At 41.0% G+C, this 288,358-nt stretch overlaps 3 protein-coding genes, 2 long non-coding RNA genes and 2 pseudogenes across 8 annotated transcripts; 3 read left to right on the top strand and 4 right to left on the bottom strand.

Moving 5' to 3' along the window:
• Positions 1–23,366: 23,366 nt before the first annotated feature.
• Positions 23,367–26,891, top strand: LOC123845415 (lymphotactin-like). The gene is made up of 3 exons (XM_045876179.2): positions 23,367–23,455; positions 25,595–25,709; positions 26,574–26,891. The coding sequence occupies exons 1-3, from the start codon at positions 23,395–23,397 to the stop codon at positions 26,731–26,733; spliced, it is 336 nt and encodes a 111-aa protein (XP_045732135.1). The 5' UTR covers positions 23,367–23,394; the 3' UTR covers positions 26,734–26,891.
• Positions 26,892–53,254: 26,363 nt separating this feature from the next.
• LOC123846266 (uncharacterized) lies at positions 53,255–164,858 on the top strand. 3 transcript variants are annotated; one of them, XR_010412346.1, is made up of 9 exons: positions 53,255–53,381; positions 57,314–57,428; positions 67,598–67,645; positions 68,128–68,277; positions 70,431–70,485; positions 82,978–83,091; positions 119,804–119,983; positions 120,367–120,584; positions 164,382–164,858. It is a non-coding gene; the product is annotated as an uncharacterized LOC123846266 (long non-coding RNA). The 3 variants fall into 3 exon arrangements; XR_010412348.1 differs by lacking the exon at positions 164,382–164,858 and adding an exon at positions 123,075–125,033; XR_010412347.1 differs by lacking the exon at positions 57,314–57,428 and having other exon boundaries at positions 67,581–67,645.
• On the bottom strand, positions 74,083–74,519 carry LOC123846265 (large ribosomal subunit protein eL34). The gene has a single exon (XM_045877521.3). It carries the CDS (start codon positions 74,475–74,477, stop codon positions 74,124–74,126), a length of 354 nt encoding a protein of 117 aa, XP_045733477.1. The 5' UTR covers positions 74,478–74,519; the 3' UTR covers positions 74,083–74,123.
• LOC123847005 (small ribosomal subunit protein uS5-like) lies at positions 108,279–109,149 on the bottom strand (annotated as a pseudogene).
• On the bottom strand, positions 153,768–182,564 carry DPT (dermatopontin). 2 transcript variants are annotated; one of them, XR_010412345.1, is made up of 5 exons: positions 182,216–182,564; positions 170,147–170,272; positions 158,928–159,035; positions 156,820–156,992; positions 153,768–154,918 (listed from the first exon to the last, which is right to left on the bottom strand). XR_010412345.1 is itself a non-coding variant. In XM_045877519.3 (4 exons), exons 1-4 carry the CDS (start codon positions 182,518–182,520, stop codon positions 154,852–154,854), a joined length of 606 nt encoding a protein of 201 aa, XP_045733475.1. In that variant the 5' UTR covers positions 182,521–182,561; the 3' UTR covers positions 153,768–154,851. The 2 variants fall into 2 exon arrangements, 1 of the variants encoding a protein (XP_045733475.1); XM_045877519.3 differs by lacking the exon at positions 156,820–156,992 and having other exon boundaries at positions 182,216–182,561.
• A 29,262-nt stretch (positions 182,565–211,826) lies between these two features.
• LOC123847004 (ATP synthase membrane subunit K, mitochondrial-like) lies at positions 211,827–212,788 on the bottom strand (annotated as a pseudogene).
• Positions 212,789–236,438: 23,650 nt separating this feature from the next.
• Positions 236,439–262,156, top strand: LOC123845414 (uncharacterized). The gene is made up of 3 exons (XR_006791038.2): positions 236,439–236,512; positions 261,576–261,647; positions 261,980–262,156. It is a non-coding gene; the product is annotated as an uncharacterized LOC123845414 (long non-coding RNA).
• The last annotated feature ends 26,202 nt before the right edge of the window (positions 262,157–288,358 follow it).

Here is a 288,358-nt window from a genome sequence, read left to right as displayed (position 1 = left end):
GACTCTTGATTTCGGCTCAGGTCATGATCTCAGGGTCATGAGATTGAGCCCTGCGACAGGCTCCATGCTCGGCTTGGAGTCTCCTTATCCCTCTCTCTGCTCGCTCTCTTCTCTCTTTCTCTCTTAAATAAACAAACAAACAAATAAATAAATAAATAAAATCTTAAAAAAAACCCCTAGAAAATGCTGCCATGCTTATTAGTGGGCTCTAAAAAAAGTGATACACAAAATAAGATCATAATTAATTCTTGCAATAGCTCCATATAGTAATTAGTATTATCACTTCTATTTTTTATATATAAGAAAACTTCTGAAGCACAGAGAGGGTAGGTGCATTAAGTAACTTGCTGAAATTCACACAATTACTAAGGGATCAAGCCGGCTATGAATACCAGAGTCTGGCTGGCTCTTAACCACTACAATATATTAATGCTTGGAGAGAGGCGTATGTAAACAAAATCATATTACATTAAAAGTAGTGTAAACTGAGTATTCTGGGGTTTGAAACTATACATTTGGTTTTGCAACTTTAATAGACTTCCTGATCTTGATTCGCTGATGAAATGGCCATGTTATAGCACATCTGGTTGGCTTCTACTGAAGAAGTGGGAAACTCTGAAGAAAACAACTGGGTTTGCTAGTTGATTCTTCTCTGGTAGCTTCTTCCCATTCACCCTGATGGATCCAGTGGAGCATATAAATTACAAGTAATCCCTCCCCAGTTAGGTAAAGATCAGTCTGCCTTCCTGAGGTTCTTCAGGCTTTGTTCCAAACACTCTCAGCTTTTTCAACCATTCCTATTGAGCTATGAAGAATAATTAGTTTATACTTGAATTCTGTGATTGTGCATGGTTATATATGCACAATCCCAGAACTAAATATTTTCTAGGGCTTAAATCTGTCTGCAGAAATTTTCTTATCATAAGACTCTAGTATATGTTCAAATGAAAAATTTTGGTCTTTTACAAGATACTACAAGAATATTAGCTCTCATGTGAAATTTGGAATGGAAATTCTATCCTCCTGACTTCTCATGGTGATTCTGTGTGCACTGTTCTTGCTGTATCAATTTTTGGCAGTGAAGAGTAAAAATTAGGAAAATATTTTCTTTTGTTTTAGATCTGCTACATTTTTTCGGAGGATTTAAGTGTAGGACTTTTATAGTGAAAGCCAAATGAGGAGGGTGCATCCTCCAATTCTTTCCCCCTTTGTCCTTCTAGAAAACAAAACTTTTCAGGGGCGCCTGGGTGGCTTAGTCAGTTACGGATCTACCTTCGGCTCAGGTCATGATGAGGATGGGGGGTCCTGGGACTGAGTCCCATGTCAGACTCCCTGCTCAGCGGGGAGCCTGCTTCTCCCTCTGCCGCTCCCCCCTCTGCAGCTCCCTTTGCTTGTGCGTGCTCTCTCTCTCTCTGTGTCAAATAAATAAATAAAATCTTTAAAAAAGAAGCAAAACTATTCTCTTTTTTTAAAAAAAGATTTTATTTATTTATTTGTCAAAGAGCGATAGAGAGCACAAGCAGGGGTAACACCAGGCAGAGGGAGGAGCAGGGAGACCGATAAGGGACTCGATCCCAGGACCCGCAGATCATGACCTGAGCCGAAGGCAGACGCTTAACTGACTGAACCACCCAGGCATCCCAAGAAGCAAAATTTTTCATTGAATAAGTTTTTTAACTTCTACTAGGTAGCCTGGCATTAGCATTTATAGAAATGTGGAGAGAGAAGATAAATTGAGAAAAGTAACCTGGGTTATCTGACATTAGAGCAAGCAGTGAGAAAGTTTGCTTCATGTGACTAGGTTTAGCCACTGACGAATGTCTCACGGTGGTCTGAGTCTAAGGACGAATGGTTTTGAAAGTATTCATCACCACCAGTGACGAAATTTCACTGCAGTTTTGGTTACTTTCAATAAACCACATAGACTCGCTGTGGATTACAGTGGGGTGGTGCGTGCGCGCATGCGTGCTTGCATGCAGGGAGGTGGAGTGGAGGGAGCGAGAGGAAACCTAAGAAAATAGTTGTGGTGTGATTTGCCTCCTCACCACTGTTCTCTGGGCTTCAACAGCGGTGCTAGGGCTGTCAGTACTCCTCCCATGGCTTTGTGCTACTTTGTAAAAAACAATCCCAGAGTTTTACTCCTTTTCACTGAGGTGGGTGCTGGGAGTATAATGATTCTCCTTCACCGATGTGGGTGATACCAGGAAGAGAATGGATATCACTTATTTAATCCAGTAGCTGTGCTTCTGGGAATTTGCCTAAAGAAATGATTTGACAACTGCACAGGAATATATGAGAAAGGACGTTTCGTGCAGTCTTGCTAATAATTCCTTCCTCCCCCATTAAAATTATCTAAATGTCCATCACTAAGAGATACATTTCATTACATGCATTTAAGAGATTCTCCATGGCCATTAAAAATGATAAAGTTCTATATATTTGGATCTAGAATATGTTCATAAATATTTCAGGTGAAAAGAAAAGAGGCTAAGGACCAATATCTATCTATCATCTATCTATCTATCTATCTATCTATCTATCTATCTATCTATCTATCATCTATCAATCATCTATCTATCTATCTATCTATCTATCATCTATCATCTATCTATATCTATCATCTATCTATCTATCATCTACCTATATCTATCTATCATCTATCATCTATCTATCTATCATCTATGTATCTATCATCTATTTATGTATCTATGTATCTACGTATCTATGTATCTATCTATGTATGTATCTATCTATCATCTATCTATCTATCTATCTATCTATCATCTATCTATCTATCTATCTATCTATCTATCTATCTATCATCATCTATCTATCTATCTACGTACCTACCTACCTACCTACCTGTCTCCTAAATGCATAGGAAATATTCTGGAAAGAATGACACTGAAGTACTGAGAGTGGTTATCTCTGGATAGTAGAATTTTAGATGATTTTAATTTAATTTTAACTTCTCATTTCTGTTTTCCGAACAATTTTTTAGAATTAATATTCATTAAACTGTTCATATAATAAGGAAACAGAAATAGTCCATATAACCTTATCGTTGCTTCTAGAAATACCATTTCCACAGTGCAGTCATCCTTAACTAGAACAGATATAAAGAATTTTTCCAACAATATCCAGTCTAAACATGGAACTTAGATGGATTCACCTTAATAGGAAGCTTATACTTGCTCTGATGAATTTTATGCTCTTTAGTAAAAGATCAGTTGACTATATTTGTGTGGATCTATTTCTGGGCTCTCTATTTTGCTCCACTGATAGAATGATCTATTCTTTTGCAAATACCACATTGTCTTGATTACTGTAGTCATGGAATTTTCAGGAGTTGTTATAGCAGGAGTCCTAGAGAATGTGACCCATGCACTATCCAAGACTCAAACTTCTGCCTCTGACAAGTGCTGTAGGCAGTCCCACAGTGTAATTTGGGAGTTATTCCTGACTAAAACATGTTCTGTTGTTTGCAGCTAAGAACTCACATGGAAAGAATGACCTCCATAGATAGCTAGTGAATGCTTCTGATGGGAAGTTGTCAAATGTAATTAGCTCTTTGTTAAGGTACTACGTAATGGAGGGAAGAAATGACAGACCTGTGTCTAAGTCTTGGCTAACTATGTGGTGCTAGGAATCATCTAACTTTGCTGAATCTGTTTATTCTTTTGAAAATGGGGATAATTTCTGTCTTATAAGGTTATTATGGAGGAGTAAGAGATAGTAATCAAAAGTATTTAGCAGATAATAGCAAGCCCTTAATTAATGCTATTTATATTTACTATCTGTCAAACATGGGATGATTTTCTTACTCCAAAAGTACCTAAAAGATAAGCTAAGTCTCATTATTTGATTGGATGTACCAGTTTAGGAAGAATGATAACAACAGAGACAATAATTAAACATTTTAAGGAAACACAAAGACTTTCAGTATGAGTAAGCTGATTTTTTTAGTAGTACAAGCTTTATGATTTAAAAATAAATATTAGTACAACATCCAAACAAAAGAAAGGATCGATATATCTTATAACAAAGGTGGATCCATATAAGTTGCATGTTTACGTTAAATATTGTTAGAAGTCTTTATATCTGTTCTTGTTAGTTAGGCATGGCTTCACAGTGAAGGTGGTATCTCTACAAACCCTTGTTCCATATAAAATAGCAGCCTCCACCCCATTCCCAAAATCTCTTGTCACCTGCTTTATTTTATTTTTTTTATTATGTTATGTTAATCACCATACATTACATCATTAGTTTTTGATGTCTTGTTCCATGATTCACTGTGCATAACACCCAGTGCTCCATGCAGAACGTGCCCTCTTTAATACCCATCACCAGGCTAACCCATCCCCCCACTAGAACCCTCAGTTTGTTTTTCAGAGTCCATAGTCTCTCATGGTTCGTCTCCCCCTCTGATTCCCCCCCTTCATTCTTCCCCTCCTGCTATCTTCTTCTTCTTTTTTTTTTGTTATGTTAATCACCATACATTACATCATTAGTTTTAGAGGTAGTGTTCCATGATTCATTGTTTGTGCATAACACCCAGTGCTCCATGCAGAACGTGCCCTCTTTAATACCCATCATCAGGCTAACCCATCCTCCCACCCCTCTCCCCTCTAGAACCCTCAGTTTGTTTTTCAGAGTCCATCGTCTCTCATGGTTCATCTCTCCCTCTGATTCCCCCCCTTCAATCTTCCCCTCCTGCTATCTTCTTTTTTTTTTTTTTAAAGATTTTATTTATTTATTTGAGAGAGAGAGAATGAGAGACAGAGAGCATGAGAGGGAGGAGGGTCAGAGGGAGAAGCACACTCCCTGCCGAGCAGGGAGCCCGATGCGGGACTCGATCCAGGGACTCCAGAATCATGAACTGAGCCGAAGGCAGTCGCTTAACCAACTGAGCCACCCAGGCGCCCCCTTTTTTTTTTCTTAACGTATATTGCATTTATTTGTTTCAGAGGTACAGATCTGAGATTCAACAGTCTTGCACAATTCACAGCACTTACCAGAGCACATACCCTCCCCAGTGTCTATCACCCAGTCACCCCATCCCTCCCACCCCACCCCCCACTCCAGCAACCCTCAGTTTGTTTCCTGAGATTAAGAATTCCTCATATCAGTGAGGTCATATGATACATGTCTTTCTCTGTTTGACTTATTTCGCTCAGTATAATACCCTCCATTACCATCCACGTCGTTGCAAATGGCAAGATCTCATTCCTTTAGATGGCTGCATAATATTCCATTGTATATATATACCACCTCTTCTTTATCCATTCATCTGTCGATGGACATTTTGGCTCTTTCCACAGTTTGGCTATTGTGGATATTGCTGCTATAAACATCGGGGTGCATGTACCCCTTTGGATCCCTACATTTGTATCTTTGGGGTAAATACTCAGTAGTGCAATTGCTGGATCTTATGGTAACTCTATCTTCAACTTTTTGAGGAACCTCCATTTTCCAGAGTGGCTGCACCAGCATTCCCACCAACAGTGTAGGAGGGTTCCCCTTTCTCTGCATCCCCGCCAACATCTGTCATTTCCTGACTTGTTAATTTTAGCCATTCTGACTGGTGTGAGGTGGTATCTCATTGAGGTTTTGATTTGGATTTCCCTGATGCCGAGCGATATTGAGCTCTTTTTCATGTGTCTGTTGGCCATTTGGATGTCTTCTTTGGAAAAATGTCTGTTCATGTCTTCTGCCCATTTCTTGATTGGATTCTTTGTTCTTTGGGTGTTGAGTTTGATGAGTTCTTTATAGATTTTGGATACTAGCCCTTTATCTGATATGTCATTTGCAAATATCTTCTCCCATTCTGTCGGTTGTCTTTTGGTTTTGTTGACTGTTTCTTTTGCTGTGCAAAAGCTTTTGATCTTGATGAAGTCCCACTAGTTCATTTTTGCCCTTGCTTCCCTTGCCTTTGGCGATGTTTCTAGGAAGAAGTTGCTGCGGCTGAGGTCGAAGAGGTTGCTGCCTGTGTTCTCCTTTAGGATTTTGATGGACTCCTGTCTCACATTGAGGTCTTTCAACCATTTGGAGTCTATTTTTGTGTGTGGTGTAAGGAAATGGTCTGGTTTCATTCTTCTGCATGTGGCTGTCCAATTTTCCCAGCACCATTGGTTGAAGAGACTGTCTTTTTTCCATTGGACATTCTTTCCTGCTCTGTCAAATATTAGTTGACCATAGAGTTGAGGGTCCATTTCTGGGCTCTCTATTCTGTTCCATTGATCTATGTGTCTGTTTTTGTGCCAGTACCATACTGTCTTGATGATGACAGCTTTGTAATAGAGCTGGAAGTCCGGAATTGTGATGCCGCCAGCTTTGCTTTTCTTTTTCAACATTCCTCTGGCTATGAGGGGTCTTTTCTGGTTCCATACGAATTTTAGAATTATTTGTTCCATTTCTTTGAAAAAAGTGGACGGTACTCTGATAGGGATTGCATTGAATGTGTAGATTGCTCTAGGTAGCATGGACATCTTCACAATATTTGTTCTTCCAATCCATGAGCATGGAACGTTTTTCCATTTCTTTGTGTCTTCCTCAATTTCTTTCATGAGTAGTTTATAGTTTTCTGAGTACAGATGCTTTGCCTCTTTGGTTAGATTTATTCCTAGGTATCTTATGGTTTTGGGTGCAATTGTAAATGGGATCGACTCCTTAATTTCTCTTTCTTCTGTCTTGTTGTTGGTGTATAGGAATACCACTGATTTCTGTGCATTGATATTATATCCTGCCACTTTACTGAATTCTTGTATGGGTTCTAGTAGTTTTGGGGTGGAGTCTTTTTGGGTTTTCCATATAAAGTATCATATCACCTGCAAAGAGTGAGAGTTTGACTTCTTCTTTGCTGATTTGGATGCCTTTTATTTCTTTTTGTTGTCTGATTGCTGTGGCAATCAGACTTCTAATACTATGTTGAATAGCAGTGGTGATAGTGGACATCCCTGCCTGCCGTGTTCCTGAACTTAGGGGGAAAGCTCTCAGTTTTTCCCCATTGAGAATGATATTCGCTGTGAGTGTTTCATAGATGGCTTTTATGATATTGAGGTATGTACCCTCTATCCCTATACTCTGAAGAGTTTTGATCAAGAAAGGATGCTGTACTTTGTCAAATGCTTTTTCTGCATCTATTGAGAGGATCATATGATTCTTGTTCTTTCTTTTATTAATGTATTGTATCACGTTGATTGATTTGTAGATGCTGAACCAACCTTGCAGCCCAGGGATAAATCCCATTTGGTCGTGGTGAATAATCCTTTTAATGTACTGTTGGATCCTATTGGCTAGTATTTTGGTGAGAATTTTTGCATCCATGTTCATCAAGAATATTGGTCTGTAATTCTCCTTTTTGATGGGGTCTTTGTCTGGTTTGGGGATCAAGGTAATGTTGGCCTCATAAAATGAGTTTGGAAGTTTTCCTTCCATTTCTATTTTTTGGAACAGTTTCAGAAGAATAGGTATTAATTCTTCTTGAAATGTTTGGTAGAATTCCCCTGGGAAGCCATCTGGCCCTGGGCTTTTGTTTCTTGGGAGATTTTTGATGACTGCTTCAATTTCCTTAGTGGTTATAGGTCTGTTCAGGTTTTCTGTTACTTCCTGGTTCAGTTTTGGTAGTTGATACATCTCTAGGAATGCATTCATTTCTTCCAGGTTATCTAATTTGCTGGCATAGAGTTGCTCATAATATGTTCTTATAATTGTTTGTATTTCTTTGGTGTTGGTTGTGATCGCTCTGCTTTCATTCATGATTTTGTTAATTTGTGTCCTTTCTCTTTTCTTTTTGATAAGTCTGGGCAGGGGTTTATCAATCTTGTTAATTCTTTCAAAGAGCCAGCTCCTAGTTTCCTTTATCTGTTCTACTGTTCTTTTGGTTTCTATTTCATGGATTTCTGCTCTGATCTTTATTATTTCTCTTCTCCTGCTGGGTTTAGGCTTTATTTGCTGTTCTTTCTCCAGCTCCTTTAGGTGTAGGGTTAGGTTGTGTACTTGAGACCTTTCTTGTTTCTTGAGAAAGGCTTGTATTGCTATATACTTTCCTCTTAGGACTGCCTTTGCTGCATCCCAAAGATTTTGAATAGTTGTGTTTTCATTTTCATTGGTTTCCATGAAATTTTTTTTTTAAAGATTTTATTTATTTATTTGAGAGAGAGAATGAGATAGAGAGCATGAGAGGGGGAAGGGTCAGAGAGAGAGGCAGACTCCCTGCTGAGGAGGGAGCCCGATGTGGGACTCGATCCCGGGACTCCAGGATCATGACCTGAGCCGAAGGCAGTCGCTTAACCAACTGAGCCACCCAGGCGCCCTCCATGAATTTTTTTAATTCTTTTTTAATTTCCTGGTTGACCCATTCATTCTTCAGTAGGATGCTCTTTAGCCTCCATGTATTTGAGTTCTTTCCGACTTTCCTCTTGTGATTGAGTTCTAGTTTCAAAGCATTGTGGTCTGAAAATAGGCAGGGAATGATCCCAATCTTTTAGTGCCCGTTGAGACCTGATTTGTGACCTAGGATGTGATCTATTCTGGAGGAAGTTCCATGGGCACTAGAGAAGAATGTGTATTCTGTTGCTTTGGGATGGAATGTTCTGAATATATCTGTGAAGTCCATTTGGTCCAGTGTGTCATTTAAAGTCTTTATTTCCCTGTTGATCTTTTGCTTAGATGATCTGTCCATTTCAGTGAGGGGGGTGTTAAAGTCCCCCACTATTATTGTATTGTTGTCGATGTGTTTCTTTGCTTTTGTTATTAATTGGTTTATATAATGGCTGCTCCCCTGTTAGGGGCATAGATATTTATAATTGTTAGATCTTCTTGTTGGATAGACCCTTTAAATAGGATATAGTGTCCTTCCTCATCTCTTATTACAGTCTTTGGTTTAAAATCTACTTTGTCTGATATAAGGATTGCCACCCCAGCTTTCTTTTGGTGTCCATTAGCATGGTAAATAGTTTTCCATCCCCTCACTTTCAATCTGGGAGTGTCTTTGGGTCTAAAATGAGTCTCTTGCAGACAGCATATTGATGGGTCTTGTTTTTTTATCCAATCTGATAGCCTGTGTCTTTTGTTTGGGGCATTGAGCCCATTTACATTCAGGCTAACTATTGAAAGATATGAATTTAGTGCCATTGAATTACCTGTAAGTCACCTGCTTTCTTTTAACTCATAGCTCTTATCATCGCCACTTGACATATTTTTATATATTCTGCATATTGTTCTTCTCTGTCTACTAGACTATGATGCCCATAAGAGCTGAGATTCTGTCTCACTACTGAATCCTCAGCACCTAATGTAGGAATTTAATAAATATTTATTAATTGGGGCGCCTGGGTGGCTCAGTCATTAAGCGTCTGCCTTCAGCTCAGGTCATGATCCCAGGACCCTGGGATCGAGCCCCACATCGGGCTCCCTGCTCTGCAAGAAGCCTGCTTCTCCCTCTCCCATTCCACCTGCTTGTATTCCCTCTCTCGCTGTGTCTCTCTCTGTCAAATAAATAAATAAAATCTTTAAAAAATATTTATTAATTGAATAAATAAATACAAACTATCTTTCTTGTCATTTTATTCTTTCTTCTAAGAATGAAAAACAGAAGCCCTGTTAAATTTAACTCAGATCTGGCAACTTGACACTGATATTGTCCTAGTATGATGAAGAATATAAGGGGGAAAAGGCCAAAGGGTATGGGGACTACAACAGACCTTAAACACAATGAATGATGAATTTGATTCTTCATTCAACTTTGCGGACCCATTTAGGTTCTATTCAGTATTGTATTTCTTAAGGTAATGCATGCAATCTCAGAATCCTGCTAGGTTCTGCATGAAAGGCTATTGGACATGCCACTAACGCTACATAAGTTGATTGAGCCTCTGTCATCAAGGATTCAATTTTTTTTCACTCTGCTCTGTCAAAAAAATTGGAAAAGTGTTCAAAAAACATTAAAATAAAAAGTCATTTTGGTTAATTAGATAATTAAATAATCCATAATACTCATAATTCCTTCATGAAGAGGTCTTGTATTTGTGACTGATCCTTTGGGATCAGATGAAAATGTCTTCTAGCTTGAGGTTAAAGATGTCTAGTGACATGCATCCATCTTCCTTTTGATTATTCAGATATGGGGGGAGACCAGGTATGGGGAAGCAGAGATTCAAAGGTTTGGCTGACTCCAAAAAATCAGTCATTTATTATTTATAAAAATAAAACTATAACTTCTGATGAAAACCACAGGCTGCTTCTTTGTCACGAGCTTCTCTGGCAGTTCCAGTTTCAGAGTCTTTGTGATGGTTTCAGTGTTTGCCTTTTGATTATAATTGCTGCCATTTATGGAGTCCCTTTTATGATCCAGACATGTTGCATGTTCTGTTTCTAATTCTGATGTCTGTGAAGCGGGGAGGATTTTGATTCTCCTTTATGTAACACATCTTGCAGTGGTTGATCTGGAATAAGGATAAGGTCCACTGACCTGGTTTGACAGCTCATGGTTCCCAGTGCAGTATGAGACTTCTCAAGGAGAGGCTCCTTCAGATGGCTGCTGGCCACTGAGGTTGGGCCTCAGGTGCTGGCCCAGTGCATCCTTCTTTCCAGGTGGACTGAGCTTGATTAACATCCAATTTAGGAAATATGTAAATGCTTTGAATTCTGCACCACAGAGGATTTTAAGGTTATGGCAGTTTTTGTGGCCAAAATGACAGCTTTCTGAAAAACCAAAACCAAAACCAAAACAACTACTCCTTTTCTTATTGACTTTAATTTCCTGGCAAAGTTGTTAACTTGATATAGAGGCTAGGCACCTTTCTTCTTCCCAGCCTAACCTTCCCTGGATAGTTGGTTACTTTGACTCTATGGCTTGTTCTGGTGAGGTTCCCCAAGTGACCTGTGAACAATAAACAATGTATTGGAGATTATTTTTTTTTAAAGATTTTATTTATTTGACAGAGAGAGACACAGCGAGGGAGGGAACACAAGCAGGGGAGTGGGAGAGGGAGAAGCAGGCTTCCCGCGGAGCAGGGAGCCTGATGCGGGGCTCGATCCCAGGGTCCTGGGATCATGACCTGAGCCGAAGGCAGACGCTTAATGACTGAGCCACCCAGGTGCCCCTACTGAAGACTATTTTTAAGCCACTTGTGTGTGGTGGTCAGTGTGCAACATTTCCTGTGTCACCTAGATCCTTCAGACTCCTGGCCATGAATAGTACCTGTCTATGTAGTGCAGAGCAGTGGTTTTTAACCTGCTGATCACCACAACCCTTTTAGAAATTTCTTTGAGTTCTTTTTGGGTGGTTGTGTAATTTTTATCAAGAAACAAAGGTAAATATGAATTCACCTAATGAGAAAGTTCCTGCCTATTAACACCACATACTTTCACTAACAAAGAATAAATAAAATAGCTACAAATGATACAGAAGCTTGAAATGTCAGAAGCTAGCTCTTACTAGATTTCATCTAGTAAGATAAAATAATAAGATTCCTTATTAGTGATTGCTGGAAGTAGGCAGCATCAGTTATTGTATTAACTGATTACTGAATAAGACTTTTTTTTGTAAACTGTGAGAAAAAGATGTACAATTTTATTGGAAAATAAGCAGAAGCAGGGTAGAAATCAGGGAGAAAAGTACCACAGAGCCAAGAATTGTCTGCAAGCTGGGGAATTCAACTGAAAAATGTATAATTCAGTTGGATTTCCACCTAGCATCAAGTGCTCTGTCTCCACCTGTGTTGAATTCACCATCAAATTATCTCCAACCCCTCCTCCTCCTGGGCAGGCTCTAGCTTGGACACTGCTATGTGTAGTACTTATCCCTATCATACCTACATTTTTAGTACCACCATCCCTAGACAGAATCCTTGTTCTAGATTGGTGTTTCTAAAACGCATCTCCAGTTGGTTTAATTCTTCTATGAGAAAAGGTTCTGTAACTTAAAAATGCTTAGGAAATGCTGGGTTAGCCAATTTTTACTGCAGGACTTTTCAGAGCTTTTAATATGGTGATACACACTGTGATTTCATAAATTGCACAAAAATTTCCGAGCTTATTAGAAATGGACTCCCCTCTTCTTTTTTCACAGAATAACTAATAGAACTAGTGTTTGGTATAAAATACTTTGAGAAATCCTTGTTGACCTACTCTTCTTGTTATTCTTCAGAATTTAACTTCTCTGTGCAATTCTTTAGGAACCTTCTCTGCTTCACAGGGTGACAGTCTATGATGTAATATATTAACCATAGTTCAGTGTTAATGCCTGAGAGTGAGGCTATATGCCTTATTTATTCCAGGATTATTTGTGGCTCTTGAACATTCAATGTTCCATTTCAAGTAATTGATCAAACCACTTGTTATGTTGCAATGGATTATAATATATATCTACATGTATATAGATATAGATCACTCACCAGAACATGAGTCATGTCTTGTTCTTGTCTCTTGTTTCTAAGATAGTATCTTATACATAGTAAGAACTATCTTTCTTGAATGAGTAAATAACTTCATGAGTGAATGATTTTAATGGAGAGATTTTGGATATTATGTCAGAATGATGGGAGAATTGCTTTGGGTCAGGTGGACTTTTGGTGGCAACTGAAAAATCAAAGTATGTTTATTTACTTATTTTCACAGTACTCACTGGCAGCACCTGCCAAACTGCTTAGAAACTCCCGGGAACATGCACAGGCTACTCCCTCAGTTCATATTAGCACATGCGCTCTCTCTCTCTTCTCTTTAATTATCCTGAACTTAAAGATAAAAATGCATCCACAAACTGTGTAATTTTCTTAACATCATTTTCCTAATTGCATTATTGTCTTATAGACTGTGGTCTAATTTACATGGCAAAAGAGAAAGAACATGGTTACAAATTAGACTTGTAAACTGTATGTTATCTGAGTATTTATATGTTATCTGACATAATATTACCAATTTCCACCATATTTCCATGAGGTTGATAGAGGTAAACATAGGAGCACCGGGTCACTGAAAGGCCTGAATGAATGGCTGAGTCCTCAAAGCTAGTTTGTGGTAGAACCTCTCCTGATATTCATGGCATAGAGTTTCTTTTATTCTCTTTTCAGTGGTATTTCTTTGTGATAAATCACCTACTTAATAAGTAAGGAACCCACAGTAAAGTAATAATAAGTAGCGTTCTGTTCATTATTGATTTGGTGAGAGTCCCCAAAGAAAACGTCAGAACTACAAGATACTTTTCCATCATAGAAACTCCTAGTCCAGATGTCAGACCAGATAAGAAAACTAAAATGTTTTATCTGTGTTTTTAAGCTGAGGTTTTCTGTTAGCAAGAATAATCTTGAGGTTTGCAGGAAGTATTTGTAGTTCCTGTCAGAAATTAGAACTGCATAAATATGAATATAGCTAGGATCCTTACTTTTTATATATAACTAGCATTGCAATAGTCAGGAAACTGAGTAGAAAAATAGTTGTAATAAAATGATAAAGCACTCTCACCAATAAAAAAGAAAGGTACAAACATTCCAATGGAAATGGACAAAAATAGGAAAAGGCAACTCATAAAAGATTATTAACATCACTAGTAGTCAAAGCAATTAAAATTGAACAGCAATAAGATATAACCTTTAACCTTTCTTGCATAAGTTTGCAATGGTTAAAATGGATGCTAAAAGCCAGTGTTGGTAGATTTGGGAAAACAGGTACTTTCATGCCTTACCGGTGGGAGTGTATATCAGCTCCTATTTTGACCTTACTCTAAGCTGCAGTTTCATACATTATACATAAATATCCATGAATTGACTTTTTTTTTAAGATTTTATTTATTTATTTGACAGAGAGAGAGAGACAGCTAGAGAGGGAACACAAGCAGGGGGAGTGGGAGAGGGAGAAGCAGACTCCCCACCGAGCAGGGAGCCCGATGCAGGCCTCGATCCCAGGACCCTGGGATCGTGACCGGAGCTGAAGGCAGACACCCAGTGGACCAGTGGACAAGGAATGACCATTGAGAGTTATCTTATGTGGCACAAATTTGCCAGCCAGCTTCATTTTATATATTCAACCTTTGCACTACTTCTTAAGAAAGCAGAATGTATGAAAGTAAGAGACCATCTTGTACAAATTTCCTGGAGGGAATTTATGACAAAGAGATACACAGAAAAGTATACAAAGTTTGAAGACATGTATATTCTTTCTCTGTGGTCTAGGGTTAAAAAAAGAAGGAAATAACCCAGGATTAGCAATAGGGGAGTAGTAGTGCATCAGAGAGTACCTGACAGGGCGCTGGTTAAGAGTTGGCTTTGGAATATTGCAGACCTGAGTTTGAATCTTCACTTTAATATCACTCAGCTTTGTAATTGTGAGTGAATTACTTAACCTATCCTAGCCTCAATTCTCTCATCTATAATATGTAAATAATAACTCTACTCAATTCATTATATTGCTATAGGGATTAAATGGGCTAATGCCCTTAAATGCTTAGCCGCAAACCTCACACACTGCAAATATACAATGAATCTTCAGCCATCGAATGCTATAGAAAGATGGTAAAGGGATATAACATACACAGGCATATCATACCTAGAAAGATGTTTGGAGGAAGGTCTATCAACAGTGGATAATTTGTTATCTCTGGGCAGTGGGATTTAGGTGAATTTTTCTTTCTTCTTTAACTTTTCTATAGTGTCTGATTTTTTTTACAACAATTATACTGTTTTTATCAGAAAAAGTATTAAAAATATTTTAATTTAGAGAAAAAACTAAGTATAATTTAAGAGATGTTGTACTTGGAGCATGTTTTAAAGAAAGCAATAGTCATTGTAATCTTTCCTTTATTTTTGTCCTTTAAAAAAATGGAACCTCGTGGCACAATTGGATTAATCACAGTTGCATGACTGTGGCAGGGTACAGTGGGCCTTAATTGCTCTTCTTTCCAGGCACAGATCTAGATTACATTTCACAGATGCAACCCCCTTCTCCCACTCTATCCTTGTGTCTAAATGGGACCAGATAACTAGTTCTTACCCATGAAATGGGACCAAAGAATAAGTATCACTTCCAGGTCAAAGTAGTTAAGAGTAGGTATGCCTTTTCCCTGGTCTTCTGTTCCCTGTCTTGTAGCTGGAAGACAAGGACTTCCAGGCCCTAAGGGCTGGTTTTGCCCAAAGGTGGAAGCAGCTTAGATTCCTGAAACACCTTTTGGAGGAGGACCTCTGAGAAAGACAACTGACCAGGCACTTCTGCATTGATTTTTGTGTGAGTGAATAATAAACTTTTTCAGTGTTATGCCACTGAGAGTTTGAGCTCTTTTGCCATAGCAGTTGGTCTAATTTGAGTCATACCGTTATACGTCATCCACTTTGGTCTATATATGACCTTCTTTTATTCAGTTAATTAAACTGTGTAATGTACCACCACAAACCTATCCCCAATCTAAAGACTTGAACATTCCAAATAACTTGTATCTTTGTGCTCCTTCCTTTTGATATTATCTAAGTATATACCTAAACCTATATCTATCTATATACAGGAGTAGAGTTTCTAGAGCTACACAGTATGCAAATGTCCAGCTTTACATAATAACGCCAAACTGCTTTTCTAAATGTTGTACCAGTTTCTGATGCCATGAGTAATGTATGTTGCTCTATATCTTTGCCATCACAGAAGTATTATCAAACTTCTTAATTCTGGTCTTTTGAATGGGAATAAAATGGGTTCGTGCCATGGTCTTGATTTACATTCTCATGATCACTAGTTAGCTGAAGCCAAGGTACTTCTGAAGAAAAAGATAAAAAAGAGGGCTTGCCCTACTAGACATTAAGGTTAAATTATAAGACTATAGTAATTCACATAGAATGCTGTGAATCACGGATATCCAAATTACCAATGGAACAGACTAGAGGATATAGAACAGATGCACATATACATGGACCTTCAATACATGACAGTAGTGTGGGACAAAGAGAAACTACTCCATAACCAGAGCTAGAAAATTCAGTTATCCAAAGAGAAAAAAATTGCATTTGTATCTCCATCTCACATCACATACAGAAATAACCACCAGAAAGGTTAAAAATTTAAGTGTCAAATGCAAGACTTTAAAACTTTTAGTAGGGGTCAGTCTTTCTGACTTTGGGGAAGGGGAAAATTTATTTATTATTTATTTATTTATTTATTTATTTATTTATTTATTTAAAAGATTTTATTTATTTATTTGTCAGAGAGAGAGACAGAACACGAGCAGGGAGAGAGGCAGGCAGAGGGAGAAGCAGGCTCCCTGCCGAGCAAGGAACCCGACGTGGAACTCGATCCCAGGACCCTGGGATCATGACCTGAGCCAAAGGCAGCTGCTTAACTGACTGAGCCACCCAGGTGTCCCAGAAGGGAAAAATTTATTAAGGTGCAAAAAGCAACAACCATATAATAAAACATTGATAAATTTGATTACATTAAAATCAGTATTTTTTGGTTATCAAAGACATGATAGAGAAAGTGAAAAGACAAGCTACTAACTGAGAGAAAATACTTGCAAACCTGCAATTGACAAAGAATTAGTATGGTGAATACATAAAGAATTTTTACATACTCATACTAAAATGAGAAACTCTCCAAAAATGGAATATTACACAAATATGCATTCTACAAAGACATTTTTATGTAGATTATCTGTTATGTATGATGAAATACAAGTTAATCTTTTTCAGATGAATCAAAATATTTAGACTAAAAAATAAAAAGATATATAGTATTTCCTTATTTGTACCCTTCATACTTACTTATATCTTCTTCCCTCAAAAGTGAATGTTTTTCTTCAAAAATGGATTCTACCATCCCATTGTGTGGTCACACATATATAAGTGGTACTGAGGTTCCAGAGTTCTAGACTTCACAGGTATAAATGTTTATGTTTGCTTGTGCTTATGTACTGTTATGCATTTACATTTATTCTGAATATATTAATCCAGCACCTTCTCTGCATCAGGCATTGCCTTAGACTCTGAGGAATGAAAAGGACAAAAAATTTCTGGAAGGAGATGGAAAATGTTAAAAATCCACAAGTAAATTATATGGTTATACTACATGGTGCTAAGTACCATGCATAGAAATAGAGCAGCAAGGAGAGATCAAATGATACCAGAATTGGTATGTGGGTTTTCAATTGGGTGGTCAGGAAAAGCCACAATGAGAAAGCAATGGGAGTGAGCCATGCTTATGTCTGTGGGAAGAGACCATCAGGCAGAGTAAACAGCTAGTGAAAAGTCTCAGAGGCAGGAGCCTGGCTGACATGTCTGAGAAATAGCAAAAGGTCATTGTGACTGCAGTGGAGGTTATAAGGGAGAAAGAGTAGCAGGAGATGATGTTAGAGAATGAGTGAGAGGAAGGCACAGGTCATGGAAGCATTTGTAAGCCCTTGTAATGACTTTGGGTGCATATATATTTATAATTTTATATCCTCTTGTTGTATTGGCCCCTTTGTCATTATATAATCACCTTCTTTGCCTCTTGTTACAGGCTTTGACCTAAAGTCTATTTTGTCTAAGTATAGTTACCTCTTCCCTCTTTTGGATTCCTGTTGCATGGAATATCTTCTTTCATCCCCTTACTCTGAGCTGATATCCTTAAAGCTGAGGTGAGGCAACACATAGTTGGGTATTTTTTTTTTTTAATCCATTCTGTCATTCTATGCCTTTTGATTTGAGAATTTAACCCATTTACATTTAAAGAAATTATATGGGTAAGGACTTACTAATGCCAACTTCTTTTCCCCTGGTTGTTTTGTAGTTCTCTTGTTTCTTTCCTCCTCTCTTTCTGTATTTCTTTTTCTTTTCTTTTCTTTCTATTTTTTAAAGTAGGCTCCACAGCCAGCATGGAGCCCAATGTGGGGCTTGAACTGAGATCAAGACTTGAGCTGAGATCAAGAGTCAGACACTTAACTGACTGAGACACCCAGGCGCCCCTCTTTCTGTATTTCTTTGTGAGTTAATGATTTTTCTGTGATGGTATTTTTTGATTCCCATCTCTTTATCTTTTTTGTGTTTACTATAGGTTTTAGCTTTGTGGTTACCACGAGGCTTGCATAAAACATCTTACAGATGTAACAATCTACTGTAAACTGATAACAACTTAACTTCAATTGCACATTAAAACTCTATCTTTTTATGCTTTTATGTCATAATTTGCCTTTTTTATATTGTGTATCCATTAACAAATTATGATAGCTATATTTATTTTTAATACTTTTGTCCTTTAACTTTTACACTAAAGTGATTAACACATATTGGAGCACCTAAGTATATTAAATAATTCTAAGAGATCTGCAGGGAGAAAGAGCCAACAATACAGTAATAGCAGGGGACTTCAATGCTCGATTTCAACAATGGATAGATTATTGAGACAGAAAGTCAATAAGAAAACATTGGACTTGAACTACCCTTTGGACCAAATGGACCTAAGAGACATATACAGATCATTCCATTCAACAACAGCAGAATACACATTCCGCTCAAGAACATGCAGACCATTCTTTAGGACAGATTATATGATAGGTCACAAAACAAGTCTTGGCACATTTGGGAAGACTGAAATCATACCAAGAATCTCTTTTGACCACAATAGTATGAAACTAGAAATCAGTAACAGGAGGAAGATGGAATATTTACAAATATGTGGAAATTAAATAACAAGCTTCTGAACAAACAATGGGTCAAAAAGAAATCAAAAGGCAAATTTAAAAATATCTTGAGAGACTATGGACTCTGAGAAACAAACTGAGGGTTCTAGAGGGGAGGGGGGTGGGGGGATGGGTTAGCCTGGTGATGGGTATTAAAGAGGGCACATATTGAATGGAGCACTGGGTATTATATGCAAACAATGAATCATGGAACACTACATCAAAAACTAATGATGTAATGTATGGTGATTAACATAACATAATAAAATAAAATTTTAAAAAATCTTGAAACAGCTGAAAATGGAATCACAAAGCTTAAGAGATACACCATAAGCAGTTCAACATATACAAATCAATAGATGCTGTAAATCACATTAATAGAATGAAAGATAAAACTCATACGACTATTTCAATAGATGCAGAAAAAGCATTTGGCAAAATTCAACATCCTTTCATGACTAAAAATTCTCAGCATATTGCATGTAAAAGGAATGTACCTCAGCATAACAAGGCCAATAATGACAAGCCCACAGCTAACATCATACTTAATGGTGAAAAATGGAAAGCTTTTCTTCTAAGATCAGGTACAAGACAAGGGTGTCTATTCTTGCCACTTTTATTCAACATAGTACTGGACATACTAGCTAGTACAATTAAGCAAGAAAAAGAAATGAAAGGCGTCTAAATTGGAAATGAAGAAGTAAAATTGTCTCTGTTTGCAGATGATATGATATATAGAAAATCCTAAAGACTCTGTCAAAAAACTGTGACAACTAACAAACAAATTCAGTAAAGTTGCAGGGTACAAAATCAACATAGAGAAATTAGTTGTGTTTCTAAACACTAACAATGAAATACTTGAAAAAGAAATGAAGAAAACAATCCCCTTCACAATAGCATCAAAACCAATAAATACTTAGGAATAAATTTGACCAAGGAGGTGAAAGATCTGTACACTGAAAATTATAAGACATGGATGAAAGAAATTGAGGAATACAGATAAATTGAAAGATAGTCTGTGTTCATGGATTGGAAAAATTATTATTCATTTACTGTTGGCCATTCGTATGTCTTTGGAAAAGTGTCTATTCAGCCTATTTTTAATTGGATTATTTGTTTGTTGTTGTTTTGCTAATGAGTGGGTTGTATGAGTTCCTTAATTTTTTGATATTAACCCCTTATCAGATAGATGGCTTGCAAATATTTTCTCCTATTCTGTAGCCAGCCTTTTCATTTTGTTGATTGTTTCTTTTATTATGCAGAAGCTTTTTAGTTTGGCATAGTCCCACTTATTTATTTTTAATTTGCTGCTTGTGCTTTTGATGTCATGCGCAAAAAGTCATTGCCAAACCAGTATCAAGAAACTTTTCTCCAATATTTTGTCCCAGGAGTTTTATGGTTCCAGGGATTAGATGTAAACGTTTAATCCATTTTGAGTGAAATTTTGTGTGTGGTTTAGGTTAGAGATCCAATTCCATTCTTTTACATATGAATATCCAATTTTCTCAGCACCATTTATTGAAGAGACTACCCTTTCCCCTACTGAGTAGTCTAGCCTCACTTGTCAAATACTAACTTGCTACATAAGTATGGGTTTGTTTCTGGGCTCTTGATTCTGTTCCATTGGACTATATGTCTGTCTTTATGCCAATACCATACAGTTTTGATTACCATAGTATTGTAATATATTTTGAAATCAGGAAATGTGATGCCTCCAATTTTTTTCCTCAGGATTGCCTTGGCTATTAAGGATCTTTACTGATCCCACGTGAATGTTAAGATTGTTTTTTCTATTTCTGTGAAAAATGACATTGGAATTTTGATAGGAATTGTATTGAATCTATCAACAGCTTTGGATAGTATGGGCATTTTTAATAATAATTTTTCCAATATGCTAAGTAAATATTCAGCCACTGGTCACATTGTCTATTTGGGAGAAAACCTCAGACACAATTCCTGGCTTTGTGTTTGTAGATGGTCAATCTTCACTTAATGTACCATCACCCTAAATATGGTCTTTGAAGAAGAATTCATTTATTAAAAACTATTTGGTGAAAGTCCCACTACATAACAGACATTCTTCTAATGCCAGGGACCCAGTGAAGACCAAGTCAAGTTCCCCACTCTTAAGGAGCCTGCCATCTAGTGGGAGATGCAGAAATATAATTGAGTAGGGCAATAAAATAAGATTAGTGATAGAACAGTGGTGGAGACAAACACACAAGCACAGAGGATGGCACAACTTAATTTTATCTAGAGGATTCAGGAAAACTTGTAGGAAGGGGAGCAGTTTACAAGTAGGGAACTGGGACGGACATTCTAGGTAAAGGAAGCAATATGTGGGGGGGTATAAGAGAGGACAGGATATTAGGTTGAATGCATACACGTTTGTCGAGGCTGGGGGTTTGGGAGCGTGTGTGAGGGTTGGAAAGTGAGTCTAAAAGGAAAAGCAGTGTTAGATCATGAACAACCTTGTATAGGACAATAAGAAATTTGAAATAAATTCTGTAGGCAATGGAAATTGGCAAGAGGTTCTCAGTAGGGAAATAACATGATTAGATTAAGGCATTAGAACAATTAACTCTGGCAATATTGTGGAGAATAGATTGGAAAGGGAGGACAGCCGATGCTGGGAAACCAGTTGGTCTACTGCAGTGGTCCTAACAAGAGATGATGAGGGCCTGCCTAGAGCAGTGTGGAAAGAGAGGAACAGGCCTATTGAAGAGCTACTTAGAAGGTTTACTTAGTACAGCTTTGTTGAGGATGACATATGAATGGATAGCAACGAGTCTAAGATGACCCCAGGTTCCATGTTTGGAAGTTGGATAGAAAATAGCATATTTCTCCGTGTCAGGGAGTAATGGGAGGAAAAGAATTTTGAGTGGAAAGATGTGTTCAGATGTTAAGGACTGATGGTATAGCCAGGTAGAGAGAGAGAACTAAAAACCACTCTGAGGTCCAGAGTGAAGTCTGGCTGGAAAATTAAATGCCATTAATGAAAAATCTCTTAGAGGTTACCCTGTAATTTTCATGGAAGTATAGGAATTCATTTTTGTATCCCTAATAGCAGTGGCAAATCCTTTTAGCTGCTTGTGCAAACACATAATTAAGAAATACATTTTATAGGGGCGCCTGGGTGGCTCAGTTGGTTAAGCGACTGCCTTCGGCTCAGGTCATGATCCTGGAGTCCCGGGATCGAGTCCCGCATCGGGCTCCCTGCTCGGCAGGGAGTCTGCTTCTCCCTCTCACCTTCCTCCCTCTCATGCTCTCTGTCTCTCATTCTCTCTCTCAAAATAAAAAAAAAAAAAGAAAAAAAGAAATACATTTTATAGATACCTATGTAAAGCAAAACCAGACAAAACAACAAACTGAGTGCCAGGAAGTTGCAAATGATATAATCAGACCCTGCTAGAAGATTGCAAGTCGAAACTACATTTGGGGAAGACTATATGGTAACATGTGGCAAGAACGGAAAGAGGATCATATGAGTTTGCCAAGTGATCCAACCTCTGGCTATTGGGGGGAAATGACTGAGTATATATTAATGAAAACTTACCTTACAGATGTGATCTATAGAACAGTGGTATAAGGGAATAGTTTAATGTGTATGTGCATATATTTACTCAGATGAGAAACACGAAGTCTATGAAGAACCATGGGAAGATATTTACACTGATGCTAATACAGTATTTATAATTGTCTGCAAACATACGTCTACCAATAGAGATTTACTGGAAAAAGCATTTAAAAATGAAAACTGTCAGAATGATATGATTATAGATAATTTTTCTCTTTTGCTTTTTTTCAAAATAAAGTTCATGTCAAGACAACTTTTCAAAAGGTTTTTATTTTTATTTTATTTTTTTTAAAGATTTTTTATTTATTCATTTGAGAGAGAGAGTGAGCATGAGCACAAGCAGAGGGGAGGGTCAGAAGGAGAAGGAGAAGCAGACTCCCCGCTGAGCAGGGAGCCTGACACGGGGCTCTATCTCAGGACCCTGGGATCATGACCTGAGCCAAAGGCAGACCCTTAACCAATTGAGCCACCCAGGTGCCCCTCAAAGGTTTTTAAAAGGTATATATTAAGTTGCAATAAACCAAACATGTGCATATAGACATGCTCCAAACACACTTACTTAACTGTTTCTTGGGTATGAGGGGGTGTAAAGAAATGGGAATCACTTGAATGAGGATAGAGGGGAGAAATGAAAAGAAAAAGAGAGCTGGGAAGCTCAGATTGGCAGCAGTGTCCCTGTGCCCCCCTAAACAGTGGCTCTGGATGGTATCAGGGGCTCGTGAGCCACGGTGGTGGAATCCTCACATCACAGCTGATGTGACATGAGACAGATGGGGGAGCAGGACCACACTGACCACCTCACCCCATTTCCTTACACTGTCCCCATGCTGGGTCATAGTACCGATGTGGCCTTGGGGCATGTCTGCAGTGGAAGATTTGAATTTCAGCTGGTGGCAGGAGATGAGACAACCACGTTCCTTTATGCACACATTTGGTTTCATTGACACGTTAACCACAGGAGCAGGGGCGAAGACCACAGGTGTGGGGTTAGTATGAGCGGAGGCAAAGGAACTTTTTCTTAAAGAAAAAAGCATCTGTACTGCACAGACTTTCCACGATTCCACACCCACCCTGAAAGCCCCCATTCACCACAGGAAGTACGCTGACCACTGGAGGAATAAAGAGGCTTCTAAGAGCAGCCGTTCCTCACCTTCTCCTCGCATAGCTCAGCAAGACCTCAGCCATGAGACCTCTCCTCCTGGCCCTGCTTGGCATCTGCTTTCTCACTGAATTCATCGTGGAAGGTAAGTCGAAAGGTTCTGTATGAGAGAGGAACAGATATGCAGGCAGGTGGGTACATATTTGGGGTCTGACTCAGGTTTTGACTGGAGTAAACTGCTTTCTCCAGGGTAAGCCTCTGACTTCCCATGTGCAAAATAGGAATGATAACTTTGAATTCAAGGGACTTTATAGATTCTGAAGACAGAACTTGCTTACAATCTGGCTCCCACTTTTCATAATTGCATCATTTGGGGTAAATTTCGCAACATCTGTGGACCTACGCTTACTTATAAGCTGAACATAATGACAGATACTCTCACCTGGGATTAAAATGAAAAAAAAAAAAAAAAAAAAAAAAAAAAAAACCAAACCAAAAACAAACCTAACAATTTAGGAATACTTACCAGATTTCCTCACTAGTAATAATTTCTTGATTAATGTTAGCTGTAGAATGGTGGTGGTGATTATATGTGCCTTTGTAGCTTTTGCCTATTTAATATCAATCTTGATAAATTCTCAAAGATTTTGGAAGTTTAGTCACAATGTGGGGATGAGTTGGAGGTTGTATATTCTGAAGAAAATCAATAATTTCTATTTTAAAAAAATGATTGGGAGCTCATGCCTTCATACCCAGGAAATCAATATTACCTTCAAGTATATGGGAGAGTCTATTACCGCTATGAATATTGTTCCCATTAATGATAAATTTATAAGAGATTTAATTTATAAGAGACCATATGTTAAGTGCTAACAAATAGATCAATGCCTTATACACATTCAGATAAACCTGCAAGTTTTACCTAGATGAGACTTAGGTATACTGAGCCTCACCTGACTGTTCTATACATATTTTCTTAAAGGATCATTTTTTTTCTCCAATTGATTGAAGTTTACTTCTCCTTGTGGCTCTGGCAATAAAAGAGAATATCCTTCAAGTATAATTAATGTTTCAGTTAACTCTCCTTTCAACTGCCTAATTTGTAGACTTACTACTTAGAATAGGATATATGAATCTGATCATGGATCCCTAAGGGTGTCTACGAATAGAGGTGGCAAAGTCTGGAATTCCTTGAAATTGTGGGCAAAATAAATATTGATGTAACCAACAACTTTAAGGCTAGTTAATTAGGCCAAATATTGCAATGTGGCTGGCAATTTGCTGAGAAAATAGGTCTGCTGTTTGGTGGGAACCCAGGTATGGTTAGGGGCAGCGACCCTCTGTTGGAGACAGAGGAGGACTGCAGACACTTGGGTCACTTCCCAAGCTTCCTCCTTGAATGACCTCTATGAGTCCCACTGGGGCTTAGCCTCTATGTACAACTGTGGGCAAAGCAATCTCTGCTCTGATTCAGCTCTGCAACAGGAGTGAACATGATGGTTTCAGTGATAACACTACTGAGAATAAGAAGGTTTGGGCATTTAGAGTCTAGTAGGATTCTTTGGGTCTTGGGAGTCCATGTTAGGTACTTCTCAGAGAAAAATATTGTTTCCTAAGTAGTGAGAGAAATACAAGAAAAGATCTCTGTCTTTCACTGGGGTGAAAGACAATTGAGCATTAAACATAAATTGGCAAAGATGGGGGGTAAAGAATGTGTGGACGACATACTGGGAATGCTGGAAAGGAGGGATGAAGAGGGGCACAGCTAGCTGACAAACACCTTATATTTAGTGTCATGTTCAAAAAAAGCCTTCTGATATCAGCAACACCGTAGATCAAACTTGATCCTCATCAGCTGTTACTTTAGATGCTTTTTAGCTGAATATTTCCCTGAGAAGCAAATACCAGTCATTTTACCTTAGGAGAAAATCAGCACCTAGCAACCGTGATTAGTTTCTACCAAACCTTTAATATTATTAACTCTCCCAAGTTATTTCCCCTTCTCCAATGTAAGATTGCTCTCTGAATTGAAGTTTAGAAATCCCCTTGTGTGTGGGGGGGTGGATTTCTGTTGAGGATGAACAGTTTATGAACTCCATCCTTTATATATCTTACACCTTAACATTTAAGATAACACATGTGCCTCTTCCCACATTTTAATGTTGCCTTCCCCAAATTACTCTTTATCACATCACTCTTTGTTATTTTATTTATAGCACTGTAACATTTATACTATTTGAAATGATAATTTATTTTTGTTTGTCTTCTTGGTTTTCTTTACCAGGTGTGGGGAGTGAAGTCCTAGAAAAGAGCATCTGTGTAAGTTTAACGACCAAGAGACTACCAATTAAAAACATCAAGACCTACACCATCAAGGAGGGCTCCATGAAAGCAGTAATGTGAGTTTGTCTCCCCAAAAGCTGGGCTTGATGGGACACAGTGTATAGAAATGCTGCCTTCCTCAGGAAGCTGGCATGGGGGAAGACCTCAAGTGAACCAATAGCCCCTTTGTTTTTCCAATTAACCATGTCTTTATGTAGCACCAAATAGCAATTATTGAAAAAATTTGACAGTCAAATAAAGAATATCATCCTCTTTTCTGATTTAGTTTAGCAGGAGAATCTGACTGGGAAATGGATTAATATTGTGCTCAGTTCTGAGGGTTAGGTTTAGAGATGGCTGGTGTGGCTCAGGATTTGACCATATAACCACACTGGTATAGGATGCTTCTCAACCCATCCCTTCTCTTTCCTTATGGTGTGCTAGAGTAAAGTAGAGTGCCATGTTTTATCAGTTACCATATCTTAAGGAAATGTGTGAAAAACTAGCTACATAGTACCATTCTCTTTCCAGGATCTCATTTTCAGAATAGTGGCTCTTCCCAACACATAATTGCAATTTTACCCAAAGAGATTAAATAAAATCACCTCTGTCCAGGAAACAAGATGAGTGTGTTTAGATGTGAAAAGGAAGATATATGTAATAATTGAACTAGATGACCTCAGATGTCCAGTGTAGTCACAACATTTGGTAGCTTGGATGGAAAAAGGAGTCTGAGAATTATGATGAATAAAGGAGCTAGGTATTACCTGGATGTATTTCTCTTTTGTGTTAAAATAGATGGCAGGAGAAAGGTTTTCATTTATGGTGTCAAGGTTTTGAGAATAATTTCTGCACATAACCTCTTATATCTGGTCTGATCTTAACTCCTGGTTCCAAGGCTGTGAGGACGTGACTAACTCTATCTTTTCCTTGATTTGCAGATTTATTACCAGACGTGGCTTTAAAGTCTGTGCTGATCCACAAGCTGACTGGGTGAAAAAGGCAGTAGAAATTGTGGACACGTCTACCAGAAGGAACATGAAACAGACCAAGCCTACAGGAGCCCAACATTCCAATACAGCTGTGACCCTGACTGCATAGTGGTCTTCTGGCCCCTCGTTTCCTCACTAGCCAGCCAGCTCATTTCCCTTTATAAACTCCTGGATAATTAGATTATATTCACTTTTTATAAAAGTGCTGCATGAGCCAACTTATTTTCTTGTATTTTTATTTTTTATGTCTTTCATATTCATTTAGATGTTTTAATTAATAAATATTTATTACTGAGAATAATCTCAAAGTCTATTCATTGCATATTGGGAAAGATAATATATCATTTATGCTCTGTCTCTGTCCTAACTGTCCCTCCCATTGACGGTATTCATGATGGGAGAGATTTTGGCCAGTGTTTATCAGAGATGAAAGCTATAGTCATCATTCTTAGATTCCAGCTTGCAAGTGACAATTGTGACAACGTGACAAGTGACAATTGTGACAACGGCAACAATTTAAGAACTATTTCAACCTGTCTTCATAATAGAGTTCTATTTACGAAATAGGGGAGAAAATAAGCCAACTGTCATTGCATTTCCATTCTGAGGGTCCACTTCTCAAAAATGGCTTCACTCATGTTTGATCTCTAGCAGATTCTCTTAACTGTGTTTCTTTTGGTTTCCTGTGAAAGGACACAAACAAAGGGCTTGTCAGTTCTTTCATTTGCCAAGGTAGCAAAGGTTAGACTTTTGGTGAAAAGATATTTTATTCAAATAACAGTCACTGCTCTTTGAAATGGGCAATGACCTTGCTGTCTTCCCGTGTTGTCTGTAATTGTCACTACTTTATCATACTAGGCATGCCTGGCTGTCAGTAAGCTTTTAAATACCTCAAACACTGGCAGCCTGGAACATTTCTTGAATGTGATCACAACTTGCAGTAAAGTTTTAATTAAATGTTCATCTAGGCATTCGCAATATCCCAGACTCATGCTCTGTTATATTTTCATTAAATTGCCAATTTGATTCATGTTTATGCCTATATACTATCCACGTAACCCATGATGCATACATCCAGTTCTAGTAAGAATTAACTGTGCCTTGATCATTTCAAGGGAAGAGGGAATACTTACTACTATCTAGTCCTCAGGGGGCACTCAGCAATATCAAATGCTTTCAGAGATTAACTGAGGGCAGCTGGCTGGAATCTGCTCACTTCTAGTCATCCAGCTAGTGAGCCAGAGTGGGCTCCATTAGAAAGTCGCTTCCTAGCAAAAGGTGGGCCCATCTATCCTTTCCCGCTTCTATTTGCCCACAATAATTTTCAAAGCTGGCTTAAAGAAACAAGGACTAAGAAAAAAATACTTGCTTTATGAGGGGTGACACATGGCAAAGTCATAGAAGAGGAACGGAATGGATTCTTGATTGAGGTGTGTATTTGATTTCCCAAATGTGTCCCAGACCCTAGAGGTTTCCATGATATAATAATAATATGACAAATGGAAGAATATGGGTATGCACATCTTGTTAACTTACCACATTATCGAAGGTGGTGCTGTATGATGTCAAGGGATTTCAGCCAAGTAGTGTACATAACTTTTAACTAATTGACTGGATGTTTTGAATTCATTTGTGTAGGACCTGAGTTTTCTAACTATACTCTGGTGGTTTATTGGATTTTAATTCAATTCAATTCAAAGAAATAATGTAAGAAGAAGAGATCTCAGAATATTATTTTCTTTTTTTAGGGGCTGCGACCACTATTTGTGCTCCTATGACATCTTGTACTTACCTTTAACCAAAAATTTATCAATTTGTACTGAAATTGCTCATTTGTCTCTCTGTGTCTCCCCACCCCCCTCCCGCCATCCCCACAATTAGACTGGAAGCTGCTTGTATGTATTATTCAGAGCTTAGGATAGAACTTTAGGGCGTCAGTTAATATTTGTTGGATGGATGGGGGGAAGAACACGTTAGCTTATTTCCTTCATTCTATGTCTTTTATAGTTCTAAAATTATATTTAACTCAAAATAAACTTTAAAAAAAGATTTTATTTATTTATTTGATGGAGGGGGGAGAGAGGAAGGGAGGGAGAGAGGAGAGAGAAAACACAAGCAAGGGAAGTGGGAGAGGGAGAAGCAGGCTCCCCACTGAGCAAGGAGCCTGATATGGGGCTTGATCCCAGGACCCTGGGGTCATGACCTGAGCTGAAGGCAGATGCTTAGCTGACTGAGCCACCCAGGAGCCCTCAAAATAAACTTTTTTTTTTTAAATGATGTTCAGTTCAGCAAACATTTTGGGGTACTTTCTTTAGGGCAAGCACTGTGTTAAGCTCAGGATATATCAAGATAAGTAAAACAGCATTTCTGCCCTCGGGAACTCACAGTCTAGTGGATGAAACTATGATGTAAGCAAACCAACTGCAGTACAGGGCTTAAAACAGGAAATAATATAAGCATGTTCAAGAAACAGAGATAACATGGAGAAGGGAATGATTATCTTGGGAATGTACTCTCAAAGGATTTCTGATTTTATATAAAATTATGAATTATTATTATTCATAAAAAATGCCAGGAAGATGCACCTTTAGTTGGTTTGAAGAAAGATGTTGTTACGTGTTTTTCTCTGCACTAGGAAATTCCTCACTGTGATTATAATATTTGTATAGTATTTTATGCTTTTCTAGGTATCTGATGTAACAACACAGTGAGTCTAAAACTGTCACTATAATTTAATTGGTGAGAAAATGAGCCACACAGAGATTGAATGTCTTGGCTAAGAGCACAGAGTTACTGAGAAACTGAGCCTAATCTCAGACATCGACTTTCCATGCTATCCCAGCCTCATGAAGGAGAGTGGGGTGCAGGAGTCCCCCTAGCGTGGAGGTAAAATAGGAGTTCTCAGAGCATGGCCACATCATCCCATAAGTCTCAGAATTTTTAAGGTAACAGAAGTATTTGAAGACCATAACAAGCACTTCCCATTTGATTTTTTCCTATGCAATTATTTTAAAAATGTTTTAAATTTATTAAAATAACATGAATGTAGTCAAAAGTTTAAATAGTACAAAAGGATCACTAAGGAAACCCACAGTCTCCTGCCCTGTTCTTTCTCTTTTTTAATCTTCTTCTTCATAGACAACTGCTTTTCACTCTTTTAGCTGATGATCGTCCTCATAGTCACCTTCAAATCACCAAGAGTTGCACGCCACTATTTCCTGGGTTGTCAATTTTGGACATGATCTGTGGCTGCCTGTATGAAACGTTAGGACCTAGCTCACTTAGTCCCAACCTTCTGCCATTGTCTCCATAGGATTATGTCGATATTTCCAGTTAGTTATGTTGATAGCTTTAAGTAATATACGTATTCTTTATTTCTTGTCCTGTCAACTGTGGACAGCATTTCTTGACTTTGCATTTGCAATACTGTTCTGTTTTCTATAGCAAATACTTAAATAGTTTTTACTCTGTCACCAGCACTAGTTTATTGCTTTACAAATGTTAAGACATTTATCACATAACTGACCTCAATTAAAGACAAGACAACTAGCACATGAAAACTGTGAGGGATATAGCTCAGATGTAAACCCCTGGAGGTGTGGTCCAAGTTCATGCTGTTGACGGCTATGTCACGCTAAATTCCTCTCTTCAGAAGCCAGTCCCCTGAAGACCAAACCACACATAAAGAACCCATGAAGAGAGTAGCAGGCCTACATAATATCTTCGTCTAGCCAATTAATTAATTAGTTCATTCAGTAAGCATTTATTGAGGGTCTACTCTGTGCCAGAAACTGAGGTGCGGCAGTGAGCAGAACAAAGTTCCTGCTCTCACCAAGCTTACCTTGCGATAAAATGTGCCCTATCTCTTTCTCCAGGATTCCTCCATCAACTCAATCAACAGATGTTTATGGTGCCTAACGCACGCAGTCTGGACGCTTTGCTGGGCTCTGGGATGCAGTGCGGAAACCGGACACAGTCTTTACCTGCGGGAAGCTTACCCAGCTAAGCAGACAAGTTCACCACAATGTCACCCGGGCGCTGAGAGGGAGACCAGAGAGCGCGCTATGGACGCGCAGGCGCAAACCTGCCCAGGCTTCAGCCTGCGGAGTGGGGCAGGACCAGCTCGAAAGTAGTCTTCAGCCTGAAACCGAGGGATGAGCCAGTTAGCCAGGGGGTTTCAGTGCATTCCAGGCAAAAAGAACAGCAGCCGTGAAAATTCCTGCAGGCCAGAGAGATGGGTTAAGGAAATGCGCATGGTTTCTTACGACTGGCCAACCAAGGGACAAAGTGAAGGTTAGAGAATAATGGGGGTGGGACAAAAGTGAGGGAGAGAGATGGAGAATTTCCCCAGGGCTTCGCCAGCTAGAGCAGGAGTGTGCACTTCATGTTACAGGCTGTGGGAAATGACACTGCTTGCCAGGTGCAAAGTGAAGTGCACAGAATGAGATGGGGGCTGGGAAGCCAACTGGGAGCGGGCTCTGGACCTGGTAACTTTTGAACTTGGCCTGGCATGGTGTGACACATTTTCACTTTTCCTCTCGGGCCTTTTCTGCTTAGCCAGCGTGCGCATCAGCGATGCTTGATTGCCCGACTCTGGTGGGTGGCTCAGTGGCATGCCAAATGCCTCAGGCCAGCTGCTTCGTTCCAGATTCCTTGGCTGGGCGGAGCCAGGGCTGGGATGGGAAAAAACCGCATTTGCAGAATCACCTTATTATTTGCATTATTTATTGGCTAAGGCTGGATCGGTGGGACCAAGAGGAAGGAGGAGGCAGGGCTGGGAAGCAATAAACTTGATATTACTGGGGTTTTAGAGATCCACAGACCAAGCTTTTTCTGATTTATTTGGTTTCCTGCGTATTTGTTGAGCACTTGGCAGAGTACAAGGGACACAGGATCTAGTCCGCTGTTACGGAGCCCATGATCTGGTGGGGAGAAAGTGCAGTCCCCAAAGCCATTCCAACTTGGATATTCCTGACAGTGCAGCTCAGGGCTCCTCTCCTCTCAGAGAGCTTTGTGATGTCCCGAGCTTGGGTGACGGCCCTCTCATGTGCCCACTCAGCCCCTGGGCTTAGCTCTATTGTGGCTCATTTCACTCTGAAATACCAATTACTTTTCTTTGTTTCTTGTCTTACTTCGTACATAGTCAGGGTAGGGACTGTGAATTTGATCCCTCTGTATCTAGTGCCTGGCATAATGCCTGGGACATCACAGGCTTCCAGTAAGTTTTTGTGGAATATATACGACATTATGTGAATCTACTCCAGCAATTATCATAAAAAGCTATAGGCATGCAGAAGAGAGAATAGTTAAAAGTGCCCTGGGGAAGTTCAGAAAAGCTCTTCAGAAGAGGTAATATAAAAATTGTGCCTTTAAACCTGAGAAGGAGCTCTCCAGGAAGAGAACTTAGAGGTGGGTGTTCCTGCTGGGGAGGGGGGGGCACATGAATGGAGGCACGTTGAGGGACACTGCTTATTTTGGGGATGTCTATGGTGTAGACTCAGGGGTCACAGAGGCCAGGTAGCTGAGGCTAAACTGAAAAGCCCCGAGTGCCCTGGAAAAGGATAGGAGTTTAAATGGAACACCCCTGGGGCAGCGTGATCAGATCTAGGTTGGGAATACTAACTTGAGGGAGTAATAAAATGGTTGGAGGTGGAGGGGATAGTGAGGTGACCACTGCATCAGGCCAGGCTGGAGGAGGTGGTGGCTTGGATGAGGTCCTTGAAGTGGGAATAGGAGCGAGGGGTCTGGGACAGGACCGGAATGGCTTGGTTAGCAACGGGTGTGTGGGCTGAACCAGTTGGAGGAAGCGAGGCTGCTCTGAGGCTTCCAGTTTGGAAGACTGGTTAAGAAAGACCACAACAGATTGGTAAGATTTTAGTCTAATTTCTGGTGTGGTTACTAATAGATCCTGAAAAACAAAACAGTACAACAACAACAACAACAACAAAACAGTACCAAGGAGAAGGGGATGAGGAGAAGGATGAGACCTGGAAGAGTAAAAAGACTCTACCAGCCTTAATGCTCAAGTCATTCAGACAAAAGCCCAAACTGCATTTTTATTCCTTTTTGACAGATAATCTCTTTACAAGGATGAGGTAAAAATAAAACTGAATATCTGTGAAATTCTCTGTGCCCCTTGGGGAAACAAAGGTATACATAAATGGAATACAGTATCTGCTGGGTGAGTCACCAGTGTTATTTTAAGAGAGATTTGTCACACGGCAGTGGGAGGCAAAGAGGAGCAGAGAGATGAATCCGTAATGAGAGAAGGAGAGAAAAGAGGTACAAGAAAAGGTTCTGAGTGGGAATTGGGAGTGACTGTGAGGCGGTGTTTGAGGACAGAGGATGAGGGAAGAGGCTGAAGGGACGTTTCTTTTTTCCTTCTTTGGGAGGAACTAGTAAAAAATTGGGACAGACTGCTGAGGGGTGGAAGGACAGAGGAGTGAGCTGGAACCTCAGCCGAGAAATAGTTGCCCTTCCCCAGCCTTCCAAAAGAAATTTCAGGCAAATCCAAGGGATGCATGTTGATTTCTGTCACACCGTTTGCCTGAAGTAGTTGCTAAGGCTGTATGATCTGCTTCCTCCCCAAACTTGTGATTTATTTCATCAAGGTGGAATGCTGAATGAGATATTTGGGAGGCAGTTTCACATTCTAGAGTAAGGAAACAAAAGACACATGGCCAGACTGAGATGGTCTTAATCAGAACCACCAGACCCTGTGTGAGGGACGACTGGACTCCATTTCCCTGAAGACTGGATGGGGGAGGGGAGTGTTGGCAGACCAACCCATCATAAGCACTGGGGGAAAGACAGGAGCGAGGGTCTTCGTGTGATCTCTCCCCCACATCCTCACTCTCCTGGGTAGATACTAGCGTGGTGGTTAGGAGTCTTAGCTCTGCCTGGATTTGTATCATGGCTTTACCACTTACTATATAGGTGAGCAAGGGAAAATTTCTCAATTCCTCTGTGCCTTAGGCTGTCTCATTCATAAAATTGGAATAATAATAGTGCTGAAGATTATTGTGAGGGTTAAAGCAGTTAAAACAGGGCTTGGCATAAAGTGAAGGCTCAATAAATGTTAGCTTTTATTATCCCTAGTGGGTAGGGTGGGAAAGGATGTGGTAAAATGGAGGGTAGATGGAAAAGGAATAGATACACTGAGGATGGACAAGATTTCCCGGAAGCTGACATTTACTGGTTGAGACCTCTGTCTCCATCATTTAGGCAAAACTGGATTTAATTTTCTATTTTTTCTCAATAATTGCATCTAACTTATCAAATCATAGTGTGTTCTATGGAGTACTTATACCAGGAAAGTCTTCATTTAAAAAAAAAAGAAAAGACTATGGTCAAATGCATTTAGGAAACGATCATCCATCCCCCTTCCTCTTGGAGAATCATGGCGACAGCTTGTCCAAGTCTCTGAGAAATGCTGTGAAAGGGACAACCAGTAAACCTCACTTATCTCGCTGTGTCCTCAAGTTAACCTGAATACAAAACTCCTTTCCATATACTATTTATTAACATCCCAGGAACACCTACTGAACATAAATTCTTCAAAACGTTGGAGACCAAAAACCTACTCAGATCCATAATCTTGGAAGAACAAATCTACAATCCTTTAACAGCATCACCATGACCAGAAAGAGGAATCTACTCCAGGTCAGCTCACTTCTTGTCTCTGTAACTTGGAGCCTAGAGTGCCACTTTGGAAGTGTCTGTTATTTCTGGATTGTGTGTGTGTGTGTGGGTGTGTGTGTGTGGGCAAGCGTGCGCATGTGAAGTGTTCACAGAGTCTTTGGCTTCTTTATGTTGTAATTAACCAGGTACTGCCTAAAGCATCTACTTACCAGCCCTGGTTGAATATCTACCATGAATGAGATGTCATGCTAAGTACTTTGGGGCCAAAAGGGAATACTTGAAGGATTCTGAACTTTCCTTTTTCAGTGGCTTTGTGGGTGCCCTTCATTATGCCTGGAGTGTGACACTCTGCCTCCGCTTTCCTCCTTCTCCAATCATTAGTGTCCATCTTAGATGCCACCTCCTCTAAGGAACCTCTCCTGTTCTTCCAGTTGGATCTCATTTGTGGCTTCTCTAAACCTCTGGCCTTTTGTTACACCATTCATTTTACTCTGCTTCAAATTGTAGATATTTGTGAAGTTTTTATCCCTCAAGAAATTGGAAGTTGTTGGCAGCAGGGACTGCATCTCATTCAACTCTGTATTTCTTGTAGTACCAACAACAGGGCTCTCCCATAGTCTGTGCTCAACATGCAGTTGCTGAATTGGAACTGTTAAAAGGAACATAAGGTATGGTCCATGTCCCTTGAGTTGTTCAGATCACATTTGTGGAGATAATACCTACACGGGAGGATATAATGACGACAGAAGGTAGAGGTGACTGGTCATCGCTTAGTTAATGGAATGGACTGACTCTGCTCCAGTTGATTGGTTGTGGCTGCCTGACTTTCTGTATTTGATGAGATCTTGAGGCTACTTCTTGGCTAGTGGGAAGAGTGCTGTGGTCAGTTATTGGTGTCTTCCTTGTATTATGAGCTCACTGGTGGCATGCATTCAGATTATGTGGTGATACTGGTATGGTCAACAGTGCATGGGGCTGAGAAGCAGGTTACTATGGGCTGTTGGGGTTGGTTACAGAAAGCTTGTGCCATGGATAAAGATATTTCAACTGGACCATGGAAGAGGAGTAGGTTTTAAAAACCACTGGGGAGAAGTGATATAAGATAAAAGGTGTGGTGGGGTAAAAAATCAAGATATTTTTGTGGAGTATTTCATTACTTTGCCTCTTCTAGTAGACTATAAATGTTCTGAAGTCAAGGCCCATTTTTGCTCTACTCATGACTATATAGCAATGTCTGGCCAAGTGCCTGGCACAACGCAAATACTCAGCAGATATATGCTAAATGATCAGCGAGTATGGCCAGGACACTTAAGATGATAAGTAGGATGAATGCAAATGTATCTTAGGAAGGTTTCTTGAGCCTGAAGAATTAACTTTATCTTGCAGTCATTTTGAAGAATTGATCTTATTTAGGGGACAACTTGAGTTCCATGGAGATGTCAGTGGCATCTGAGTGCTATATCACACAGCTGAATTAAGGTAATTCATTTAGATCCATTTCCCATTATTGACCTCATCACAGCATCACACGCCTGTACCCGCACCAGTAGGAAATGTAAGTCTCAACAAAGCGTGGATGTCCAGACACATTTCTGGGGCTGTTCAGCTGAGGTGGAATCTCCTGGGTGTCTCCTGTTTCCAGGGATAGAGCACTCTCTCCTGTCACAGAAAAACAGGCCATTTGTGAGTTGGGCTGCTAAGCCAGGACACACAGGCATGAGCAGAGAAACCTGCAGCATGAATCCTCTCCTCTGCTCTCATGGTTGGCAACTCACTTTGGGAAGAAGATTCATTTCACTCCTCAGGACAATTCCATGAAAGAGCTGTGCCATTAGACTTCCATGCATGCATGTCCACATCAAAATGGGTTGAGAGAAAAAGTGGATATTTATACATCCATGTCATTAACTTTCCATCTGGGCAAAATATAGGCCCTCATGTTTAGTTTTCATTGTAAACAGAAGAGGCAAATAATATTAGTGTAGTGTCATGATTGTTTTAATCACTTTTGTGATTATTTTTCTGCCTTGATTGGAATTCTCTAACTTGCTATCTCATCACAGTGTTAAAATTTTGTCATGTGTTTGGAAGAAGTTGTCTTGGGTTTCAAGGAATCACAATTACTTAAATGTTTCGGTGGACAACAGCAGAGGAATCTAATGGTAAGGTGGGCTATACCTTATTGAGACTGACAATCCTTTCACATTTGTCCAAGAAACTGCTCTGTGTATGTTTTGATTAACACTTATATTTACCTGATTGACTCTGAAAATACTAAAATTTTATATTCCATGTAATAGATTTGTAATGTTTAGTAAAAAATACGTTGGGAATGAACATTAGATTCTAGAGTGAGTTGTTTAATGTGGCTGGAGTTGTTTCTTGATCTGATAGTGGTTATACCAGTGTGTTTAGTTCATGAACATTCTCTTAGCTGTTAACTTACATATATTTTTTGATATGTGTGTTATAGGTCAATAAAAAATTGAAAGAAGTCATCATTTAGTTCCTTCTTTTTCATATATTTAAGGCTGGAATTCATTAAGAATCCACAAGAGTTAAATATGACAAAATGTAGAGGTAGCAAATTGTTTTAATGGTGGAAGGTTTAAGGACACTAGAAGTGGGAGAAGGTAGCTTACTTCTCATCACATTCACCTTAAACAATTAATTTCATGGAGTTGATATAACATTAATCATAATCACCAGTGTGATTCTAATAATCAAGAGCATCATAGCTAAAGATGAAAGATTAAGGGTTTGGAAATCATTTTCCTCCTAACCAATGAAGTGTTTCTCCATCTATCTTGTCAAAAGCAAGACCAACAGGCAGAGAAAAATTGCATAAAAATGAAAAGATCCCAGGACACCGTTGATGTATACCCTTGGCATATTATCTTGATGCTTTGAAAGTAAGAAACAATTTCAAATGCCTCTGTTTACAAATGTCCTTTTTAGAACATTTTTACTTGCATTAATTCACTGAAGCTTCAGAGCAAAAGACGGATGAGATAGGGTAGGAAGGTGGGAATTGTAATGTTTCAAATGAGGAAAAAGAGAAGTAAGATCTTACGCTAGGCTGCACAATCTAGGTAACTACACAGCCAGAACTTCTGACTCTGGTCCAGTTCTGTCTTCTGTGTTCTTTGAGTATTCTGCACTAAATATTTATTATATAAATGTGAATAAAGGTTGTCCAACAAAAAGCACCCACAACCCTTTATTGAGTGTCCATTCCCTATGAAGCGGAGTGCTGGGAGGGGAAGAATCCATAAGTCCTTTCTAATTAATTGCATCTCTCCCTCCAGGCAGGTCCTTTGTTTTCTCAAGTTTGATGGGGTGAGTTTTTTTTTTTTTAATAACTACAAGCAAAACTGCAGTAACTCTTGCATTAATATTCTCTCTTAAGACACTGGTAAACACTCCGTGTTCAAAGCTCTGATAACCTGAATATGGTACAGAAGTCCATGTTTAATGATGGGAGGCAAGTCATCCTTAATTAGCACAGCTAAACCAAGGGCCTGTGAATAGATGGGTCAATCTACAAGGATCGTGTGAAGGTATAATGATTTCTAACTCTAGCTACTACCAAATAAACATGATGTATTGCTTCATGCACAAATATATAGTGGTTTTATTATCCTATGTTGAAAAAGGATGCATGAGTGATTTCAGGGTTTGGTTCAAGAGCCTTCACAGCAGATCTTGGGAGAGGAACTTTAGAGATTGCATAGGAATTTACTGCAAGGAATTTAAAACTATTTTGTAAAGATACCTGCAGATTTTGGATGAAAAAGCTTATCTCCTTTTTACTGCTACCCCGTGTTGGTGTACAATGGCAAACCTGGAATTCTAATCAGCTTTTTTCCTCTTGGGACATGATGGTGTTAAGATGCATTTTTTTAAACCATCAGGTTCAGTTTGTGCTGAGCCCCAAACTGGAGTTGGGATTGGTTGGCTGCAGGGTACTAACTTTCACTTCTAGTGGTAACCATGGTGATGACTCTCAGCCCAGGTTACATGGCAAATTCCTCTCCTTCACCTCCTGGAACTCTGGAGAGAAGACTGGGGAGCATATTCTTGCTTGTCTTTCTGAGTAATGGGTGGGCTTTTTGGAGGAAGTGCTGTCTTCTATATAGCACCATCTCCACATTCAGAACTTACAAAGGGTTGGACACACCGTGGGGGCTTGGAGGAGAAGTGGATCATGCTCCCATTACTCAAGGTGCCATCTTTCCTTTCTGCTCCTTTCTTTTCTCCCTGGCCATTAATTAATATGCTCAGAGCATTCTGGTTTCATTACCGTGTCCACAAGTACATCTGTATATTTGGAATATTTCTAAGACATAAAGGAAGAGATAGAAGGAAGAAAACTGCAAAAACAGAGTCTCTTGACATTGAGACGAGCTTAGACATAAATATTTTATTCTTTCCTTGATTACATTTTGTGTGTACAACTTTTGAGCAAAAAAAAAAAAACAATTTAAAAAGGTATCACTATCCTCTGATTACACTAATAAATCACATGGATTGCTATAAAGCTGTGTAATGTATTATGCTCTGGAGGAAGGAAATTTCTGTGATGAGTTGGTGTCATCTATCTTACATATTCTTGCCCTACTAATCTTGATGTTAGATTGGATTTATGTAAGTGCTTGGAATTTCTAATTTTTCTGAAATGTGTTTATTTCAATTTTAGGATAAGAATGTTGACTTTTTTTACAGGCTGGAGCAAATGTGAGAAAGCCAAGATATCACAGCTACATTTCTTATTTTTGTATAGCTCTTGCTGATGTATACAGACTCAAAGAATTCAAAATTATTAAGGTCATTAACTCTGATTTAAGAGGAACAGATTAAATAAAACTTTGTTCAGTGGGATCCAATTTAATTGTTTTTCTTGGGAGTCTGTACGATGACTCCACGGCACTGGAGTCAGACAGCCCTGGTCTCAAATTCCAGCTTGCATAATCATTGGCTGCGTGACTTTTACTAAACTGCTAAACCTCTGTGAGCTTCATTGCTTTCCCCTATAAACAAAATGACCCAACTTACATGTTGATTGTGGGAATCAAATGAGGTAAATTGATGAACAAAACAGACAATAGGCAAGGTCCCTGTCCTCATGGAATTTCCTTTCTAGGCGGGGAGGACCACACACACACACACACACATGCACACAAACGCACACACATGCACACCCCAATTGAAATGTGTCAGGAAGTAATGAGTACTATAAAGCAAAATAAAGCAGGGTGAAAGGATAGGGATGATATGGTGGGGGAGGTGAGTAAAGAGTGGTGCTCTTCTTTAAATAGTGTGGTCAGGGATGTCTTCTTTGATAAAATCTAGGAGTTCTGAATGAAATGAAAGTGGCCATGAAGGTATCTCAATGAAGAATATTCCAGGCAGGGGGAGGAGTCAATGCAAAGGTCCTGAGGCAGGAATAGGAGTGTGAATAGGATTGAAGAGCACAGGAAGACCTTGTGGCCGGGACTGATGAGTGAAAGGAGAGAGGGGGAGTTTGGGAGTTCACAGAGCAGAGCATGCAGCACCATGTTGGCCATAGAACTCAGGATTTTATTGTGAGCAGAATGAGGAGCCATTAGAGATTTTTGAGCAGTTATGATGTTTGTTTTATATTTTGAATGATCCCTCTGTCAGTTGTGTGAAGAATAGATTCTAAAGAGTCAAGAATGGAAACAGAAATACCTAACAATGGAGTTTCTGGATGTTATTGTAAGCTTATGTTCAGCATGTTAAGAAAGTGAAAAACTGTTTTACAAAGTGACTGTATCATTATGCATTAATACTCAACAATGTGTGAGGATTCAGGTTTTTCCATATCCCAAACTTGTTCTTATCTTTTTTTTTATTATGGCCATTCTGGTAGGCATGACACAGTATCTTGTGATTTTAATTTGCATGTTCCTAATGACTAATGATGTTGAACATATTTCCATGCATTTATTGACCATCTGTATGTCTTCTCTGATGAAACATTAAAATATTCTACTCATTTTTTAATTTTTTTAAAGATTTTACTTATTCATTTGAGACACAGAGATACAGAGAGAAAGAGAGAGAGAGAGCATGAGCAGGGGAAGAGGCAGAGGAAGAGGGAGAAGCAGGCTCCCCGCTGAGCCAGGAGTCCGATGTGGGGCTCCATCCCAGGACCCTGGGATCATGACCCAAGCTGAAGGCAGACACTTAACGATCTGAGCCACCCAGGTGCCCCTCACTTTTTTTTTAAAGATTTTATTTATTTATTTGAGAGAGAGAGAATGAGAGAGAGAGAGCATGAGGGGGGAAGGGTCAGAGGGAGAAGCAGATTTCCGCTGAGCAGGGAGCCCGATGCAGGACTCGATCCAGGGACTCGATCCAGGGACTCCAGGATCATGACCTGAGCCAAACGCAGTCGCTTAACCAACTGAGCCACCCAGGTGCCCCTCTACTCACTTTTTAATTGGCTTCTTTGTTTCTTCATCATTGAATTATAAGAATGCTTCATATATTTGGGATACAAGATCTTTGTCATATGTATGCTTTACAAATATTTTCTCCCAATCTGTGGCTTGCCTTTTAATTTTCTTGACATATCTTTTGAAGCATAAAAGGTTTAAAATTTGATAAGGTCCAAATTATTTGCTTTTGGTGTTATATCTAAGGACTTTTGTATCTTCTTAAAGATAAATCTAGCAGAATTTGATGATGGTTTGATGTCAAGAAAAGAAGAGTCAAAGATGACTGAAGTTTTTGTTCTGGGCAATCAGAAAAAAATGGAGTTTCCATTTATTGAGTGAATAGAGGTGGGGAAGGAAAAAGTTAGGAAGTGGGAATCCCAAGTTGTTTTAACCAAGTTGGATTTGAGATCCTTATTACACGTCCAAGTGAGAGTGTAAAGCAGGCAGTTAGATTTAGACACTTAGAGTTCAACTCTTTGAGTTAGAAATACAAGAGTCATTGCAGAAAAAGGGTATTTAAAGCCAGGGGCTGTAGGATATTACTTAGGGGATGAACGTTCACAGAAGAAAAGAGTTCCAAGAACTCACTCCTAGAGCACTTCATTAATAGAAGTTAGGGAGAAGGACAGAAATCAGAATAGAGATTGAGAATGGGTGTCAAGTGTGTCAGATGAACCACCAGGGTAGCGTTCTAGGGCACAAGTGAAGAAACTTTTTCAAGGTACAGATACATAAGAGCAGTGAGACTGAGAATTGGTTATTGGATTTGGCAACATGAAGGTCACTGGTGTTCTTGGCAAGAACAGTATTAGTTAATATCTGATTAGAATTGGGAAAGAGAGAAGGTGCAGTGTGTCCTTCCGGACGACTCTTAGCCATGATGAAGAGATTACCACAGAGAATAGCAGAAATATGGGATAGTAGCTGGATGGAAATATGGGATAGAAGGGGGTTTCTTTTCCTACCTTTCCCCCCTTCCTTCCTTCCCTCCCTCTTTTCCTTCTTCTTTAAAAATATGGGTGATACTACAACAGAGAGGGGGGAATTGATGCTAGGAGAGAGAGAAGAGAATTGTAGAAGTGACATCCCTGAGACTGTGAGAACTGAGTCCCAGTGAATATGTGCCTATAGAAAGGAACATGGATGGTTTATCATTGTAAATGCAAAACAGGTAGTTCATAAGGAGAATTGTATGTGGTGGAATATGGTGGCAGGAGTATGGGAAAGCTTGCTTCTGATTGATCTTATTTTTTTCAATGCCAGCAGCTGAGAGGGGGAAGGAGAAGAGAAAGATATCTTTAGTTTGGAGAGAGAGAAGAAAGCAGAAAGCTGACATCTAGAAGAGTGGGAGTTATTGGACTAGAGAAATGTGGTGAGATTGAAGGAGGGAAAAGGGGCAGGTGTGTAAGGGAGAGATAGTAATGATGGATCCTGGAATCAAAAGGATAGTGAGGACCTTAGGAGGTGATAGCCAGTGGAAAGGTGGTAGAGTCAATGTGTTTGGGGTCATAGTGGAGTGAAGTCAAAGAATTGTTGGAATCAGGATACTAGAATGAAGGAGATACAAAGATCGGGTGTGCGGGTCAGAAGCCACATGACGGATGAGATGCCATACTTTGGTGATGACAGTGTCCAGAGTATGACCATGGGAGTGAGGATCTCAGGTGTAGTGGGAAATATGAGGTGGGGGGAGAGCAGGCCAGCATTTGAAAACATGGTCCATATGGATATTGAAATGAGCAAGAATTATAGCTGGAGTAATGATAGGGAGGCAAGCACTGGGTGTGAACACTTTCAAGTAATGAAGGTTAGGATCCTTTAATTCTGAAGACGGCTGCCACAAAGAGGGGTATTTGGTAGTATTGTCTCATGATCTTATCTCCAGAGTCTCTGTAGGAAAGGCAGGGGAGAGGGAGAAACGGCAGTTTGGAGGCAACAATAAAACACAAAGAAGCTTAATCTGTCTCCAGACCAGCTGCATCTGAAGGGCAGGAGACAAAATGGCCATCACGTGCCTGGCACAGGGAAGGTACTCCAAGAAAGTTCATTCCCTTTTCAGAAGCAGCAGCAGGGCCTCTCCAACCCTGCATGTCTTACTTTTTAAATTGTCATTTGGCTTAGCTCAAGTCTGGGGTGGCTTGGCATTTCCACTACTTGGAATCTTCTTTTAAGGCATGTTCATGTTCTGTTCTGTTTTAAATGGACAAGGTGAAGCACACATGCACATGCTCACACACACACACACACACATCCTCAAGAACACTCACAAAGCAGCCCAAAACATGTCATTTTAGAGTTGCACACTCTGAAGGTGGGATGGTAGGATAAAGTTAGCTCTCTTTCTGTGGCTGTGAACTTGCATTTTCTCTGTGTGAAGTTACATAACTGTTCAAGGGACACAAATCCACAAGTGAGGCTTCTCTGCTGTTGTATTTGCATCCAGGTGGCATGAGCTTTTCAGGTCTGATGTGGTCCTAGGAACAGGCCTGCTGGTCTAGCCCTGTACCCGTGAATGCAGCACCCGAGCCCCTTACAAAGCCCCTTTCCTCCCAGTATTTCTGGGGATCCCCAAGAGGGCTCTTAAAATGATGGTAAGAGCTCTGCTCCTCTCTGCTCTGGCTTCTGTTGCTGCAGCTCAGAGGCCCTCGTGGCCAGCAGAGCTGCTGGTCTGGGGAGTGGACAGGTGTGCTCTGAGCTGGGTCCTGTTTCTCTAGCTTGCCTGTCACCTCCTGGTGCAGGTGGCTTACCTGGCCCATGAGGCTCTTTGGCTGTAGGAATGAAAATGTGCACTCCGAGTACGTGTAGCTGGGGGTGAGAGGGCCCTAGGGGAGGACTGCTCAGCCCCGAGATGTTAAAGAGGGTGGTCGTGCAGTGGGTTTACACAGCCCCCTTTTTTCCTAGGCCCTGTACACGTCTATCCAGGTGGTTGAGGTCACACAAGTTCCAAGCACCAGTTCTTATAAAGACTTCATGACTCCCTCCCATTCAGGGAGTCTGGTCATCACAGCAAAGTTCCTTTTTCCATTTCAGACTCGATCCCATGTTCCTGCAATCACACCGCAACATGACATCAGCAACATCTTTCTCCTCACGACCGTCAAAACAAAGGGGTCCATTAGCAATTTCTGCTTGTATCTCAGAGCCAAGGATGGATTTGCTATATGTTTTTCCTTCTTTCTCTCAATTTTCCACCCCTCTTCTAGGCTCATTGACATTGTCATGAATCACTGGATGCTTGTGGTGGGGTGGGGGAGGGGTGCTATCACCTCCACAAAGGAGGTACACTTGGCCAGGCATCCCATTGTGCCTCTGTTCTATCAGATCAGATGATAGAATTTGATCTAAGCACAAACCCACCAGCTGAGGGAAAAAGTTATAATACTAGTATAAGGACTTCTGCAAAGAATGGGTACAACCTAGGAACATTCCATTTTCTATCACTCTCAGTTCAACTGGGCTAAACCCAATTTATTCATTCTGATATAGACCACAGAGCCTTTTCAATATCAGCTCCCACTTACTATACTCCTTGTCAGTTTGGTGTATCCCAATATGTCACAGTTATTAGAGTATATGGTTTTAAAGTATTTTTTTCCTCATGGGCACTTACAAATTCCTTTTCCCCCAAAAAACATAAAAAGTAAAACTTATGATTATAATAGTAAACCTAGAGAACACACAAAAGTAAAAAGGAGAAAACAAAAATCATCTATAATCTTACCATCCATAGATATCATGGCATTGCTACTATTTCTATTTTGCTTTCCCTTTGTCCCTGTGATATTTTAAAAATTGAATTGGGATTATATTTAATTTTGTGCCTTACTCTAAAAAATAATAAATGTTAAAAACCAAGATTTCTTTAAGATCTTACTATTGATTAATTTGATTAAAGAAATAAATATAAAATAAAGTGAAATTTTCATACAGCTAATACGAAGCATCCACTACTGCTGAATTTTCCTTTGAACCAACCCTGGACTCCCCCCACCTACTCTTTCAGCGACTAACCCTTACCTACTCTATAGTCTCTTCTACAGCCTCAAGAAAAAGAAAACAATAAGACAAAAAATGCAAGCTGACATTCTCAATTTCTGTCCTCCCTCAGTGTAATGGAAACCCTTTGCCTTCACTTCCAGCGAGTGTGTGGCCAGTTGTTGTGATTGGTGGGTTCCATTAGGACCTCAAGATGTTAGGAAGAGAGACAAATCATAAATGCCACTCAATAATTCTAATTTTGGCGAGATTTTTATCTCCACCCCAGAGATTTCTGCAAAATGACCCATGGGTAATTTGAACTGAGTAGGCCAACTCCTATTTCAAGAGAACTGAGAAAGGGGGATTTATGATGACACTCTCTGCCTATGTTCCAGACGGATGTTCACAATGTGTTGTTTGAAAGCAGGATGGCCATGTTGCTATTTCATTCCATTGACAAGCTTGCCCTCCTTGAGGCACGACCACTTCATGTAGGAAATTAGCTAACCAACTTGATTTTGGCCAGAAAGACAGGCATATAAATCTGATGTAGTAAAGAATACAATAATGAAAACTTTTCTTAAAAACAAAGAATATATATTTATTTTTGAAAATGTCTGATTATACATACAATGCCAATAGGCTATATGAAACAAAGCAACATGTATGCTGATTTCTGGAATACACATTGTCCCACTACTAAAAGAAATTTTTTGTTTGCTCTAACACTTCCTCTTTTATACTTATGAGGGGAACAGAAATGTCAAATTAAGCATTGCAGGGAAAATTGTCCATCTGGTTCAGGAGGAACTGAGGCAAATGGTAAGTTAGCCATCTGACAGGTAATGCTCTCTGTTCTGAGATTTACAGTCCAATTTTGCAGCTCCAGTTGGATTGGGTAAAGTGTGTACTGAGTTCACTTTGGTGGTAGGAAAGCGTCCAGACCCATGTTGCTCGGTTGCACAACTCCACCTTGCAAGTTAATCTCTGATAAGTCACATGTACCACAGGACTGATGATAGGCTCCAGAGACAAGGGCTTCCCCAGGCTCCCTTCCCAAGCCAGCAGCACGAATAGGTAGTAAGTTTGCCATTTTCAAGATTGTCACAGAGACACAAATAGCACATCTCAGTCTACAAGCATAAGTGTACAAGAAACCTCGCTGTTATTGCTTTCCAAATCTCTATTCAGTGTTAATTTCAAGCCCCATTTCACTAGGATAGGGCAGTGTCTTCTCAGTCAACTTGGAGTCTCCGCTCCCCACTGCTGTTACCATCCTGGGGTTTAGTCTGGTTTGAAGAGATAGAATAAAGCCATTGCCCTGGAGCAAGTGTCCATCCAAGTCCTTGGTTTACACTGGCATCTGTGTCCATGTGACTGTCCCCTCTATTCCTCAGCAATGGGATTATACTGCTGCCTTTGTGCCCCACTTGGGGTCCCAGAACTTCTGCTGGGGCCCAAGCTCTGTCTGCATAGTGTGGTCGTCTTGCTCATCTCAAGACCTAGTTCACACTCACTTCCTGCGAGACCTCTCCTTGTCCCTCCAAAGCCCATCTCATCTCTTTTTCCTCTAAGATTCTACAGCATTCATCTGGCCTTGCCATGCAGGGATTGCCTTGTCCTTAAGCTTTTCATGAGTGTCTGTAGGCCTTTTGAGGACAGGGCTCCATCACCTCTACCTCCAGGTTCCCATTAATATGTCTTCCTCAATTAAATTAGTACTCCGTCTTGCAGCTAAGAAGTCCACGAGCTCACATAGAGGAGCAAAGAAAGGAGACACAGGTAACAGAGAAAATGCAGACATTTGTTGCAGGTTATCAAGATTATGCACCAACAAACCAAAAACATGCCGTGTATATATTTTGTCTTCTGCACTATGCTATAATTCAAAGGCAGTGTCTCTGTGTTAATTTTTTTTTTTTATCTTTACCAGCATCCAGCCTGGTGACTCAGTTGATTGATGCATCTGTTCAATGCTGACCCTATTCCGAGTACCATGAAGAAATAAAAAGGAAATTAAAAAGTAAATAAAAATTCCGACCAAACCAATATTTCTCTTCAAGATGTTGATTGGAGAGCCATATACACAGAAATGATGAATAGATAAGCCCAAATAATGGACTCCTCTATCATCTTTATCAGTAACACCGCAAGTTCAATTCAGTTCAGTCAGGGTTGTTTCATTTCTACAAAGTGCTCCTGCACTAGGCCCTCATGATACAGAGAAAAATAGGACATGGTTATAAGGTTACATTTGATATGACTGCTTGGAATTTCCTAGCAGGTAGGGCTGTTTTATAGTTATAAATAGGAACACAGATACACAAGAAACTATTATTTTTTTAGATCAATACTCATTTGAAGAGGCACCCCAGGGGCCCAACTTACCTCCACTGGAGAAGGGAAACCTATAATGTATGGGGCTCTCAGGTAGACCAGAAGTGAGCTACAACCTCTCCAGCCAGGAAGCTAAAACACACAGCATTGTATCAGTTTCAGGTATAATAATACAATGTTGCATGCCAATTATACCTCAGTAAAAATAAAACAAAGCAAAGTTTTCAAAGACAAAACCAAAAACAAAACGGATGCCATTCTTGGGTAGTTAACTAAGGAGTAATTCTATGCATATTGTCGTATACAGACCTTTATTAACACCTGAGTCACTGCTATTTGGATAGGTCTTACACAGAGTACACATATACACTGTTGTGTAAACTGACACTTTTGGCAGTAAAAGGGAGCACTATTATTACTGATTACTCCATGAGAACAGCAAACATAAAGCTGGAGTGTGGCACCCTAGTCCGCAATGCTGTCAAAGTAAAGGAAAAGAATTAAGGGCAAACCAAAACATAAAGATACCCCAAGCCCCTGAAATCTCTTCTCAGTGGAATATCAAACCACAGCTGACCCAGAAGTAGATTCTCTCCCCTTTGCAGGAAGAAGGAAACAGTTTCCCCAGAATAATTTCACAAATTTTCTGCCACCTCCAGAGTTTACCTTTTGTGAATTTCCTGAACTGGGGCTTTATTGTTCCCAGATCAGGAGTTACCACAATGTTTACTTGTCTTTGGGTTGGTGAGAAAAGAACTTTAAAAAATGGTGAATATTAAGATGCCAAGAAGACAGTATTATTTCAGTATGTTTGCTTGGGCCATTGAATTTGTGAGCAATGCTGAGTATTGAATATATACTTAAGTAACTTCCCTGTAGGCTATTTTAATAACATTATACATTAATTTCTTTTATAAAGTAGGACATACTTATTGTAGATAATTTTAAAAAACAAGAAAGATATACAGAAGAAAACAGAATCACCTGTAAACCCATCACCTAGAGAGAAAACATGTTGGTATATTTCTATTTGTGTGTTTCAGATAGTTGAGATTATACTGTATATGTACCTTCTTCTTCTTTCTCCTCCTCCTCCTCCTCCTCCTCCTCCTTCTTCTTCTTCTTCTTCTTCTTCTTCTTCTCATTCCACCTACTATTATACCACTATTATACCTATTATTGTACCACTTTAATTTGATGGTCATTTGATATTCAATAATGATGACCCTTAATGTTTATTGATGCTAATATATGTCATGCAATTTATCCATGGGACAGTCCTATGAGGTAGGTGATTTCATTAACCCATTTTGCAGATGAAGAAATTGGGCAAATAAGGGTTAGGAAACTTGCTCAAGGCTTCACTAGAATTAAGTGCAGAATCGGGGCTGAACCAAGTCTGAAAAATCCTAGAGCCCAGGTGCTAAACAATAGGCTGTACCGTATCAGTCAGGTTTTGGTTTTGCAGACAGAAGCCGCTCAAAAATTTTCAATACGAAGGGCTTTGATACCGGGAATGTAAGGCTTATACAACCTGTATACACCTCCCATTGGAAGAGAGCAGTAATCCGGAAAGCCCTAGATCTAGACACACACGTATTTCGGAGATGTCGCTACTGCTGAGCTCAGCTGCCCCCAGCGCTGAGAGCTGCCAGCAACCCCCCACATAGGCCACTTCCTGATGCTCACACTCATGCCTAGAGCTTCTGCCGCCAACAGTGGCCTATCCTTTTCTTCTGACTTGCAAACCTCGAAAAGTGCCACCCACTGAGGATAGGCAGACACCTGCTGCCGAGGACATCTGAGAAATATAGTTTCTAGGCTTTCAGCGCCTGTGGTGCGGGGGCGAAAAGCGCAGCGGGACAGGGAAGATAGATGCATAGGTAAGATCGGGCCCACCGGTTATGCGACAAATCATCCTTTACTTAATTTTCTCCATAATTGTCCATTTCAGTTATTTCTCCGACCTATGGCTACAAATGAGACTGGTAACTCAGACTGCCCCGCTCATGTCCCCACCTGCAGGCGTCCTCACTCTACGCCCCATTTCAGTTCTGTCTGGGAGCTCAGGTGAGCGCAGCGACGGTCCTCCCCGCCCTTCCACTCCCGCCCCTGCCTTGTTTCCAGCCGCACCGCCACTGGAGGGCAGCACCTGCCCGCCAAGGCTGCGGCGGGCGCCCACGCGGCCTCGCGGGCGTCTCCGGGGCCAGGGCCCGGGTCCCACAGCTGAGGACCCTTCCACTGCCAAGGCGCGTCCCCAGGCCCCCTCCGGGCTTCTCGCTCCGCGCCGTCTTCAGCTTCTTTCCTGAGCACCGGCCAGCTTCCAGGCCTGCCGGGCTCCTTTTTGGAAAAGCTTCTTCAGTCCATGTGAGTACCTCCCCCTTGAGGATGGACTGACCGGTGGGCCTGGGTGGGAGGCAGACGCCTCACTGCCCGCTCCATCGTCCCCCGTCTCCAGCCCTCAGAGTCCAGGCCTGACTTCCCTCCCGGAAGCTCCTTCCTCAGCGAAAATCAGCTCATGCAAACGGACACCATTACCTGCCAACTGACATTTCATGACATGCGGAGTTATTTGCCTGAACATTTAGGTTCTCCGTACCCAGTGCTACAAGGAAAATTTTGGACATCGCTCTTTGTTCACATTCTTCCTGTAGATCTCTAAATAATGGAATTACCGTATAAAAGAGAATAAACATTTTTAAGGTTGTGATACATATTGGCAATTAGGTTCCACAAAGTTTTACCAATTTATACACCCACTAGCTAGTGACAGTGCTTCTCCTTGAACCCTTGCTCACCGCAGCTTCTGCTGAATGCCATTTTATCTACATCTATCTATCTATCATCTATGGAGATACTGTCCCATATTATATATACATATATATGAGATATATAAAATTATATGTTATATACATCTTATTATATGACATATATCATAATATATATATGTTTCCCACAGGTTGCTTCGTTCACCCTGTTAAAGTGAATTATGCCCCAAACCTCTCTCTCACACACATATCCTTGAAGCTCCAAAACCAAACCTTCTAAAAATGTGAGGAAAGTAACATCCCTAACATATTTTAGTCAATTACCATAATTGTGGCAATTTTAATTGTTGATTGAATGCAAGGTGTCCTTCCACAAGTTGTAGGGGTGTATCACTAAAGAGTAGGTTGAGCTGTAAGTGACCAAAATCCAAAATACCAGTGGTTTAAACCAGATACTTTTTTTTTCTCTTTGTCATAGCAACGGTTAGGAGTTAAGCAAGATCTCATCTGGTATGAGATTCACTGAACCAGGTTCATTCCACCTTCCATTTCCAAGTTTGCATCCACGTTCCATCCAGCAAGAAGGAGAAAGGGAAATTATGCTTCTGCTTTCTAGAAGAAACTTTGTAGAAGTTGTGTATACCCCTTGCTCTTAGAGCTCGCTGCCCAGAAGGTAGTCATACAGCCAAGTTCAGCTGCAAAGAGGGTGGGAAATATAGTCTTCTTCCCAAGTGATCATTTTCCAGCTAAACATCAGACGAGTTCTGTAGAGAACAGATACCAAGGAACACGCAGTGGTCCCTGTCCCAAAGGCACAGAAGTATAAGATATAACGTTTGCTCTTAAATGACATGATTTACTTATTTTCTGGAAAGCCTGTACTCCTTTTTTACATAGAAAATATAGTGTTGTGGGTAAGAGCCTATTGTTTTTCTTTCTTTTAATTACAGTCTGCTTTTCCTTTGACATAGATTATAGTTTCAGAGATGTTTCAAATTCATTTTAGCCTTCAAATGGCTGTAATCTCTCATGCTTTGCTCCCTTTGCTAGCCCAGCCTCTCTGTCTCACCATTAACTGGTCTGAGAATAAACACTCAGATGGAGCAGGTGAGTTGTGAACCTAGAAGTTTGCTTCATATTCTTTCCTTGATAAAAGAACAATGAAAATGTACTAAAATATCAGGAAGCAGAGAAAGAAACTAAGAGAGAAGAAAGAGACAGCAGGTCTGTGTGATGAGCAATGAATATAACCTCCATCATCCAAATTAAAAAACCCAAGTGGGACAAGTCAAGGAGCTTTAAAGGAAAGATACACATCAGTAGACTCGGCAATTTACAGAGGCAGGATCCCATCATGGTATTGTATATTATCTTGTGCATCTTATCAAGTATACAGCAACCAGAAATTAAGATAAATTACTGGCCAAATAAGTTAAGACTGCGGTATAAGTTTAATGAATTAGTGAGCTTAAGCAAAGAATAGGCATTAGCTTGAGCAATGGATCCCAGAAATCTTGAGTCTGCTTATCATCCCACACCATTTGGTGAATAGTCTTTCTGCTGCCCAAGTGGTAGGGCTAGAGTTCTCTATTTAATTATTTGCCCATCTTTATCTTCAGTTTTCTCATCCCTCTCCTGAACCATATATTCATGCACTGTACTCTTCTCAAGAAATACTCTCTAAAGGAAACAGTTTCTGTATAGTCGATACAATGAAGATGAACTTGAAGTTTAGAGTATTCATGTAGCAAGTTGCAGAGAGAGCCCTTGTACCCAAGCCCTCAGGCTTCCTGCTCAAGGTTCAAATGCTGATCTTTTAGGGATTCAAACCCTGGAAATTCTTCCAAGGTCAATGGATCTTCAGGTGCCCCCAATCTGAGTTGTTGCTGTAGGCTTTTAGCCACTGGTTAAGACTGGCTTCCACCCCACCCCTAGCTTTGGGTGTCTGACCGTCTGACTGAATTATTGTTAAAGGTGTGTAAATTTAATCAAAGCATGTCTGGAAGGAGATTTAACTTATGCTTTCAGTGTTCAAGGAACTCTATTTAAGAATATGCAAATGAACAAGAAAAGGATGCACAAAAAATCCAGTGAAGTGGATCTGATGAGTACTGAAGTTGGGGCAAAAGTGGGTTAGCCTGGGACACTAGGACTTAAGACAGCCTGGGAATTGCTGGTGAGGGCGTAAGTCTTTGGAGTCATTAGATGCTCAGTCACAACAGTGCCTCCTCACAACAATGGGAGGAGGACGGGGTAAGGACTACTTCCTTTATTTTACAGTTGAGTGCCTGGCCAAGGTCATACAGTCGGGGGGGGGGACTGGGATAAAAATAGAACTCAGGTTCCTGACTTTCAGGCCAGCGCTCTTTCCATTATGTTGCAGCTGCCTGCTTCCAGGAGACCCACATCCGATACCCAGAAAATGCCATGCAGGAGACGGCTGCGACTATTCTGTTTAAGTCGGGATGAGGGGAGGTGTGTGGTGGGCTAAAGCCAGGGGAGGACTGTGGGAATGCCATCCTGCCATCCTGGATATGGAGTCTTTTTACGGCTTGTGCCACTCCAACTGGCATGAACAAGGCACAGCTGAAGATTAAATGTCTTGAACATTATTAGCCCGTTAGGTCTCTCGATAGCTTCCCCCAGACTTCTCTGCTGTTTTACATTCCCAATCAGGTTTTGTTTATTCAATTTCTCACATGTTCGTGAAGAGATGTCCTCTTCATTGCCTCTCTTCAAGAAGCAAATATTCTCTCGTATACTTCGGAAAGGAAAAAAATTCCTTTTAGTCCAGAGGTCAAGTCATCAAGAAAAAATTGTGTTGCCATCCCCTACCCCTGCCTTGGGTGACCAACTTGTCTCTGTCTGCCCGGGACTTTCTCAGCTGAAAGTCTCATGTCCTCCCTTTAATCCAGCACAAATGGGAGTTGTTGGTCATCCTTCCATGAGGGGATTTTTTTTGCATTGGCTCCCCTTGCTGCCTCAGGGGGTTATGAAGCAGACCCTGCAAGATGCTTTGTCTTCACTAGAAAGGCATTTGGTGGCGCCACCTGCATCTAACAAAGGCAGAAGGGTTGGTGAACTGGGTTGGACAGCCTCATGTTCTGTAGGACGAGAGACCCCATCAAGGTGAAGGGCAGATTTTCTGGGACCTGGGCTTCCTGGTGTAATTTGAGAAGCTCCTTAGGGTGGAAGAGAGCAGCTCTGGATGGTCAGAGGTGAGAGGAGGAGAGAGGAGCTACTCATTCTTGCCTGCAGGAAATTAGGACTATCCCATTACCCCAGGGAAAATTCTTGTTTCCAGGTTAGAACATTCTGGTAAAGTCAGGCAGGGAGCAATTACTTACGATGTCAGTGAGCCAAGGGGTAATTGAGAAGACTTAGCACAAACGAGTTTGTCCTTCATTTGTCTTGGCTGGCTTTTCCTGGCACACGGTAGGGTTGCAGGCAGGCTGTCCCTGCAGGTCAGGCGAGGCTCTGTGCTGGCAAAGAGGTTAAAGCCCTTGCAGGGATCTCCTTCCCAAGCGTTCCTGTTTCCTTAGGAAGAAGACTTCCCTGTTCATGATTAGGTAAGGCTGCCTTTCTGACCTGTCCCAGGGTAGTTGCTGCTGCTAGCTTTGTTGTTTCGGAGCCTGGCTATTTGCCATCTCCAGAGGGGAGGACAATCTAGCAGCATTTCAGATTTCACTGTCTATCCAGGAGTCTGGATAACCGACAAGATGAATTCACTGCAAGCGCGCGCGGGGTTTATGTAACCTGCAGGCCACAGCTCAGCACAGAGCCTGGGAAGCCACGCGGGGGCAGGGCATCAGCCGGCAGGAGCTGCACTGCAGACCCCAGCTGGGAGAGCATGCTTGGAGGTTCCGTGACTACTACTGCAATGCGGAGCACCAGCAGGGATGGAGGAGGGAGACTAGGAGCTTCTGGCAGTGGTGCTGGGGCTCCAAGACCTGATTTGGCAATGCTCAGGGGGTGGGGCTGGGGATGGTGGGGAAACCTGTCTTATTGGGGCCCCTTTGTGACAATAGGTGGGAGCATGCAGTGTGGGAGGGAGCTGAGGAGACAAAGGAGAGAGGAAAAGGCCAGAGGCCTTGGAGCTGTTTTGTTGGGGGGTAAGTGATTAAGGCAGCAAGCTGCTTTAACTGATTAGCAGCACGATTTCTCTTTGGGGGCCTCTCCCCCGAATTCTTTCTTCCTTATAACCACAGCCACACTCCTCCCCATCTTTGACTCTCCTAAGCCACAGTCCACAGCCGTCCACCCCAGCACCCAGTAATTAGCAGAAGCTCTGCTGGAGTCATCATGTTTGGGGACGGTCAGCATGTCAGCTGAGGAGGCGCCTCCATGTTGCGCCAATCAGGTGGTTGCAATTCCACAATATTTATTTGATTTTATTCTGCACAAGGAACCAGGTTAGGCCCTTCAGGGCATATTCCTGCCCTCTCGGTATTGCAGGATAACGGTAAGAAATAGGACAAGGGCCCAGATAAATACAGCACAGAGCCAAACATGGTACCTGCAAAGCTCAAGGGAGATACAAAGTGCTATACCTTTTTTTCTGTAGGTTCAAATACTTAATACCTCTTTCCTTTAAAAAAAAAAAAGATTTATTTATTTATTTGAGAGAGAGAGAGAGAGAAAGAGAGAGAGAGAGAGAGCCAGCGAGTGGGGGGAGGGTTAGAGGCAAGAATCTTCAAGCAGACTCTCTGCTGAGCACGGAGCCTGACAGGCGACTTGCTCCCAAGACCCCGGGATCATGAACTGAGCTGAAACCAAGAGTCAGGCCCTGAACTGACTGAACCACCCAGGCGCAACACCTCTTTTCTTCCAGCTGATTTGAAGGAACAAAATGTGGGTTATTTTGTCTGATTTCTGCAAATATGATTAGGCTGTCAATAGGACAAAACTGTAGGGGCGCCTGGGTGGCTCAGTTGGTTAAGCGACTGCCTTCGGCTCAGGTCATGATCCTGGAGTCCCGGGATGGAGTCCCACATTGGGCTCCCGGCTCAGTGGGGAGCCTGCTTCTCCCCTGACCCTCCCCCCTCTCATGAGCTCTCTCTCTCTCTCATTCTGTCTCAAATAAATAAATAAAATCTTTAAAAAAAAATAGGACAAAACTGTAGGTTCATATCCATTGGCATTCTTTTTGTTATGGTGAAGAAAGCTGGCCTTTAACATCAGATGGACCTGGGTATAAATCTGGGCACTGCCATTTACTTGCTTTGTGTTATTGGGCAAATAACTTCGCTCACTGTCAGTTTTCTCAACTGCAAAATTGGGCTTACATAAAAAGAGGTTAAGAGCACAGGCTCTGAAGTTAGACTGGGTTTAAATGGGAATCTACCACTCATTAACTGTATGACCTTGGGTAAGTTGCTGAACCGCCTGATGCCTCAGTTTCTTCATCTGGAAAGTGGGCATATTAATACCACATACCTCATAGCGTTGCTATAATGATTAAGTATTTTAACATATGCACAGAACTTAAAATAGTGGCTAACATAGAACAAGTGTTTTATAATAATGACAATAACAGTAATTTCATTATAAGGTTGCTATGACATATAAAATTAGCGCACATTATTTTATTATAGGAAAATAAATATGAACACATGTGACTGTAGCCTTCTTTCACTTATAATGAGTCAGGAAACAACAGAAGAGCCCTTCTGTACTAATATTCTGTGCCACAGAATTAAGTCTAGCATGAGTAGATAATTTTTCCTTCTTTTGCCACTTTTCCCTTAAGAAAATGGAAACTAAAGTTGATATAGGGAATGATTATTAATATGATATAATAGCTCTTAGCATTATAATTTAAAAAGCTATGCTAAAGTACAATTTTCAAAAAGGTAAAAATTATGAATCACATACAAATAAAAAATGAATAAATTTCAAACATTTTATTTAACCCGTTGATTAGGGAACGAGTAAGATGCTGACATCTGTGCAAAGGACAATCTGAAGAACACACAGAAACACACACTCAGGAACACAGCAATAAATTTGCTAATAGATACAACACCGGTTCATAGTCTAGAGCACAGTCAAATATAATGTTTGGGGTTAACTTTTTTATAGGATGGAAATCAGTCAACTCTCTACCAGACAAAATTCACTTGCATTTCTGTAGACAAGGATCATTTGCTTTACTATCAGTTTCCCAAAGCTTAACTTGTATTCCCACAGAGCTTGTCTAGTGAGTGGAAACAGTAGAAGATGCACCATTCTGTAGAATCCACTAACCCTCAGAGAGTCTGTGAGCCGGTGCCGGGTTGTCACTGGAAGAGTACCCAGTAAAGTCTTTAATAATTAAAGATAAACCAAATGATAAAGTACTTTCTGCATTGGAAAGAGGGGAGATTTGTCAGTTGATGGTGTAAAATGAGGTGAACCTACATTTGGGATGTTACCTTATCTACCACTTTGGGTCCCCAAGATCAAGACCACCCTCCTTCAAATGTGACACAGTTTTGACACGGTAGGTGACACTAGGATAGCTGATACCAGAGGCTACGTGTTGCTGACAGGCTTCTCAGAGAGATTCTATGGCCTGCGGACTCTTCTTCCAGAGGCACTGAAGCCTTGAGAGAGGAATCACGCCACAAGTCTGCAAGGCAGTGAGACAGAACCTGATGTTGGTGGAGGGGGTGTTAGGGTGTGGAGGATCTAGGCCCCTGTGGACTGATCCACACAAAGCCACTTAGCAAAGCTCCCCACAGCTTCTTGGCTCCCCCAGCACTATCTATCATAAGTCCATGAACCATGTTAGGAGCCATTTTCAGCCTCTATGAAGCCGGAGACTTTTTTTCCAACTCCTTGGGATATAGTCATGGGCTGGTAGAAACACTGAGAATTAGCATGATTAAGACTTCTTGGAAAGTTCTCCTAGGAACACAAGGCTGAGTTTTCCCTTAGTTCGTAGAGGGGAGCTAGCTGTGTTGCTCAAATCATGGTTTGGAAGCCCCTAAATAACAATCACTTTGAATGTTGCCCCCAAACTGCTGAACATGAGGACGTTTAAACAATCAGTGAGTCAAACTTTTCCTTGTCTCCTTTATTTGGAGGTGAGACCAGCCAATTTCTCAGAGGCACCCCGGGGATGAGGCAGATGAGAGAGCAATGGCGGATGGAGTGGTCCTCAGTTTGTGATGCTGGCTGATATGGCATGTCTACTACAGGGCTTCTCTAACTCCTCCTGATTTGGGGGAACCAGGAGGGCTGGAGGAAAACACGGTGGAATCAGTCAAATATGATTTATTCATGGGCAGGCAAGGAGACTGTTTCCCTTCCTCTTTTTCTTACTAGGACCATGTAATTGAGTCTAATGGGAAGTGATTGTAGGGGGAGTTCAGAGCCTGTTTTCAGTTGTCTTTGCCCAAAGACAGCAATCAAAATGCAGATGAACTTTCTCTATCTTACCATAGGAAAGGGACACAGACTCTGGCTAACGAAGGGGAAAATGGCTAATGCATGTTTACTGTGGCTTCTCTGTCCGCAGATGGCCACCGGTGTGAACGTGGGGGATGGAGAGCCAGCAGACACACTTTGTTTCCTAAGCTGATGCCACCCTGTATTGACTGCCTACTTTCTGCCAGGAGAAGCTAAGTGCTGCAGTAATGCTCTCTTCTCACACTGCTGGACAAGGGGCAGGGGGCCAAGGGATCTTGTTTCTTCCTCCCTTTGCCTCAACCTGAACAAAGATCTTGTTTTTTCCTCCCTTTGCCAGCTAAGTGGCTTTCCCCAAAGTACACCAAGCAATTGGGACTTTTCTAACCAGAAAGAGCAAATTGGAGCATTGCAATTAGGCAGCGTTAGAGATCCACTCTCATTTTGACCTTCACTCTAAATAATTAGAGCCTTCTCATCTAACTAAACAAAGAAGATCTGGGGCAGCATGGGACAGAATTAGAAATAACCCACTAGGAGATCAGAACTCAGCCTGAGGAGGACGGCACCGTGCTATAACCCAAATGGGAGAAAACTAATCAAATGGAGGCTGAGAGATGCCTCCTGATCTGCATTTTTTTTTTTTAGCAGAAAAATGACTTTCAACAAACCCCTCCAACAGACAAATCAACCTAGGATGAAATTTCCAGTGCACCTCCTTCCCTACCAGGAATAATAAATTATTCCTAGGCTGAGCAGCTGCTGGACATCACTTAGGGCTGTTTCCTTCCATCCAGTCCTGGGAGAGCCCCTGAAGCCCCTCCTCTCCCTCCCAGCCAGCGCTGCTAAATTTAGATCTTCCAGCATGTGCACAGTCTATATTTAGTGCCTAAGAGTCAGAGCTCAGCATACAATTCATCAAGCCATCAGTCATCCCTCTATCCAAGCGACATGTAGAGAAAAATACTTCCAAACTACCTTGCTCTCCACGAGGATGGAAGCCATTCTAAGAATGGGGAATTCACAGGGCCAAAGGGGTTTTCTCCTTACCCAGTGGTGTCAGGAGTGCCCGAGATTGCCAGGCACGCAGCCAAGGAACAGAGCATGGCTCCAGAGAGCCAGAGGGCAGGGGGAAGAGGAGGGAAAGAAGCAGGACTCAAAGAATGGCCTGCAGGCCCTGTTGTGCTTGTTCTGTCCCCATTGAAATTGCAGGCAACTGGGATCTTAAGGCTCTAGCTTAGATGTCACTTCTTCATGGGAATTGCCTTGAGACCACTCAGAGTGGATTAGGAGCCCCCAGCCCCCAACCCTGCCTGCACACAGTATTTCCTCTGCCACACGGTATAGAAACTACCCCCTCACACTGTAATGTGCAAATAAATCACCTGGGATATTGTGAAAATGAAAGTTTCCATTCTGTGTATCTGGGCTTCAGATCCTGCATTTCTAATGAGCTCCCGGGGGGCAAGACTGGTAGGGCAAAGGTAATACCAGGCTGACCGGCTGGTAGCAAATCCAGACATTTCCTCAAGGACTGAGCTTGTAAGTTCATGAGTGAAGGCATTATAAGAGGGGTGTTGGGAAAAGAGGAAAGTGGTCTTCATTTACCATCCCTGCCCCTGCTCCCCCAACCCACTACCACCACCATGGCTGCAGGCCAGTGGGACTGTACCCAAGTGAGGGAGAGATCCCAGTACATGGGAAAGAAGGTTTGTGTCCGAGCATTTCAGTTCAGGCCCTGAGCTCCTCCCGCTGTCCCACCTAGACACCTTTCTTTTATCAGAACAAGCAATATTGCAGAGGTGGTGCAACCACAGCTGGAGCTGGTGTGGAGGGGCCTGAGTTTTCCTGCAGCTGAGGGGCAGCCCTAATGGGATAAGCCAATGGGGAGGTGGGAGGAGGCTTCAGGATACTGGTAAACTGACAAAAAGAATGGTGAGAGACAAAATACACCAGACAACTGTGATGATTTAATTCAGGCTATTGCAATAGGGAGAGAGTTTGTTCATGAGCAATGTCTCAAAGAAAAGGAAAGTGACCTGGCATTATGGAGACAAATAAATGAGAGTCATGAGAATGGTCTTACCTGAGAATATTTAGAATATTGGGGGGCATGGTGGTCCTTTGCAGTTAGCCATTTTAGAAACCCGTAAGGGTAGTGGATTTCTGAGAACAAAGTGGTGGGAGAATTTCTGAACCTTTATTGTTTTCCAGAAGCATAGGACTCAGGGGAGTTTCAACCTGTCAGAGTATAAGATGTTGACCGTGAAGTGTGGAGTGGGGGCTGCTGTGGGGGCAAGAGCAAGCCATGAATGCCTCAGAACTCAGATAAGCTGGGTGATAGACATTGGGGAGGGTATGTGCTCTGGTGAGCGCTGTGAATTGTGTAAGACTGTTGAATCACAGACCTGTACCTCTGAAACAAATAATACATTATATGTTAAAATAAAAGAAGAAGAAGATAGTAGGAAGGGAGAAATGAAGGTGGGGGAAGTCGGTGGGGGAGACGAACCATGAGAGACTGTGGACTCTGAGAAACAAACTGAGGGTTCTAGAGGGGAGGAGATTGGGGGGATGGGTTAGCCTGGTGATGGGTATTAAAGAGGGCACATTCTGCATGGAGCACTGGGTGTTATATGCAAACAATGAATCATGGAACACAACATCAAAAACTAATGATGTAATGTATGGTGATTAACATAGCATAATAAAACAATTAATAAAAAATAATAATAAACTAATGTATATTTGGAAAAAAAAGAAAAAAGAACTCAGATAAGTAAGAGGTGTCTATGGACCAGTGCTACCTGAAAGCAGTGGTATTGTGGAGCTGGCTGGAACCTGCAGTTGAGAGCTCATCCTTAAACATACAGCTGGTTGCTAAACCATTGGTAGGTTGAAATTGGCCATGGTGGGAGTATTTATACCATGAAAATTGGCAAACACTGTAAATCAGTGTGCCTTTTCTGCCCACTCATCTACAGAGCTTACACATTTATCAGCAGCCCACTGCCCAGAAGGCCCTGTGGAGGAGGCAAAATTTGAAATGGACCTTAAGAGTTGGGAAAAGAAGGATGTTGTATCTCGCCTTCCCAAGTTAGTGCCAGAAAAGAGAGGGTACAATCCTTAAACTCCAGAATGAAGTGCCTGGAGTTGAAATAGGAATAAATTAAGCATTGTTTTAAGTGAGGACATATGGTCTGGCAAAGAATTTTAGTCTTCATTTTGAAATGGGATGAAAGAGTTGTCTCAGGAAATTTGTGACATGTACAGTACTTGTTTGCCATTCCAGCATCCAGAGAATTCTGTTCAACAGACATCTTCTGAGCATCTACAATCTAGTGATTATATTACAAGATCCGTAGTGCCTTCTGAATTGTCAAAGCAAGATTACTTTATGTTCTTTATTGTTTTACTTGTATATTTTGTGGGATTGTGATTACTTTTTAAAAGTGTGTACAGTTATATCTACCTCCTTCTTAATGAGAAAGTTGGTATTCTGCACTATTAAGATATAGCCAACAGCATAGTTTAGTAGGGGCATGAAGATGTTATGTTATATCAGAGTAGGATATTCAATGCATTCAAAGGTGCATTTCCCTTTTGAAGGTGGCTATATGGTTCAGCCATTAGCCTTATCATTCCTTTACCCTGACCATTTCACAGTTCTTTTTTTTATTATTATTTAAAAAAATTTTAATTCCTGTATAGTTAACATAGAGTGTTATGTTAGTTTCAAGTGTATGAACCATAGTTCTCTCTCATAAGAAGCATTCAATTGTTCCCTATTTTTTAAATGTATAAACTGCTAAATCAAGAGTGATCAGATAGAGGGCCGCCTGGGTGGCTCAGTTGGTTAAGCGACTGCCTTCAGCTCAAGTCATGATCCTGGAGTCCTGGAATCGAGTCCCACATCAGGCTCCCTGCTCAGCAGGGAGTCTGCTTCTCCCTCTGACCCTCCTCCCTCTCATGCTGTCTCTCATTCTCTCTCTCTCACAGAAAAAAAAAAAAAGAGTGATCAGAGAGAAGAGTAGGATTATGTCAGGACAAATGTATTCTTGCTACAGAAACAAAAACTGAAACAGACACTTCAAAGTATATATCAAGCTCAGAACTCTGCTTTGAAGAATAAATAGCAGTTAGCTAAAAACATAGGAGTGGAAGGAATTCCAGTGAAGGGAAGTGCATTTGGTCATGCCATTGCACTGTAAGGCATTCATTATTGTTGTAACTGAAACACAAATAGGCTTGAGATAAAACAAGAAGTGGGAAAGAATAAGGAGGAATAAGGTCAGAATCAGGCAGTAGCCACACCATTCAGAGCCTTATGGTTTAGTCTTACTAAGGAGTTTGAACTTTACCTTAAAGCTCTAGGGAACTCTCAAAGGATTGGAATCAGGGTAGTAGAAGAAACGTGATTCTACGTTGGAAGAGGATTACACAGATAGCTGAGTATTGGGGAGGGTTGGTAGTGATCCAAGTGAGGAGGCTCTGCACTGGCAGGAGGGTTGAAGATTCAATTCTAAAGGTGTTAAGGGGGGAGTGTCTGCTGTCTTCGTGATGTGATTGATTGATTGGGTATGGGGATTGAGAGAGAGAAAAGAATAAAAAGATGCAAAGGTTTCTGTGTGTGAAGACTGGATAGTGTACCATTTGGTAAGATAGGGAATACAAGAGTATTTTTTTAAATTAACATATATTATTTATTTCAGGGTACAGGTCTGTGATTCATCAGTCTTACACAATTCATAGTGCTCACCATAGCACATACCCTCCCCAATGTCCATCACCCAGCCCCCCCTTCCCTCCCACCCCCCGCTCCACTCCAGCAACCCTCCGTTTGTTTCCTGAGATTAAGAGTCTCTTATAGTTTGTCTCCCTCTCTGGTTTCATCTTGGTTCATTTTTCCCTCCCTTCCCCTATGAGTCTCTGCCTTGTTTCTCAAATCCCTCATATCAGTGAGATCATATGATACTTGCCTTTCTCTGATTGACTTATTTCACTTAGCATAAATACCCTCTAGTTCCATCCACGTTGTTGCAAATGGCAAGATTTCGTTTTTTTTTTGATGGCTGCATAATATTCCATTGTATATATACACCACATCTTCTTTATCCATTCATCTGTTGATGAACATCTAGGCTCTTTCCATAGTTTGGCTATTGTGGGCATTGCTGCTATAAACATTGGGGTACATGTGTCCCTTCAGATCCCTACATTTGTATCTTTGGGGTAAATACCCAGTAGTGCAATTGCTGGGTCATATGGTAGTTCTATTTTCAACTTTTTGAGGAACCTCCATACTGTTTTCCAGAGTAGTTGCACCAGCTTGCATTCCCACCAACAGTGTAGGAGGGTTCCCCTTTCTCCACATCCCTGCCAACATCTGTCATTTCCTGACTTGTTAATTTTAGCCATTCTGACTGGTGTGAGTATCTCATTGAGGTTTTGATTTGTATTTCCCTGATGCCAAGTGATGTTGAGCACTTTTTCATGTGTCTGTTGGCCATTTGGATGTCTTCTTTGCAGAAATGTCTGTTCATGACTTCTGCCCATTTCTTGATTGGATTCTTTGTTCTTTGGGTGTTGAGTTTGATAAGTTCTTTATAGATTTTGGATACTAGCCCTTTATCTGATATGTCATTTGCAAATATCTTCTCCCATTCTGTTGGTTGTCTTTTGGTTTTGTTGACTGTTTCCTTTGCTGTGCAAAAGCTTTTTATCTTGATGAAGTCCCAATAGTTCATTTTTGCTCTTGCTTCCCCTGCCTTTGGCGATGTTTCTAGGAAAAAGTTGCTGTGGCTGAGGTTGAAAAGGTTGCTGCCTGTGTTCTCTTCAATGATTTTGATGGATTCCTGTCTCACATTGAGGTCTTTCATCCATTTTGAGTCTATTTTTGTGTGTGGTGTAAGGAAATGGTCCAGTTTCATTCTTCTGCATGTGGCTGTCCAATTTTCCCAACACCATTTGTTGAAGAGACTGTCTTTTTTCCATTGGACATTCTTTCCTGCTCTGTCAAATATAGTTGACCATAGAGTTGAGGGTCCATTTCTGGACTCTCTATTCTGTTCCATTGATCTATGTGTCTGTTTTTGTGCCAGTACCATACTGTCTACAAGAGTATTTTGATCAAATTCATTACATGTATCTAGTGAAAAGCATCTTGGGGAAACTCACAAACTTATAATTCCTTATCCTCCTAGTAACTTGCTATATATGCTTTCAGCTTTCAGCAGTAACATGACTTAAGTGACCTGTCCTCATGATGGTTAATTATGGGTATACAATAATTATGTGTGTAAATCAAATAATATGTGACTAAGAATAGACAAATGTGAATCTATATACCAGTGAAAACCTCCACAGTAGCTAGTTTTGCTCAGCTGAGTGATGAACTAGCTGACTAGCATCAGCATGCTCATGTGAATTCACTGACTGCCTTATAATCTCTTTTAATACCACTTAAGCTTCCATTTTGTGATGAAGAAACTTTAAATAATTATTTTACTGATTGATCTTTTAAAATGTCAATGGAAACGAAACACATTACTCTTTTTAATAAAATTAACTCACTGGAACCCATTTTTGAGCCCTTGGGCTTCTGCAAAGCACCATTATAAAAACATTGATATTCCTCATTGTAATAGAGACCTGACATCAAATTAGTATATGTGCTTCAGAGCTATAACATTGGGAATCATTTTTTTGAAAAAGAAAATCCATCCATAATTAGATTCACTTTTAATGTAATAGTATCTGTTTGCTATGAATTTGACATTGATTTAAAAATATATTAGCTTACTCAATGAGCATGATCAGTATTGGTGAAACTTTCCAATCACATGGATCTCTTTATTATTTTTTACTTTTAACCCTACCACTTACAAGCATGTCTGCATCACACCAATCCTCTCTTCCTTTTCTGCCTCATTAGAATGTGTGCCTTATTTCCTGTCTGAAGCAGTCTTTTTCAACTGAGCCTCCAAGTTCTCATTCCTTCTGCTTCCTCTGGGGCCACATATGATCTCTCTCTACTGTATCATCAACCTCACCCTTTCCAGTAACTATTGTAAATGTGAAAGTATGCTCACACCTCTTCTATCTTATGGAAAAGTTCCCACTCAATCCTAAGCCACCTGTACCTATTATCCTTTTTTGAAGCAGTTGTTTAAACTGCTGTTATCATTTCTGATTAACTCTTTAACTCCTAAGCTTTATGTTCCCACTACTTCCTTGAAACTACTTTTATGATGGTTCTCTATCACCAAATCTATAGGCCACTTGATCTATAGTAAAGAGCTTGGACTTTTCTCTGAGGTTGGCGGTGAACAGAGGAGTGACATGATGCAACTTGTGCTTTATCACTCTGAAAGGTGCAAGTGTTGTCAGGAAGATCAATTAGAATGCTATGAAAATATTATTTATGAATTATAATGGTGGCTTGAACTACTATGGTAGCAATGTAGATGGTAAAAAATGATCAGATTCTGGGGACGTTTTAAAGGCAGAATTGACAGGATTTGCAGATGGAATGGGGGTTGAATGTGAGAGAAGGACGGGAGTCAAGGGTGATCCCAAGGTTTTGACCTGAACAAATGAGAGAATACAGGTGAATGCTATTCTTTCATGTTGGGCCATCACACGGAAAAAAAAACTCACACCATCCTGCTACCCCACTGCTGATGGTAAGGACTTTGGATTTTACTCTGAATGATATGAGAAGCATGGAGATTTTAGAGCAGAGGAGTGACATAATCTGATTTACATTTTAGAAAATCACTCTGCTGATAGAGAAGAGATTATATGTTAACAAGGATGGAAGAAAGGGGATTAGTGAGATAGTTTTATAATAATGTAGGTAAGAGGTGATGGTGGATGGAACCAAGGTGGGAACAGTGAAAGTGGTAAGACATGGTCAGATTCTGACTATAAACTGAGAGAGGAATTGGCATGATTTGTTGATATGAGGGATAAGTGAAGAGGAGTCAGGGATTACTCTAAGGTTTTGGTCCAAGCAACTAGAAGAATGCAGTTACCATTTACTGAGATGAGGGAGACTATGAGGTAAACAGATTTGGGGATTGAATGGGAAATTAAGAGTTTAATTTTGGAACACGATAAATGTGCAATACTTATTAAAAATCCAGGAGAATATTACCTGGAAATTGTATTTATGAGGCTGGTGTTTAGAGAACAGATTAAGTTTGAGTATAGACCAGGGGATCATCAGCATAGACGTGGTATTTAAGTCTATGAGACTGGATGAGATTGCCAAGGGAGTGGATATAGATGGTGAAGATGCCTGAAAGGTAAGTCCTGGACCTGTGTACACTTGGATGGCAGAGATACAAGTAGGAAACAACAAAGAGGACTGAGAAGGAGCAGCCAATGAAGTAGATAAGGAACTAAGAATGATGTTCCAGAAAATAAATATTTCAGGAAGGAAATCATGATCCTCATGGTCAAATGCTATTGTTAAGTCAGGCAACATGAAGTGTGAGAATTAATCCCTGGATTTGACCACACGTGTGTTGTGGGTGGGGTTTTGACAAGAGCCATGCGGTGAAGGAAGCTGATTGGAGTGAGTCCAAAAGTGGAAGGGAAGATGTTGCATGCTGACAACTCATGATGACTATTGTATTAAAGGGGAGCAGAGAAATAGGACAGTAGCTGAAGGCAGAAGTGGAGTTGAGAGATGGGTTTAAAATAAGATAAACAACAGTATGTTTGTGTGCAGGTAGAAACATTCTTTATGTAGGAAAGAGATGAAACATTGGAGGGAGCAAAATCTTTGAGAAAGCAGAGCGGATGGGTCCTAGAGCACAAGTATGGGGGTTAACTTCAGCTAGGACCATGGATAGTTCATATATTGTGATGGAAGATGACAGCTCATATAGGTGGAGCTCCTGGTAGATTGGTAGGTGGGGGCATATGGAAGTTCTTTTTTGATTGTTTCTAATTTCTATAGGAAATAAGAAGCAATGCCATCAGCCAAGAATGAGAGTAGTAGTTGGAGATTTAAGGTGGGAGGAGATGGTGTGAAAATCTGGTCCAGGACAGAAAGAGATTGAATGAACTAGAGATATGTAATAGGATGGGAGGCCACCACCATGGACCTCAGGGAAGTTAGTGGCTATCCATTGAAAGTGACACTAGTGAGCTTGGTTGTGTGTTTTCTCCAGCAGGGCTCAGGTTCAGGGAGGAAAAGATGGACCACCAGCTCTCTTTCTTTTCTCATTTTTTCTTACAGCAAACAAAACTCTTGAAGCTCTTAGGAATTTATTTCGAACTCCCAGGTGAATTCCAGATGAAAGCTGGGGCTTAAAGAGAAACAGCCCTTTCTTTGAAATGTCTGTTCTTCCTGCCAGTCAGCATTCATCTGCCAGGCCAGCCTTCACTGGTATTTTAAGCATCCAAATGTGTTCCAAGCCAGACTGGCAGCCCTTCTGTGCAGTCCATGCCATTTCCCTTTACCCTAGAGGGGACTAAGGGACCCCTTGGAATCCTTAGTCAGCACAGCTGGTGTGAATCATGATGGAATCAATTTGCCCAGGGACACTAATAGATTGGATTCAGAAATAGACAAATTTGGAGTTTTTGTTAAAGGGAAGAGGGGTGTCAGGGAAGGAGGCAGCTGGGGGAAGAGTAAAGTTTGTATATGATTTAAATAAAATAGCCTTCAGAGAAAATGTACGCCCCCCCCAAAAAAAAAACTGCACAAAGTAAATGAGAGAGGAGGTTAACCTGTAACCTAGATATGTAGATATGTATTGATGTCCTCATCTCTGTAGGCTGGGAATAATTGTTTCATAAAGGAGTTTGACATTCATATCCATAAAGTACTCAGAACAGTATCGGGCTGATAGGAAAGCTCAATACATGTTAGAAAACATAATAATAATGTTGATAAATTATTATTTTATCATTATGCCTTGCCTAGGACTGAACTGCTTCTTGTTTCTGTGTCTTTTTGCAGACCACGAAGAAAATATTATTTAAACAAATAACAAAAATTAATAGATTAATTAATCTGGTCATATACAAAGATGATATCCACATCTATAAAACACAACACAAATGTGATGTGAGGGTATGTTGGGTAGTGGGAAAACATGGGGCTGCCAGCCAGAGATTCCTTAGCCACCTAAGTACCTAGCCAAACTACTTAACTTTAAGAATCTCACTTTTCTGATGTGTGAACTAAAGAAAAGAATACCTACTCTTGAGATTGTTATCAGGGTTCAATAAATCAACGTATATAATGTAATGTGAATAGTGTTAGGTACATAGTATATATCCAACAATGGTAGTTGTGATCACTAATAATTTTGGTGGATTCCCTACATGGGAAAATCCTCCCTCTTCTTTTCCATGTGCAGAAATCTTTACCTTTTAGGACCAACTTGATGCCAGCCTCTGCAAGAATCCTCTCCAGATTCTCCAGGTCAGATTTAAATCTATTTTTCTTCTGGGATCCCATTACACTTTGCATCATGTGCCCTCCCCCAATTCATCTTGGAAGTCTTTTTTCTCCCATGTCTGTCTCTTGAGATAGATTTAAGGGTTTTTTTAAAAAATCCATCTCTAAATTATCTTACCATTTAGCAGAAAGGCCAGGATGTAATAGGCATCTAACAAATGTTTATAGAATTAATTGAGAGTTCACTTTAATCTTCAAAGCCAGGAAACTGATCTGTGTTCTCTCTTTCCCCAAATTTCCCCTATGAGAATTTTGAGAACAATAAGTAGTGGCTAATTGTGTGGTCTCTGAAGAAGTGATTCCTCTGGAATCCCATTTCAACAATTACACAGCATATTGCCTGGCATGTCATATGTAGCTAATATTATGCTTTCTGTTATGATTATTGTTGTTCCAGCTACCATCATCATCACTAATGCACAATTATATCTTTCCCGTAATCTCAGTAGGGAAAGAGGACACATGCATAATGCAACTGGAGCATAGTACCAGAATGATATTTACTAGCCCTCACTTGATCTTGGAGCACAAGGATGGCACAGCTGGCTCCAGCCAAGAAAAGATCACTCTCCAAGCACGACAGAAAGGAAGCGTTTGTAAGTAGCTCCAGTTGCTTCCTGCACCAGCTGATCAAAGTAATTAGAGCAGATAAAGGCAGGCAAAATATGGATCCCTCTTCCGTGCCAGGGATAAGGTAGCATGTTATGAAGATGTACAGCTAAAACTCTACAGATAGGTGTTAGTCACCAGATCTCCAGGGACTGAGAGAGTCTCAGATTTGATGAGGAAAAGTGACTTTAAAGGTGGGGTCAGAGGAGGACCTCATAGTCACTAAGCTGCCACTGGGCTCTTCTCTGCCACAATTGGGCTCAAGTTATCAAACATCTAAGAGTAGAGGAACTGTAGCTTTAACACACACAGTAGTGCGGTGTAATGGAAAGACAAGGAGATTCAGTCCTGAATTTATCACTTACTAGCTCTATGGCTTTTGCAAGTTACTTAATCTCAGGGAATTTTTGTTTCCCAAGGATGGTTGGGGATTAGAGATGATATAACATACCTATGCTCACTAACTGGCAATTTCATTGTTAAGGACTCTAATACCAGCAATCTCATCTTTTTTCAATTTTAGAAGAATAATCAAAACGGACTAACCATAAACAACATCAGTTTCAGTTGAAATGTTCTGACTGCTTCTGGTTTTGGCCATGGGCCTCCTAAGACTCTTCTTGCCCTGGATCAAAACCTAAGAGATAGTAAATTGGCTTTTTTTTTTCTATTCTGGATCCACTTCTGTACCCCAAATCTCAGCCTAGAAAACTCTTGAAATTGTTCTTAGGGTAACTGAGCTGGGGCATGAGAAAAATCAATGCCCACTCATTCCCACTGTAGAGAAAATTGCTCAAGAGTACAGAGCCCACTGATGGGAGATTAGTGATGTCATCTTCCTACACAAAGGACATTATTAATCTCACAGTGATTCACACTGTGTGATTCCCGGCCCTTCCTGGAGGGGAGGGGTGGGATTTGATCGACAAGGATGCAGAGGGAGGAGGAGAAGGACAGAGATTTAGGTGGGATATTTTAAATGGGGAAGTATCAGCCTCTTTAGCTCTGAGAGATGAGAAACATGGGAGTCACTGGTGGGCAAAACTAAAGGTAGGAGAAACAGGTAAACTGGGAAGGGAGCCAGAAAAGGAGAAGGAAAGAGATGGATGGAGGAGGGAAGCAGAAAAGAGAAAGGAAAAAGGGGCTTTGGGATGGGAAAGGAGCATCATTATTTAGGACTGAAACTCAAGCTGCGGTATGACCAATAAAGATTAAATTAGTAAAATATACCCAGGAGTCAGAGAGGTCCCAGAAGGAACATGTTTAGGAACATCTAAATCAGGGGTTTTTGAGACTTAGATGAAATCCATGGATGAAAACAAAGCATGTACCTTTTAACTGTGCACAGTCTCAGGAGTTCATGGATTCCCTAAAGCCTGTCCATGGACTCCCCTCTTAGCATATTCTGCTTTCTGTATTCACGTACATTATTTTGAGACAGTGACAGGTCTGGAGCTTTCTCAGACAGATCTGAAAGTCAAAGAGTTTATTGATATTATCTTTTTGGTGTCTTTTCAATTGCACAAATATCACTTTTTCAAATCTAGCTATGATCATATTTATTTAGTCAGTATATATATATTTTTTTAATTTCAGGAAGTGTTGGTAGATTTTTTTAAAAAATAACTATTAATAAATGGTTCAAAAGTTTTGGGCCAAACAAAAGAGGATCATGACCTCAAATGAAATTTATCATTTGGGAGTATAGCGTAAGCCCTGACAGTTTTATTTCTTTTCTGTAATGCAAGTGTCTGACTTAAGCTTTGATTTCTGAGATATCCATTTCAAAGAAGCATCTACTTCGTAGATGCTATCTTGAATAAACACATTATCAGACACACAACTAGATAAAGAGCCAGGCCACCTTCCCAGCACTGAGGGTCCTTTGTTTTAAAGGTCCTGGTGTATTTCCCTAACTGACCATTTGGGCCACTTATTTTTTCTCTTCCATACTTTAAATTCACCAATAAAGAGTGAACCTACAAAGCCCTAGGTCCCCAACCTTGACCCCAGTAAAAGCAGAACTCCTGGCCCCTGTGTGCTCTTTTTCCTGTTCTCTCTACCGGCAACCTTGCTGTGTGGCCCCAGATGTGCGATGTAATTTCCAGGTCTTGTAAGTAATAAACGTTTATTTTTTCAGTTTCCTGATGCCTGTTGCTGAAGGCTACCTTGCAATCATAATAAGAAGCACAAGGGTGAGTCCAACCACAACATTGGCTCTTGATAGGTTGAGACCCGCACAAAACAGGGTGCTTGTCTCTTTTAGCCTGGAAGAAAGTGGTCTGTTGGGGTTTCTTGCAGTGACTGGGTTTGTTTTAAGTATCCACAGGGAATTAAGGAAAATAAAAGGTAGTTGAATGGGGAAAGAAGTATCAGAATGCCAGACCACACAGACTGTTGCTCAGGAACTGGGCGGTGTAGGGTTTGGTGTAGCTTGAATCCTCCAGTGTTCTCCTCCCTGTTCAGCATAGGCTGACTTCTACTCTAGTGTTTCTCTGTGGTGGCCGCTGTGCCCCTCTTCGCTTGTTCTCCCTGTTCCCGCCTTCTTGTTCTTCAGTAGATTCTGCCTGCTCAGTCTTTTGCCTTGCTGTTTCCTCCAGCCATGTTTTTTGTTTTCTTCTTCCCATTTTTAAGTGCTGACCTCTTCGTGCGCCAGACTGCCCAAGAGAGTCACTAGTGGGTCCACGATCACCATCATCTCTGACAAACTCTTTTGTGGTCATTCTACAGTGGCTGCCAGGAGGCATTTGTGCACCCAGCTCCAGTCTCTGTGCCCAGATGTCACTATCATGTAGTCAGCAACTTAAAGCAGAATGGTTTCTTGTCCAGCACTGTATCTATTGGGCTTTGTGTGTTTACAAGGCTATAGTTTCACATCCAACACATCATCCAACCCTTCCAATAACCTTTCCCTGTAGAGGGAAGAACTCCTGGGCTCCCCACCTAGCAAACGGTAGAGCACATTCAAGTCCAGCTCTTCTGACCCCAAAGTCTATCCAGACACCATTCTGGGGATTAGAAGCTGGAGACAAGGCAGGGGGATTTTGAGAAGAGCTGACGAGGAAAGGACATGACTATTTTAGGGGATGAAAATGGTAGTGGGAGGGTCAATGGCAAAGACTGAAAGCGAATGCCCTTGCTAGATGTCAAGCTTAAACACCGATACCAGATCTTGAATATTTCCTCAAGGTACCAAAAGATGGCCAGAGATGGGTTTCTGTCTTTTCCCACCGCTTCCCTAAACCACCCTATGTGGCCATGACATGAAGAGCAGAGTGGGGAGGAAGGCCTCTTCTGGGAAGCCCCAAATTTCCTCTCCAGCCTGACATTTCAGGGGTTAAAATGCCTTAATAGCTATTCAAGTCAACCTCCTTGAAATGTAATGTTCTTGAGAGAAGTCAGAACATCAAATCCCTAACATCTTATGTGAAATCATTTATCAAATTACTTCCCTTTTTAATTAGAGAAAATACAACAGCCATAAAGAGGAGTAAAAAGACCCTGAAAGATAAACAGGTAAAAACAACATTTGCTCCAAGCCTCATAATGCTGCTTGGGGCCAGCCGTGGGAGCAGGTCCAACAAGTCCTCCAGGTACAAGCCACAGGTGCCAGGGCATGGGCTCTTTCACCAGTACGCTGCCAATCCTAGAGATGGATCAGTGACATCAGAGGAAGAGAGTAAAGGCCTCAGCAACATCATGTATGGAAGCACCTGGGGTGGGGGTGGGGTCCACTGTGCTGGGAAGCCTGCCTTCTGTCTAGTGTCCTTTAGAAATGTGGCTGGGCAAGCTGACAGTCACTCTCGCACCACAAGTGCATGAGATATCCTGAATTCTTCAAGGCCATTTGGAGGGCTTACAGTGCTATATGTGTCCTTCCCTAAATTCTTTCTTTTCTTCTGTAGACTCATCAGAAACTGACTCAGATATTGATAGTGGAACTTTCTACACTAACCCCCACTCTTCTCATCAAAATAGGGACTGCGTGGGACTTTTCTATGGTGCTTATTCTCATGAGTTCATTTATTAGTGGTTCTCCAATTTTAATAGGTGTAAGAGGAACTCAGGCAACTTGTTAAATTATGGATTTCCAGGTCTCATCTGTCACATTCTGAATCAGACGTTTCAGATGATATGCATTTTAATTAAGCATTTCAGGATACATTGATGCAAATGATGTTTGGATTATGCAAGAGAAACACTGTAGTTTGGCTGGGTCTCAGTTTGTTTTTATTAAGTAGAATAATGGGATTTACTTCATTAGATTGTGAATTTCTTGAGTGCAGAGACCATGTGTCCATATTCCTACCATAATTCTTAGCATAGTGTCTGGAATAAAGTAGGTTAAATTTAGTTACCCACAATCCTCAGTTCCTATTTGTTAGTATGAGCAGGGGGACTGAAGAACCAAGTTTGGCTTCTAAGTCTCTGGGCTGAAGAAGAGATTGGGGTAAACAGCATGGGGAACTTTTGGCATGTTGGCCTTGGCATGTAGTAAGAAAATGACCTTAGTTTTCAGAACATCAAATTCTGCTTGTGTTGTTATGTTTTTATGTGAACTGTAATGCTTTTTTTTTCTCCAGAAGCAATTTAGGTCTTATTTTTTTTGTGTCTCCTACTATGCCTAACTTTGAGTAAGACCTAATAATGATGGATGATCTCCTTTCATCCTAACCTTATTTGTCAATGTCCTTAGCAAGCATTCTATCTAATGAATTCTCATTCTGGTTTATTTCAGGCCTCAGCATCTTATGTACGAAGTGTGAGGTGAAAAGTTGTACATAGTCTCATCCTAGTAAACACATTAGCTAAGCTCTCTGTGTGCCCTGAGCTGAGGCAATGGTAGAAGAATATACTTGGATGCATCAGACCCCCCATGGAGACAATGATAGAAGATGGCAGGTAGAGAATCTGACCTTTGGTAGTAATGCCAATCTAGTGTCAATGGCCAAGACCTGTCTAAGTGCCTTGGAAAACCTAACTCTTTGAGACACAAACCAGAAGTCACTGATTCTTGAATTATAACCAGGAAAGAGAAATTACATACATACTTCAGAGAGCATCTTCAAAGAAGTTCCAGAGAAAAATCAAGCAATTTTAGTCAAGGATCTAAGGCAACCTTAGAGGTGTATGACATTACAGGGCCTGGAACAGGGATACAGGTGGGTAGACTATATAGACCTTTTCCTGCAGAAGAAAACAGATCAAACCAGGAAACCGTTGGTCCAAAATAAAATTTTATCTTGACAGTGTTCCATCATTTGGCATCACATAAAATGTTATTAATATAAATCCCTGAGAAGCAATTTAGCCAAATTAAAAAGTTAACATTAGAGTCCCTCATACCTCATATTGGAAAGGATTTGATGAACATCTGCTGAAGGAAGTTCTACAGATCCCTTTTAATTCCCTACCTATTAAGTGCATTTAATTCCCTACCTATTAAGTGCATTTACAAAGAAGCAGGATGCTTACTGATGGAAATGTCAGCACCACCTGACTTGCTGCACCTCAATTTTCACAATTAAAAAATTTAGACTCTGACCCACTGTAGGAGGAACTACCTGTTTCAGTGAAGTTTCTGTTGGTCTCTAGCTTATCCCATGATATAGTGCACAGAAGGTGGGGGATTCTTAAGGCCTTTTTTTTAATCTTAAAAAAGTTTTTATTTTAGTTCCAGTTAGTTAATATACAGGACTATATTAGTTTCAGTGTACAATATAGTGATTCAAAAGTTCCATACATCACCCAGTGCTCATCACAACAAGTGCATTTCTTTTTTTTTTTTCCAAGCCTTCTGATTTTTTTTATTACTCAAAAAAGCTTCATTTTTTTATTTAGCTTTCTGACTCTGTGCTTGGGCCTTCAACACTTTCACAACGATTTTCTGCTCCTCGATAAGGAAAGCACGCTTGATCCTGTCACGAACACACTTAGCACACATGGAACCACCATAGGCCCTGCTGACGTGTTTTTTCGTTTTGGACAACCTCATAAGGACTTTAGGTCTCACAGCACGAACTCCTCGAAGTCGGCCTGGGCACACGCCACATGCAGATTTTGGTGCTTTCCCAACCTTCTTGGTATAAAGGTAAACGATTCTATTACCAGGGGTTCGGGACAGCCTAGTTTTGTTAGAGGCTGTATTATAGGACAGCCTACGACGGTAGGTCAAACGCTGGACCATTCTGAATGCCTACGGACACCGTCCCCGGAAGAGGACAACAACAAGTGCATTTCTTAATCTTCATCACCTAGTTCACCCATCCGCCCCAACTACCTCCCCTCTGGTAACCATCAGTTTGTTCTCTATAATTTAGAGTCTGTTTCTTGATTTGTCTCTTTCTCTTTTTTTCCTTTTGTTTATTTGTTTTGTTTCTTAAGTTCCCCATATCAGTGAAATCATATGGTATTTGTCTTTCTCTTACTTATTTTGCTTAGCCTTATACTCTCTAGCTCCACCCATATCCTTGCAAATAGCAAGACTTCATTTGTTTTTATGGCTGAATAATATTACATTATATATGTGTGTGTGTGTGTGTGTGTATACATTATACATATATAAATTATACACTTGTTTTTATCCATTCATCAATCAGTGGACACTTGGGCTGCTTCTATATCTTGGTGATTATAAATAATGCTGCTATGAGCATAGAGGTGCGTATAAACCTTTGAATTAGTGTTTTTGTATTCTTTCTGTAAATATCCAGTAGTAGGATTGCTGGATCATAAGATAGTTCTATTTCTAACTTTTTGAGGAACCTCCATACTGTTTTTCCACAGTGGCTGCATCAGTTTGCATTCCCACCAACAGTGCAAGAGTGTTCTCCTTTCTCCATATCCTTGCCAATACCTGTTGTTTCTTGTGTTGTTAATTTTAGCTATTCTGACAGGTGTGAGGTAGTATCTCATTATAGTTTTGATTTGCATTTCCCTGATGGTAAGTGATGATGAGCATCTTTTCATGTGTTGGCCATCTGGATTTATTCTTTGGAGAAATATCTATTCATATCATCCACCCATTTTTTATTGGGTTATTTGTTTTTTTGGTGTTGAGTTGCATAAGTTCTTTATATATTTGAATATTAATTCTTTATCAAACATGTCATTTACAAATATCTTCTCCCATTCTGCAGGTTGCCTTTTAGTTATGTTGATTGTTCCCTTCTCTATGCAGAAACTTTTTATTTTCATGTAGTCCCAGTAGTTTATTTTTGCCTTGTTTCCCTTACCTCAGGAGAGGTAAAAAAGAAAAAAAGTTGCTACGGTTCATGCAAAGAAGTTATTGCTGTGTTTTCTTTTAGGATTTTTATGGTTTCAGGTCTCACATTTAGGTCTTTAATCTATTTTGAATTTACTTTTGTGTATGGTGTAAGAAAGTGGTCCAGTTTAATTCTTTCGCATGGTTCCTGTCCAGCTTTCCCAACACAATTTGTTGAAGAGACTTTTTCCTATCGGATATTCTTTCCTGCTTTATCCAAACTAATTGACCATACAGTTATGGGTTTATTTCTGGATTTTCTATTCTATTCCATTGATCTACATGTCTATTTTTGTTCCAGTACCATCCTTTTCTGATTATTTGCCATTAACTTGAAGTCCAGAATTGTGATGCTTCCAGCTTTGCTTTTCTTTTTCAAGATTGCTTTGGCTATGCGAGGTCCTTTGTCATTCCATACAAATTTTAGGATTGTTTGTTCTAGTTCTGTGAAAAAAATGCTCTTGGTATTTTGATAGGGATTGCATTAAATCTGTAGATTGCCTTGGGTAGTATAGATGTTTTAACACTTTTTGTTCTTCCATGTGTCTTCTTCCATTTCTTTCATCAGTGTTTTATAGTTTTCAGAGTACAGGTCTTTTACTTCTTTGGTTAGGTTTATTGCTAGGTATCCTATTATTTTTGGTGCAATTGTAAGTAGGATTGTTTTCTTAATTTCCCTTTCTGCTGGTTCTTTACTGGTGTATAGAAATGCAACAGATTTCTGTAGATTGATTTTGTATCCTGTGACTTTATTGAGTTTGTATAACAGTTCTAGCAATTTTTTGGTGGAGTCTGTTTGGATTTTCTATACATAATATTACGTCATCTGAAAATGTTACTTCTTCCTTTCTGATTTGGATGCCTTTTGTTTCTTTTTGTTGTCTGATTGCTGTGGCTAGGACTTCGAGTACAATGTTGAATAAAAGTGGTGAGAGCAGACATCCTTGTCTTGTTCCTGATCTTAGGGGAAAGGATCTTAGTTTTTCCCCATGGTGGATGATGTTAGCTGTGGGTATTTTATAAATGGCCACTATTACATTGAGGTATGTTCCCTCTAAACCTACTTTGTTGAGTGTTCTTATCATGAATGAATGTTGTACTTTGTGAAATGCTTTTTCTGTGTCTATTGAAATGATCATATGGTTCTTATCCTTTCTTTTATTGATGTGATGTATCATGTTGTTTGATTTGCAAATACTGAACCACGCTTGCAACTGAGAATAAATTACACTGGGTTGTGGTGAATGATTTTTTAATATATTATTAGATTTGGTTTGCTAGTATTTTGTTGAAGACTTTTGCATCTATGTTCATCAGGGATATTGGCCTGAAGATCTCTTTTTTAGTGGTGTCTTTATCTGGTTTTGGTATCAGGGTAATCCTGGCCTCATAGGATGAATTTGAAAGTTTTCCTTCCTTTTTTATGTTTTGGATTAGTTTGAGAAGAATAGGTATTCATTTTTCTTTAGATGTTTGATAGAATTTGCCTGTGAAGCCATGTGGTCCTGGAATTTTGTTTGTTGGGAGATTTTTGGTTACTGATTCAATTTGTTTGCTGGTTATTGGTCTGCTCAGATTTTCTATTTCTTCCACTTTCAGTTTTGGTAGTTTATATATACAGCTCTAGGAATTTATCCATTTCTTCTAGGTTGTTTAATTTGTTAGCATATAGTTTTCACAATATTTTCTTATAATTGTTTGTGCTTTTGTGGCGTTGGTTGTTATTTCTCTTCTTTAATTAGTGATTTTATTTATTTGAGTCCTTTCTTCTTTTTTCTTGGTAAGTCTGGCTGGAGGTTTATCATTTTATTGATTTTTTTCAAAGAACCAACTCCTGGCTTCATTGGTCTGTTTTATTTATTTTATTTTTTAAATTTTATTTTAATTAATATAGTTTTTGTATCATTTATTTCTGCTGTAATCTTTATTATTTCCTTCCTTCTGCTGGTTTAAGTTTTGTTTATTGTCCTTTTTCTAGCTCATTTAGGTGTAAGGTTAATTGTTTGAAATTTTTCTTGCATCTTGAGGTAGACCTGTATTGTTATAGATTTCCCTCTTAGAATCTCTTTTGCTGCAATCCAAAACTTTTGGACCATAATGTTTTCATTTTCATTTGTTTCCATGTACTTTTTATTTCTTCTTTTATTTCCTGGTCGACCATTCATTGTTTAGTAGCATGTTAGTATTTGTGGTCATTCCAGATTTTTTCTTTTGTCTGACTTCTAGTTTCATAGCACTGTGATGATAAAAGAAGCACAGTGTGCCTTTGATCTTGAATCTATTGAGGCTTGTTTTGTGGGGTAACATGTGATTTCATGTGCACTTGAGAAGAATGTGTGTTCTGCTGTTTTAGGATGGAATGTTCTGAATACACCCGTTAAGTCCATCTGGTCCAGTGTGTCATCCAAAGCCATTGTTTCCTTGTTGACTTTCTATTAGATGATCTGTCTTTTCATGTGTGGGGGGCATTAAAGTCCCATACTATTTTTGTATTATTATCAATTAGTTCCTTTATGTTTGTTATTAACTGTTTTATGTATCTGGGCACTCCGATATTGGGTGCATACATATTTACAATTGTTATATCTTCTTGTTGGATTGTCCCTTTTATTATTATATAGTGTCCTTCTTTGTCTCTTGTTATAGTTTTTTTTTATTCTCTTTTTTATTGTTATGTTAATCCCCATACATTACATCATTAGTTTTAGATGTAGTGTTCCATGATTCATTGTTTGTGCATAATACCCAGTGCTCCATGCAGAACGTGCCCTCCTCAAAGCCATCACCAGTCTTGTTATAGTTTTTGTTTTAAAGTCTAGTTTGTCTGATATAAGTATTGCTACTCCAGTTTTCTTTTGATGTCCATCCCCTCACTTTCAATCTGCTGGTGTCTTAAGATCTAAAATGATCTCTTGTAGGCAGTGTATAGATGGGTCTGTTTTTTTATACACCCTTTCACCCTATGTCTTTTGATTGGAGCATTTAGCCCATTACATTCAAAGTAATTATTGATAGATGTGTATTTATTACCATTTTATTACCTGCTTTGTGGTTGTTTCTGAAGATTTTCTCTGATTCTTTTTTGTCTTTCTCTCTTTTGTGGTTTGCTGGTTTTCTTTATTTGGATTTATTTCTCCCTTTTCTTTGCATATTTATTAGTGGTTTTTTGATTCGTGGTCACCATTAAGTTTGTATATAACCTCTTCTGCATATAGCAGTCTATATTAAGTTGATCATTTATGTTTGAACCTATTCTTACTCTTCCCCCCCCCACACTGACATTATAGTGTCAGATTTTACATCTTTTTATGTTGTGAGTTCCTTGACTGATATTTTATAAAAATATTTACTGCTTTTGTTTTTCTAACCTTTATACTGTCACTTTTGGTCTTTCCTTTCCACCTACAAAATCCTCTTTAATATTTCTTGCAGGGCTGGTTTAGTGGTCATGGACTCCTTTAGTTTTTGTTTGTCTGGAAAACTCTCCATCTCTCCTATTCTGAAATGATAGTCTTGATGGATAGAGTATTCTTGACTGCAGATTTTTCCCCTTCAGCATTTTGAATATATCATGCCACACCCTTTTGGCTTGGAAAATTTCTGCTGAAAAATCCCCTGCTGTCCTTATGGGTTTCCTCCTGTATGTAACTGTCTTTTTTTTTTTTTTTTTGTCTTGCTGCCTTTTTAAAAAATTTAATTTTATTTTATTATGTTATATTAGTCACCATTCAATACATCATTAGTTTTTGATGTAGTGATCCATGATTCTGTCTTGCTGCTTTAAAATTTTTTCTCTATCACTGTATTTTGCCATTTTACTTACAATGTGTTTTGGTGTGGATCTACTTTTGTTGATTTTGTTGGTGGTTCTCTGTGTCTCCTGGATCTTGATATCTGTTTCCTTACCCAGATTAGGGAAGTTTTCAGCTATTATCTTTTAAAATAAATTTTTTGTCCCCTTTTCTCTTCTTCTTCTGGGATTCCTAAATGCAAATGTTATTACATTTGATGGAGTTACTGAGTTCCCTAAGTCTGTTCTTATTTTGCATAATTCTTTTTTCTCTGTTTTGTTCAGCTTCATTACTTTCCATTACTTTGTCTTCTAGGTCATTAATTCACTCCTCTGCTTCTTTTAGCCTTCTGTTCAATCCTTCAAGTGTTTCTTTGTTTATTGAGCCCTTTATTTCTGCTATGTTATTCTTATCTCTGTGTTAAGGGAATTCATTCATGTTTTTCTCACTCTTTTCTCAAGGCAAGTGAGTATGCTTATGATCATTACTTTAAATTCTCTATCAGGCATGTTACTTATATCTGTTATACTTAGATCTCTGACCATGGTCTTGTCCTGTTCTTTCATTTGTGATAAATTTCTCTGTCTTTTCATTTTGTCTAAATCTTTGTGCCTCCTTGTGTGTGTTTGAAAGTCAGCTATGTCTCCTGTTCTTGAGAGTAGTAGCTTTATGAAGAAGAGGTTGTGCAGTGCCCTGAAGGGTCTGGCACTTCTGGTAGTGTCCCCAGTGTGTACTGTGTGTGCTCCGCTATTGTGTTCTGGCTACATTATCCTTTGTCTGCAGAGGCTCTTTTTGCTTGTTGTGGGCAGTGTTTGGTCCTTGGCCTGAATGTGATGAGTTTTAACTAGGTGTGCTCTGATCTGCTTGTGGTATATGACTTATCTCCACCACTGCTGGAACCGAGGCCCTGCAACACTCGCAGGTTGGGAGACATGGTGTGGGCAGATGTTTGGGCAAGTCTTCAGTGGCATGGTACTTGCTGCGCTGGGACTGAGGTAAGTGTAACTGTGAAGGGCAGTTCCACTGGAGTGCAGGGGGCGGGGGAGGGTGTAAGCAAGTTAGGTAGTGAGTGGCACTGGTTCCTACAGGTGGCCCTATGCTTATGCTGAAGGTTGGGAGAGGGAAATGACATTTGTCAGTTCCTTTGTAGACCCAGAAGGGTCTCTCCATGAATGCTGCCTCTCTGGGACATGCTTCAAGTTGAGCACACAAACTCCTCTCTGTGTGCTCCAGGGATGTCTGTTTTAGATGTCTGTTTCCATGCTGTGTGTCCGCGGGTTGTTTGCCTTCCTTCTCTTCAAGAGCAGCACAATGCCTCCTAGAGCCAAGCATGCTGACCTTTAAAGCTCCAGGCTTTAAGCCCTGTTGGTTGCCAGAAGTCATGAAATTTGGTCTCTCTCGCTTTCCAAGCCAGTTGCTATGGGGGTTCATTTCCCTGTGAGTCCCCCTGTGCTAGTCTATCTCTCGCCCTTCTCTGTGACTGTGGCTCCCTCCCCACTGCAGCAATCATGATCTGTTTCTCTCCCAAATTGCATGTCTGCAATTCCTACCTTCTTTTATGTGGCCTCTTCTTTACCTTTAGTTGTGGAGTTTGTTCTGCTAGTCTTCAGCTCAACCTTGATAGTTATCTAGCTGTATTCATTGGAGGAAGTGAGCCTATAGTCCTCCTACTCTATTACCATCTTCCCCTCTTTGGATCTACCTTGTTTTAACATCTGGTTTTTGAAGACTACTACATGCCAGAACATATATAATCTAATTTAGTTCTCACAACAGCCTTGTGAAGTTTTCAATAACTCCAAAACACCAACTTCAAATGCTAATAATGTAAATGCTGTACTTCTTTCTAAATGGTGGGTGTACTCTTGTCTAAGGCTACATATTTACATGGACATTTGGAGCAAAACAAGGAGATCTGGTTCATTCAACTAGGCAGTTAATTTAAACCCTCTTGTTCTTATAGTGCCTTAATCAACTGTTTGAATTCACCTGCTTTAGCTTTTGTGTAGTTGTGTTTCATTTACTTCTGAAGAATGGGGCATCTCTAGAGGCTGGCAGGCCTCTTATATGCTTATAAAGGGAGAAGGGGAGGTGAATTAGAGATGGAGAGGTGTTAGCCCTGGCACTGTGTTACCAGCAATATCTAGGGATGTTTTCTCAAAACATATACATTTGGAAGCTCTGTGGGGAGAAATGGTCTTATGTTTGAAAACATTTGAGAAGTGCCTGTATTGTATCATAATTACATAAGGCTCTAAGCTGCCCTGTAGTAAAGAGATTTTATTTCAAACTTTTTTCAAAATTTTTTTTCAAACTTTACCAAAAAAACCATACCCCCCCCCCCACACACACACCAACACCCAAACAAACAGTGGTGGGTGTATGTGTATGCATGTAACATTCATTCTTTTACTCATGTGACAGATAGTTTTGAGTACCTGAACCAGGTATTTTCTAGGCACTGGGGATTACAGCAGCCCTTATGAGGCTTGCTAAATAGGGACATGTCATGGGACACATTTTGGGAAACACTGGCTGAGGAGTTCTTGTGTCTACTTTCCTTAAAAAGGGAAAATTCAAGGATATATAGTTCTTAGATTTGTAAATATATGGAATGATGACTAGTCACCAGGGTAGTGAGACCTCATCCTCTTTTGACTTCTATAATATTCTCCAGAAACAGAGGAGTTACAGGAACCACAGAATTTGAGGGCTTGAAAGGATGCTTTTCTCCTCATTCTGCATCTAATTTGACCCACCTGCACACTCATATTTCTTTGGCCATAAGTATTGGTCTGTCACCAGCTGGTCATGCAGACACCTCCCTAGGACCTGTCCTATTTTCTTCCTGACCTGCTATTGTTCCCATTCTCATTTCCACTTAGCTAGGAGTTTTTTGAAATATCCTAAACCTCAGGCCCATCTTTGACCCATTTAGCCTTTATATTTATATCCATTTTTCTCAGTTTTTTCCTACAGACTGAAGAAAAAAAATGAATCTGGTAGTTAGGTCACTGGACCTTCAAGGGAAGGGTTTCTGAATAGTAGCAGAATTTGAAGTGAAACTGAAAAGGATTGAGTGTTGAGTGGAATTGGAAATGAAGGAAGTTCGGGATAAATGTGAGAATTTGCGGTAAAAGTGAAGAGAGATATGGGAAGGTCACTTGACTAATTTAGCAGAATGGCTTGCATGAAAGTTTACTGACATAGGGAATATGTAAGCATAGCCATAGGGTGTAGTCAAGGATCCTGAGAAAGAAGATTTATCTTCTAACTGAAGGAGAAGAAGTCAGGTTGGCAGGAGGGATTAGCCTTGGAAAGGGGATCTTTATTTTTGGCTTAAGTGGGAATGGAGAAAGGTTGAACATAGGGACAGAGAACATGGAAATGGACAGATCCACTGATTACCTGGTTCACTCAAGGCCACATGCCTTATCCGCTCTTCCTTTATGGTATATGTGACCAGACATTGAGTGAGATTTTCTGTAGTCCTGAATTGGTGCTAAAGCCCAAAGGTGAAGAAAAAGGTTCTAAGTGCCCGACATTCTAAATTCAAGGATCTGTCAGATCATTTTCTAGGTACCAGTTCAGATCCCAGCTCTCTTACCAACCTCTCTTTCCCCCTTTTCTAGTATAATAGGGTCAGAGGACTGAAAGTGAAGAAGAGTCACCTTAGGATGCACAATTCATGGAGAGAGACTTTGCACTTCCAGCCCATGGGAGGTGCTTCCCTCCCTGAAGTCAAGGTAAATGAAGACTGTCCAAGAATTGAAAAGATTGGTAGTTTCTGCATGAAAGGAAGTTATTGATATTTCATTCCTCAGTTGATTTCTTCTTAGCCAGTTGACTCTTAACATGCTCTGTACCATGTGAATAGGAGAGACAGAATTGGAAAAAATGATATGTGGGATGGTCTGCCCAAGAAGGCTGCCAACATGCTCCCTTCAAGTGCCCAGTTCCCAGAAAGTATGGAGATGTTGACTCTGGCAGAAAGGTGATACTGGGGAACCTAAATCTGCTGATGGGTTTTGGGTGCTGGAGCTGAGGCAAAGGTGTATGTATATCAGTGGGTAATGGCAAAAAGGTGGAAGTCAAACTGATAAGGAGGCCAAGTCTGGCAGGGGATGGCTAGTACATAGAAGGTCTGCACAAAAGCAAACCCTGGCAGTGGGGCCCACTATTGCTCTCATGAACCATGACGTATCCTGTTGACAATGAGCTAGAACAACTAACCCATGAGTGGGCAGCAGCTTCATCTTGTTAAGGCAGATGTTTGGCAAAGCAAAGACAGATCTAGCTAGCGCTGAAGTTTATGAGGAGGAGATGATTCTTGAACTGAATTTGATGTAAAAGATTTATACATAAAATGGCATTAAACCTTAAATGCTAAACTGAGGCTGTTCTAATAGCCACAGAATTTAAGAGGCTAAAAGATTAAGCTGTGATGCTGTCCAGGGACCCACTACTCAATTGGATAGGAAGGTTCAATAAAAGTTTCAGGTTTGTATTCCCAATGAATTGACACTCTGCAACCAACCAGTTACAAATTAACCAAACTTGAATTTAAAGCCCATATACTGTAACATGAGCTCCTTGAGAGTGGGGCCATGTTTATATTAACACTTCCTCTATAATCCCTTACAGGATAATCCTTACTGGATTGCTATTGAAAACCTAATCAGTGCTAAATACCTATTGATGCATGAATTAATTGATCAAATTGTTTTTTCCCAGAGGTTGGCAGAGTAAGTTTTACCTCTACTGGCTTAGAGAGGTACCTCTGCTCCCCATTAACTGAGGGGATACCATAAGGGACACCATGTGAATATGAGAAAGTTCGATCATATTCAAGGCTAACCCTTACCTCTTTGTCCTCAGACTCTCATGGGAGACCTCTGTTTGTCCCTGACACACAGAGTTCTGTCCATTTTCTATGAATTAAAGTTTTTTTTTGGAAAGTAAACTCCCATTTTGATAATCTGGCTTCATTCATTTATTCAACAAATATTTTTGAGCTTCTCCTATCGTCAAGCACTGCACCAAGGGCAAAAGCCTCCTGCTGTCATGGTCTGATGAAGGAAGAACACTGAATTAATGACAGAATCTCACAACAAGTACATAAACACAAGGAGGGTCAAGTGTTATGGAGGAATAGAGTCTGACTCTGTGAGAGTGAAGGTCAGAAGAGCACCACCCACCTGGGCTCAGGGAAGACTGGGGCTGAGAGCTGACAGATGAATGGGAGAGAACTCGTAAGGGGATGGGAACTTGGATGAGATTTGGGGACAGTTTTGTTCCTGACACAGGGAGCCATGTGCAACAATCCTGCGGTGGGAGTGGCATCTTTGGGGAGTTTATAAGGTGGTTCAGGTATAAATTAGAATTAACTCTTGTTTGATTTGACTATGATGAGCGAATTGCCTGTCCTTTTACTCCTCCTCCCCATTTCCTCAGATACAAACCAGGCAGTGGTTTTTACTCACCTGATACTGAAAACATCTCATAGGTACCCATGACATGGTTAAAGGGCCTGAACAAAGTCAGGGAATCCACACCAATTCAGCTAGGCAAAAGATAAGGGGAGGAAGGGACCCGGAGAATGGAGGGAAACATCTTTCACGCCAGGCTGTGCGTGTTAATAGACTAAAGAGTCATCTGATTCTCACATTCATTCCCACTGTCTTTACTAGGAGTTTGAGGGCAGTGTCCCAAAACACATTCTTCCAGTAACCAATGTTAAGATGGTTTCTTGATAGTTCCTGAGAGGTATTGATCACTAAGGAGCTCAGGAGCATAACGATGTAGGGAGATCAAACAGGGGATCTGGTTCCTGATTTTAAAGCAAAGCAAAGTTTCCTTCATTAAAAACTCAGTGAAGAGAAGGGAGAACAGGATGGAAGGAAAATCAGTGGGCAGCTGTGGGCACTGACTTCCTGTCAGCCAGCCCCCCAGCTGATCCATCACAGTGCCATGCCCCGTGGAGCCAGCCCATCGAGTATGCTGTCTCTCCCGGGGGCACAGCTAATTTTTGTGCCAAACAGAGGATGGAATTTACTGATGGAAAAAAATACTGCAAGGCAATGATGGTTTTGTTGCAAAACAAAACAAAAGATCATGAAAAGCTTTTTTTAAAAAAGATTTTATTTACTTATTTATTTAAGAAAGAGAGAGAGAGAAAGCGGGGGGGGGGGGGGGAGGAGCAGAGGAAGAGGGACAAGCAGACTCTGCACTGAGCACAGAGCCAGACGTGGGGCTTGATCCCATGACCCTGAGATCTCCATCCTGAGATCATGACCTGAGCCAAAACCAAGAGTCAGAGGCTTAACCAACTGAGCCACCCAGGCATCATCCCAATCATGGAAAACTTTAAAGATTTTATTTATTTATTTGACACACAGAGAGAGACAGCTAGAGAGGGAACACAAGCAGAGGGAGTGGGAGATGGAGAAGCAGGCTCTCTGCTGAGCAGGGAGCCTGATGCGGGGCTCGATCCCAGGACCCCGGGATCATGACCTGAGCCGAAGGCAGACGCTTAACGACTGAGCCACTCAGGCACCCCTCAGTCATGGAAAACTTTAAAATCACCTTTGCAAGACTGAAATTAAAGCTTGTGGATTCAGTGTTTGTGGGACCCCGAGTTTCTCCCACTGCCACAGTCCCTTTAGATGCCATGCTTTAGGCTTTCCTCCCCGAGTTCTTGTCTGTCTCTTGCATTTATCCCACAGCTCTGGAAACAGACAGACCTGCAGGCAAATCTTGGGCAGTCTTTGACCACCCTGCACCTGTATCTTTGTGAGATTAAATAATCGGATAGCCCACATCATAGGGCTGGGGTGAGGCTCAACTAGTTAATACCTGTCAAGTACTTAGCATCTGGCACTCAAATCTCAAATGTAAGTTCCATGACTAGAGGCATTTTTTGGTGCATTTTTGTTCCCTGCTGCCTCCTCAGTGCCTAGAACAGTGCCGGGCACCAAAGTAGGTGATCAGTAAATATCCGCAAGTGAATGTATGGCATGAGGTTCTCTGTAAGTGTTACGTATTGTTATATCCTTCTTTAGAGTTCACGTCCCTTGAGAAAAAAAGTCTTTTCTTTTTCTGTGACTTTGTACAATATCTAAGGCAGACTGTAGCTCCCTCTGTCCACTCTTGCCCTTCCTCCAAGCACATAACTGCTCTTCCCCTAAACCCTTTACATGCCTCCTTACGTCCTTAGCATAAAGTCCAGTATCCTTATGGTGGTTGACATGCACATCGTGATTTGGTCCTTGTCTACTTATACTTCTTCCTTGGCTCTCTGATAGCATCTCCTCCACGCCAGTGCCTGTAATAGAGCAGTTCTGTGCTCCAGTTTCATTGTCCTTCATGGTTCCTCCAATGAGCCATATCGTTTTGCTTCCAGGCCTTCAAACATGCTATTGCTTTTGCCCCAATATTCTTTTATTCTCCTTTGTTTGGCTGTCTCATACTCATTCTTCAAGCTTCAAATTAAATGTTGCTTTCACAGTACAGTTTTCATTGACTCCCTACACTTGGTTAGCTATTTCTTTATAATTATGTTCCCATAACACTCCATATGCCTCTTTTGCATCATTTAGCATATATTAATATTTGTCATACTGGTTTGTACCTGATTGAAGAATTGATGAGGACTAGCATCCGATCTGTATTGTTCAGTATGCTACCCCTTCAACCTAGCCTAATGTGGGACACTCAGTAGGTGCTCAGAGAGTTATCTGTAAATAAATTTCAAGTGAAGAACATATAAAGAGGGAAGGTTTTGGATTCAGGCACATCTGGTTTTAATTCTAACTTCACTATCTGCTTCTCCTGTGATTTTGGCCAAGACACTTACTTTATAGAGTCCTAATGTTTATTTATGTAAGATAGGGATAATACAACTGATCTCATAGGGTTTTATTTAAAGGTTAAATTGGAGACAGTATATAAAATGCCTCAAACATTAGCTGGCTCGTAATGTATGCTTAATAAAGTTAATCATTATAATTATTATCATTAGTAATCTAAGCATGGCCTTGAAGAAAAGCTACTTATGTACTCATTGAGAACAAGTAATACTCAACAAATATTTAGGAATACCTTTTTCCTTTATTGTATTCCGCAATTAATCTTTGACATCAAGCTAAATAAACTATATTCTTGGCTTAAGGATGAAAAAAAAAAAAAACCAACACACAGTTGTCCCTTCACTAAACTAAGTGACCACCTTATTCTTAATTCTTCATATAGCATTTGGGGCTTCATGTTTCTCTTCTTACATCTGGCTCACATAGATTATCATTATTGTATGATTCAGGTGAGCAGAAGAGAAGTATTTGTGAGCTTTGTATTGTGCAAGGCCCTTCATTTACATTCTCTCATGTACTAATTATTAGTAAATAAATAGAGAAAGCCTGCGGTGGTTAAAAGCATGGCCTTTAGAGTCAGAGATCAAGGTTCAAACCTCAGCTCCACCACTTACTAAGTGGGCCACCTTGGGCAAACTTTTAAGGTAGGGCCTGGCACACAAGTGTCCAATGAATGGTTATTATGACTGTGTTGTGAAATGGTAATGGGTAGACATTTGTGAGGCTAATGAATGATTTATTTATTTTAAGAAGAATTGCCGAGTCTTCACAGAAGACACAGTGTTTTGCAGAGACAACACACTACTCTAGGAAAGTTCTCACCACCTTGTCACTGGAGAATGTTGATCGTCACTGTCAGTTGTTAAACGGGTGTGTTTCTCAGAGCAGAGACCAAAGCTGAGTGGGAGAGCCCGAGCAGGTAACTGATGTTTGAAAGTAGGACAGGTTTCATTTAAGGTAGTTTGAATAGCCCTTGTAAAATAGAAATTGTCTGGGTAGATTACTGCCCCGGTTGCAGGGAAACAAATAGATTCCAGTGGTCACAGGAGCAACAAGCAAGAAATAGAAAATAATTCGGTAGAGTTCTTGAAATGTGGTTGTAGTTGTTGTACTGCAGGCATATGGCAAGTCAGCAACTACTTTACTACTCATTAAAGGAGTCTGTACTTCAGCAACTTGGCTGTATTGATTGCATTTTCTTTGGTTGTGTCCTCTAGTGATTTAGCAAGGAAATGCCTAACTGGCTCAATGTGCAAAGAAAAAGAACAACAGGAAAGAGGAGAATCAAATGCTATGACTATGACAGGAAGCAAGGGGTGGGGGCAGTGGTCCAAGAGGCAGGTATCATCTCAGGTAGATAAAGGGGTCTTCCAGGCTCTTGGGTAGAGAACTCTTCTCAGTTCATTCCTTGTGTTGTGTTTTGTTGAAAAAGGAATTGATTTTTGTTTTCTATTTAAGAGAAAATGGGGAAAAGAGAAAAAAAATACAGGAGAAAATTATGTACATAAACCATGTTAATATAGACAGAGGAAGAAAAAAATGTCCCATCGTTGTTTGTCACCATTCATACATGGGTTTGTAGAAAGAAAGCCTTTGAAAGACCTGTAGCTTCATCTTACTTGCTCCCTACCTATCCTACAAGTATAGAGGGGTCCTTGCTCTTTTCTTTCTAAGGAAGCCTTAATCTTTGCTTACTGCTATTTTCAGGCTAGGCACTCGGTACAATGTAGATCAATGAAAGCCAGAGGATGTCTGGCATATCTGTGATCAAAGTATGTCCCAATATTGCCTGTGATCACACACGAAAACTCCAAGTCTATTTTTATTGATCAGCTTTTAGAAAGCAGAAAATGTGAGCAAACACTCTAAATTGGATTATAAGCACTCGATATTTAATCAGCTTTTGGTTATTGCTAGCCATCTGACATTTATCTGAACCGTTCTTTTCTTAAAGAGAGTATTCATCTAGATTTTCCCGTCATAAATGAGGGTGAGTAAATGGGTCTGTTGTTGAAAGTTTTCAACACTGAGTGGCCTCTGAGGTCACCATCTAAGCTGGTGGTCACTGTGGCTTTGAGGATTGTTTAGGATTGCTAGGATTTTTAAGTTCTTTTTTATAAATGTGCAACAAAGGCAATGTTGTCATATGCTTTGATGATTTAACACCTTACACTGACAGTGGTCATTTCTTTACTGGACTTTCTTTTTGTACATTTTCCCCCATAGAATTCTTTGAGATAGGTAAATTTTAACATTTTACAGATGAAGAACACGGACTCTTAGCAGTATTAACTTTTCTTTCCTATGGTACCTCTGGAATTTAATAAGAAAGATAAACAGTAGATTGATGTAGCTCAGCATCAATAAACAGTAACTTTGCTGAAGGCCTGTATGTTTTTATGCTGTTTGTTGTTAACGAATATAGCACAGACACATAGCACGGGAGTCTTTGGCTAGTTCCATGCAATACCACCATAACTGACAAAGTAGAAGTCAACCTGCAACTGACTTTAGTTCCTAAAATGCCAAATAAAGTAGACTCTTTTTGTCCTCAAAATGACATAAGGTTTTTTAAAAAATTTTTTATTGTTATGTTAATCCCCATACATTACATCATTGGTTTTTGATGTAGTGTTCCATGATTCATTGTTTGTGCACAACACCCAGTGCTCCATGCAGAACATGCCCCCCCAATACCCATCACCAGGCTAACCCATTCTCCCACCCCCCTCCCCTCTAGAACCCTCAGTTTGTTTTTCAGAGTCCATCGTCTCTCATGGTTCGTCTACCCCTCCAATTTTCCCCCCCTTCATTCTTCCCCTCCTGCTACCTTCTTCTTCTTCTTCTTCTTTTTTTCTTTCTTAATATAATGCTCACTGTACCAGGTGAGGTAGAGCTAAGGAAACTGAGACACAGAAAGATTAACAAATTTGTCTGTAGTTACACAGTGGGGGAGCTGAAAAGTGTCAGGATTCAAACCCAGGCAGCCTGGAAGGGCAGCAGGGGATAAGTGAGATCAGCAGAGAGGGAGGAGAAAGGAGAGAGTGGTCAGGGAAGTAGGGGGGACACATGGTGCAGCATTGGGGGGGCAGAGAAGAACCACAGTAGGAAGAGGTGATGGAGGGAGGGTCTGAGAAGGAGTGAGGGAAGGCCTTTAGGCTTCCTCAAGTGTGAAGTCAACGAAGGCAAATTATTCAACTTTTTTTTTCAAAAGGTATACCTCATTTTCACCAAAATCTTGAGCCAGAATGTTTCTCTAAGCCTCAAAAAGAAATGCATTAGGGGCACTTGGGTGGCTCAGTCATTTAAGCATCTGCCTTTGGCTCAGGTCATGATACCGGGGTCCTGGGATGGAGCCCCATATGGGGTTCCCTGCTCAGTGGGGAGTCTGCTTCTCCCTCTCCCTCTGCCTTTCCTTCTGCTCATGCTCTCTCACTCTCTGTCTCAAATAAATAAAATCTCTAGAAAAAATAAATGCATTAGAATTCTGGAGTCTGATAAAACCAAATAGTGGTGCAGATGTGAAACAAGAGTCTAGAGCCTGGCTCTGATACCAGCGCTACGGGAAGCGCTTGGCCCCACCCATCTATGACCCCGCAACCGCAGTCCTAGACACACACCCCAGAGGAGAGTCTGCACGTCTCCTAGGAGATGTGTAGAAGAATGTTCGTACTAGTATTGTTGTAAAAGTAAAGAACTGGAGACAATGATGATAATCCATTAAGTAGAGAATGGGTATATAACTCGCGGTCCAGTTACTTACCACACGGACACTCAGAGCAACTGTACAAGAATGAACCACAGGGATACGCAGAGCACTCCTGAGTCCCACACACATAGTGCTGGCCGAAATAAGGAAATTTCAAAATAAAAATAGTAATACTAACAGAACACTTACTCCGTGTAGGGCGCTAGTCTAAGTACTTTACATGTGTTAGCTCATTTACTTCTACCAAGACCCTAAAAGTTTAGATGTTATTATTACTCCTATTTTATAGAAGTGGAAACCAAATCATGCAGACATTAAGTAAATTGCCTAAGGTCACACAGATACTAAAGGACTGAGCTAGAATTTGAACACAGGCAGCTTAACACTAGAGATCATACCCTTATCACTCTAATCTTCTGCTTTGCCGGGTACTGTGGTACAATTCTTTTTTTTTTTTTATTCTTATGTTAATCCCCATACATTACATCATTAGTTTTAGATGAAGTGTTCCATGATTCATTGTTTGTGCATAACACCCAGTACTCCATGCAGAATGTGCCCTCCTCAATACCCATCACCAGGCTAACCCATCCTCCCACCCCCCTCCCCTCTAGAACCCTGTTTGTTTTTCAGAGTCCATCGTCTCTCATGGTTCGTCTACCCCTCCGATTTCCCCCGCTTCATTCTTCCCCTCCCGCTACCTTCTTCTTCTTCTTTTTTTTTTTTCTTAACATATATTGCATTATTTGTTTCAGAGGTACAGATCTGAGATTCAACAGTCTTGCACAATTCACAGCGCTTACCAGAGCACATACCCTCCCCAGTTTCTATCACCCAGTCACCCCATCCCTCCCACCCCACCCCCCACTCCCAACAACACTCAGTTTGTTTCCTGCGATTAAGAATTCCTCATATCAGTGAGATCATATGATACATGTCTTTCTCTGTTTGACTTATTTCACTCAGCATAATACCCTCCAGTTCCATCCACGTCGTTGCAAATGGCAAGATCTCATTCCTTTTGATGGCTGCATAATATTCCATTGTATATATATACCACATCTTCTTTATCCATTCATCTGTCGATGGACATCTTGGCTCTTTCCACAGTTTGGTTATTGTGGACATTGCTGCTATAAACATCGGGGTGCACGTACCCCTTCGGATCCCTACTTTTGTATCTTTGGGGTAAATACCCAGTAGTGCAATTGCTGGATTATATGGTAGCTCTATTTTCAACTGTTTGAGGAACCTCCATACAGTTTTCCAGAGTGGCTGCACCAGCTTGCATTCCCACCAACAGTGTAGGAGGGTTCCCCTTTCTCCGCATCCCCGCCAACATCTGTCGTTTCCTGACTTGTTAATTTTAGCCATTCTGACTGGTGTGAGGTGGTATCTCATTGAGGTTTTGATTTGGATTTCCCTGATGCTGAGCAATATTGAGCACTTTTTCATGTGTCTGTTGGCCATTTGGATGTCTTCTTTGGAAAAATGTCTGTTCATGTCTTCTGCCCATTTCTTGATTGGATTCTTTACTGTGGTACAATTCTTAAATGAAGTTTAAAAATAAGCAAAACTAAATATATGCGGTATGTGAATGTGTGTGTGTGTGTTATATATATATAGATTTAGATTTTATTTATTTATTTGACAGAGAGAGAGATAGTGAAAGCAGGAACACAAGCAGGGGAAGTGGGAGAGGGAGAAGCAGGCTTCCCACCGAGCAAGGAGCCTGATGCGGGACTCGATCCCAGGACCCCGGGATCATGACCTGAGCCGAAGGCAGACGCTTAATGACTGAGCCACCCAGGCGCCCTGTGTGTGTATTATATACACAGATATGAACACATGTATTCCCCCTGACTATATATAGTATGTGAATATCCATATAATAATATATTATATATTAATTAATATATTATGTTAATTATACATTAACATAATATATTAATTATATAATACTAATATTAATATATATTATACAAATATTATTTATATATAATACACACATAGGGTATAATGAACTCCCAATTCAGGATGTGGTTGCCTCTTTAGTTGGAGAGACAATGGAAGGGGACAGGGAAGGAGACTACCAAGGTGTTGGTAATTTCTAGTTCCTAAGATGGTAGAGGGTTTATTGGGACTTCTTATTCTGCTTCACAACCTCATATAATACATAAAGGTAGCATGTAAGTCATGCATCCAATATTACATTAAAAAGGAACCATCTGGGGAACCTGCTGAAATGTAAATTCATAGGCCCAACCTGAGAATTTTAATTCAGGGCCAGGAATCTGCATTTTTAAAATGCAGTCCAGGTGGTTGTCCTGGGGAGTCTGGAGCCCATGATCTGAACATCCCTGAGATAGAGGCTGGGGCAGATGCTTACCCACTAGTATCAGTGGTCTATTGCTACTTAGCAAATAAGCCTTAACTTAGTGGCTCAACTAGCAGCCATTTTCACAGCTGGGAGTTGGAGCTGGGGCCCTCTGGCCTTCATGTGATCTCTCACCCTCAGCAGGCCTCACTGGGCTTTCCCAGGTGTCAGGCTGCATTTTCAGAGAGCGGGAGAAGCTGGGGCAGCCAGAAGATGGCAGCAGTGTAAGTGCCTGGCATTAAGCATTTTGATTGTAGCATCATGGCCTGACTTTAAGCTCTTGATGGCAGAGGCATCCATTTCAAAGACATCCCTTTCCAAAATAGTGCAAATTGTGGGACACAGTGACTAGCAAAACCACTAGATAAGGAAGTAGGACCCCCCGTGCCCCCTCATGAATTTCCCTTTTTAGAAAGCCCTGGGGAACCTAGCTAACTCAGGAGTGGCCAAGCTTCTCACTCCCCTTGCCCTAATTCCTGCTCTTATGTTTTAAATTCACCAATAAAGAGTCAGCCTGTGAAACACTACCCCACCCTTGGACCCTAATAGAGGCAGAGCCCCAGGTCCACCCTCCCCACAACTCTCTAGCTGAGACTTTTCTGGGTGGCCCTCGGGCATGCCATGTATCCTCCAGGACCTATGAGTACAAATCTTGTTCTTCAAAGACCCCAGATGGCTTTGCTGAGGTGCACACTGCAATCATAACAAGAACTACAAGGGCAGATGAAGACACAAGCTCGGCCCTAGTAGTGGTTGGGGGAAACGAGTGTAGGGCTCGCTAGGCGTCAGTATGGCCCAAGTGAGGGCCTCGGGCATTCCTAGGGCAGAACAACACTGGCAATAAGCCGGGACCTGGAACCTTCATAATGTCACGTTTTCTACTCTCGATTGTAGAAAACAATCGCAAGGTGAGGTCAGATAGAAGGTGTAGAGAAATGGACTGTCCCTCAGGATGCGAGGAATAGTGAAGGCCATTGCAAAGAAGTGTGCATACAGGGATGGGTAGAATTATTGCAGCTGTCTTTGTAAGCACTTTATTACCCCAATGATGGAGCATATGCATTTGGTCAGAGTATCTTTAGCACTTCCTTTTTTTTAACCACATTGTTGAGGTATGATTGACATGTAGAGAGCTTCACATATTGAAATATGAGTTTGGAGATAAATATACACTCATGAAACCATCACCACCATCAAGGCCAAGGCATGACCATCATGTCCCAAAGCTTCCTTTAATCTTCTTTATTATTATTATTATTATTATTAATTATTATTAATTATTGTTATGTGTGTGTGTGTAGGGAGTGGGTAAGAACAGCTTAATCTTTTGTGCTTCTGATGTTCTTTCTGGCACACACTGTGGAGACAGGCAACTGACCAATGATTTAAGGCCTGAGATCCTGACCAAATTCATCTTTGCTCAAAATTACACCTGCTCCAACATACAAGTGGCAACATTGTTTGTAATAGCAAAATTCTAGAAACAACTTAAATGTTCATCAATACTGGACAAGTTAAATTATGGTACATTTCTATAACAGGTATACTTAATATAATAATCCATCCATTAAAAAGAATAAAGTAGATCTATTGACACAAAATTATCTCCAAGATAAATTAGTAAATGAAAAAAAAGCAAAATGCGGAAGAGTGTATATACTACATTTCCATTTGCATTTTTAAAATTTATTTATTTGAGAGAGAAAGAAAGAGGAGAGAGAGAGAGAGCGGGGAGGGAGGGCAGAGGGAGAGGAAAGGATCCAAAGCAGACTCCCCGCCAAGCATGGAGCCCAATGCAGGGCTCTCACGACACTGAGATCATGACCTGAGCTGAAATCAAGAGTCTGACACTTAACCGACTGAGCCATCCAGGTGCCCCAGCCCATTTGCATTTTTAAAGGATGCTTTGTATATATGAGCTCTCTCTTGAAGGATGCACAAAAAGAAGAAACTGGCAATATTGGATTTCTCAGAGGAAAAATATGGACAACTGGGAGCCTGGGGTATGAGGGGGACTTATTTTTGCATTGTTTGAATTTTATCATCATGAGTATGAATCATTACCTGGTTGAAGCACATGAATAGAATAAATAAATTCATTGTTCTTTCTTGCCTAAGTACTCTCACCTCGGAAGAATACCAGAAATAGTGGTTTAAAGATTTAAGAGAAAATAAGATTTAGATATCTGTGAATGGCTGAGGTCGATGCCTTTAAGATAAGTATAGAATGCCTTCTCCAACTCTGATCTTAGCAGAGGAGAGGACAAGGTCATAACATTGAGGTTGTCAGCCTAGAGCCCAGAGGTCTTTGTAGGACACCAGTTCTATCTGTTAGCCAGCCCCCCCAAAAGCAGGCTTGTACCCCCCAATTTTAGGGTCTTACTGCATCATGAAAATAGGGATTGTCTCTGATGAAGGAAAGACAATTTCTCCTAGGAAATTCTTTTCTCATTTCCTCATCAAGGCAGTTAAAAAACTGGACACTTCAGAAACCATCACTCCGGTCCCTCTTCCCAAGTAACTAGTTGGGATGATTCATTCAACAAGCTTCTTTTCTTAGCTTTATGCAGACATAATGAAAGGAGATAACACGGTGGAGGTATTTTGGGGAGATATCTGTTACAAGAAATTCACTTCAGGTTGCTGGCCCTAAACACCCAAATCTCCTTTCAGGAGCAATTTTGTTCGTGGCTTGAAACAACCTGTAACGTATCTCTGAAAAAGAACACCCAAGGTGCTAGCCCTGAGGGCTTTGTTCACTTGGCTTAGATCAGACATTCCTCATCTCTAACCCAAGACAGTCCTCAGTCCTCGGTTCTTAATGAGAAGCTGTTGCTTGACCATGCTCCAGGTTCCCTGGTAAGTAAGACTGAGCCAGTATGCCATCCTCAGGGTGGTGAGGGCCCCACTGACCCATCACCAACAATGACCACACTTTATGGACCTTTGAGCCCAGTCCAGATTTTGTTACCTTTTGTCCTGTTATGGACTCAGATGAGGTCTCCTTAAGGCAGCCATACTCTGTCTTTGAAAAAAAGAATGTTATTTTAGGATGTAGCTCATTTGATGCCTCCTTATTTGGCACATATACCTGTTTTTAATTCTACTAAGTATGTATAGTTAGAAATTAATCAGAAGGAATGATTAGATTCCTTTTGGAAGAGAGAACACAGAGAAACAAAGAACAAGAACATTCTCTCAAACAGGAAATAATTCTACCACTCATCAGTAGCCTCCAATGTAACTAAAACAATCATTGTGCAAATTTGAAATACCAGGTCTGGTACAACCTGTAACTTCCTTGCAGCATGTATGCCTTGCTTGGCACTTTCCTGTCCCACATATTTACGTAGTTTGTGTCTGAATGAGTACTGGGTTTTGAAAATGTCCCTGGCTCCATAGATAGATGTAAGTCAGGAAATGTTGGATTTGGAGGCAGGGCAGGAGCTCTCCCAACTTGTTCTGGTTAAGGTTGAAACGTTGCTTATGAAACCACACATGTGGGGACATCTGAGAAACAGACAGGCCCATTTCCTCTCTTCCTCCTGGGGGATTCCCCTGAGGAAGCTGGAGGTTCCCACCCTGGGCATCAGCCCATGGCTGAAGTCCTCCTTCATCCCACTTGAGCTCAAAGATTCTTGAAGAATACTCTCTTCGGGGCTCTTTTCCCTCCAGAATAGAAGTGGCAGTTGCTATCCTGCCCACTATAAATTACAGAAAGGACAACCAAAATTTCTCTGTTCCTCCTATGAGCTGGGCATGGGGCCAGGTGTTTTTTACACGTATTTTTTCATTTTATCTTTTTAACAAATCCCTAAAGTAAGAATTACTATCTTCCCTGTACAGGTTCATTACCCAAAACCCAGAGTGAAGTGACTTTTCCAAGGTTGTTCAACTAAGAAATGGCAGAAGCAGGATTTAGGGCCAGGTCTAACCTCAGAACTTGTGCTTTTTATAAAATCCCCCTCCCCTGCCCTCATTTGGTGGTACCTAAAGTTCCCAGCATTTCATTTATTCTTTTTTTTAGCCCCCCTATTAATTGAAGGCTCCTAATAAAATGCGAATGTGTCCCAGATCAGTAACACATTAAAAATCCACAAAGATCTTGTGTTCCAAAGACAAAATAAGTCTTGTGTGGGTTCTGCACAGCATAGACCACCTGGGCAAAGGCAGCAAACTTTGATTTGACAGCAGTTTTGAGTTTACAGAGCACTTTTATAGACAGAACTGGATTAACTCTTACAGTGCTTCTGTGGTATCATCTTACCTGTAGTGCAGTTTATCAATGATGAAAGGGAGTGTGAGAGAAGCTCAGTACTTTGTCTGTGGTCCCACATCCAGTAAATGACAGGCCAAAGCTCAGTACTTTGTCTGTGGTCCCACATCCAGTAAATGACAGGCTGAGGTCTCCTGACTCTGTCCTGGCACCAACAATCTCTGTTGATTTTGAACAATCCTCGAGGACCCATAGGACCAAAAAAAAAAAAAAAAAAAAAAAAAGCAAGCCCTCACAATTGCTCCAATGTTTGAACTTGTCCAAGTTAAACTCGCTTCTTGACTGAGTTAAAACATGGCAATGATGATACTGGATCATTAGATAGCAAATTTATTAGCATGGAGTCTTTTTCCTGATTAAGGCTTCACAGTGTGCGGTGTAGGTCCAAACATTTGAAATGTTTTCAAGTACTCGGTGGCAGTGAGAGAGTGGAAAAGAAATGAGAGACCAGAGAGTGACCTTTGGCTTTGAATGTCATCCTTAAACCATTGGACATTGATCATTGATGCATTGCTCGTTCTTCCTTTCACTCAAGTATTTTTTGAATGCCTGCAATCTGCCAGGAATATTACAGAGATTACAGATACACCAACAAATGGGACACAATCCCGTCCTTCATGGAGTTTATGGCCATGGAGAAGACTTTGGTATGCACATAAGTAAGTAAATAAATGGAATGAGCTCAGGTTGTTAGGCTGGAAGAAGCTAAGCAGGCTGAGGGGCGCAGAGTGGTTGGGACGGGTGGGTGTGCACAGGAGTATGTCTGCCAGGTGGACCAGGAAAGAGTTTTCTGAGGAGGTGATATTAGTATAAATGGGAAAGAAGAATCATCCCAGAGAAGTCCATTTTTAGCAGAGGAAACAGCATGGCTTGAGTCAAGAAGAGGCTGGGGGAGTTCAAAGGACAGATGGACAGGGTAAGCAGAGAGGGGTTAGTGAAAGGGGGGTGGTGGGAGAGGAGGCGGGGGTAGAAGGTGCTCCAGATCACGACATGCTCCCGAAGCCAGGAGACTGCTTTGTTCTAGTTAACAGGAAGCCATTGCATGATTTTAAGCAAGATAATCTGATTTTTTTCCAAAAGGGTCATTCTTCCTGCTATAAGAATGTGCCACAGGGGAGCAAAAGTCAAGTCAGGGAGAAGACTGTAGAAGGCAGACAGATGATAAAGATGGGACATGCTCAGGGGCAGCCCAGTGAGGCAGATAATGGCCGGGGACCAAGTCTGGCCCTTGTGGAAATAGTCTGCCAAGCCCTGGAGTAGGAGATTGTGAGAAATGGTACATTCAGAAACTATTTCAGATGTGGAGGTAGCAGGATGGGGTTGGATGTGGAGGCAGGGGGCAGAGTGGCAGAGCCGAATCCAGGGTGCCGGCAAATAGGTAAATGGTGACATCATTCACAGAGATGGGAAAGACCCTGGGAAGAGCAGTTTTGAGGCAGGGAAGTTTAAAATATCATTTTGATATTTTTTAGTGTGATCAGCTAACACAAACCCCGTTTTTAAGGTTTTTTGTTCATTAGGACAATAAGAGTGATGAACAAAAACTGCCGTTATTGACACTATTATTCCTGTTTTATGGATGCCTAAACTTGCATGCTCTGAACTGTCCACACTAAACTATTCTCTGGAGAAGCATATGCACATGACAAAATGATTTGTAGTATTATTGTCATTTTATTCCAATCACTCAGCCAAACCCCATTCCTGAAGCACCTGGATGACCCATATTCTCTATTCATACATTTGGAAAGACTTCCTTTCTCTGCTGGGAAAAAGTTAATAATTTTATAGAATTGTGTCCTACAAATTCAGTTTTCAACCTCTGCTGAGTCTTTGGTTTTACCTGGCAGGTCTTTTATGTGTCCCAGGTGAACTTTCTTGGGACAAACGAGCAAACACATTTTTTGGTGTTATGTGTTGTTCTCCTAACAACATTTGGAATGGTTGTGACTCTCCTCAAGCCTCCAGCTGCCACTTCCTTCAGAGAATCATAATCTTCAGCTCTTAGGGTACACTGTGGCCATCAGGCAAGGGTACCCTCACCATCTTCCTCCACCAATCCAGCTTCTTCTCATCTACTGCTTCTGCTTCCCTCCTGTCCCCATATTTCAGTGGAAGAGGTGTCCCTTTTCCTACTAAACTTACTGGATTCCATCCCTCCTAACCCCTGGGACCTTACTCCATCACTTATCATCAGACCAAAAACACAATAACTGCCAAATAAGCAAACAACAACAACAAAGCATCAGCCACACCATCTACTTCCACGCATCCCCTTAGCGCCCCTGTCTCTTCTCCTTCCCTTTTTAGCCAAACTACTTGAAATAGTCATTTAAATACACTTTCCATTTATATTCATCACTCATGCTGTCCTCAATCTTTGGTAAAATCAGCTACTGATTACCGAGAACTTAGATATTCCTGGCACTGCAGAAAGTCTATTACATTGATTATTTCCTTTGAGTCCTGAAAATACTGTGAGGAAATCATTTTATCCCCCATTTTATAAAGACACTGAGTCTGAGAAAATTAATTTGACCACTGTCACTCCTAGTACATGGAAGAGCTGGGGTTCAAATCAAGAATGTCCTCCACTGGGGTGCCTGGGTGGCTCAGTCGGTTAAGCGTCTGTCTTTGGCTCGGTTGGTGATCCCAGGGTCCTGGGATCGAGCCCCACATCAGGCTCCTTGCTCAGCGAGGAGTCTGCTTCTCCCTCTCCCTCTGCCCCCCCCTTGTGCTCTCTCTCCCTCACTCTATCTCAAATAAATAAAATTTAAAAAAAAATGTCTTCCACTGACCTAAATAGCTAGAATGTCTCCCCTTGCAAACTAAGGGTCACTTGTTGACTTAGTAAAATGAACATTTAGAATTTGAATACAAGTTTTCATTTGCCTATTGATTGCATGGGATTGTATGTTTTCTTGTTTATTTGTTTTTACTATACCAAACTGCCTTTTGCTGAGAATTTCCTTATACTATCTAGGGATGGGAGTATAGAATTTAAAATTTTATTACTTTGGGAAAGTGAGGCCTTCTTGATGGTAATTCTTTATATCTGTAAAGACCCTAAGGCTTTCACTTAATACTGATGTTTCTTCTCTCTTCCAACAGAGCAGATAGATACTTCTAAAATCGATAGATTGGTGATACACACTGCAGCCAAGCTCTGCTGGGAAATAACAAATGCATATGCATTCATAAGATTCAGAAATAGCTGCAAAGCAGAGAACACTGTGTCTGGATACTCCAGTCACATACATGAGAGTCCCAGTCCCTGTCTACTTTGTGCCCATTGGACTTAAAGGATGTGGTCAAGGGGCATGGCTGTGTGCATCTGTTCAGATGTCTCGGTCCAGGTTATGTTAATTACCTGGATGTAGAACCCTAGTTGTTAGAGCCAGGAAAAAACTTTTTTTTTTCATTTCTTTCTTTTTTAAAAAAAATTTCAGCTTTATTGAGGTATAATTGACAAATAAAATGGTAAGATATTTAAAGTGTACATCATGATCATGGTAATTTGATATACATATACATTGTGAAGGGACTCCCCCCATATAGTTCATTAATGCATCTGCCATGTCACATATATATTTTTTTGTGAAACTATTTCAGTTCTACTCCCTTAACAGATTTCAGTTATCAGTGTTATCAACTATAGTCCCATGTTTTACCTGAAATCCTCAGTCCTTATTCATTTTTTAAAAATTTATTATTGAAGTATTGTTGACATACAATGTTTTATTAGTTTCAGGTGTACAGACCTTATTCATCTTATAGCTGAACATTTGTACTAACATCTCTTATTTTCCCTACCCTGGTCCCTGGCAACCACTTTTCTACTCTCTTTCTATGAGTTTGACTTTTTTTCATTTCTTTTTTTAGATTCCACATGTAAGTGATGCTCTGCAGGATTTGTCTTTCTGTGTCTGACTTATTTTGCTTAGTATAATGCCCTCAGGGTCCATGCATATCATCCCAAATGGCAGGATTTCCATCTTTCTCATGGTTGAATAATATTCCTCTGTGTGTGTATGTGTGTGTGTGTGTGTGTGTGTGTGTGTATGTATCACTTCTTTATCCACTTTTCCATTGATGGGCACTTAGGTTGTTTCCATATTTTGGTTACTGTGAATAATGCTGCAATAAACATGGCAGTACAGAAGTCTTTTCAGTATCCTGTTTTCATTTCCTTTGGATATATACCTAGAAGTGGGATTTCTAGATCATAGGGTAATTCTTTTTTTTTTTTTTTAAGATTTTATTTATTTGACAGAGAGAGAGATAGCAAGAGCAGGAACACAAGCAAGGGGAGTGGGAGAGGGAGAAGCAGGCTTCCCGCCAAGCAGAGAGCCTGATGCAGGGCTCCATTCCAGGACCCTGGGATCATGACCTGAGCTGAAGGCAGACACTTAACAACTGGGCCACCCAGGCGCTCCAATAGGGTAGTTCTATTTTTAATTTTCTGAAAAACCTCCCTACTGTTTTCCACAGAGGCTGAACCAATTTACATTTCCACCAACAGTGCATGAGGGTTCCCTAGGAAGAACTTTAAGGACCCTAATTTTACCATTTCACAGATAAGAAAGTTGAGGTTCAGATGTGCCAAGTGAATTGCCGAGGCAAGTTTTGGAGAGTTGGGACTGACCTCAGTTTGCCTGACCCCTAACACAGTGCTCTTTCACCCTTGGTCACTTGATGTACCCAAGTCCTGTGTGTAGGGATACATGGGTTTGGGAGCTTGGAGATTCTAGCTGTTCCCTCATTGATATGCACCATGGTACTCCTGAGCCAGGCTGATGATTTCCCTTTTCCTCAGACTCCCCTGGGGATGAGAAACTTGGCATTCCAATCAGGGGCTCTTAGATTCTGAGCTTTTTAATGCAATGTGTCCTACTATCCTTGTGAATTGGAAAGAGCAAGGGCAACATGCTTTCCACCAGCTGGGGAGCCAAGGACTTGATGAAGATTACCTGATGTGGGTGTGCCCAGTGAGCCCTGCAACAGCAAACTGCAGCTCTCTGCCACATTCATCATTTTAGTCAATTAATTATGTTCCAGCCTAAAAGGGCCATTAATCTCTATAGATTTTGTGCGTCAAACTCTAGAATCTCTTCTGTTGAAAAATATGCTGATCCACTTGCAAACTTGGAGCAGAGAAAAAGAAAAGACAAACAGGTGGCTCATCAAGTTTTGGCCAGCAATGCTCACTGTCGTGGGCTGACTCATATTCTTGGCTGGAGAAGTGGATGCCAGTTCAGTGTCCTAGAAACCTGCTCTTCCACTGTGAAATTGGGGTCCTAAAAGCCACCAAATGGTTATGGCAGAGAGCTGGGGAAGTGCTGGAATGATCATTTCTAATATGTTCATCACTGTTCCCTCTCACCCCCATTTCCACCTCTAACCCTCGAATTTTTAATAAAAATCCTCTCAGTCTAAATGCTGTAGTGGAGGGGCGCCTGGGTAGCTCAGTTGGTTGACTGCCTTCGGCTCGGGTTATGATCCTGGAGTCCTGGGATCGAGTCCTGCATCAGGCTCCCTGCTCAGCAGGGAGTCTGCTTCTCCCTCTGACCCTCCCCCCTCTCATGTGCTCGCTCTCTCTCTTTCTCATTCTCGCTCTCTCAAATAAATAAAATCTTTAAAAAAACTATAAAAAAAATAAATGCTGTAGTGGAAAGAGCACCACAAAAACCTAAGCGTTTGATTTCTGTCTACTCTTCTTCAGCTGTGAATCCTTAGCCAAGTCACTGAACCTCCTTGGGCTTTGTATCAGTTTGCTGATGCTGCTGTAACAAATGACCACATACCTAGTAGCTTGAAACAAACGTGGAGATTTATTCTGTCACCGTTCTTGAGGCCAATCTGAAGTCTGAAATCAGTGTTGCTATGCTGAAATAAAGATGTTGGTAGGGCCATGATTCCTTCAGAGCTACTAGAGATAATCCTTCCTCCCCTCTTCCAGCTTCTGGTGGCTGAAGAAGGCATGCCACTAAAAGTAAATGACACTTGGCAGACAGCATTCATTTTATTTAATGAATATTTACTGAACACCCCTTCTGCTCTTACAGGTGCTGAGAATACAACAGTGAAGAAAACAGATTAAGTCTCTGCTCTTGTGGAGCTTGAGTCTGGTGGCTTATAAATAGCTATGGGATTCCTTAAATGCATGGTCATAAGGAGGAGACTTATTTCTACCCATTACCTACTCACTACCCTACTATTGTAAGCCCTTCCAGTCTTTAAGAGTTTGTTTTAAATCCTGCCTCCTCCATGAAGCTTTCTTTGATCTAGTCCTGCATGCTTAAACTTTCTTCTGAATCCCCCAGACACTACACTTTACCCTAACTGTGTTTATCATATTCTGTTAGTCACCTTTAAAAGCTAGCCTCTCCACAGTCTCTTGGGGGTTCTTTATCTCAGGACTCAAGCTAGGAGTGAGAGAAGCATAAGGTTGGGGCTCTGGGCTCCCACTCCACTTGACCAGGGCTGGTTTACCTTTACTGTTTACATCCTGAGCTTCTAATAGGATGCCATCTGAAGGAGTTCTATGACCAAAAGCATTTGATAATAATTGGTCTTGAGCAGCGTGTCTTGACCCCAGCTGCTGTGACAACACAAGTGTGGCACCCATTCAACTATGCCAATGCCCAGCTGGAGCCCATTCCACTTCTGCCCAGAGAGTATGACTCAATAGGTCTGTGGTGGGGTACACAGGTTCCCCGGGTAATTCTGATGCACAGTCAAGTATGGATGTCACTGCTCTACATGGCTCAAAATTTTACCAGATCGTAAATTACTTGAAAAGATTAAATGCTTTTTTGTTTGTCTTTATATCCATCCCCCTACCAGTATATAGCAGATGTTCCTTTGAATTTTTGAATCTTTAAGACTGTCAGGAGGGATGGTTATGTTGCAGCAGCAGCAACAGCCAGACAAATCCTATTGTCTTCTATTAGTGAGATTTATATTCTGTCACAGACACAGAGATGGGAGCTTGTTTCTCATCTCCTTATCTGGGATCCAGGCTGAGGGAGCAGCCACCACCTCAAATATAGTAGCCACCATTATTAAAGGTCCCACATCTGGAATGACTTGTCATTTCTGCTCCCAGCTCATTGGCCAGGACTATTATATGGCTCAATCCAACTATAAGGGAGCTGAGAAATGAAATCCTACCATGTGCCTGGAAGCCAAAGCACAGGAAAACCTTGGGAAATAACACTTATGACCATCACAGTGCACTCTTTTGGTTAACAAACATTTGGCACATTTTCCCTCCCACAGGCAAAGTACTCTCATGCCACCCCATGGGAGACAACCCAAAAATTCTATGTGGACACCAGCTGAAAGTCTAGGGGCTATGGGTGATGCAAGGCAGTCTCTATATTAGATGGTAATGCTCAGTGGTGTCCACATCAGATCTGGATGTGACTCATCTTGGTGTGCAGCTCTATGAACTAAATTAAAATGTCTTATGTCCTGTATTAGTTTCCTATGGTTGTCCTAACAAATTACCAATAATTGGTGGCTTAAAATTTATTTATTCTCTCACAATTCTGGAGACCAGAAGTTTGAAATCAAGATGTCAGGAGGGCTGTGCTCCCTCCAAAGACTCTGGGAGAGACTCCCTCCTTGCCTCGTCCAGTGTCTTGCATCTGCAGGTGTTAGTGTGTGGCTACACCACTCCATTGTCTGCCTCTGTCTTCACGTGGATTCTCCTCTACTGTCTGTGTGTGCATCCTTCTCTGTGTGACACTCGTCATTGGATTTAGGGCTCACTTGGAGAATCCAGGATGATCTTATTTCAAGAGTCTTTTTTTTTTTAAAGATTTTTTCATTTATTTATTAGAGAGAGAGAGAGCATGAGATGGGGGAAGGGCAGAGGGAGAAGCAGACTCCCCGCCGAGCAGGGAGCCCGATGTGGGACTCGATCCCGGGACTCCAGGATCATGACCTGAGCCGAAGGCAGTTGCTTAACCAACTGAGCCACCCAGGCGCCCCTTATTTCAAGAGTCTTAATTTAATTACATCTGCAGACTCTTTTTTTTTTCTGGAATAAGGTCACATTCATAGGTTGAGGGATTAAGATATGGACATATCTTTTAGAACATATGATTGCAGCTCACTCTAGTCTTTCCTCTGGCCAAAACTCACATCCATCCACAAGCAAAATACATTCAAATCCCAAAAACTCTCCAACTTTTTAGCCCATAACAACATTAGCTCTAAGTCCCAATCTTATCCAAATGTCATCAGTTCAAAAAATCCCCACTGTCGTGACCTGAACCATTTAAATCTGTTTATGGATGAGACTCTGAGTATACTTCATCCTGGGAAAAAAAATTCCTCTCTATTTAAGAATGCATGAAACTAGAAAACAAGTTACATGCTCCCCAAACACAATGGTGTGATAAGTATAGGATAGAAATTCCCATTCTAAAAAGGAGGAATTGGGGAAAACTAAGAGGTCACTGGTCCCAAGCAAGGTCTTAGTCCAGCAGGGGAAATTCTATTAGGTTCCAAAGCTAGAGAGTAATCCTTTGTGGCAATACTCCACCCTCTGGGCCCATGATGGCTCGACTGGTCTCTGTGCCACCTGTTATGGCTCTGCCCCTGTAGCCATCTTTCCTTTTTTTGTGGGGTAACATGTGTTTGCAGTTGAGTAGCTCTATCAACCAATTTCCTGACTGTAGAGTTTTGGAAGGCCCATGGCCTTCTTTCATTTTTTTCTGTCTTTGTCACTTTCAGTACAAGCTGTCAGTCATTTTTTTTATTACAACTACAAAGACCCCTTTTTTGGGTTCATGTTCACATGTTCTGGTGATTGGAATGTGGACCTATCTTTTTGGGGGCCACCATTCAATCCACTACATGCTCCCATCCCCATGCCCAATATACACTAGTGGAATACAGACAGGATAACTGAAATAAACACTTTGGTTCCTAAGTGAAAAGAATATAAGAATCTCCAGTCATTGGTCTGTAGCAATTCTGAACTCTTACCTGGCAGATGCTGTGATGGCCCTCTATTTTGGGAGTGGGTAATGCTTCTTGATTAACCCATACCCTTGGAGTAGTTCCCCAGCCTGATGTTCTCCTTGGATCTTCCCCAAGTCTACCTCTTGGGGAGATCCTTCTTTTTCCATAATCCTGAAATGGTATTTTAGAACATGCCCTTCTTGAGATCTGAACAGCTTTCTCAGTCATAGACTGGTAGGATCCAAGTGTCATTTTGAATTTTGAGTACCGTAAACATTTTTAGTACAGGCTCACAGTTTCTTTGGCAATATAACTTTAAAAACTCACTGAGATCCTTATCTATTTGCTCCTACTCAGTTCTATGTGCCAATAGCCACACCTACAGTTCTTTCCCAGACATTTCTTACATTTGATATACTTTTATGCTTTCTTTATCTTGTGACTTTCTTTCAAATTATTTATGAGTTTCTCAGTCTATCAGCCTTCAGTGGGAGAACCACACGTCTAATATCTTTTCTCTGAACTATTTTGCTCAACTGCAGGTATATACTGGTTACCATGAAATTAAATGGATCTCTGCTCTGAGACACCTTATTTCATTCAGAGGTTTGACAAATGGGTGTTATGGTCACGCCCTTGATTCCATCCTTTACTCAAGGCTGAATTTTAGTTGGTTCAAAGATCCTCACAGTTTTATCCTTTACTGCTTAGCATAATAAAATATAGTCTTTTTTACCCCTACACATACCCAAATTCCTAGATATTCTCTATTTCTTTCTCTGGGCTTATCTTTTTCTTGTGCCTTGTCAAGTTCAGCCAGCTAAACAAACACATGTTACTACCTTTCTTTCTTTTCTTTCTTTCTTTCTTTCTTTCTTTCTTTCTTTCTTTCTTTCTTTCTTTCTTTCTTTTTTTTCTTCTTTCTTTCTTTCTTCTTTCTTTCTTCTTTTTTTCTTCCTTCCTTCCTTTCTTTCGTTCTTTCTTTTTTTTTTTTTGAGAGAGAGAGAGAGAGAGAGGGTGGGAGGGAGGGGGAGAGCGTGGAGGTTGTGGGTGGAGGGGCAGAAGGAGAGAGAGAGAGAGAGAATCCCAAACAGGCACTACACCCAGCGCAGAGCCTGATGTGGCGCTCAATCCCATGACCCTGAGATAATGACTTGAGCTGAAATTAAGGGTTGGATGCTTAAGGGACTGAGCCACCCAGGCGCCCCTACTAACATCCTTTTTATAGCATTTTCTCTGATATGTGAAAGTTCATTAGGGACCTCATTTGCCTTCCAAGTTATAATTGGCAGCATTTTTATTAAATATTTTGTCACTGTTAGCATTCTTCTAGCTTCCAATAATAGTTTGTTTCTGAATCAGCTAAAAAGTACAGATTTTGTTGAAGTAACAAAAGACTTCAAAACGCTTTTAAATACAAAGTTTTATTTTTTTGTTCACACTCTATGTCTAATGTAGATTGGCTGGGTGGGTGGAGGGTTGCTTTTTGTATTCTGGATTCCAAAATAATGGTTACTGTGTGTCTTATGTAATTTTCAACCTTAGTATCAGTTGTGTTGTCTACATGTTAAACACTTCGGCATCAAAACACAAAAATTAATTAAACAATTTCCTTTTACATTTAACCTTATCACTAGCTTCATTCAAATAAGTAGAAAACTCACAGCTGAAACTATTTTTTTTTGAATTTTATTTATTTTAACAGGCTTTGATTCACTTTCTTTTTCTCATATAAAACTATGTGGTGGCCACAGCTGGAGCCTGGTGTGGGTCTTTACAAGACAGTCAGTGAATCCCTGATAGGGAGACTTGGTAAACCCAATCTCTTTCCAGAGGTCAGGGGTGAGAAAGCTGTAGGTCTCAGAAATGGCATCAAAAGTGGCTGTAGCCAAGTTGCCGAGAGTAACAGTGCAGCCCCTGGTGGGAGCGAGGTGTATCAGTCATCAATCCCGGCCATCATCAATAGTTTCTTGAGCACAGGGTCTGGGACAATGCCACTGCCTCTGGGGGTGGCAACGAGGTGCACCTGCACAGAGCCATAGAGGCCGGTCATCTCACCTGGAACAGTGTGGGGCTTGCTGATCTTGTTCCCTTAGTAGCCTCACTGTACGGGGATGATGGAAAGCTTGGTCAGGATGGAAGCCCCATGGATGGCAGTGGCTACCTCCTTGGAACGCTTAACACTTAGACCAACATGTGCACTCTAGTCTCCGATGGCAACAAACGTCTTGAACCTGGTCCGCTGGGCAGCACAGGTCTGCTTTTGCACAGGCATAATCTTCAAAACCTCATCCTTGAGGGATGCCCCCAGGAAAGAGTCAATGGTCTCAGATTCCCTGATGGGCAGAGAGACAAGATAGATCTCGTGCAGGGACTTGATCTTCATATCCTGACCAAGTGGTCCAGCGTGGTGACAAGGATCCACTCCTTATCCTTGTCCTTGCCTCCCTGAGCTCCCAGCCTCTGCCCCACCCAGGCTCACCCCAATCCCTCCCCAACCCCAGCCCAGAAGCCCTAGGGAAACCTCTGTGGAAGCCCCCTGGCCTTCCATTCCAGGGGCTTCCAGGCTTCTGCTGTAGCACTGGCGTTATCTGCCATTTGGTGCTGAAACTATCTTATTTTTTAAATTAGCAAACCTTAGTTCTGAGTTATTGAGCAAAAGTGACCTGATGGCTGAGGATCTGAACATTTGTGGCCCACAACAAAATGAGTACCACGAGCATTTCTCCTTGCTTCAGTACATAGTATATTTGATGGAAATAATTTCAGCTTCCATGCTGATAACATTGAGATGTGGGTGTGGTGGTGATTAGAGATATTTCCCAAATATTTACAGTTCTCCCCCTGTACTTCCAGGCCCCTGGGTGGATGGATAGGTCTGTGACTATTTCTGACCCATAAGTGCTAAACAAAGTGAGACCTTCAAAAATTTTCTTTCCCTTTGCCACCGTGACCAGCAATATTTGAGACAATGGCTGTTCAATCAGCCTGGGTTCTACAGTAAAGAGATGAGAACAAAATTTGAATTTTGTTTTTCAGAGTCATTTGAAGTTTCTGTGTTACTTCAACAAAATCTGTACTTACTGATACAGAAATTGAAACTATTATTGGGGGCTGGAAGAACCAACTTGTTAAAACAAGACTGTATTGCAAACATGCTGGGTTATCTAACAGGTCATGAGGGAAAGTTGAACAACAACAAAAAACCATTAAAGGACTTGAAGACATCAGACCCTTAGGAGAAACTGAATTTGAAGATTGAAATGTGCTCAGGGCTCTTTCTGTCTTTCCATTCTGCTTTTTTCACACCTCAGCTTTTTTTCTCCTCTTTCACCACAGGTCAGTCTTTCTACAGATGAGAAAATATGGCTGTGGACAGTTTTTAGTTTTATGCATTACAGTGTTGGTCACCTGAAAGGGACTGGGTTAATTTTGTCCCAAGTACATGATGAAATCCAAGAAATAGACTCATTGGTATGAGGCAGTTATCTACCCTTGAACCAATCAGTTGTGTTTGCAATGTAATTGTACTTGCAACAGCTGATTGATGGGAGTATGGGGACCATGGGATCGTGGGGAGGGTGGAGACTCTCTGCTCATGTGGGAGTGTGATTTCTTTGTACTTGTGTGGTGACTTCCTTCATACTCATGTGAATGAGGCAAGGGCTTTGAAGGGGTAATTCCTGCATAGCTATCCTCACTGCTTGTTCAAATCTTCTTCTTCTTTTTTTTTTTAATGTTTCCTCACTAAGTTTGCTAGTTAGTTAAACAGGTCAAATAAACCATTTATTTTTGGACTCATTTAGGAAAAGCAAACATTTTCTTTAAAACATGAGGACAACAGAACAAGCAATTCATGAGAACATGGTCAAATGTTTCCTAGCTGAATTTACATAGTTTCAGAAAGTCTTTTATACCCTTGACCTCTTAGTGGAAAGAGAATTAGAGAGGCCTTTATTTATTTCTTGGGGCACTATGGGTCTCAAAAGGCATCAGTTAACATATTGAATCCTGGTGTCTCTAAAGAAATAATTTTCTGCTCTTCTTTCTGGGTTTATAAAATATCATAGCAGCCTGCAACATCAAAATTATTACTTAGATATGAGTTGAGTGACTCACAACTTAATAGGGATTCCAAAAGCTTTGTCTGGCTTCTCTCTTGAGAGTGTGCATTTATTTATTCAATCCTTCTTTCCAAATAGTAGATGCTAACACCATGAAAAATCATTGCCATACTTTGGTAGTAAAGTTGACCACACTTACTCTCTATTCATAGTGCACGTATTGTGTATCATGGGGGAAGGTGATGCTTACTGCATTTTCTTTCCTAAAATGGAGGTGACAATACTGACCTCATGTCAAAAGGGTATATGCCTTGAATTTTATTATTTGTTTCTGATCAGAGTTATTGATGATTGCTTATTTTCCTTTGACATATACATTTGAGAAAGATGTATAACAACCCTTCAGAGTCTGACTTGTTCAACTGTTTGAGGGATAACAACAGAGTAAAGTAGATAAGTACTTGGAGAACTTGGGCCCTTGGGGAAATCTGAGACTGCCCAATGGCTCGGATGAACAATTTTCAGTGTCTCCTGTTTTCTATCAATGTTCCTAACTTATTTGTTGTAATTCAGCCTGAAGCTGAATTGTTAAAAAAAATATGTCTTCAACATAGTAATTTTGGCAGTTATGAGATTAAAATATAATAAAGATCATTTAGAAATACATGAGTTAATATTTACTCAGAGTAAGGCTTCAATATTGAGTTCCTTGAAGAGAACAGAATGCTGGTTAAAAAAAAAAAAAATCAAACAACCAGAGAACAATGGAGAACTAAAAGCCACGCTGAATCACTTGTCAACTAACAACTTTTTCTGTCTGTCTCACTTGGGTTGATGCCAGACATTGAGTTTACAATGATGAACCAGAAAGATATCAGGAAAGGAAATGAGGTCAATAGAAAATACACAGGCATATGAATTACAAAAATCAATTATATATGTTTCAGTTAGGTCTCCTTTTACCCATTGTTAAACTCTCATCTTAAGACTTTGTGCAAATTTTATTTTCCATTTGGTTTCTCACCTTGACTTTGATATGATGCATTAGTTTGGTTTTCTCTCTTTTTGACGGCTTTTTATATAAACTCTCTTCTTTCTATGCTATTAAAGTTATCTCTTAAAACAAAAGCTTCACCATATCACTTTCAACTTCAAAGTGTTTAATAGTTACCTGTTAGGAGCAATGTAAGGTAAGGGTTATAATCATGAAATTTAGAAAGTGCCAGAGTTGGCTTTGAGTAATCTGAGATCTCAGATAAATTCTTCAACTCTTCTTTTTTTAAAAAATTTTTTTATTCTTATATTAATCCCCATACATTACATCATTAGTTTTAGATGTAGTGTTCCATGATTCATTGTTTGTGCATAACACCCAGTGCTCCATGCAGAATGTGCCCTCCTCAATACCCATCACCAGGCTAACCCATCCTCCCACCCCCCTCCCCTCTAGAACCCTCAGTTTGTTTTTCAGAGTCCATCGTCTCTCATGGTTTGTCTACCCCTCCGATTTCCCCCCCTTCATTCTTCCCCTCCTGCTACCTTCTTCTTTTTGTTTTCTTAACATATATTGCATTATTTGTTTCAGAGGTACAGATCTGAGATTCAACAGTCTTGCACAATTCACAGCACTTACCAGAGCACATACCCTCTCCAGTGTCTATTACCCAGTCACCCCCTCCCTCCCACCCCAACCCCCACTCCAGGAACCCTCAGTTTGTTTCCTGCAATTAAGAATTCCTCATATCAGTGAGGTCATATGATACATGTCTTTCTCTGTTTGACTTATTTCGCTCAACATAATACCCTCCAGTTCCATCCACGTTGTTGCAAATGGCAAGATCTCATTCCTTTTGGTGGCTGCATAATATTCCATTGTATATATATACCACCTCTTCTTTATCCATTCATCTGTCGATGGACATCTTGGCTCTTTCCACAGTTTGGCTATTGTGGACATTGCTGCTATAAACATCAGGGTGCACGTACCCTTTTGGATCCCTACTTTTGTATCTTTGGGGTAAATACCCAGTAGTGCAATTGCTGGATTATATGGTAGCTCTATTTTCAACTTTTTAAGGAACCTCCATACTGTTTTCCAGAGTGGCTGCACCAGCTTGCATTCTCACCAACAGTGTAGGAGGGTTCCCCTTTCTCCACATCCCCACCAACATCTGTCATTTCCTGACTTGTTAATTTTAGCCATTCTGACTGGTGTGAGGTGGTATCTCATTGAGGTTTTCATTTGGATTTCCCTGATGGCGAGCGATATTGAGCACTTTTTCATGTGTCTGTTGGCCATTTGGATGTCTTCTTTGGAAAAATGTCTGTTCATGTCTTCTGCCCATTTCTTGATTGGATTCTTTGTTCTTTGGGTGTTGAGTTTGATGAGTTCTTTATAGATTTTGGATACTAGCCCTTTATCTGATATTTCATTTGCAAATATCTTCTTCCATTCTGTCGGTTGTCTTTTGGATTTGTTGACTATTTCCTTTGCTTTGCAAAAGCTTTTTATCTTGATGAAGTCCCAATAGTTCATTTTTGCCCTTGCTTCCCTTGCCTTTGGCGATGTTTCTAGGAAGAAGTTGCTGCGGCTGAGGTCAAAGAGGTTGCTGCCTGTGTTCTCCTTTAGGATTTTGATGGACTCCTGTCTCACATTGAAGTCTTTCAACCATTTGGAGTCTATTTTTGTGTGTGGTGTAAGGAAATGGTCCAGTTTCATTCTTCTGCATGTGGCTATCCAATTTTCCCAACACCATTTGTTGAAGAGACTGTCTTTTTTCCATTGGACATTCTTTCCTGCTTTGTCAAAGATGAGTTGACCATAGAGTTGAGGGTCCATTTCTGGGCTCTCTATTCTGTTCCATTGATCTATGTGCCTGTTTTTGTGCCAGTACCATATTGTCTTGATGATGACAGCTTTGTAATAGAGCTGGAAGTCCGGAATTGTGATGCCACCAGCTTTGCTTTTCTTTTTCAACATTCCTCTGGCTATGCGGGGTCTTTTCTGGTTCCATACGAATTTTAGAATTATTTGTTCCATTTCTTTGAAAAAGGTGGATGGTATTTTGATGGGGATTGCATTGAATGTGTAGATTGCTCTAGGTAGCATTGACATCTTCACAATATTTGTTCTTCCAATCCCTGAGCATGGAACGTTTTTCCATTTCTTTGTGTCTTCCTCAATTTCTTTCATGAGTAGTTTATAGTTTTCTGAGTACAGATCCTTTGCCTCTTTGGTTAGATTTATTCCTAGGTATCTTATGGTTTTGAGTGCAATTGTAAATGGGATCGACTCCTTAATTTCTCTTTCTTCTGTCTCGTTGTTGGTGTATAGGAATGCCACTGAATTCTGTGCATTGATTTTATATCCTGCCACTTTACTGAATTCCTGTATGAGTTCTAGCAGTTTTGGGGTGGAGTCTTTGGGATTTTCCACATAAAGTATCATATTATCTGCAAAGAGTGAGAGTTTGACTTCTTCTTTGCTGATTTGTATGCCTTTGATTTCTTTTTGTTGTCTGATTGCTGTGGCTAGGACTTCCAATACTATGTTGAATAGCAGTGGTGATAGTGGACATCCCTGCCGTGTTCCTGACCTTAGGGGGAAAGGTCTCAGTTTTTCCCCATTGAGAATGATATTCACTGTAGGTTTTTCATAGATGGCTTTTAAGATATTGAGGTATGTACTCTCTATGCCTATACTCTGAAGAGTTTTGATCAAGAAAGGATGCTATACTTTGTGAAATGCTTTTTCTGCATCTATTGAGAGGATCATATGATTCTTGTTCTTTCTTTTATTAATGTATTGTATCATGTTGATTGATTTGCAGATGTTGAACCAACCTTGCAGCCCAGGAATAAATCCCACTTGGTCATGGTGAATAATCCTTTTAATGTACTGTTGGATCCTATTGGCTAGTATTTTGGTGAGAATTTTTGCATCCATGTTCATCAAGGATATCGGTCTGTAATTCTTTTTAATGGGGTCTTTGTCTGGTTTTGGGATCAAGGTAATGCTGGCCTCATAAAATGAGTTTGGAAGTTTTCCTTTCATTTCTATTTTTTGGAACAGTTTCAGAAGGATGGGTATTAATTCTTCTTGAAATGTTTGGTAGAATTCCCCTGGGAAGCCATCTGGCCCTGGGCTTTTGTTTCTTGGGAGATTTTTGATGACTGCTTCAATTTCCTTAGTGGTTATAGGTCTGTTCAGGTTTTCTGTTTCTTCCTGGTTCAGTTTTGGTAGTTGATACATCTCTAGGAATGCATTAATTTCTTCTAGGTTATCTAATTTGCTGGCACAGAGTTGCTCATAATATGTTCTTATAACTATTTATATTTCTTTGGTGTTGGTTGTGATCTCTCCTCTTTCATTCATGATTTTGTTGATTTGGGTCATTTCTCTTTTTGATAAGTCTGGGCAGGGGTTTATCAATCTTGTTAATTCTTTCAAAGAGCCAGCTCCTAGTTTTGTTGATCTGTTCTACTGTTCTTTTAGTTTCTATTTCATGGATTTCTGCTCTGATCTTTATTATTTCTCTTCTCCTGCTGGGTTTAGGCTTTATTTGCTGTTCTTTCTCCAGCTCCTTTAGGTGTAGGGTTAGGTTGTGTACTTGAGACCTTTCTTGCTTCTTGAGAAAGGCTTGTATTGCTATATACTTTCCTCTTAGGACTGCCTTTGCTGCATACCAAAGATTTTGAATAGTTGTGTTTTCATTTTCATTGGTTTCCATGAATTTTTTTAATTCTTCTTTAATTTCCTGGTTGACCCATTCATTCTTCAGTAGGATGCTCTTTAGCCTCCATGTATTTGAGTTCTTTCCGTCTTTCCTTTTGTGACTGAATTCTAGTTTCAAAGCATTGGGGTCTGAAAATAGGCAGGGAATGATCCCAATCTTTTGGTACTGGTTGAGACCTGATTTATGACCTAGGATGTGATCTATTCTGGAGAATGTTCCATGGGCACTAGAGAAGAATGTGTATTCCGTTGCTTTGGGATGGAATGTTCTGAATATGTCTGTGAAGTCCATTTGGTCCAGTGTGTCATTTAAAGTCTTTATTTCCTTGTTGATCTTTTGCTTAGACGATCTGTCCATTTCAGTGAGGGGGATGTTAAAATCCCCCACTATTATTGTATTGTTGTCGATGTGTTTCTTTGCTTTTGTTATTAATTGCCTTATATAATTGGCTGCTCCCATGGTAGGGGCATAGATATTTATAATTGTTAGATTTTCTTGTTGGATAGACCCTTTAAGTAGGATATAGTATCCTTCCTCATCTCTTATTACAGTCTTTGGTTTAAAATCTAATTTGTCTGATATAAGGATTCCCACCCCAGCTTTCTCTTGGTGTCCATTAACATGGTAAATGGTTTTCCACCCCCTCACTTTCAATCTGGGGGTGTGTTTGGGTCTAAAATGAGTCTCTTGCAGACAGCATATCGATGGGTCTTGTTTTTTAATCCAATCTGATAGCCTGTGTCTTTTGATTGGGGCATTGAGCCCATTTACATTCAGGGTAACTATTGAAAGATAGGAATTTAGTGCCATTGTATTGCCTGTAAGGTGACTGTTACTGTATATTGTCTGTGTCCTTTCTGGTCTATGTTGCTTTTAGGGTCTCTCTTTGCTTAGAGGACCCCTTTCAAGATTTCTTGTAGGGCTGGTTTTGTGTTTGCAAATTCCTTTAGTTTTTGTGTGTCCTGGAAGCTTTTTATCTCTCCTTCAATTTTCAATGACAGCCTAGCTGGATATAGTATTCTTTGCTGCGTATTTTCCTCGTTTAGTGCTCTGAATATATCCTGCCAGTCCTTTCTGGCCTGCCAGGTCTCTGTGGATAGGTCTGTTGCCAATCTAATGTTTCTACCCTTGTAGGTCACATATCTCTTCTCCCAAGCTGCTTTCAGGATTTTCTCTTTGTCTCTGAGACTCGTAAGTTTTACTATTAGATGTCGGGGTGTTGACCTATTTTTATTGATTTTGAGGGAGGTTCTCTGTGCCTCCTGGATTTTGATGCCTGTTTCTTTCCCCAAATTAGGGAAGTTCTCTGCTATAATTTGCTCCATTATACCTTCTGCCCCCCTCTCTCTTTCTTCTTCTTCTGGGATCCCAATTATTCTAATGTTGTTTCGTCTTATGGTATCACTTATCTCTCAAATTCTGCCCTCGTGATCCAGTAGTTATTTATCTCTCATTTTCTCAGCTTCTTTATTTTCCATCATTTGGTCTTCTATATCACTAATTCTCCCTTCTGCCTCATTTATCCTAGGAGTTAGTGCTCCCATATTTGATTGCACCTCATTAATAGCCTTTTTGATTTCAACTTGGTTAGATTTTAGTTCTTTTATTTCTCCAGAAAGGGTTTCTCTAATAACTTCCATGCTTTTCTCAAGCCCAGCTAGTATCTTTAAAGTGATGATTCTGAACTCTAGATCCGACATCGTACTAATGTCCGTATTGAGTAGGTCCCTGGCAGTCGGTACTACCTCTTGTTCTTTTTGTTGAGGTGATTTTTTCCGTCTTGTCATTTTGTGCAGAGGAGAATAGATTAATGAGAGAACAAAATGCTAGCAGAGTAACCACGTCCCCAGAAAATATACTCTAAACAAATCAGAAAAGACCTGAAGCAGTGGGAAAAGAAAGGGAAAGAGAGAAAAAAGAAAAAGAAAAAAAAGAAAAAGATAAAGATAAAAACAAACAGAAACAGAACAAAACAAAACAACAACAACAAAAAACCATAATGTGATCAAATATGATCAGGCTGGTATATAGATCAGTGCCACATGTTAGATTTGGGGTGTATTTTGGTCTGTTTTAAGAAAGTGCCTCCCAAAATTTTAAAGAAAGAAAAACTTATATATGTACAAAAATAAGGGTTGATATGATAAAGGGATGGAATATGACTGTAAAGATGGAAATTATAAAAAATTTTATAAAAGGAATTGGTAAGAAGTTGTTTGAAAAAAGAAAGAAGAGGATTTAAAAAAAGAAAAAAGAAAAAAAAAGGGAGAGAATGTGATCAGGCAGGGGAGTAGGAAAAAACCATATACTATAGATTTAGGGTATATTTTGATCTGTTAGAAGAAACTATCTCAAAATTTTAAAGAGAGAACAACTTATATATATATGCCAAAAATATGGGTAACTACTATGAAGGGATAGAATATGACTCTAAAAATGAAAAATAAAAATGTTTTTTTAAAAAAGGGATTGATAAGATGTTGGTTGAAAAAGGGAAAAAGAAAAATTCAAAAAAAGAAAAAAAGACAGTTAAAAAAAATAACTTTGAAAGACTAAAGAATCATGGAAAAAAGCCATGAATTCTATGTGTAGTATTCCCCTAGCGCTGGAGTTCTGCTGTTCTCATTGATCGGTAAACTTGTCTTGGCTGGCTGTTCTCGCTGATTTCTGGGGGAGGGGCCTGTTGCCATGGTTTCCAAATGTCTTTGCCAGAGGCGGAATTGCCCCGACCTTGCCCAGTCCGGGCTAAGTAATCTGCTCGGGTTGCTCTCCAGAGCTTTTGTTCCCTGTGAGCTTTCTGTACAGCTTTGGAGGCGGAGAGTGAAAATGGCGGCCTCCCAATCTCTGCCTCGGAGGAGCTGAGAACTCGGGCCCGCTCCTCAGTGAGCCCCCAGAGAAAAGCAGTCAGTCACTCTCATCTCCGCGGTCTCCGGCCGCACTCCGTGCTCACCCGGCCTGTGACCGTGTGTTTCTATCTCTGGCACCCGACCCCGGGTGGAGTCTCCAAACCCAGCAGATCCCTGAGGTGCACTCCCGCGTGGCTCCTCCCAGGGGAGGAAGGGGAGTCTCCCGGGATCTGCCGCTTATTTGGTCCCTGCTGGAGGAGCAGGGGCCTGACTGTGCCGCGGTCATGGTTTATGGCAACCCCGAGCTAAGAGCCCGTGCCTGGGCTCTGCCTCTGCAGCCGGCTTCCCTGTGCTGTTACCTGGGAGCTCTGCCACACTCAGGCACCCCCGGTCTTTCTGTGACCCCGAGGGTCCTGAGACCACACTGTCCCACGAGGGTTCCACCCCCTGCTTAGCCACCGGAGTGACATCCCTCGGTGGAGCAGACTTTTAAAAGGTCCGATTTTGTGCTCCACTGCTCTATCACCTGCCAGAAGCGGCCTACGGAGGCCCCTCCCCTGCCGTCTATCCTCCCGAATATCGCCTCGGATTCACTTCTCTGCACGTCCTACCTTCCAGAAAGTGGTCGCTTTTCTGATGAGAGAGTTGTTGCTCTTCTTTTCTTCGATCTCCTGTTGAGTTTGTAGGTGTTCCGAATGGTTTGATCCCTATCCAGCTGAATTCCTGAGAGGAGACGAAATCCAGGTCTCCTACTCCTCCGCCATCTTGCTCCGTCCCCAATTCTTCAGCTCCTCTAATCCTCCAGGCCTTCATATGTAAAAGGAGGCACTAAAATTATTTTTCTCATAGGGTTTTGGTGAGGACACATTCCCTAGTTTATAATAACTCGATAAATGATAGCCATTATAGCTGCTTAGAAAGCACAATTCCTTTAATACATTATTTATCAAGGATACTGTGGAGATTTCTCACTGGCTGAGACTAGTCTGGATGATTTTTTTAAAAAAAGATTTTATTGGGGCGCCTGGGTGGCTCAGTCAGTTAAGCATCTGCCTTTGGCTCAGGTCGTGATCCCAGGGTCCTGGGATTGAGCCCTGCATCAGGCTCCTTGCTCAGTGGGGTGTCTGCTTCTCCCTCTCCCTCTGCCCTTCCCCCACCACCAACTAGTGCTCACTCTCTCTCATGCTGTCTCTCTCTCTCAAATAAATAAATAAATAGAATCTTTAAAAATATTGATTTATTTTAGAGAGAGAGAGAGAGCATGTGTATGCACACATGCAAGCAGTGGCAGGGGGGAGGGACAGAGGGGGAGGGGGAGGGAGAGGGGATCTCAAACAGACTCCCTGCTGAGCATAGAGCTTAATATGGGGCTCAATCTCATGACCTCGAGATCCTGACTTGAGCCAAAACCAAGAGTTGGAGGCTGAACAAACTGAGCCATCCAGGTGCCCCATCTGGATGATTTTTAATTTCCCTTATAATTCAAGGTTTTCTGGATCTTTGGCCCACTCTACCCTTAAATTTCTATTATAGTCATGAAAGAATAGTGTTTAGTCTACAAATCCTTAGGAATTGGTTAAAATAACCCTTGACTCATCTCTTAAAGGCCACAGCATGGTAATGAGATAAGCTATGGGCCTTCTGCCTGCTGCCAACGTTCACCGGATGCTGACCAGAGACACAGATGAAGGACTTCGTGACTTGGTGGTGATGTTTCCAAGGCCTTATGTCGAGCAGTCCTCTCTTCTGCGGTGATTGTTATTTATAGCCTTAATTTCTGGAGCATGTAAGTAAGTCACCTCAAAGGAACTTATCAAAGAAAAGCAAGGAGCTACAAGGAGATGCTTATTTCCCTTATATGATTATGACTTCAAATACAATCACACTGAAAATTATACACTGAAGTATATCTTGATTACATTTCTGACTTACGAGTTAACAGTCCCTAAAAACGAGAAATAACACTTCTATAGTACTCATAGGTCTTAAGTGCTTTATCCAAAATGCCTCATATCCTTCTTTCATCTATCCAGAGAGCTGAACTTTTTCTGAAAAAAAAGAAAAAAAAAAGGATCAGAGCAATATCTTGATTCAACTATAGCAAAGTTAGAGTCTCTGATCTGGAAGTTCCTTCCAAAGTGTCTTCCCCATTTTTTTTTTCTTTCACAGAGGAGAAGAAGATGGTGGTGTGCCATCAACGGAAGGAGAAGGGAGAGAGAGACTCTCAAAGTGTCCTTTCTTAATTATCTGCATGCACAGAGTTTTCCTTCATTGGAGGATAAATCTTGATATGATCAGGATTTGGGACACTTTTCCTAGTGTTTGAGGATCAAGGTTGATGGTCAAGTCTAATGGTTGGAGATGAAGGGAACTATGTCACATATAAGGTAGGAGGAACTAATCTAACTACTTTCCCAATCTTTTCAACCCCCAAACAGACAAAGAAATAAATTAGTAATTGGGCATAGTCCCAGACCCTTCTTAGTTCTTTCAATAGAACATGGTAAATGAAGCTGAAGCTTGATTTGAAAATTTCAGATTATTTAACAAGCATGATTAGGTGGAAATATTTGAAATAATTTATCTTCTGTGACAGTTCAGGGTATATAGACAGAGCTGTGGTTGGATAGCTAAGTATTCTGCTTCATAAACACTACATACATAGAATTCATTTATTTATGACATCATAGGTGATTAATGGAGATAAACAACAGTGAGGTGCTTGCCAATAACTTTGAAAAATGGAAATAAAGCTGTCATCAGAGATAACCTGCTATCATAGATAAAACATGTAGTGCCAATTTACTGGTTAGAATAGGCCAGATTTCACTATCGTGAAAAACAGCTTAAAGATCTCCATAGTGAAACAATAAGAGGCTTTTATTTATTTATTTCTTGTTCATGATATGTGTTCTTCACAAGTTCTCTGAGGGCCTGTGTTTCGTATTTTCTTCTTCTTGGGACCTAGAGCAGATCTTATTTGGAGCTATAGTTGGGTATCTTGGAAGATAAAGGGAACTCAGGAGAGTTTACACTGGCATTTAAATGTTCCAATCTACAAGTGACACATGACTCTTCCACTTGAAATTTATTGGTCAGAACTAGTTATATGATCTCCCCAAATTCAAGGAGGCTATGAAGGGCGTGTGCTCAGAAGGGGTCATTATAATAACTACTAGCCCATCTTCAAGAAAATGATTGGCTCACAGGCCAATATGACTATTGACTGTAACCACATTGAAAAAGTTAATGTACATGAAGAATATGTCAATTAGATTGTACATGAAAGTCAGCTGCCTTAGTAACATAGAAGCAGAGCCCTGGATTTTGATATTGCCAATGGGTTATTCAAGCTCTTTCTGGAAAAGAGGGGTTTAGATAGACAGATGCAAGCCTTTGGTTCTTCTGACAGGTAGATCCCTGCTGTAGAAATGGAAGCATTAGTTTAGCAAAGCCTTAAGTCCATTCAGTATTTGATTCTTTCAGTTTCCCTTGATCTCATTTTATGAGATCCATGAAGCTTTTCTACAAAGAAAGGGATAATCAGGTGGATGCACACATCTAGTTCACTCAGTGTAGTTTTATTTTAAATTAATACTTTGATATTCTGGCTTTATAAATTGTTTTCTTGTGAGCTTCATTAGCTTAACTCAACTTCTTAAGTTAAATCAACTCCAGGACACTGAAGAGGTAGAATTTCTGAGCCAATGCAGCTGAAAGTCAGGCACTGAACTATAGACAATTCACCAGAGGAAGGGGCTTGTTTTGTTCTGTTGTGTTTTTTTGTCAGGGAAGTTGGCTGGCTTATCCTGTGTGACAGGTTTGGTATTTTGTCAGGGAAGTTGGCTGCTTTACCTTGTGTGACAAGTGGCCTCCCTTAACATTGTCAAAATCTCTTTCTATGTAGTCCTTGCCAATATTTATTTAACTATATCAGGAACACATCTGTAGCCCATATTTTAAATTGATGATAACCAAGTGAAAATCAGATAATTTGTAGGAAAACTCTTAGGCAAAACCACCTTAATAAAATACAAAGCAGCACAGGAAATGTCCTAAGATAATGTTCTAGTAACCACAACTACCATTATTATTTAGTACTTCCAACCATAATTCGAGACATATGGAAATGCTCTCTCTAGTGGTGTGTTTGAATTTAAAGGAATGTTTCAGCTGCAGTATTCTGGGCAGTAATGCACAGGATGTAACATTTTAATTTGGGCACCATTTCAAGTAACTGAGGGACAGAATGGGAGCTGAACCCTCATTTCACCCTGTGCTCCTCACTTCTTTTAATTCATCAGCCAGGGGAAGCAGTGCAAAGTGATAACAATAACTAATAAGTGATAATTCAGTGGGGTTCTCTATATTCTTTTATGAAGGAAATCATAAAATATGCGTTTCCATATGTGGCTCTCTTTAAGTATGTTTTCTATCAAATTTGCAGTCCAGCATATTCATTTTGTGAGTCATTATCTTTACATTATCATATAAATGACCATACAAGCCAGAGAGAACTAATACTCTGTGCTACTTTCTGTCTCACTAATGACATACCTGTTTTATATGGCAGCTTGGCTTGGCTATAGTTTCAAGTTATTTAATTTAGCACTAATTTAGGTGGTGTTATGAAGGTATTTTGTAGATGTGGTTAACATCTACAATCAGTTGATTTTAAAGATTATCTTTGATAATCTGGTGGGCTTCATCTAATCAGTTAGAAGACTTTAAGAACAAAACTGAGATTTCCCTGAAATCTAGAAGAAATTCTGCCTGTAGGCCACAGCACAGTGTCAAGATATATATATCTTATTGGTTGTTTCTCTGCTAGAACCCTTATGATGCTTTGCCTTTTTTTTTTTTTTTGTCCTGGGCAGTGCACAGCTGCTGTCACAACTCCTACAAATGTGAAAGTGGCTTCAGAATTAGTGATAGGTAATGGAAGAATTTTGAGAAGCATGATAGAAAAAGCCCAGACTGCCTTGAAGGGACTGTTGGTGGAAAGACGGAAGTTAAACATGTTTCTGGTGAGATCTCCGAAGGAAATGAGGCACATATTTGAAACTAGAGGAAAAACAGTTGTTTTTATCAAGTGGCAGAGAACTTGGATGGACTGCGTTCCACTGTTGGTTGGAAAGCAGAACTTGTAAATGATGAACTTGGATATTTTGTGAGATTTCCAAGCAAAGTATGAAAGGTGCAGCTTGTTTTTTCCTTGTTGCTTATAGTCAAATGAGAGAAGAATAAGAAATTGAGAGAAAAAATGTTAAACAAAAAAGAACGAGCATTTGATGATTTGAGAGGTTCTCAAACTATCCAGATTGCAAAGGATGCTAAAATTAGGAAATTCACTGTTGAGGAAAAATATTCTGAAGAGAAGTCCAAGGGTATTGCTGGACAACCTTTTGCTGAAGAGATTAGGTATGTGGCTTGGATCCAATTAGCCATCTCAGAAGAATTCTGGGATCGAGATGGGGTTATTCAGGGAGAATCTTGTTTAATGAATGGATCCCCTTGACATACATGGGAGGACCATGAGGTTTTTGGGAATGCCAACAGAAACACTTCCAGGTTGGACTGGAAAGGAACAGTAACTGAACAGAATTAAAGAAAAAAAAAAAGGTTGTCAGCTTTCCATAATTCAATAAATAGGAAATGAGCTACAAGACTGCAAATGTGTGCTACTCTTCAAGGAGCAGGAAGAATGGCTTGCAGTATGGAGATGCAGGCCCAGGAGCTGAGGGTACAGGAGCAGCTGCTGGGGACACAGTGGATGATGGGGCTACTGTGGAGGGGCAGGAGGTGATGGAGCTAGCTGTGTGCCCAGAGGTGGAAGCCGTGAGCCACAGAGGACAATTTGCAAGTCTTGAAACCTAAAGGAATTTTCCTTGTTGGGTTTTGAACTCTGCTGGGGCCAGTGATTCCTTAATTCCTTCCAGTTTCTCCCTTTTGGAGAGAGAATGCCTACCTTACAGCTGTACCACTATTGTATTTTGGAAGTAGATAATTTGTCTTCTAGTTCACAAGTCCACAGATGGAGAAGAATTTTGCTATAGGATGCATTGGTCCTGGAATCTCAATCATACCTGACTCAGATGATTTAGGTGATGAAACCGGGGACCTTTTGAACTGATAATATTTATAGAAGACCTTGGACTTAGTTGATGTTTTCATGAGTTGTCTTAACTTTGGGGATGTGGGGATGGAGGGAATATACTTTTCACAGGGAATGGACACAAAGTCAGAGGCCACAGTGCAGAATGTGGTGGGTTGAATAGAGGACCTCCAAAATTATGTCCATCCAGAACCTCAGAATGTGACCTTATTTGGAATAAAGGTATTTGCAGATGTAATTAAGGTAAGAATCTTGAGAGGAGCTCATCCTGGATTAGGATGAAACTTAAATCCAATGATGAGTATCCTCATAAGAGACAGAAAAGAAGAGACACAGAGACACAGGGAAGAAGTTTACATGAAGCTGGAATTAGAGAATGAAATGTTGCTGCCACAAGCCAAGGAATGCCAGGAGCCTCCAACATGCTGGAAGGACAAGAAAGGATTTTTCACTAGAGAGCATGGCCCTGCTGGCACCTTGGTTTCCAACCTCTGATCTCCAAACCTGGGAGAGAATATATTTCTGTTGTTTTAAGCCACCAGATTTGTGGTAATTTGTTAGGATAGTCCTAAAAAACTAATACATAGCCTTATATCACTTATTTATAATTTGTGTTATTTATAAACACAAATTAGCATTTATTATGTGACTGCTCTTTGTGAAAGGCACTGACCTAGGTGCTGGGGATATAACAGTGAGCAAAATACATTTGTAAAATATACCAGAAAAACAAAATAAAGTCATTACCACATGACATGATAAGTTCTATGATAAGGATAAGCCCAAGAAGCTACAGATATGCAGAGCCAGGGTACCCAACCCACTCTAGGGTATTTAGGGAAAACCTCTGAGAATGTTAGGAGTTAGTTGAGGAAGAGGATGGAGTGAAAAAAAAAAGTATGTACAAAATCCCAGAAGCAAGAGAATATAGGAAGTTTATTCAAGAGACTGTGAATGGTTCTTCACAGGGTAAGAACCTTGCCTACCCAAGCAAAAAAGCAGGGGCTGCCAATAGCAGCTACCGCAGTCCCCAGCGACCTGCTTTGCAGACAAACCCAGCAGATTTCATTTCTAAAGAAACCAAGGACTAGCACAGCCACAGCAGACCCCTGCAGATTTTGCCAGCTTTCATCCCATAGGCACTTGTGGATAGCAGGGCCCCCCACAGCTGCTTGTGGGGCTTGTCTTTTGTCACTGACCTGCATGACTTCACTCATCCGTAACTAGCTTTTCCAGCTCTGCACCTGCATGCTCCCAGCCTGACCTCTGTCGATGGCTTTCACTGCCATGCGCCCATGACAAAACCCAGCAGCCACGGCAGTACACACCAAATCCAGGGCTCCTGCAGTTACCAGTGTGCCTGCCGTTGGCCCTGGCCCTTGCTGCCTGCCCTGGCCCCATCACTACATGTGTCTGCAGATGGCCTCTGTTACCACAGAGGCACCTACAGCTGGCACCTGCAGCCACATTTGTGCACACCACCAGCTCTGGCCATCACTGTTGCCTGCTGTGGTTTCTGGCCACTGAACCTGGAGGCACCACTGAGGACCCCACCAGCCCCTTTAGCCACTGCAGACTCACCACTGTGCTGGCTAAGGATCACATGCTTATTAATATAGAAAGAAAAAATGGCTGGGAATGTCCCAAATCTGGGGAGATATTTGAATATTCAAGTTCATAAAGATCATAGGTCACCACAGAAAATAATCTTAAAAGAGATCTCTAAGACACAGGGCTGAAAGAAAAAATTTGCCAACCAAGAATACTTTACCTGGCAAGGCTGTCTTTCAGGGGAGGGCAATGAACCTCCACTTTTTTTTTTTTTAATATGTTACGTTAACCACCATACATTACATCATTAGTTTTTGATGTATTGTTCCATGATTCATTGTTTGTGTATAACACCCAGTGCTCAATGCAGTACGTGCCCTCCTTAATACCCATTACCAAAACCCATCCCCCCACCCCCCTCCCCTCTAGAACTTTCAGTTTGCTTCTCAGAGTCCATAGTCTCTCATGGTTCGTCTCCACCTCTGATTAACCCCCCTTCATTCTTCCCTTCCTGCTATCTTCTTTTTTTTTTCAACACTCTTACACAATTCAGAGCACTCACCATAGCACATACCCTCCCCAATGTCTATCACCCAGCCACCCCAACCCTCCCAGCCCCCACCACTCCAGCAACCCTCAGTTTGTTTCCTGAGATTAAGAATTCCTCATATCAGTGAGGTCATATGATACATGTCTTTCTCTGATTGACTTATTTCGCTCAGCATAACACCTTCCAGTTCCATCCACATTGTTGTAAATGGCAAGATTTCATTCCTTTTGATGGCTGCATAATATTCCATTGTATATATATATACCACCTCTTCTTTATCCATTCATCTGTCGATGGACATCTTGGCTCTTTCCACAGTTTGGCTATTGTGGACATTGCTGCTATAAACATCGGGGTGCACATACCCCTTCAGATCCCTACATTTGTATCTTTGGGGTAAATACCCAGTAGTGCAATTGCTGGATTGTATGGTAGCTCTATTTTCAACTTTTTGAGGAACCTCCATACTGTTTTCCAGAGTGGTTGCACCAGCTTGCATTCCCACCAACAGTGTAGGATGGTTCCCCTTTCTCCACATCCCCACCAACATCTGTCATTTCCTGACTTGTTAATTTTAGCCATTCTGACTGGTGTGAGGTAGTATCTCACTGAAGTTTTGATTTGGATTTCCCTGATTCTGAGCGATATTGAGCACTTTTTCATGTGTCTGTTGGCCGTTTGGATGTCTTCTTTGGAAAAATGTCTGTTCATGTCTTCTGCCCATTTCTTGATTGCATCATTTGTTCTTTGGGTGTTGAGTTCGATAAGTTCTTTATAGATTTTGGATACTAGCCCTTTATCTGATATGTCATTTGCAAATATCTTTTCCCATTCTGTCGGTTGTCTTTTGGTTTTGTTGACTGTTTCTTTTGCTGTGCAAAAGTTTCTTATCTAGATGAAGTCCCAATAGTTCATTTTTGCCCTTGCTTCCCTTGCCTTTGGTGATGTTTCTAAGAAGAAGTTGCTGTGACTGAGGTCGAAGAGGTTGCTGCCTGTGTTCTGCTTTAGGATTTGATGGACTCCTGTCTCACATTGAAGTCTTTCAACCATTTGGAGTCTATTTTTGTGTGTGGTGTAAGGAAATGGTCCAGTTTCGTTCTTCTGCATGTGGCTATCCAATTTTCCCAACACCATTTGTTGAAGAGACTGTCTTTTTTCCATTGGACATTCTTTCCTGCTTTGTCAAAGATGAGTTGACCAGAGAGTTAAGGGTCCATTTCTGGGCTCTCTATTCTGTTCCATTGATCTATGTGTCTGTTTTTGTGCCAGTACCATACTGTCTTGATGATGACAGCTTTGTAATAGAACTGGAAGTCCGGAATTGTGATGCCGCCAGCTTTGCTATTCTTTTTCAACATTCCTCTGGCTATTTGGGGTCTTTTCTGGTTCCATACAAATTCTAGAATTATTTGTTCCATTTCTTTGAAAAAAGTGGATGGTATTTTGATGGGGATTGCACTGAATGTGTAGATTGCTCTAGGTAGCATTGACATCTTCACAATATTTGTTCTTCCAATCCATGAGCATGGAACGTTTTTCCATTTCTTTGTGTCTTCCTTAATTTCTTTCATGAGTAGTTTATAGTTTTCTGAGTACAGATACTTTGCCCCTTTGCTTAGATTTATTCCTAGGTATCTTATGGTTTTGGGTGCAATTGTAAATGGGATCGACTCCTTAATTTCTCTTTCTTCTGTCTTGTTGTTGGTGTATAGGAAAGCCACTGACTTCTGTGCATTGATTTTATATCCTGCCACTTTACTGAATTCCTGTATGAGTTCTAGCAATTTTGGGATGGAGTCTTTGGGGTTTTCCACCTAAAGTATCATATCATCTGCAAAGAGTGAGAGTTTGACTTCTTCTTTGCCAATTTGGATGCCTTTGATTTCTTTTTGTTGTCTGATTGCTGTGGCTAGGACTTCTAATACTGTGTTGAATAGCAGTGGTGATAGTGGACATCCCTGCCATGTTCCTGACCTTAGGGGGAAAGCTCTCAGTTTTTCCCCATTGAGAATGATATTTGCTGTAGGTTTTTCATAGATGGCTTTTAAGATATTGAGGTATATACTCTCTATCCCTATACTCTGAAGAGTTTTGATCAAGAAAGGATGCTGTACTTTGTGAAATGCTTTTTCTGCATCTATTGAGAGGATCATATGGTTCTTGTTCTTTCTTTTATTAATGTATTGTATCACACTGACTATTTGCAGATGTTGAACCAACCTTGCAGCCCAGGGATAAATTCCACTTGGTCGTGGTGAATAATCCTTTTAATGTACTGTTGGATCCTATTGGCTAGTATCTTGGTGAGAATTTTTGCATCCATGTTCATCAAGGATATTGGTCTGTAATTCTCCTTTTTGATGGGGTCTTTGTCTGGTTTGGGGATCAAGGTAATGCTGGCCTCATAAAACGAGTTTGGAAGTTTTCCTTCCATTTTTATTTTTTGGAACAATTTCAGAAGGATGGGTATTAATTCTTCTTGAAATGTTTGGTAGAATTCCCCTGGGAAGCCATCTGGCCCTGGGCTTTTGTTTCTTGGGAGATTTTTGATGACTGCTTCAATTTCCTTAGTGGTTATAGGTCTGTTCAGGTTTTCTGTTTCTTCCTGGTTCAGTTTTGGTAGTTGATACATTGCTAGGAATGCATCCATTTCTTCTAGATTATCTAATTTGCTGGCATATAGTTGCTCATAATATGGTCTTATAATTGTTTGTATTTCTTTGGTGTTGGTTGTGATCTCTCCTCTTTCATTCATGATTTTGCTGATTTGGGTCATTTCTCTTTTCTTTTTGATGAGTCTGGCCAGGGGTTTATCAATCTTGTTAATTCTTTCAAAGAACCAGCTCCTAATTTTGTTGATCTGTTCTACTGTTCTTTTGGTTTCTATTTCATTGATTTCTACTCTGTTCTTTATTATTTCTCTTCTCCTGCTGGGTTTAGGCTTTATTTGCTGTTCTTTCTCCAGCTCCTTTAGGTGTAGGATTAGGTTGTGTATTTGAGACCTTTCTTGTTTCTTGAGAAAGGCTTGTATTGCTATATACTTTCCTCTTAGGACTGCCTTTGCTGCATACCAAAGATTTTGAACAGTTTTGTTTTCACTTTCATTGGTTTCCATGAATTTTTTAATTCTTCTTTAATTTCCTGGTTGACCCATTCATTCTTTAGTAGGGTGTTCTTTAGCCTCCTTGTATTTGATTTCTTTCTGACTTTCCTCTTGTGATTGAGTTTAGTTTCAAAGCATTGTGATCTGAGAATATACAGGGAATGATCCCAATATTTTGGTACTGGTTGAGACCTGATTTGTGACCTAGGATGTGATCTATTCTGGAGAAACTTCCATGGGCCCTGGAGAAGAATGTGTATTCTGTTGCTTTGGGATGGAATGTTCTGAATATGTCTGTGAAGTCCATTTGGTCCAGTGTGTCATTTAAAGTCTTTATTTCCCTTGATCTTTTGCTTAGATGATCTGTCCATTTCCGTGAGGGGGGTTTTCAACTGCCCACTATTATTGTATTGTTGTCGATGTGTTTCTTTGCTTTTGTTATTAATTGCCTTATATAATTGGCTGCTCCCATGGTAGGGGCATAGATATATACAATTGTTAGATCTTCTTGTTAGATAGACCCTTTAAGTAGGATATAGTGTCCTTCCTCATCTCTTATTACAGTCTTTGGTTTAAAATCTAATTTGTCTGATATAAGGATTGCCACCCCAAACTTTCTTTTGGTCTCCATTAGCATGGTAAATGGTTTTCCAACCCCTCACTTTCAATCTGGTGGTGTCTTTGGGTCTAAAATGAGTCTCTTGCAGACAGCACATCATTGGGTCTTGTTTTTTCATCCAATCTGATAGCCTGTGTCTTTTGATTGGGGCATTTAGCCCATTTACATTCAGGGTAACTATTGAAAGATATGAATTTAGTGCCACTGTATTGCCTGGAAGGTGACTGTTACTGTATATTGTCTGTGTTCCTTTCTGGTCTATGTTACTTTTAAGCTCTCTCTTTGCTTAGAGGACCCCTTTCAAGATTTTCTGTAGGGCTGGTTTTGTGTTTGCAAATTCCTTTAGTTTTTGTTTGTCCTGGAAGCTTTATATCTCTCCTTCTATTTTCAATGACAGCCTAGCTGGATATAGTATTCTTGGCTGCATATTTTTCTCATTTAGTGCTCTGAATATATCCTGCCAGTCCTTTCTGGCCTGCCAGGTCTCTGTGGGTAGGTCTGTTGCCAATCTAATGTTTCTACCATTGTAGGTCACAGATCTCTTCTCTTGAGCTGCTTTCAGGATTTTCTCTTTGAGACTCGTAAGTTTTACTATTAGATGTCGGGGTGTTGACCTATTTTTATTGATTTTTAGGGGGGTTCTCTGTGCCTCCTGGATTTTGATGCCTGTTTCCTTCCCCAAATTAGGGAAGTTCTCTGTTAAAATTTCCTCCAATATACCTTTTGCCCCCCTCTCTCTTCTTCTTCTGGGATCCCAATTATTCTAATATTGTTTCATCTTATGGTATCACTTATCTCTTGAATTCTGCCCTCATGATCCAGTAGTTGTTTATCTCTCATTTTCTCAGCTTCTTTATTTTCCATCATTTGGTCTTCTATATCACTGATTCTCTCTTCTGCCTCATTTATCCTAGCAGTTAGAGCCTCCATATTTGATTGCACCTCATTAATAGGCTTTTTGATTTCGACTTGGTTAGATTTTAGTTCTTTTATTTCTCCAGGAAGGATTTCTCTAATATCTTCCATGCTTTTTTGAAGCCCAGCTAGTATCTTTAAAATCATCATTCTGAACTCTAGTTCTTTTTTTTTAAAAGATTTTATTTATTTATTTATTTATTTATTTATTTATTTATTTATTTATTAGAGAGTGAGCAAGAGAGAAACAGCATGAGAGGGGAGAGGGTCAGAGGGAGAAGCAGGCTCCCCGCTGAGCCGGGAGCCCATTGTGGGGCTCAATTCCAGGACTCCAGGATCATGACCTGAGCCAAAGGCAGTCGCTTAACCAACTGAGCCACCCAGGTGCCCTGAACTCTAATTCTGACATTTTACTAATGTGTGTATTAATTAGGTCCCTGGCAGTCGGTACTGCCTCTTGTTCTTTTTATTGAAGTGATTTTTTCCATCTTGTCATTTTGTCCAGAGGAAATAGATGAATGAGAGAACAAAATGCTAACAGGCTAACAATGTCCCCAGAAAAATATACACTAAACAAATCAGAAGAGACCTGAAACCAGGGGAAAAGAAAGGGAAAGAAAGAAGAAAAAAAGAAAAAGATAAAAATAAACAAATACCCCCCAAAAAACATAATATGATAAAATATGATCAGGCTGGTGCATAGATCAGTGGAACATACTAGATTTTGGGTGTATTTTGGTCTGTTAGAAGAAAGTGCCTCCCAAAATTTTAAAGAAAGAAAAACTTATATATGTACAAAATAAAGCATTAATATGATGAAGGGATGGAATATGAATGTAAAGATGAAAATTATAAAAGATTTTATAAAAGGAATTGATAAGAAGTTGGTTGAAAAAAGAATGAAGAGGATTTAAAAAAAAAGGGGGGAGAGAATGTGATCAGGCAGGAGACGAACAAAGCCATACACTAGAGATTTAGGGTATATTTTGTTGTTAGAAGAAACTGTATCCCAAAATTTTATTATTTTTTTAATTTTAATTTTTTTAAAAAAAAATTTATTTATTTATTTGAGACAGAGTGAATGAGAGACAGAGAGCATGAGAGGGAGGAGGGTCAGAGGGAGAAGCAGACTCCCTGCCGAGCTGGGAGCCCGATGCGGGACTCGATCCCAGGCCTCCAGGATCATGACCTGAGCCAAAGGCAGTCGCTTAACCACCTGAGCCACCCAGGCGCCCTGTATCCCAAAATTTTAAAGAGAGAACAACTTACGTATATATACCAAAAATAAGGCTAGCTGCTATGAAGGGATAGAATATGACTCTTAAAATGAAAAATATAAAAGATTTTTTAAAAAAGGGATTGATAAGATATTGTTTGAAAAAGGGAAAAAGAAAAATTAAAAAAAAGAAAAAAGAAAAAGAAAGTTAAAAAAAATTAACTTTGAAAGATTAAAAATCATGGGAAAAAAGCCATGAATTCTATGTGCAGTATTCCCCTAGCGCTGGAGTTCTGCCGTTCTCCTTGATTGGTAAACTTGGTCTTGGCTGGCTGTTCTTGCTGATCTTCTGGGGAAGGGGCCTGTTGCCATGGTTCCCAAATGTCTTTGCTGGAGGCAGAATTGCCCCGCCCTTGCTGGGTCCAGGCTAAGCAATCTGCTCGGGTTTGCTCTCAGGAGCTTTTGTTCCAAGCTTTCCGTAGAGCTTTGGAGGATGAGAGTGAAAATGGCAGCCTCCCAATCTCTGCCCCGGAGAAGCCGAGAACTCGGGGCCGCACTCCTCAGTGAGCCCCCAGAGAAAAGCAGTCAATCCCTCCCATCTCCCTGGTCTCCAGCCACACTCCGTGCTCACCCGGCCTGTGACCGCGTGTTTCTATCTCTGGCACCCGACCCTGTGTGGAGTCTCCAAACCCAGCAGATCCCTGAGGTGCGCTCCCATGCCGCTCCTCCCAGGGGAGGAAGGGGAGTCTCCCCAGATCTGCCGCTTGTTGGGTCCCTGCCAGAGGAGCAGTGGCCCGACTGTGCCAGGGATCACGGTTTATGGCAACCCCGAGCTGAGAGCTCATACCTCGACTCCGTCTCTGCAGCCAGCTTCCTCGCTCCGATACCTGGGAGCTCTGCCGCACTCAGGCACCCCCAGTCTTTCTGTGACCCCAAGGGTCCTGAGACCACACTGTCCCGTGAGTGTTATTCCCCCCGCTTAGCCACTGGAGCGACATCCCTCAGTGGAGCAGACTTCTAAAAGTTCCGATCTTGTGCTCCGCTGCTCTATCACTTGCCAGTAGTGGCCGATGGAGGCCCCCTCCCCCACCATCTATCCTCCCGAATATCACCTCGGATTCACTTCTCCCACGTCCTGCCTTCCAGAAGGTGGTCACTTTTCTGTTCAGAGAGTTGCTGCTATTCTTTTCTTTGATCTCCTGTTGAGTTCATAGGTGTTCAGAATGGTTTGATCCCTATCCAGCTGAATTCCTGGGACCAGTCGAAATCCAGTTCTCCCACTCCACCACCATCTTGCTCCTCTGAACCTCCACTTCTTAAAAGGAAGTGTATCAAAAATTTTCTGGACATGTTTTTTAAACTCCCACTTCTACATCATCTGCTGAATGGAGATCCTACAAAAGGTGTTAAAATATTGGGCTGCCATGAAATATTTATTGAGGGCTCATAACAATTATAGCCCCCTTTTAGACACATGTGTGAGGAGGCTATCTCCTTTAATTTCTGTACAATACCTCATTAAAGGCTTCTGCACATTTTGAAGAAAGTGAAAAATTCCTCAGAGGAGAAACTTTCATTATGAGAGCCTCAATTTCACAGAGAAGTAAATCACATCTGCTCTTAGCAGTATTGTGTACACAGTGTGCAGGACATTAGCAACTAAATCTCCCATTTTCTTCTGCAAGAAGTATATAGACTGAATGGAATTTATCAAGATTTACATTTGCAATGTCTACCAAATATGCAGATTTGCTAAGTCTAGTTTGTGTTTAGATATCAAGAATCTTTTGTTCTATGTTTTCTGTGGTTTCTTTAAAATCTTCACAGAATTCAAGAGAGTGATTGGAAAATTCATTTTTCACATCAAAGTTCTGAAGAGTGAGAAAGAACACTTTTTGTTGCCTCAATTTGACTCAACACTTCCTTAACTGCGGATAGCATGGTCATTGGTAAGAACTGACAGAATCAACTCTAAACTCTAAGGGACCAGCACATTTATTATGAAAATTTTCTCTTTTATTCAACAATAGACACTTCGGTTGTAAATTGAGTCAGAACATGTAACTACTCAGTTTCATAGAGACACCAAGAGAAAGATATGACAATGTCTATTCATTTGTGTGGTGTGCTTAAGCTAATTCACTGGTTCCTTTGTCAACTGAGCACTCGTGTCTCTTTAGGGGCCAAAAAAAAAAAAAAAGGCTCTTCATTGAAAGAAAGGCATGCCTGTCTCATCTTGAACTTATGAGATTTGGTCTCCAAGTCAGCCTTTCACCATCAATGTCCTTTTGCCATGCACAACTCCAAATTCTTTCCTGCAGATTGTGTACTGTGCTCTGTTTTGGTTACTTAGCTCCCCAATCCCATTGTACCTGTTCTTCCATCTGTCATTAAAATAGCAGTCATTTAGCCTTCTTTTCTAGCAATTTCCACATCATGCTGCAGTAGGTTTTGTAATCACTCTCATTTTCATTATCTGAACTCTTAGAAAACATGATCACAATAGTCAAAATGTGAAAAAATTAAACTAGGTTTATTTTGATAAAAAGCACAATAGTTGATCCAGAGGCAAAGTAAAAAGTGGACTGTTAAGGCTCATGATTACCAGGCACTGGAATTGCACACAAATCCCTCAGAGTAATACAACAGTGAATGATCCGGTATAGTGAACTGCAGATTATGGTTGCCAACATCAGCAGTTGCTAGGGTCTGAATGTTTGTGTGCCCCTCAAATTCGTTTATTGAAACCTAACTCTCAAGGTAATGGTATTAGGAGGTGGGGCCATTGGGAGGTGGTTAAGATATGAGGGTGGAGTCCTTCTGAATGGGCTTCGTGCCTTTATAGAAGAAGCCCAAAGGAGCTCTCTCTCCTCTTCTGCCATGTGAGGACAGAGAAAAGACACCATCTGTGAAGTCGGAAGTGGGTTCTCACCAAACACAGAATCTGCCAATGCCTTGATTTTGGACTCCTAGCCTCCAGGCGTGTGAGAAAGAACTTTCTGTTGTTTATAAGCTACTCGGTCTGGGCATTCTGTTACAGAAACCCAGACTAAGACAGAATCATGGGGAAACAAGCAGCAATAGCCATCTAGAAGGTGGGTAATCTGCATTGCAGTCATTTGACATCAGCAACAGTGTAATTTCAGCCCTATTTTTTGGGCTGCTGTACAGGTTTTGCATGTTTCCTCAATTTTCTGTATTTATGGCCATTGGGACTTTCTGCATACTGGGGAGAGATAAGAGACTTTCAGTACGAAAACTGGGGTAATCCTGGGCAAACTGGGATGGCTGGCCATCCTAAGTTTTAAAGAGGTCCCTATACTCCAAGAGTGTCAATGCTCTTATCCAGTAGATAATACATACGGGTTGTGAGGCCCCTCTTCCAAATTTGCCATGACTGTCTCTGCTCACCAAGATCCTGCAATGGCTTTCCCAAGGAATACACTCCTCTCTCCACTCTGTTCTTCCCTCTCAGCACACTTTTGGCTGACCATTTATTTTTGAGGCAAAAGTAAAGTGTGACAGTGAGTTTCACCAGGGAAATGGAGAATTGAGATGATTATCTGCACAATCCAGACAGAGAGGCTTATCATTGTTGGTAATTTGAAACCTGGGAGATGTGGGCTTGGGCCATGGGTAATCTGATCATTGTACATTTGGATATATTCAAAGGAAGGAGCCTGTGCTTCTGAGCAAGAGCTGCCTCTGAAATCTTCCAATGGAGGCCAACAAAGAACAGGAAGTCTCTGAAACACCAGCTTTCTCACTCAGAGGTGTCACTGAATGTAAGAAGTTCTGGCTGGATCCCTAGGAATCATCTTTGTTCTTCCCTTCCTTGCATCTTTTAAGGAATTTATTATTTCTCAAGGGCCTGACTACAATAGTGGTCCTCATGACTAATTTCCAGAAATGAACATCCCCTTACTTCATCACTGATGATTTCCAAATCCTCTCCCTCCACTCTTAGAGTCAGAATGGAGTGTAGTATGTGACCACCTGGTGGGCTATTTGAATTTGAGATGTGGTTGGTTTATGCTACTGTTGTATGCATTCACTGTCTCTTCTAATCTTTTTCCTCCTCTATTTTTTGCTTATTTTTACTTGTGGTGATGACTCACCCTTCATTGCTCTGCCCCCTCCCTTTCTGCAGGTGCACAGTCTAAGCAGGCATTTGGAGCCCTAGAATCTTTCAGTTCAGTTGAGTGAGGAGCTAAATTTTGCCTAATAGGTCCATTTCCCTAGAGCTGCCTATGACTGAGAGGCTTACACTACAGAAACAAACAAACAAACAAAAAGCCTGAATGGGGACTTCTGGGAATTGTAGTAAATCCTATTTCAGGATTTTAAAAATTTAATATCTCCACTGGTCTTGTCTTGGGAGAAGTAGACATTGTCTTAAAGACCTGCTGTCTGAATTTCCCCATTTTTCAATGTTGTTCATTTTTAAGGTGCTCCGTAGCAAAATCAAAAAGTTTCTGCAAAACTCTCAACATTTCTACAAAAACAAAACAAAGCAATCAAACAACAGAAAAGCACATCTATTTCCTGAATAATATTTCAGCCATGCTGAATTGCACCATGACCTATGAGCACATTTCTGGAACACAAAAGTACCTCCAGGGATGAGAAACAGAGTCTGGGTGAAATGGAAAGAGAAGATTTTGTCTAGCAAGGCTCAGAGGCTGTGACCTCCCTCATCTCCATTATATGTGCTGCTCAGGCTCATGCAGCCTGCACACATATTTCAGGGAGAGGAAGAGCTGCTGTTGGAGGGCCCAGTGGTTTACCTTCAACACTGGAAAATTTTCAGTTTGGTGGTGAAAACAGAGGCAGAACTATTCAGAGCTGCCAGCTGGAACTCAAGGCAATGTTTAAAAAAAAAATATTGGGGTTGTTAAAACCATATTTTATCCAACTGTCTTTAATGGTGACTGAATCTCTCAAAGAGCCCAACAGCAGTTTTCTTGGTGCTGCCTGGGATCCCAACACCGAGCATTGCAAAATTGCTAGAGGAAGCCAATGAATTTGCTGCCAGGAGTGTTCTTGGTGCCAGACAAGGATCCTTGTTCTTGTCTTTCTCAAAGTTTTTGACTTGGTTTGCAGTGGTTTTCTAACCAAGATCCTACAGCGGACATTCCACATTCCACAATTAACATGTTTAGTGCTTGAGTGTTCTGTTGCTAAAATAGAACAATGGGATTACATTCCAATTCATAGAGAAAACAAAATTACAGAATAGATCTCCAATTTTAGCCATTTCTGCCATAAAAGTTTTGCAAGCCATCAACACTTGAATGAACAAGTAGCTCATGAAAAGAAAAAAGAAAAAAAAAATGATTGAATGCATGCCTATTGGAATCTTAACTCTGCCACTCATGTGGGCAAGTGAATCCACTGCTCAAATGCATTAATTTTATCATCTGTAAAATGGAGATCTAAAAAGTTAGCTCATTGAGGAGTTGTATCAAATTAGGGGACTTTTGTAAAGACTTTATCTTTGCAAGTATGCTTATTTTGTACATGTTACAGACTCAAAAATGTTCATCATTTTTAAAAAGACATGGATACTTGAAAACATGAAATGTGATCTTCTAGTAAGATATTCTTTCCTAGTTTGTGTGATAGAATTACATGCATGAGTATTTCACTGTGGTTCCACTTCAAGGACTCCTTCTCTTGGCCAAGCTTGTCAACCAAAACACTTAGAATTTTCTATTCTGCCTTGCAGTAAACTTCACTGAACACGTTTCCTTATACATTTGCCAACATTTCCACCTTTGTCTAAGAAGATAGGAATCCTTGTGCTGAGATCTAAATTTTGAATTCCATCATTTTGTGTCTCTTCTATTACTTTGTCATTCTTCTCTGGTAGTAAAAACAAGACAACAGGTCCAAAATGGAGTTGTGTATGCTAAGCCCCATATTACCAAGCCAAAACTTAACTTGATTACAGTTTCAGTTCTCCCAGAAATGGAATTTTAAACTAGTCACCTGATCAGAATTAGTTAGGTAATATGCCTGATAGATCCCTGCCATCCCCTGAAGGAAAGTAACCTTGTCATAACCAACCCGCTTTTTTTTTTTTTTTTTTGCTAGCATCACTTCCTTGTTGATGCTCCCTTGTGCCTATAAAAGTCTTTCCTTTTGTACAACTCCTTGGAGCTCCTTTCCATCTGCTAGATCAGATATTGGTCAATTCAAATCAGTTTTTGCTCAAACTCTTAAAAAATTTAATATGTCTCAGTTTCTTTTAACACCAAGCTCAGTTTAAGAGTGGCTCAATTAAGGGATGAGCTTATCCTTAGTTTAATTTCTCCAGGTGCCCACATCTTCACCCAGCTTGTGAACATTTTTTCCACAAAGCCTTGCCTCAGCACCGTCTACCCTTCACCCCTGTTATGTATGAATCCATCCATTAGGTCTCACCTAAGTGGCCTTAAATCTATGTCATGTTGATTTTTGTCAGTAATTATTTCTTTTATAGCCATATCTTCTCCATGACTAGATTATGAAGTCCTTAAGGTTAGGATTACTGTATATATTTTTTTATTTATTGTTAACCCTTGTAGCTCCTGACAGAGTATAGGACCCACACTTGGTGCTCATTGAATACTTACTTTACAAACTCTTTCCTATTTCAAAGCTGAAGGCATTTAGGGAATCCTAAAAGGACTTACTCATGCAATCTCAAAAGGCAGGTATGAATGTGGAATTAATGCTAATAATGAATCAGTGTATGATATTTATAGTCTGTTTTACCATAACTAAATTGATCCTCACAACAACTCAATAAGGAAGGGAGGAATTATGATAGCTATCTCTATTTGACAGAGAAGGACTCTGACTCATGAGAATTGAGTTACTTGCTCATAGTTGTGCAGACTGAACATTTTAGCGGCAGAATGAGAACCAGATATCCTGACTCCATGACCCTTGCTCTCCCAAAGGTGTTGCCCTGCTGCCTTCCCAATTTGATGAAATATTTCCCTACCAAACTTCCTCTGTAGGAGGTGTCATCCTTTGCCTTTGAAGCAAGAGCTCTCATTGTAAAGAAATTCTTTTCCTGCTTTTCTTATCTGAACTAAATATACATAAGACTTGTGGTCCTGGTTAGGGGCAGATTGTTTGCCTTTCAAGGTAAAATGTTGTCCTTCAGAGAATGTTTGCCCTGGAATTTAGCAGTTACACCTACCGGGTGCCCAGGCTTGGAAGTCAGGGCAAGGTAGAATGCAGCTGTCAGATCCTACAGAGTTGCTGAAGGCAAAGAGGCTGATGCCCCTGGGCTGTCCTTAGGAGCTCTCTCTCCTTGTGATACTTCGGAACTGTTCTCATTAATGTTGGCACTCTGAAGAAGCAAGCCACAGTCCCTGGCTTTTTAGGGATTTACCGTGGGGACAAAGATCTACCATAAAGGAGTTGGATGAAAGCTGAAAATTTCCCTCAAATAGTGGATGTTGTCTTCCAGTCAAGGAAAAAAAAGTAAAAGTAGAAGTTCCAAAAGGTTCTCTTTTTAGTGATTCAGACTCATTCATAGCTTAAGACATACCTTGAAAAAAAAAATAAGACATACCTTGAGTGTCATAGAAAAGTGGAGGATTCTGCGAACATTTATTTATTTATTTATTTATTTATTTATTTATTTTAAAGATTTTATTTATTTATTTGAGAGAGAGAGAATGAGAGACAGAGAGCGTGAGAGGGAGGAGGGTCAGAGGGAGAAGCAGACTCCCTGCCGAGCAGGGAGCCCGATGCGGGACTCGATCCTGGGACTCCAGGATCATGACCTGAGCCGAAGGCAGTCGCTTAACCAACTGAGCCACCCAGGCGCCCCTCTGTGAACATTTAATAAGTATGTAATGCTCAAATCATAGCAGTAATACATTCAGCAATTTAATAGTAAAAATAAACAATAAGGTATTGTGGAAGAGTATAAGGATATGAAGGAAGCCAGAAGGGACTAATATGAATATTTCTGGATGGCCAAAATGAATTTTAGACTCTCTAATACACAAAATGCAGTTTAATGAAGGTATAGTGATGTCTATAAACAGGAATCCAGCATATTATATAACACTGGAGGAATGAAGAAATATTAATCTTGGCCAAGACTATGGCTTTGTTTCACTCTTAAGCAGTTTAACCATTGTGTTTAAATCACTTGGTTAAATAAATCAGATATATTGTTTGTTTCTTCATTGCCTTGACTGGTTGCTTGATGGAACAATTCAATTGTAATGGCTGAATTATGGCAGCATTGATGGTATCTATAAATAGTCTAGAGAGAATTGTGTGCTTTTTGGTTGAGAAGATACATTATAGACTTCTTAGTCCAACATATATGACCAAATCTGCCCTAACAGATTTCATCTATAAAATCTCATGCTGGAAGGAATTTGGAAGTACTAATGATACTATTTGGCAACATTTGACATTTGCCTCTTGCACCATACTGGGAAGAGCTTGGACTTTGGGGTCAGAAGATGTGAATTCAAGTTTTAGTCTTGTCTCATAGCTATGTACTTGGGCAAGTCACAATCCCCGGGTGCCCACTTGCTTATTTGCAAGATAGGGGCAATAATACCCATCAAACAGGCTGTAGTCGAGCTATACGGTTATTTGTTATGTTTATGTTGTTGACAGAGAAAGAATCCCCTGAAAATTAAAGCTATCAGGCATTTATTTGGGCAATTAGAATTGCAATTCAGGAGACATAGAATCAGGTAGAAGCCTGACTAGTGTTCTGGGGAAGACAAAGAAGGGGCAGAGTTGTAAGACAAAAGGTCATGAGTACAGTTCTCACTTAGGTCCTCTATGAAACTGGGTTAACTGGGATTGGTTGGATTAGTATTCCAATGAGGGATTGAAGCTTGTCAAATCACCTTGGCTCCTTTCCAAGTGAAGAATACAAAAGATTCCCATGTCAGGATGAGGAGGGAGGTAAGGCCAGGCTGAGGGCTTGCAGCTGGCAAAAAGTTCATAGTTTTCCTGATGAGGATCTGCATAAATTCCTCCTCTCTTATGGCCTTGCCACCCTATTTTATTTTATTATTTTACTTTATTTTATTTTTTTTGAGAGAGAGAGTGTGTGTGAGCAGGGGGAAGGGGTTGGGGGGAGAGGGGCAGAGAGAGAGAGAGAGAGAATCTTAAGCAGACTCCACACCCAATGTGAGCCCGATGCAGGGCTTGATCCCACGACCCTGAGATTATGACCTGAGCTAAAATCAAGAGTCGGATGCTTAACCCACTGAGCCACCCAGGCACCCACAACCCTATTTTACTTTTTTATTTTATTTTTTTTTAAGATTTTATTTACTTATTTGAGAGAGAGAGAGTGGGGGGGGAGGGGCCGAGGGTGAAGGAGAAGCAGACTCCCTGCTGAGCAGGGAGCCCGATACGGGACTCAATCCCAGGATTCTGAGATCATGAGCTGAGCCAAAGGCAGACACTTAACGGACTGACCCACCCAGGTGCTCCATGACTCTATTTTAAAAGAGACTTTGCTAGCTAGGCTTGCTTGCTCCATTTTGAAGTCTCCTTTTACAGTGCTCATGGTAATAATCATGAGCAGAACATGTATGACTGAGACTAAGCCAGTGCTGAGAGATGGAGATGACTTGGCACTGGAACCTCAGTTTTAATGAAGAGACAAACAAACGAAGCAGATGTTGACCCTCCAGTCTTGTAGGAGCCTTCTTTCTGTTTGAGCTCTCTACAGCCTTTGCACTTCCTCCATTCAGTCCTCAGCCAGTGCCCCTGCATCATCAGATCTGCAGTGCTCAGCTCTTGGATAGAATCTGTGGATTCTAATGTCCATAGATTATCTTGTATTGCTCTTGGGTGTCTCTGTTCTACCCAAATACATTGTGAGCTGCTTGAGTGTCAGAAATCTGCTATTCCATTATTCCCCCACTGCAACCACTGTGGTGCTGTCCTCAAAAGAAGTCTTTAATAATTACTTGTTGACCAATTAACTGTTGATGGGGGGTTATTAGGCATTGGCAAACAGTAAGACAGAACATGAGTTCCGTTAGAATGCAATTAGCCGCTGTTATGCTATCTAAAAGTGCAATGCTGTGAATGCTATGTATCATTAGTTATGAAAATGTGTATTAAAAACTTCTTGCTCTATGAAATTCACTGCATTTTATGAAGATTATCTGCATTTTTATTTTCTACTTATGTTTTATGATATAATCAGTTTTTGATTTGCACCAAAGAGTATTTATGAAATATTGTCCTCAGTTGAAAAAGTTTGATGAGAAATATAAGTTCCTTAACATTCTGAGATACATTAAATTTAAAGACTGCTGAAAGGCCTGTTCTTTGTTGAAAAGTTTGCTTTTCTTTGCAACACTTTCTTGCCAACTCAGATACTATTAATTCAATACCCATTATTGAGCACCAGCTATCAGTCAGCAACTGTGCTAGCTACCAGGGATCCAGAGATAAATATAACACAGTTTCTGTTCTCAAGGAATTTACTGTCTGGCAATGAGAACTTCATTTAAGTAGTTACCATAAAGTATTGTGGTAGAGACAGTGATAGTGTTCTGCACACAGTATGGTGGGTTCCCCCATGAAAGCTTCCTAACCCAGCCTGGGAGAGATCAAGGAAAGTATGGAATGGGATGAGGAGAAGCAGAGGACACTCCCATGGAAGGCATTGATGCTTTATGAGGCAGTGGAACTTAAATCCATGCCCTATGGGGAACATCAAGAGTGTAAGATTAGAGGGAAAGATCACTGTCAGCTCATTTTGGTGGCCGTATGTGCATGGGATTTGAAGGACACAAGGAAGAATAGAGAGAAGGAGCCTAGGCAAAAAGCTGGTGCAGTAGTTTGGGAAAGAGATGGTGAGTTCTACATGTAGTTATTTTTCATGGAACTGTAGACTCTCAGGTGTTGGAAGGCACTTCTTTCATTCTTTGAATAGTTAATAGGTAATAAATACGTACTGATGCTGATCACTGGGTAAAAGGGACAAAGAACATTTAGTCTCTGTCAAAACAGGAAAATGCACAAGTATGACGTGTGCTATGAGGTGGGTATAATTAGGTGTTAGGGCAATACCAGCCAGGGACTTCTAACTAACCTTGGGAATCAGGAAATAGAGTACTGCAAGTCAGCCCAGGAAAGAATGTTCAGGTACAGAGTCACCTGGGAACTGGAAATAATATATGACCAACATGGTCTCTTTAGGCAAATATGAATAATTCTGCATGGCTGGAGTATAGGCACTTGGGGGGCAGAGTGTGAAGGATACTATGTCATTGAGAGGAAAGTATGTTTTGCTTGGAATGTGTTTAGGAATTATGAAAGGATTTTTTTTCCAGTTTTTATTTAAATTCCAGTTAGTTAACATACAGTGTAATGTTAGTTTCAGGTGTACAATATAGTGAATCAACATTTCCATACAACACTCGGTGCTCATCACAAGTGCAGTCCTTAATCTCCATCACTTATTTAACACATTCCCCCTCTCACCTCCCCTCTGATAACCATCAGTTTGTTCTTTATAGTTAAGAGTCTGTTGGTTTGCCTCTCTCTCTCTCTTTTCCCATTTGCTCATTTGTTTTGTTTCTTAAATTCCACATATAAGTGAAATTATATGGTATATATCTTTTTTTGACTAACTTATTTCACTTAGCATAATACTCACTTAGCATAATAGTCTAACTCCATCCATGTCCTTGCAACTTGTAAGATTTCATTCTTTTCTATGGCTGAGTAGTATTCCATTTATATCTGTCATCTATCTCTCTATCATCATCTATCATCTATCTATCATCTATCATCTATCTTTCTTTCCTTTTCTTTCTTTCTTTCTTTTCTTTTTTATAATCTATCAGTGGAAGTGTATTCCAGTTCTTCTTTATCCATTCATCAGTCAATGGACACTTGTGCTGTTTCCATATTTTGGGTATTGTAGATAATGCTGCTATATACATCGGAGTGCATGAAACCCTTTGAATTAGTATTTTTTTATTCTTTGGGTAAATACCTAGTAGTGCAATTGTTGGATTTTGGGAGTTCTATTTTTAACTTTTTGAGGAATCTCCATACTGTGTTCTAGAGTGGCTGCCCCAGTTTGCATTCCCACCAACAGTGCAAGAATATTCCCCTTTTTCCACATCCTTGCCAAAACCTGTTGCTTCTTGTGTTATTGATTTTAGCCATTCTGGTAGGTGTGAGGTGATATTTCATTGTAGTTTTAATTTGTATTTTCCTGATGATGAGTGACATTGAGCATCTTTTCATGTCTGTTGGCCATCTGGATGTCTTTTTTGGAAAGATGTATATTCATGTCTTCAGCCAATTTTTTAATTGGATTATTTGTTTTTTGGGTGTTGAGTTGTATAAATTCTTTATATATTTTGGATACTAACCCTTTCTTAGATATGTATTTGCAAATATCGTCTTCATTCTATAGGTTGCCTTTTAGTTTTGTTGATTGTTTCCTTCAATGTGTAGAAGCTTTTTATTTTGATGAAGTCCAATAGTTCATTTTTGCTTTTGTTTCCCTTGCCTCAGAAGACATACCTAAAAAGATATTGCTATGGTCGAAGTCAAAGAAGTTACTGCCAGTGTTCTTTTGTAGGATTTTTATAGTTTCCTGACTACATTTAGATCTTTAATCCATTTTGAATTTATTTTTGTGTATGGTAAAAGAAAGTGATCCAGTTTCCTTCTTTTGTATGTTCCTGTCCAATTTTCCTAACACCATTTGTTGAAGAGACTGTCTTTTTCCCATTGAATATTCTTTCCTGCTTTGTCCAAGACTAACTGACTATATTGTTGTGGGTTACAAAAGGATTTTAAGTAGGGATGCAACATATTGCATTATGTTCAGAAAGATGGATGGAGTTCCTGAAGAAAAGAATATAGCTAAGGATATGGAGAAGCAGGGATAAGGTTCTGAAAAAAGGTGGCAGTTGGAGAATAAATAAAAGAGGTCAAGTTCAAGAATTGCTTAGGAGGTGAAAATTATACTGATGAGTCAGAGTACTCGGAGCATATGTGAGTGCATGTCCCCATCTGAGAGGGCTGTGGGCAAAAACAAGATTCACATAAAACCAGGAGGTGAGGCATAAGTCTGTGAAAAGAGGGAAGGTGGGTGATTAGGATTAGGATGATTTTGAGCCATGGGATAGAAGGTCTAGGAGCCTAGATGGTAGGAATGTTTGGGGATGTGAGGATGAGAGCAACAGTGAAGGGGTATGATTGAAAGAATATGAATAAAGAGTATGGGAGAGAATAGATGAGTAAAGTGGCTGCCACTTAGAGCATCATCCATGAATAACCAACCAAGTAAGTCATTCATTCACTCGACAAATGTGTATTAATCTCCAACAATATACTAGGTACTCTGCTAGGTGATGGGAATACAATAATGAACCTTTTGTACTGGGAGGGATTGACTGGTCTGGTGGATTCAGATGAGCTTGATGTCAAGTTGATCTGGTGCCCATGCTGGCTTCCAACAGTGAGATATAGGATGCCATTAGCGTTTATGGCATTGCCTATGAAAGGCAGCATAGCAATGTCTATATTGGACTATTCATGTCTTAGACTCAGCCAAGCCTGAGTCTGCTTTGATGTGTGGGGTGTGTAGCCTTAAGAAAATAATTCAACCTGAGTCTCAGTTTTTTTCACTTGTAAAATTAGGATGATGACAACCATCTCATAAGTCTACTATGAGTATTCAAATGAGGTGCATTTAAGAGCTGAGTAAGATGCCTGGCTCAGAGTATAGATAAAAATAATTGTTTTGTCATCATTATCTGGTGCATATATCTATAGCCACAGGTAAATCAAAGACCTGGCTACCTCAAGAAATGGAGACCTGCTCTGAATTCTCTAGGGCCAGTGTGGGCTGAAGCTGCACATAATCTAAGAAGCAGCTTCCTCGGGGCGCCCGGGTGGCTCAGTCATTAAGTGTCTGCCTTCGGCTCGGGTCATGGTCCCGGGGTCCTGGGATCGAGCCCCACATCGGGCTCCCTCCTCACAGGAAGCCTGCTTCTCCCTCTCCCACTCCCCCTGCTTGTGTTCTCTCTCTTGCTGTGTCTCTCTCTGTCAAATAAATAAATAAAATCTTAAAAAAAAAAAAGAAGCAGCTTCCTTAATGGCCATAGAGATGGGTTTCATGCAGAAGGACCTCAAAATTGCCACTATTCTGAAAATTTGCTTACTTTTCCACTTTCAACAAGTGAGATCTTTATAATGTCTAATAAAACTAGAACACGATATTCTCCTTTCTTAGATTAGGTGTCCATATTTCCTCACTGGGAATTACAGTTAATGAAAAATAATGTAAGTGTCTGTTGATTTGGTTGTAATTACCAAATGCCAGTGATCAGTTTGGTTTATGATTCAGGAAACATGCACACTCTAAAATAACACTGGAAGAAAGCCTCATGGGATGAGGTGGGTTGGAGATTTGAGGTTCACACAACACATTTCTGCTAACAGACAGGGTATCCTGGGGTTTAATCAACTGAGGAGGATAGTGGTTCTTATTGAGCTTACAGATTCTCCAGGCAGAAAGCTTCCCAGAGCACACACAGCTAGAGAAATAAGACTGTAACTCTGTGTGGAGAGCCAAAACAGTAGTGGAGGCTGGGGGACGTAATCAAGGGCATTAATTTGTCAGTTGTCAGAGCAATTATGCTTACTTGGGTTAGATTGATTTTATGGAATTGAGGGTTTGTTATGTAGGAAACATTTTTCAAAGGTAGACAACAAGTGTTATTTTAACTACAGGAGATGTTAAATCTGTTCCTGATTTTATCATGATGGGTAAGGCCTACGATAATATGAAAAAGTAGAGTAGCAGCATTATGATTTTCAGAAGACTTGTCTGCTTTTTGGACCTCCAACAGTGTTCCCCATTGCAACTTCTTCCCTCAAGGGCATATGTTAACTATTGGAGTATGTGAATCATTTCTTCATATTTGCAACATTCATCTATGGAGCTATAAAATATCAAGTGTAAACACTTTATCTCTCTTTGCTCTCAGTGGAAACCCTTGACTCCAGGTTGACAGAGAGAGAAAACTGGGCTTTGAAAATAGCCAGACTTGGGTTCAAAATCCACTTCCACCAAATGGGTGAGCTTGGGCAAGTTACCTTCTATTTCAGACACCTTTGAAGCCATCTATAAAATGTCAGGAAACAAGCTTGTCTAGAATAGCTAGCTGCAGTCAGTAAACAGGAAAGCCTGTTCAAGCACAGAGTGCAAGGCCCAAATCTTCCTCTCCCTTGCCCGACTAGTGCGTTGCACAGCCACCTGGGAGAAACATCACCAAAAGCCTGGAATTCTAGACCCGGCTCTGCCACTAATGCATGAGGTGTCCTTGAGTAGATCATGTATCTCAGTGGGTCCCAGCTCCCTATTGGTAAGATGTAAGAATTGGTTTCACAATCCCCAAGATTCCTCTCAGGACCTGGGTGAACATCCTCACTGCATAGGTTTACTCACTACTGGCTTGAAACTTGGTCTTCTTGTACCTGTCTTACAGTCTTCTGTTTCATCAGCCCATGGTGATCCTCCTATCTCTGCAATAGTCCTAAGATTTCCTGCATCACTCATTGTGCACTTGATTATAAGCAGCTTTATTTTATTTATGAACCTTTCCACATTTTAGTTCTTGTTTCCCTATCTAGAACACAAATCTCCCTGCGTAAGGGAGTGTGCTTTATACCCCTGGCTTCTTTCAGTTTGTGCTAGGAACAACATAGGTGATTAATGACACCTTGGTGAAGCAACAGTCAACATGATGTATACAAAGCGCAGACATGTGAGGTTTTGAATTTAGAACAGGACCGGTACCATTCTGGGAAGAACTGAATCTGCTTCCTCTGCACCTATAATCTACTTGTTCACCTCTTTCCTCCTCCTTCTTCTCCTTCTTTCTTCTTCTTCTTCTTCTTCTTCTTCTTCTTCTTCTTCTTCTTCTTCTTCTTCTTCTTCTTCTTCTTCCTCTTCTTCTTCTTCCTTCTTCTTCTTCTTGTTCTTCTTGTTCTTGTTCTTGTTCTTCTTCTTCTTTCTTCTTCTCCTTCTCCTCGTTCTTCTCCTTCTTCTCCTTCTCTTTTTATCAGGGCTAACCTACATGTGTAGCGAACTAAAAGCCTGCCTTCACTCTGAATTTCTGTGGAGTGAAGTCCTTCTCCAACTGAAGCTGTGCTGTTGCATGCTATGAGAGATTTTTAGTTCCTTCTTCCTGGAAGCCTGTGGGCAGAACCAATCTGCATGACATTATACAGTCTCTGTAGGGGACAGGCAGATGTGACTCAGAGTGAGTTTGATTTCCAAGAACATCTTTCCTTGGGGTATAGCTAATGAGCTTACCTTTGAGTCTGCCAACAAAAGAGGCCCACGGAGACACCCAGATCAGTGGAAATCCACCAGCCACAGACAAGGAAGATGCAGGACACCAGCATGGGCCATGAATGGCTGCCAGGCTACCATATAAACAGGAAACCACCTAACTCTGAGAAACCAATCTTACTGCTTGGGTCCAGCTAAATAGCAGCTAAGCCCACAAGTAAACTCTTAGTGGGACTAACAACAAAAAGCAAGGGTCATATAGTCTACATTCATGAAGTCATAATCTATGTTAGGGTTTGTCTTAGGGCTCTGTTTTTATTTATTCATTAAATATTTGTTGTGCAGGAAGTATATCAAACAAAAATCACTACTCTACCTCCCCCTGGACTCATATGGTGTCATTAGGCTTAAAAACAGCATCTAAATTCATACAGGGCTGCACTTATTTAACCAACCTGAACCTCTTTTTCCCTCAGTGTTCCAGTCGCCTTAGGGGTGTTAGCAAGGCTCTATGTCACGCTCACCAAATGCCAAGTCAGGTGCTGACTGCTCAGATGTTGATTTCAGTGAAGTTTAGAGGTCATAACAACAACAAAACTGACATTCAGGTCCTTAGGATGGAGACATATACTTTCTGAACATGTAAGTGACAATTGTGACTGATTGGTGTGTTTTCCAACTCACTTGTCATTAGTGAGTAGCTCTTTAAAAGGATAAAATTTATGGTCACCTAATGATGCTGGAGAAAGGGAGTGGAAGATGGCATTAACCCTCATCAAAACCATCATCATCATTCCATGCCTTCTAATAGAATTTCATAATTTTCAAAGTGCTTTTACACATAGTTTCAATTATCCATTGCTTAGAGTTTCGATAGAGGTCTTCCCAGTAAAAACTGAAAATCAATCAGAAATCCAGATTAATTTTAAAATATATGTCTTGGAGGTCCACTATGTGTAAAACACCTCACTAGGCATTAGAAACCTACCAGTGAACAAGAGAGACAGGAGAGAGAAGGAAGATAGTACTGAGGAAGCAAAGAAGGAACCCTGGGCAGGTCTTAGAAAGCATAGGAAGTTTTCTGAGGAAGCTGAGTGTCTGCTTGGCCCTGAAGTATGCCAAGGACTTTGGTGAGTGGAGGACTTTTAAATTATAGTTTCCTATTGGCCATCTGACACACTGAACATCTGTTCCATTGTCTCTGGGGATGATGAGCAGTATTGGAAAGAGCAGGTACTTCTGCATATTAAATTATAAGCCACCAGGCAGCTGGTTAGATGAAAGGGTTTGGTTTTATAATCTCTTTTCATGAAGTCACCATATGCTCACCTTTTGGCTGGAATGAGGTCCTAGGGCTCAACTGTTTGACAGTTGGTGACTGTTTTTGTTCTTTTTTTTTTTTTTAATTTTATTTATTTATTTGACAAAGAGAGACACACAATGAGAGAGGCAACACAAGCAGGGGGAGTGGGAGAGGGAGAAGCCAGCTTCCCCCGGAGCAGAGAGCCTGATGCGGCACTCGATCCTAGGACCCTGGGATCATGACCTGAACCAAAGGCAGACGCTTAATGACCGAGCCATCCAGGTGCCCCTGTTTTTGTTCTATAAGATTGAAATAACTTTTCTTTTTTGATTATGAACACAGTCCATGGCAATTGTTTTTTAAAGTTGAGAAAGACAGAAAAGGAAAGAACAAAGAAATAAAGAGTGATGCCACAGTGCAGACTTTTTTTGCATATTTGAGTATGTCTAATCCGTGTTTTTCAATGATACAGATACACAGTCATTCACACTGATAACTGGCTCCTTGTGGGTGCATCAGGGAGGGAAGAAGGAGGTCACACAATGGTAGATTTCCAGCATTAGCAAGGCACCTCAGGCTCTAATAAATAGGTTTAAAGTACATGAGGAATTTTGGTTGGTTTTTAGTTTTAAGGAGACAATGGACATTCCATTCTGTTCAAAAGTTGTAAGTTCCATGAAATCTGAGCTATGTGCGACTATATTATTATTAGTCATTAAAAATGACTTTTGAAGTAGGCGTGTTTCTTATCCTTGCTTTACAAAAAGAAATAAACTGATAAAAAGAAATTCAGCAGTTCAGTAAGTAAAGGGTAACACACCCACGAAAGCTTAGGCACAGTTTTGCAAAGGTTTCACTTACCTCACTGACTCTGGATCCCAGAATGGTAACCAGGTTCAGCTATCACTTCTTAACAAAGTGCTTTAATTTAACAGAACTAAACAGAAGTGGTTTAATTGAAATTGATTTGAGGTTTTGTAAGGAGAGTGGATGCTATTGACTATATATGACCTTGGTTGCGTTGGCCCACCTGTTTGGGTGTGGTCTGCTCGAAGCAACATTTTCCCTTGTTAATAGGGGGAGAATGATTGGGAGGGTGAGCAGAGAGCCTAGCTGGCTAGATGGAGACCAGCTAGAGAGAGGAAAACTCCTGCATAGCAAGGGTTTGCATGCAAGTAAGAAAAAACCATAGAAGAAGGGAATGTCTAGGTTTACCTTTTTGAGTTTGTGCATTCACTAATGCTTTTGTAAGAATACATTCTTCTGAAGGAACTAAAAAAAATATTGTTTCATGTCTGGGTCAAAACAGTTGATCATAAAGACAGTATGTATGGATGAAGACCCAGCATGAGAAAGGACTTCCCCAGGCCATGGCACAGTGTGTGAGGAAGGAATGGGGGGTGAGGAGGAAGCACCTGATGAATTCCCACTCCCTAGATTTGTAGGAAGCCCCAGCTGAAAACTGAGTTCCAGACAGAGACAATATATTGCAATTCATATGCCCAAACAGTAGAATCCATTATGGTGCTCATGTGAGCTACCAGTCCCTCGTTAGGTCGTTATGACTGTGTGTTGGGCCTTCTAGACTCAGTTGATGTCAGGGTTTCCTGGGGATTCTTTTCTTAGCCCATCCCTCTTTTTGTGCCTTCTATCATATTGTTTCCATTGCCTGAAATGCCACAATCCCCTCTCTAACCCAACCCCTGTCCACTCTCTGTTGAAATGCTGCTTATCCTTGATTTCTGAACCTGGATGGTCTGTTTGCTTGTCTGGCTCTCTTAATGTATAATCCCCTGGAATGCAGGAACAGTGCCTGGAACAGTGGTTGGTATATGATAAGCACTTAAAAATTTATTGATTCAGTCGCTAAATAAATGAAGAAATGAATGAGAGCAAAAAGGAAGTTCTACTTCTTTGGTAAACCGTTTCTATTGTTGACCTCTACTAACGTCCACTCACCTGAGGAACATTATTTCTAATACATACTAATAATATTTCAATTCCTCTTACTATATTTACTGGGTCCTTATGTGCGAGACACTATGAAATCTCATGTAATCCTTACAACAAGCTGCAGGTCCAATGATTATCTCTACTGGTAAGAAAATCAACTGGGAAATGTAGGTGACTGGGCCAAGGCCATTAAGCTGGTAAGTGATAGAGCCAGGATTTGTGCCTGGACAGTCTGAACAAAATCCCACATGCTCTTCTACTTACCTCTACTTTCTCTTCGTCTCTCGGGACCAGGACTTGGTTCCCTCAGTAAACTTTCCTACACCTGTGTCTTCATTGTCCATTTTCTCACCTCTCCTTATTAGGACTATAGTCCCTGGGAGGTGGGAATCCTGTCTCTCTTCTTCCCACTTTGTGTGGCCACCACTTGTGAAGTTGTTGGGAGAGGGGCTCCTGTCCATACCAGGAAGATGAGGAAAAGGTGGCCTGGGGATTTGTCTAATCGGACAAGGCCATCCTCTGTCAGAATCAGAGGTCGGACTTCACTTTTCAACTCTCATCCCAGGTTTCTAATCTGGAAGAAAATGCCTTAGCAAGGGTCCTTCTAAACAATCTGGGTCCAGCGATAGAGTTCACAGAACTGCAAGAAACCACAATGGTTACCTGAATAAATGTCCTCATAGAATGGGGAGGTGGCTTATCCAAGGTTATGGAGCAAGTGAGTAGAAAGATTGAAGCAATGAGAACATAGTTAGCCCCAGACTGACACTTAGTTCTTTCTGATTGGCATATGATATAAAGTATAAATTACTCAGATTTGAACCAAGGTGATAATGTCTTTACTATCATCGTCCTCGGCCTATATGTAAAGAATAGTTTTTTTCTTAGTAAAAACCTATTTATTCTACTTGGTGCAGGCACTTACTGGATGGCTTTATCGGGTGTCTTTTTTTTTTTGGCTTTGCTCTCTTGCAGTCCCCTGGACTGCCCCTCCCAGCTGCAGCCCTCCAGCTGGCACCCCCCTCCCCTGTAGACCCTCTCACCGGCCCTTTGTTTTCCTCATGGCTGCCTTCCAGCTGTGCTCCACACACCCAGCTAAGGCCATTTCCTGGCTGCCATCCTGCACCAGTGCTGCAACTGCTAAAATATTAATGTCTCCTTCTGTGAAAAATAACACAGTAAAGCTTGCTGTAAATTAAAATTGCCAGGGAGGTGGAAAACGATGAAATGGAGGGAGTAAAGGAAAGCCATATTTTGAAAAATTGCCTTATAGGGCAAAAAGGAGGCAAAGGAGGACATCTTAGCTCTGCCTTCCCCTTCACGGTCCCAGGATATCACCGTGGGAAATGCACCTGCACTGGCGTGGATTCACCATCTTGGCCACCTGGATGGGGTGCATGACAAGGGTGATAACCCCTGTGGTTTTGCCTGGCTACCTGCTCTCCTGGGTCCACTGGAAGAGAGGAGGGGGGAGGGGCAGCACAGATTTGAAAACAAAAGGTAAACTGTGTGGATAAAGGGAACAGGGGCTCCCTGTGTCAAAAATGCATGTGGACACTACATCAAAAACTAACGATGTACTATATGCTGGCTAATTGAACATAATAATAATTAAAAAAATGCACATGGCATGCTGGCAGGAGGAGGGCTGAAGGATGCTGATGGCAAATCAGGTTAGGTTCAACACCAAAAAATGTAGTTCTATCCTTTGTCCAGTCCTTAGTGAAAGCACTTAGCACTTTCTGTTTTAATCATTAGACCTGCTAACCATACTCTGTCCTCATCATCGCTGTAGTCCTGGTGCCTTGCACGGCACTTGGCACAAATCACAATGTTAAGCTACATTTTCCGAATGGATGGGATGAATAATTGGAAAGGGGAGGGGTAGAGAGCAAAAATTGACCCTTACCATTTGCAGCATAGTGAATGTTAACATTTTTATTCCTTTTATGATGAAGAGAGTACAAAGGGCTGGGGACAGAGACATCACAGAAGGAGGAAAGATAGTGTTACCTCTGCAAAAAACACCCCTAAACTATGCATAGAAGGGAAGTGGAGTCTCAGGGCAGCCTTTCTCAGGTGAGTTTGCCAGTAAGTCCCATGGCTGCAGGCATATGCTAGCCTTCCTGGGAGTCCTGGACACATCTCCAGGTGCCAGTGACTCAAACCGCCCTTTCTATTCCCAAAGCAATCTGGCCACTCTTTCTTTCCCTCTAAGTTCCTAACACAAGTCCCATGCTCTCTGTCTTCCTCCTTGTTCCTGTCTGACTTGAGCCAGATTTGCATAGGTTTCTCTGAGTTCTGCATTGTTGTCATTACTGGGTATGCCCACAATCTTCCTTCAACTCAGGAAACTCTTCCAATGCTAAGGCTTTCAGCTCTGCCCAGACCCTTTTATCCCTCCATTTTACCTCCCTGTCCCCTCCCTCCTGGAGCACAGAACTCTGCACTTTGGACTTCCAGACAAGCATGGCTGATGTGGTGGGGGAGAGTGGGCACATGTCCCTTCAAGGCTTGGTGAGGACCCTTGGTTTCATTCAAACACAGTGACCTGCAAAGAACCTTCATTGATTGCCACTTTCTTCAATTTCTGCCGTTCACTCCACTACACTGAACCTCTTCACAGATACTGCTCAGCCCCAGCCTTGCCTGTAGCTCACTTGGTAGCAAAAGCTGTGACAGGTGCTCTGGGAACCAGGCTTTTTTTCTGGCTGTGAGCATGCACACTGTCTATGCGGGGTGCAAGAAAGCCATCGTCAGTCATATAAAACGGTTGCTATGGAACATGTTGAAAGTGAGAACACGATTTCATTGTGGATTTTATTGTAAGTGTGATACTAGTCAGAAAGGCCCAGAAAGCTGGTGCTGCAGCCACTAACCCCCTCAGGGAGAAGAAAAGAGCAGCAGAAACCACATCGGAGCTCCAGCTGATGTTGACCTCTGTGGACATCCTCAGGTCTCCTGGCCCCCTTCCCCTCACCTAGATTTGGTGAGTGGCAGATCTAAACATTTGCAAATTCACAGTCATAGTCAGTCATCCGGCACATTATGAACTTCCACTGGCGATCCCTGTGGGGAGAGAGTCAGAAAGCCAATGCCAGTGAGAAAAATCGCTGCTGAGGGAAAAGCAGTGAACAACCTCTGGAGAACTTAGGAACCCAAGGGGCACCTGATCTCACTTTGTTCTGTAGTAAGTCTCTGGAAAACCATCAGGTAATCAATCATCTGTGAGGTCAGGAGTTCTAGACCCCTCCTCGATCAGTGCAGGTGGCACCTTGCAGGTGACTGATTAGGTTCCTGGCTATGTGGAGGTCCTATTGGTCACAAGGGGTCAGCTGGCACTACCCTGAGTACCTCAAGGACAAATAGGTTAACAGCATTTATTTGCAAACAAAAGTTACATTAACTCCTTAATGTAATGTATGTTAATGTAACCTATTTGCAAATAGGTTAACAGCATTAAAAGCATTTATTTGACACTGTCTCCATTCCATTGTAAAGAATCTTCTCTTAAATAGACCACCCATTTGCTCATTTATTCTTTTACTGAGAACTTACCATGTTCCAGGCTCCATACTATATACGATGTGTAGCCCTCCAGGAAACACTATTATAGGGAAATGAAGTGAAGGGAAACAACTCTGAAAACCCATAAAGTGAAAAGGAAAATGTCTGCCATTCATGTGTAACAGAAATTGAATTGCATGTTTGTTCTAGAGGTCAGGCATGTGTATGAAAGTACATAGATTTGCTCTGTCTTGGAAAATGTGGTGTGGATACATTTCAATGAATGTTCTTTGCTAAGGGCAAGCCATTGTTCTTTGTTCACCCACTGAACAAAAATTTATCGAGTGCCTACTCTGCATGGTGTTCTTCCAGTGTAACATCGTTTAATGGCGATATGTTGATCGTAACCACTGTGCTCTGAGTGAGTTCAGTATATCAAGCATTGCAATGGTGTACAGTATGCTCATTTAATCTTCACCATGATTCATGATTTAGGTGGAGAAGCAGACTCAGAGAAACATGTGACCTTCTTTAAGATAATGAGGTGACAACTTCAGATTCCAAGTGTGTTGAACTGAAATCTTGCTCTTCGTCTTATACTACAATACCCCCATAACTACATGCCCATAACCCCATCAGAGGACACGGCTGTCACATCCTTTGCAAAGTCCCAACAAAGGGTAAATATAAAGAGTCATTCCATATATGATCACGCAAATCCTTCCAAAGCACAGCTGGGTCAGTTAATCTTTGAATTACCCTTCTCCCTTTCAACCTGCAAGGCTTCTTCCTAGGTTGGTTTATCTTAAACAACAACCAATACTGAGAAGGTCTCCCTCCAGCCTCTGATCTGGAACGTGGGACTGACCCCACTTCGTTCTGGGAGATACCTCTTGCCAGCAGCTAGGGGACATGCTGGTCAACCTAAGTCAGGCTTTGCAGTTCTGAGTCAGCTGCTCCAAGTCATTTGTTTACAATGATTAGGAAGAGGGTCTCCTGGTACAAGTCCTGAGAGTCTTGGTGTCCAACTATGTATTAGTATTTATTCCTGCAGCTGTCAACAGAGGACATGGCTTCTTTTAGATGGAGATTAGCAAATTGGTGGCGTGCATGTTTATCAGATGAATTTCATTACTGTAGGCAAGTCTTACTTATCTGTATACCAACAGACAGATAAGTAGGCTCTTAAGCCAGGCATTCACACTACTCTTTCAAGAGACTGTTAATTGATGCTGAGCAAATTTTAAACTTGGTCCTAAGAGAACCAAGGGACTCAATCAGGCTCAGTCTGATTTCTTTCCAGACCAGTGGCTCTCAAGCAGGGACACTTTTGCTCCCCAGGGGGATTTTAGTTGTCATAACTATGGGGGAGGGGAGGTTACTACTGCCATCTAGTGACTGGGGCCAAGGATACCGCTAAACATCTGGTATGACAGGACAGGCTCCTGCAACGGAGAACTTACCTGTCCCGGATGTCAATAGTGCTCAGGCTGAGCAACTCCGTTCCAGGAGGAACCCACTCTGATTTGCATATGGAAGGAAAGTCCCTGCCCAGTAGGTCCTGCACTGATGCTATTTCTCCGACGCTGTGGCCTTAGCATCTTTCAGCAGAGCTGAAGGAACACATGCTGTGGATCTTTAAGCCACCGATTGTTAGTGACAACAGCAAAATCACACGGGCATGTTCATTTTAAACAAATGCATGACATGATAGCTCAGTTTTTCAAGGTTCTGGGTTATTCTACATAACTGAAAAATTTCAAGCCAATAGGAATTGGATATTTTGATATGTATGCAGTGAAAATATCCAATTATATATATAAGCATATATATATATATGCAGTAGTAATTTTGGAAGGTATTCTTTCTTTATTATATTCCTTCTTGCCTTCTTAACCAGGCAATGCAGAACTAATTTTCTTATTGACATGGAGACATTGTTAAGAATTCTGAACGCCCTACTGCACTGTTATCCAGTCTGCCCTTGGGGGCGACACACTTGCTAATTGTCTCCAGGCTCCCATGGTTTTGAGTTCTTAAGTCTTTCCTTTTCTTAAATATATTTTGTGTGCGTGTTATGTCGTTTAGCTATTCTCACTGGTGAAGAGTTTCATTTTATGTATTATTTTCCCTGTTCATATTTTAGTTTTCTGCTTCTAGAAAATAGTTAACTAAGCTACTTAAAAATGGATCTACGGCACCTGGGTGGCTCAGATGGTTGAGCGTCTGCCTTCGGCTCAGGTCATGATCTCAGGGCCCTGGGATGGAGTCCCTCATCGGGCTCCCTGCTCCTTGGGAGCCTGCTTCTCCCTCTGCCTCTCTCTCTCTCTCTCTGTCTGTCATGAATAAATAAATAAAATTAAAAAAAAAATGGATCTAAAATAAAAATGATTAATGTGTGAGAAATGAGGGGTTCTCTTAGGAATAAACATAAAGGTCTTTGTGGAGCCTGCACCATGTAGTGTGCCTTTTCAGAGCTATTTAATGTTTGTTCTATTGTTTTTTTTTTTTTTAAGATTTTATTTATTTATTTGACAGAGAGAGACACAGCGAGAGAGGGAACAAAAGCAGGGGAGTGGGAGAGGGAGAAGCAGGCTTCCCGGGGAGCAGGGAGCCCGATGTGGGGCTCAATCCCAGAACCCTGGGATCATGACTTGAGCTGAAGGCAGACACTTAACGACTGAGCTACCCAGGGTGCCCCTGTTTTTGTTTTTTTAAATTCTGGGTCATGTTAACTTGGTTAGGTGAGATGTCATTTCATTTGAAAACATAAATATCCCTGAAAGATAAGTCACACTCACATTCATCATAGTCCATTATTTAAGGAGTTAATGTAACTTTTGTTTGCAAAACATTTATTGGTGACTTTTCAGGAATTCATGTGCTGTGTAAAGTGATTATCACCTGACTGAAAATACCTGAATTTATCGACACCTCTGTCTATACTAGTTGGGAGAAGAGTTCTCATGTTCTTATTGTTTTGTTTTGAGTGTTTGGGATAGGATTGGGGAGCTTATTAGGAAAGGAGATGGAAGAAGTTTGTTTTGCCTTCAGGTTATGTAAATCCTCCCCTTTCCTTTCTAAGTATGGTGGAGTCCCTTCCCCTTCTCTTCTCTCCCTCCTTGCAACCCAAGATGGGGGTCATCTAGAGACCAGTATCGGCATCTGTGGGGTTCCAATTTGACAGTGGATGGTCCTTCAACCATTTTTGCCCTCTCCTCCTAACATTGGGTCAGAAAAAGTGCTCTTTGAAATCGAGTGAAGGGCAGAGCTTAGAACATCATGGGAGACCAAGATGAGGCTCTTCTGCTCTGAGTGGCCTGGAGCCCATCCTCATCTCCAAGGGTGAGCTATTCCATGAAATGGGTTTATGAGAATAGCTCCATTCCCATGGCCTTCCACCACCCAGGAAACTCTCAGTGAATTCTAGACCAAGTAGAAATAAAGTAGGGACACTACATCAAAAGCTAATGATGGTGATTAACATAACATAATAAAATAAAATTTAAAAAAAAAGAAATAAAGTAGGGAAAATCCCGGATGTAAATTCCTAGCCTCTGGGAAGGCTCACCTTTCCACTGCAGAGAAAGTGGTGGTTGCTCCTCGCATATAGTAGTCGTAATTGTAGGAAATCATGTCCATTTCTTCCCCATAGTGACCTGGATATTCTGTGGTCAGCCTATGTGGTAAGAATAAAAGTTTAGAGGAAAAAGATAAAACACTATTATTACAAAGAAGAGATGGCATTTGAACTTCATGGGAAACCCAAGCCAGAGTTAGATGGCCTCCACCAAACCATTTCAGGCTATGAAAAGATGGGTGGTTTCCTCCGGCTTCTCCTTTCTTCTTGTCGTTAAACTACACACTGAAAAAGATGTAGATAACTCCCCAGGCCTTGAGGAAATATTAATTAATATCAATATTAGTCCATGCCATTTAAGTCTGCTGGAATCATGTTTCCAAACTATGGATTGTGATTATTAGTGGATCATGAAATCAATTTAATTGGTTATTACCAAATGGGCTTTAAAAAAGAAAGAGTAGAAAATATCAGAGCACACACTAAAGATATGTTCTTGTGTGTGTAAAAACTTTGTTTCAAATATACTGTGTATGTGTATTTATGATGCATATATGGCGTGATAGTTTAATATGTATTTTTTTACTGTGAGTCATGATTAAAATGTATGAAAAATATTAAAGTAATACTTAATCCCCACAAAATTCCCCTTTTCCTTGCCCACCATTGTTTTGTGGCACCTGAAATAGTTCCTGCTACGTAGTATTTGTTGAATAAATAAGTGGCCTTGGGAGAGTCACTTAATCTTAGTTTCCTGGTGTATAGAAGAATAAAAGTTACCTTATACGTTTGTCACTGGGACTAGGAGAAATATGTGTGATGTGTAAATGGTAGAAGTTGAATCATAGGAACAATTTTGTTTCTTTTTCCCCCTTCTCCTTTTCCTTTTGTCCCCTCTAAGATTAAGTCAATTCCAGGCGTCTCTCTAGGTTTGCTGTGGTCCGCCTGGAATAAATCTAGAATCTTTTGATTCTCATAAGGGGATCTTTGGGACCAAAATAGTCCTTTCAGTGTGACATGGGTCTGTCAAAGTCTTTATCTGTATCTCCAAGGCAGTAATTGAGCATCAGGAATTTCAACTGATTTGGGTTCACCAGGTCCTTGTATGTTGTTGTTGTATATATGTTGATGATAGAAAGATGTTCCGCTATGTAGACTTAATATTGCAAGGATTGTCATGAAATCTTAAAAAGACTGATTTATAAACTGGAAGGTCTCCTAGGAGGATCTCAGTGCTTAGATGCAGCAAGATCAATGGTTAGCTCAAGATAACATGGAGTTAGCTAGAGCCCTGAAAGCCCATTCTCTAGGCTTACAATTGTTTCCTCACATTTTATAGCTGTCCTTGTTCTGAGACCTTTCTCAATACATAATTATGCTTCATTAGGATGTCAAGCCCAACCCAGATTGGGTTACATGTGTTTTCACTTAATGTGTTCATGGAGGGAAATAAGGCTCTGCTAATTTAGAAATCTATTTTGTGCTTCTAAAGAGACCTAGAACAAGGACTTCTTTCTAATGAAAGTGTTAAATGACTCATAAGTGGACTTAATAGGGCCTCACTTGGGTCCCATTGATTTGTGATCCCTGAGGATTCTAATAAGTGCTAGACTAAAGTTTATCCAAAAAAGAGGCATTGGTAGGAAATGTGAATAATGCAAATTAGGATTAAAAGACATAGGGTAGGAGGTGTTTTCCTTACTTCAGGGAATACAAAATATTTTCCAGAACTTGGAAGCACTCTTGGGATTCAGTGTATAAAAGCTAATTGCCAAACATTTTGATATGTTCTAAAGCAGAATCGACATATGGCAATACTGCACTAAACTAAATATAATTGCCAAAATTATTTGGAAATAACCAGTCTAGATATTTATTTTTTAAGTTTTTGCTGATTTGATGTCAGATTACTTGGTTAGTTAAACAAATATGGAATAAAGTAGAAAAGAGAGGCTTGCATTTAAAAAAAATCATGAAGTTAAGCTTCAAAGGGGAATAATTTATCCAATACTTTAACTGGCATTCTCTATTGCTTCATTTTTGGCAGTGATCAGATACTGGCCCCCCGATTAACTCGACAGTTTGTCTGGAAGCCTCCCTTGGGGGGGGGGTACTGCTATCCAGTAGATTTCTAGATTGCCCTAGAGAAGGTGTGGTGCATGCTCATTGGTACATTTCCAACTTGGTCTCAGCTGGGTTTTTGTTTTACTTGATTTTTGGTTGTTGTTGTTTTGTTACAAAACTGTGAGATAAGTTTAGCCTATCTTACAGAACCTTGGATTAAGAGGACCAGGGAAGGAATTTGGACATTGATGGAAATTATGCCTGCTTTATGAAACTAAAAACTCAGAAGAAAAATGGTCCAAATCATTAGTAGAAAGTGAACCTCGCAAAGACCATACATAGAGGGGACTGCTGTTTCAATATGATCTAAGATTCTGAGTTTTAGAACCAGATAGATGTGTCTCCATTCAGTTCTTGAAGACATCATGCACACACAAAATGTCTCAATAAATGAAAGCCCCAGTAATAGCACCTCCGAGAAAAAGCAGAATTTAAACTGTCAGCTAGACACTGAGACAGGGCATAGGGACTTGTCAAGAAATTAAAGGAGGCTATAAGGAAGTAGAAAATCAGGGTTTCATAAGCGGTGGCATTGGGCTTCCTGAGGGCGGGTGGGGAAGAGTTCTGTGTGGTTCTAGCTTCCTTGTGAATTACTAGGTCACTACAGGCAGCTTTTTGGCAAAGCATACTTCGTACTAAGCATTGTCATACATTCTTAGACCAATTACAGCAATTGAACAAGCCTTCAGCTTGGTAAGATGAAGGGAAGGGCCAGTCAGTAAGACGCCTTTATTCAAAGCACTGAAATGGGTATATAACTGAAGCTCTTTTTTTTTTTTTATTTATTCATTTGAGACACAGAGATACAGAGAGAGAGAGAGAGGGAGAGAGCATGAGCAGGGAGAGAGGGAGAGGGAGAAGCAGGCTCCCCGCTCAGCAGGAAGCCCGATGCGGGGCTCGATCCCAGGACGCCGGGATCATGACCTGAGCCGAAGGCAGACGCTTAACCATCTGAGCCACCCAGGCGCCCCTGAAGCTCTTCTTTTGGGATCCTTACATACCCTTTTCCAAAGAACTCGTGTGTGTGTGTGTGTATGTGTATGCGTGTGTGTGGTGTGTGTGTGTGTGTTCCTCCTATCACTTCTGGATGAGTGAATATTGGGGTACACTTTCTCACCCCATAATATTTTCTCTGCCAACTGCAGGCAAGACGAGACAGGACAGAGAACTTGAAAAGAGCTTGAGAAAAGCCTAGCAGGAACTTGATAATGTAGAACCACTTGTACAACTTCTTAGATGGGGTTGAATGAGATGGAAGAAAATTAAATAAATCTTAGGAGCTGAAGACAACCCAATCCAACTGAAGCGATTTTTAAGATTGATAGAAGATATTCTCATCTGAGATTCTTTTTTTTCTTTTTTAAAGATTTTATTTATTTGACAGAGAGAGACACAGCGAGAGAGGGAACATAAGCAGGAGGGAGTAGGAGAGGGAGAAGCAGGCTCCCCGACAAGCAGGGAGCCCGATGTGGGGCTTGATCCCAGGACCCTGGGATCACGACCTGAGCTGAAGGCAGACGCTTAACCGACTGAGCCACCCAGGCTCCCCGCTCATCTGAGATTCTTAAAGCACTGAAATTATCAACAGATCCGACTAGAATCAAAACATGGCAGCTGAGCGGTCTGTTATCAGAATCGGAGCTGCCTGCTGCTGAGAGATGTCCTAGCTCCTATGCTGTGAAAACTGGACAGAGCCAGCCCGGATATACGTCCTCACACCCATTTTAAAGAGGGGAGTAGAGATACAATTTAGTTGGATCAAGAGTCCAGTTTTACTTGTTGTCAGAGGTTTGAGTGAGGACCAGTCTTAATAGTTGAAAGAAGGGGTTTTAAGTCTAATCCTCAGAAGAGAGCGACTAAGTGTAAAATGGCATCAAAATCCACCTCTATTAGTGATTAAGGAGCAGTTAAACCTAGAGTCAAACTTCACAGCAGCAGGATCTGTTTGCCACATGCCTGATCTGCTGGCAGTGAGGACAACTGGATTACAGTCAGCCAGGATCACATCCTCCACCTTATCCTGCTTCGTGGGGCACCAGAGAAGCACACCCCACAGCCTCCCTACTGTAGGAACTGGAAGAACACCCATCATTTACACGTTAACAAACCAGAATGGGGGTGCCTGAGGAAGCTTCAGCTTTTCTCTAAACAAGTATAAACTGAGGATGTTTTCTGACCCATTCTTTGGTGAGCAACCCACGTTCAAATAACATTTTTGAGAAGCTTCTTCTGGTCAACCCAACCTCTAATTCTGTTTTGCCCCTATTTTCTCCACTTCCCAATCAGCACCTTATTTTAAATATCCTATTCTAATGTCCTGTTACTTATCAGCACCACATATGTAGCATTTGATTAAAAAAAAACAAACAGGATTCCTCCCCCCGCCCCCAAACAAAACAACAACAAAAACCCCCAGGATCCCATAAAAGCATCTTGTTTCATGATGATGACCAATCTGGTGAGCTCCTTAAGGGGTCAGTGGTACCTGGCAGCATATAAACCTTAACAATCTAGTTCACAGTGGCATGGATGAGAAATTCAGCCTTTGTAGAATTGATGTGTTGAGGTTGGCTCACATTCTACTACCAGCTACAAGGAGTATGTCCCTCTTGGACAGGCAAATCAGTGAGAAGTTTTTAAATAAACAGAATTTGTTCATGATCAATCCTCTTGCATACTGCTTTTCCAGGGAAGCTAGCAGGAATGAGCATATTTCAGGTTAGACTATTTTGCTAATGGCCTGGCATCCCCAATAGGAGTTGCATCAGAACCTGTTTGAATTATTTTTGCAAAGGTGAGAAAAATAAGACTTAAATGCAGTTATGCACGAAGGAAAGCACCTGCAAAGGAGCAGCCACCTGGCTTCCCCTGCCAGAGAGCTGGGGAACTGACCCCATGGGGCTGAATGACCAGGTCTCTGTAGCCACCAAAGTGCCCTCCTCTGCACTAGGGAGAGACCCTAGACCCTGGGGGGATGAGACAGAACCTTGCATGTTCATGTCTGTCTTCTTGCAGCATTTTGAAGATTTATATTTCAAATGGTTCAAATATGTATCACCACAGAGGGAAACACAGTTCCAGAGATATCTCTGACTTAAATTAGAAGGAGGAAAATCTCTAAATATTTTCCAAATTGCTCTCTTGGAACCAAGTTTCTAGCTCACCGTCCACGCCCAGGGTTGCTCAGCAAGCACATTTCTTTCCATCCCTACTGGCTTTCATCAGCCACATTACATCATGGTCACCTTGGTCCTAAACACTGACATCTCCAACATCTCTGTTCCAGCTGAAATAACACCTTTCTTCTTTGTTTTCTCCCAGATGCTTACTGTGTTGCTACCTGATACTTCACCTGTGTGGGTCTTACTTTCTCCTCTGGATTGGGAGAGCTCAATACTGTGCAGAAGGCATGCGGTTGGGAGGCAGACAGACCTGTTTTGAACAGAGTTTGGAACTTTGAATGGGTCACAACTTCTGCACCTCACTTCCCTCATTTGTGTGAAAGTGTCATATTTTCTGTGTGTGAGAAGTGAATGAACTAACACATGAGCACATGCTAGATGCTCAATAAATAAAAGTATCATCATCATCATTACAGGGAATGAATGGAATCAAAGTCTATAAATTGTACTTATTTTATATCCATTCACATTGGCTGGCTGATTAAATAAATTAATGAATGGAGGAATGAATGATTGTCTCTAGATTCCAGTAAAGGCAAGTAGCTAAAACAGAGTGTGGGTGTCTTTATCTCTATAATAACAGCTTTCAGCTTGCTCAGAGGAACCATCATAGAAGCTGCCCTTCTTACCAGCCTCTGGGCACAGTGCTGAGTGACACCTGACCAGGGGCGGGAGGCAACAGAGACGGCCGTAGGGGTGCCTATGACGTCATTCTTGTCCCTGTCATGATATCATGGGGGACTGGTCGTGCAAACACCACCCATCTTGTATTAAATTCTGAGCCATGAGGTGAGGAGTTAAAGATTAGCTTTGATCGAGGTTTTGGGGTGGAGAGAGGAGAAGAATGTTCTAGTTAGCTGATTTTGTTGTTGTTAACTAGAGCTACCTAGGAATTAAGAAAAATACTCTCAGGTGTAGGACTTGAGCTTCAGGGAGAGAGGGGAGATAGGCAGTGGAGGAAGTGACATGCAAGAGTCATCGGATCTCAAGATTGGGAGAAAACTGAAATGTCATCTATGTTGATTCTGAGGAGTAACATTTTTTTTTTTCATCAAAACATAATATGTAGTGAATCTAATGAAAGGCCACAGGTCTGGAGGAGAACCATGGAAAAGGAAATCGATGCTCAATTCAAAACCGTCGGTTCCCAGGACCCAGAGCCTGCGCCTGGCCAGCCCTGCACGCTGGTAGGGGACAGTCTAGTGTGGGGCAGGCAGCAGCTCAGCTGCTTGGGAACTGGGGAGTTATTACAAACAGGCTCTGAAGGGTTGCGGCTTCTTCAGTGACATGTGTTTGCGGTTTGCAGATGACTGGTCTAAGAATGTGAATTCTCGGGGCGCCTGGGTGGCTCAGTTGTTAAGCGTCTGCCTTCAGCTCAGGTCATGATCCCAGGGTCCTGGGATCGAGCCCCTCATCAGTCTCCCTGCTCAACGGGAAGCCTGCTTCTCCCTCTCCCACTCCCCCTGCTTGTGTTCCCTCTCTCTCTGTGTCTCTGTCAAATAAATAAAATCTTAAAAAAAAAAAAAAAAGAATGTGAATTCTCATATATAAATAAATATGTGTAAAATTTACATATGCATCCAACCCAGTGGGGACTGTTTAGTGACAGCATATCTGAGTCTATCAGAAATTCACTCTCTGGCCAGAGTTCAGCGAGGCTGTAATATCCAACGAGAAACTTCTCAGTCCGAAATGAGAGCCGCACCTTGGTCCCCACCAAACAAATAAATCTCGTGCTCATTTGGGAGTTGGTTGGATAATTTGTATTGTTTTCCTGCAAGAGCGGTGCCATTTCTGAATCCTTAAATGTTTGCAAACACAAAGATGATTGATGCTCATTTAGCTAGTTCAAAACACGGTCAGGCTCAGTGCTACAGAGTGGCTTTCGAAGTGGGAGAGAAAAATGTCCCCACCCACATGCGTCCAGTTCCCTGGGAGGTAGTTCAAGCCAGTTTAAGTGACGTGAGGGAAGGGTTCAAATAGGAATGTTATCAGCAGTTTTCACAGTGGGAAGGTGTGGGAAAACACTTCTCCCTCTGACGGACTGTTAGAAGGATCAAACAAAATAATGCTTGTGAAAGAATCCTTTTCAACTCTAAAACATCATCATATCACTGTCAGGTTTCACCACTGTTACTGTTTCTACGGGCCTGCAACATTCATTCAAAAAATTTATTAAGGGTCTCTTTTGTGCCAGGCAGTACGCTGAGATGCTGAAGAAATAAGACTTAATTTTTGCCCTAGAGGCTTCACGTAGTTTAGAAAGACATAATATAACGTCATGACTCAGGCAATTTAAAGATGCCACTAAAACGTCTAGACACCGCAGTGGGATAGTGAGTCATGCACTGCATACCATGGTGCATACTGCAATCTCATTCGGCTGCTTCTCCAAGTTTCCCTTTGAAAAAATACCATTTCCTTAGATAAGCACAGTGGCTCTCAGCTCTAACACCGTGCAGTCAGAAATAGATGCAGCTAAGCAAAGCCTTCCTCAGAGGGGACTTGCTTCCAAGTTGACTTGTTGTGTCTTTCTGAGTAATTCTCTCCTCTTTTCCCCCATGGGTTCTGCTGACCATTAATGACATGTCTTGGTGGTGGAGTGGGGGGGCAGGGCGAAGGAGGCCATTGCAGACCAAGGCTCTGGGTAAGTTTTGCCACTGGGCTCTGAATGTCTCGGGTAACTGAGGAAAAGTTGCTCATCTTTAACCTCAGGACTTTGTTCCTACGTATATATTTCCATGTTCATTAAATTCTTAACATCTTAGCAATTGGTGGGCTGCATCTAAGAGAGCTTGAAAAGTCCAAGTTCTAAAGTACGTGAGCAGAAGGACATCCAGTGCTTGTGGGGAGCAGGAGGAGCCTGGAACCAGCCCCCACCCCCCCAAGTGACCAATGGCCATCTGGAGCATCATTAGAAAATCAGTGGAATTTTGAGACATAAAGATCTGGATGTCTTTTGGGTCTCAGCATTCAAAGAGACAGGGTAAACTTCAAGCAACAATGCTCAGGATAGTGATGCAGATCACAGACTCCACAGAGTCTGGGGACTCTGGGAAGATGAGCTATTTCCCCTTCATCCCACCCTTACCTCCATTCACCCCCACCTCTGCTGTTAGGCAATTTCTCCAAAATGAGTGAGACTCCGTTTCTTGCCTGCCTTGTCACCAAAAGCCTTGGGCCCTAAGTCCACTCCCTGTTGTTACTCTGTTTGGCCAGAAGCCAGGTGACCAGCCAGTGACTGTGTGATCAGTAGAGGGGCAGACTCTCCCACCTGTCTTGGCAGAGAAGCTGGTCCTCACAGTGATGGAATGGGCTCCCTCCTCTTCTGCCTGGGGGGCAATGAGTCAGTGGCCCCCTAGTAGACTGTCCAAGTGGACCATCTCTTGTTTCTCTGCACACCCCGCTCCAGCCACTGGTTCTGCTTCCTGCAGGGCGATCCCACCCCTGACTGTGATGACCTTGGGTAGAGTCAGCCTTTGGAAGGCCTGTCTTTTAGGGAGGAGGCTGCGTCTACCCTGGAGCTGGGAGGGCTGCAGGGGACAGGTCAGCTCTGTGTGATCATAGCCAGTAGCAGTACCGGACATATACTATCTCATTTTATCCTCGCAGAGTTAGGAAGTAGGCCAAAGTTATTCATTCACTCAACACATGTTATTGAGTGCCTAATAAGTGCTTGGCACTAGTTAAGGGCTTGGAATATATCAATACAGAGATCTTTGCTTGTATAGAGTTTACATTCTAGGGAAAGGATGGGAGAGTGGGATTTAAAAGCAGAGTTAAAAAACAACAACAACAAACTTTTAGAGTAAGTAAGTAAATTATATTTTCTGGGCCTCTTCACCTTATTCTGCATGCCCTTCAGAATCATTTATTCCAATATTTACTCAATAATTATCAAGCAGACACTACGTTCCAAGCATTACACTGGGCACTGGGGATGCAAAGATCAATGAGTTCCCTGTATGCTCCAGAGGCTCCCAGGCTAGACCCAGTGTAGTACACTAAGAGCTGTAACAGACATCCATGAGGGGCAGAAACTAGAGCCCCCAGACACCTGGTCCTCCCGCTGCCCTTAGGCTGTGCATCCTCCCCACAGGGCCCTGAGGTTTTCCTTTGGAGCCTAAGGGGAAATCTTGCTAATGTGGTAATGGATTAACGGACTATTAGTTTGTCGCCTACTCTTTCTGATAATTTATTTACATTTTAACTGGCTTTTAATGCCTCTCAACAAGGGAGGCAGATTTCACCATTGGGGGGGCTTTCTGTTAGCAGACTGGGGACAGGAAAATTGGGGAAAGCCCTGCTTCTCAGGTCACAGCGGCAAGGCAGGCTCCTACCTTCTCTCCCCACTCAGTGGGTCCCAGTCGTCTTTAGGACCTTCACCCTGTCTTGGCAATCAGTTCTGGGCATCTGGATTGCCTTTTGCAAAAGCACCTTTGGCGTCAAGGAATTTTTAGGGCTTAAAACAACCTCAAAGATCTTTTGGTGGCCTTCAGGGAGTTTGAGGGCTCCTGGAAATTCTGTGTAAACTTTTGTCTAAATATGCTGAAGTGTATTTTCTTTTTCCCGAAGACAAGATTTATAGCTTTCATCAGATTCTCAAAAATCTCAGAGACCCAGCAAAGTTGGCCATCATTTTAAGTGATGGACTTGAGTCCCAAAGAGAAGGAAAGTGGCATTCCAGAGACAGCACTGTTAAGAGGGGGAGGAGGGGGAAGAGGGGAGGGAGGGGAAGGTGGGGAGGGGAGAGACAGGAACTCAAGTTTCTTGTCCCATCAGTGCTTCCTCCACACGACCCCAGCATGTGCAGGCTTTAGGTCTTTGCTTCAGGATCTGTCACAGTTCTGTCCTAACACCCTAGCCGTGCCTGCTCACCTGCCGTGGTGGGGTAAGAACTGCTTTATGGGGGCAGCTTTGGAGAGCTGGAACAAGCCCCTGCTCCATCCTACAGCTACTGGCTTTGAGCTCTGGGTTTACAATTTATCATTACTTTAAACAGAAAACTCTTAGCTTTTGGAGTTGCCTGTGCCGAGACCCATGGTGCCCTGCTTGGGCATCTGTGGAGTAATACTGTCCGGTGGCAGAAGAAGGCATAACCCACAAGGCTGTCCTTTCTAGCACCACACTGCAGAGAGATAAATCCCTTGAGTGAGCCACACTTCAAACACTTCAAAAAAGTTGACACTTTGGATCCCTTTGTCCAAGGCAGAAATGCTGGGCTTGTTTTTAGACTGAAGAACTTGGGACAAGTTGTGTTGTCAACACCCATTGGAAGTTATCCGGGTAAATAAATATATACACATTCTCCTAGTCAATTTGAAAGCTAGGTAAGGGGATATTTGGCATCAGCCCAGGGAGCAGGAAAGAGCAAAATTATACAAACTGGAATTACAAATTGATCTAGAAAACACTAGCCTCTTTCTTTGGTCTATAATTATAGACTATGTTTGCTACTCTGACCGGTGACAAGGAACAAATAGGTTCCCAAACAGGTCCAGCAGCCTTGGATGTGATGAGAAGTTATTGTGATAGAGGGAAAGAGTCCTGCAACAAGAGTCAGTAGATCTCAGCTCTAGGGGTGACACTCTCACGAAATAGCTGCATAACTTTGGACAAGGGACTTCCTTGTTCTATAGTTCTGTTTGTTTCTTCCTGCCAAAAGAGGGGTGTAGATGCATTGGCTTGATGAGCTGTGAGGTCCCTCCCAGAGAGAATATTCTAGCCTTTTCATGAATTTTGTACATTCGTTTCCTTCTACGTGCTGCCTGCTGCATTCCAAACTTGTTCGTGACAGCCCAGGCTCATCTGAAGTCAGAAACGGGGACCAGAGCGCCCCCTCCCCCCCAAGCTCCCCTCCAGCCCCAGGAGTCTTGAGGTGTTGTGTTTGGCTGCCAGGCTCACCAGCAGGAATACGGACATCTCTTGCCGTACCGACAGCAGTAAAACTGCCATTCCCGATCCAGCACGGACTCAAAGTAGCGGCTCTGGAACCCTGCCACCAGCCCGTTGTTGGAGCACGTCTGGTACCTGAAGAGAAGAGAACAAGTGAACTAACGGCAAGAACACCCAAGACCCCAGCTCCCACAGCTCCTGAGCCAGGCCGTGCTTTGACTGACCTAGGTTCCTGACAATTTATGCCTCTTGTTTTAGAGAAGGAGGGGAGGGGCAGAAGGAGAGGGCAAATCTTAAGCAGGTTCCGTGCCCAGCACGCAGCCCCATGTGGGGCTCGGACCCAGGACCCTGAGATCATGACCTGAGCCGAAATCAAGAGTCGGACGCTTAACTGACTGGGCTACGCAGGTGCCCTAGTTGCTTCCATTTTACTGCAAATAATAAAGACTTGCTATATTTGTGGAAATAACATGCTCACCATTAAAATTCAAATGATTCAGAATATTTCAGCTGAAGGAAATTGGGGAGCGCAGCTCCTGGTAGACGTCTATGAATTTATAGTTAGAAGCAAGCATAAATGGATGGATATAGAGGCATCTAGACTTTTACAAATGCAAGATTGTATTATTTATGCTACTTACAAGAGAATACACTTTATTTTACTTAAATTTAAAATAAAAAGAAGACAGAGAAACACAATGATTTGATGCACTTCAAACAACATTTCTTTTGCTCAAGAGCAGAGCCCTGGGAGTTTGCACGGGGCACTCATTCACTCAAGCCCCACGTACCTGCAAAGCCCAGGTGGGCACGGCACTTGGTCCAGGGCACCCGGTGGGAAGCTGGGACCACATCCCCAGGTTCTCACCACTTACCCAGGAATCTTCTTACTGCCCACTCGACTGTAAGCTCTACATGGTCGGGGCGGGTTTTGCTTGGATTTATCCTCAGTGCCCACAGTGGGTCCTGGCATATGGAAGCACTCCTTACAGGGTGGTGACAGGAAAACTGACCTCAAATTCCCTGTAGGGGTCTTTTTCCTGTCTTATATGCTCTGTTCTAATTCTTCAAAGAAGGTGACCCCTCCTCTCTGGTCCACAGACCCTCCCTGCGGCCATGGGCATTGTCACTCTTTCTTTCTAGCTGGGCTGCTGATGCCTCTGGGGGTCAGCCCCTTTTATCTTCACAGCACCTTCCTAACTAAGCATTGGCTTTAGACAGTGTGATCATTTCTTCCTTTGTCCCACCTCCAGTACTACTTTCTCCCATCCCTGCCCCAAATCCCACCAGTGCCCAAAGTTTGCCACTTTCTGCTGGATGATGACGATGCTGTTGTCCACCCGGGCTTATGCGGGGTGGGGGTCTCTCACAAGTCCTTCCAAAACCAGTCCTTAGCTCCATCAGGTTCTCTGCATGTCCCTCCTCCCACCCCCCAGCCATTGATCATGCTCCCTCTCATGAGTGAGCAGAACAGGCGGCTGCCTATGTGTCATGGCTTGAAAACTTCTGGAACACAATCCCGTTTTCCAAGTACAGATAAGTTCCCCAGAAATATAACAGATAAAGTAAGAATAATTGCTCTGTGCTGATGGGTGACAGGGACCTTGCTGACACACAAACTGTAGAACCATCGGTGGTTTCTTTGTAATTGCCAGAAATGATCTTGTGGATCTGATGAAACTAGATATTAAATATATTCGATGGCTCTGATTGGAAGGCATCTGTCCTTTTCATTCATTTATTATTCATTTATTTATTCATGCATACCTACACTCAAATATGCATGTGTTTATTTGTTCATCCACTCAACAAGCTTGTACCCAGCAATTCTTCTGTATCAATCACCACGCTTCCATGCTGAGGGCAGTGAGGGATGGGCTTAGTATTTGGCCAGTCACACGTATTAGCCGTATTAGCCCGAGGTGCCTGTCCCTGGGACTTGTAAGAGGTTCTGACGGACCCTAGAGAGCTCAGCTACGGCAGATCAGGAATGCAGATTAAAATGTGCCTTGAGACCCATGCCCTTGACGTCCTAGCCTTCTTTGCTCTACCACTGCTCACAGCTCACCAGGAGTGGTGCCACTTTGGAAAACACCTGGCACATTTGGGAATGTGATTGGAATGGAGTGTTCGGGTCCGGGACGGTGGATAGTCCAAGATAGTCTATTATATCCTAATTCTAGCAGTGTGAGTGAGAGCTGTTCAAGAGAAAGCACTAAAAGTTGTAAACAAAGCTTCTGTGATCTTCCTTCTTACCATCATGACAGTTCTGGCTTCCTCTGAAACAGTCCTTTCAAAACCGAGCCAGGTTGCAGTTTCCCTATGGTTCTTCTTCCAATTGTATGGGTTTGTCCTGTGCACTCGGATCACCACAGGGGACAGTGTTCCCAGGGTGGTAAGTTCCCTTAAGTAAAAATACATGTAACAAGATAAGCTGGCCTGTTTCATGGGGTACCAGTTCTGAAGGAAATCCAAGTTCTGTGAATTCCCTGCTGGCTGTCAGCCAGGTGGCCTGCCCCACGATCCTGTGTGGGGAGTGTGTGTGTCACTCCCTCACACACCACCTCAGATAATGCTGCCCTGCGAAGATTAGAAAACCAAGCAGAACTCTCTTCCAGCTTCTGTCCCACGGCCATCCCATTTTGGTAGAGTACTGGAGTTTGGTAGTGCATGTGGCCAGGACAATGAAATCCAGAATTGGATTTTTGTTGGGGTACATTTTCACACTCATGTGGGGATCAGTAGAGCAGAATGGCTAAGAGCATGGACTGTGCTGCTGGACTGGCTGTGTCACCTTGGGCAGGCTTCATACTCTCTATTGGCCTCAGTTTTCTCATTTGTAAAATGGGCATAATAATGGCACATACTTATTTAAGTTATTGTGAAGACCAAATAAGACAATGCATATATATTCTGGTGCTTAATAAATTCTTTATTATTGTCATCATACTTTCATTTTGCCTACTCGACAATTGTGAGTGTACTTGGCCAAAGCTGCCTTGGCTCCCCAGTCTCCAGTCAGAGCAAAGCTGGTGGACTCCAGTGTATTCCCTGAGCTGTTGTTTCCCTAAAACCAAGCACGGAGGTTGGCTGTCTTGGTTGCTGACACACACCCACTTTGTAGCATAGATACTTGAGTGGATAGTAAAGTCCTTAAGGGAAAAGATCACTCAATTTTCAGTTTGAATTCCCCATGGGGCCTGACAAGGCAGGTCTAGCAGATGTTTAACAGAAGAACGAATGAACGGATGACTGGTCAGGCGTCCTCCAACACCAGAGGCAGAGTTGACATTGAAGAGCCCATCACTCAGATCCAGAAAGGGCCCTGACATTCCCCCCCAGAAGTTTCCAGGATCTGGAGTGAGTGATGGTCTCCCCACATCCACTTTTTCCCTCAGGAACCAAGCCTGCTCAGGCTGAGGGCGTGAAATGAGCAGAGCTTTGGGCTTTCCTCCCCTCCATTCTTGTCCCTTTCAATCAACTTTTTGTAAAAGCACCTTATTTGGCGAGACTCACTTAGACATTTGGCCACATCTGCAGGATCACAAACATGGGAACAGGCAGGAGAGAAGAGGGGTGAGGGCAGCTGTGAACACGAGGGGCGTGGGGGAGCAGGAGAGGGCTGGCATCACTGACAGGATTCAAACTCAATTTTTAAAAAGTGGCCAGTGATGAAAAGACACACCGAAGGCTCTGCTCCACTTCTCAGCACCGGCTTGATGCTCCTGAATGGGCCTGCAGAAGAGTATGGACCCAAGACTGCAGGCTTCTGGGTGGATTGTGATGGGACCCCAGAGGAGCCGTGGGCACGGACTCCCTGAGAACATCCCTTCGGAATCTGAGTCCTTGGATGCCCTGCTTCAGAAGCTGTCTACTCCCCATTTCAGAAGGCAGACTTTCTTTCTCACCATCCCTTTGAAGGCTGAAGGCTCAATTTTGTTTCACAAACTGGATCATTGTTGGTCCTGCCCCACCTGACAGAAGAAACTTTCTAGAAGGCAAATCACAAGGCAGTTAGTTATCCCTTCCCTGACAATATTCAGGGACCTTCTCTGGGAGGGTGGCCTTTTGAAAGTGGCTTATCTTGGGACCGTGCCCCGGAAAGCAAAGACAGAAAACCTTCTCCTGTGTCAGCAGCAGTAAAACAAAGAAGCGACAGGGTGGAGACGAAGAGCTGTTGTTGAGGAAGCAGCAGACCCAAGTTCTGTCCCCGCCCTGTCATTACCACACTGTGTGGAGCCTTATTTAAGTCACTCTTGGCCAAGATGGAAACAGGAAGAGCAGGATCCAAATGCATTTTTCTGAGGCCAAAACTCTGTACATGAGCTATCAGGGGCACAAAGAATTGGTCGAAGACTGTCTTCTGCTTCTGGTCCATTCTCTGGCCAGACTTTCTCTCTGTCTCCTGTAGTCTTCACTGGGTCCAGGCTCTTGGTCAGGCCAAGTGATGGGGGTGGGGACTGGAAGGTGTGCATATGTCTGGTCTTGTTGGTGAACTCTTCTATGGAGTTTTAGTCCCTCCTTCCAGTCTTTGCTGGTTTTGGTCCAAACTTATAAAAAGTTCAAACTTATGGCGATGGGTCTGGTGTAGAACAGGGTAAAGCAGGGCCATCTTGGTCAAGCTTTCATAGTCACATCAAATGGATGGGCTGGTTGTTCTGGTCTCTTTCCTCCCAGTTCCACAGACATGCAAGGTGCTCCAGGCCTGTTAGCCAGTCTCCAACCACACAGCAGAGATGGAATAAGAGCTCTCAGCACTGGGGAGACCATGTGACACAGCCTCCATGACTCCCCCCATTTTTCCCCCAGTCCAGCTTGATGAGGGCTTAAGTTCCACCAAGACAGATTCATTATTTTAGAATAAAGCTTTGAGTCCTGTTAATTCTCTTCTCCCCAGATTAATCCTTTGAGTTGCTCTAAGGCATTTATAACATAGAGCACAGGGTTTTAGAATGTTCATTAACTCTTCCAATAAACCCTCATCAGAACCTTCTCTCTGCCTGGTACGATACTTGGTCTGGAATTCTTTCCAGAGGGCTATACGAGTTAGCACGGGCTATGGCAATACAGGGATTGGAGAGAAGAAGTAGACTGGCACTCCAGCCAGAGAAGAGGAGCAAGAGACTGGGTGGGGACATTGGGACAGGGAAGTGGCAAGAGGCAGAGACAAACCCAGTTTGGGGGCAAGGTGCAATAGTGCAGAATTTCTGGAGGTAAGCGCTGCACTGCTGAGCGCTGGGCTTTCTGCCACTCAGGTGGGGACGTGAACAATCATCTGAATAGCGCTGCGCTGAAGGCAGTCTCTTCTCTGCCTGCCCGCATCTGAGGAAGAGTCCTTCTGCCTTCCGTGCATCTGGTTTCAAGTCTGCCTGCCTGTCTACCAGGTTTCCAGATGGTGACGCACAAATGGGCTGCCGAATACCTTCTCTGGATTAAAAAAAAAAACAAAAAAAACCCAACATAGCAGGACAGAGAGAGAAAAACAAATTCACCCCAAAATACCAACTCCTGCCCCATTTTGGAAAAATACAAGCAGTAGAGACTATCCCAAAGGTGTCTGAGAAGATCCGGATTATCTTATGTGACGTATTAATGTCTTGAGATCAGTTATGGCCTGAGAGCAAATGCAGGTCATGCGGGGATCTCAGCCTCAGCCACAGGAACCCATGAACATCAATTATCACAATATTTGTTAACCCAGAGATCTAATGCTGCCTCAATGTCTATCTGAAAATGTGACCGATATTCAAGACACTCATAATGTATGCTTAGATATTTATAGATCATAACTGAATTATATGTTCCCCAAACAAAGTGGTACACATCAGGGGCCTTTGTAATGTAGCAATTTATATTTGAGCTCCAGCTTTAAAATGGACTGTGTGATATGTATCTCTTTGAGTTTCAGTTTCTACAGGGTAGTCATAAGAGTGAAAATAAATAACTTTTGTCAGGGACCTACCGCATGCCAGGTGTTGTGCTCAGCACTCTAACCCGGGCTCATTATTTCAGTCTTCAAAACAATCTCATGAAATGGGCTCGCATAACCAGTTCTCACCACCACCAGCGTGTGACACATAAGGAAACTTGGGTTTAGAGACGTTATGTGATTCTCTCAAGGACGCACAGTCAGTAATGCCTATATATTATCTCATTTACCTCTCACTACACGTCTGTCTTTGTAGAGGTAGAAACTGGGGCTTGGAAGGTTGACATAACTTCCATCAGAAGGAGTGGGGTGGCATTTTGAGAACTGTCCTGTTTGACTGCAAAAGTTATCTTTCCATTACTTCAAGATAACTTGAAGAAACACACACACACGGTGCACACACACATGCACAGAGGAAGATATCCTAACTCTGGGAAATCTCTTATTTATTGGGAAGATTATGTCTGGCCGGTACCCCCACAGAAGCAAATCCCCTACCGGGATTAGTGAAACTTTGCCAATCTTATCAGCACAGCCAAGAGCCATTTTTGCAAAACTCAAGTTCCCCCAGACACCTGATTCCTAGTACTTAGAAGAAGAGTGACCTCGATGGGGAGTGGGCAAGAATCGTGGAGCTGCCATAACCCTTCTCCCACACTCGCCTTCTTGCCCTCAGAAGTCACTCTTACGTGGATGTGATATCTTCTTTAGCCCAGCTTTATCCAAGAACAGAAACGACACCAGCATTTCACATCGGCCAGCACTGGGGTATCAGAATGTCTGGCTTGGGCCCTGTCCTCTACTGCTCACCAGCTCCCAGGGGGCAAGTCTCCCAGTGCTCTGAGCCACAGTCCCTCATCTGTAAAACAGAGAAATAGTAGTGCCTGCCTCCTGGTAGCACCATGAAGATCAAATAAGATTAGACTACGAGTAACTCAAGGGCATAGACTGTATGTCATTCATCTTCATGATCCTGGAGTCTGGCAAAATTTGTGATAATAAGCATTTGGTAGTGAATAAATGAGCAAAGGAACGTATAAATGGGGAATGCTTATAAACTACCAAGCACCGCAGAAATTAGGCCTAGGGTAATAGCACCTACACGGAATGCACCTATTTCATGGGTTTTTCAATTGCAGACTCTCTTGGCCTTCATTCCTCATCTACGATGCAAGGACATTGTTATGGATTTTTTTCCAGGCCCCTCCTGGCGCTAAGCTTCTTTGATTCTGTTGCTGTTTGCCTTTTAAACTACCAGTATGTACTCTACTAGCCGGCATCCTTACTTTTAAAAATCTTTTTAGTTTGAAGTGATTTTAGATTTACAGAAGAGTTGTTTCCCTGATCTTATCTTTCAGAACTCTGGTTCCTTGATCAACCCTAAGGAATTATCACTGGTACAACCCTTAACTCCAGACTTTGTTTGGATTTCATGTTTTCTCACTAATGACCTTTTTTTGTTCCAAGATCCAAACCAGAATACCATGTGGCATTTGGCCCAAGTGGCTTTTGAGATAAAGAGCTCACTATTGCATTTTTGAAATTATTGGGACAGTAAGATTTGGGGGATAGTAGGATGGAAATCTAATTAAGAATTCATCCTGGGCGCCTGGGTGGCTCAGTTGGTTGGGCGACTGCCTTCGGCTCAGGTCATGATCCTGGAGTCCCGGGATCGAGTCCCGCGTTGGGCTCCCTGCTCATGGGGGAGTCTGCCTCTCTCTCTGACCCTCCCCTCTCTCGTGCTCTCTCTCTATCTCGTTCTCTCTCTCAAATAAATAAAATCTTAAAAAAAAAAAAAGAATTCATCCTGAGGTAAGTGTGTCCAACATCCTCTGTGCATGTTATAGAGAACTTCAGGAAGTCTCAGAAGACCATCCTGCAGGGCAGCAAATGCAGCTAGCCAAAATGAGAGGTGAACAATAAAGCTGGGCCCTATATTATAGGTAATGGGATCCTGAAAACCAAAAATATGAACAAAATGGTTTCCCCTGCTGGAAAATCTGCAGGCTTCTTTGTTGAGTGTGGTGGGGGGTGGAACACTGACTGGGATTTGAATTACCCAAAGCACGCACTAGTCTGATTTAGTCTTGCATACATATTTAGTGGTCCTACTATGCACCGACATTATTCTAGGCCCTGGAGAATATCCTATGCAGCGTCAAATAAGACAAAGTCCCTACATTTGTTAAGCCTGTTTTGAAGGAGACAAACACTGTACAAATACAAATCAGCTAATGACAGGTGCACCACAGCAAACATAAAGCAGGTTGGGGGGTAGAGGGTGGGAAACTTGGGTTCAGACAAGGTGGTCTGAAAAAGACTCTCAGAGGAGGGGTGGCTCTGTGTGTCCTGAGTGCTTAGAACCATGAATCAGGGGCATTGCTCTGTACGACACAGAGTCCTGCTCTCCAGTAGAGTCAGATTATGGCAAACTGAGTTTCTGCCCTCTATTCTCAGCTTCAGATTGACCTTAATGCTAACACAGGTCTTGGGACAGTTTTCCTTTCTCCTCTTCTCCGTCACATGACTGGCCTTTGGTGAATTCATAAATTTAAATTGTCAGCTGTGAGAGAAGCTGCCATTTAAAAACACCTTCCTGAGATCCTTTGAAACCCAGGGCCCTCCCCGGGGGCTGGGGGGACGGGGGAAGCAGGTGCCAACAAACAGAATGCTGTTCTTTTGAATTCAGGCTCCATGTAAATCTGGCTTGCCCCAAAACCAGCCTCATCAAGTTCCAGATTCATTAAACCTTTATTGACCGCCTGTGATGTGCCAGGCATTTCTTTACATTGAGATTTAGAGTCCCGCCTCTATACATTTCTCCTGCACGCACACAGTGACACCCCCTATTGTGAGGCGGGTGCCGCACCCTCCTTTTTTTCCGGAATGAGGAATCAAATGCTTGGGACCACAGGGCTAAGAGATGATAGAAACAGGAGCTGTGAATCGAGATTTCCTGGTTCTAAGACCAGAGCTCCGTCTACCACATGACAGCTCAGCCTCACTAGCAAATTCCAGCTTCCATTTTGCTCCACACAGGACTCACATGTCCTCTAGCCTGTGCCACGTCGAGTTAGAGATTCCCTGAGAACAACCGAGGCATGCCCTGAAATGGCAAAGTGCCACTCTTGGGACTCAGGGAAAGCCTCCTGGTGGCCATTAATAGGGGAGCCGGCTTGCACACTCCAGAATATGGCCCCTGAAGAGGTGGCTTTCTACAGAGAAACTATAGCGAACAGCAGTGTTATGAGCCACCCAGCCCATGCTTGGAACACCTTTTATTTTATTGATTTATTTTAAAAGATTTTATTTCTTTATTTGAGAGAGAGTGAGCAGGAGGGAGAGGGAGAGAATCTGAAGCAGACTCCGTGCTGAGTGCAGAGCCCGATGCGGGGCTCGATTGCAGCACCCCGAGATCATGGCCTGAGCTGAAGCCAAGAGTCCGACGCTTAACAGACTGAGCCACCCAGGCACCCCATGGAGCACCTTTTAAATCTGTGCTTCAGTTAGCCTGTGTCTTTAGTAGGTCCTATATATCGTTGTCAAATCTGTGTTTTAGACTCCTCCTCCCTCTTAAAATAAACCTGCAAGCTGATTCACTTATACAAGGCAGCCAAATTCACAAAACCGTCCACAGCTCTTCCCCCAGAGCAGATTACAAGCTTGCAGCCCATGGGAAGTGTAACTGCCCCTCACTCAGCCTATGAGCAAATTCTTTCCTTCCAGATTTTTCACTGGGACTGAAGTCTAAACTCAAAGCAATAATCATCTAAAAAAGTGCTTCTGGGGTAATTGGTATCAGACCTGGGGCAGTTGAGTTTTACCATAAAGGAACTGTTTTTCATGTTTGTGCATTTTTCACTCTGTGATTAGCAGAGTAGGAGGCAACAGGGGGTGGAAAGGGAGAAGGAAAATCGTTTGAGTCAGCACAGCCCAAAATGTGGAGGAAGAGGGTGGAAGAGTGATCTTACCCGTCAGCCTCTTATTGGACTCCCATTGGCCAAAAAAAAAAACCATCTCATGTCCACTCCCTTCCTCTTTTGCTTTGCTTCAAACAGTCTGGGAGTTAATGACAAACCAGATGCAAGTTGGCAAGTTTAAAACTAAACATCATTTGCCTTCTCTCCCTAGCAGGGATAAACACAAGGATCAACAGAATGCAAGAAAAATCCAAATGCATTTTCAAGGCCAAACAGAGCATGCGGTATTGGAGTTGTGGATTCTTCTGAGATCACGTAGTGTGACCACTCATTTTCCAGATGAGGTAGGAGCCTAGAGAGTTGAATCCCTGGGGCAAGGTCACGTGGCCTTTAGAAGCTGGGTCCGAATCCAGGCCTTCTGACTCCAAGCCCAAGGCTCTTCCTTTGGGGTTAAGAAATCATCTCTGAGCGCTGTTTTACTATATGGCTCAAAAAAGGGGCATTAGAAAGGGGCCCCGCCCATATAACGGCCCCCTAGATGGATGGACTAAGGTGGTGCTGTGCTCCATGCCAGGCAATGGGCCTGGCTAAGGGGATCTTTGAGGTAAGCCTGGACTCTGAGTTGGTCACCTTTCAGAAGGAGTTTTGAATAATTAAATCTGCTCACCAGAGGCAGTGGGGTAGAGAAGGGAGGCCCAGTAAAGGGCCCCACCTGCAGCTGCTTATTTGACCCACTCCCCATTCCTTCCACAAGCTGAGCCCCTCCTCAGCCACAGTAACCAAGCTGGTCCCCAAACCTCCCGGGCTCGGCTTCCACTATGACCTTGCAGATCCCATCCTCCCAGGATGAACCACTTCCCTGAGTCCAGTCCCGGCCCCTGGCTGGGCCAATGGCCCACATCAGGCGGGGGCAGCAGGCTCTCGAGAAGCTCATCACTGTGGCCAAGGACATACAATTTGGAGTTAAGACTCACTAGATCCAAATCCTGCCTTTACCACTTTTGGGCTGAGGAAACATTTGGGTCTCTAGACCACAATTTGTCTACCTATAAAATGACTTATAGATTTGTTTTGAGCATTAATGAGATAATCCATATAAAGCATCAGCATGGTGCTACCTCAGGATAAACACTCAATAAATGGCAGTTGTTTTGACTACTCAGAAGTCCCCTCTCTTGCCCGGTTCCTGCACACACGCGTCAGTGTCTTTCCCTCCCGGGGTCTCATCATGGTTCAGTCTGCTGATTGTGCGGTCCCCCAGAGTTTGACCACCCCAACCCACTCTCCACCATGCGCTGCTGGAACCCTCACAGAGTCCTGCTCTCCAGAAAACCCAGCGGCAGCGGGGCTTCCTCCTCACTGGACCTGCCTCCCCCAGAGCCCACGTCCCCCATCCCACCCCCCAGGGGTCCTGCCTTCCCATCCAGTCTGCATGAATAGCCAGCCTCACAGGCAGTAGTACTGGGATGGGATCCTGACCGAGGTCTGGGGCTGGGACTGTCACACCCCACAGCCAAGCACCAGCTTGGACCATTTCCATGCCATTGACTGTGGCAGAGCCCAGTCAGGCCAGAACAGCACTTCTCCCTAAAAGTCTTCAGTAAACTATTTTCTGGCAGTGAAACCTACTTTAAATTCAGACAGAGAGAAGGACCTCAGTTCCTATAACCAAGAGAGCACCTTTTAGCAGGGCAGTAGAGAGGTATTTCATTTCCCTTCTCCTTGCCTAAATTTCTTTGTCCCCTCTCCCCCATTCAGTTGTTTTAAATCTGCATTTCTCAAACTGTCCACGGTGAGGGTCCAGTCATTTATTGTCCCCAAACTCTTGTGGACCAATACCTTTGCAAAATAGTAAAAATAAATTACTACAAAACGAAAATGCCATTTGGACATCACAACACTGTAAAGTGTCTTAAAAACCCTCAATTCCTGTACTGATCTTTTTGCGGGCTAGTAAACATTTCGCAGACCCACGGTAGTTCCTGGACGAAATTGAGAGGAGGGCTGCCTCTGGAAGGAACGGAACCACAGAGGAGCCCATCTGCCGTGGGCACTCCCCATCCTGGGTTTCTGTCCTGTCATGTAGGCTGCTGAGCAGCCAGCCCTGCCCCAGCCGCCCCGAGAATGAGTTCCTGGCCCCATCTCTGGAGGCTGGGGTCAAGCGGCCCCCAGGGGACAAATGTGCCGTCATGGCCGTGCCCCCCATCCAAGAGTGCAGGCTGCCCTTACCACTCCATTCCAGCTCTGTTGATTTCCTCCCACCAGCACTCCGTGGGCTCCCCGAGGTTCTGTGGCGTGGGCATGCAAGCGTAATTCCACTGTCTGTCCGAGCCTTCATTCTTGTTGAAGATGCTCCTCACGGCCACCACCACCTGCCCATGGGGACACTGGTAGCTGAAGCCCTGCCGGTTCAGATTCACCCACCCGTCATCACTGTAGTCGTGGTACTGCTGGTAAGGATACCCGTAGTCTCCGTACTGGCCCCAGGCCACGGTGACCAGCGGCAGAAGCACCCAGAGCAGAGCACGGTCCATGCTGCTGGGCTTCTGGCAAACACTGTCACCCTAGGGCCGCTGGGCTGACCGTTTTGTACAGCTGCCGCTGACATGTGGCTTCCAGATGTGGGTGAGCAAGCTCCAACTGCAGTGTGTCATCGTTCAAGCAGAACTTTTCGGCGTGGAGATCCTGGCCACAAGTCCATCCAGCTCGTTTTAAGGTGGAATTCTAGGAAAATGTGAGGAACATACAAATGAAAGAAATTCCCTGGAGAAAGAATAATTCCGCGCATAGATTATAAAAGCAAACGGCTTCACAGCCCTTAGAAGCCTTCACCGGAGAGGACCGCGTGTCTGCCCCTCGTCTCTCAGGGCCTTCCCTCTCTCTGCTCCCCTCCGCCAGCAAGCCCCTGCACTTTTTTGTCCAAACTAGCCTTCCAGGACCCCACAGATACCCAGAGTGATTCCAAAACACCAAAATAATAGGATGAAGGGATAGAGTCCTTAAGATTTCTGCAGGGCTCGATGCCTGGTTTAAGTTCTCAGCCCACTGTCTTTCGACTGTGAGTGTATATACGGTGTGCCGGTTTGCAAGGCTGTTCTGTGAATTATTAAGTCACACGTGGCAGTGCTGTGGGCCCATGGGAAGGGAAGTTAGGCACCATCCCTGCACTTGAGCATCCTCCTAAGCTGCGGAAATTGGACCCAGCTACTCTACAAGCTGTGCTCTCCTCTTAAGTGTGTAATGAGTTATCTGAATAATCTGAATTCATCCTTCAGTGGTTTTTTCCTCCACGTGAGGGGTTTTCTTTTTATTGAAGTATACTGTACAGATAATAAAAGTCATCTTTTAAAATATTTAGCATACAGTCATTTAACCAGAACCGTAGCTGAGACACAGAACAGGTCCATCAACCCCCCCAAATCCCATTTATATTCCTTGGTAGTCGAATCTTCCCCAGCACCTTGTTCCTGGTAAACCCTGATCTACTCTCTGTCACTATAGCTTTCTATTTCCAGAATGTCAAGTAAATGCAACCGTACGTAAGTAGTCTTTTGTGTCCGACTCCTTTCCCTTTTAAGATTAGTCCCCGCTGAGTGGTGTTCTATGATACGGCGGTGCTATAAGTTGTTTATAAATTTACCAGTTGAAAGACAATCGTTTTTTTTTTCATTCTTATGTTAATCCCCATACATTACATCATTAGTTTTAGATGTAGTGTTCCATGATTCATTGTTTTTGCATAACACCCAGTGCTCCATACAAAATGTGCCCTCCTCAATACCCATCACCAGGTTAACCCATCCTCCCACCCCCCTCCCCTCTAGAACCCTCAGTTTGTTTTTCAGAGTCCATCGTCTCTCATGGTTCGTCTACCCCTCTGATTTCCCCCGCTTCATTCTTCCCCTCCTGCTACATTCTTCTTCTTCTTTTTTTTTTCTTAACATATATTGCATTATTTGTTTCAGAGGTACAGATCTGAGATTCAACAGTCTTGCACAATTCACAGCGCTTACCAGAGCACATACCCTCCCCAGTGTCTATCACCCAGTCACCCCATCCCTCCCACCCCACCCCCCACTCCAGCAACCCTCAGTTTGTTTCCTGTGATTAAGAATTCCTCATATCAGTGAGGTCATATGATACATGTCTTTCTCTGTTTGACTTATTTCGCTCAACATAATACCCTCCAGTTCCATCCATGTCATTGCAAATGGCAAGATCTCATTCCTTTTGATGGCTACATAATATTCCATTGTATATATATACCACCTCTTCTTTATCCATTCATCTGTCGATGGACATCTTGGCTCTTTCCACAGTTTGGTTATTGTGGACATTGCTGCTATAAACATCGGGGTGCACGTACCCTTTCGGATCCCTACTTTTGTATCTTTGGGGTAAATACCCAGTAGTGCAATTGCTGGATCATACGGTAGCTCTATTTTCAACTTTTTGAGGAACCTCCATACTGTTTTCCAGAGTGGCTGCACCAGCTTGCATTCCCACCAACAGTGTAGGAGGGTTCCCCTTTCTCCACATCCCCGCCAACATGTGTTGTTTCCTGACTTGTTAATTTTAGCCATTCTGACTGGTGTGAGGTGGTATCTCATTGAGGTTTTGATTTGGATTTCCCTGATGCTGAGCGATATTGAGCACTTTTTCATGTGTCTGTTGGCCATTTGGATGTCTTCTTTGGAAAAATGTCTGTTCATGTCTTCTGCCCATTTCTTGATTGGATTTTTTGTTCTTTGGGTGTTGAGTTTGATGAGTTCTTTATAGATTTTGGATACTAGCCCTTTATCTGATATGTCATTTGCAAATATCTTCTCCCATTCTGTCGGTTGGGAAGACAATCGTTTTTGTTGTTGTTGTTGTTGTTGTTGTTGTTTTGTCAGGTTTTGGTAATTGTGGAAAAAAAGCTGCTATAAACATCCATGTGCAGGTTTTTTCTGTGTGAACAGATTTTTATTTCATTTGGGCAAATACCTAGGAGTGGAATTGCTGGACCACAAGGTAAGCGTCTGTTTAAATTTATAAGAAACTACCTGAATTCTAAAATGGCTGAGCCATTGTGCATCCCTACCAGAAAATTACCATTTCTTTCTTTATTTTACCATTTTAATAGGGTAATAGGTTTCTAGTGGTATTTCAGTGAGCTTTTGATTTGCATTTCTCTAGTGACTAATGATTTTGAACATTTTTTTCATGTGTTTATCAGCCACCATATGTCTTCTCTGGTGATTTAGCTGTTTAGATCTTTTGAGCCCTTTGGGTGTCTCCTAAGTGCATAGTATTTCTCATTTTTCATCAGGGTTGTCCTTTAAAAAGTTTCTTTATATTGTGGTTGTAGACCAATTATCTCTTAGGCCCCTGTGAAGCTTGTTAAAATGCAGATTCCTGGGCTCCACTCCAGAACCTATTAAACCATAACCTCACAGGGGGTGCCCAAGTACCTACAGTTAAAAAAATTTTTTTTCCAGGTGATTCTTATTCAAATCAAGTTTAAGAACCACTTTTCTAAAGGAATGTGGAGCTAGGGAAAAGGAAATCACACTATAAATCTCACGCCTTGTCCAACCTATAGCACATTTACCAGATGGCATTCAAGCTAGATTAATCAAGATCACCTTGAAGGAGAAAGAACGTCCCACATGGGAAGAAAGCAGACGTGTGTGTGTGTGTATGTGCATGTGTGCGTGCGTGCGTGTGTTTTGGGCATGCAGTTTGCTTTGAGATTATGGTTACTAAAGGGAGGGGAAGAGGCTCTGGGCTGAACAGGTAAATGGGCCTCCGTTTTCTTTTTAGCATCATCTTCTCCTACCACTTTATCCCTAAGTAACTCCCCACAGCTGACAACTGGTGTCCTCCAAGCTTAGGGTGACCACTTTGATTTTTAATATGCTAGAGCACTCATTCTCAGCCCTGTCAAAAATTACCAGGCAAGAATAACCTGGGGAGCTTTTGAAAAACACCAAGGTCTGAGCCTCCTCCCCAACCCTCCAGACCAGAAGCTTTTGATCAGGGCCCAGACAACAGTAAAACTTAAAACTTTAAAACCTTTCTGTATGATTCTTACATACAGCCAACATTGAGAACCACTACTATAGAGGATTGATTGATTGATAGATTGACTGGTTGATTGATTGGTTGTCCTCCATCCCTTTTCCCTAGAGGTTTTAAGTTCTAGCATCCTGATGCTCAGGAGTTTTATCCTGCATTCTGGGTATGACGTATGAGTAATCTTAAACCTTAAGGAGCTCCCAGAGACAATGTAAGTCATTGAAGCACTTATCTTTTTTGTACATTCATTTCCCAACCATTTCCAGGCCCTGCCTGTTCCCTGTTCTGGGCAGACCTCTCCTGTCTTACAGCTTAGAGATACCATGGCTGGACTCCCTGCAATGTGCAGAAGTAAACATCTTGATAGTTTAGGCCAGTCTGGGTGTAGATTCCTGTTACTTAGAGCTGAAAGCATCCCAACTGATGCAATGGCTCAGGGGATTCCAGAAACTGCTGAGGGCTTTGAGCGAGTTGCTAGAGGCCTCACAGAGAATGGTTTTCCTGAGTGGACGTTAGGAACCTGTTTAACACATGTGCACTTTACCATGCATTTTCAACTAGGGAATCCTATTACCTTTCTCACAACCTTATAACATATATTAGTGAGGCCTTATTGGGGTTCACTTTTCACAGATGAGGAAACTGGCTAGGGAACATTTTGGCTCAGATTGCTAGAGCTGGGAGGTTATGACCTTCAGGTCTTTTGACTCCATTCTGTGATTCCTTTCCTTATTTCAACAAAACTGCAGTCACTAACTATAAATCAGCACTTAGAACGAATTTCCACATAAAATATTTATGGGGTTATTTATATGAACACACACACACAACTAATTTGCACTATGGATTTCTGCTGTTATTGACATGTGCTCAGTAATCTGAGGACTTTCAAGAACTAAGTATGAGATCAGCAGCTTTCAAAGTGTGGTTCTAGAATGTGTGGCATCAGCGGCACCTGGGAACTTGTTAGAAATGTAAATTCTCTGGCCCCACTGCAGACCTAATGAATCAGACACTCTGGGGTGGGAACCAGCAATCTGTGTTTCAACCAGCTCCCCGGGTAATCTGATGCACACTGAAGTGAGAACCATCACACAGGAGATATCTCAGAAAAATCTACCCAAATTCCAGGAGTCACTTGGTAAGGAGTAATTGAATGATACTGAAGCCTATTTGAGTCCAAATCATTTATTTTATCCCAGAGCCCACACAGTAATCACTGGACTATATCATTTCCTAGTAGTAATGAACCTGAGATGTTTTGGAGCGACTCAGCCATTGAGCTTTCCAAAGCCTGGATGATTCTTCTTTTTCCTTTTCCTCTCTTACTCTTCCTCTTCCCTCTAACAGCTTTGTTGAGATACAATTCACATACCAAACAACTCATCAGTTAAGGCATATACAATGGCTTCTAGTGTATTCACATTGTACCACCATCACCACAGTCAATTTTAGAATATTTTTGTCACCCAACGAGAAATACTGTACCCATTAGCAATGACTCCACATTTCTTCCCTCCCATTAGCCCCGGGGAACAACTAATCTACGTCCTGTCTCTATGGATTTGTCTAATCTGGACACTTCATGTAAATAGAATCATGTGGTCTTTTGTGACTGGTCTGACACTCAGTGTAACTGTTTTCAAGGTTCATCCATGTTGTAATGTGTCAGGACTTCATTTCTTTTTGTTGCCAAACAATGTTCCATTGTATGGATATACCACATGCTATTTATCCATTCATAAGTTGATGGACATTTGGGTTGTTTCCACCTTTCGGCTATTATGAACAACGTTGTTATGAACATTCATGTACAAGTTTTTGAGTGACCATAGGTTTTCATTTCTCTTGGATATATACCCAGGAGTGGAATTGCTGGGGTATATGATAACTCCATGTTTAACTTTTTGAGGTTCTGCTTTCCAAAACAGCAGAACCATTTAATGTCCCCACCAGCAGTGTGTGAGTGTTCCAATTTCTCTACATCTTCACCAATGCTTTGATTAGGCCTGGCTTCTTCAGAAAGCTGCAGAAAGCCACAGACACTCTGGTGACACTTTTAGGGGTCTGGATCCACTCCAATCTGGTAACTTCCTCAAAGATTTAATTCCTTCTTGAGAAATACTGAATATACTGTTTTGGCCTGATCTCAGTGGGGAGCCCCCAGAATGATCCTAGAATCAATTTACCCCTCTGAGTGAGTTATTTTTACACTTTCTGGATTGCACGTTGGCAAGAAAAACAGTGTATACTTATGGTGTCACTCTCGAGCAGACCGAATCCACTGCAGTTTTCTGGGTATGACCTGTTGGCTCCATGGACAAGCTATGGGAAAGGCAGAAGACATGGCTCACTGCAGTGCTTGGATGAAGGTGGTAGCCCCAGATGAGTGAGCAGATGCTTAGCCTGAAATATTGGCTGGAAATTATGGGAAGATTCCATTTTTACACACTTCCTTTTTTCCCTTTTAACTACTGTCTATAATCAGGATTTAGCTGCAGGTCTATGTACAGGGTCTTTGCACACATACTGTGAGGAACCCCATGCCACGTGTCTGCTGAACCATCCATGTTCTCTCCCCAAAAAGAACATTTCTCAGCTTCAGAGTTTAGCTGAGGGAGGTCTTAAATAGCCTCTGCACGCCCAGGCTGTCCTCTTGTCCCTCAAGCTCGCCACTGTTTGCTTGACCCATTGTGGGGCATCCACCATTATGCCATTTGAGGTGAGCCCTGAGAGCTACCAGTGAGGCTAGAAATGCTTGTATTGGAGGCAGCAGGAGAAAGAGTGAGAACCAAAGTTAAGGAGAGTGAAGAGAGAAGGTCGGGAAGGGTAGAACACAGTGCACCTACTTGTGCTAGTTAAACTGCTATGACTTCTCATGCCCAGTTAGTCTTCCCACAGTTCTAGGATGGCCGTTTTATGGTTGAGGAAAATGAGGTTGAGAGAGGATTGGTAACTCACCCCAATTCTTAGAGTTGGCACAAGACACAAAGGGGGCTCGACTTTGTCAGTCTGTTTCTTTGATCCCAAGTACCGAGCAGTCATGACTGGACCTCAGAGCAGTGGCAGATGATACTGAAACGAACAGAGGTGCCTGGTCTCCAAATATCTGCATCAAAATTCTGGTTCTACAAGTAAGCTAAATGACATTAAACCAGTTTCCTACTTGGGCACTGCTGATGCTCTGGGCCAGATAATTTTTTGTTGTCCCGAACGCCGTAGGATGTTGAGCAGCATCTCTGGTCTCTATCCACATGCCAGCAGTATCTCCCTTCCCCACAATGTACGTGACAACCAAGAATGCCTGCAGACATCGCCAAACATTTCCCAGGGGACAGAATCATCTCTGGTTGAGAACCACTGAGCTAGACAAAACCTGTTTGATCATCTGTCAGATGGGGATGATAATCACAGTACCTGCTCCTCTCCCCACCATGAGATTGCTGTGAGAATCATACCGAATAACGGTCTTGCAAAGTCCTAGTAAATTGTAAAGCTTGACACAAATGTAGGTTGTCATTATCACCTCGGAGAAACACTAGACACCGGAGCAGAGGGGCTCATCATGCAAACTGGTGTAATGAGCAGCCAGCACTACAGTCCGCGGAGTAGTCCCGAGCACACGAGTGCCAGGCGGAATTCGTTTGGGAATGGTGAAGCTAGGAATGCACTGCTTCACCACTCAGGGGCTCCACTACACCATGCGGATGAGTGTGGATGGCAGAGCTCACCGAGAGAGTGAGTTTGCAGATGTCAGGAGGACAGGGTTGGGCACTAGAGGCAGGGAGTGAGGGAGGAGAATTCAGGAGGTCTGGGAGTGACAGGCAGGAGGAGGAACCTTCATGGTGGAGAAGGAGATCTTAAGTGATGTCATTCCAAGCCAAAGTTCCTAGTTTCAAATCGGCTTTATGAATGCTCAGACCTGGTATATAAACCATGCCATCTAGCAGGTGGGAGGCCCCCAGGACATATTTGTTCTCTTCTACTTGCAGGGCTCCAACAAGAATCAGTTCATCTTTGCATTGATGGAGGTGGTGAAGTCGGCTTCATTAGTTCTCTTGCCAATTTTGAAATGGAGGCTTTGAGAGGTAGAGTCATGTCCAAAGTTACAGACGTATGGGTGAAAGTGTGTGGATATAAACCCGTGTCTCCCGATTTCACATAGAGGATCCTGATGCACCCTACATCACTCTGACCATCCCAGCAAGCCCTACCAGGTTTCTCAGGGCACTGGAGGCCTGGACAGAGACCTGTGAACCTGACTTGCATGGAAGCAAGATGACCCATCCTAGAGTGCTTTGGAAGATCCACTTATGCACATTTACCAAGCCCTTTCCTCTGACCTTCTGAAGGCTATGGGCCTGGGTTTGAGCAGCAGAAGTAGCCTCCCTGAACAGCCCTTCTCCTCCAGATTTCCACTGTCTCTGCCAGGTCCTTCCCCCAGCACTGCTCCTATCTGTTGCTTCCTCTGATCATGCCTGGTTACCCTTCAACTAAGCTCCATGCTCTTGCCCCCATTGCTGCAACTACACATTTGTACTTCCATTTGGTATTGATCAGTCCCTTCCTCTAGCTTTGGGTGCTGGACATGGTCACCGAGGAAGCCCACTGCCTTTCCCAGGCCTAAGAACACACACCCACTGCAAACCAGCATTTCTGAGTGAGGTCCACAGACTGCAGCATCCCAGTCAGGGAGGGATGTGCTGAAGCAGAATCTCTGGAGATGGGGCCCTGGAATCTGTGTTTGCAACGAGCTCTCCCCTGTGAACTTTATGCATTCCAAAGTCTGGAACCATAGGCTAAGGTGCATTTTCATTCCCTGATAATTTTTCTGATTTTGTATTCTTCCCAAATATGAGGCAGAACCGGGCAAGTCTCCTCTGCCAAGTACCCAGCTAGCGGTCCAGGTCCAGGTGTGTCCCCGGCTCTGGGGTGCATGGGCAGTGCGGAGGGCTCTGCACTGTAATCCCACTTTTGTGAAGCCCAGACTGCCTCCTGCTCACATGCCACCATGCAGACCGTGACACCACAGAACTGAGAACTGCAGCTCCGCCCTCCTCCCATCCCCCGGCAACAGTCTGCAGCTGAGTTAATGACGTTTGTTCTCCATCCCAGCTTTTTAAATGCTGCAGTATTAATTCAATTAATTCAAAATAATTCAACTCTCTTCAACTGTGGGCTTGCTTCACCTAAACAGAAGCACTAATAGAGTTGCAGCATTTCTGCTGTTGCCAAAGCCCTGCAGTGTGTGTGTGTGTGTGTGCGCGTGTGTGATTGTGTGTGTGTGCACATACATGCACTCACACATTACTCTTCATCCATCATGAATATTAAATAAGGAAATACATGGAAAGTGCTTGAACATAGTCAGGTACTCAAAAAAGAAACATTTATCATTTTGCAAGATGTTTCACTTTCTGAATCTCTTCTCTTATCTGCACTGTGCTGGGGAAGATTTATGGGCCGCATGGTTGTGCCTCTTGCGCTCTGGTTCCTGGTGGGGTTTGTTCAATGGGAGGCACCCGCAGAATGCTAAAGGATAAGAGAAGAGGCTCAAATTATTAACTCCCCTGGCTCCCTGCCTGCCAAGCCCTGGTTGGCAGTGGCTGGGTTTCTCTCCATGAAGCCTTGGCTTCTGCTGGCTGGTCCCCCTTCCAAGGAGAGGTTCCAGCAACATCACCCCCCCTCACCCTGCCACTTCAGGCCTGGAGTGGTATTCAGCAGTTTCTAGCATAGCTGGCCCCGGGATGTTCCACCTTAACCCAGCTCTCACCTTTGCACACAGTTCTTTCATGAATTCTCTCCAGTCACCCCTTTTGAATGTGTGCACCTGCTTCCTGCCAGGACCTGACTGATCTAAGGGATACCTGGCTGGATTCAATACAAGGAAGATCCTGAAACAATGGGACTGTCCCCAGCACTGGGCATCTGTCTCCAGCTGCTGTGGTGATAGCTACTCCCAGGGAGAAGAACATTCTCACCAGCTGGGTGAGGTCAGTCTGACTTCCGCCCATGGTTCTTCCACCTCAGCTCTTACATCACTTGGTCCAAAAGCCCACCTTTGCAACCTGTTCCTTTCAGGAAGTCAAAGATAAATCTTGTCCTGACAACACATTGTCCCTCCCTTTGGTTCGTCCTTATGTATATGAGTCAGGCTTCTCCCCTAGGCAGTCTGTCCCTGAACAAAGGAAAATGACATCTGGCTGAGCTGCAGACTTACAGGGGCCTGTCTGACTGTGCAAAATGTTTACCCTCACTATACTGGATGTCATCTTCATACTCTTTCAGGAACGCCTTGCCGCGGCTTTAGAGGGGAACTTGCCTAAGGACACCCAGGTCAAGTCCGTTTGAACACAGAGCTTGTGCTCTCAAAATGACAGTTCTCTCAGGATTGTATTAGAATCACAGAGAGAGAGTTCGCAAGAAGTACAGATTCTTGGCCCCTCTCACGGACCCCTGCAGGCTGGGAGTCCGCAGTGAGCTTGCCGGCTCCCTCTGCCCAGGATGCTCCTCCCTCCTGCCTGCTTCTGCAGAGCTTATCCTGTGAGACCCAAGCTTAAGGCTACTTCCTGGGAAGACTTCACCTTCACAACTTCATATTTATTCATGTAATTATTGGGTAACATCTGACGTCTCCCATTGGACCGTATATGCTCCAGTAGGGTGAGTTCTGTGCCTGGGTTTACTCACGGTTGTTTCTGCAGGGCATAATACTGTACCAGGTACTATGCTGACATTTAACAAATATTTATCAGCTGTCTATTGAGTGAAATCAGGAGATTGGATCAAATGCTTCCTGAAGTCCCTTTCAGCCTTTGACCCTATAAATACCTTTAAGAGCAAGGGGTGAATTCTTTTTGTCTGATGCCTCCCAAGACATCAAATTCAGATCAAGGCATAGCTCAGAAACTCTGGTTTTTCTGACTTATTGTTGTCTGAGGATATCCAGGCAGCTGCTATCTGGTGAGCTGGATGACTAGCTAGCTAAAAGCAGGGATACACCTGTGTGTGCTGAGCCCAGTACAGGGACTGGTGCATCCACGGTGGGTGCTGAATCAACGTTTTCTTGCAAGGATGAGGTGAAATAGGCCAATGTCAATGAAGTAAGGTGCTCTCCACTCCTCTCTTCTCAAGTCATACTTATCCCTCAGAAATGCTTCCGGGAGTAAAGGAAGCAAAACTGGAAATCACGTGGCCATCTGGCTAGTGACATTACAGAGAAAATGACCAACAATACAAAGCACACTCTGTTGCAAATTCCAAAAGGAGATGGACTTAGGACAAAATATAATTCATGGCATGAAGAGACAACAAAATTTCACATTTTGTAAAATGAAGTAACCAGTGGCATCAACTAAAAAAAAAAAAGCCTCCAACTGTACGCAAATGCAAAATGCTTTGGGTCTTTTTGTCTGTTTGTATATAATAATACTGGGAGTAATGTCATATCAAACCTATTCTTTCTATCATCTATCTTTCACTCAATTATCTATCTATCTATCTATCTATCTATCTATCTATCTATCTATCTATCATCTATCTATCTATCATCATCTATCTCTGTGTGTGTGTATGTGTGTACAGATGTGTCTGTAACCCACTTAGATGACTTCTACATCAAGGTATCCATTTTTTGTGACTGTGTGGCTAGATCACACAGCTCATTTCAGTTGGGAATGCCAAAGAATATGTGCTTTAATTCAAAATTCTTAGTAGCTATCAAGTGGTTTATTCTGATAAGCTCAGTAAACAAAATTATTCATATATTCTGAGGTATTTTGATTTTAAACATTCGGCTCCATACTTTCTAGAGCACCAAATTGACCTTGTTCTCTCTTAGGCAGGGGCATATTTACTATGTTTATTTCACTAAAACCAACAGCAGTGATGGTTTCCTAAAGCCTGGTGAAGTGGGTTAAATAGTGTCCCCACAAATTTCTGTCTACCCTAAACCTCAAAATTTAACCTTATTTGGAATAAAGGTCTTTGCAGATGTAATTAGTTCAGAATCTCAAGGTGACATCATCTTGGATTTAGGGTGGGCCCATGGGCCAATGACTGGTGTCCCTATAAAGAAAGGACACACAGACACAGAGAAGAGGGTGATGTGGAGACAGGGACAGAGACTATAGTGAAGCATCACAAGCCAAGGAATGCCAAGGATTGCCAGGAGCCAGCAGAAGCTATACAGAAGCAGGGAAGGATTCTTGCCTGGAGCTTCCAAGGGATCATGGCTCTGATAACACCTTGATTTCAGATTTCCAGTCTCTAGAATGGCGAGATAATAAATTTCATGGTTTTAAGCTACGAGGTTTGTGGTTATTTATTGTGGCAGTCCTAGGGGAAAAAAATTTCTCTAGGTTCTAGGAGTTTTGCCACTAGAGTGTTGTCCTCCTTGCACCCCTGAATGAGACAGGATCCCCACCAATCTTCTCAGTTTCCCGCAAGCACCTCCTTCTTCCTCTCCCTCTGACAGCACCCCACCCACTGCGAGTGGCCCTTCCACATTGTCACTTGGATGGAACATCACAGTGTTGGTTTTCTGAGGGACTGAGCTGGGGGACTGCGTGGGGTAATGAGCCCTGGAGGCGAGGGGCACCTCCATCAAAGGGGAGCGAGTGGATGCAGGGAAGGGGTCCTCCCTTCCATTGACTGCTCTAAGGTACACTTTCTCCTTGCAAACATTCTGGAGAAGTCCAGACTCCCAGGGAACATGCCTGCCCATGCTTCACCTCATCTCATCTCAGCCACTCAGGTTTGCATCCCCTGCATAAAGCCTGGACGTTTTAGTGCTTGCCTCAGGCTCTGAGTTTTAGCCAATCCTGGAAAAACATGGTGGCATAACCTAAGCAAATTAATGAATGTTTCTGTGCTTCGGTTTCCTCCTCTGTCAAATGGGAAAATTAATAGTTCTTACTTTATACAATTAGTGTGAGAATCAAATAGGTCGGTGGATATAAAGCACTGGAAATGTGTCGGGTATGTAATAAGAGATGAGTAATGCTAACTGTTACAGGCTATCAGGAGATTTGGGTTTTGATACCAAGCTAATAAGAATTCCCCATTAAACTTTAATCCTTTAGGAACAATCTGATAATTATATAAATATCTTACTTCGAAGATGTCAGCAAAAAAAGAAAAAGAAAGGAAGACAAAAGATAGAAAGCTAGCATGTGGGGGAAGGGCTATTAGTGGCAAAGGACCTGAGAGAGTAAATACTGTTTTTGCTGGGTCTCAGTTCATAAACCTTTTTTTTTTTTTAAATCCTGGTTATCATAACTGAGAAAAAAAAATTTCCCGTTGCTTTTTACAAAAGCAAAGGGTACTTGGCTTAACTCCGTGAGCAAGTCTATCAGCAGCAACCACTATATGGATGGAACGGAAGCTGCCATCCATATGGTTCCGTGCTGGATGCAGGGCTAAGCTCTTTATGTTCATCATCACATTTAATCCTCACAACAACCCTCTGGGTTGGGATTGTACACATTGTAGAGGTGAGAAAACTGACTCACAGAAAGAAGCTAAGAAATCGCCCAAGGTCACACAGCCTAGCACATGGGATTTGAACTCCAGAATTCTGACTTCAAAGTTCACAGTCTAGACACCAAAACCAGATGCTGATGACAAGGATGGGAAAGTGCCCAAGGAGTGGAGTCTGAAATGTTAATTTCCCCATAGAAGTAATTTCCCCGTAGAAGTAATCTCTCTTCTCCAACCATATGGACACCCTGCAAATAAGATCGCATAGTTCTGGAAGCAGGTCCTTGAACAATAGATCATCCCCAGCACCGATCCTGTGGGGAGCCAGAGCCTCTTTCAATGCCACTGCCTCAGCGACAATGTCCTACGGCCTGTGGAGGTCCCTCCTTGGCTCTGTCTTGGTTTGCCTTCAGGGCACAGGAATCCCCTCTCCTGGCCTGGGGATGATGACAACCTGTGTGTGGTGTCTGGGGAAGGGCAGTAATTTTCCTGAGCAACAAGAACTGACATTTTCCCATGGCTAATCAGAAAGGAACTAAGCACTGTAATGTTAGTAAATCCCTCAGAGCTCCTGGGATAAAAGACATTATACAAGCATTCATTATTATTGCAGTTGGAAGGAAGAAGAGCTAATACAGTAAGTATTTTCAAGGGCTGAACGAAGGCTTTCAGTCAGCGATCACGGGCACCGCCTCTGCTGTTCTCCTTCCATGGCAGACGTCAGCACAGGCTCAGCTGCAAGTCAGCTCGCCGGCCAGCAGGCAGACTGATGGACAGTGCCAAGGATGAGAACATTCCCCTAGGATGTGTGTCTTTAACATGTACTCACATTCCTTAAAAGTGGGATATAACATGAGAAAGTAGCTTGTGTGTTAAGAGGAAAGGTTTCATGTCTCTAACATTCTACCTTTCTGTCCCAATGTCCTATGGAGGGGTGCCTGGGTGGTTCAGTCAGTTGAGCAACTGACTCTTGGTTTTGGCTCAGGTCACGATCTCAGGATTGTGGGATGGATGCCCGTGTTGGGCTCTGTATTCAGCATGGAGTCTGCATAAGACTTTCTCTCCCTCCCCCTCTGCCTTTTCCCCCGCTTGCTTGTGTGTGCTTTCTCTCTCAAACAAACAAAAACAAATAATAGAATGTACTATGGAATAGACAATGACCTCAAATGACTGGAAGACTTCAGTGTCACTGATTTCTAGAGTGATTTTGTTGGATTGCTTATGAATAATCCATTCATGAGCTGAGTTGGGGTTGTATGAATGCTATACCTGGATCTGGAAAACATATTCACTCTGACAATACATAGTCTTCCCATCCAGGAATGTAATACACTCATGCATTTACTAAAGTGAAAGCATTTATTAAAGCTTGTTGGGGACCTAGTATAAGTCATCAAACATCCCTGAGCCTGTTTCCTCACGTTAAACAAGAGGATTGCATTGGATGAGAGGCCCTTTCCAATCTGGAAATATATTTACAATATAATCTTGAAAAAATTAATATTTTATTTAGTGTTGACAAAGCTTCTGTCTCTAAAACTTTGAAGTCACCATTAAATTATGGGTTATGGAAAATAATCAGTGATTGAGAAGCTAGGAGATGTCATCTGATGGTCTGCCCCCTGCTTCTTCCCCAGAGCTGTATGATTCAGCCACACAAATGACTACCAGTTATCTAAAAACACCATGATCGTTCTTATGTCCTGGCCTTTGCACAGTCCTTCAGTGGCACAGGAAGGACACTCTCCATCTCCCCTTTCCCATTCACCTGGCCCATCCCAACTCACCCTATGGGCTTTAGCTCCAGTGACGCCTTTCTGGAGAAGCCTTCCTTGACCCTCCTGTCCAGATAGTGCCCCACCTGCGCATTCCTGTTTCAAGTGCCTTTATTATGCCACGTCCTGAACTTTAGTGTACTTGCTTGTTTGTTTTTTTATTTATTTATTTTTAAAGATTTTGTTTATTTATTTGATAGAGAGACAGCGAGAGAGGGAATACAAGCAGGGGGAGTGGGAGAGGGAGAAGCAGGCCTCCCACTGAGCAGGGAGCCCGAAGCGGGGCTCGATCCCAGGACCCTGGGATCATGACCTAAGCCGAAGGCAGACACTTAACCACTGAGCCACCCAGCGCCCCACTTGTTTGTTTTTTTTTTAGACACTTCTAGATTGTAAGGTAGAAATTTTATGTTATTCACCCTTATATCCCATTTCTTACAGAGTATCTGGCCCAGTAATAGGTGCTCAATAAATGTGTATTGTTGCTATTATAGTTAAACTCCGAGCAGTTTTCAATCACTAATAGCTGTGTAAGAGTTTAGTCCCTCTGAGTGAGATTTTCGCATTTGTGGTTGTCAGTTGGTTCCTCTGAGGGCCACGGTCTTTAGAGAGCCACTCCCTAAGTCATCAGCATGGCATAGCTATCCAACAGACATTTGGACATTTACCCTACTACCAGCTGAGAAACATGCTATTTTCATTTTTCTGGGATGGAGAAAGAAGCACATTTTGCAGAATCTCCCCCATGGCTATGGACTCATGGGGACTTCCTTGCCTCCTTTGTAGAGACAGCCTGTGAAAGGGGCCTCAGGTGGGGTCTGCTCCAACACTTCAGCAAAGAACTGTAAAAGGTAAGTTCAATACAAAGCTCCCCAAACCCCACAAGAAATAGAACACCCTAAATCCAAACTATGAGGAAAGAGATCCATCTGCAAATTCTGATTTTGCATCCTTTAAAAGAATAGTCCGAGAGGCTAGGATAAAAATCTGAACACAAAGCATCTTACATGTTGCTAATCTCTGTAGCCAACGATGACTCCATCCCTACTAATGCCTCTCTGATTTTAAACAAGGTTCTTCACTGACTATAAGTTCTTTCATGTATAACATAGAGAATGTAGTACTTATTTTGGGAGATTACGGTGAGAATTAATCTACTCCCATTTCTTTCCCATTGTCAGTTGATAATCCAACCTATAATATTCCAACTAACAGTAGGAAGGCAACTTGATGGAAGGGATCTAGGATTTTTAAAATTTGCCTTTTGGTCCTGGGTTGGAGAAAGGAAGGAGGCAAAGGTATAGTCATGGTTAAAAGCCTGGAGGTCTTTGATCAGGTTTGTGGATACTTGTGTTCCTCTAATGGATTAGGGAGTTCGGAAAGAAATCACTGGGACTTCAGGTCAAGGCCCTACTCTTTGACATTCTTTGAGTCTCAAGGAAGTAATTTCAACTCTCTGAGTCTCTCCAATTGTAAAAATTGGGATAATAATATTCAGTTCTCAAGATTATTATGAGGATGAGATGATAATCGTGTCTATGAGGAGCTCAGGCAAGCCCGGCCCAGAGGAACTGCTCCAGGCTCAAGAGGCATTCCTATACTATTTTCCAGGCTGCCACAGTCCTGCTCTCTGAGACTGCATTTCTGCTGTCTGTCCTATAAACATGGAAAGATAGCCTGGAATGCTTTCCATCTCTTGCGGGTTGGAAAGTCTACTGAACTAAGGAGGCGTGGTGGAGTGGTGAGGACAGGGGTTCTGGAGTCAGCAAGAAGTGCCTTCGGTAGTTGGAGTTATTTGAACCGTAAGCCTACATTTTCCCAGTTGTAAGTGTCTACTTCATAGGATGTTGTGAGTGTGAAATGAGAAAATGCACAATGCTTGGTAGTAAGCACTCCATAAATGAGGCCTATTAACTATTTTAGGCAATAAGAGCTCAACTCAAATGCATCCTCTTCTCTGAAGATTCTCCTGATCACACAAGTAAGATGCAATTGCTCTCTGAGTTGCCATAACACATTGCCTGTGTGTCTTTCCAGCATGAAATTGTCATGCTGCCATGTGCTAAGATTAACAGCTTACACGAGACTTCCGTACAATATCATGTGCTCCTCGAAGACAAAGACTGCTTGCTTCAGCCGTGAGTTCCTCACAACCAGTGGAGGTACATAGTAAAGGCTCAGAAGCCATTGTTGAACAGAACTGCAATGATGAATCAAAACAGAACTCCTGCTGCCGGACACGGTAACGAGGAACAGAGGAGCCATGTCCCCAAACAACAGCTGAAACAGCAAGAAGCACGTCATACTTAACAGTTGCCTGACGTGGGTCGTCCGGAAATCGGTTGCAAGTGAGGAGTGATTGAAGCCTGCAAGTAGAAGTTCTATTCTACACGAACATCAAGACAAATTCTTATGTGTTGGAATGAAAGGACTTCATCAACTCCTAGAGTTAATGATAGTAAACAGATTGTTCAGAACACACTGAGGTGGATGATTGGGGTCGTTTTTCCCAGGTTTGCCAGAGAAGGGAGTCAAGGTCACTCAAAGCCTGGCAGTTTAACTCTTCAAATCCAGCTTTGCTACCTCCCAACTGGCTCGGGACAAAGCAGTTTACACTTCGTGCATGCAGAGGAAGTATTACTTGGTGGATCACTCCCAACTAGTATTTGCAGACTCTACAGTTTGTAGTACCTGTGCAGAGAGGCAGGGGTCCCAGGGCCAGACTCGGAGGGCGGTGGAGACAAGTGGAGGGGAGCAGAGAGTGCAAATTCACCCCTGTAGGTTTCCATTCACACCACTTCCTCCTTATCTGTGAAATTTTATCTTCTCAGTTATTATCCAACAGACTGTTTTGCAAAGGCCTCACGCCTGAAAGACCTGTTGGATAACTGTGGTATAAGGTTTCAGGTGTCAGGGCAGATGTGGGAGTACTTTTCCATGAGACTAAAGCAGACAGCATCTCCCCAGTCAAAGGAACTTCATCAGAGGAGAACAAACACTTGCCAAGGCACCAAACACGTGAGCAACTTGCAGTTCTGGAGAAAGGGAAGGGGGGAGTGTGTGTTCAAGGACCTGTGCAGCCCCTGTCCTAAATCAGAACCAAACGGGGTGATGGTAAACCCTAGCAATGCAGTGTTTCACTGATCCGGTCCCAGCTCCCCATCAATGTTAATGGGCCATTTACAAGTTATGGTGGAAATGATATTTTTAAAAACTAAATTTAGTATCTATTGTTTGCCTGAAAGGCCCAGGGATGTTGGTGCTGGTGGGGATGGTTTTAATTCTTATGTTCCTGGCAGTCCATGCCTGAGATCGGCCTTACACTCATGGAGAATGTTAGGCAAGTTGTTTAACCATTCAGATTTGGGAGGGGGTGGGCAGTTGCCCAACTGGTAAAATGAGGGTTGATGTAGCTTACCTCCAAGACACTGATTCTTAGCATTTGGAGGATCATAGACAAGTTTGAGAATCTGGTGAAAACACTGAACTTTCTTTCCAGAAGAGAACATGCACATTAGACTTTTAACATACATTTCTGGGGAATTTGTGGATACTTTGAATCCATCCACAGACCATGGATTCCTGCTTTAAAGGATTCTCTCCTAATATTGTTTTTCCTCTTCTAATGTTTTATGACCATGAATTCATTCCAAGAGGGAGTAAACCACATGGGTATTACTTCTGCCCTTAAGACACTAATTTCAAATTCAATATTCCAGAGGGTATCAGGTTAAAAATGTGAAAATCTGGTATTTCCTGATTTTTAACCCATAGAATATTACAAAATTTTAATCAAACAGGTTCAGATTAGAAGCCTTAGTTTTCTTCCTGTATATTTGTAAATTAAATTAAGTTTTCCTAATAAATCTTTCTACTTGCATTATGATTTGAAAGATTTCCCCAGGAAAAAAAATATTTTGACCCCAGACTATGAATGTAAACAAATAAAATAATCACATGTTGATGAAAACTAATATTCTCCTGTGAAACCCCTTTGGCCTGATTAGGTTGAAGGAACCACTCCATGTGACCATTGTTTTAAAATGTCAGGAAGGTATGTACTATGGTGAGCGCTGTGAATTGTGTAAGACGGATGAATCACAGACCTGTACCCCTGAAACAAATAATACATTATATGTTAATAAAAAAAAGAATGTTGCTACTAGAATAGGTATATCAGGGTCTAAAATTAATTTATCACAGTTGACTTTTGTGATGTTTCAATAAAAATTTTTTTGTAAAAAAAAGAGCTTTATAAACAGCCTAAAGCATTGTATGTGTGGGCGGGTGGATGGACAGAGAGAGACTGTATATCAGTATATTATATAAAGTGTTATATATGTGTATATTAAAAAAAAGTCAGGAAAACAGACTTAAGGATTGATCACTTAACGAAGCATGGTGTTGACACAATCACAAATTCCCTTGTAAAAACCAGCTTAGTGGACTGGAGCATTTTAAGAATCGATCCAACAGGTCAAACAGGAGACAAGTCAGGTGGGAGGTGAGAGATGACAAGCCCTGGAGATTTCAACAGAGGGGAAAATGTCAAGAAAATGTCACAGTCATAACATGGCTAAAGTCTCTATTTGGAGAAAAAAGCATTAGGTATCTTAGCACCTTTCAAGTCACATCATTTTTTCCTACTTAAAAATTTGTTCAGACTGTCTTATTCATTTACTTATTTCCAAAGCCCAAGTCAGCATCTGGCCCATTTTCTTCCTGCAAATTCTTTTCTTCCTCCTTCTCCCATCTTCTGGCAAAAATGTCAGAGTAGGAGGCAAAAATATCTTATGTACCTCGTCTTCTGCTTTAGTGTCTGAAATCCTATTAGATTCAGTTCCTTAGGCCAAGGTGCTAAGCACCCAGCCTGTTCTTTATACTGTAAGTATTTCTAGAATGATTAAGGCTTCAGTTGGATTATAATCATTACTATAATGTGAAATACTGTCTCTCAGTTTAATTTTTCAGAACTCCCTGAGGCTGGAACATTGAGGAAGACAAAGATAGGATGAGCAAGGATAGGAATCTACTGATTTACGTGAGGGAGGGAGGGAGACCTCAAGAAACAAGTGAGGACCTTCATGCCCAGATGGGATGTGGTGGGCAGAGAGGGCTCCTGGAGCAAGGAGGATGCTGGGAGAGCCAGGGCACACGGAACGGGGCAATCAGCCTTCTTTTTAGCATCACCCCACATGCTTCTGACTGGTTAACAAGAAATTGTACATACCATTCTCGTCTGAATGTGGCAGTTACTTTATTTTGAAAACTTTGCACATGGTAGGCAGTAAAAATATTTGTGGAATGAATGAAATTATCACCAACACCCCTGAGCCATATGATAACTGAGTTAAAAATCCTTCTTGTTAAAATGCAGTTCTAAAGCTGAGGCCCCCTTAGAACCAACTGACTTTTATCGGTTACCAGTATGGCCATCTGTCAGAAATAAATGCCTTTAAGGTCATTTTCCATAATTCTGCATCTCGTGGTTCTTTCTAGTCATGGAATCTCTGAATTTCATTCTGACAGGCACATATGTGCACACACATACTTTTTTTTTTTTTTGCTTTTCATTATGACCACATTGATAATAAAACTATTCACTGACCGAACCCCACGTGCACATTCACACTATTCCCATTTTACAGATGCGGCAGCTGAAGTTCAGAGGGCTGAAGGTGGTTCCGTCAGTAGGCAGGGCAGCAGGTTTCCATCGCATGCTGGGTGCTCAGTCAGGCCCCCGGCGCCCTGTGCCGTGCCGCTTGAGCTCGGCAGGGAGAGGGCACTCAGTCAAGGTCCCTGACAGGTGAGAAAGAGGTCACCATATTAGTTGTAAATTACAGTAGAGCCGAAAGCTCCCGAGGAATAATAAATGTGGAAGCTCTGGTGTCATGTCAGCTCCATTTAGTCTGGAATCAGGAGACTCTCACTCTTCCAAAGCTGAGCTAGGAGAGCCTGCTGCTCATCAGGCAAGACACACACGGAGGTCATCTGCCAGGGGTGGGGACTGCTGTCTTGCTTTGCTCAAAACTGTGGGTGACATAGGGAACACGTGAGGCTTGCAAGAGGCCTTGAGAAGTGTGTGATTTCCCTTTTACCCCTTCCCAGGCCCTGTAGGCCTCTCCAGATCCCATCAGCAGGTTGCGCTCTCTGAGCAGAGCAGGGCTGCCTCTGCCGTAGGGGAGGTAACCTGGCCTCTGGCAGCTCCTGTACTCACGGCCTCATTCTTCTGAGTCAGCCTGGTGGAAACTGCCCGCACCAGCCAGTGAACCAGAACCACACCCCCGGCCTTCCCGCAGAGCACTCAAGGCCAGGGCTGGGTCTGGCTTGTGCCGGTAACACCAAACCGGCCCCGGGCTGCCCTTGGGTCACACCTCACCCCCCAGCGAAGCAATTTGGCTCTCTTGAGTCCCAGCCATTCCAGAACTGGAAGGTCAAAAGTGGGAGCCAGTACCTGCTCTGGGATTGGCGCTTTAAACGTACATTCTCATTTCATCTCTGTCACGCACCCTAGAGAGAGTCAGTCTGAGACTGACACCTGGTCTGTGGGGATGTGAAGACCACGCTAGCTTCCCGCCGCTCCCTGATGCTCTCTCTGCAGGACGCTCGCATGAAGGCAGCTGTGCGCACTCCCCCAGCTGAGGGCTGGGTCCTTGGACGGTTCACCCCACGGAGCTGGCGCAGGCCCTCCGCTCCTTCCTCACTGGCCCGCGTCCCACAGCAACTCAATGACATTTGCTGCGCTAGGAACACCTGGTTCTGCAGCAGACTTCACCCGAGGCAAACTTCAGCTGTAACCATGTCCCGGGCACTCTTCTCTGAAATCCCCACACTCTGCCCGCAAATCTTTCAAATGCCAGTGCTATTCCCCTACCCCAGAGCCACCGAACAGAATGCCTACGCATGAGGTAGTGCAAAGAACCTGGACTTGGGGAACAAGACCGGCAGGTCCCAAATCCTGTCACTTAATTGCTGTGTGACCTAGGCAAGTCGCTTAACCTCTGAACCTCAGTGTGCTAATATTTACCTCCCAGAGTCAAGGTGAAAAGCAGCGATAGGGTTTATAACAACATTGGCCTGACAGGGAGGGGAATAGTGGATTCTTGATAACTCGCAGCTATTTTAATCATTTGCACCATTTCGTTGGTGTGTGGCTCAGGGGGTGTCTGTGCCTGTGCCCGCCTCAGTTTCCTCCTCCGTGGAATGGAAATAATCTGAGTCCCCTGCCTGTCTCATCCATTCTTACAAAAGCTTAATAAGATATTGTACCTGATTACTGTAAAAGACTGGGTCCCCTCAGTGGCTAAGGGAGGAACATTCCAGACACCCAGATACACATCCATGGCCATTACAGAATATGTAACTTCTTTTTCTCCAGAGCTAATTGTTCTAGATAAGCATCAATTTAGCCATTTTCTCATCTTCCTGTTTAACACCACACACCGAGGACTTCGGGAAGCCGAACCGCTGGGAACACACCACCGAGCTAAAAGAACCCTTTGCTCATGCTGGAGGATGCTGCAGTGCTGACCCCAGCATCATTAACTATGATCATCATTGTCTCCCCAGGCCATGGGTGAAATGAAGCTGGGATAAGCTAGAATAAGACAGAGCGGGGACAGGGCCACCAGGGACAAGATGAACGGTGACTTTTCAAGGTCAAGACAAAGAACATTGAGAAATGCGGTGAATATGCACTAGACTGTAAGCTCCATGAAGCCGGGGCCTGTGTTTGATTTTGCTCCCTGACCTACTGCTGTGTGAGGGGAAGCTGTGAGGCATCGCCCAGGCTCTGCCACAGGATGGCCACAGTTTCCCCCAGCTGCCGAGAGTGCGGGCTGCTGCTGGTCCACAGCTCAGTGCCTCCTCAAGAACTGCCCTCAGAAGAAGAAAGTTCCTTGCCCAGAGTTTTGTTCCCACCACAGTTGCAGCCCAATGACTGGTCAATACCATAGTATAAAGGGTGGGCCTGTTGCCTTAAATTAGGACAACTCTGAAGGGCCATCCTCTGTTCCAGAGCACTCTGTGGGGCCAAGTGGGGCCTTGGTTGACACTACATCAACCTTCAACTTCTCTCTTTGCCCAAGTCTGCTTTCCTTACTTATAGATGCTGAACCTGAAAGCACTTCTCAGTAAACCTGCCCACAAGTCTATATTTCAGTCTCTTTTCTGGGGAGCTCAAGCTAAGATACTCATTGTAGGATTCACATAATATTTGTGGAAGGCCGAATGAGCACTGGAAGGAGGTAAAGCTGCCTAGGGAGTCAATTCCATTTAATCTAAACATCGCTCAAGGGAGGAGCAGGAATGGTGACCATGGCCCCTTTCCATAGTTCCATAGGTGAATATTTCATAAGATAGAGGACGGCCACCAATTAATGATGCTGCCTTAACGTGTTATTTCTTTGAAAGACAGGTTTTTGAATGATTGCTGCAGGGCAGGGTAAACAAAAATGTCCAAAGTGACTACAATCCCATAACCATCAGTTAACAAACTTTAAAAATCCTTTAAAATTAGAGATGCTTTGCCACATGTGAAATCCAATAGGCCTAAGAATTTTCAAATGGGCATTAAGTTTTCATTCATTTTCATCTGGACAAATTAAGCAAAAGGAGAGAGGGCAGTCTGTGCATGACTTGGTGTCTATCAGGCCAGGTTCAAATTACACTAGCGTAAGTGGATCAGGAATATGTGAATTAAATTACCCTTTGGATGCTGTGGATGTAATCATTAGGACCATCACCTGGCAGATGGAGAATGCCTGCTTCACAGCTCAAATACCACTGAGCTCATACTCTTGTTGTTTTTCAAGATTCTGTTTAATGACAGTAGTTGGCTCTTTGGTTGAGATTCTCCCTACCCTATTTATTGTTTTCTTTTCAGAGGCAATCATTTGTACATCAGACAAGGTGTCATTTTTGGCACTGGATCATTTCTGATTGGGACACAGAATGATATATACAGAAGATGGAGAAGAAGATAAATCCCCTTTACCACCACCCTCACCCCCAATGTAACGGTCCTGTGGACTCCAAACCACGCCTCTTCTTTGTTATTCTCACTCTGGGCTAAGTGGGCAGCAGGCCTGTCTGGAAATGGCCAGTTTGTAGTTTTTAAAGATTTCAGGACATTTATCCCAAGGGAATCTGCTAACAAAACTTGTAATAACTACCACTGGTTAAGTGCCATTCAAGATCTCTTTGTTCTAGCCACTTTGCATTTATTATTCTTGAGTCTGCATGAGAGTCAAACATGTAGCTAAGTATTATTTATTCATGTTTTCCAAATGACAAAACAACTTCAGGAAAGCAAATAGATTACCCGAGGTTGTGCAATAATTAAGATAGCAGGCCTGGGATTCAAACCCAGGAATAGACTAACAGGCACCATTAGGACATTCTGATCCTTTATTTTTTATAAGCAATTTCAGCTTGTTGAAAACAAATTAAGTACAGGAATCCAAAAGGAGATAAACTTTTAAACCACCAGCTATCCTGGAACAATCCACTCATTCCTCGTGGCCTTGGTGACTACCCATGTTGTAGGAACCCACTCAACTGAGGAGGGTAAAGAAAACCAGAATGCTAAAGGGTCACCTATTCTTCACAGAAGAATAGACTAGGTTAAAAGGAAAAAAAAAAGAAAAGAAAAGAAAAAAGAAAAGAATTTCACAAAGAGGATCTACAAGGAAAATTATCTGCCCTAAACTTAGCCATACATGGAGAAGGAAAAAATATTGTTCCCTGAGAATTTTTAACTAAAAGCTGGTCTTCTTGAAGGTTTCATACCAAATTTATATTACCTGTTTAATTAAAAGAAACCTTCATGCTGAAATTTTATTTTCAGGTGGTATTACATCAGTAGCCCCCCAACATCTGGCTAAAGCAACACAAGTTCTTTATGGAAGAATATACTTTCAGCAGAACCCTCTTTCCCATAAAGTTAAATCAAACAAGAATTCACTGAAAAAGCATGGAAGAAATGAGGTGCCATGCATGAGAGCTAGCCGAAAGATTATAGAATCAGACCCACAAGGACTTCAGACACTGGATTTATTAGTTGCAGTTTATAAGATGTGTATATTTGATATGTTTAAATATGTAAAAGGAGTGCCAGAAGTATGAGCAAGGAATAAAAGACTATGAAAATGACAAGGGACAGTCAAATAAGAGCATATAGAACTTCTCTAGAAGAGAAGTTCAAGTGATACTTGAAACCTACAAGCTCACAGGCAGGCGAAACAGCAGATTCCATGCAGCTGAAAGGAGAGGTGAAGGAGCAATTTGCAGAAATGAGCCAGGACGCAGCTCGGAGACACAGTGGGATGGATAATGCCAAAGTATAGACAATGGAGACTAGATGACTAGCTGAGGATCACAGATCCAGAACGGAAATGGAGAGGAGGCAACGCCACTTTTAAGACCTGATGATTGACACGAGCCTGCAGGTTCAGAAAGCCTAAATGCAACCCAGGCAAGCTTCAACCTTTGATGTTGCTGTGGTTATTTTCAGGTGCCGCCAGCTTCAGATTCTTCTGGCATCAACCTTGGTGAGGGCTGACCGCCTGAAAGTCTTCCTCAGTGTCCCAGCACCACATGCACCCCTGCACCTCCTGCTTTTCTGTGTGCTTGTGCATCGGAGAGCACCTCCCTCCTTGCTTCCTCCTCATCCCCAGCACCAGACTGCTTTTGCTTCTTGCCACTTGCTCTTAGGCATGTTCTGGGGCTTGGGTTGTTAGGGTGGTCCTGCCCCACTGCCAGCAGAGGATGCTTCTACTGATGTGGCCCAGGAATGCTTCCTTCTCCTTCACCTAGGGGTGGAGCTTTTTTCCCCTTCTCCCAGCCCTAATGGGTCTTCACTCTTGATCTGGGGGTGACAGGGATAGCTGTCCTCCCCCAGGCAACTTAAGGCTTTTGTTTCTTAGGGGAAAGGGTCTGAGTGATGTTTCATGATTTGTTTGCTGTTGGTCTGCATCACTGAGGGATGATGCTCTCTGGCCCCTGGCCCTGCCTCCGGTCCTTCTCATGGCCCCCAGTGGATGTTCATAGTGAAGAATCCTGAGTGGGTGGAAACTCCTAGTGTCTATGGTTCCTAGAGGCTCCATCTTTCCTAGTAGCCTACACTTGACCTCTAATGAGTTATTAAAGAAACACAGCTGCTTTCTTATACACATGTTAGGTAGCCCGTCTGCCCCATGTGCTCTGCCACGGGTGACTCAGTGCTCATGTCCCATCTTTCCTGGTAGGCCCTCCCTCCAGCTCCCATCAGTCCAGGATTGGTCTGGTCCCAAAGCCCCATTGGCCAGTGATTTGATCCTTCCTGCTCTCTGCGCAAGTATGCAGAAGTAAATCATCCGTAAAATGAGGATAATGATAGTATCTACCTCACAGGATGGATATGAGGATTAAAAAGGCAGCCATAAACAGGTCATGAGGGTCCTGGGATCGAGACTCGCGTCGGGCTCTCTGCTCTGCAGGGAGCCTGCTTCTCCCTCTCCCACTCCCCCTGATTGTGTTCCCTCTCTCACTGTGTCTCTCTCTGTCAAATAAATGAATAAAACCTTAAAAAAAAAAAGGCAGTCATAAAATAAATCCTAAAAAAAAAAAGTACAAATGCTCAGGCCCCATCCCCAGAGATTTTGATTTTCTCCATTCAACTTAAGGTAGAGGCCTTTTTAAAAGCTCCCAGGTGGTTCTAATGTAAATCAGGGCCAAGAACTACTGCACACAATAAATTCTCCAGCCTCAACAGGAGCTATTTGCCTCTTAGCAGTTGCAAATAATTTGCACTTGGATAAATGGAGGATCTTCTCTCAGGTTTCTGCCTTTCCCAGGTGCTGCAAAGGCCTTTGTCTCGTCTCCTCTTTACCTAGTTCGGCCAGTCCTTCCAGTCCGTTAGCACTTGTCTCTGAGAGCAGTCCCTGCAGAACTGGGCCGCAGGTCTCACTGCAGGTTTCCCAGCATGCCGCGCGCTTTCCACCAGCGCAGCCCTCGTTCCTATGCGCTGTAATCGTCCAGGCAGTCTTCGCTCATATATTGTGAATCTCCTCAGGTCACGTATTTTATTTTTGCATCCTTTGTGTCAAGAATAGCACTTGGAGGAATGACTGGATCCTTGCGGGAGCAACATGGGGTATCAGACAGAACGCTAACCTAAGTTTGAGTCCTGTCTTCAACACTGTGGAGGCAACCTTTAAGATGATCCCCAGTGACCCCCGTCTCCAGGTAGGACAGCCCTATGGAACCCTTCCCTCTTGAGTGTGGCCAGATTTCCCGACTCCCCTCTAATGAATGGAACGCAGAAGAAATGACAGATGCCACTTTCAAGACTAGGTCGTAAAAGACCGTGGCCCTGGGCTGGGTGTTCGCCCTCACTTTCTCACTCTCTGGGGGAGGCCACTGCCAGGTTGTGGCCTAACAAGGAACTGAGGCAGGCCTCTGACCAACAGCTGGTGAGGAACTGAGGTCCTGAGTCCAACAGCCTGCAGGGAACTAAATCTTGCCCCAGAATGAGCTTGGAAGCCAATCCTCCCCGAGGTGGGCCTTCAGCGATAGTTGGACCGCAGCCTCAGGCGAGACGCTGAACCACAGGCCCCCAGCTCAGCTGTGTCCTGATTCCTCACACACACAAACTGTGAGATAACCAATGTTTGTTGTTTTAAATGGCTAAATTTGGGGATAATTTGTTACACAGCAATAAATAACAGATACACTGGCTGTATATCCTTAGGCGGTGATTTAATCCACTACACTCCAGCTTCTGCCTCTATAAAAATGAAGATAATACCACCCGCTCCACAAGGCTGTTGTGAGACTCAAATGACATGCAAATTAAAGTGATTTGTACTGGAAAGTGTGACACAAAAGTAAGATATCCACTCTAGAAACATCACAGTTCAGACACTTAGAGGCTTCAATCTTAATTGTTTAATATCACAAATTATGAGCTCCTAAATTAACGAGCTAGCGGTGTATAGCTAACTTCATTATATCTGCTGGGATGATGCCATAGTGCCCAGCTGTGCATTTAATTAATTTAGCAATAAATGCCTATGAACACGTACCTTTCTTCATTTGTCAGCTGATGATTAACTCCTGTAGTAAAAATCACAGCATCCTCCATGGGTGTTTTAGTTCTCTAATTATGTTAAACTTAAGGGCTGCTTTTGTTCAAAGAATTCAAACAAGGAGAAAGCAAAGTAGGTCTTATATTCAAAGCCCTAGCCCTGTTTCTGCTTGGAGCCTGGGCTGTTGCATGGGTCGCATGATTGTAGTCAGCAACTGACACTCAGTGAGGGCCTTCCCTTGCCCCGCGTCGTGCTGACCCCTGAGAACGTGAAGAATGTGAATGCGGACTCCGTTCTCACGGAGCTCAGCGTCTGATGGGGGTGATAGAGCCTCAGAAGCCTTCCGTGCAGTGGAACCAAACAGTGTGTAATGGGTAATACAACCTACAGTCTTTAGAAGTGGAGAGAAAAGTCTGGAAGACCTCACAGAACGAGACCTGTTCGCTCGGCTCGAGAACAAGGAAAATCGGATGACGTGATATTTAGGCAGAACTTGAAAATGTTTACAGTGGTTCCTATCCCTTAATTACCTGCTAGTATTTTTTTTAAAAAGTCAGCATTCCTTCAAAAATTGTATTTGGGCACCTATTATTTGCAAAGCACTCTGCTTGATGCCATGGAGCACAAAGTTCATGGGAGAAGATGTTGTCCCCAAAGAGAAAGTAGTAATAGCACCACCACCTACCACCACACAAAGTACTGAGGGCCAGGCATTGCATTAAGATCTTTTATACCCTGTCTCCTTTTATCTTCACAAAAACTTTAAGAGGAAGGTAAAAGTGTTGCTATCAAAGATGAGGACTAAGGCCCAGGAAAGGGGAGCAAATTTTCCTGGGTTATACAAGTAGGAAGTGGCCTCATCAGGACCCGAGCCAGGACCTTTCTCTGTACCTCGCCACCCAGCCTATCTACTGTGGCTGTTGAGAGCACCAAATGACATCCTATAGAATATTTTATAGTTCTACAAAAGCATCTTCATACACCATCTTATTTATTTTTATGACAAATCTCTGACCTAAAAGTGAGAAAATAAAGCTCAGGCAGCTTTCGGTGACTTGTCCAGGATCAGTCAGCGAGTTTGAGGTCACCCCGAGATTCTGTATGAGATTCAGACCCAAGATTCAGACCTGAGCATACAAGAGGGTTACAACTTAAGGAAGGAATGCAAGGTCAAAGGTAAGGTCAGAAGGCAGGCTGCAGATGCTACAGAGTGGGGTAGAGAGAGATCATGGTGGGAGGAAATGAGGAGTCATCAATGGAGGAGTTGTGTCTTTAAGGATGGAAACAGCAGGTAGAGAGGTACTTAGGGGGCTAATCCTGTGGGAGATAACCAATGTTTGTTGTTTTAAATGGCTTTCCACCAGCGGGAGAGTGAGGGTGTCCCTGCTGAGGAAGGCTCTGGAGGTCCAGGTGCTAGAGCCATCCTGCACCTTCCCCTCAGCATCAGCTCGCTCACGTCTAATACCATGTGATGCTGTTTATGCCCCCATAGCACTGGTGTGAGAGCTTGAGGAATAAGGTAGGAGTAATCTGAAAGATGGGAAGCATTTTACAAATATCAACCCTTCTTATCCCAATTTTAAACAAGATGAGCTTGAGGTTTGGAGTCTTGAGGAACTTGCCCAGGATCACACAGGAGGCCCAACAAGACCCAGGCATCAGTACCAAGCTCTTGAATGACCAGCCAGCACTGCATGCTCTGAGCCTCAGTCGACATTTGGAGAGACACCAATTGCTGAGCTTTCTGTTCATGAAGACCAGCTGCTTTCTGTGATCATGAAGACATAAGCTAGCTGAAGAGAGAAACCTATCTGGTTGGAGCAAGGTAGATGGAATGAGTTTATCAGGGAGGGTCTGAGGTCAGGCCCCCTTGCTCTGCAGAGGTTGGGCAGTCTTACCCTCTCTGTCCTCCAGCCCCCACCTGTGAGAAAAGGTACCTCTAAGGCATGGCTTTGGGCAGCAGTTCTCAAACTTTCTATGGTAAAGTCCATGGACGCACCTCAATAATGGTTCAAATGCATAAAATAAACTGCATAGGATTATAAGAGAGACAAATTATATCGAAATGCACTTACCAAAATATTAAAATATTTGTGATATAGTAATATATCCATATATGCTTCTTTTTTTTCCAGGTTCATAATTTATTGTACAAATTGAGTATCACATGATGAATTGACATTAGCTTCTCCAGGCATGGGAACATAACTTAAAATCCTTCTCTGTTGCTTTCATAGCTGGTGTTTTTTTTTAGACCTTAACTTGAAGTATAAGATCATCAAAACAATGCCTCCATGTGTGGCCAGTACACAATTCATTCTACCTGTGAGAGTATAAGAGTTGAAATATTTTTTGATACCAGTGAAATGGAATTGGGCATCAGTTTCTGGACCTGCCATGATTTCAATCTTGCAAAAGGCACCAATTCTGCTCATATGCTTCTTTATTAAAGTATTAAATAAAAGGTCTAGCAGTGGGTCTAGTAACTATTATATTTCCAAGTAGACATAAGCATAAATGATATTTTAAAACATTTGTCATACCTGTAAATAATATTTTTAAATGTGCAATTTCTATTGGTGACACAGTTAGATACTTCTAAATATACTACAGTAGTTTGTTGGCAATATTTACAAATGAAAAATATTACATTTCAGTTAGAGACTAGTGAAGCAAAAATGTCATTTTTTTTCCTATTCAAATTCAAATCTATGTATAGCCTCCATTTTCCATGGATAGAATTCTATCCATGAATCCTTTGGGACCCAAGATTAAGAATCCCCAGTTTAGGGGCACCTGGGTGGCTCAGTCAGTTAAGCGTCTGCCTTCAGCTCAGGTCATGATCCCAGAGTACTGGGATCGAGCCCCGCATCGGGCTCCCTGCTCCGCGGGAGGCCTGCTTCTCCCTCTCCCACTCCCCCTGCTTGTGTTCCTTCTCTCTCTGTGTCTCTCTCTGTCAAATAAATAAATAAAATCTTAAAAAAAAAAAAGAATCCCCAGTTTAGAGGAAATAAAAGAACGCATTTAAGTAGAAGGCAATAAGTTATGGAGGAAATGACACTTATGATATGATTGCACTTACTGTTAATTGTTTTTTCTTTATTAATAATATACCATGTTCCATTATACTTCACTGCAGATACTAATTATATTAATTATTACTCACCATAAATATTAGTAAAATGAATGGCTGGACAATTAAGCAAATGTTTGTTTTTAAGTCATAAATTTATCCCAACTGTTACCTTAATGAATTAACACTCTGTGCCTCAGTTTCCCCAGATCATTGATGGTCAGCATAACAGTAACAAAGAGTGCAATGTGAGGGTCAAGAGTATGGTGTCTGGAGTCTGAAAGAATCGGTTCTAGCACCACCATGCAGCAGCTGGGTGCTCATGGGCAAATTGCTTGACCTCTCTATTCTGTTTTAATTATTTAAAGTAGGAATAATGATAACAACTTTTAAGGGTTGTTTGGAGGATCAAGTGAGATGAGATATTTTTAAAGCATTTGGTGCTGCATCTAACACATAGTAAGTGCTTAACTAGCTGTTGATATCACTGCAAGTACAATTATTATTATCTGTTATCAAGGGGCATTTTGGTGATTGATTGAAAGTCAATATCCCTGACCCATAACACTGACAAGCTATAGGCTCCTTCTCAGGCAGACTTAGAGGTGGTGGGCAGGCATAAAAACCTGTACCTTGCTTCGGTACCATCAGGCATAGCTAGAAAAATGGCACAGAGAACAGCCCTTGTGGAAGTAGTGTGACTGGAAAAATAGGTTACGTTTGCCACAGAGAGCCTGTTATCACCCTTCCCGAGTGTCTGCAATTTTGTGTTGCCACCTCTTCTGGAATCTAGTCTCTGGTGTCCAGCCTTCTCTCCCTAACATTCCCTGGTGCGCCTTGTGCCAGACAGGAAGGGAAGGGGGTTTTATCGACTGGTCCTCTCCCATGTGCTTGTGCTCTCCTTAGGTGGTGAGTGTCCCAAGTGTGGGAGCCTTGTTATTTTTCTGTGCTTCATTCTTTTAAGGTCCTGCTTTTGAGGTCACATCTGCCTAATTTGAACCAATGCATAAGACCGAGTTCCTGAGGATGACTCAGTTTCCAAAATGCGGCATAAAATACATCTGTATCTTAACAGAAGCTTTTAATGCCAATATGGAGATGGTGTAAGGCTCCACACGTGGACCCATGTCCACCCGAGTTGCCTCTTGGGTCTGCTGTATCTTAGCTGTGTCACCTGGGGCAAGGCAGGAACCTCTCTGAGACCATTCTTTACTTGTAAACTAGGAACGATAGTAGCTAATTAGCAGTTTTGTTATAATTGTGAAATGAGATTCTGTTTATAAACAGCTTACTACATTAAGATATTGAAAATGGTTGAAGAATAGAATTAATAAGAATAATGGGACTTTCAGCTTATGGAAGAACATTGGATGTGCGATTGGCAGGCCTTCCGAGGACTCTTACTACCTCATGGAGGAACCTGCCTGCTCTGTCCAGGAGTGGTGTTTCTCCCACACTGAAAAGTTCTCACCAACACAACACTCACGAGGAAAATTTTACCCAACTAATCATATCCAGTGTGGAGGTAGGACAAGATCTAAAACAAAAACATAAACTATCCTGGGTAATGTTTCACCTTTTGCTTTTGAAATCCTCCTAAGCACCTGGGCAGCCTGTGAACGAACAAAAATCAAAGTCAGGCCAGCACACAATGGCTGGGAAAGGCCAAGACTTGAGAATGACTGAGGGCTACCAGTCTCTTTCCCTCTTCAACGTATAAAGGCTTGAAGAGGCAGTCAGCATAGCCTCTGGGTCCTCCTTAAAGTTTAGGGCTCTTCAGCTATGGAATCCAAATTACTCTTCTGGATGTTTGCCCAGAGCAAAGTTCTGGCTTCGAATTCTCTGGATGGCAGCCATGGTTAAGACATTTGTTCCTGCCAGCATGTAAAGGAAAAACATGGACTCTATCACTCAGGCAAGAACACAAATTGAGCGTTTCTAGGATACATCAGTCAGGAAGGAGTTTTGTCACCAGCTTCTCAGGATAGAGAAACCATGCCCTCTGCTCCCCACTGGGCTAATCTTCACTAGTGTTGCAGAATGGAAAAGAACTTCAAGAGATTGAAGAACACTCTGGAAGAACCATGGTTCATGAATTTAATAACAGAGACTCAATCTGCATTTTCAATCCCTTGGGTCTCATGTGTTTCCACATGCTCAGCAACAGTGTCTACTGAGATCCAAGAGCGCCTTTGGTAACACTCTGTTCTGTATTCTGTATGTCCTTTTTTTTTTTAAATTCTGGATTTTAGGTGTAAAGCTTTGATTTAATCAAACACCTCTCTGAGTTGATGATGCACTATTATGTTTACTCCCACAGGGTCTCTTTCTTATTTTATTTCAGCTTCCCCTTCATCCCTCATTTCCCATTAATATTCACTACCATTAAGTAGGCACCTCCTCTAGAATGTTTAATAGATGTTCTCAATATGTATGTATCTGTGAGACATGTGTAATGGTATTTTGTGTATGTGTGTGCTTTTAGTTTACATAATAGCGTCTCATTATATTTCTTACTTTTTTACTTGCTCCTTCTAATGTATGCTCACTAGTGTATTGCTTCCAACAGCTGTGTAATATTCCATCTGATGATGGACAGCTACTTGTTGCTACAAATAAGTCTGCAGTGTACATTTTTCTTTGCAGTGCCTTGTAGGTTTATGCAAGATTTTCTTATGCAAGTTTATGCAGGTTCTCAGGAGAGAGACTGCTGTATTGTAGGATACCCAGACTCTAATTCCCCAAAGAGCTGTCAGATTACTTTCCAGAAAGACTGCCATTACCCCTCCTGCCAGCTAAGCATATGTGTTCTGGTTTCTTTTAACTTGTTGAAATCTTGCAGTCCTCTAATCTTTATTTTTTCCAATTGAGTGGATATTAAGTGGCATAATATTGTTGTTTTAATGTTGATGTTTCTCATTATGGGTGAGGTTGAGAATCCCTTGAACTTTAGCCATTCAGATTTCTTCCTTTTGTGCATTGCCTATTTATATGCTTCACCCATTTTCCTATTTTTTCAATGATTAATAGGAATTCTTTTTTTTTTTTTTAGAGAGAGAGAGAACAAGAGTGTGAGCAGGGAATAAAGGCAGAGGGAGAGAGAATCTCAAGCAGACTCTGCACTGAGTGTGGAACCCGAGTTGGGGCCCGATCTCATGACCCAAGATCATGACCTGAGTCAAATCAAGAGTCGGGTACTTAACCAACTGAGTCACCCAGACTCCCCAATAGGAACTCCTTTTTAATCTAAACATTAATCCTATTGATTTTAAGCTTTGAACGTTCTCTTGGTATGGTACCCACCTATTAACAACCACTTTCTGTGCCTGTGTTGAATAGAGATTTGTAACATTTGTGTAGTCAGACCCAACACTCTCCTACCTTATCGTTTGTGCCTATATGGTCTTGTTGCAAAAAAATCTCTTTCCACCCTATGGGCATATTTCCTCCTTACTAGTTTTAAAGAGCCAGCTTTCTTAGCACCATATACTAAACAATTTATCTACTCCCCACCTCTATAAGACATCTTCCTTCCACACATCTCTATTTCTGGGCATTCTTATCTATTCTGTTTTGTTTCTCTGCTGCTGTTCAGTATATATTCTTGTCTCCTTGCTGTTTTGTGCGTGTGTGTGTGTGTTTGTGCACACATAAAATTGACAACTATTTGTGAAACTTAATTCTTCGGTGTAGACTTCAGAATCAGTATTTCTCAAAAACTTCTGCTGGAGTTTTTTGGGAACATATGGAATATATAGATTAATTTAGGGGAGAACTGACAGATTTATAATATCAGATAATTCCATTCATTCATTATTCATGTCTTCTTCTATGCCTTTTATAGAATTTGAATGATTTATCCATATACTTGTATGCCTTCCTTTTTCTTCCTATTCCTAGAAACTTGAGAGATTCTTGATGTTATGAGTGGCAGCTCATGTTCTATTATAGTTCCTTGTTGGTTATTGATGGTGTAAATTGAATTTGTATCTGGCAGCCTTGCTGAACTCTTACTAGTTCAGAAGTCTATTATGCAGTGGGTTTTCACTGAAGCTCTGACTCCTTTTATTAGGTGGTACCCTGAAGCCAGATGCATGCTTGCTCTTTACATTTTTCATCACTCAATCTTCTTAAAGCTTTTTCATGCTGGTTGACCTGCAACAGGCTGGAGATCATTTTTCAGCATTTACTAAGCTAGACGCTACCCTAAGAACTTTCCATGTGTTGTCTTACTTTATCCTTACAAGAACCTTATTTGATCCTGTTTTTATCCACACTTCACAGAGGAAGAAATGGAGGCGAGGACAGTAAGTTGTCTTGGGTCACACAGCCAGTGGGAGACTGAGACAACACCAGGTATCTGACTCTAAATCCCAGACCCTTGAAGATCGCACGCTGTAAGTCTGGGCCTTCGACTAGTTTACGATGAGCAAGGTAAAGTCTGTATTATTCGTCAGTATACACAATTTTAATGAGAAACAGGTTCAGTTTTCATAATTTTCCTTTGCTATGTTTGTTCTGATTACATTTATTTAACTCTAATTTAATATGATCTGTAAAATAATTATAATGCATGTATTTATATTAACTGTAATAATAGTAAATGTATAACTGGGGTTTGGTATTTTGCATGTCTTATTTTTTACTTATTTTTCTGGTAATTATTTTATTGTGTTTTATAAAGGTGACATTTTTGCATATTAAAAAAAAAAGCAAACTGATTCTATACCACAGATAGTTTCAGAAGCACTGACCTTCAGCACTGTCTCTTGCTGGGTTAAATATCTGAAGATGTAAATAGGGTGGAACAAACATTATGAGCCAGTCTATATTTCGGTGTCCAGTTGTCTTGTTTTAGACAGGTGATTTGTACTTCTGAAATGTTCCAATTGAATGAGAGCCATCTTGAGAAAGCCCCTTTCTACAAAGGAATGCCTGAGAACATTTCCTTATAATGTCCCTACCTAGCCCTCTGCTATTTCAGACCTCAGTGTGTCCAGTGGATCTGAGGCAAGAATTTGCTGCCAAGAAATACCAAGCAATGTCTGAACTTTGAGCTAGGGAAAAGTCTTTTATTCTAACAAGCAACTTCTAACCTTTAGAGTCAACTCTCCCCTTTTCGGAAAAAGATTATGAGCTTGAGCATAACATTACCTGGTGGTTAATTATGTAGTTGTTGACAATGTTAATGAAACTGTTTCATTTAGAATAAATACTAAAGTACCCGATTTGAACATAGATCGAAGTATTTAAGCCATTGGCACAGGTAAGCTTGTATAGTCATATTGAGATACATCATCAGATCTGTGAAGGAATATCTGATAGCTGTAAAGTACTACAGAATTAAAATAATATATTTAAGATCAAATCACATTTCTTAGAAAAAGTTGTATAGGACAGTCTTCTGACATCATTCAACAAGAAGGGCAATTCAGTGAATTTACAATCTGGTTGCTTTAAAAAATAATTATCTGGCTATATTTTTTAGTGTATAATGTTACCATGTTTCAAGCATAATAATTAGCAGAGCTAGCAGAAGTAACATAGCTTTTACATTTGGATTTTAACTTTCTTGGATGTCACTTGTACAAAGATTTTTATAGCAGCCCTATTTAGCTCATGGAAAAATAATGGGAAAAAAGCCAAATATTTAACAATAGGAGAATTTTTAGTAAGCCAGCTTTATAAGTATAGTGAAATAGCTATTGCATAATCTTTAAAAAAAGTAAGCAGAATAGATCAGTATATAACAGTGGCTGTACAGGAGGATGAGAAATAAGCAACAACATAGCGAACGGGATACCTGTAGGAACTACACCGAGTAAGAGTATGTTCGTGTGTTCAGAGAAAGAATTGGATTAAGCCAGATGGAATGTATTGTGTTTTTTATCTGTAAGGTTATGATTAAAAAACATTGAAGAGTACATTTTTAGGTTGTGATTTTAAGAAAATCACATAAATGTATAGGTAGGTTTTTTAAATCTTTTTTTTTTTAATTTCAAGTTTTTATTTAAATTCACACATATGGTAAAATTGGTTTTAGGTGTAGAATTTAGTGATTCATCTCTTACATATAAGAACCAGTGCTCATCATAACAAGTGCCCTTCTTAATGCCCATCACTCATCTAGCCCATCCCCCACCCACCTCCCCTCCACAACCCTGTTTGTTCTCTATTGTTAAAAAGTCACATATGGTTTGCTTCTTTCTCCCTCTCCCTCTCTTTTTCTCTTCCCCATGTTCATCTGTTTTGTTTAAGTTCCACATATGAGTGAAATCATATGGTATTTGTCTTTCTCTGACTGACTTTTTTTGCTTAGCGTAATACTCTCTAGCTCCATCCACATCGTTGTGAATGGCAAGATTTCATTCTTTTTGATGGCTAATATTCCATTGTATATAAATATAATGTATAGATTATGCAAGTTTAGGAACTTTCTTAACTCTCAGATAATAGTAATAGGGAGTACATAAACATTTTTAAAGGGGGGTATTTTAGGAAATTTTAGAAAAACACCATGGTCCAGGCCAAATCCAGCCCATTGCCTATTTTTGCAAATAAAGGTTTATTGCATCACAGCCACATGCATTTGTCTAGGCCCTATGACTGCTTCCCAGCTACAAGGGCAAAGTTGAGTGTTTGCAACACAGACCATTTGGCATGAAACCTTAAAATATTTACCATGTGGCTTTTACAGGAAAAGTGCCAACTCCTAATCTAGATATTCACTTGAGGAGATATGAATTAGAATCTACTCTCATTTCTGGGACTTCCATTTATATAACATATCAAGGAAAGATCCAAAATTACTTCAAATCATTTAGGTCTAAGTCTGCAAAGAGGTGTGATTGATGGATTCCAGGCCCAAGAGGGTTTGGAAAACATAGAGGACACTATTGTCAGAGTTGAGAAATTCTAGAGCAGGGGTTTTTCTGTCTAAGCAAAATAGTCAACCATAAGCATAGCAGAGTTACAAGACCTGTGTGTGGGGCAAAAGTGGATGAACAGAACCTTCATGATAGTCTGGGTCACCTGGGCCCGGCAAGGCTTCCTGAGGAGCTGTATCTGCAAGGCTCTCCTGTAGGACACCGTCTCCACCGAGGGACACGCAGTGTTTCTATGGCAGCATCAAATGTGAAAAGAAAAACTGGGCCTATGAATTTCCTGAAGGCGTCAGAGCAAGAAGGAGTCCTAGGAGACACTAAGAAGCAGGAAGCAGGGGGACCCGCAAGTTCTACTTCCGGGTTTTCTGCTGTCATTTGAGTCCTTCTACCTCCCCCTCCCTCACCCCTGCAAAGGAGGCATTTTTGTCTTGGGCTGCAGGTGAACAGTTTGTTCCCAAATGGATTTATACCTTACATCCTGGGATAGGCCATCAGAAGCATCACACCTGATGGTTCCTTTGTCCCAGGATCTTAGAAAACGTGTCAGGTTGCTTCCAGAACAACAGTTAACTCTGTTTTGAGGTCACCTCTGTGGATACAATTTTAATCTTTTGTGAGAGAAATGAAGTTTCTCAGTTTAGAAGTTGGGGGAGAAAATTGATAGTTTTTAGCAGCTATTTACGTGAGATGAAACGCACTTTCTGAGCTCCATTGTGCACGGGATCACAGGTGAACCTGTATTTGTAACACAACAGAATTCTAGAATACTCTCTATAGGCTATATAACTACTATGCACTGTAGACTGCCTACATACTAGAATACACACACACACACACACACACACACACACCCTGTGGCTGGTAACAGGCCCCTAGAAATGCAGCCCTGACAAGGGAGGAAGAGATGGGAGGAGCCTGGCCACCGCCAGGCTAGAGATCCTGTCAGTGAGGGTGTTTGACTTCCCTGTCTCCCCTTACTGTCTCTGTCCTTTCCTTTTTGTCCCCTGTCACTCTCTTCCCCACAGCACCCCCACCCTGCAGCTAGAACATTTAGACACCTTCTCCTGTGACTGAAGAGAGTGTTCTGATTATTTTATACTAAAGTATCAGTGACTCAGGTATGATCCCTCTCAAGGCCGAAACTGTGTGCTTCTGATCGTTGTGCTCCCACGGCGTGGGGTCTGGTGGGGAAGAGAGTCTCTGGCAGGACTGTGGGGACAGAGGGCTCCTGTGTGTCCCTCAGACTGCACAGCCCATGTCCACTTAGCTCCCCTCCTCCCTGTGCCCACTTTTCCTAGGTGCTGAGGGGACTTACTCCCGAGCTAGAGAAGACTGTGCTCCGAAGCCTCCCACCGCTGGCATGCATCTTCCAGACTCCAGAACCTCCAGAGTAGCAAATGCAATGTGAGGAGGCCCAGCCAGCCAGCTAGTGGGGAGCTCATGGCTCTGCTTTCCTTTTTCTCTTTTCTTTCACACTGTCTCTGAAGAGAGACCGTGTCTGGGAAAACCACTGGCTACACCAGATTAAAGAAGTCACCACTGAGAGGCCGGTCCCTGGGCAGTAAAACTCCAGAGAGGAGCCCGTGTGAGGGAGACAGGCAGAGACAGCTGGACAATGGGAGCTGCTGGGGAGAGAAGGTGAGGAAGCCAGGGCTGTTCCAGTGCCGAACCCCGAAGTGAAGTTGATTTGGGGCCCTCGCCCTTCTTAAGCTTTACCGTGTTCTCAAGCTGGCAGGTCCTTCCTGTGCTTCCACTGGGCTGCCCTTTGGATGCACACCTCTCTCAGCCTCTGCCTTCAGAACAGACCTGTTCTGAGGTAACCTTCACCCACCCTCTTTGTTTTTCTGTCTCTTTCTCGGGTCTGCCTCTCTTTTTCTCTGAGAGAAAAAAAAAATCTGTGCTGAAGCTTTAGTGAATAATAATGAATTAATTAGTAGACTTTCTCCAATAAAATATTTACATTTTGAAAGGGGCCAAAGAAAAAGTAGAATTTCAAAGGAAGCTCCTAAATTGCCTCCTGACCACCAGTATGTTCCTGAAGTAAGTCCTGGCCCTATGCCTGTCTTGCTTGTAAGTATCCCTGTGTCTTCCCTGTAGGACCATTTTAGGGACCACAGTAATTTGAGCTACAAAAACTATAAATTGTCTTTGTATACAATTATAGGATATTTGCTAATGCTCAAAGGAGCTGAATTTTAAACTTATAAATAACATTAAATTATCTTTTTAGTAAGTTTAAGCTGACATTTTGTTTTTTGGTTTTTTTTTTCTAGGATCCCTGATTTACATCCTTTGAAGTATTACAGTTATGAGTTAGTTGGAAACAGGAGTGGAGAAATACACAAAGGGAAAGAATTAGTAGATGGTTGAGTTTTTCTAAAAAAAGTCTCCTGAACCCAAGTTTGAGGGAATCAGTTGGTCATTTGTTCTTACTTAATGCAGATGGATTGCTTGACAAAACCCTAAAAAGCTGTTTCTTTTCTCCTAGTTACTATTATTCCCTTGACAGCAACTACCATAATTACCGGGATTTTTCCCGTCAAGCAGTGAACCCAGTAATTGAGAACACATTGGGTGAAGCTTGTTTTTCTCCTACAACAGTGGGAAAAGCTTTCACATGGGTTAAAGTAAACTAAGATTCTCACTCCTCTATCACATTTGCACACTCCTTCCCCTGGAAGGAGGGTACCATGAGCTCTTTTTAGATTTGTTTGGAGGTCAGGAGTAGACCAGTTACTTTGAGGGGGAGAAGAAGTTAGTCTGAATTAATTTATGGTGCTTGCTTTATAATAATTATCATAACAGTTATATATATTTGTATGAACCTGAGCATACACACACACAAAAGATTCATTGAACCAGTAGGAGGCTGAGAAGAGACTTACAGCTGTGTTTCTGACCCTTTCCACTGGGCCCTGCTATCAGGAGTGTCCTGCGTGTCATTGGTGCTCCTCAGCCTCCCTGCTGGGTCACACCAGGCCCTCCTGGGTGACAGATAATGAGTTCCTCACAGTACAGTGTGGGGCAGGGGACATTAGCAAATTAGACAGCATGCCTAACAAATTTGGAAAATTTTCACTAGAATAAAACAAACCTTTATTGATTTTTCCATATGACCTAAGATATCTGATTGTTATTCTGCCCTTCCTTCCCTGCCTCTAGATAGAGCGGGCCCATCACTGAAATCAAGCCAGTTGTACGCCTGGTGTCCTGACGCTCACATGCTGATGAAGCACAGAGGAGAGTTATTACTGCCGGTCTATTTTTCATGTCCCAAGACAGTAACAGAACCAGGATGTCCTCCTCTTAGATAGGAGAGAAAAAAAAACCAAACACTTACTAAACATGAAAAATCTTTGGAGTACTTTGTAAACATCTTCAGGAGTTAAACCACCTGCAAAAGGCTAATGGGCCCACCTCTTTTGAAAGTTTGTTTCTTAACAAAGGAATTTGTCACCTGCTTGTGGAGGTCATTGAGTTCTGTTGTGTAGCTTCCTCATCAAAAGCATGCCCTGGGTCCTCATTAGCACGGGTTCTCTTTCTAAAGATACTCCCTTTGATGGAGCCACATCTACTCTCCACAGCTTGTTTAAATTGTATAGCCTCTATTCTCTGTCATTGTTTTGCATAGCAGAAAGGGAAATTTTAATTGCTGTGTCTTTATAGTCAATCTCTAGACTGTCAGATTAATTCGTGCATCAATTCAACAGTTCATTTAATAAATATTGATTAAAATCACACTTGTGGCATGCACTGTGATAAGGATACAAAAATTGAATAAGACATTTTGGAAATAGATCCTGGTGATGGTTGCACAACATTGTGAATGTAATTAATGCCCTGAATTATATATTTTAAAATGATTAAAATGGAAAAGTTTGTTACATATATTTTACTGCAATAATTAACATGTTTTACAAAAAACAAAAGACAAAAAACCACCCACAACAACACAGAATAAGATAGTCCTGGTCCTCAGGTTGCTCACAGTCTAGTAGGAAAGACCACACGTGCAATACAGGGTCATTGGTGAGAAGATAGAATATAAAAAGGGGGTGCTGGATCAAAGGGGGAAGGTGTGAATGAAATTTAACCTTTTATTTGTTTTAATTTAATTTAATTTAAATTCAATTAACTAACATACAGTATATTATTAGTTTCAGAGGTAGAGTTCAGTGATTCATCAGTGGCATATAACACCCAGTGCTCATTACATCATGTGCCCTCCTTAATGTCCATCACCCAGTTACCCCATCCCTCCACTCTCATCCCCTCCAGCAATCCTCTGTTTCCTAGTTAAGAGTCTCTTATGGTTTGTCTCCCTCTCTGATTTCATCTTGTTTTATTTTTCCCTCCCTTCCCCTATGATCCTCTGTTTTGTTTCTTAAATTCCACATATGAGTGTGATTATATGATAATTGTCATTCTCTGACTTATTTCATTTAGCACAATATCTAGTTCCATCCATGTTGTTGCAAATGGAAAGATTTCATTTTTTGATGGCTGAGTAATGTTCTATTGTGTATATATACCACATCTTCTTTATCCATTCGTCTGTCAGTGGACATCTGGGCTCATTTCATAGTTTGGCTATTGTGGACATTGCTGCTATAAACATTGGGGCTGCAGGTGCCCCTTCAGATCACTACATTTGTATCTTTGAGGTAAATACCTAGTATAGTGCAATTGCTGGGTCATAGAGTAGCTCTATTTTTAACTTTTTGTTTGTTAATGGTGCTGCTGTTAGGGAAGTCCTCTAGACCTGAGGCTTCAGTGATGAGCAGTTCTAGTCCAGAAGCCAAAGGCTCATGCTTCCCTCAAATGCTGGATTCTGCAATAATGCAGGCAGTAACACTGGACCAACAGGAGGAATCGTGGATAGTTGAATCCTAAATCCAGTACTTCTCTCCACTATCATTAACTTGTCCTACCCAGCACCCAGAAAGGGTAAAATTAGAGAGGCATCTAGGGTGTAAAATTTAAGGAGGTGCTCACACTCACTGTGAGCAAGGTGCTGACTCTGCACTTGTATGGCCTGGGAAGCAGGGACCTCCTTAAATGCCCACAGACCTGTCCTTGTACTTAGCATCCTGTTCTGTAGTTGCCTGTTAACTTGCCTGCCTCCCTATATAGACTGTAAACAGCATCTTGTACATCTTTGCCTCTCTTAGGGCTAGGACAAGGTGTAACACATAGAAAGCACACAACAAATGGTAGCATGCTTTGGTAAGCATTTTAAAAATAAATAAATGAAAGGCCATACTCCACCACATACCCTAGGGACAAGCTCTTCACCTGTGTCTCCTTGACTCCTATCTCTGTCTTGTCAAGTTGAAGGTCATTCAAAATTTATGCTCCTTGAACATTTCCCAGGAGACATTTCCTCTGTGCCTCTGGAAACCTTTCCCTCCTCAACTTTTTTCCAGTTTTTTTTTTTTCTTTTTTCTCCCTGTGATTGATTTTGAACAGTTGCTCTGTCTTGTCAGTTTTCCCTGGGGTCTAAGCCACTGTTAATTCCATTTGGTTAAATTTCCACTTTGGATATTGCATTTTGCATCTCTAGAAATTTCATTTGGTTCTTTTTATATCTTCTATTTATCTCCTCACTATGTTTGGATTTTCTTTACATCCTTGAACATATGGAACATATTTATAGATGTTTCAATGTTCTTGTTCACTAATTTCATCATCTCTGTTGTTTCTGGACCTCTATCACCATCTTTGTGACATTTCTATGTACTCCTGTAAAGGAGAAAATTGAGGCGCGAGTTCTTCCATAAACATGCCTACTGCTTTCCTTATTCCCTCCCACCCCTCCTAAAACGTCACTCCTTCCCACCGCTTTTGACCCCATCCTTTCACATCTCCTGATATGTTCTCCTTGACCCCTTCCTCCTGGTCCTCAACTTTTTAATGGCTGTTTTTCTTTTGGCATAAAGATATTTTATACCTTCCTTGTCTTAAAACAAACTAAAATCAAATAAGACCTTCTTTGACCACCGTGTCCCCCTCTAGCTACTACCTTGTGATCCAGCTTCCCTTCACAGACAAGGGTCTCCAGAGAATAGTCTTCCCTATCCTCACACAGCAATGGCCCTTGTTATCTGCAGGGCCTTCCCACGCTACAACCACGTTTTTGCCCCTCCCCCATCCCGTGGCAACACTTTGGCAGAAGTCAGCAAGTTTTGCTAAATTCAGCATATGGTTCTGGGTTCTTATCTTGGTAGGTTTAGGGATAGTCGCTTGCTTCTTCCTGCCTAAAATTCCATCTTCCCTTGGCCTCATTCTATTTTTCCTCCCTTTGCTCAGGTCCACTGTTTTTTTTCTGTTTCCTTTATCTTTCAACACTGTTTCCACCGTAATGACTCCCACATCTGTAACCCAGACCTTTTGGGGCTGTTCTTTACAGGTGATCCAAAGACCTTATATTCACAAACTGAATTAATAGTTTACCCTTGAAATTTGCCCTCAACTGTCCCTTGGGTTGCCCAAATGAGGATTCATTGTAGTGGTTTCTGTGATGTGCCACCCAGATTCTCCTTCAGGACTGAAAGACGTACTTCCCCCACTGCTGAAGAGTTGTTGCTGGGCAGCCCTATAAGGCCTCTTCAGAGTTGCTTGGGTTGAAGAGAATTGCCTTGCTGAAGGTTGTACTGCTTTCTTGGGGCAGTCTTCATTCAGTGAACGACTGATACAGAAATATAAAATTCCAGCCTCTCCTCAAACTCAGGCTACTCGAAGGGCCATCTCAGTTTCAGAGCTCTTCATAGGGCTGGCTGAGGCCTTCACGAGACTGTATCCGAGCCCAGCTTCCTTCTTGCAGAACCTGGTTTATTCCTTCTCCTCCCCTCCCCTTCCCTTCCACAGGTGTTAATGCCAAGAGTACTTCCCATAAACCTCCCATACACTAATCAATTCTGAGTCTATTTTGTGGGAACCCAACCTGTGATAGCCACCCTACATATCTCAATTTCATTTATTCCCTCATCCAATCAAATACCAAGTGATATAGATACCAAGCTTCATAGTATCTACAAGGATGTTTTTTCCCTCAATAAATCTGTTTTCTGCTCTGAAATTTGTTTTCTCCAGCCACTCCCTCTGACACAACTTTACTTCAGATGCTCGTATATGTCTCAACAGTACTACTCCTGTAGCCTCCTAGTTAGTCCCTTTGCCTCTGGTCTGATCCTCTACCAATTCATCATTCAAGACTGCTCTCCATGGGATCTTTCCAGGATGGAAATGTAATCTAGCAAGTCATTCACTAAATAAGAACTTTCAATGGCTCCCCATGGCTGGCATTCATTTGTCTGTTCAGTAAGTCAGCCAGCATTTACTAAATGCCCACCATGTGCCAGGCACTGTAATTCTGGCAATGCAAAGTTGAAGGAAATGAACAGAGTCCCTGCCCTCATGGAACCTCTAGTAGAGGACAAATGATAAACAAAGGTATGTGTGGTAAACAAGCAGAAGCACAGTGGGCTTACAATCTGGTCTAGGAGAAAGACATGGATCAAACACTTGATCATGTAGGTAAACCAAAATAACATCTGTTATAAGCTCCACATAAGAGATTCATGGTGTTATAAGCACTTATGAGAGAAGTTCGATCTCATCACAGAAGCCAAAAAGAACTTTCCAAAGAAGTGACTTTTCAGGTAAAATGGAAGTGCTTTAGCTTGGAACACAAAACTCTGTATTTTGATCCCAACCTCCATTTATTTTTTATCAGTTCTTCCCAAACCCGCCTACTGCAATCCAGTCATCCTCCACTCACATCATATGGAGACTTGTGTGCTTCTGCTGTTCCACCTCACATGCCTTTGTGACATTCACTTTGTTGTAATTCCTCTCCCTTCGGCACCACCACCTTCATAATCAAGCCGTCTCCTAATCATCCTCTAAAAACAAATACAATCATTACTTTCTCTAGGAAACAGTTCCTAATCCCTCAGTGTGACTCTGATGTTGTTCCTTAGCAATATTCTTTGCCTATATTCATATCTCTATCAAGTTTAACATGATACTTAATGCTATATATTTAAGTTTCTTGAGAACAGGATCACGTTTGAGGTTATATTCTCTATGCCTCATGTGGTATGTGACACATAACAGGTAACATTTGTGACTGAGTAAATAAAATTAATGAATGAATGAATGGAATTTGCAAACATATATGACCTCAGGTGTCCCTTTAGAAACTTAATCTAAAAGTTTAGCACTAAATTAGCTACACAGTGAGTATGATAAATAAAAGTCTTTAAGTAAGCAAGCTTCAGGCTTCCTTTAAACTTTTGAGAAGTGATTGTGTATTCTTAGATTCAATTTAGTCATTTAGATGGTCAAAAACAGATAAGCCATCCATTTTCCAGTCTAATTGTTTTGGTCACCTCATCTGTTGGTTTTTTGATGATCCTTTCCATTTCCATGCAATGTATCAGTCAGCAGTTAATCCAGGGATTTACTGCAAGAGAGTCCAGGTTCAAATACTGTATTTATGCTTCTGTATTTTATAGAGCACAGCTTGATGGGATCCCAGCTGCTACAGTCCATCCACCAAATGATGTTAATTTCAAGGAATGAAGGGAAGATAATCTAGGTACCATTTGGTTCTTAGCTGGAAAAAGACTGAGAATAAACAGGCCTTTCTAGATCAAATTGTCAAACTAATGTAAGTAAATCACTGAATTTACATGGAATTCACCCCAAAATTTGAAGGAATTCAAGGGTGACATTCTAAAACTATAGCCATTCTCCAAAAAACATTACCAACAGCTCCACAGCAGAAGGTTGTCTTCCCTCTACAGGACATTTTCCAACAAGGGACTGAAGAGTTGTCTCAATTCCATATTGAGGAAGGACATAGAATCTCTGATAAATGGAGAAGACTTTGGAGGAATAAGCAAGCATAACCTCCCGAGAGAAAGGTAGCCTGTTTTCTGCCAGGGAAAACCTTGGCTAACTAAATAATTTAAACATTTTATTTGGATGGTAAATTGAAAGGCAGAGTAGGAATAACCAAAGGATATATTTTAATAAAAGTTCCCCCCCAAAAGCATTTGGATATTTCTAAATTTTAACAATTAATAAAATAAGTGGTATTATTGGAGGAGCTTAGGGAAAGTGTCCACAAATAGAAAAAAAATCACCCAAATCCTCATTTTATTCACGTTGCGTTTTATCTTACCAAAACACACGTCAGATCATGCCTCTTCCTTGATTAAACTTTTAGTAGTTTTTCATGATAAAACATAAGAAAAAACAGGAGAATAGGAACAGAAGTACTATCTATGAAATACTAGCATATCTACCTGCCATTTCATTTAGCTTTCAAAAGCCAATGGTGAGGCTAATGCTGTGATGCTATTCCCATTGTATAGAGGGGTAAACTAAGGCACAGTGATGATAAAATATTTGCTCTTATTCCCATGGCCAATAATAAGAAGAGGAACATGAATTTTAACACAGGAGTGACTGCAGTACATATTTTTGGTATTGTAATACAATGATATTTCAGAACAGGCATGTAACGCCCTTCTGCCCAATGAAACATGAGGAAAAGTCTACTGCAAGGTGAGAGCAGGGCTTAAGAGAAAGGCTTCATGCTATGTGTTCTTCCCTAGAGCATTTCCTTCTGAAAATCCAATGTAGCAGACTCAGTTAGCATCAGGTATCAGGCAATCATGTGCTTCCAGAGGTGAACCTGACTGGTAATCAACTGGGGTAATTCATCTCTCCAGAGATATGTAAGAATGGGCCTGTCGCACTGTTTTGCCCAAAAAGTTATGAGGAGAATTCTGTTTGGAGGGAGGTAATGGTCCAGGGAAAGATTTCATTTTGCATTTAAAAAAGAAAGCATGAGGAAAAACTACTCTTTCTTGTGTTTAGATTTGCCATCATCATGTGATGCTTACAGCTGTGGCAGCCATCTTGGCACCATGAGGTTAGTCATCCTAAAAAAGATATGCCAGCGTGCTGAGGAAGGCATGGTGGAGCTACAGAAAGAACCTAGGTCCTTGGCTCAGTCGTTAAGCATCTGCCTCCGGCTCAGGTCATGATCTCAGGGTCCTGGGATTGAGCCCCACATCGGGCTCCCTGCTTGGCGGGAAGCCTGCTTCTCCCTCTCCCACTCCCCCTGCTTGTGTTCCCTCTCTCGCTGTGCCTCTTTCTGTCAAATAAATAAATAAAATCTTAAAAAAAAAAAAGAAAGAACCTAGGTCCTTGATTATATAGTCAAGCTGATAAATTTACCAACTTAGCACTCTTTTAACTCTAGATTTCTATTATGTTTAAAGCATTTTGGATTTGGCCTTTTGTTACCTCCACCTGGAATGTCCTAACTGATAAAACTCTTTATTTTCATCCTTGCAGATACTGGTTTCTCTTCCCTAGTCCATGTGTATATGTGTGTGTGTCTGTTGAAAGGACAATGAAGGAAGGAGAACTGTGTCTCTATCCATCAAGAATCAAGCTTCCTATCAAAGTCCTTAGGAAATTAATAGTTTCAAAGAATTATAAATCTATAGAGAAAAATTTCAGATGAATTTTGAGGACCAGTAATTCAAAACTGAGAAAGGATAAGTACTACATAGTAGAATGGAAATATCTTCAGTATGAAGTGTGTATGTGTATTTTCCCTCCTCTTTTATGGTTCATTTTTATTAACAATTCAAAGACCAAAAAACCTCTAACTAAGAAGTTTTTGGGTAGTTTTCTTTCAGGGTTAGTTTTAGGGCAAAATTCAAAGCAGTAGGAGCTTCCAAGTACAAGCACCTTCATATGGCATCTCCTTTCATGCTCAAAGTCAACTTACTTCTCCACTAGCACAGAAAATGCAAATAAAATATGTCAGAACTGGAGACACCCCAGAGTAGACATTTGTTGATTGTCTCCTCAGAAGTCCCCCTACTCCTTTCCAACTGTCTCTGATTTCCATTTAAAGATTCATGTATTCCAAGGAAACTGAATCCTGTCTCTGTGCCAGATTTGGAGCATGTATGCCCTACATTAAGGCAGTAAATACATTTCATCCTCCAGGTAACTTTCAAAATGATTGTTGGCATTCCAGTGCAAACACATTCTCTCTTTCCTGTTACATGAGGTACCATGGAGCTCTGAGACTTTGGCCACCATCTTGGAACCAGCTTCAGGGTGAAGCTGATATCAAAACTGAGTCATTGGTGACATTGTTGAGCATTAAATTAAACCTTATCTGAAGCCAGATCACTTCTGGAATTTTCCATTTCATGATCTAATACATTTCCTTTATTTTGAAGCCAATTTGAATTTTTTTTTTTGTCATTTACAACCTAAAGCTTCCTAAATGATGCAATCTGTTGGAATTACCCGGTGCTTTCTTCCCAACTGACAAAGAGAATTGAGAAAATGAGGCCCACAGAGGGGAACTGACCTATCTGAGTTCAAATAGGTGCATAGTTGTGATCTGGTACTAGAAGACAGACTTCCTGTCTTCTGGTCTGTTCGTTTCTCATAAACTTCTTGGCCCACAAAACTATATAGATTGATGCTATTTTCTAGCTAAATTAGGATGCCTGGCATCCTTTCACTTACAAAACTAGTGAAAAATCTATTCTTATCTGTGGCTACTTAGACTCTTTGGATATGTAGCATTAAGAAGTTTTTGAGTCTGTGGAATGAAATCATAATGGGCCACCCTGCTTTTCTAATCTCTTCTTAAACCTGTATGTTATTTGCATTACTAAGTGTCTCCCTTGTGAAGCTAGACACAAGGCATGTGGCAAGCTCCTCAGAGTATTTCCATAGCAACCAGCAGGCATACAGAATACTTTGCTGAAACACAGGGTTTAGGAATAGGTATAGAGTCCCAAATCCGAATCCCTCCTAATTGCACACATTTTTCCTTATGTGTATACATCTATGTGTATATGTACACATGTGTATGTGTGCGTGTGTGTGTGTAAGTGGTAGACATCGAAGAATATAACTTGAGCATCTCTGTGACTAATCCTCACTCACCTTCTCTTTCCCTTCCTCGCTCTCTCCGGTGCATCACTTTACCACGGGCATGATGTTTTCAAGTCCCACCCCCCACCTTGAGACATGTCATCATTATTTGAAAGGAGAAAATCTTCTGTCTCTTTTAGCCAAGCATGTGTCATGTGTAGTGGTTGCTATGGAAATGCCTGAAAAGAGATCTCAAAGTAAAAAACAATCTTTTTTGTCTAAGCAATGAGTATGGAATGAGTTACTTTCTGAAACAATGTCTTACCTGTCATTGACGTGTACACCAGAAAGCTTGGATTTTCTAACCAAAAGCTTGGATTTTGTAACCATGCCAGCAAAAGGCATTGTACTTCCTGAAGCCCCAAAGGTGAGTCTGAGGCCCTGCTTCTTTCACAAGAAACTATTTCCCCCAGGTGACTTATCGTTCCCCACCTTATTCTCAGAAAAAGAACAATCTTCCTCATTTCCCCTAAGCACTTAAATATAAACTATTTTTTTTTTCATAAATTCAACAATATTTGTGCTAGCCCTGGAGAGCAGGACATTAACAGGGAGGCTACATATGAAGTTCCTGGTAATGCCCGCCCTGCGAAGAGAGAAGGAAGGGGGTGGGGCTGTGGTGTTAACAACAGTTTTATTTCTTGAACAAATCATTCTGAAGTAAATGTGAAAACGGTTAACATTTTAAAAGTTTCTGTTGTTGATTACACGAGTTTTTGCTATTCTTGGTTCTCTTTTGTATTTTTCAATGTGAAAAACAGTTTGTAAACACAAAAGGAATTCTGACCAGACATCTGACTAATGTGTACTGAGTGGTAAGGTGAAGGGAAGAGAAGGGGGTCAGTGAGATTGGACCATTCTTGCAAGACATTTGGTAGGAAAGGGGAAGAGAAAGATGGGCTGGCAGAAGGATCAGGGCTGAGCCCTATGCTCTGGGAAAGACATGAGCATATTTAAATGCTAGTAGGAAGGATCTCATTGAGAGGGAGGGTCTGAATGTGCAAGAGACAGAAGAGAAGTTGTTCATAAGAAGATAAAGTGGAAGGGCCAAAGCACAGAGGGAGGAACTGGAGTTGGGGTGCACAGGAGGTATCTAACCTTACCTGAGTAAGTTCAGAGTCAGTTTCTATGGTGGAAAGTGGAGGGTCTTCTGGTTGATGGTTTTTTGTGGCAAACATGCACACGCACACATGCACACACACACACACATATACAAAACTTTATGGAGGTTAGAGGTCGATTGTGGTAGCTCCTTATTGCTAAGTTTACAGCAAAGGTGATCTCACTGCTGCAGTAGTATCTCCTGGCTCTGCTGGCCCCAGAAATGCTGCAGCTTCTGTGTCCTGCCCTCTCGTTGCCTCTAGAATCCGAACATTTTTCTTCCCCCCATCTCTACAACCACTGTTTTGCTTCAGGGCATCATCATCCTTTATGTAGATTATCTAAACAAGTTTTCCTAACTGACCTTCCTATTTCCAATCCAGTTTGCAGAGTGAAACAAGAATTCTACTGCTGAAACACAATTCTATTAAAAGAATTCCTGTGGTTAAAACCCCTGCTGAGCTTTCTTCAAGATGAAAGTCAGCCTCCTACAGCCAGCCTACAAGACACTTCATAATCTGGATGGAGCCTGCCTCTCTCATCTCTCCTCATGGCATACTCTTTCCCAGAATCATATGGAAATGCTACACCTCAAATTTCCCCATGTCCTCTCTTGTCTGTGGGCATCTGCACTTGTCCCCTCTGTCCTGTTCACTTCTTCCCACTTCCTAACCTTCACCCAGATGACACAGGATTTAGATGGCTTTCTTCTTCTTTCTTCTGGCTTTCTTCCAGAAACCTCTCCTGATCCCCCAGGACTAGAGTGGTTGCCTCTTGAAAGGGCACCAAAATCGTCCTCTATCATTGATCTCTGTCTTTGTCGTTAATCTCTGTCTCACTCTGGATTTGTATACATACTCTAAGACAAAATCTGTATCATGTTTACCACTGTATACTTAATATCTTGCACAGTGTCTGGCTTATGATAAGCATTTAGAAATTGTCAGCTAAATGAATGAATAACTGAATGAATAATTCTTTTTCAGAAAGTGAAATTGTCACTTAGGATGATCAAGGTCTTTGCCTAAAGTTCCTTCTTAAGCGAATAAATAGTAAATTTGAGTCTCGAGGTTTCTTGCCCTACCCTTCCCCTCCTCTCTTCTCTTTCCTGCATCATCTCTTGCCCTGGTAGATTTCATCCACATGGCTAGCCATCTATATATTGATGACTAACAAATGTATATTTTCAGCCCACAGCTCTTTTCAAGTCTCCAAAGTCACATCCAATAGGCTAGTCAACATTTCTTCTTGGGGATTTCAAGCTTAACATCATCTGACTAATTTAGTCTCTTTTCAAAGCCTCATTGAAAGTCTGATTGGCCTGACATGGATCAGGTGACTATTCTTGTTCCCAAACAGTGATTATGGTTACATGAACACAGAACGATGGGAACACAGGGAGAAATGGCCCAACACTGGCAGGAGGGTCAGAAGAGACCTCCTAAAGAAGTTATATGGAAGAGAAATACTTGTAACAGAATTCTCAACATTATCCTTCCATCTTTGGATCCAGGAAATCAGTTGGTCAATTAAGAGCACCATCCTCAACTTGGTTGGAAGACATCCCTGACTTTGAAATAGGAACATTTGACATTCCAATGTAGATTCCTCCAGAAGAGCCATCCCATCATCCTATCTTGGCTCCCAGCTCAACCGCTCTGCAGCAAGTCCTGACTCCAAAACCCTGTGGGAAACTCAACTACAAGATCATAGCTTGAAAATAGAGTGTGCATCTGGTGTGGATTGTTGTTTTGGTTTAATTAGGACTTGCTGTTTCCTGAATTCCTATAATTTCATTTGATGAATTGTGTTAGTTACTTGTTCTGCAGTCTTTGAACATGTGGCATTTATCAGGGGAAATGACTCCCTCTTTCCCCTTTGAAAAGCATCTTTTGCTGCATAAAAAAGGGCAAATACGTTTGGTTTTTTGTGTTTTGATTTTTTTGTTTGTTTGTTTTTTTGCTCTCTGTAAAATTACAAATGCTGTGATAGACATTAGCTTCTCTGTAGGAAGAAGGGCCTGGCTCCAGTATGCATTTACCACGTCCAGTTCAACACACTCCAATGGGCACCTATGTGTGCACAGCACAGCGTGAGTTATGAAGATGAGTAAAACAGTCTTTACTCTTTCAGGATTTCCCAAACCAGTTCAGGAGGCAGATACACTGACAAGTAAGTACAATACTAGACAGACCAAGATAAGAGCCGTAATAGAGATAATTATCCCTTTCATTTGTTTATTCTGGTTCAGTTTACAAAGAAATTCCATGTACATTACCTCATTTGACCTTCACAAGAGCTCTATGAGGTAGTGTCATTATTGTCATTTTAGAGTCCTAGATAAGCAAGGCTCAGAGAGATTAAATGTCTTGCCCATGTTCCCACAGCTAGTAATTGGCATACGGGTCTTGTAAATCCCATTCTAGTACGATAGAAGGACAGGGGTGGGGGAGAATAGTTTAAACTGAAGCAATACAAGAAAGTCTCATGGAAGAGGTGTGATCTAAATTGAGAGCCTCTACCTTCTGGATTAGAAATGAAAAGGAAAGGAATTCCAGAGAGAGGAGAAATCTAGAAGTAAAGAAATCTGTGAGGTGGGTAGTTTGGGGAACTATGACCTTCCAGTTGGTACCATCATAATTAATGGAACAAATATAAATTGAGGACTATATTAAGTACTTTTACACAAATCAAAAGAGAGCTGTTCTTACCCTCAAGGATTATACAGTATTCAGGGAAACAGAAACATAAACCAAAATAGTGGCCCTACTGTGAGATACACATAAGTACTATAGAAGTACGGCTTTTATTTTTGTTTGTTTATATTTCATTTTGTTGCTGTATTGATTGGCTGCAGGGAAGGTGGTTTTAAAAAGTGTGTGGAGATTAAATTGCTCTAAGGAAATCAATGTTTTAGGAAGCTATTAGACATTAAGTCAGGCTTTGAGAATGAGAGCTATTTAAAAGCTCTGAGTAAGCCAGGGCTGCCATGCTTTGTGCCCAGCAAGCATTCTCGGGGTGGATGTCGGGGGCGAGCCATGCTGCCTAGCAATGCTCACTGGGCTTGAAGAGAGATTGGCGCATTGGAGGAAAATGAGGTGAGCAATCTGTGTGAGGTGCTGAGCTGTGCTGATTCATGCACCTTGACACAAACTAACCCCTTGGAAGAAAGGGGGCAAGAGAAACTGGAGGAAGATTGCTGTCTCTGGAGACAAGGCAGGCCAGAATTGTAGCAGCTGAATATTGACGGAGTCAGTGTATTCCTGGCAGGTTGCTGGCACATATGGAGCACAATTCACTTAATCTTTCCCTAGGCTTTCTGAAATAGATCAGACAGGTATCCTAAATGCATTTTACAGGCAGTAAACACTTTCAAGGGAGTTACATAACCTACTCCAAGTTGCATTATCCGGCTGCAGCAGAGTGGAATTTCAAAACTAGGTCTATCTGATCTCCAAACCCACAGCAAGGGTGTATTAACAGAATAAGAATTTTATATTAAGTTTTATCTTAGTTCATTAGTTTATTAGTGTGGCAGACATGTCATGTTCAAGTTCCCAAAGTTTGGGGAAATTATAAAGAGTGTTGTGATCAGATTTGGGAGACTGTATGTGGCATATGTGTGTGTGTGTGCATGTATGTGTGTGCGGGGGCAGTACCTAGAGGGATATATTTAGTTAAAAAACACTTTTCATTTTTTTTTTTTAAACATAAGATGAGAAAAGCCCATTTGTGCTCTGGTGGGAAGGACAGTAAAAGATTGGTGATAGGAGAGAGAGGGAAGGCTAAGGAGGCAAATTCTGACCAAGGTCAAAGGCATGGGTCCCAGAGTACAAGTGGAGCAAAGGAGATCCTTCTTCCACCTCAGAGGAGGGAACAAGGTGGCAATAGGGGAGGTGTGGGGACCTCATAGTGGCACTTCCAGTGTCTACCATTGTTATTATTGTTGTCTTTTTGTCTGTTTGCCTCCACTTAACCTTTTCGTTTCGTTTTTACAGCTTTATTGAGGTATGCTTGACATACAATAAATTGTACATATTTAAAACGTACAATTTGATAAATGTTGACTTACACATAAACCCCCAAAACCATCACCACAAGCAAGACAATGAACAGAATAAGATGACTCATTTGCCATCAATCACCTGAGTTTTTTTGTGTCCCTGTGTGATTTCTCCTTCTAGCTCCCCACCCCATACCCTAGACTACTTAGGCGAATGCTGATCTATTTTCTGTCACTGTGAATTTGTTTGCATTTTCTAGATGTTTATATAGATGGACTCATACTACATGTACTATTTTTCGTCTGGCTTCACTTATTCACTTTCACTCAGCATGATTACTTGAGCTCATCCACTGCATGTATCAGTAGTTCATTCTTTTTTAGTGCTGAAGAGTATTCCATTGCATGAATGTACCACTATTATTTTATCCATTCACCTGTTGAAAGACATGGTGTACTTTTCCAGTTTGAGGTTATTACAAGTAAAGCTGCTCTGAATATATTCATGCACAAGTGGTTTCTGGATATATGTTCTTATTTCTCTTGGGTAAGTGCCTGAGAGTGGAATGACTGGAATAGATGGTAGGTATATGTTTAACTTTTGATGAAACTGGAGATTTTCTTCCCCCAAAGTACTTAAACCATTTTAGACTTCCACCAACCAAGTTCCCATGCTCCCTCTCCATATGGACACATGCTATGGACAGTCTTTTAAAAATTGTAACCATTCCCTTCTTCACATCAAAAACTAAGGATGTACTGTATGGTGACTAACATAATAAAAAAATAAATAAAAAAATAAAAACTGTAACCATTCTCATAAATGTGGGATCTCATTGTGGTTTCTATTTGTAAGTCCCAAGAGACTAATGATATTGAACATCTTTCATGTGTTTATTTGCCATCCATATATTTTTTTTGGTGAAATTTTGTGTAGGTCTTTCCTCCATGCTTTTTATTTTCCTTGTTATTGGGTTTTGAGATTTCTTTATGTATTCTGAATACAAAATCACAATCAGATATTTCATTTGCAAATATTTTCTCTCCAATTGTACCTTGTCTTTTAATTTTTTTAACAATGTCTTCCACAGAATAAAAGTTTCTCATTTTTATGAAGTCCAAATTATCAATTGTTCTTTTATTAATTAGTTATTGGTGTCATATCTGAGAAGTATTTGCCTAACTCAAGTTCACAAAGATCTTCTCTTGTTTTCTAACAGAAGATTTAATAGATTTAGTTTTACATTTAGGTCTATAATCCACTTTGAGTTAATTTTTGTATATGCTAAAGGATTTGGATCTAAGTTCCTTTTTTTTTTACATTTAGATAATCAGTTGTGCCAGCACCATTTACAGAAAAGACTACCTTTTTCATTAAATTCCCTTTGCAATTTTGTCAAAAAACCATTGCCCATGTATATATGGGTTTATTTCTGGACTCTGTTTCATTGATCTATTTGTCTATCTTTTCATCAATACTACTTTGACAACTCTAGCTTTATAATAAATCTTAAAATCAAGTAGTATAAGTCATCTGACTTTGTCCAAAGTTGTATTGGCTATTCTATGAACTTTCATATATATTTCAGAATCAGCTTGATAATTTCTGTAAAAAAGACCTCCAAGATTAATGGGATCCTATGAAATCTATACTTCAATTTGAGAATAATTGGCATCTTTTTAAAACTTTATTTTGGAATAATTATAGATTCATAGGAAGCTGCAAAGATACTACAGAAAATCTTTTGAGTGTCCTTCAGCCTGTTTACGCCAAGGAATGATTACATAATTGTAGTACAATATCCAAATCACGGATATATATTGGTACCAATATAATATTTGGTACCATAAGTATGTGTAGTTCCGTCTTTTTATAACTCATGCAGGTTTGTGTAGCCATCACCACAACCAAAATACAAAATTAGTCCATCACCACAAAGATCTCCCTTGTGCTACTACTCTTTTATAGACATATCAACTCACCTCCCCTACCATCTCTGGCCTCTGGAAATCACTCATCTGTTTTCAAACTCCGTAAAATTTTTGTTTTGAAAGTGTTACACAAACGAATTAATACTGTATGAGACTTTTTTAAAGATTTTATTTTTTTCAAACAGTTTTAGGTTTACAACACATTTGAGAGGAAGGTTCAGAGATTTCCCACATATACTGTGCCCCCATATGCATAGCCTTCCCCATCATCAACATCCCTCACCAGAAGGGTACCATTTTTGTGAAGGCTGAATCTACACTGCCACATCATAATCACCCAAAGTTGATAGTTTACCTTAAAATCCACTCTTGGTGTTGTACCTCCTATGGGTTTGGACAAATGTATAATGACATGTATTCATCATTATAATATCACATGGAGTATTTTCATTGTCCTAAAAATCATCTGTTCTTCCTATTCATCTCCCTACTTCACTCCCTCCACTTCTGGAAACTAATGTTTTTATTGTGTCCATAGTTTTGCCTTTTTCAGAATGTCATGTACTTGGAATCATACATTATGTAGGCTTTCAGATTGGCTTCTTTTACTTAGCAATGTGCTTTCAAGTTTCCTCCATGTCTTTCCATGGCTTGATAGGTCATTTTTTTTATTATTATTATGTTATGTTAATCGCCATACAGGTAGATCATTTCTTTTTAGCACTGAATAATCTATTGTTTGGATGTTACACAGTTTATCCATCCACCTAGAGAAGGGCATCTTTGTTGCTTCCAGGATTTGGTAACTATGAATAAAGCTGCTATAAACATCCATGTGCAGGTTTTCTTGTGGACAAAAGTTTTCAACTCTTTTAGGTATATATCAAGTACTGCAATTGTTGGATCGTATGGTAAGAGTATGTTTAGTTTTGTAAGGAACTGTGAAACTGTCTTCCAAAGTGGCTCTACCGTTTTGCATTCCCACCAGCAATGAATGATAGTTCCTGCTACTCTGCTTTCTGGCCAGGATTTGGTGGTGTCAGTGTCCCAGATTTTGGCCATTCTAATAGATATGTAGTGGTATCTCATTGTTGTTATCATTTGCATTTCCCTTGTGACAAATGATATGGAGCATCTTTTCATATGATTATTTGCCATCTCTATTTCTTCTTTGATGAAGTGTCTATTCAGATCTTTGACCCACTTTATAGTTGAGTTGTTAGATTTTTGTCAAGTTTTAAGAGTTCCTTGTACATTTTGGATAACTGTTTTATCAGCCACATCTTGTTTTTTGTGGGGGTTTTTTTTGTTGTTGTTTTGTTTTTTCTTTTCTCCCAGTTTGTGGCTTCCCAGTTTGTGGCTTGTCTTCTAATTCTCTTGATATGTTTCACAGAGCAAAGTTTTTAATTTGAATGAAGTCCAGCTTACCAATTATTTCTTTCATGGATCGTGTTTTTCATGTTGTATCTAAAATGGGGATCACCATATACAAGATCATTTAGGTTTTCCTCTATGTTACCTTCTGGGGGTTTTATAGGTTTGCATTTTACATTAGGTCTGTGATCCATTTTTGTGAAGGATGTAAGTTCTCTGTCTACATTCACTTTTTTTGCATGTGGATGTCCAGTTGTTCCAGTACCATTTGTTGAAAAAAATCACCTTTGCTCCATTGTACTGCTTTTGCTCCTTTGTTAAAGATCAGTAGGCTATATTTATGTGAATCTGTTTCTGAACACTCTATTCTGTCCCATTGCTCTATTTGTCTCTTTTTTCACCAATGCCACACTGTCTTGATTAGTGTTGCTTTATATTAGGTCTTGAAGTGGAGTAGTATCAGTCCTCCAATTTTGTTCTTCAATATTGTGTTGGCTATTCTGCAACTTTTGCCTCTCCATATAAACTTTAGAATCAGTTTGTCAATATCCATGAAACAATTTGCTGGGATTTTAAAATTGCATTTAATTTATATACCAATTTGGGAAGAATTGACATCTTGACAATATTGAGTTTTACTATACGTGAACATGGAATATTTATTTATTTATTTAGTCCTTTGATTTTGTTTGTCAGAATTTTGTAGTTTTTCTCATATAAATATTGTATATATTTGCTTGATTTATACCTAAGTATTTCATTTTGGAGGTGCTAAATACATGTTATGATTTTTAATTTCAAACTTACTTATTAATTTTGTATATAAAGTAATTGACTTATTGTATATTAACCTTGTATCCTGCAACCTTATTATAATTGCTTATTAGTTTCAGAAGTTTTTTTGTTGATTCTTTCAGATTATCTAAAGAAATATGACATTTGTAAACAAAGATAGTTTTATGTTTTCTTTCCCAATTTATATACCTTTTATTTCCTTGTCTTGCTTTGTTGCATTGGCAAGGACTTCCAATATTTCCAGTACTGTGTTGAGAAAGAGTGGACATCATAGCCTTGTACCTTATCTTAGTGGGAAAGCTTTGAGTTTGTCACCTTAAGTTTTATTACCTGAGATAAATTGCATTTGGTTGTGTTATATAATTCTTTTTATACAGCAAACCTCAGATATATTGCAGGTTTGATTGCAGACCACTGCAACAAAGCAAATATTGCAATAAAGTGAGTCAAATGAATTTTTTTTGTTTCTCAGTGCATATCAAAGTTATGTTTATACTATACTACAGTCTATCAAGTGTGCAATATTATTATGTCTAAAAACAATTCTCATACTTTAATTTAAAAATATTTATTTGCAAAAAATTCTAGCCATCATCTGAGCTTTTAGCAAGTCACAATTAGCAATCACTGTAAATTATATACTATATACCATACATACCATACACCATAACAAATACAATAATAATGAAGTTTGAAATATTGTGAGAATTACCAAAATGTGACATAGAGACATGAAGTGAGAAATGCTGTTAACAAAATGGTGCTGATAGACTTGCTCAATGCAGGGTTGCCACAAACCTTCAATTTGTAAAAAATGCAATATTTGTGAAGCACGATAGAACAAAGCACAATAAAACAAGGTACACTTGCTCTTATTTGGATCCAGGATTTTTTCTTTATCTTTGATGATATATCTTGGTATAGTTTTTTGGCATTTATCTTGTTTGATGTTTGCTTCCTAGAGCTGTGATTTGATGTTCAGCATTAATTTGGGGAAATTATTATTAGTCTTTATTATTTCAAATATTATTCTGTGCCTTTCTCTCTTTCTTAACCTGATATTACCATTGCATCTATGTTATACCTTTTGTAGTTGTCCCACAGTCCTTGGATATTCTGTTCTGTATTATTTATTTTCCAAATATTTGGGATTTTCCACAGATCTTTCTGTTATCTATTTGATTTAATTCATTTGTAGTCATAGTACATACTTTGTATTATATATGAATTTTTGCAAATTTGTTGAGATTTGTTTTATGGATCAAAATATGGTGTGCCTTTTTCTTTGTGCATTTGAAAGCAGTGCATCATCTGTTTTTGTCACCTGGAGTATTCCATAGATTTCTAGATTTCTTTTATTTATTTGAGAGAGAGCATGAGCAAGAGAGCACAAATAGCGGGAGAAGCAGATGGAGAGGGAGAGGCAGACTCCCCGCTGAGCAGGGAGCCTGACACGGGGCTCAATCCCAGGACCATGGGATCATGACCTGAGCTGAAGGCAGATGCTTAACCGACTGAGCCACCCAGGTGCCCCTAGAGTGTTCCATAGATTTCAATCAAATCAATAGCTGATAGTGCTGTTCAAGTCTTCCATATCTTTACTGATTTTCAATCTGTTTGTTCTATCAATTATTAAGAGTGGGATGTTGAAATCGCCGACTATACTTGTGGATTTGTCTCTTTTCACTTTTAGTTCTTCCAGCTTTTGAAGCTCTTCATTTAATTTGAACGTTTGTTATCAGGTGCATAAATATTTATGATTTTTACATCCTCTTGAAAATTTGACTCCCTTTCTATGAAATGGAACTTTCATCCCTAGTAATATTCTTTGCTCTGAAATCCACTTTGTCTTATGTTAATATAGCCACCCCAGTTTTCTTCTGAGCAGAGTTTATAAGGTAAATCTTTATACATCCTTTTACTTTTAACCTATTCATGTCTTTACATTTAAAGTGGATTTCTTATAGGAAGCAAATAGGTGAATCTTGCTTTTTAATACAATCTGATGACCTCTGCTTCTTTTTATTTTATTTTACTTTTCTCTTTGTGTAGAGTTGGCACACAATGATACATTAGTTTCAGGTATGCAACATGGTGATTTTACTTCTGTATACATTATCCTATGGTTATCATAAGTGTAGCTACCATCTATCACCATACCACACAATTACAGTATCATTGACTATATTTCTTATGCTGTGCCTTTTATTCTCATGGTTGATTCATTCCATAACTGGAAGCATGTATTTCCCACTCACTTTCACCCATTTTGCCCATCCCCCCACCCCTCTCCCCTCTAGCAGCCCTCAGTTTATTCTCTGTATTTATAGGTCTGATTTTGCTTTTGTTAGCTTGTTTATTCATTTGTTTTTTAAATTCCATTTTTGAGTGAAATCATATGGTATTTGTCTTTCTCACTCTGACTTATTTCATTTAGCATAATACCATCTAGGTCCCTCCATGTTGTCACAAAGCACAATTTCATCCTTTTTTGTGGCTGTGTAATATTCCATTATATATTTTGTATATTATATATTATATATTTAATACATATTATATATTATATATAATGGAATGCATATTATATATTCATTTATATAATATATAAAATATATAATGGAATATATATACATTTTATATATAATGGAATAGTATATATATCACAGCTTCCTTATCTGTCTATTAATGGACAACCTCTGCTTTTTAATCAGCATCTCTAGCTGATTTACAGTTAATGTGTATTGATATGGTTGGTTTTCATTGTAACATAATGTCATTTGATTTCTTTTTATCTCATTTGTTTTTTCCCCTATTTCTCTCTTTTCCTACCTCCTTTTGGATTAATTTTCCTATGATTCTATTTTATCTCATTTGTTGGCATTTAGCTATAAATTTTCCATTTTTTGGTTATAGTATTCACATTTATAATATTTATAGTATTCACATTTAAACTGTCAAAGTAAGAATTCTAGTAATATTGTATCATTTCACATAGAGTATTACAAATGGAAGTATCCTCCACTTCTCCCCTCCCAGGCTTTGTAGTTCTTATTTTGTACAATGAAGATTTGCTCTACTGTCTTCACACTTGCATTGTTTCCAAATAGAAGTCTTCTGTCCTTATCTTTTGTTCTCTGTACATAATACACCTTCTCCCCACTCCATGGGTATTTCCACATTTTCCTCTATGTCATTAGTTTGAAGCAATTTGATTATGATACACAGAGAAGATTTCTGCCATCAGGAAGACCTGATAAGAGGTTGTGTATGGTTGCAGTCCACATGTGGCACAGGGAAGGCCCCAGTGGTCATGCAGAAATGAGATGAGAAATGCTACCAGCAAATATTTGGAATAAGAGCTGGCATGAAGATGAGAAGGAAAAAAGAAAAAAGAAAAAAAAAATGGGGAAGAATTTTTTTTCCTCTCCAAAACAGAAAAGATTGATGTTTAGTTCTCTGTTATATCAGAAGTGTAGGCATGAGAAAATAGTGACAAATCAGGGTGAATTTTTGTTTTATGCAAAGAATAACTTTTCAATAATCAGTGTGATAAAAATATGTTAATTAAGAGCTTAGCACCTAAAACCTTCAAGAAGAAAAGAACTCACTTTCACAAGTTTGCAAATATTTACCTTCCCAGAGATTGTAGATTACACTAGATTATCCCCTGAGCTCTTCTTTCTGAGAATCTATCAATTTATGAAGACAAATACATATGAAAAATATTTCTTGGGGTGACTTAAAGGATCTTGGAAATCAATATAAGCTGATATTGCAAGTGAATTTCAAAAGAGTAAGGTCACAGGGATCCTATTTCACCAAGGGGACTTTCATTTTAGACCTGTTGCATTCTGTCTGTGTGACCTTGAGCAAGTCACTTAACCACTGAAACCTTAATTTCTTCAACTATAAAATGAATGTAATAAAATTATTGTTCCTTATCCAAATAAGTGGAGTATTACAAGATCAGATAGCACAATGCTTGTAAAAATACTTTGTCAGCTATAAAAGACTATGCAAATATTAATTCTAATTATTCAGGAATAAATTAATTAATGTAGCTTAAGGGGGAAATGAAGGTTCATGAATGCACCAAATTTATAGCATGCAATAGATATGTAACAAAAATAAAATAGAGAAGAAATTAAATTAGACCTAGAAAGGATTGAGTCCACTGGCTGCTTTCAGGTGGCAACTTAAATACACCATTCCACAAACATATAGTCTTTGAATTGCCAATGCTACAGTCATCCATTTCTGGTACGAATGAAGCAGATAAGACAGGAGGAAAACCATTCTCTTTAAAAAATTTGATTTATTCCTATTCCCCAAATTATGATAGGAGATTGGTTGACTATGCATTCCACACACAGAAAACAGGAGTTTTTACTCAAACCAAGAAGGAAGTAAAATTTTTTCCCCCTAGGTCAGCAATACTATTGTGATGAAATACACTGTATATAAAAGTTTGACCCCTGGGGCAGAGCAAGATGGCAGAGGAGTAGGAGATGTGGATTTCGTCCAGTCTCAGGAATTCAGCTGGATAGGGATCAAACCATTCTGAACACCTACAAACTCAACAGGAGATCGAAGGAAAGAATAGCAACAACTCTCTGAACAGAAAAGCGACCACTTTCTGGAAGGTAGGACATGCGGAGAAGTGAATCCGAGGTGATATTCGGGAGGATAGACGGCGGGGGAGGGGGCCTCCATTGACCACTTCTGGCAAGTGGTAGAGCCGCGGAGCACAAAATCGGAACTTTTAGAAGTCGGCTCCACTGAGGGACGTCGCTCCAATGGCTAAGCGGGGGGTGGAATCCTCTTGGGACAGGGTGGTCTCAGGACCCTCAGGGTCACAGAAAGACCTGGGGTGCCTGAGTGTGGCAGAGCTCCTAGGTAACAGAGCAGGGAAGCAGGCTGCAGAGGCAGAGCCCAGGTGCGGGCTCTCAGCTTGGGGTTGCCATAAACCATGATCCACGGCACAGTCGGGCCACTGCTCCTCCAGCAGGGACCCAACAAGCAGTAGATCTGGGGAGATGCCCCTTCCTTCCCCAGGAGGAGCGGCACAGGAGCGCACCACAGGGATCTGCTGGGTTTGGAGACTCCACACGGGGTCGGGTGCCAGAGATAGAAATGCTCAGTCACAGGCTGGGTGAGCACAGACTGAGGCCGGAGACCAGGGAGATGGAAGTGATTGACTGCTTTTCTCTGGGGGCACACTGAGGAGCAGGGCCCCAAGTTCTCGGCTCCTCTGGGGCGGAGATTGGGAGGCCGCCATTTTCACTCTCCGCCTCCAAAGCTGTATGGAAAGCTTACAGGGAACAAAAGCTCCTGAGAGCAAACCCGAGCAGATTACTTAGCCCAGACCGGGCAAGGGCGGGGTAATTCCACCTCTGGCAAAGACATTTGGGAACCACGGCAACAGGCCCCTCCCCCAAAAGATCAGCGAGAACAGCCAGTCAAGACCAAGTTTGCTGATCAATGAGAACGGCAGAACTCCAGCCAGCGGTACGGGAATACTGCACATAGAACCCATGGCTTTTTTACCATGATTCTTTAGTCCAATCCCTTTTTTAAAAAACATTTTTATTTTTCATTTTCAGAGTCATATTCTATCCCTTCATAGTAGCTACCCTCATATTTGGTACATATATATATATATATATATAAGATGTTCTCTCTTTAAAATTTTGGGATACAGTTTATTCTGACAGACCAAAATATATATATATATAAGTTTTTCTTTCTTTAAAATTTTGGGAGGCACTTTCTTCTAACAGACCAAAATACACTGAAAATCTAGTGTGTGGCACTGATCTATGACCCAGCCTGATCATATTTGATCATATTCTGTTTTTGTTTTGTTTTGTTTTGTTCTGTTCTGTTTGTTTTTATCTTTTTCTTTTTCTTTTTTTGTATATATCTTTTTCTTTCTTTCCATTTCTTTTCCCCGGGCTTCAGGTCTTTTCTGATTTGTTTAGAGTATATTTTCTGGGGACGTTGTTACCCTCTTAGCATTTTGTTCTCTCATTCATCTATTCTCCTCCAGACAAAATGACAAGACAGAAAAAATCACCTCAACAGAAGCGGGGGAAATCGGAGGGGTAGATGAACCATGAGAGACGATGGACTCTGAAAAACAAACTGAGGGTTCTAGAGGGGAGGGGGGTGGGAGGATGGGTTAGCCTGGTGGTACTGAAGAGGTATTGAAGAGGGTACATTCTGCATGGAGCACTGGGTGTTATGCACAAACAATGAATCATGGAACACTTAAAAAAAAAATCACCTCAACAAAAAGAACAAGAGGCAGTACCGACTGCCAGGGACCTACTCAATATGGACATTAGTACGATGTCGGATCTAGAGTTCAGAATCATCACTTTAAAGATACTAGCTGGGCTTGAAAAAAGCATGGAAGTTATTAGAGAAACCCTTTCTGGAGAAATAAAAGAACTAAAATCTAACCAAGTCGAAATCAAAAAGGCCAATAATGAGGTGCACTCAAAAATGGGGGCATTAACTGCTAGGATAAATAAGGCAGAAGAGAGAATGAGTGATATAGAAGACCAAATGATGGAAAATAAAGAAGGTGAGAAAAAGAGAGATAAACAACTACTGGATCACGAGGGCAGAATTCGAGAGATAAGCGATACCATAAGACGAAACAACATTAGAATAACTGGGATCCCAGAAGAAGAAGAAAGAGAGAGAGGGGCAGAAGGTATAATGGAGCAAATTATAGCAGAGAACTTCCCTAATTTGGGGAAGGAAACAGGCATCAAAATCCAGGAGGCACAGAGAACCCCTCTCAAAATCAATACAAATAGGTCAACACCCTGACATTTAATAGTAAAACTTACGAGTCTCAGAGACAAAGAGAAAATCCTGAAAGCAGCTCAGGAGAAGAGATATGTAACCTACAACAGTAGAAACATTAGATTGGCAACAGACCTATCCACAGAGACCTGGAAGGCCAGAAAGAACTGGCAGGATATATTCAGAGCACTAAATGAGAAAAATATGCAGCCAAGAATACGATATCCAGCTAGGCTGTCATTGAAAATAGAAGGAGAGATAAAAAGCTTCCAGGACAAACAAAAACTAAAGGAATTTGTAAACATGAAACTGGGCCTATAAGAAATATTGAAAGGGGTCCTCTATGCAAAGAGAGAGCCTAAAAGCAACATAGACCAGAAAGGAACACAGACAATATACAGTAACAGTCACCTTACAGGCAATACAATGGCACTAAATTCATATCTTTCAATAGTTAGCCTGAATGTAAATGGGCTAAATGCCCCAATCAAAAGACACAGGCTATCAGAGTGGATTAAAAAACAAGACCCATCGATATGCTGTCTGCAAGAGACTCATTTTAGACCCAAAGACACACCCAGATTGAAAGTGAGGGGGTGGAAAACCATTTACCATGCTAATGGACACCAAAAGCAAGTCTGGGGTGGCAATCCTTATATGAGACAAATTAGATTTTATTTATTTTTTATTTTTTTTTACCTTTTTTTATTATTTTTTTTATATGACAGAGAGAGACACAGCAAGATAGGGAACACAAGCAGGGGGAGTGGAGGAGGGAGAAGCAGGCTTCCTGCGGAGCAGGGAGCCCGATGCGGGGCTCGATCCCAGGACCCTGGGATCATGACCTAAGCTGAAGGCAGACGCTTAACCATCTGAGCCACCCAGGCGCCCCGAGACAAATTAGATTTTAAACCAAAGACTGTAATAAGAGATGAGGAAGGTCACTATATCCTACTTAAAGGGTCTACCCAACAAGAAGATCTAACAATTATAAATATCTATGACCCTACCATGGGAGCAGCCAATTATATAAGGCAATTAATAACAAAAGCAAAGAAACACATCGACAACAATACAATAATAGTGGGGGACTTAAACACCCTCCTCACTGAAATGGACAGATCCTCTAAGCAAAAGATCAACAAGGAAATAAAGACTTTAAATGACACACTGGACCAAATGGACTTCACAGACATATTCAGAACATTCCATCCCAAAGCAACAGAATACACATTCTTCTCTAGTGCCCATGGAACATCCTCCAGAATCGATCACATCCTAGTTCATAAATCAGGTCTCAACCAGTACCAAAAGACTGGGATCATTCCCTGCCTATTTTCAGACCTCAATGCTTTGAAACTAGAACTCAATCACAAGAGGAAAGTCGGAAAGAACTCAAATACATGGAGGCTAAAGAGCATCCTACTGAAGAATGAATGGGTCAACCAGGAAATTAAAGAAGAATTAAAAAATTCATGGAAACCAATGAAAATGAAAACACAACTGTTCAAAATCTTTGGGATGCGACAAAGGCAGTCCTAAGAGGAACGTATATAGCAATGCAAGCCTTTCTCAAGAAACAAGAAAGGTCTCAAGTACACAACCTAACCCTACACCTAAAGGAGCTGGAGAAAAAACAGCAAATAAAGCCAAACCCAGCAGGAGAAAAGAAATAATAAAGATCAGAGCAGAAATCCATGAAATAGACACCAAAAAAAGAGTAGAACAGATCGACAAAACTAGGAGCTGGTTCTTTGAAAGAATTAACAAGATTGATAAACCCCTGGCCAGACTTATGAAAAAGAAAAGAGAAATGACCCAAATCAACAAAATCATGAATGAAAGAGGAGCGATCACAACTGACACCAAAGAAATACAAACAATTATAAGAACATATTATGAGCGGGCACCTGGGTGACTCCCTTCGACTCAGGTCATGATCCTGGAGTCCCGGGATTGAGTCCCACATCGGGCTCCCTGCTCGGCGGGGAGCCTGCTTCTCCCTCTGACCCTCCCACCTCTCATGTGCTCTCCCTCTCTCATTCTCTCTGTCTCAAATAAATAAATAAAATCTTAAAAGAAAAAAAAAAAGAACATATTATGAGCAACTTTATGCCAGCAAATTAGATAACCTAGAAGAAATGGATGCATTCCTAGAGATGTATCAACTACCAAAACTGAACCAGGAAGAAATAGAAAACCTGAACAGACCTATAACCACTAAGGAAATTGAAGCAGTCATCAAAAATCTCCCAAGAAACAAAAGCCCAGGGCCAGATGGCTTCCCAGGGGAATTCTACCAAACATTTCAAGAAGAATTAATACCTATTCTTCTGAAACTGTTCCAAAAAATAGAAATGGAAGGAAAACTTCCAAACTCGTTTTATGAGGCCACCATTACCTTGATCCCCAAACCAAAAAAAGACCCCATCAAAAAGGAGAATTACAGACCAATATCCTTGATGAACATGGATGCAAAAATTCTCACCAAAATACTAGCCAATAGGATCCAACAGTACATTAAAAGGATTATTCACCACGACCAAGTGGGATTTATCCCTGGGCTGCAAGGTTGGTTCAACATCTGCAAATCAATCAATGTGATACAATAGATTAATAAAAGAAAGAACAAGAATCCTATGATCCTCTCAATAGATGCAGAAAAAGCATTTGACAAAGTACAGCATCCTTTCTTGATCAAATCTCTTCAGAGTATAGGGATAGAGAGTACATACCTCAATATCATAAAAGCCATCTATGAAAACCCAAAGCGAATATCATTCTCAATGGGGAAAAACTGAGAGCTTTCCCCCTAAGGTCAGGAACGCAGCAGGAATGTCCACTATCACCACTATTCAACATAGTATTAGACATCCAAGCTACAGCAATCAGACAACAAAAAGAAATCAAAGGCATCCAAATCGGCAAAGAAGAAGTCAAACTCTCACTCTTTGCAGATGATATGATACTTTATGTGGAAAACCCCAAAGACTCCACCCCAAAACTACTAGAACTCATACAGGAATTCAGTAAAGTGGCAGGATATAAAATCAATGCACAGAAATCAGTGGCATTTCTATACACCAACAACAAGACAGAAGAAAGAGAAATTAAGGAGTCAATCCCACTTACAATTGCACCCAAAACCATAAGATACCTAGGAATAAATCTAACCAAAGAGACAAAGGATCTGTACTCAGAAAACTATAAACTACTCATGAAAGAAATTGAGGAAGACACAAAGAAATGGAAAAACGTTCCATGCTTATGGACTGGAAGAACAAATATTGTGAAGATGTCAATGCTACCTAGAGCAATCTACACATTCAATGCAATCCCTATCAAAATACCATCCACTTTTTTCAAAGAAATGGAACAAATAATCCTAAAATTTGTATGGAACCAGAAAAGACCCCGAATAGCCAGAGGAATGTTGAAAAAGAAAAGCAAAGCTGGTGACATCACAATTCCAGACTTCCAGCTTTATTACAAAGCTGTCATCATCAAGACAGTATGGTACTGGCAGAAAAACAGACACATAGATCAATGGAACAGAATAGAGAGCCCAGAAATGGACCCTTAACTCTCTGGTCAACTCATCTTTGACAAAGCAGGAAAGAATGTCCAATGGAATAAAGACAGTCTCTTCAACAAATGGTGTTGGGAAAATTGGATAGCCACATGCAGAAGAATGAAACTGGACCATTTCCTTACACCACACACAAAAATAGACTCCAAATGGTTGAAAGACCTCAATGTGAGACAGGAGTCCATCCAAATCCTAAAGGAGAACACAGGCAGCAACCTCTTCAACCTCAGTCACAGCAACTTCTTCCTAGAAACATCACCAAAGGCAAGGGAAGCAAGGGCAAAAATGAACTATTGGGACTTCATCAAGATAAAAAGCTTTTGCAAAGCAAAGGAAACAGTCAACAAAACCAAAAGACAACCGACAGAATGGGAGAAGATATTTGCAAATGACATATCAGATAAAGGGCTGGTATCCAAAATCTAGAAAGAACTTATCAAACTCAACACCCAAAGAACAAAGAATCCAATCAAGAAATGGGCAGAAGACATGAACAGACATTTTTCCAAAGAAGACATCCAACAGACACATGAAAAAGTGCTCAATATCGCTTGGCATCAGGGAAATCCCAATCAAAACCTCAATGAGATACCACATCACACCAGTCAGAATGGCTAAAATTAACAAGTCAGGAAACGACAGATGTTGGCAGGGATGCAGAGAAAGGGGAACCCTCCTATACTGTTGGTGGGAATGCAAGCTGGTGCAACTACTCCGGAAAACAGTATGGAGGTTCCTCAAAAAGTTGAAAATAGAGCTACCATATGACCCAGCAATTGTACTACTGGGTATTTACCCCAAAGATATAAATGTAGGGATCTGAAGGGGTACGTGCACCCTGACATTTATAGTAGCAATGTCCACAATAGCCAAACTGTGGAAAGAGCCAAGATGTCCATCAACAGATGAATGGATAAAGAAGATGTGGTATATATAGACAATGGAATATTATGTAGCCATCAAAAGGAATGAGATCTTGCCATTTGCAACGACGTGGATGGAACTGAAAGGTGTTATGCTGAGTGGAATAAGTCAATCAGAGAAAGACATGTATCATATGACCTCACTGATATGAGGAATTCTTAATCTCAGGAAACAAACTGAGGGTTGCTGGAGTGGTGGGGTTGGGAGGGATTGGGTGCCTGGTTGATAGACACTGGGGAGGGTATGTGCTATGGTGAGCACTGTGAATTGTGCAAGGCTGTTGAATCACAGATCTGTACCTCTGAAACAAATAATGCAATATATGTTAAGAAAAAGAAAAAGAAGAAGATAGTAGGGGGGTAAGAATGGGGGGGGAATTGGAGGGGGAGACGAACCATGAGAGACGATGGACTCTGAAAAACAAACTGAGGTTTCTAGAGGGGAGGGGGGTGGGAGATGGGTTAGCCTCATGATGGGTATTAAAGAGGGCACGTTCTGCATGGAGCACTGGGTGTTATGCACAATGAATCATGGAACACTACATCAAAAACTAATGATGTAATGTATGGTGATTAACATAACAAAAAATAAATAAATAAAAATTGTGTTCCAGGGGAAAGAAAAAAATGTTTGACCCCTAGTGGATAAATCAGGCATAAAATCTAAGTCATAAACTAAAGGCAAATATGAATGCCAAAGAGTTAGGAAGGAGATCCACCTAGCAGTATTCTTTGTATACTGAAAGAGCTTCATGAAACTATTTGGTAAGGCTGTCTGATTTTTCTGTAGTTCGTTTTTCTTATTCTCTGCAGAGCCAATATAAAATACACCCACTCTTAAAGATGCTGCATAGAATTTTCCCAAATCAAATTTTTTTCCACTTCCTCTGGCAAATTCTAGTGATCATCCACCTACCATCTGACTCGTATTGAAGCATGTTGTTCACCAGTCAGAAGAACACAGGATTGTGGCAGATCTTAAAGTTTATTCACCTTTATTTCTTGGCATTCTTCATGTTCTGTATGTCAAGTACTGCTCTGTGAACTTTACACATACTAACTCATTTAATGATTAATCATTTAATCATCCCAGTAACATTTGTTGAGCTTATACTGAGTTCTTATGAAATGTTAGACCCTGTGCTTGCTGTAAAATTGTCCTTCCCTCAAGGAACTCATAGTGAATTAGGTGAAATAGACATATAACACAATGTATTATAATGATCTGTCTAAAAGCAGTGATTAAATATGCAGAAAGAGATACAAGCTGAGCCTCAAGCATGATCCAGTTGTTGGAGCAGGGCCAATGGTGAGGGATAATGAGTCAAGAGTGAAGTGGGGCTGAGGTGATGGTGAGGAGGATGTTTCAGGTGGGGGTGGGCAGGGGGAGAGCAGGAACAAATGCACTGATTGATAAGCAGTATGAGATGTATGGGAGCCACAAACAGCTGTGTTGCTGGAAGATAAAGACTGAGGCAAACAGTGCAAGTGATGAGGCTGAAAATATGGACAGGGTTATGTAAAGGAGCTCAGTCCTTGACCTGTGTGGAAAATGGAAGTCCACTAAAAAATTTTCATCACAGGAATAAGAGGTCAGACTTATACTGTATGTAGTTCATATAATTTAGATAGTCTGGTGGCAATAGGAGGTACATGACTGGGAATGTACAATGAGTTTGAACATCTACTATTAGAATAAATATAAGCCCAATAAGGAACAATATTATCAGTATAATAAACTGCTGTATAGCTTCTTGAATATACATTAATGGTGAATTAACTATACCAAGGAAATCTTAGCTTTTTTAAACTTTATTAAACTTCAAAATTTCCTTCTTTGTTGTTTACTTGGATGAAGCCATGGTTAGGCCCATTTTTTGTTAAAGACTAAAGAGAATTGGAACGAGTCAGACCTTCTGTCTCCTGGTCTTGTCTTGGCCATTGACTAGCTGTGAGTCATTGGAACAAGGCTCAAGTTCTTCAACCATTAAATAAATGGATTGGAATAGATGGTGCTTAAGTCCTGTTTAAACTCAAAGGTTCTATAAAGTAGTTTTTATTCTTTTTTAACAGTTTCTTAGTCTCCAAAGGGATTGGGTGACACATATATAAGTACCTTTATATATCTTAACTCTTAGTGTTTGTGAGTAGGACAAGCGGTGTGAATATGTATGACAATTAAACCTCACAGATCTGCAACACGAACATTGTAGATTTAAACACACATACGGTATTCATACTAAATAGTACATAATACATTTTTGTATATGCCAGGATACTAAACTAGCTATCCAGAATATGCTTATGTGCCAACACAGTGAGTCAAATCTATATTTTTTAACTTAAAAAATTGTTTTGAATTCCTTTACTTAGCCTTGGAAAATGCTCTGATTAAATCTGTAATTTGGAAAAAGGTGAAAATTTGCTAATGGCTTTTGTCAAGAAAAAATTCAAGTATTTATTAACTAAAATTCTATTAACATTTAGAATTGTCAATAATAATAATTTCTTGAAATGTTCTATTGAGATAGAAAACAAGCAATGATTGCTATAAAATGGCAATATGTTTCAGTAGCATACTTAATTTTTATTATACAAATTTCATATTAGGAAGTTAAGTTGCACTTCGCTGAAACTTGATAATAATTGCAGGTACTTAATTAAGCCAAGAAATGATTATTCTTCATATTCAGATGTAAATAAAGGCCATTTATGGTCCAGATTTATGATCTGGATTGTTCTTTCTCTTTAAGAGTATTCATACACAGGAACCAAACCATCTAAGCGGCTGGTCTTTGGTTCTGCTATTGGATGTTTTCAGCTCAGCTGACCTATCATCTACCACACAAATTACTGAAAAGGATAAAACAAAGGACTAACCATGACGCTGTCCTAAAATCAAGAATGTGATGCCTTGTCAATAACTTGGTGTCTACGTTTATTTTATAAAGGGGAATTCAATTATTCTATTGCCAATTATGTAGGCTGTCCGTTTGTTTAAAATAAAAACCTAATTGTTTATTTCCTCCTCTGGGTATCAACTGAAACTCAGGCAGTTTTCCTTGAACAGCATGAATGTATGTGGGCACATATGGACTGACACACACATTCTCTCCAAGAGAAAAGTGGGCAAGACTATACTTTCAGGGATCATTTCTATAGTTCGAAAAGAGGGCAAATTCCATGTGAGGAACCCATGGTGGGAAACAACCAAGTAACATGGACCCAGGTGTATGTATAGGCAATCATAAGCTTGCCAATGACTGGCAGAAGATCAAGTGGAAATGCCTTCCTGGAAGAGAGAATGCCTTGTGCAAATATCAAAGTGTTGCTTCTGAGAGCGGCAATTTTTGTATTGCTGTTGGCAGGGGTGGATACTCATTCAAACTGTTCAAAGGCCCTACAGAAAGCTTGGCATATTCTGAACTTGGCAGGAGCTGGTTGGGACTCTGGCATTTATCCCCTTCCAGTCCTTTAAAACTGACATGACGCCTCCCTGTCTCCAGTGTCAGACTGACTGGCCGCTTGGGGTGGTCACTTTCAGGCCACTGTGACAGGAGCAGACCGCAGTGGTTTTGTATTCGGTGCAGCCAGGCAGCATCTGGAGTTGAAACACAGTGAAGACCGAGAGAAGCTGCCATTAGCTGGAAAGTTCCTACCGCATTCAATTGCCTATGTTCAGTGGTCTTTCAAGTGGGGTGCCAGCTCCCAAGAGTAAAGGTGATCCAGTAGGGTGCACAATGAGATTATTAGGATGGTATTTACATTAACTTACATTTAATTTCTGCTTTGTGTATATTCTATGATACATAGTATATTAGTACGATTGTACATGTATTATAAATAAATACATACATTTTTGGGGGGAATAACCTAAAACATTTGTATGAATAGGGATGCATAGTCAAACACAGTGGGCTTTTTTCTCAAGTTAATATATACATTTCTTGATGAGGCTCTTCCTTTGTTTCTGGAAAAGTTCCTCAGATTCCAGAGTCCTGTCTCTTGGCCACTCTTTCTCATTGTTATCGATCATCTTTTTGCAAAAATAACACCAACATCTATTCGTGTTCTATAATCTGTCACTGTTTTTTTTTAGGAGCTAGCTCTTCAAATATTTAATTTTCAAAAATATAGAGTAAGGTACAATTTACTGGGGACTCTTAACTGAGTTTAATGATATTAGGAATTTGTAGGGGAAGTGAAAAATGATTAGGTATTGCAAGATGCAATATGTCCTGGACTACCTTAAGGGGCTTTATTTTACCTATGTACTATCACTATAAAAATCAAGAATAAAATGAGAATGTGTGAGTATGGACAAAGTATTTGGGTAGTCCTAAGAATAAAAAAGTAAACAGAGTAAATGGTAAAAAAAAAAAATACAAAACAAAGCAAACACCTGATGCATATGAACACAAAACTCTCATGAATAAGTGCTATTATTGGAAGAAATACAATAAATCTTCCATGTATTTTTGAAAATTATTAAAACAGAAAGATGTTTCAGTAGAATTCAATTCTATTTATCTGCACTGTTAGCTCAAATTGCCTCCATCACTGTGTGTTGAATCCTGCTACACTTTCCCCCAAAGGCCTCTCTGAATTACCAGCAGAGTGAGGAGAGTCCTATGGTTGAAAAATATCCTAATCATTGTCTTTATATAAAATTGGAAAGGAATGGGAAAGGATGTGAAAATAAAACAAATTTAAAAAGAGGTCATCATAATAGAGTGACAAGATTATACATGAATTTTTCCTTAATATTTTTATCTGAATGTGCTATCACAATTGTCTAACCAAATAAAAAAAAAAAAAAACAAGTAAAATTGAGATTTGGCAGTACTAATTGTGGTATTCGGCTGGTCAGTAAATACCTACATGTGAATTTAGTTCCAGCAGAGGGAAGACATGCCCAAAGGTATGAGTGTCACTTATCAGATATAGTATAAGTTTACATAGAACATGTGCAACAGGGGCACCTGGGTGGCTCAGTCGTTAAGCATCTGCCTTCAGCTCAGGTCATGATCCCAGGGTTCTGGGAGCGAGCCCTGCATCAGGCTCCTTGCTCAGCTGGAGCCTGCTTCTCTCTCTCCCACTCCCTCTGCTTGTGTTCCCTCTCTCACTGTCTCTCTCTCTCTGTCAAATAGATAAATAAAACCCTAAAAAAAAATGAACATCGGGGTGCAAGTGCCCCTTCTTTTCACTACACCGGTATCTTTAGAGTAAATACCCAGCAGTGTAATTGCTATGTTGTAGGGTAGCTCTATTTTTAACATCTTGAGGAAACTCCATACTGTTTTCCAGAGTGGCTGTACAAGCTTGCATTTCCACCAACAGTGTAAGAGGGTTCCCCTTTCTCCATATCCTCACCAACATTTGTTGTTCCCTGTCTTGTTAATTTTAGCCATTCTAACTGGTATAAGGTTGTATCTCATTGTGGTTTTGACTTGTATTTCCCTGTGGCAAGTGATGTGGAGCATTTTTTTCATGTGTTTGTTAGCCATTTGTATATCTTTTTTGGAGAAGTGTCTGTTCATGTCTTCTCCCATTTCTTGACTGGATTATTTGTTTTTTTGGGTGTTGAGTTTGAGAAGTTCTTTATAGATCTTGGATACCAGCCCTTTATCTATAATGTCATTTGCAAATATCTTCTCCCATTCCATAGGTTGCCTTTAGTTTTGTTGTTTCCTTTGCTGTGCAGAAGCTTTTTATCTTGATGAACCCAATAGTTCATTTTTTTTGCCTTGGTTTCCCTTACCTTTAGAGACAGCAAGAAGTTGCTGTGTCCAAGGTTGAAGAGTTTGCTGTCTGTCTCCTCCTCTAGGATTTTGATGGATTCCTGTCTCATATTTAGGTCTTTCATCCATTTTGAGTTTATCTTTGTGTATAGTGTGAGAGAATGGTCCAGTTTAATTCTTCTGCATGTGGATGTCCAATATTCCCAGCACCATTTGTTGAAGAGACTCTTTTTTCCATTGAATATTCTTTCTGCTTTGTTGAAGGTTAGTTGACCATAGAGTTGAGGGTCCATTTCTGGGCTCTCTATTCTGTTCCATTGATCTATGTGTCTGTTTTTGTGCGAGTATCATGCTGTCTTGATGATCACAGCTTTGTAATATAGCTTGAAGTCAGGCATTGTGATGCCCCCAGCTTTGGTTTTCTTTTTCAACATTCCCCTGGCTATTCAGGGTCTTTCCTGGTTCCATACAAATTTTAGGATTGTTTGTTCCAGCTCTGTGAAAAATGCTGATGGTATTTTGATAGGGATTGCATTGAATGTGTAGATTGCTCTGGGCAGCATAGACATTTTAACAATGTTTATTCTTCCAATCCATGAGCATGGACTGTTTTTCCATTTCTTTGTGTCTTCCTCAATTTCTTTCATAAGTGTTCTGTAGTTTCTAGTGTACAGAACTTTTACCTCTTTGGTTAGGTTTATTCCTAGGTATCTCATGGTTTTTGTTGCAATTGTAAATGGGATCTATTCCTTAATTTCTTTTTCTTCTGTCTCATTGTTAGTGTTTAGAAATGCAACTGATTTCTGTGCATTGATTTTGTATCCTGCCACATTGCTGAATTGTATGAGTTCTAGCAATTTTGGGGTGGAGTCTTTTGGGTTTTCCACATAAAGTATCATGTCATCTGCAAAGAGAGAGAGTTTGACTTCTTTGCCAGTTTGAATGCATTTTATTTCTTTTTGTTGTCTGATTGCTGAGGCTAGGACTTCTAGCTCTATGTTGAACAATAGTGGTGAGAGTGGGCATCCCTGTCGTGTTCCTGATCTTAAGGGAAAAGCTCTCAGTTTTTCCCCATTGAGTATGATATTTTCTGTGGGCTTTTCATAGATGGCTTTTATGATATTGAGATATGTTCCCTCTATCACTATACTTTGAAGAGTTTTAATCAAGAAAGGATACTGTACTTTGTCAAATGCTTTTTCTGCATCTATTGAGAGCATCATATGGTTCTTGTTCTTTCTTTTATTAATGTATTGTATCACATTGATTGATTTGCGGATGTTGAACCACTCTTGCATCCCAGGAATAAATCCCACCTGGTCATGGTGAATAATCCTTTTAATGTGCTGTTGGATCCCATTGGATAGGATCTTGAGCCAATAGGATCCAAGATCCTCACCAAAATACATTTATTGATTTCCATGTGCTTATTTCTTCTCTATGTATACAGAGGGTTACCCTGCTTTCAAAGCATATTTAATATAAAAAATCCATGTTTGCCAAACAACCTAAGTGAAAGAAGAATATTTGCTTTATATGTAACTCCCCTAAAGCTCTTCCTTTAAACACAGAGCTCTTCCTTCATGTCATTGATTCATTTTACATGCTGTTTTTTCAGGAGCTCAGTGACTGAATAAGAGTACAGATCAAGATCCTTTCACTGCTTTCACCCTTTGGCTCTGCATGTTTGTCACCATTTACCTAGAAATCTCCTTTCATATCCATCATCAAAAATCCATATCCCATTTCCTTCTCAATAATATCAATGTGGCAAATGAAGGCTCATTTTACTATTCTTCAACTTGAGATACACAAACTTCACTTTCTTCTCTGTAATTTTCTGCATATTTGTTTAGACATAAAAAAACCTCACTTTTCATACTTGTCTTTACCAACAAAAACAAGCTAATTCCTTTTCTTTATCTACATGATCAATGGACATGTGAGCTTTTTGAAGCCCAATTCTGAGTGTGGACTCTGGTAAATTGAGAACTGTCATTCCTGTGTAGGAATATGAAGAAGATGAAGGTTTCACCAGGTTCATTAGCCGTGCCATGATCTTGTGCCTTCACAGCTTTGAAAAGTAATGCAATTAAAAAGATGAGGTCCAGATATGACTAATGTTTCTGATCAGCTACCATAACATTTGTTCTGATGCTAGGCATTTTCACATTTTCACATTAAACCAGAGTTTAATCCTCACAAAAAAATCCTAAGAGGTGAGATTAGTCCCATTCTACTCATGAAGACATAAATGCCCACTGATCATATATGGCAGAATCATAACTCAAGCTTAGATCTCTGACTCCAACTCCCAACTTCCTGTGCATCCTGTCACATTTTCACTTGTAAACCACCAACCCAGGTGGGCTTCAGATGCTTTTTAAAGCCCCTCAGGAAGGGCTCCCTGCTAGTCTGTTGATAGGACAAAGTTAGCAGCCTCGGGGCTGCCTGCATCAGATGAGGACTTTCCTGCCACAAGCCTTAATTAACTGAATTCCATTTGTCCCTCCTTAGTGCTCTTGTATCACACTGGGTGTGGAAATCACTGCCATTCACAAATGTAACATTCATTCACTTCCACTGCTCAAGAAAATATCTGCCTGCCTTAGGGCTTGAAGTTCCCAAAGGTTAATTTAGGGTCATTGACAGTAGTTATTAAAAGTGGAAATGTGTCGGTACAAGAAGTTTAATAATACCAATGAATACAACACAATAGTATATCAAACATATACAAAAAAATAATTAAATGAATAAGACTATTATGTTAATTTTATACTTTATTTGTATACTTTATTTATATATTAATTATATAATTACTACTTTATATCATCACTATACAAATTATATGAATATTATCTTAATTGAATTAATAAGCCAATTATCTAGCAAGGTTCAGAGGTAATGTCATCTGAGATATTTGGGGTGTGGTATGCATTTGTTTTTATTTTAATTTGTTTTGTTGTTGTTGCTTTTGTGTTTTTTTAGAGAGAGAGAATGAGAGAGAGAGAATTACCAAGAAGGAAGAAATATGGGCCTACTTGAAGCATTTAGAAGCAGGTGAAGTATTCTGAGAATTTTAGACCTTGTAAAGGACGATTCAGAAACACCACTCCCCCCCCCCCAAAAACAACAAAATTTTAAAAATTTATTCTCATGGAAATTTAATCTAGTTTGGGTAAAGTCATATAATAACAAAAATGAACAGACAAGTTATATACATACACAGGATATTAGGAGGTAAGTATAAAATGGAGGTAAGAAGGTATGGAGGAGAATCAAGTATGGAAGGAGAGCAGGAATGCACTGCATCTAAGTCAGCCAGTGAAAAAGTTAGAAAACTCCTAAATTGTTTTCTGAAGAAAAACTTGGTAATTTTTTTTTTTTTACAGACAATTGTTCATTTCATTTGGATGATTAGATTTATCGTCATGCCCATGTGCTCAGAGAGGGGAGAAAAGACTGGAAGAGAAGAATGGGGGATACTTTTTTTTTTTATAACTTATCAATCTATTTTCCCTTATTTCCCTTATTTTCCCTTCCCCAAAATACTAATCAAAGAAATTGCCCAATTTCACAGACTTTAATAAAACAGTAGAGCCAAGATTCACAATACAGCCCTGTGGTGCCCCATTTTTTTTTTTAACTTTGTCTACATAATGCTGTCTTCTTGAGAATGTTCATGTAATTTTATAACTTTCTCCAAAACTGACTAGAAAGAAGAAAAATGCTCTTTTATTTAGCATAAACGTCAAATGACTTTGGCACAGGTACACTCAATACTTCTGCTATCCACTCCTTCTAGGCTATAGTGATTCTAAGTTCTGTCGGCATTCATGGGAGACAGGAAGGAGGTAGAGAGTAAGTCACCACTGCCATCTTCAGTGTGCTGGCTGCTGACACTCTTGCAGAACTTCTCCTGCTTGCATGCCCCCCACTATTCTTGTTCCAGTCAATAAATATTTTAAATGCATCCTTCTTTGAGAACTTTATAAACATGACCTATATTTATAGTTACTGTGTACATGAATCTCATCAGATCATAAATATTACTCCATCTCCTTGAAGTCTGGGTACTCGGCTGCTGAGGTCCCCCAGAAAGCCTCAATCATGACCCCTCATGATGCCCTATATACTTGTACGTCTCTGTGCTTTATGGACACAAGGACAAGGTATGTGTTGTTTATTCCCTTTGTTCAGGCAGCTAGACATGAATAACTATGGCCCTGTCATCAACATAGTGATAAAATAAGCAGCCTGAAGTCTGACACCTGAGCTCCCACAGGAATACCTGTGGTGGTATGGTAGGTGATGGGGGAGGGTCGAACAGGCAGGAGAGAATCAAAGAGAGATGTGTGTGTGTGATGTCAGGTAATGAAAGAAGTGCATTTATTGGCTCAAAGCCTGAGGGAGTATCACCCTTCTGTGTATAACAAAGAACAAAGTTTACTTAGTGAACTTGCCCTAATACACTGTGGTGAATTTTTCAAGATTCACAGAAGTGTTCCTGCCAGTAGAAATAGACTACATCCTTGAAATTAGGGGAAAAGAGAAAATTATGGCTTGTCCATTTTAGAATGGAAATTTTAAGACAGCAAGCCTACCTGATGGATAAAGAGTTTAAATGGTGACCTTTTGGCAGAAGAGAGAGAGCACCTGAAATTTCTGACCTCCCTGATTGGCATGGCAACAAGGAGACTAAGTTGCTCCCAGGTGGAAGCAGAGCCAGATACTGGCAGCTCAGACAAGAAGCCTTTTCCTTCAGTGATCCAGGGGGAGAGTCCCACACATGCAGAGCTCTGTGGGGCCTCCCTGGAGACTCCCATTCCCTGCCTTTAATGTTTTCTAAGCAGAGCACATCAGCTCCATCCAGCTGCTCTCCTGGAGCCTGATTGCTTTGTACTCACATGCTGTATTAGTGTTCTAGGGATTCTACAACAAAGTACCACAAAATGGGTGGCTTAAACAACAGAAATTGAATGTCCCGTAGTTCTGGAGGCTACAAGTCTGAGATCAAGGTGTTGGCGGGGTTGTTTCCTTCTGAGGGCCGTGAGAGAAGGCTTTGTTCCAGGCCTCTGTCCTTGGTTTGTAAATAGACATCTTCTCCATGTTTCCCTGTTTCTTCATCTTGTCTTCTATGTGTCTCTCTCTATCCAAATTCCGCCCCCCAATTTTAAAAAAGATTTTATTTATTTATTTGACACACAGAGAGAGATAGTGAGAGAGAGAGCACAATCAGGGGGAGAGGGAGAAGCAGGCTCCCTGCTGAGCAAGGAGCCTGACATGGGGCTTGATCCCAGGACCCTGGGATCATGCCCTGAGCCGAAGGCAGCCGCTTAATGACAGAGCTACCCAGGTGCCCCCAAATTCCCCCTTTTTATAAAGACACCAGAAATACTAAATTAAGGCCTAAACTAATGACTTCATTTTAACCTGAGACTCTGGCTCCAAATAAGGTCACATTCTGAGGTCCTGGGAGTTAGGACTCCAACATATTCTTTTTTGGGGGGGAGGGGCACAATTCAATCCCTAACACCAGCTAAGTATATTTTCATGTTTCCTTACACTTCCCTCTGCTATTTTTACCTAGTAGTGTGCTTCCATCCTCCTATTGTCACCCAAAATACAAGAATGTAGGACTTCCAGAAAACCAGAGGAAAATCAGATGCTTAATTTTTATCAAAAGAGTTGGTGATAGGTAGAGGATGATGAGGGAAGGCTCAGACCAAGAACATGAGTATGTCTTTGTCCTTTGATCTTGTGAGTGGAGATCACTAAATAGACCTGTCCAGGAAAATCTCCAAGATTCAAGATGGCCTTGAACATGTAGGACATGTGGTGAGGTCCAGCCAATGGGTTTGAACAGCCACAAGAAAAGTTATGGGAAAGATGTGAATTATAAAAAAAAAAATGTTATTTTTGTGTTGTGGAATCATCTTCTCTCACAGCCTTTAAAATTTTAATTTTACACCTTGAGGGGTTTGCAGAAAAGAAGACATCATGTGACAAGCTGGCAACAGCATTGGGCATGGAATCAGACGGCCCCAGTTTCAGTTAATGCACCCACCCCACCTAGATTCCAAGTTCTGCCACTTAACAAGTCATGTGACCTTGAGCAAGTTACTTAATTTCTCAGAGCTTTGTTTCCTTTATTTGTTAAATGAAGAGGAAAATACATGCCTGTCATGTTTGCAGTAGGATGATGAATTTTACAATTTAAAATATAATGAAATCACAAGAAGACATGTGATATACAGTCACTAATGGGGTTATTATGGATATATGTCACTGATAGTGTTATTATGGAGGTAGAAGTATGATTTAGATCAGTAATTTCAACTTCGGCTGTGCACAAGAATCACTGGGAAGTTTTTAAAAGCCCGGATGCCTAGGTTGCACGCCAACTCTATTAAATAAGAATATCCAGAAGATTCAAATTTGAAGCCAAGTTTGAGAACTCTTCTAGATCACTTATCTGAGTTTAAGTATATTGTGGGCTAAGAAAATATCTGCTTAAACCATTAAAATTTCCATATACATATTATATATGTATATACATCATACATTATATAATATGTAAAATATACATAACACATACATATATACATAATATATCTATGGAATTCTTAATGGCTTGAATATATATATGTTTGCACTCAATATATAATATAATAGATAAAGAGAATCTATAAAATATATATGTATTATATATAAATGTTCATATCTATATTACATATGTATATATAGAGAGAGTGCTTTAATAAAGATTTTAGCTACTTAAATGTATTTTTAATCATTTATAACTGAAGTGAAATTAAAATCACATTTATCAATTAAGTTAGGATATATTTACTTTGGTTGCTAGGCAATTTTTAGATTTTAGAAATTAAGAAGCTTCAGATGGAAATGTTTAGCAGATTGAAGAAAACTATTCTGTTAATTCGTGTCACTATATGGACCAGTAAACTAGGAAATTCTGGTACTTTCCAAACCCCTAACTCTCTAATGATAAAAGGCCTTGATATCTTTCATTTCTCACCTCTTTAGGTTTACTTGCTACCCTCTTATTATCTAAATGTTTGTGTCCCTTGCCTAATTCATACTTTGAAATACTAAACCTGAGGAGGTGGGCCTTTTGGAGATGATTAGGTCTTGAGAGCAGAGCCTTCATAAATGATATTAATGCCCTTATAAAAAAGGTTCCAGATAGATCCCTCACTTCCTTCCACCATGAGAGGATACAACAAGATCTCTGCAACAGAAGAGAGCCCTCACTCAACCATGCAGGCACTTCTAGCCTCCAGAACTGTGAGAAATAAATTTCTGTTGTTTATAAGCTATCCAGACTGTAGTATTTTGTTATAGGAGTTATAGCAGCCAGAATGCACTAAGACGTACATCTTCCTACCTGAACTTCTGGTCCCCTTCCAGCAAGGAAGAGCACACCTCCTCTGAAGTCATTTTGTGGTCACTTTGAGTGATGCAGGTCACATTAGGAGACCAGAATATAAACCTAGTAATGAATGTAATCTTATATCTTGAGTATCCCAGTGGTAGATATGCTTGCAATGCAACCCATAGTTGCAGAAATTCTTTTGTGGATATTGTCAATTTAATAAGCCAAGATCTGGGTTGAATTCAGCCATCTTCAGAAGGTCAGTATCTTCCCCATGGCAGATTGCTGCCATGAGTCCTTACAGACATCCTGACAGAGAAAACTCAGCCACTCTGACTGTGACTATAAACAGAGTATGGGACATATACTACATGGTAAGATAGAAGGAACGTGTGATGGAATGTCCAGCCTCAGATTCCTTATCCAATGACCTGCCAAGTGGTTGACATTCTTTAAGGATTGCTTTGAGTTGAAAATTGAAGAATGTAATGAATATGTAAATATATTATTTAGGAAGAGTTAATATTGTAAACCATTATTGATCATCCATTCCTTAGAACAAATTAGTTTATTGTGTTTGTTAATCAGTCAATTTATAAAGATTGAACAAATAAATGGGAAACCATGAGAGTCAGTGAGGGATAAAATGTAATAGATTGCTCTGCTATTTTTGTAAGAAAAGAAGAGCAATGACATTCATATATGTATTGCAGTGAGCTTAGGAGATATGTTTCACTGTCCATTGATGTATTGGGCTTAAGCAAGAAGTTCCATAACGCAGCATTAAAAGAAGAAATTTTAGGATGTCAATTGCCTGGGTCACTGTAGGCAAGCTGAAGGTGGGTGAACAAGCTATTTGAATGGAAATGCCTTAACAGAAGGGGAATCCAACTCCTTGCTCCTGGAGGGGTAGCTCCTACTATTGCCCAAAGATGAGATGCCACATACTGGGGTTAACGGTGGAAGGTTTTGGAATGACCTTCATTGATGAAAAGCCTTCAGTGGCTTTTCCTTCATCACCTGGATAACATGTAAGCCCCCAGCCTGGCATAAATGGACTTCCATGATGGGTACGGCCCCAGTCCTCAGGGGATGTACTTTTTGCTTTAGCACCACTAATCTGTAAACCTTTTCTATCTTGTGCTCGTTTTCTCTATTCTGCTTGTCTCACTTCAGTTTACCCTTTAAGACCCAGTTTGGACATCACTTCTCTTAAGAATTCCTTAACTCTCCTAGGTCCCAGGAGCCCCTTCCTCTTCCTGTAAGTCATGATGTCTATCTCTTATTACACCTACAGCATAGGTTAGGTGTCTGTCTCTCCCATTATTCTACAAAGTCTTTGTGGAGAGGAACTATGCTTTATTCATCTTTGTGTCCAGAGCCTAAGATAATAAACAAACAATTGGATGGAGGGATGGAAAGATTTGCCTGGTTGAATTCCAAACCTGTTTGGAGACTCTTTCATTATTATCCATGATTTGGTTAGGCTAAGACATGAGAAGTGGGTGCAGAGTGGGTGTGTAGAACTTGTATCAACATTTTGATTGTTCCTAAATTACTATAGTTGAATCTTAGTTGGAGTCTCTGAAATGATTTTTTTTTTTTCGGCTTAAAAATTTACTGGTTCTAGAAGGTCTTTTGGGATTAACCATATCTCTATTTCCTCTAGTTTCTTTTTTTTTACAAAAATTATTTAAGTAATTGGTATACTTTGCATTTTTAATATGCTGCTTGTTGATTGTCTTCTAGTTATATATATATTTTTGTTTTCCCTAATTATAAAGTAAGCCTCTGAAATTTCCCTTCTAACGTTTTGGTGTCTTAATACTGCAGCATAGTGATTATGAGCCTATCATGTTTCATACCCTAGGGCTGTATTTTCTCATGGCATGCTCTTTGACGTTACTTAACCATTGGCACCTCATTTCCCCCCATATATAAAATGGGAATAATACTAGCTCTTATCTCAGAGTATTGTTATAAGAAATAAATGAATAATATTCCATTGTATATAGTATACATGCCACATTTTCTTTATCCATCACCCATTTATGGTTCCTTAGGTTCCTTTCATGTCTTGGCTATTATAAATAATGTTTCAATGAATACAGGGGTGCATATATATATTTGAATTAGTGTTTTCTTTTCCTGTGGTACACACCCAGAGTAGAAATGCTGAATCATATGGCAGTTCAATTTTTAATTTTTTGAGGAATCTCCATATTGTTTTCCAAGTGGCTGTACCAATTTACATTCCTACCAACAGTTCTCAAGTGTTCCCTTTTCTCCACATCCTCACTGACACTTCTTATTTCTTGTCTTTTGGATAATAGCCAATCTAATGAGAGTGAGGTGATATCTCACTATGGTTTTGATTTGCATTTCCCTGATGATTTGTGATATTGAGCATCTTTTCATGTGTCTCTTGGCCATCTGTATGTCTCCTTTGGAAAAATGTCTATTCAAATCCTCTGCCCATTTTTTAATTGAAACAAATTTTTTTTTGCTATTGATTTGTATTAGTTCTTTATATATTTTGGATACTTAACCTCTTATCAGATGTATGATTTGCAAATATTTTTTCCTATCTGGTAAGTTGCCTTTTCATTTTGTTGTTCATTTACTTTGCTCTACAGAAGATTTTTAGTTTGATGTAGTTCTATTTGTTTAGTTTTTGTTGCCTTTTAGTTTAGTTTTGAGTTTTAGTTTAGTTTTGGTTGCCTTTGCTTTGGTGTCAAATCCAAAAAATAATTGCCAATAGCGATATCAAAGAGATTACGGTCTATGTTTCCTTCCAAGATTTTTAAGTTTCAGGTCTTATGTTCAAGTCTTTAATCCATTTTGAGTAAATTTTTGTGTATGGTGTAAGATAGTGGTCTAATTTCATTATTTAACATGTCTGTCCAGCTTTCTTTTTTCTTTTTTTTTATTATGTTATGTTAATCACCATACATTACATCATTAGTTTTTGATGTAGTGTTCCATGATTCATTGTTTGTGTATGACACCCGGTGCTCCATGCAGTACATGCCCTCTTTAATACCCATCACCAGGCTAACCCATCCTCCCACCACCCTCCCCTCTAGAACCCTCAATTTGTTTCTCAGAGTCCATAGTCTCTCATGGTTCATCTCCCCCTCTGATGTTCCCCCCTTCATTTTTCCCTTCCTGCTATCTTCTTCTTTTTCTTTTCTTTTTTTTAAAACATATAATGTATTATTTTTTTCAGGGGTACAGGTCTGTGATTCAACAGTCTTGCACGATTCACAGGACTCACCATAGCACATACCCTCTCCAATGTCTATCACCCAGCCACCCCATCCCTCCCACTCCCCACCACTCCAGTAACCCTCAGTTTGTTTCCTGAGATTAAGAATTCCTTATATCAGTGAGGTCATATGATACATGTCTTTCTCTGATTGACTTATTTTGCTCAGCATAATACCCTCCAGTTCCATCCATGTCATTGCAAATGGCAAGATTTCATTCCTTTTGATGGCTGCATAGTATTCCATTGTAGATATATATACACCACATCTTCTTTATCCATTCATCTGTCAATGGACATCTTGGCTCTTTCCATAGTTTGGCTATTGTGGACATTGCTGCTATAAACATCAAGGTGCACGACCCCTTCGGATCCCTACATTTGTATCTTTGGGGTAAATACCCAGTAGTGCAATTGCTGGGTAGTATGGTAGCTCTATTTTCAACTGTCCAGTTTTCTAAAACCATTTATTGAAGAGACTGTCCTTTCCTCATTGTATATTCTTGACTTTTTTGTCATAAATTAATTAAGTCTCCCTCAATGAATGAATGGATGTAGAAAATACACACACATGCAATGGAATATTATTCAGCCATAAAAAAGAAGGAAATCCTGCCATTTGCAACAAAATGTATGGACTTGGGGGTATTATGATAAGTAAAAAAGTCAGACAGAAAAAGACAAAAGCCATATGATCTCACTTATAAGTAGGGAGAGAAAACAACCCAGAACTCATAGAAACAGAGAATGGTGGTTGCCACAGGTAGAGGGTCATAAGTTAATAAAATGGGTGAAGGGGGTTAAAAGGTACAAACTTTCAGTTGTAAAATAAATAAGTCATCATGAGATATAATGTAGTTAATAATACTGTATTGTATATTTGTAAGTTGTTAACAGAGTAGATCTTAAAAGTTCTTATCACAAGAAAAAATGTGGAACTATGTGTAGTGATGGATATTAACTATACTTATTGTGATCATGTATATACCATATATATATGTACACACACAAATATTATATTTGTATATATCAACATATGCAAGTATTGAGCATTATGTTGTACATCTGAAAATAATATAATGTGATATGTCAATTATATCTCAATTTAAAAAACGGGGAAAAAAAAGAAATGGGAGATGCATGTTACAACATGCTTAGAGCAGTGCCTAGCATGTAATCAATGAAGGTTAAGTCTTTTTATTATTGCCTTCACGTGATAATTGGTAATGCTTTATATATGTTCAGTATTTTACAAAGGTCCCTTTATGATGAATGGAAAAGAACTCACATTGGAACACATTATTAGGGAATTTCAGAGCACTGACTATAAGGACATCCCCAGTGTTTTTTGAGATAGGAAACAAACAAGCAAACAAACATAAACAAATAAAAAAGGTCACACATAAACAACTTGAAATAGAATGGTATTGAATTTATCAACAACAAATCTAGCATTTAGAAGATAATGGAGAAAAGCATTTCAAAGACTGGGAAAAATTCCAACCTACAGTTGAATACCCAGATAAACTATAACTTAAAAAAGAGAGTAGAATAAAGAGATTTTCATTTATATGCAAAGTCTCAAAACATTTATCCCCCTTGGACCTGGTCTTAGTTCATTTGTGCTGCTATAATAAAAATATCCTAAGTCTATGGCATGGGGTAGCTTAACCAACAGAAATTTCATTCTCATGGTTCTGGAGGCTGGGAAATCCAAGATGAAGATGCTGGAAGATTTGGTATCTGGTGAGAAACTGCTTCCTGGTTCATAGACAACTGCCTTCTTGCTGTGTTCTCACATGGTGGAAGGGGCAAGGGAGCACTCTGATGTATCTTTTTTTTTTTTAAAGATTTTATTTATTTATATGACAGAGAGAGACACAGCGAGAGAGGGAACACAAACGGGGGAGGGGGAGAGGGAGAAACAGGCTCCCCGCAGAGCAGGGAGCCCAATGTGGGACTCGATCCTGGGACTCCAGGATCATGACCTGAGCCGAAGGCAGTCGCTTAACCGACTGAGCCACCCAGGCACCCCACTCTGATGTATCTTGATAAGGAGACTAATCCCACCCAAATGGGATCCCACCTAATCACCTCCCAAAGACCTCTCTTCCAAATACCATCACATTGGGTATAAATTTCTAATATGAATTTGAAAAAGACACAAACATTTGGTCAATAGCAGATTCTTAATTAGAAAGTGGCTAAAGAAGGGCACTTAGTGGCACAGTCAGTTAAGCATCTGACTCTCATTTTCAGCTCAGGTCATGATCTCAGGGTCCTGGAATTGAGCCCTCCATCAGGCTCTGTGCTTAGCACGGAGTCTGCTTGAGATTCTCTCTCCTTCTCCCACTGCCCCTCCCACTTGTGCTGTCTCTCTTTCTCTCTCTGTCTCTTTAAATAAATAAATAAATGATGAAGAGAAAGCCCAAGAAAATGGCTATTTAGTGGGCTAATGAACAACCAGTACACATAGGAGCAAAAGGGAGAAAGGTTCCAGAGGTGATGTTTTCACACACACAAACAGAAAATTTTTTTTTTACACATTTTGTGATATACTTGACTATGAAGAGAGGAATCTTACAGATCTGATAGAGGGTTTGGAAGTGAATTAGTAATAGGACACTGAAAACTAAGCAAATAACTACAAAAGTGATGATTAATTCCACTGACACAGAAAAATCTAGATGAGAAATATAATGTAATGTAATATAATGTAATGACTCCATGTAGTCCAGCTATTAATATAATCATAACCTGAATATTGATGTAACCAAATTTGTGACAATAATATATTCAGAATAAGGGAATGAGGGAAGTGTAAATGTGCAGAGGGGACAGGGAGTAAAAGAGTTAAGTCCTCATTTTCTATTGTAGGAAATCAAGTAAAATTGAAAAATCAAGAAATAGCAATGCAAGTATTTTTTCTAGCAAAATGGAGGTAAATAACTAGAAAGAGCTAAAGAATTAAAAGGTCACATATTTGGAGTAGAAATCAAAATTGGAAAAAGAGCTGAGAGCCACTGTTTTTTATTTTAAACCTATAGCACTGCTTGAAATATTGGACTATGTATACATATTATTTTGACACACATTAAAAATTAAGAATTGTGAATCAAATCAAATACATCAATATTTAATGATAGGGTGTTTTAAGAAGTTTTAATGCAAGTTTTTTTTCCTTTATAACAATTGGTCATGATTGTGTAGAAATCAAAATCTAATTATATATTTGAAAAGCATCTAATTTCTTCCTTTCATTTTTAAGAGAAATCATAAATTGTCACTTCTTCTTTTGCCTATTGGGATGCTGTTGATGGTTCTAGTAAATGCTTAGCTTGGGAAACTAGAACATAAAAGCTCTCCTCTTGGCATGCATTGGGATATGAATTATCAACATAGGAGCAGAATGTTCTGAGTTAACCCCAACCTCTTCACTAGCATTTAACATTCATTAATGCCATCATCACTACCAAAATGACTGTAACCAAAAGATTACATTAACTCAGGACAAAATTGAGGAGTATTTGGAATGTTTTAATTAGGTTTATGGACTAAAGCCAACAAAACTTCCACCTCTCCCATTAGCACACTTTCTCAGAGTACATCTAAAGAAAGGAAAGCATTTTTTTACATTTGTTAAAAGTCCTTCCTAAGTTTCACATATTCCTGAATTTCACACTTTTCCTGTCTTGGGAAGACAGGAAACATAATATTCTAGCAATGGCAATATTCCATCAAACTAATTGTCAGGACAACTGGGAAAAAGGTATGTTGACTCTAGTGTACATTTATGTATAAAATGAGTGGATATTGTCATAGTATGGGGACTTTAACAATAGAAAGAAAAGCACAATCTCCTGTTGAGTTTGTAGGTGTTCAGAATGGTTTGAACCCTATCCAGCTGAATTCCTGGGACCAGACAAAATCCAGGTCTCCTACTCCTCCACCATCTTTCTTGAAAATCTTGCAATTTGCAATGACTTGGATGGAACTGGAGGGTACTATGCTGAGCAAAATAAGTCAATCAGAGAAAGACATGTATCATATGACCTCACTGATATGAGGAATTCTTAATCTCAGGAAACAAACTGAGGGTTGCTGGAGTGGGGGGTGGGGTGGGAGGGATGGGGTGGCTGGGTGATAGACATTGGGGAGGGTATGTGCTATGGTGAGCGCTGTGAAGTGTGCAAGACTGTTGAATCACAGATCTGTACCTCTGAAACAAATAATACAATATATGTTAAGAAGAAGAAGAAGAAGAAGAAGAAGAAGAAGAAGAAAAAGAAGAAGAAGAAGAAGGAGAAGAAGATAGCAGGAGGGGAGGAATGAAGGGGGGGAAATCAGAGGGGGAGACGAACCATGAGAGACTATGGACTCTGAAAAACAAACTGAGGGTTCTAGAGGGGAGGGGTGGGAGGATGGGTTAGCCTGGTGATGGGTATTAAAGAGGGCACGTTCTGCATGGAGCACTGGGTGTTATATGCAAACAATAAATCATGGAACACTACATCAAAAACTAATGACGTAATGTATGCTGATTAACATAACATAATAAAAAAAGAAAGAAAGAAAAGCACAGAGGAGAGAGAGAGAGGAGAAAACGTGAGAGAAAAAGTTAAATAGGGGGAAGAGAGAAATAACAGGACTGGGAAGGAAAAGAGAAGGGAATGAAGGCAAAGAGTAGCAGAGATACAGGTAGAACCTGCACTGTGTGCATGGCCATGCCCCCAGCCTCTCTTGTATTACCTAACAACCCAACAATTTTTCTGACCTCGTTGCTTTGTCTGTAGCCAACTGGACCTAGATAGTCCAATTCTAACCCAGACCCAACCTCTTTACTTATTGCCAGAAAATTCCTTTCATAGACTTTTAAAGACATTTTATGTACCTGACCAGGGACCATAAGACCCAGGACACAAGACCACAAGACCCAAGACAATGGGCCCACAGTTCCCTGTTCTTTGATAAATAAGTGCATCTGGCCTTTCTTCTATTCTCACTCTAGGGGATAAGAGGGAGAATATACCACAAGCTTTCCTCCTTCTAGAATGGCCCAATGGTAGGGCCATGTACAGGGGTGAGAGGGATATGTGTAGATGTGTGTTGGTGTGGTATGTTGTGGTATGTGGATCTGTTGCTATGTGTCTGTGTGTGTCCATGTATGTGTCTTTAAGTTCTGAACACTCTCCTAATATCTTGTGGTCCTTGACTGTGAGTTCAACAGAAGGGTGAGGCTTTAAAAAGTCAAGTAGGAACTCTCTCTCCAAGGGCAGACTGAGTTGGCAGGGCTCACTCACAGGGTGATCAGATTGGGACACAAATGGAGATCCAACTGCTCCCAAAGGTAACTATGATCAGTGTCCTAAACCTAAACCTGTGAATATACTATGCTATGTACAAAGAGGAATTAAAATTGTAGGTGGAATTAAGGTTGTTAATCAGTTGACTTAAAATAAGGAAATTATCCTGGATTATCTGGGTGGGTCCAGTGAAATCACAAGCACCCAGTGAGTCCTTAAAAGTGGAAGAGGGAATCAGAAGAGAGAATCAGACAGATGGCAGCATGAAAAGGACTTGGTCTTGGGGAAAAGCTGAAAGCTTTTCAGTAAGGTCAGGAACATGACAGGGAGGTCCACTCTGTGGACTCAACGTAGTATTGGAAATCCTAACCTTAGCAATTAGAGAGCAAAAAGAAATAAAAAGCATCCAAGTCAGCAAAGAAGTTAAACTTTTACTCTTTGCAGATGATATGATACTCTATATAGAAAACCTAAAAGACACCTTAAAATTCCTAGAATTGACACAGGAATTCAGCAAAGTTGCAGGACATAAAATCAAAGCGTAGAAGTCAATTGCATTTCTATACACTAACAAAGATGCAGAAGAAAGAGAAATCAATGAATCAATCCCTTTTGTACAATTGTACCAAAAACTGTAAGATACCTAGGAACAAACCTAACTGAAGAGGTATAGGATCTATACTCTGAAAACTATAGAACACTTATGAACAAAATTGAGGAAGACACAAAGAAATGGAAAAACACTCCATATTCATGGATTGGAAGAACAAATACTGTTAAAATGTCTATGCCACCCAAAGCAATCTACACATTCAATGTAATCCCTATCAAAATACCATCAGCATTTTTCACAGAGCTGGAACAAACAATCCTAAAATTTGTATGGAACTGGAAGAGATCCCAAATAGCCAAAGGAATGTTGAAAAAAAAAACCCCAAAGCTCGTGGTATCACAATTCAGGACTTCAAGCTCCATTACAAAGCTGAATTCAGTAAGACTGTATGGTACTGGCACAAAAACAGACAAATAGATCTATGGAACAGACTAGAGAGCCCAGAAATGGACCCTCAACTCTATGGTCAACTAATCTTCAACAAAGCAGGAAAGACTATCCAATGGCAAAAAGACAATCTCTTCAACAAATGGTGTTGGGAAAATTGGACAGCCACATGCAGAAGAATGAAACTGGACCACTTTCTTACACCATACACAAAAATAGACACAAAATGGATGAAAGACCTAAATGTGAGGCAGGAATCCAACAGAATCCTAGAGGAGAACAGAGGCAGCAATCTCTTCAGTTGTAGAAGCTTTTTGCTAGACACGTCTCCAAAGGCAAGGGAAATAAAGGCAAAGATGAACTATTGGGACTTCATCAAGATAAAAAGCTTTTGACAGCAAAGGAAACAGTCGACAAAACCAAAAGACAACCGAAAAAGACAACCGACAGAATGGGAGAAGATATTTGCAAATGTCTTATCAGATAAAGGGCTAGTATCCAAAATCTTTAAAGAACTTAACAAACTCAACACCCAAAAAAACAAATAATCCAGTCAAGAAATGGGCAGAAGACATGAGCAGACTAAAGACATACAAATGGCCAACAGATGCATGAAAAAATGCTCAACATCATGGGACATCAGGGAAATACAAATCAAAACCACAATGAGATACAACCTCACACCAGTCAGAATGGCTAAAATTAACAAGTCAGGAAACAACAGATGTTGGGAAGGATGCAGAGAAAAGGGAACCCTCTTACACTGTTGGTGGGGATGCAAACTGGTGCAGCCACTCTGAAAAACAGTATGGAGGTTCCTCAGAAAGTTGAAAATAGAGCTACCCTACAATCCAGCAATTGCACTACTAGGTATTTATCCAAAAGTACAAACATAGTGATTTGAAGAGCACCTGCACCCCAATGTTTATAGCAGCAATGTCCACAATAGCCAAAATATGGAAAGAGACCAGATGCCCATTGAGAAATGAATGGATAAAGAATATGTAAGATATATGTATATACATATATATATATATGAAAAAAATATATATTACTCAGCCATCACAAAAATTTAAATCTTGCCATTTGCAATGATGTAGATGGAACTAGAGGGTATTATCTTAAGCAAAGTAAGTCAATCAGAGAACTACAATTATCATATGATCTCACTCATATGTGGAATTTAAGAAACAAAACAGGATCACCATACAGTACATCATTAGTTTTTGATGTAGTGTTCCATGATTCACTGTTTGCATATAACACCCAGTGCTCCATGCAATATGTACCCTCCTTAATACTGTATTGTGACTAACATAACATAATAAAATTAAATTAAATTAAAAAAAAGAAACAAAACAGGAATCATAGGGGAAGGGAGGGAAAAATAAAATAAGATGAAATCAGAGAGGGAGACAAACCATAAAAGACTCTTAATCATAGGAAACAAACTGAGGGTTGCTGGAGGGGAGGGGCGTGAGGGATGGGGCAACTGCATGATGGACATTAAGAAAGGCACTTGAAGTAATGAGCACTGGGTATTGTATGCAACTGATGAATCATTAAATTCTACCTCTGAAACCAATAATGCACATATGTTAATTAAATTGAATTTAAATTTTAAAAAAAGTACTTGGTCTGATGTTGCTATCTTTGAAACTGGAAGAAAGGGGCCATAAGCTTAGGAATGTGGCAAACCTTTAGAAGCAGGAAAAGGCAAGGAAACAGATTGTCTCCTGAGTGCCCAGAAGGCCAACACCTTTAGTTTAGCCCAACAAGACTCATTTTGGATTTCTAAGCTCCATAATTGAAAGATAATAATTTTTATTATTTTAAATTGACAAGTTTGTGGTCATTTGTTACAGCAGCAGTCAGAACTAATACACTTCCAACAGAAGTACGTGTAGACCTTTTCTTTTGCCTAGAAGTTTCTCCAGAAAGGAGAGAAAATAATCATGACTTCTTGAAGTCTGTGAACCAATCAGGGGGTCTTACCATTCAGTTTGCAGACTTTTCTTTAATCTCCTGTTTTGTATGGCATTGCATCCCTCCTTGGCTCCCAGGGTGTTTGCAGGCAACCATGTGTTCAGTCTCATTGTATAGAAGTAATTGGTACTTCCAATCCTGAGCCTTTATAGGGTTCTATGGTATAAATCAGTTTGTTGTGGGCTTTCCTCACCCCCATCTTACTTTGGGAAGCTTTATTTGCTTTGTTATATCAAATCACTTATTATTAATGAATTCACTATCTATCATCTAAAATTGTATTGACATTTCTAACCTGCTGTCACTGTCCTCCTAGGTGCATAGATTATAATGTTTTTACATTTCATACCCATTTTACTAAGATTTCAGAAAGGAACAGAGGCAAACAGGTCATTCAATTCATATGCTTAACTGAAATTCTTTTTATCTCCCTTTTGTATTTTATAGGTTAGAAAACAGAAAATGAGTGGCTAAACAATTTATGAGATTTTAAAATCCAGTCCTGCCTGACATCCAAGTCCATGTTCACATGAACTTATGACCCAAAGCAATTGGGGTCTGGAAAGCAATTGCAGTTGAGCTTCCCATATTGGCCAATAGCAGCTCCTTGGCTTTCTTACATGTGATGATGCTGCACAATGATACCTTGACTTGCTCAAAATGCATTTTATTAAATCATCAGGCACAGAAATCTTTGTATCTGAAAAGTGGCTCTCCAGATATGAACCACACTTCCCAGCTTTTCTTTCCCCTTTTACCTATGTCGCTCCAAGTGACTGGTTCATATGAACAGAATATAAGCAGAACTGAGGCTGTAAAGGTTAAGAAGCTGCTTGACTTTCCCCATTCTCTGTCTTCTCTTACCTGCCTGTTGGAGGTTGATGAGCAACTTTAATGTGAACTAAAGGCAAACTTTTATTGTATTAAGCCACTGCTAATGTTTAGCTTGTTTGTTACAGCAGCTAGTATTAACTTAATTACCACTTCTGTGCTTATTATGCAAAGCCAAAGCATGGCACAGGGCAAAATCTATTTAGAGGAAGGAAGCCTTTTTGCTTCTCACAAAGTCTCTTTCTGCCAGCCAGGTTATATAGCTTTGGATTGTACCTCCTCCAGATGGAATATTTTTGCCAAGTTGCACAAAGGTGATATATAGGTTAATAATAGCCCTATAGGAATTAACTATCAATTACTTTCCATGAATGAGGAAGTTCAGCAAGTCTCTGCCCTCTTGGATGTATCATTCATAGATACAAGAAACTGGATAATTTAGAACAGTCCAGCACAGTGCTCAAGAAGTGAATGTGATCATTGGACAAGTGAGTGATGTTTGGAAAATGGTTTAAAATCTTGGCTCTCTGTGTGAGAAAATGAGATTTCCCCTCCTTGTTTAAAAGCTAACTCTGATAAAACACATAAGGGACAGATGAATCTGGTCACAAACCAAAAGCTAAATTTTCCAGCCTGATGTAATTGTTCCAGGAAAAGTACAATGCTGTGGGGAAATAAGGAATGGCTAGACAGAGAATTCACTGAGCCCTTTGCAAACTGAGTTTGCTTACACATTTTAACTAAAAATAATCTTTAATGTGTCCTTTCCCCTCTTATCCAAATTATGGCCTGCTGGTTAGGTGGGCAAAACACATTTTCATATGGTCCTTCATTTAATTGTAAATCAGCATCTTGGATGCTCAATGGATACTTAGAAAACCCTGAAACTTAGAGGAAGAATATTAAAAGAATGAAGAGGAAAGAAGAAGGAACTGAAGAAAAGGAGACAGAAGTTATGATTCTGAGCTCTACTTACACAAGGTTATCCTGAATGCCCTGCCTGAGAGTGCATATTCATGGGATCCTTGCTTGACTGAATCAGGGGCTGAGTTTTCCATCACTGGAAACATCCAAGCAGTCGGCGGGGGGGGTCCTTGTTTCAGAGTTAATACTACTTAGAGTTGAAAGTTAGAGGAAATGATTGGTGTGGACTCTTCCAAATCTAAGACTCAATGACAAAACAAAATGGCCACCAATGTGCGTGTTATGTGGGGACGCCCCACAGGATAGCCAATTTTTCTGAGCTCTGGGAAGTCAACCCACAGGAAGATGGTGGGTGTGCTATGGTATGGAGGATGGAGTATAAAATTTGCCTGCTGTAGAGACACAAACAGTTCTTTTATTTAAAGCAGTAATTACTTCCTTGGCTTGCCCACATCAGGTTGTCAGACTTTGAGCTTTGTTGCTGCTGTGCCATTGTGAGAGTCAAATTACTAAAAAGGTCAGCATCGTTAATATGTGGTTTGAAAGGAGTGAAAATGCCAGACAGAAAACCTGTGAGCATTTAGAGCTGTGAGTCAACAGCTTTGCTCTGGTTTGTTTATTTTACTGATACATATTATTATATGCTCCTAGATGTACATATCAAGATCATAAGCCTAAGACCACTTATGGAAACTTACAAATCATATGTTCACCTAACCCTCTTGATCCTGAATGGAACATACACTGAGACTCTTTCTGATGGAAACTCTGGTGGTAGAGACCCTGCCCCTCTTTTGTCTCAAAGGACAATTATCTTGAGACATTCATAAGTACTTGAGCATGGATTAATTTGCTAGTTTAAAATTTGTACACAGGTGGGAATATTGTATGCAATAAATGCCCACTGAAGAAGTTCTGGGACTCAAGATGAAGACTTCAAGGAGAAGGCCAAAAATCTGAGTTATTATCTCAGCTGAACCATAGATATTTTCTGTGACCTTAGACCAGTCAGTCACTTCACCTAGAAATCACTATTTTGTAGAATGGAAATTGCTCTCTTTTTGATGTGACTTGAGAAAAAATTGTAATATGTAACTGGTTCACAATTAATAACCAAGATTTTTTCCTTCATATAGTAAGATCCATTAACTATCAGTTTAACATCATTTCTTAGACATTAAATTAGTTCAGAACAATAGATAAGTGATAATTCTCAAGATTGCTAAGAACTATGGCCTACACATCAGAAGACCTAAATTTTAGTCTCATGTAACTTGGTGCTGCTCAGCTGCTAGATCGATTCATGAGTTTGGATAAGTTGTGATTGTTTGCTTATTTGCTTACCTACGTGTTTGTTTTTACCTCTCTAGGCCTCAGTTTCCTTGTATTTAATGATAGTATTAGATTAGATGATTTCCAAGATCCCTTTCAGCTTTAAAATTCTGTCATTCCAAAGGAGACTATGTAAATGCAGCCTCATGCAGTATAACATATTTTGATTATCAGCTTGTCACAGTGAACAGAATTCCCACTATTTGAACCATTGTTTATGACCATGAGTTTCAAATTGGCCAGGTGTTGCCTCCTTTAAATATGTAACACCAGAGACAAACAACTCATTACAGTATAATTTTTTGGCCATTTGTTTATCAAGCAAATTAGCTATGGATCAGCAGACTGTAGGTTCTTTAAGAATTGAGACCCAAGAACTGTCAATACTAATGCATATATTGTGTTCTAGAATATACATGTTGCCTGGGCAAGAAAAGCTAATGACAAACTCCTTGCTTCACAGTTTTGCCTAGAGTGGACTTGATTCTCAACTTACTTTGAAAATGTAAAAAAGACATTAGTCATCATGAAAATTATTTCTTTGGAAAAGAAAAGACAATAATGAGTAACATGTTATGATAAGAAATGTCAGTAATTAGTAATAATTACTACTGGTTAAAATCATTAATATTATTACTCATACTATTTAGTAAAAAGTAGAGAAAGAGAGAACAAAGTCATGAAAAATTACTTTAAAGAGACCAAAAGCAGAGAACTTCATCTGTTCACTTTTTTAAAAAAGATATTATTTATTTATTTCAGAGAGAGAGAGTGAGGGCAAGCATGAGCAGGGGGAGGGGCAGAAGGAGAAGCAGATACCCAATCCCAGGATCCTGGGATCATGACCTGAGCAGAAGGCAGATGCTTAACCAACTGAGCCACCCAGGCACCCCATTCGTCTGTTCACTTTCATATGCACTTACTAAAATGATGGACTCTTCCCCAGAAATTTTGCATTAGCCTACTTGTTTCTCAAGATCTATGTGAAATAACATTTCTTCCATAAAACTATTGATTTTCCCAATGAAATATTATCTTTCCTATATTCAGTTAAACAAGCATTTGTGGAGGGCAACTCTAAATCAGGCCCTATGCTCAATACTGTAAGAACTGAACAGACTCCTGATCACTCCATTTTCTGAAACCTTCACAGCATTTTGTTTATACTAATACGTAACTGTTTATACTTAAGGCATGTACTATGTTCTAACTTGCTTAGGATATACTTTTTTACCTGAGACAATCCTTTGGACATATAATAGATGTTCAATAAACATTTGGAGAATGAAAATAGAGGTAGTAATCACTCCCAACTGTAGGCCATTAAGCAATATTCATAGATAAATACTATTATCTCTAAAATTATAATTAATTGAATGAGAAAATACAATTTCATCTATTAAAATTTAGTTAATGAGCCCTTTGGGGATAATGTTTGTTGCATACACCTCTATTACTAATGTGAATACTTATATTTCTTTAAAAACATAGGTTAATTCAGGCAAAATAGCAATCCAGACTCACAAACTGACCCTCTATCATTAGCTATGACACTGCCCTGTGAATCAAATGTTTTCAAGATAGCTGAGGATCAGAAAGACACCAAAAACAAACTTGTAAATTCTTAGCCTTGCCTATGAACAATGAAAACTCTATAAATAACCCTTACAAATCAAATCAAATCTCTGCAAGCCTTGGGCAAAAGTTGGGGGATTACCAACCCATTTATGGACATTCTATGTGCAGAACAGGGGAAGTGGGAGACTTGAGACTGGGCCCATAGGTTGGGAAGTTCCCTAAGCTACGACACAGAAATGGGTCCTAGTTAGGTCTTGGGATGCTTCCCTGAGGGCAGATTTCCATCCATTGTTAGACACTGATGTGCCTAACAGAGAAATGGAGATCCAGCACAGGTAGCGGTGTGTGTGTGTGCGTGTGTGTGTGCGCATGCGCGCAAGTGCGCACACACGCAGAAAGGGCTGTACCAAGATATAAACAAATAGCTGAGTGTTAACTCTTGTAAAGGGCTTAGTTAAGGAAAGCGTTTTACTCTACTTGCAAGCCAAAAGTAAGCCTGCCACATTTTCATGGATACAAGAGAACAGGCATTTTCTTGCACTGTATCACCCTATGGGTATTGAGATTTAAGGTACCAAGTGACAGTTACACATGTTACACAGTTACACATGCAGTGGATTGCACTCAGGTGCCCTGAGCTTAGGGGACCTGTATGTTTTCTAATGTGCAGTAAACTTTCTTGATTTTTGCTTTAGAGGAAGATACTATCTCTGTCTTCCAAATGTGCTAGGAAAGATAATCTGGACCTGCAGAAACATGAGAGACTCATGTTTAAATGTCTCCCAACACATTATATTCTAGTGACAAAGACAAAAATATGAATTAATTAATTGATTAATTAATTAATGAGTGAATGAATGGAACTAGATAGTAATAGGTGATATGAAAGGAAAAATCAGAGCATGGCCATGAAGATTGATAAGGAAGGCTATTTTCAGCAGCTTTGTTAGGGACGGCTTTTAAGAGAAGGTAATATTTGAGCAGAGACCTGAATAAATTGAAGGACAGTCATGTAATTACCTGCCTAAAGAGCATTCTAGGATGGAAGAATATCTAGTATTAGTGTTGAAAGAACAAAACATGCAGGAGGGGCTTGCTTGGTGTATTCGACAAACAGCCAGAAACCCAGAAACTCAGAGCAGAGAGATGAGGGTAGAAAATGGGGTTGGAGGGAGTCAGGAGCCATATTATGCTCTAGTGTGCCCACAGAGGAATTTTCTTCAAATTTTGATAAGTTGTCATTTGACAAATAAACAAACAAGTCAATGAATGATTTTTCTTCATATCCCTGAATTGAATGGCACTAAAAAGCTATGGGGTGGGGGGTGATTGAACAATCTTCATGCTAAAAGGTGGCCACTCCTGGATGGATCAGAGCCTGAAGAAGAAAGACAATGAGTGGTGGCAACAAAGATAAGAGACAATAGACCAAATACCTGGGTCCAAAGAAGAAAGGCAGGCATGGATCTTGAACTGGGTTTAAGTGTCTGAACAGTGAGAGGTCCCATGTTCCCCAAGAAGTGCACATGACCTAGACACAGCGTAACTGCCCCCTTCTCCTCTCTCCATTCACCATGCTTTCTCTGGTTCCAGCTCTCTCTTCCATCTCTTCCTTGGTCTCCATCTGTACATTTGTCTCTTTCCATCTTCTATTTCATTTCCTTTACACCTCATCTTGAGCTCTCCTTCTTGAATTCCCATTTCTCAAATCTCGTCTCACTGTCCCTCCCCCTATCTTCAGCACATTAAAGCCTCTTTTCTCTCTTCTGCCCTGGTGCTGGAAGCCCTGTTTTACATTATTATCTGAAGTCCCATGGTTGGTGCTTCTCTCACCAGTTAGAGAGACCTTAGGAAAGGGGAAGAGCCTTCCCTCCTCCACTGGTTCCAGTAGTGGTAAAATGGCCTTCCCTTCTCTGGCTGGGGTCAGAGCATGGTGCCCCATGGGAAGATTGTGGGAGGGAAGGATCAGCTCCACTACAGCAATACCATAGTGGGAAAGACCCACTGCTCCTAGTCCCCATGGTAAGAGCCATGCCTGCATTCACACACAGTGTCTGGCAACTGATGAATATACTCTTATCATTATCATCATTATCTTGAAGTATTTGGCATGAACTTTTACATCTAATTAGACAGCATCTCAAAGGTGTTTTTTTTTTTTTAATGGACTCAAGGAGAAAAGTTGCTTTTTTTTTTCTTCTTCTTTTCACAGTGATTGCCATGGCAGTGTAAAAACTAGTTTCTGCATTCTTATCACCAAACCATAGAACTTGTGGTATACCAGATAAGCAGCATAATCTTAGATGATATTCCTAGACAAAAGCAACAAACTAAAGCATTGGGAGATCCAAAACAATTGGCAGTCTTCTTGTATCTCCAAAAGTTGGCCACAATGAATCCTCATTTTCCTCTGCCTTCTGTTATAATTTTTTTTTTTAAGATTTTATTTATTTGCGAGAGAGAGAATGAGAGACAGAGAGCATGAGAGGGAGGAGGGTCAGAGGGAGAAGCAGACACCCTGCTGAGCAGGGAGCCTGATGTGGGACTCGATCCCGGGACTCCAGGATCACGACCTGAGCCGAAGGCAGTCACTTAACCAACTGAGCCACCCAGGCGCCCTACCTTCTGTTATAATTTTAAACCCACATTCCCACATGGCTGTCTCCTCTCACTGGTGTCATTCCTTGTCACTAGGACTAAGAAGTTGCAGTTAGATTTGTTCCTTCATTCACCAAACACCTCTTGAGAGCCTTCCATGTGCCAAGGACTGGGCTGTGTGCTGGCCGTCAGGCCTGGTGCATGTTTTTCAGGAGCCATAATCTAGTGGAGGCACAATTGTGTATAGGTCAGCACAGTTCAGGGCTGCAGGCCTGAGATGGGGTATAAGCACAGCCCAGAAGAGGGGGCATCAGTTGTCCTTACATGTGGGGGTTGGGGTTGGGAAGGGAGTCAGAAAGGGTTTCAAGTGGTATATTATACTCATGTGAGCTGCATCTTGAATGAGGGTTATTTCCCAGGTGGACAGGTACAAAGTCGCAGAGATAGGGAAGACTTAGCCTCATCAGGGAGTGCCAAGCAATCCAGTATGGCAGGTGTGGGGGATGAGAGGGAAGGTGATGGGGGATGGGCCCAGCAAGAGATGAATCTGTAGAATTAATCAGCTGAAGGTCACTTCTGCAAGTGTTCCTAGAGGAATTATGTGGTAATATTGTTCTGGAAGAACTTACCAAGGACATCCCCTGTCTTTCTTATTTTGTTAGTTTGGAAGAATGAGTTATATTCTCTGCTGGAACAGTGTATATATATATATACACATATATATAACTGTATACATATCCATATGTACACGTGCTCATAAACACACCCACAGCTGCATTCCACCCAAGCACTGGAGGAAATCGGTAGATCGATGTTATTGCTTCAGAAAAATAAATGGATTCCAACAAAAGGATTTTATTTACATTTTTAAAGTTTGCTAGGGGTTTTTTCATTATAAAAATTAGCATTTTTTATTATGGAAAGTTAGAAAAAACAGAACAGAGAGAAATAAACATATTTACATCTCCCAGATAGTTATTATCAATATTTTTATTTTTCCTTCCAGCCTTTTTTCCTATGCACAAGTTTTATTTATTTGTTAACCTAAGTGTAAGCCTGAGTGATTTTTAGAATGTAAAGAAGAAAGTGGTTTAATGGGACTTCATCTCAAGTGGATCATCACTCAACAATATTTATGGATTTTCTATTTTGTGTCAGGCACTGTGCTAAGTGCTGTATTAGAGCAGTAAACACAGCAGACCCAGTGCCTGCCCATGCGGGTTACCGTAGAGATGGGAAGGCCTGGAAATGAAAGGGTGTCATGGGGACAGGCAAAGATTGACCAAACTTCTGGCTCTTAGCAAAAACTCCCCACTACCACTCACTTTGCCCCTTCTCTTCATATGAGTCATAGTCACTGAAGGCTCCCCTTGGAAGGGCCTTTGAGCCCTTGTATCCAAATACAAGGATTATTTGTATCCAAATAATCATGCTTGCTGGTAGAAACAAACAGGACATGTTTAGGGATGGCTTCTTTTCTCTTAACTTCTGACTTCTTTAAGCTACCCTTGCTCTGGCAGCCTGTGCTCCCCCCCCTGCTACCTGTCCCTGCCACTGGGGCTGCCCAAAGAACAGGAAACCGGAGGTGGTTCTGCCAAAGCCCTCAACCCCAGCAAGATTCTTCCTTCCTGCCAGAGCGGTGATAAGACACAGGGCCAAGGGAACAAGCCCCTCTGGGCTGAACACACAATGAGTTGTCCTTGTCTCAGAAAAACAAAGCCTTCTCTCCTCCTTCCCCACCAAAATAGCCAGTCCCCCAGCAAAGGAAATACACAAGTAAGCTAAGCACAGTCAGAGCTTCTTCTGCTGTTGGGAGACCGAGAATTACATACAGAGTAGGTAGTTTCAACACCCTCTTGCCAACTACAAATACTTCCTCCCTCAGGCAGCATGATACCTCACATTGTACCTTCAGGAAGTTCTGTTTTTTGAGTTAAGGAATTGTAGTTTCTACAAATCCCATACGTCAATGAACTACCCATTAGTGACATTAAATCGCCTCAAATAATTATTAGCTACTGATCACATCATGCTAGCATGCGCTAGATTCCATTGCAGCCTGAAAAGTAAGTATCATTATGAGACACTAGCTCATCATTGCTAATGGATACTTTGGTATGGCCCAGGTAGTCCTGGATGTGTCACCACGGTGTGGCCTCTGAGAAGCCAGAGACAGCAAGAGGATGCAGGAATCCTGAATGGTTGGAGGGGAAATATTGCAAAAGCAAATTTTACTTCTGTTTTGCACTATACACATCCTAATAAATCAAGGTTATTCTTACAGTAACTGGTAACCCTGTGAACTTTAGAATCCATTCAAGCAATCACATTTATCCATTGGTTGTACTGAAGGTCTTCAAAGCTAGGAAATTCCTTTAACTCAGGTTAAACATTACATATGCTTGCTTTGGATGGACAAACCCATAAATTGTACAGTAGAGTATGGGAAAAGGAACCTTGGATTTGGAACCGCAATATCTGAATTTGAGTCTTTTCTAGTGGTCTGACCTTCAGTCCTCTCTACTTCTCTGGATTTTAATATTATTCAAAATTGTGCTTTATTAGAATCTCTCACATAAAATATTCCTGAGTTTTCTTTTTTACCAGGCCCAGACAGAATTAGTTCACTCTTTCTTCTGTGGTCTTCCTGTGTTTTGTATGGATTTTTATCATAGAGATGTCAATATATATCATTTTTATCTCCCTAAATAAACTATGATTCCTGCAGGGCTCGTCGTTTTGATTTCCCATGGCCTGCCCAGCATCTGGCTTATCGGGCACAATCCATAAATGATCATCATGCTTGCCTGTCTGAACTACAACAAAAAGGCCATAATAAGCACTTCTCAAGGGCTCTCAGGAGGCTCAAAGGAGACTATTCAAACAAGTGTTTCAGAAACCATAAAGCCCTGTGTGATGCTAAGGCATGGTCATCATTTGCATAGTGGCATTATTTCTCAGGGTAGCACAATTCATGAAAATCAAGGAACCAAAGGGAAGGGAACAGGAAGCAGTCAACAGTGATGAACTCTGAGGGCCAGACTGACAGGCAAAGGGGAAGGTGGAACCCAGGAGACTTTAAAGTCTTACTCTTGATCAGTTTTCAATATTAGAAATATGGATGATTTTTATATTGATATGTCAGTGGTGTTTTTTAAATTAAGAAAGTAAGTGCATGTAATACCTCTCAGCTGCTTCAGTATTTACCTGGGAAACCATGAATATATGTCAAACGTTAACTGAGACCAAAGCTTGCTGTGCTGTTTATTACATTGTTTGTCAAGGATAATACTTTTCTCATTTGTACATTGCACTTTAAGGTCTCTTAGATGTTATTTATTATTTACCTTATTATCACAATAATTGTGATGTTATTAGGGTAATTGCTACTAACTGTATTTAAAAAATAGAGAAACTAAGACCAGAGAGATTTAAAAAATTGCCCAAGATTTCAAACACAGTGGACTAGTCAAAACTAAAATTCAAGGGACCCAACTAGAGCCCTTTGCAGTGGGTGAAATCCATGGAAAGGTCCCCAGAGATAGTTTTCTGTCC

This window comes from Mirounga angustirostris, unplaced genomic scaffold, assembly GCF_029215605.1.
Source record: "Mirounga angustirostris isolate CCGP_5_RB_7025 unplaced genomic scaffold, mMirAng1.0.hap1 SCAF_6, whole genome shotgun sequence".
Lineage (NCBI taxonomy): Eukaryota > Metazoa > Chordata > Mammalia > Carnivora > Phocidae > Mirounga > Mirounga angustirostris.
This window is presented reverse-complemented; position numbering and strand designations above follow the sequence as displayed.

Excerpts from the sequence above, each read along its gene's own strand:
- LOC123845415 (XM_045876179.2), top strand. The coding sequence starts at position 23,395 with ATGAGACCTCTCCTCCTGGCCCTGCTTGGCATCTGCTTTCTCACTGAA. Across the intron at positions 23,456-25,594 it reads CACTGAATTCATCGTGGAAG|GTGTGGGGAGTGAAGTCCTA; the intron begins GTAAGTCGAAAG and ends TTTCTTTACCAG. Across the intron at positions 25,710-26,573 it reads GGCTCCATGAAAGCAGTAAT|ATTTATTACCAGACGTGGCT; the intron begins GTGAGTTTGTCT and ends CTTGATTTGCAG.
- LOC123846265 (XM_045877521.3), bottom strand. The coding sequence starts at position 74,477 with ATGGTCCAGCGTTTGACCTACCGTCGTAGGCTGTCCTATAATACAGCC.
- DPT (XM_045877519.3), bottom strand. The coding sequence starts at position 182,520 with ATGGACCGTGCTCTGCTCTGGGTGCTTCTGCCGCTGGTCACCGTGGCC. Across the intron at positions 170,273-182,215 it reads AACAGAGCTGGAATGGAGTG|GTACCAGACGTGCTCCAACA; the intron begins GTAAGGGCAGCC and ends TCTTCTCTTCAG. Across the intron at positions 154,919-158,927 it reads ACTTTCTCTGCAGTGGAAAG|GGATCGCCAGTGGAAGTTCA; the intron begins GTGAGCCTTCCC and ends CTCTCCCCACAG.